Source organism: Medicago sativa, chromosome 6 (assembly GCF_051527215.1).
Source record: "Medicago sativa cultivar Bolivia chromosome 6, Bolivia_mono, whole genome shotgun sequence".
Taxonomy (NCBI): Eukaryota; Viridiplantae; Streptophyta; class Magnoliopsida; order Fabales; family Fabaceae; genus Medicago; species Medicago sativa.
In genome coordinates this window covers 87250724-87539081 of record NC_140754.1, presented here as the reverse complement: position 1 = coordinate 87539081, position 288358 = coordinate 87250724, and the positions used below count along the sequence as shown (strand labels likewise).

Genomic DNA, 288358 nt, shown 5'->3' with positions numbered 1-288358 from the left:
TATTTACCCACTAATTTGAAGAGGGTAATCTAGAAAAAACCCTTTAATGGTTAAAATGCTCCAAAAAAGGAAGGTAGGAAGTAGAGACAGTCACGTATCTACTTTTAATGCGGGAACCAACAAACATATGATTTGTATGATTGATGATAGTTTCTCAATGAGCCTCTTAATTTTGATCTCGAGCGGATCATAAGTTCTGATCAACTGTTTTTATGTGTAAAATTTGTTTGGATCATATAACTTTTCATCGATTTTTTTGGACAAGATGAGCAATTTTTAGGGTCAATTGAGGAACTATCATGACGTCTATTGAGGAACTGCATTTCGTAACCATGACAATAATGATGGTCTTGAACCTAGTTTCAAGTAGTGTCTATGTTGGAACACTAGTCATTCTAGTGAAGAAAATTGGAAAGAAAAACACTATGAAAGAACTAGTGTGTGGGTATGACTTAAAAATGTCCCACATTGGAGGGTCACCCCAACTAGTAAGTGTTTATATATGGGAAAAGTGACCTCCAAGGGTGTGCCCTTGGAGTACCCAATTTTGTGAACGGGTGAACGCTTACAAAATATATATATCACACAACGACGCCGCCGACCGGCCGGGTCGGGCCAGACTTGGGCTTGGGTCATGGATTAAAAAAATGATATATATAATTTTTTGTTACTTGAACATGTTAAATTAATTAATTAATTAATTTAATCATTATCCGTAAGCGCTACGCGTAACAAATAAATTTGTTACGAGCCAAATCGCGTATCCAGAAACTTTCGGATATATCCAATTAAGAAACAAAACGCGTTTGCTTAAGGATTAAGCAGACTTAATCCCCAAGTCACTCGTTTTTTGTTACAAACTCTCCCTATAAAAGGAGAAGTTCGCCCCACTCATTCTTTACACCGAAAAGAATTTCATTGAGTTGTCGGGAATTCTTTTCTTCTCTTCTCCCTCCGACTTGCGATAGCGAGTTTCTTCTGCTTCTACTTCTTTCTGTCCCTTCGGTATTAAGAGTGTTCTTAACACCATAGTCCCTTGGTCTTAAGTTCACAGTCCCTTCGATAATATATGATTCTTCGGAATATAGAGTACTATTAAGATCATAGTCCCTTTTCGTAATACTAATGTCCCGTCGGAATTAAAGAATGATCTAACAGTATATAAATTATTTTAATAATTTTCTATTTAAGAAGAAATGGTGTTATCACCATATTTGAGTGGTCGTAGTGCCATATTGATGTTTTGGAGAAGTTAGAATGGTGGTAACACCATATTTGAGTGGTCTCAGCACCATAATAGAATGGTAATAATACCACATTAATTTGAGTGGTCTCAGCACCATAATAGAATGGTAATAATACCATATTAATTTGAATGGTTTCAATATTAAAGAGTGGTCTTAGTACCGTATTTGAGGGTGTAATTCTCGAACGATTTTTCTATAGTGCATTAGTTAATCGAACAGTTGTAGCTGTGCTTGTTTTATCCTGGAGGCGGCATGGTTGATAGTCTACCTTGCACAACTTTGGGTAGTGCCATGAAACGTTTTAAAGAGAGCGACCTGGTCGTGACTCAACCTAGTAACAACTTCGGTAGATGATAGAATTTGGAAATTCAAATTTAACAGTTTGGAAATCCAAAAACAACAATTTTAAGACGTTTCGATATGATATGTCTACCGGAGAAGTTACTTATTAAGGTTAAGTTGTCCCTAAACACGTTAAGGATAAATCAAGCTATAGATTTACATCTTTCGACTGAAACGATGAAGTGATTGTTGTTTCAATCAACAACACTAAAAATTTATTTGATGAAAACAATAATTTGTTACAAAACAAATTATTAGTTATAGAACCAAACAAGTTTTGATTGTTACAAAACATGAGAAAAACGTTTGGAGCTCATAATGCGAATTTTTGTTACAAAACAGTAACAAGATAAGATAATTTAGTTCCATTTGTTACAAAATAGTAACAAAGAATGGAAAATGATAAAGTTTTATTTTATATAAAACTTAATGTCTCTTACGTGTTATTTTAAAACAATAACAAGAATTGCCATAAAAATGGCATACTGGATATATAGACATGATGGATGCTCTAAATATTAGAAAGAATCTGAATTTCAGATTTCTATTGAATAAGACTGAGTTGACTCAGACTTAAAGAGAGACTTGTGTACCATGCATTCTTGTGGAAAAAGATTGCACTTTGATGGTATGTTAAAAATTAAATTCTCCTTCTATGCTATTAGTTGTGTGATTTTAATATTTGACTTATCAAAATTGATCACGAACAAGTGTTTAATTTTAAACTTGAGTAACTTGGACTTAATTCCAAAGTTATATAATTAGACAATTTTATTTATTGCAGTCAATATATATGAACCAAAAGTTCATATAAATCAGAATTTAGAGAATTGAATCTCTAAACATAATAAATTATGATATGTGTTAATTTGATGACACATAAATTAGAAATGATAAAATGATATTTTTATCATATTTATTGATGACTGTGAAGTTTGGAAAATAAAATTGTTGTGCTTGAATGTTCAATTTTTATAACGAAAATTGAAATTTATAGAGTACCCAACTCTAAGAACAAAAATTCTAATTAAGAAATTTTTGAAGAAAAGACAATCCAACTTGTCTTATTTTTGAACTTTGGATTGTCTGGACTATATTTAGATCCTGGACCCCAAGAGAGTTGAACTCACTAGTAGAGCCTATGAATATGTATTTCATCGGGTATGCGATAAATAACGAAACATATAGGTTTTATGACCTAAATGTTAAAGTGATCATAGAATTTAAAAGATGTCGAATTCTATATAAATATTTACCCCTTTAACTAAAGAATAGTGGGGGCACTAGTGGGGGCTCTAATGGGAGCACGACATTAGTGGCGGCAAATTAAATTCCCCTTTAAAAATTAAGAACTAGTGGGGGCACTAAATCTGATCACATTCATGTTATCAGAAATAGTTATGAAAACATCGTACGAGATGTTATAGAACCTCAAATAGGTAAGAAAGCTAAAATTGCTAAAGAGTATGAACTTGGTTTATACAATGGAAGAAGATCCATTAAGCCTTAAAAAGCTATATCCTTAATGGATGCTGAATTATGGCAAGAAGCAATAAACAATGAAATGGATTTTCTAGAGTCTAACAAAACATGAAACTTAGTTGACTTGACTCATGGTTGCAAAATCAATCGGTTGTATTTGGAATTTCGAAAAGGTAACTTAAACCTGAAGGGACGGTTGATGAATACAAGGATTTCCTTGTAGTCAAAGGTTTTAGACAGAGAAAAATATAGACTTCTTCGACATTCATTCACCAGTCACGAAAATCATATCCATAAGAGTACTAGTCCCTTCAGCCGTCGTTTATAACTCGATAGTACTCCAAATGGATGTGAAAGTTGCCTTTTTATGGTGAACTAGAAGAACAAATCTATATTGAACAACCTGAAAATTTTGCGATTCATGGACAAGAAAACAAAGTCTGTAAGTTAGATAATTCTTTGTGAGGTCTAAAATAAACTCTTAAGGAATGACATGAAAAATTTGACATTCTAATGCTATCGAATGAGTATAAAGTGAATGAAAGTGACAAATAATATTTGCACGATCATATGTATCTATGAAGACGACTTGCTCATATTTGATTTAAAGATTCATGTTATGAATTATGTGAAATCATTGTTTATCAACAACATTGATAAGAAAGACCTAGACAAAAATTGAAGTAATTCTTGGTTTCAAGATTACTAGATCAGAAAAGATAACTTTTTTTTATAAATCTCACAAAGTTGAGAAGATCTTAAGGAAATGTAATTATTTCACCGTAAACTTGCAATCATATATTATGATCCAAGTGTAAGAACACTTGAGATGGAGCTAGAAAAAAAAGAATAAACGAGCATCATTGGCAGCACTTAGATATGCCACTGAATGTATTAGATCCGACATTGTCGATGTCGTGAAACTCTTGTGCAAGTTTACTAGTAGACGGATGAGAAGCATTACCATGCTATAGAAAGAGTCATGAGGTGCCTTAAGAAGACTATGACTCTAAGATTACTTCACTAGGAGTAACATATTGTACTTAAATGGTACAAGATATAAAATAGAACATCTTTCATATGAATATTTAGCGACTAGTGTTTGCACATTGAGCATCACTAGAGGAGTTGTTTGTTAAAACAAATGATATCGACTCAGTCCACTATGGAATGAATCTGAGATGAGAACACTAGAGAAAACTAGTGAAGAAGCAAGTTGGCTAAGATCCTTGCTAGCTGAGACCCCTCTATGGGAAAATCTGTTACCTGCTGTGTTAATTCATTGTGATAGTACCGCGGCTATTGCAAACATTAAGAATCGTTATTACAATGGTAAGAGACGACAGATAAGGCGAAAACATAGCACGGTTAGAGAGTGTATCTCTAAATGGAGCGGTTAGAGTTGATTTTGTACGTACGAATGAAAACTTAGCTGATCCTTTGACGAAAGGACTTAATAGAGAGAAAGTCCAAGAAACATCCAGTAGGATGGGACTAATGCCTATAGCCCACAAGTGATGGTAACCCGACCTACATGACTGGAGATCCCAAGAAATAGGTTCAATGGGTAAAAACAAGTCATGAAGTGGTAGAACATGCTATGAGAGAAAGAATATGGAAAGCATGATCCTGCAGCGAAAGAAGGATGAGGTAATAGTAACTCTTAATGAGATCTATACTCTATGTTGAGTCGGGTACACAGCTACAGGAGTACCCTTGATAGGCTCACCTATACGAATGTGGAACTTAGGCCGATCCTATGGAATTTCGAGGCAGAATTCCTAGAGCATTCGTTAAAACCGGGATACACGTGCATGGCCTTAAAACGCACGGGCTTTTAGAATACACCTATGAAAATGTTTGTGTGTGGATTCTATGTCTGAGATAGAGTTCAATGCTGTAAGCAACTCTTGTTAAATCAGAATACCTTCCACTATGAAAAGGTTCAAGTTGTTGGCGAGACCTTTGTATAATAGCAAATCTTATGGAAACGATTTACGAAACCATTTTGAAGTCGAGTGGGGGATTGTTGGAACACTAGTCATTCTAGTGAAGAAAATTGGAAAGAAAAACACTATGAAAGAACTAGTGTGTGGGTATGACTTAAAAATGTCCCACATTGGAGGGTTACCCCAACTAGTAAGTGTTTATATATGGGAAAAGTGACCTCCAAGGGTGTGCCCTTGGGGTACCCAATTTTGTGAACGGGTGAACGCTTACAAAATATATATATATATCACGCGACGCCGCCGCCGACCGGCCGGGTTGGGCCGGGCTTGGGCTTGGGTCGTGGGTCGTGGATTAAAAAAATGATATATATAATTTTTTGTTACTTGAACAAGTTAAATTAATTAATTAATTAATTTAATCATTATCCGTAAGCGCTACGCGTAACAAATAAATTTGTTACGATCCAAATCGCGTATCCAGAAACTTCCAGATATATCCAATTAAGAAACAAAACGCGTTTGCTTAAGGATTAAGCAGACTTAATCCCCAAGTCATTCGTTTTTTGTTACAAACTCTCCCTATAAAAGGAGAAGTTCGCCCCACTCATTCTTTACAACGAAAAGAATTTCATTGAGTTGTCGGGAATTCTTTTCTTCTCTTCTCCATCCGACTTGCGATATCGAGTTTCTTCTGCTTCTACTCCTTTCTGTCCCTTCGGTATTAAGAGTGTTCTTAAGACCATAGTCCCTTGGTCTTAAGTTCATAGTCCCTTCGATAATATATGATTCTTCGGAATATAGAGTACTATTAAGATCATAGTCCCTTTTCTTAATACTAATGTCCCGTCGGAATTAAAGAATGATCTTAACAGTATATAAATTATTTTAATAATTTTCTATTTAAGAAGAAATGGTGGTATCACCATATTTGAGTGGTCGTAGTGCCATATTGATGTTTTGGAGAAGTTAGAATGGTGGTAACACCATATTTGAGTGGTCTCAGCACCATAATAGAATGGTAATAATACCATATTAATTTGAATGGTTTCAATATTAAAGAGTGATCTTAGTACCATATTTGAGGGTGTAATTCTCAAACGATTTTTCTACAGTGCATTAGTTAATCGAACAGTTGTAGCTGTGCTTGTTTTATCCTGGAGGCGGCATGGTTGATAGTCTACCTTGCACAACTTTGGGTAGTGTCATGAAACGTCTTAAAGAGAGCGACCTGGTCGTGACTCAACCTAGTACCAACTTCGATAGATGATAGAATTTGGAAATTCAAATTTAACAGTTTGGAAATCCAAAAACAACAGTCTAAAGAGTGGATCTATGAACTGATGTACAAAACCAGTCGAAATGGTTTGTTGGCATTTCAAGTGTGGCAACCTTCATCCCATTTGTGATCGCCTTTACCATACGCTCGTGAGTTTGAAATACAAAAACAAAACAATAAAAATCATTAAAAAAATATTAATTAAATTAAACATTTGAAAAATATAATTATACTTAATTAAACATCGCTTCAAACCTTGCAGGAGATGTCTTTACCGAATGTTGGTATAAAGATCAGTAGGGCCATCGGGAAAAGCATCTGGTGCTAGTGGGGCTGTTGGTGAGTCATGCTACTCACTTTATTTTTATTCGACTATAGATACATACTCCAAAGTCTTTATGTCCACACTTTGCAATTCCTATCCATCAAGCCAACTCTTTCACTCATTGATCACTTAGAAGCGTATCAAACCAACTCTCCCACTTTATTTGAATCTGGATACTCCACAATTAACAGACACAAATTCATATTCATCAAACCAGCTCATTCACTCATCATGGCTTCCCTCACAGTCACAGATCGATTCAAGTACGATGTTTTTCTCAGCTTTCGAGGCGAAGATACTCGTCATGGTTTCACAAGCTATCTCAAGAAAGCTCTAGATGACAAAGGAGTTAGAACTTTCATGGATGATGAGGAGCTTCAAAAAGGCGAAGAAATCACACCATCACTTCTCAAAGCAATTGAAGACTCCAACATGGCCATAGTTGTCCTCTCTAAGAATTATGCTTCTTCATCCTTTTGCTTACAAGAACTTTCTCATATCCTTGATTCCATCAAAGATAAAGGTCGTTCCGTTTTACCGGTATTTTATAAGGTGGATCCCTCTGTTGTACGGAAGTTAGACAAGAGTTATGGAGAAGCAATGGATAAATATAAGGCCAACTCAAATCTTGATAAATGGAAGGTGTGTCTTCACCAAGTAGCTGATTTGTCTGGATTTCACTACAAGAAGAAAGGGTATATTCCTATCTTTTGTTTTTTATTTAATTTGTCCATGGAAATAGTCACTACTTGAATTTAAAACAATAAATTTTCTAATAAATTATATACACATGTCAGACAAACCCTTTAAAAATTATTTACCAACTTTGTCTTCTCACCAACAAAAAATTTAAATTCAGATCATGTGAGTTAATCTTTGGCTTAATAGCAGTTTTAGCCCCTTAATTTTTTCAAAGTTGCGATTTTGGTCCCATAAGAAAAAAAAACTACAAAACTGCCCCCCTAAGTTTTGCACCTGTGGCAGTTTTGGCCCCCAAGGCCAATTTTGACTCGGTCTACGCTGACGTGACACCCTAAGTGAGGTGCCACGTGTTATTATAGCGACCAAAAATATATTTAACCTTATTTGTTATATTGTTTTTTTTTTGTCTCTGAAAGATTTGTTATATTGTTGATATCATTTAAAAAGATAAATATAGTTTGTTACAATATGAAAGTGTAAAATATATATTATGTACCTATAATTTTAATCAAAACCAATAATTTTAATCAACATTTCATAAAAAATATTGGTCATAATTTATCGCATTAGCGTAATTAAAAAAAAAAAAGACAGCCGTCTAAACGCTAATAGTGGTAAAGAAGAGAATGATAAGAAACTAAACAATATTTTTTTTATCAAAACATCTACGGTAATTATATTTCTTAATTCATTTTTCAAAATCTCAAACGACAAACAAAGCATATCACAATTCGAGCGACTTGCCCCGGTTTTCCTCCTTTGTAATTTGGTAGTCTTATTCCCCAAGTTTTATCCAAATATATATTATTGTGACATCTTTAAAATTTAAAAATAAAACTCAAAAAAATGTCAAAATGTTTGACCCTCTAATTAAAAGTTTCATTTGCTCCAAGTATACAAGCTAGTTTTTGGCATTTTTTTAATTTTAAAGAAAAATCACACGGTTATTAGAGTTAAATGTTACATCAGTTAATGATATCACATCTGTGTAAATTTTGGGAGGGAGACTAAAAAATCATGGGGAAAACATAAGGGGGAAAAACTCCTAAAAAGATGGGGACTGCAATTGTACACAATCGCGGTAGATAGAGGATGAAAAACACAGTTTATCCTAATATATGCACTTGAATGACCTCTTTTCTCATATTGGGCAGGGATATGCATGAGCATAAGTTTATTGGGGAGATTGTTGATAAAGTCTTGGGAAATATAGAACCTGTTCCCTTACCTGTTGGTGATTACAAAGTTGGACTGGAGCACCAAAAGCAACATGTGATTTCCCTTTTGAATGTTGGGTCAGATGATACAGTCCGTATGATAGGGATCCACGGGATTGGTGGAATAGGGAAAACAACTCTTGCTATATCTGTTTATAATTTGATTGCCAACGAATTTTAGGTTTCATGTTTTGTTGAAAATGTTAGAGAAAATCATGAAAAACATGGGTTACCATATCTCCAAAATATCATTCTTTCTAAAGTAGTTGGGGAGAAAAAGGAGTTAACAGGTGTTCTAAATGGGATTTCAAAATTGGGGCAGATGCTCCAGCAAAAGAAGTTACTTTTGATTCTAGATGATGTTAATGAGTTAGAGCAATTAGAAGCTCTGGCTGGAAAACACGATTGGTTTAATCACTTAAGTCGAGTCATCATCACAACTAGGGACAAAAGTTTGCTAACATGCCATGGGATTAAACGTACGTATGAGGTGAAGGGGTTGAATGACAAAGATGCTGCTGAGTTGGTTAGACTGAAAGCTTTTAAAGATGAATTTAGTCCAAGCAATAACAATGTTTCAATACAAAAAATGCATGTTTTAGAACGTGTCGTAGCATATGCTTGTGGTCATCCACTCGCTTTGGAAGTCATGGGTTCTCACTTTTCTAATAAGACAATAGAACAATGTAAAGATGCTCTAGATCGTTATGAAAAAGTTCCTCATAAAAAGATCCAAACGACACTACAACTGAGCTTTGATGCTTTGGAGGACAAAGAGAAGTTTGTTTTTCTTGACATTGCTTGTTGCTTCAAAGGATGGAAATTAACAAGGGTCAAAGAAATACTCCATGTCCATCATGGTGATAACATGAAAGATCACATTAATGTGTTAGTAGAAAAATCTCTCATAAAAATAAATGAGTTTGGTAATGTAACATTACATGATTTGCTAGAAGATATGGGGAAAGAAATTGTTAGACAAGAGTCACCAAATGATCCTGGAGAACGCAGTAGGTTATGGGACCCTAAAGATATACAAAAAGTTTTAGAAGAAAATAAGGTGAGTTACTGTTGCTAATGTTAACTGCTAAGTTACCTTTTTTTGCTTTATGCATTAATAATGTTATTAATTGTCACAATTTTTTTCTTTTATACGAGTTTATGGTAATAATTCCCTTTTATGTTATGCTTAACCAGTGTCCCGGGGGCACCGGTTAGCAGGACCCTATAGTTAATGCTTAACTTACCTTTTTAGCTTTCTATATCATTAATGTTATTAATTGTCACAATATCACAATTTTTTTTTTATCTTTATGAGTTTAATTTATATGTAGATGAGTGTAATTTTTTTTACTCATACCTTCAATGATGTGTTGTCATAACATTCAATGAATTAAAAACATATATGATTTATCATATATTAATTGACGTAACAACACATCATTAAATGTATGTATATAACTTTTTAACATACAATTTATATAAGGGTAAAGTTGAACACTTAATAATATTTCAAGATCTTTAAATACGTGGTGTAACATCTCAAATTCATGATTAAAACATCTCAAAAAAAAAAAAAAACGTAGTGTAAAGTTCTACTTCTAACATATATTCGTGTATTTTTTTACAAACATATATTGTTTGATTTGTCCTTTTTTGTTTATAGGGAACAGATAAAATTGAAATCATACATTTCAACTGTTGGAATAGAGTAAAATGGGATGGAGAAGCTTTCAAGAGGATGAAAAATCTCAAAACACTAATAATTATAAATGCTGATTTTTCTCAAAAGCCCAAACATCTTCCAAAAAGTCTAAGAGTGCTGGAATGTGGCTATCTCAATCCATTGGAGTGGAAGTTCCTTCTCAAAAAGGCAAGTGTAACATATTTATATCTCTTATCTTAAATTAATAAATACGGTTTAATATTAATTATTTATTTGCATGTTTTTCTATTTCCTTTATTTTTTTTTTGCAGAAGTTCCAGAATATGAAAGTTTTAAATCTCAAAAACAGTAAAGCTTTAGCACAAATACCTGATATATCTGGTCTCCCAAATTTAGAAGGATTTTCAATTCAAGATTGTGCGACACTAATTGCAATTGACAAATCGATAGGTTTTCTAGGTAACCTTAAAATCTTGAGAATTGTAAACTGCACCGAAATCAGAATTATTCCACCTCTCATGTTGCCTTCTCTAGAAGAACTCTATCTTTCAGATTGTAGTAATCTTGAGAATTTTTCACCTGTGATAGATGAATTTGGTGATAAGCTTAAAATAATGAGTGTTATACATTGCATCAAGCTAAGGAGTATTCCACCTCTCAAGTTGGATTCACTAGAAACACTAGAACTTTCAGGTTGTGATACTCTTGAGAGTTTTCCACTCGTGGAGGACACGTTTCTTGCAAAACTGAAAACCCTGAATGTTAAAGGTTGTCGCAATCTCAGAATTATTCCACCTCTCAAGTTGGATTCACTAGAAACACTAGAACTTTCAGGTCCTGATACTCTTGAGAGTTTTCCACTTGTGGTTGGTGGGCATCTTGGAAAACTTAAAATCCTGGTTGTTGGAAACTGTCTCAGGAGTATTCAACCTCTCATGTTACCTTCTCTAGAAGAACTCTATCTTTCAGATTGTAGTAATCTTGAGAATTTTTCACATGTGATAGATGAGTTTGGTGATAAGCTTAAAATAATGAGAGTTATACATTGCATCAAGCTAAGGAGTATTCCATCTCTCAAGTTGGATTCACTAGAAACACTAGAACTTTCAGATTGTTATAATCTCGAGAGTTTTCCAAGCGTGGAAGACAAGTTTCTTGGAAAACTTAAAACCCTGCTTGTTAGACGTTGTTACAATCTCAGGATTATTCCACCTCTCAAGTTGGATTCACTAGAAACACTAGAACTTTCAGGTTGTGATAGTCTTGAGAGTTTTCCACTTGTGGTGGACACGTTTCTTGCAAAACTCAAAATCCTGAATGTTAAAAGTTGTCGCAATCTCAGAATTATTCCACCTCTCAAGCTGGATTCACTAGAAACACTAGAAATTTCGGATTGTCATAGTCTTGAGAGTTTTCCACTTGTGATTGGTGGGCATCTTGGAAAACTTAAAACCCTGGTTGTTACAAAATGTCGCAGTCTCAGGAGTATTCCCCCTCTTAAGTTGGATTCGCTAGAAACACTAGAACTTTCATGTTGTGATACTCTTGAGAGTTTTCCACTTGTGGTGGACACGTTTCTTGCAAAACTTAAAACCCTAAATGTTAAAAGTTGTCGCAATCTCAGAATTATTCCACCTCTCAAGCTGGATTCACTAGAAACACTAGAACTTTCGGATTGTCATAGTCTTGAGAGTTTTCCACTTGTGGTGGACGAGTTTCTTGGAAAACTTAAAACCCTGAATATTAAAAGTTGTCGCAATCTCAGAATTATTCCACCTCTCAAGCTGGATTCACTAGAAACACTAGAACTTTCGGATTGTCATAGTCTTGAGAGTTTTCCACTTGTGGTGGACGAGTATCTTGGAAAACTTAAAACCATGCTTGTTACAAATTGTCTCAGCCTCAGGAGTATTCCACCTCTCAAGTTGGATTCACTAGAAACACTTGACCTTTCATGTTGTTATAGTCTTGAGAATTTTCCACTTGTGGTGGACGGGTTTCTTGGAAAACTTAAAACCATGCTTGTTAAAAATTGTCACAATCTCAGAAGTATTCCAACTCTTAAGTTGGATTTGCTAGAAAAACTTGACCTTTCAAATTGTTTTATGCTCGAGAGTTTTTCAAGTGTGGGGGATGGGTTGTTGGATAAACTTAAATCCGTGAATATTGAATTCTGCATCATGCTTAGGAGTATGCCACAACTTAATTTGACTTCATTGGAAAATTTCAATCTTTCATGTTGTTATAGTCTCGAGAGTTTTCCAGAAATATTGGGAGAGATGAGAAATATACCAGGACTCCTCTTGGATGACACTCCCGGTAAAGAATCACCGTTTCCATATCACAATCTTACTCAGCCTCCAACATTTCACCCATGTGACTGTGAGTATGATAACCAATCATATGGAAATGATCCTAAGCTTACCATCATGAATGAAGAAAAAGTGAATGCAATGCAATCTTCAAATGTAAAGTATATTTGTGTCAGGAACGCTAAACTTTCAGATGAATTATTGTCAAAAACTCTTATGTTGTTTGCCAATGTGAAAGAATTACACCTAACTAACAATCAACTCACAATTATTCCTAAATCTATAGAAAAGTGTCAATTTTTATGGAACCTTGTCTTGGATGATTGTGAGGAACTTAACGAAATTAAAGGGATTCCTCCATGCTTAAGAGAGTTATCTGCACTAAACTGCAAGTCATTGTCTTCGTCGTGCAAAAGCAAATTACTAAATCAGGTTATGATTTATTTTGTTTTTATTTGTAATGCATTTTATATTCTTCTTGATATAGTTAAACTTACACTGATTATTTATGACTAATTTATTTATGACTAATAGAAATTACATGAGGCTGGAAATACTCGGTTTCGTTTGCCACGGGCAAAGATTCCAGAGTGGTTCGACCACCAATACGAGGCAGGAATGTCAATTTCTTTTTGGTTTTGTGGCAAATTTCCAGCCATAGCTCTCTGTGTTGTTTCTCCACATACATGGAGTTATTCTTACCATCCTGTAAAAGTAATCATCAACGGAATTACATTTTTCGATACACTTGGTTGGAAGACTGTTAACAGACCACGGACATATCATTTGCATCTTTTGCATATGCAAGTGGAAAACTTCAATGATAATATGGACAAAGCACTTTTAGAAAATAAGTGGAACCATGCAGAGGTTGACTTTGGGTTCCCATTCATGTATAGTGGAATCCATGTATTGAAAGAGAAAAGTAACATGAAGGATATTCAATTCATCAACCCAGAGAATGATGCTAACGTTGTGTTCACTCGGGACGAAGTAAGTATATCATTCATTTGACCCAAATTGCCATAAACTTTTCTTCCTGTAATATTGTACGATGTTAGTATGTTTCATAATTTTACGATAGACTTTTTATTATTCACCAATTCACAATTATAAGTTTTTTAATGACAAGTTGACATCTGCATGCGGAAATATTGATTTTTTTCCTAGTTTTGATAATTACAATGTACAATGATTCTTAGTGATTATGTCTATTAAACAGAGATCTAAGTCTTTCTGTTTACGGAAGATTTGAGTTTTTCAGTGCATTTAGAGAGCTAGTCTCTTGTAGTGAAATTAGATAATTCTGTTGGTGGCTAATATTTAAGAGTTAGACCTGTTTATTAAATTTAGAATTCTATCATATGCACATGCATCATAAAAATTATCTTCTTGAGGATACACATCTTTTTTTTGGTAACTGAGGATACACATCTTTATGGTAACAGGATAAACCACTTATCATAATAAGCGCTTATGTATGAGCTTGCGTATGCTATTTTAGTAACAAAAGATAAAATAACGTTTAATTGCCATTTTATAAACTATATTGGAGAACTTATAAAAATAAGTTGAAAAAAGCCTATGAAATCCAAACATGCCATAGTATTTGTCTTGGGTAGATAAGTTCAACTAATCCAAACAGTGTCATAAAATGTATGCCAGTAGATAAGTTCAACTAATGTAATCCAAACACTCTCATAAAACTTATGTCAGTAGATAAGTTCAACTAATGTAATCCAAACATGCCATAGTGTTTGTCTTGGGTGTCACAAATTTTGAAAAGATCATTAATGTACAAATGTTGTTGGCTAGCTTTACATTAGAATATGTATATGAGAATTTGTGGCTACTAGCTAAGCTTACATTTTTGTAACTGATTTGTGTAAAAGAATTGATTTCATTACTTTAATTTTATTTTTCACTTTTCATTGTTGATAAGGTTTCTGATCTTCCACAGGCCATGCTACCAGAGCCCTTTAACTTGTCAACAGAACTTTCATCAACTTCCGATGAAATTGAACCATTGCTGAACAACTTACCTTTGAGTTCATCTTCTAAAAGACACTTTTCGTAAGAATGTTGATAACCAGACTGAGCAAATTCAGTGCTTTTCATCATCTGCAAACTTCCTAGTTCCTAGACAACCAAGAAAGTGAAGCACACAGTAGAAAGAATGCACACTGTTGTTTGATTTTGTGAGTAATCTTAATGCAGAAAGAGGCGACAAGAAGGAATCATTGTCAATGTGTTTTCAACCAAATGCTATTAATACACCAGTGCATAAGATCTCACCTCCACATTCTGTAGCTGCAATAGTTCGGAAAGCCCTGATTTGAAAATTGTCTCTTGTACTGATAGTTTTTACATCATGTTTTAAGCCTGCAAAGAGAGTGCTGGACTTTACACTCACAGAAGGCAGCGATGATTTCGCAATAGAGTAGAAATGTCTAAGCCTCGCAGAGGATGTTTTTAGGACTGCAAATCATTTGATTCTGTTTGCTTACCTCAGGAGGTATACCTGCCATCTTGTTTTGGTTTTAATTTTGGGCTTGTTCTTAGAATCATACTTTGATATTCACTTATTATTTTATTTTGTACCTTTCAAAAGCAATTTTTATTGTAAAATCAATTTTTTCTCTCGTTTAAGTATTTTCATTCTTGTTAATTTGTTTGTTTCTCAATGCAGGTAGAAGAAAGCCTTAGTCATTCCTTTGAGGAAACTAACGTAGATCAAACTGGTTTTGCAAGAAGGTGGTTTCTTCTGGAGACGCTATGTAATGGTGGTTCTCTTTCTTTTTACCGCTGAATAAATATTTGTGCTTTTAAAGTATCAGTCTTGTTTAGGGATGTAAAAATTTGAGTCAGGCTTAACATGAAATTCCAGCCTTCTTTGGACTACAAAAAACATAGAACTCTGAATTTATGTTTGATAGAATAGCAGAACTTTTGATGACATTAGTTAGTCTTGTTGTGAGCCAAAATCCTCTGTTGTTTACTTCAAAGTAGTTATTTATTAATTTTCTTTATGTTCTTATTCTTATAGTTCATGAAACCTGTAACATTTGCAGCATCAAGAATGCGTTGGATCCGGACTCTGTTCGATCAAAACTTCTCAGCCATGTGGTCAAACAAGATGAGTGAAGAGTTTTTGTCGAATGGTTAATGAGTGTTAATTGCTGTGTTGCAAATGATTCTTGGCAATGTTGTGCATAGCAAGGGAATTGTTTTGGTTACAACAACCAGCTATGGTGAAGGTCTTGGCTGGCACATAAAGGGAGTGCAAGAAAAGTAAACACAGATTTTTATTCTTTTACTTTTATATATTATATTTCCATTTTATCGTGGAACAAAATTTCCTACTCATGCTGAAGTTTTACTCATGCTTATATAATAGGGACTTGTTATTATATTTTTCCATCTCTATTGGTGATGGAAACTGAAAACCAATCGAGCCATTAGAACAAATGTCATGCTGATGTTTTATTCATGCTTGATTTTCTGTTTATTTAGAAATAATTGAATTGATTTGGATTCTTAGTTTCGATGACATTGTGGTCAATTACCCTGAATGCTTCATTTTTATCTCTCCTCATTATCTTTCCATTTTCTCTCCAGTTCTCTCTCATCACACCTTTGGTATGAGTTTATCTCAAACTTTCATATTTTTTTTTTCTCTTACACAATTTTGTTGGTCAGAACAATCAAAGATCGAAGCCTGTCATGCATCATAAACTACCCAAAACATCACAGTCAAGAAAAGTAGCATTACACAATAGGTAATAGGCGCTGAACACTGAAAAATTTCCCTAAACGAACACCTGACCATATACAGATATCATCCTGACCATCATCATGCGGAGGTAAAATCACACAAATACAATTTAGTGCTTGGCGACAGGATTGTGGAATTGCAGTGAAAACGCACGACAAGGCCAAAGCGCCAAATTGTAGCGTCATAAATACCATGGAAAAAGTGCATTGGGAGATATGACGTTGCTGGCTGAGATTAATGTGGTTCACTTTATTTCATTCTTCCAAAATCACTCCAATTACTACAGAGCTCTTTCAAAAGATAATTATGAACAATTTAGTTTTTCCTTTTATGATTTGTATGTTATAATTCTAATTTTAAAAATATTATGTGTTTTCTCGTTAATTGTTATTAACTGAGTAGCTAACAAATAATTAAAGTCCAATTGATATTTGATAGTTACAATTTTGTTTATGTGGCGTTTTGATGGATACATTGTTATAAAGTGAAACCCTTCTTTTATATGAACACATGATTCTGTTTTTTAAGGATGCATATTTTCATTTTAGTTTATTTTCCTTACCATGCAGATTTTCATGCTGTTTGCTAATGTGAAAGAATTACACCTGACTTAAAATCGATTCACAGTCTTCCTAAACCTATCGAAAATTGTCATGTTTTAAGGAGGCTTGTCTTGGATGATTGTGACTTGTCAGGAACTCCATGCTTAAAAATGTTATCTACATTAAACTGCACATCATTGACTTCATCATGCAAAATGAAATTACTAAATCAGGTTATGATTTATTTTGTATTTATTTATTGGGAAATGTTAACGAGTGCCCCCGGGGCACTCTTTAAGGACTATAAATAGCAAGTATTTATAAAAATACATGTAATCAATGCATTGGAAATTGAAATGTTTGACTTTTTTAAAGAATAATAGCTTGTTTTAGTATGCTTAAAGAGTGCCCCGGGGGCACTCGTTAACAAGACCCTTATTTGTTATGTATTTTATATTCTTCTTGATATTGTTAAACTTACATTAGTTATTTATGAATAACAGAAATTACATGAGGATGGAAACACTTTGTTCCGTTTTCCGTTTTCCACGGACAAATATTCCAGTGGTTTAACCACCAATGCGAGGCAGGATTGTCGATTTCTTTCTGGTTTAGTAACATGTTTCCTGCAATTACTCTGTGTCATTTCTCCAATAACATGGTATGGTTCTCGACTTTGTGTTGTAAGAGTGATCATCAACGACAATACATTTTTCTATACAAATAGTTTGAAGATGGCTACGAAATCTCAGTCGAATACGTATCATTTGCATCTTTTTCATTTGAAAATGGAAAACTTCAATGATAACATGGACAAAGCACTTTCAGAAAATTTGTGGAACCATGCAGAGGTTGATTTTGGATTACAATGCCAGAAAAGTGGAATCCATGTATTGAAAGATAAAAGCAGCATGAAGGATATTCGCTTCACCAACCCAGAGTATGAGGCTAACATTGTGTTACACTCGCGATGTTGAAGTAAGTATATCATTCATTTTACCCAAATGTCATAAAATTTTCTTCCTGTAGTGTTGTAGGATGTTAATTTGTTCATTAATTTTGTGATATATTTTTCTATGTATTCACCAAATGACAATTATTGGTTGAACTATCCAAGTTTCAATAATTGTTAAAAGCCCTCCTATCACTAGACTGTTGCATCGGGGTAAAAAGTCTCCAACTTTTCAAATATTTGACACAAGGTTGATGTTCTTGCTAAGAGGTGATTCTTTTTTTAATTGCCTCAAATTAATTTATGGATGATAAAGATACTATCCATTTTAAGGCGTGTCTTGTGTTCGAACAGTGTTGACACCAACACATGTGGTTAAATTGAATTATGTCCTATTCTCAAATTATTACCGATTTCAATGTGTGAGTGTCTTTGCTTCATAAGTTTAAAGAATCTTTATACGTGTATGTGTTTGTGTGTAAGTGCACCATATGCAGGTAAATTTTAGACTTAGTGTTGTCAAATATGGATTGTGTTGGCAGACTTTTTGACAACTGTCATGACCAATTTGTGAAATATGGATTGTGTCAATTACGGCCGCCTTAAATGGTGATTTTTTAGAATTCGTCAATCGATGATATTGTTTAGTGTATGTTTAGAATCACGGTGAGTTTGACAAAACGACATTGTGCCACCCTGATTTTGCATAAGCTATGCTTTGGATCTTCTACAAAATCAAGGTGCCACCTTGGTTTCGGCAAACTGACCGTGAAACCAAATATGCACTTATAGAGGATTCATTTCCTTTTAATAATAGATTAAGAAAGGGACTGTAGATCCAGAAGTACTAGTTCAACTGGAAAAATGCCGAAGTTGTTAGGCCGGATGCCATGACCGAGGTTCAAACCCCAGTACCTCCACTTATGTGTGTGAGTTTATAATGGCTTTGCCATTTCATCTATCTACCAAAAAAAAAAGAAAAAGAAAGGGACTGTAGTGTTTGTTTTTGGAATAACAGTAGTTTGTTTTATTTTCAGAAAATTCTCCTATGCTCATCTCGTGCAAATGAAGTATATACTTCCCGAAGGTATAGAAATTGAAAAGGTGGTTGTTGTTGATAAGTGTTTTATCTTGGTTTTCGGGTGTCAAACATTGATTACGTTTGAACCTTTTAAACCGGTGATATCTTATTTTTTCTTGGGAAGGGAAAAAGTAAGCAAAACCCTTGAGAATCGAGGTCCGGGAGTTGTTTTCGCTACGGGAAGGTGTTAGGCACCCATAACGACTATAGTATCCTATAGGAACCGTCTTTAATTTCTACGCGCGCGCTCTAGTTTTAAATGCTATTTTGAAATGTTATTTACACCTAAAGGTTTACTAAGTGAAGAATTGGAGGGAGAAGAATGTTTTTGGATTTTTATTTTAGTTGAATTGAAGGAATTTTGTTCCTTGCCTACGTACCCGTTTAAGGGATCAAATCCACCGTAGTTCTCTTCCAAAAATGTTTTTGTTTTTGTTGGTTGATTTTAAGTTTGAAAATTGGATTTTGAAGAATAGAAAGAGGCCTCAAGGGCATGAGATTAGGAAATTGTGAGGTTGAATTAGTCATTTGCAAAAACAAGTCAAAGTATGATTAAAGTTTATTGAAATTTGATTAAGAAAATGAAAGGAAGATTCAATGGGGTTTTGGACCCCAAGGTTTATTAGGAAAAAGGTTTGAGTGATGTTATTCACATTTTTTTGGAAATTGATTTTTCTAGGTTTAAGGCCTAAACATACATCTAAACATACAATCCTAAACATACATCTAAACATGCATATTCTAGCTATATACCTAAAGTGGTGTGTGTGCATGTGTCGGTGCTTGTGTCGGTGTACATTATTAGAGTCCATTGTCCTTATTACATCATACCCTAGATACATTCTATGGCCTCTTTGCCAAGAAAATTAAAAGTGCATAAAGGAAAATATTACAAAACCCCTAAGTGTTTACATTCTAACTTTGGTACAAATTAAATTGCAAGAAAAAAAATAGAGATGAATATGGGATGAAATGGTGATGCTTATGAAATGATGAAACATGAAAGCAAAGGAGTTAGTAGCACATGACAATATCAAAGGAAATAAAGCAAGAGAAACACTAGAACATAAAGGATAGAAAATGAGTGCAAACATGGCTAAAATTTGTTCATAGAACCCAAGACCCATATGACCTATAATTCTCACATCCCAATACATTTTTAAAGGTTTAGAATCAAGTCTTGGAATGGGAATTAAGGCAACATGATTTACTTGGCATTTTAAAACAAACTTTAAGCATATTTGCATTATTTAACTACACAACTAACTTGTAAACTAAGCAATTAACCAAGAGTCACAATTATGCAACAATATCAAACACAAACAGTAGCTAAAACCCTATGAAACCAAGTGGTATAGGTCACAATTATTCACCAAGCAATTGGGATTAAAATCAAGCAAAGTTTCATTCATTTTTTAGCACAAAATGTGACAAAATAGTGGGAAAATTAGCCACATTATGTCCACCAATTTTAATATGCAAAATTATCACAAGAACACCACAAAAATATCAAGAAATTTGTATGAAAATTTGTAGAATTTTTTAAAGAATTTTTAGACACAAAAACATATAAAATTTCACAAATTTTTAACGAAAATAGAAAACAATTGACAAGAAAATACCACACACTTTTTAACCAAGACTCAACATATGACAATATCACAAAAATATCAAAAAAATGATCAAGAACACATAGGAATTTTTTAGGAATTTTTTTAAAGGATTTTTTGGACTCAACAACACAGAAATACTTCACAAATTTGAAAAAAGTAGACAAATTAACAAGAAAATACTACATATAACCTTCTTAGGTTTTAACACCTAAAACTATCACAAAAAGGTCAAGAAAAGTACCAACAAACATGTAAAAAATTTATGGAATTTTTAAAGAATTTTTAGGCAAGGCAGGGGGTGCAGTGAGCAATTTTTACAGCAAGAACGCAGAAACAAGGGGGGGCGCATATCAAACTGGAAAAGAAAAGCAAAAAAAACGTTGGGCTTTGGGTACATGGAGCGGGTTATGGGTCATGGCTTGGGTCTGGATTGGATCCATGGGTTTATGGACACATATATAAAGAATTTTTGTTGGTTTTTCATCATTTAAACTTGCACTTCTCTCTCTAATCCTACAGATTGCTCTCCCTCTCTCTCTAACAAAACCAGCGCCGCCCCCTATCATCTTCTCAGGCCAGACAAAACACTCCGGCATGGTGGTTTCCGGCCAAAAGTGGCGGCGCCACCGTGCCGGAGAGCAAAACAACTCCGTTTCAAATTTTTTCGCATCTTTCTACACATCTTTTCGAGGCAAACGCAGATCCGGCCTAAGATTTTGCGGAAAATGACGAAGGCGAAACAGAATATGCATCTACTTTCTTTTCAGAACAAACACATTCACAATACATCAAGAGGATCAAGTATGAGCTAACGAGTGGGGAATGACGAAAATTACCTCAAATTAAATCGGAGAGGGTGCTGAATCGACGGAGAAGTTCTATGTCCAAGCTATCTACGCCGTCACAGCTTCACGTGTGTATGAGCTTCGTCCCTTCGATGCTTGCAAGCCGGCTGTTCTAAGTCTGCGAATCAGTGGTGAAATGCGGCCATGGATTCTAGCTTCGACCTTGGTTCAAGTTCGTTCAAGGTTGCACCAATTCGATTCTCTTCCCCTCTTTCTGTTTCGATCCCTTTCTTCTCTGCCAATTCTCGAAACTGCGTGTGTCATACCCTAATTTTGGACCTAAAAATACTAACTCAATTCCTTTTTTTCTTGCATTATAAGTCATTTGAACTGTCTCTGATCAATGGCATCTTTCTCTGCATTCTATTTCAATGTTATTTGCAAAATTCACATGGAAGGGCATTTTAGTCATTTCCTGTGTCAAAATTTCTCTCAGTCTTTCAAAATTTTGTTTAAAGTCCTTTTCAGATAAGTTTGAATAAATCTTTGATTCATTCCATGTCAGAATCCATTTCAAAAAATTACATTTGAAGTCATCTTAGGTCAGTTTTGCCCCTAGGGGCATTTTAGTCTTTTCAAGTGTCAAGACTCTGTTCAAATCTTAAAAATTGTCTCTGAGTCTTTCAAGTTGGTTTAAATAAACTGTTGTTTCATTTCTCTGTTAAAAATCCATTTTAAATTTGCATCTGAGTCATTTTCAGTCGTTTTAGCCCCAGGGGCATTTTGGTCATTTCACACGAAATTTCGGCAGAGAGGTACTTTAAAGTACCTCATTTAGGCCATTGGTTCGTTTTAGTCCGTTGTGTGTTATTTATTGGTTTCACTTTACGTTTAGTCAAGTTTACCAATTTTATTCCAATTTTATTAATTTTCCTTTTTAGTCCTCAAATTTTTAGTAATTGCATTTTCGTCCCTCTATCTCATTTTCATTTCTTTTTAAGTTTTTATTCGAATTTTAGTCAAGTTCTTTTGTTTTAAAGTTTGTTAGTCAATTGCAAATTGGTCCTTTGATGTTTAGGAATTGCAGATCAGTCCTTCAAGGCCAAAAGTCCAGGTTCCAGTCCAAACCAGTCAAGAAACACGTGGCAGCTTGCCACTGGCTCACAAGTACACATGTCAGCTATAAATACAACACATCAGCATCACAGAGCCAAGGATTCATTGCCAACTCACCAAAAAACTGACACCATTCATTTCCACGCGCCCACGCGCCCATTGGCATTTGACATTGATTATTGACGTTGACATTGGATATTGACGTTTGACATTAACGTTGACATTGACATTGGATATTGACATTTGACAGTTGGATATGCAACATGTATGCATGGTATAGCAAGATTATTGGATGTATGAGCACATAAAATGCATGATTATGCATGTATGAATGCTTGAAATGCATGATTGGTTGGCAATTTGGCAGAGAAATTTCACAAAGGCAGACAAGACATTGGAAGATTAGGCACGTAGTGGCTCGTGCTGCGACATATTCACAGGGGAAAACCTCTTTGGAGAGACCGTCGTTTGAGAGACGTATCAAAACCATGGCTGAGGGCAATAAACTTGTAAAGGAGGACCCTTGGAAGGTTCTTGGATACAGGTCGCCGTTGCTAGGCGTGTTAGTGCTGGGTAAACATTGGATGTTCGCATCTGTGGTCAATGCTTTTATATATTTCATTTTTCATTTTTTATTTTCAAACCCCACTTTTGCCTGAACCGCCCTTTCGGGTTTTCGATTCACCGGGGAATAGATTCTTTTCATTGCCCCATTTTTGCCTGAATTGCCTTCATAGGTTGTCAATCAGCGGGGTGCTCATTTTTGCCTAAGCCGCCCTTTCGGGTTTTCAACTTAGCGAGCTTTTCATTTTCATTCTTCATTTTTTCACTTTCATTTTCATTCTGTTTTTTCATTCTTGCCATTGACCACAGATCATCCTGGGGAGTAATCTGCATGTAACATGTATTGAAATAGACATTGACACTCATTCATTCATGCGTGTTTCATTGAAATGTACCCTATTGCTCAAGTTTGCTTTCAAAATAGACGGAAAAAGATTTTTCAATTTTCAAAAGATGTTTGTTTCAGACATTGACATCATCAAATAGAAAGAAAATGTTTTATATACAGCATTGAAAGTAGAAAGAAAAATAGAGTTTCAAACAATAGAAAGGCTCAAATTGATGTAGGAGTGAAAATCAGCCAAAGGCATGACTTCACGGATTTACAAAGCTTGGAAAATGGTAATTTTATTGGTTGGTGATACATTGAACACGATGACCGCTACATTTCATAGAAATTTTGAATTCACAAGTGCAGAAGCCTCTGATGAAGACGATCATTGACAGTTGTAGATGCCCCAAGGGGTAATGGTGATTTGCCAGATATAGTTACTTGTCTTTTACTGACCTCATTTTTGCATGAACCGCCCTTTCGGGTTTTCGGCTCATCGAGGCGCTCATTCTTGCCTGAGTTGCGTACAATCTCAGCGAGCTTTTTCATATTCATTTTTTTTTTTGTTTTTTGTCCCTAACTTTTGCCTGGATCGCCCTTTCGGGTTTTCGATCCACCGGGAAGCGCATTTTTGCCTAGGCCGCCCTTTCGGGTTTTCGACCTACCACGCTGTTCTTTTCTTTCTAGACAAAGTATTTCTTGACTATATCGGCATTAACAGGATTTGGAAGCTCAACACCATCCATGTGTGTAAGAATCAAAGCACCACCAGAGAAAGCCTTCTTGACAACATAAGGACCTTCGTAGTTAGGTGTCCACTTGCCCCTTGGGTCGGGTTGCTGACTTATCCTTCTTTTCAATACAAGTTCGCCTTCCTTGAATTCTCGAGGTCGGACTTTCTTGTCAAAAGCATTCTTCATTCGCACTTGATACAACTGTCCATGAGCCATAGCATCCATACGTTTCTCTTCAATCAGATTCAATTGATCATACCTACTTTGACACCATTCAGCCTCAGTCAACTTTGCTTCCATGATCACCCGAAGAGATGGAATCTCCACTTCCAGAGGGAGAACTGCTTCCATACCATATACCAGAGAGAAAGGAGTTGCCCCGGTTGAACTGCGCACTGTAGTGCGGTAACCATGCATGGCAAAAGGTAGCATTTCATGCCAATCTTTGTAAGTAGTGACCATCTTCTGAACAATCTTCTTGATGTTCTTGTTAGCGGCCTCAACTGCACCATTCATCTAAGGCCTGTAAGGAGAAGAGTTGTGATGTTCAATTTTGAATTCGTCACATAGAGCTTGCACCATGTTATTGTTCAGATTGGAACCATTGTCGGTGATGATCTTGTTGGGAACACCATATCGACAGATGATGTTATTCTTGATAAACTTGACAACCACTTGTTTGGTCACATTTGCATAGGAAGCAGCTTCAACCCACTTGGTGAAGTAATCAATTGCCACTAGAATGAAACGATGTCCGTTGGAAGCTTTTGGTTCAATCCTTCCGATCATATCAATGCCCCACATAGAGAAAGGCCATGGGGAAGAGATAACATTGAGAGCATGTGGAGGCACATGAATCTTGTCAGCATAAATTTGACATTTGTGGCATCTTTTAGCATGTTTGTGGCAATCACGCTCCATAGTTATCCAGTAATAGCCGGCTCTTAGCAGTTTCCTTGACATGGTGTGGCCCGAAGCGTGGGTCCCAAAGGTACCATCATGTACATCATGCATCAACTTCTCAGCTTCTTGTTTGTCAACACATCTCAACAAGACCATGTCATAGTTCCTCTTGTATAGGATTTCTCCGTCCAGAAGGAATTTGCTAGCCCATCTTCTCAAAGTCTTTTTATCTCTGTTAGAAGCACCAGGTGGATATTCACGATTCTGCAAGAATTGCTTGATGTTGTAATACCAAGGCTTTTTACCATTCACATCTCCATCAGCTTGATCTGGCATATTTTCAATGGTAAACACATGAGCGGGTCTATCAAGACGCTGCACTTTGATTACGGGCACATCATTCCAGTGGTTGACTCGAAACATGGAAGACAAAGTAGCAAGAGCATCAGCCATCTGATTTTCATCCCGAGGGATGTGATGCAATTCAACCTTGGTAAAGTATGTCAACAGACGTCTTGCATAGTCACGGTAAGGGATCAGCTTCTCATGATGAGTCTCCCATTCACCCTTTATCTGATTAATAACAAGTGCAGAATCTCCATAGATGTCAAGGTGCTTAATCCTCAGGTCAAGGGCTTCTTCGATGCCCAAGATGCATGCTTCATATTCAGCTATGTTGTTTGTGCATTCAAAAGTTATTCGAGCGGTGAAAGGAATGTGGTGCCCCTGCGGAGTTACAATGATGGCTCCAATTCCTTTACCATAAACATTAACAACTCCATCAAACACCAATCCCCATTTGCTATTGGGATCTGGCCCTTCATTGATCAGTGGCTCTTCACAGTCTTTTGCCTTCAGATACATAACTTCTTCATCAGGGAAATCAAATTTAATTGGCTGGTAATCATCGAGAGGTTGACAAGCAAGAAGCTCAGCAAGGATGCTTCCTTTGATTGCTTTCTGAGCTTTGTACACAATATCATATTCAGACAACAACATTTGCCAACGTACGATCTTTCCAGTAACAGCAGGCTTTTCAAAGATGTACTTGATTGGATCCATTCGGGATATCAACCAAGTTGTATGATTCACCATATAATGACGCAGGCGTTTGGCAGCCCAAGCTAAAGCACAACAAGTCTTTTCAAGCATTGTATACCGAGTCTCACAGTCGGTGAACTTCTTGCTCAGATAGTAGATAGCATGCTCTTTCTTACCAGTCTCATCTTGTTGACCGAGAACACAACCCACTGAATCATCCAACACTGACAGATACATAATCAAAGGCCTTCCTTCCACTGGCGGGACAAGGATGGGTGGTTCCAACAGGTATTCTTTGATGCTATCAAAAGCTTCCTGGCATTCATCATTCCATACAACAGGCTGATTCTTTCTGAGCAATTTGAAGATGGGACCACAAGTAGTAGTCATGTGAGATATGAATCTTGAAATGTAATTCAGACGTCCGAGGAAACCTCTGACTTGCTTCTCAGTTTGAGGGGCCGGCATCTCTCTGATGGCTCGGACTTTGTCAGGATCAACTTCAATGCCTCTCTGGCTGACAATGAAGCCTAGCAACTTTCCGGATCTTACGCCAAATGTGCACATGTTAGGATTCAACCGCAGCTTGTACTTTCTCAGTCTTTCAAACATGTTTTTCAAATACACAACATGCTTCTCTTCATCACTTGACTTCACAATCATATCATCAACATATACTTCAATCTCTTTGTGAATCATATCATGAAACAGAGTGGTCATACCCCTTTGATAGGTAGCACCAGCATTTATCAAGCCGAACGGCATCACTTTATAACAGAACGTTCCCCAAGGAGTGATGAAGGATGTCTTTTCTCTATCTTCAGAAGACATTCGTATCTGATTGTAGCCAGAGAAACCGTCCATGAAGGAGAACACTTTGGATTGAGCAGTACTGTCAACAAGCACATCAATATGAGGCAATGGGAAGTTATCTTTTGGACTGGCTTTATTCAGGTCTCTGCAATCAACACACATTCGAACTTTCCCATCTTTCTTTGGTACTGGTACGATGTTGGCAATCCACTCAGGATATTCAGCTGTCATGAGGAAACCCGCATCAATTTGCTTCTGCACCTCAGCCTTAATCTTAAGAGCCATGTCTGGACGAGACCTTCTCAATTTCTGTTTGACAGGAGGACATTCAGGCCTTGTCGGTATCCGATGCTCCACAATATTGGGATCTAGACCCGGCATATCTTCATAAGACCATGCAAAGACATCTGGATAATCATGGAGAAGCTGAATAATCTTCCTTTTCACTTCTGGCTCAAGTGCAGCACCAATCTTGATCTCTCGCTTGTTTTCTTCAGTACCCAGGTTGATAAGCTCAATCTCTTCCTGGTGAGGCTGAATGGCTCTTCTTTCTTGCTCAAGTAGTCGAGTGATCTCATATGGTATCTCTTCATCATCATCCTCATCTTCAGCTTCATATACAGGGAATTCAAAATTTGGAGGAACCATAGGGTCACTGTGTTCAACGGGTTTATTATGGTTCAATCTGCATAATATGATTGGGATGATTTTTAGAAAAATGTTTTTTATGCAGATTTATGAAATTAATAAGAAAAATACAGATGTTTTGGTTTTTTCTGGCATTACCATTATTTCCAAGGAAAAGGCACTAAAAGTAAAAAACAAAGAGTCGTGAGAAAGACGACAACTTTTATTGATAACGGCAATGCCGAAACAAACATGCCCTTACAATGATATCACTTTTGCCTTGGGCAGAGCGAAAGGATTGTCATTTTGAAAACAAAAAACATGAGCAACAAAACACATTACATGGAAGCATGCATGACTAAAGGAACATCAATGGCTTTCCAATTTCTCACAGTGCCTCCTGGTATAACAAATGCAGGCACGTAACCACCTTCAGCAGCATCTTCAGTAATAGCATTGATGAACCCAGCACTGTAGAAGGTTCCCTTTGAAACAGCAGATGTCGGGGAGGATCCAAGGCCCTCTTTACGCTTGTTTTCCAAGATCTGAATCACTTTGCCCCAGCCAGCAGCTTGCCCTTCTTGAACAGCCTTCTAGGCATCCTTCAATGAAGCCATGCTAGCACCAGCCCTCCGGGGTTCTGCACCCTCAACAGTCAAGCCAATCACACATACATCACTGGCAATCAAATGCTTGTCATCCATCAAGCCCTGGATATCATTTTGCACAACACAACAACCCATAGGATTCCGAAGACATTCTGAACAGGAAGCATGATCATGTTTGAACAGAGAAGCCTGGCAAAGTTTGACATGTAATGGCACCAAGGGAGTAACGACATTGCGGACATCCAACATGGGATCCTCTTGAGGAATGGGAACCCTTTCAAAAGCCTCAATCATATTAACAGCAGCATGGTTTGGGAGTGGATTGACGAGAACATGAGGAACACTATTCTCAAAAGTCAACCGTCCCTTTTCTATTAGGTCTTTCACAATATATTTCAGAGCAAGGCAACCCTCAACATCATGGCCCTGAGCACCCTGATGGAATTCACATGTTAGATCTTGTCGGAACCTGGGAGGCAAAGGATTAGGCGGAGGCCTGCCTGGTCTGGTGACACAGTGTCCCTTGGCCAGTAGAGTTGGGAGCAGCTCACCATACCGCATTGGTATTGGTGGAAAAGAAGGTTTGGGTCGGGGACCCTGTTGTTGCTGCTGTTGCTGTTGAGCAGGAGGCTGTTGTTGCACTTGCTGAGCGATGGCATTGACGGGCACTGGTGGTTGGCCCGGTGGCAGAGGATATTGCTGGTAGAATGGTGGGAAGAAAGGGTGCTGAGAGTACTGCATGTAGTGGTAGGGCAGAGGTAATTGTGTAGCAGCTGCAGATGGGTTACCAGACACCATCCCTACATCAGATTCTTTCTTCTTATGATGACCATTACCATACTTCTTTGGTGCACTGGTTGAAGATTCACCTTTCTCAAGGACAATAATACCATCTCGGACGGCCTCCTCTAGACGAGTTCCCATTGTGACCATATCAGAGAAGTTGTTTGGGGCAGAGACTATCATTCTCTCCTTATATTCCTTCTTCAGAGTCTTCAAGAATGTCTGTGTTAACTCTTCCTCATCAAGTCGAGGAGAAACACGGGCAGCTGCCCCTCTCCATCTCTGAGCATATTCTCGGAAGCTTTCATCTGATTTCTGAGACAAGGCTTTAAGAGAGTCTCTATTTGGCCTCAGACGGGTATTGAATTCATATTGACTCTCAAAAGCAGCAGCCAGATCCTCAAAAGTATGGATGTTGTCTTTACTCAAACTAGTGTACCAATCTGCTGCATCATCTGTCAAGCTACTCTGGAAGCAATGGATCATTAGTGCATCATTGTCGGCGTAGTTAGCCATCTTTCGGACATACCGGATAACATGGTTGTGTGGACAAGAAGTCCCATTGTATTTGTCAAATTCTGGCTCTTTGAATTTCTTAGGAGCCTCAAATCGGGATACCAAGCATAGATCACGAGCTTTAGCAGGAGCACCATTGTTTCCTCGGCTAGCCTTGACCTCACGGAGTTCTCCGGCCAACTCCATCAACTGTCTTCTCATAGCTTCCATTGCGGGATCTTGTCCACGCGGAGTATCAACATCAATCACCTGTTGTACAGTGTGTACAATAGGGTCGGTAACAACAGTAGTCACTTGAGGCATAGCAGTGGACACAAGAATCTGTCCTTGACCAGCAAAACCAGAAATACCAGCAGCAGTATTAGGAGAGTAGAAAGGTGGGAGTCCATAAGGACGGCCGTTGGGCATAACAAACCGAGCATTAGTAGCCACAGTAGACAGTGGGATAGAGGGAATCACCTCAGCAGTAACTGGAACAGAAGTGGCTGGTTGTTCCTGTGCAGCCATCATAGTGGACATAACGTCATGAGCCTTAGCCAAGTCTTCTTTTATAGCAGCCAATTCGGCACGGAGCTGAGCATTTTCTTCCTCAAAGTTAGCCATAATTCTTCTCTTGTGAAATCTTGTCTGATGAATTCTATCTAGTTGGTAGACTTTGCGAGTACGAGCCACTTTTCAGACTGCGGCGGACAAAACCAGGAGGCAATGAGCACGAGAGAAGTTTTTTGTGACCAATGAATGCATATGATGCATGAAATGTGTTAATGCATATGCAAAAAAGACTCTTTTTGTGTATTATCGAAGGGTTTTTAGACAAACTAGAAACTTGTAAACATTACTAAACAACAATTAACATAAACGGGAAATAACCAACATATAGTTTTACAAGACAATTTCAACATGAACAAATGGAAATAACAACAGGAAAAAGGAATCTTCAAGCATAGGAAGTGGAAGCATCATCCTCAGACTCAGACCCATAGTCGCAGTATCGTGCATAGAAGTCACGGGCACCCCTAGTCCTCTTGGAGTCCCTCATAAGCATCCTATCTTTCTCTTCAATCTCTCTCTTAGCCTTAGCTAACTCTTTCTTCAGTGTCAAGACCTCATGAGTCTTCTGCTCATCCTTTCCATCCAAAGTCATGATCAAGTTCTCAGCCTCATAGTATCTAGCCCTCCACTGATGCTTCTCCCGACTCTCCATAGCTAGATGCTCCTGATACATCTCCTGGGTAGGTGGGAGTAGAGGCAAAGGCATGGTAGGAGCAGATGCAGACACATATCTCATAGAGGGGTAAGGCATACCAATCTCCTCAGCTTGGTTTATCACCCACTGTGTATAGGCCTCATGAGCAATACCGGACCTTACACCCATATGCTTCACCTCTTTCTTCCGAAGCTTAGACCAAGCTTCCATGAAATCCTCTCTTATGCCGGTGGGAGCATTGGAGTAGTGAAAGAAGTAAGGAGCTGTAGCAAGATTGATGGGCTTATCTTTCATCGAGAAACCAAATTGTCGCAAAGCAAGCTCCGGGTTGTAGTTGATTCCACCCCGGGTACCAAGAAGAGGCACATTAAGAAACTTCCCACCACCAAAGATGATTTCATTGACTCTAGAAGCGGGAGTGAGCCAAACCACTTCATTAGGAGTGAGAGCCATAATCCTCTGTGAAATAGACCAATTCTCCGGATTGTCGTGGAAAGACTTCAGAAGGTGCGAAATAAACCACCTATAGAGGAGAGGCACACAACAAAGAATGTATCCACGACCCTTGCCGGAACGATCGTGAATAGCATGGTATGTGTCAGCTAGCAAAGTAGGAACCGGATTCTTGGAGTGGAAGATCATAATAGCATTCATGTCTACGAAGCCATCAAGATTCGGAAAGAGAATAAGCCCATAGATGAGAAGTGCAAGAATAGCCTCAAGAGTGTCCTGACAAGTGGTATTGAGGTTGGCTTTCCCAAGAAGATACTCTGAAGTGAACCCTCGGATGCGTGCCTTAGTGATAAGATTCTTGGAGACATCGGTGGTCTTGAGATAGAGATCCTTAGCAATAACCAATGGAGTAGGAGGATTTTCAGGTCCGGAGAAAGGTATCCCCTTAGCAATAGATAGACCCGTCAAGGAAGAATAAGCCTCTAGAGTAGGCACCAACTGAAAGTCCGGAAAAGTAAAGCACCGATACCCCCGATCATAGAATTGCACTAGAGTGTGCACAAGCTTCTCATCCACATTAGTATGGAGAATAGGAAGTAAAGCCCCGTAACGATGTCGGAAACCGGTCGGATCCTCAATCTTGAGTGCCAAATCTCTCAAACTTAGCCAAATCCACTTCCTTGAACTTGTAGGAATTAGTCCTCTTCATTCCTACAATGTTTACAAATTCAACTTGTCTAAGCCCTTCGATAACAATGCATGGAAAAAGTTTATGCATGTATGCATGTATGCATGAATGCATGATTATGTTCAAGTTCGGAGAAAACATGGTGGGTTGAAGTTCAAAGTTGAGGAGTCACGGGTGGACACGGTGTCCGGTGAATCTAGGGCTTTAGGATAATAGTAACCGGGTTCTAAAAAAGGTTCCCAAGTTGCAACCTCTCCGACGTATATCACGGTGTCACGAGACAACACTCACTCCATGATTATACGCGGAAGGTCTGACTTGAGTGTAGTATCGCGTGACGACTAAAACTCGAGACGGCACTCGGTTTAGCCTCCGCACTACATCCTAGAAAATGGCCATGGATGGGTTTGGTTATCTACGGTTCATAGCGTCATAGAACAATTAGAAGTAAAGTGCCTAAACGCGACAACACGCGCCGACAACATCACCCCCAAAATGCCTCAGCTATGTGGGATTGATCGCATAATCCAAAACACGAGGCAACCCCCGGAATGAATTGTCGATTATATCCCTCCTAAATCCTAAGTTCACTCAGCCCGGGTGCAGGACTTTTGATATTCTCACCCCACACGTTTGCAAGAAATTAAACATTTATTCACATAGGAAAGCATGTAAAAGAAACAAGTAAAAAGAGCGCAAGCGTGGAAATAAAGACTAGGCGTAACTCTCGAATCTTTACTCCCCAGTGAAGTCGCCAGCTGTTTTATCTTGGTTTTCGGGTGTCAAACATTGATTACGTTTGAACCTTTTAAACCGGTGATATCTTATTTTTTCTTGGGAAGGGAAAAAGTAAGCAAAACCCTTGAGAATCGAGGTCCGGGAGTTGTTTTCGCTACGGGAAGGTGTTAGGCACCCATAACGACTATAGTATCCTATAGGAACCGTCTTTAATTTCTACGCGCGCGCTCTAGTTTTAAATGCTATTTTGAAATGTTATTTACACCTAAAGGTTTACTAAGTGAAGAATTGGAGGGAGAAGAATGTTTTTGGATTTTTATTTTAGTTGAATTGAAGGAATTTTGTTCCTTGCCTACGTACCCGTTTAAGGGATCAAATCCACCGTAGTTCTCTTCCAAAAATGTTTTTGTTTTTGTTGGTTGATTTTAAGTTTGAAAATTGGATTTTGAAGAATAGAAAGAGGCCTCAAGGGCATGAGATTAGGAAATTGTGAGGTTGAATTAGTCATTTGCAAAAACAAGTCAAAGTATGATTAAAGTTTATTGAAATTTGATTAAGAAAATGAAAGGAAGATTCAATGGGGTTTTGGACCCCAAGGTTTATTAGGAAAAAGGTTTGAGTGATGTTATTCACATTTTTTTGGAAATTGATTTTTCTAGGTTTAAGGCCTAAACATACATCTAAACATACAATCCTAAACATACATCTAAACATGCATATTCTAGCTATATACCTAAAGTGGTGTGTGTGCATGTGTCGGTGCTTGTGTCGGTGTACATTATTAGAGTCCATTGTCCTTATTACATCATACCCTAGATACATTCTATGGCCTCTTTGCCAAGAAAATTAAAAGTGCATAAAGGAAAATATTACAAAACCCCTAAGTGTTTACATTCTAACTTTGGTACAAATTAAATTGCAAGAAAAAAAATAGAGATGAATATGGGATGAAATGGAGATGCTTATGAAATGATGAAACATGAAAGCAAAGGAGTTAGTAGCACATGACAATATCAAAGGAAATAAAGCAAGAGAAACACTAGAACATAAAGGATAGAAAATGAGTGCAAACATGGCTAAAATTTGTTCATAGAATGCAAGACCCATATGACCTATAATTCTCACATCCCAATACATTTTTAAAGGTTTAGAATCAAGTCTTGGAATGAGAATTAAGGCAACATGATTTACTTGGCATTTTAAAACAAACTTTAAGCATATTTGCATTATTTAACTACACAACTAACTTGTAAACTAAGCAATTAACCAAGATTCACAATTATGCAACAATATCAAACACAAACAGTAGCTAAAACCCTATGAAACCAAGTGGTATAGGTCGCAATTATTCACCAAGCAATTGGGATTAAAATCAAGCAAAGTTTCATTCATTTTTTAGCACAAAATGTGACAAAATAGTGGGAAAATTAGCCACATTATGTCCACCAATTTTAATATGCAAAATTATCACAAGAACACCACAAAAATATCAAGAAATGTGTATGAAAATTTGTAGAATTTTTTAAAGAATTTTTAGACACAAAAACATATAAAATTTCACAAATTTTTAACGAAAATAGAAAACAATTGACAAGAAAATACCACACACTTTTTAACCAAGACTCAACATATGACAATATCACAAAAATATCAAAAAAATGATCAAGAACACATAGGAATTTTTTAGGAATTTTTTTAAAGGATTTTTTGGACTCAACAACACAGAAATACTTCACAAATTTGAAAAAAGTAGACAAATTAACAAGAAAATACTACATATAACCTTCTTAGGTTTTAACACCTAAAACTATCACAAAAAGGTCAAGAAAAGTACCAACAAACATGTAAAAAATTATGGAATTTTTAAAGAATTTTTAGGCAAGGCAGGGGGTGCAGTGAGCAATTTTTACAGCAAGAACGCAGAAACAGGGGGGGCACATATCAAACTGGAAAAGAAAAGCAAAAAAACGTTGGGCTTTGGGTACATGGAGCGGGTTATGGGTCATGGCTTGGGTCTGGATTGGATCCATGGGTTTATGGACACATATATAAAGAATTTTTGTTGGTTTTTCATCATTTAAACTTGCACTTCTCTCTCTAATCCTACAGATTGCTCTCCCTCTCTCTCTAACAAAACCAGCGCCGCCCCCTATCATCTTCTCAGGCCAGACAAAACACTCCGGCATGGTGGTTTCCGGCCAAAAGTGGCGGCGCCACCGTGCCGGAGAGCAAAACAACTCCGTTTCAAAATTTTTCGCATCTTTCTACACATCTTTTCGAGGCAAACGCAGATCCGGCCTAAGATTTTGCGGAAAATGACGAAGGCGAAACAGAATATGCATCTACTTTCTTTTCAGAACAAACACATTCACAATACATCAAGAGGATCAAGTATGAGCTAACGAGCGGGGAATGACGAAAATTACCTCAAATTAAATCGGAGAGGGTGCTGAATCGACGGAGAAGTTCTATGTCCAAGCTATCTACGCCGTCACAGCTTCACGTGTGTATGAGCTTCGTCCCTTCGATGCTTGCAAGCCGGCTGTTCTAAGTCTGCGAATCAGTGGTGAAATGCGGCCATGGATTCTAGCTTCGACCTTGGTTCAAGTTCGTTCAAGGTTGCACCAATTCGATTCTCTTCCCCTCTTTCTGTTTCGATCCCTTTCTTCTCTGCCATTTCTCGAAACTGCGTGGCTGATTGATATCTTGCTGTTGTAGCTTGACGAGACTGAAACTTTTGAAATTGGCGTGGTGTGTGATGAATTATGATGATGATGATGATTGATGCGAAAAATGGTTGATTTGGTGATGTAAAAATTGTTGTTGATGATGAATATTAGTGGTGGTTTATGGTGGTGGAAAGAGGTTGATGAGTTTGTTTTGGTGGTGGAGGAGTTTGTTAGGGTGGTTGAGTGGTGGAGGAAGTGGTTAAAAGTTGGTTGTGGTGGTGGAAAATGAGAGAAAAAGTTAGTTACGTGAGAGAGAAGAGAAGAGGGAAAAGGAAGAAAATTTATTTGTGATTTTTTTGTGGAATTGTAAAGAATGATTGGTGGTGAAAAATTGACCAAGACTTTGACTTATATAGGTGATGAAAGGGATGCTTGGACCAATGAGGAAATGCCACATGGACTTGGACTTGTAACAAACTCTTAAGGACCAATAGCATTTGGACACGTGGCACTTGGACTCTAACAAACTAAAAAAGGGATTAAAATGCAAATAATAAAAGTGCAAGGACTAAAATGAAAATTAAAACTAAAATCGAATTTGAAAAAGTAAAAATGAAAATTAACGTAAAGCGAGACGATTAAAACAACAAAGCAGATTAAAATGAAACAGAAATATTATGTGAAATGACCAAAATGCCCCTAGGGGCTTAAAACGACTAAAATGACTCAGATGAAATTTTAAAATGGATTTTTTAACAAGGGATTAAAGCAAGAGTTTATACAGGCGAATTAAAAGACTCAGAGACAAATTTTTAGAATTTAAACAGGGCTTTAACGCATGAAAAGACTAAAATGCCCCTACGGGCGAAACTGACTCAAAATGACTTCAAATGCAATTTTTGGAAAGGGTTTTGACATAGAATGAAACAAAGACTTATTCAAACTACTTGAAGAGACTCAAACAAAATTTTAAAAGACTGAAAGAATTTTTGACATAGGAAATGACTAAAATGCCCTTTTTCATGAATTTTGCAAATAACATTGAAATAAAATGCAGAGAAAGATGCAATTGATCAGAGACATATCAGATGACTTATAATGCAAGAAAAGAAGAATTGAACAAGTATTTTTAGGCTCAAAATTAGGGTATAACAATAAGAAGAGCTTGTGCATGAAGCCGGATTTGAAGATCACCTTGATATTTGATGTTGTAGAAGATCACTCTTAACAGTCTTCTGATTTGCCTCTATAATGATATGTCAATTCCAGATTAGTTTCTTTAATATGCACCCTGAGGTAACATTTTTTTAAGGGTTATTAGTTTCCCTTCTTAATTGTATTTTCTGTATTTGATGGAGTAATTTCTGTATTCGGTCGTTAGCTTTGATTCGAATTGTTATTTTAGATTCTAAGAGGCCTGATGTCTAATTCTGTGTGAGGGATTTCTGGAACTTCATTGGTTTCGTGACTTGTGTCTGAGTTATATATCTGACAAGATCCAACATAATCAATGAAATACTATCTATTACTATAATTTTTTGGGAACATAGTCGAGGGATATGGAATTCAAGATTACTACTGTAACGGCATTTGCATTTTCATTCTCTGCATAACAATCTGATTAGAGATTCCATATGGAAGGTAGATGGAAGCATGTTATGCTTAGTTGAAAATTTATTGATGATAGTAAGAAAGTAGTATACAAGATTTGGTTGAAAATGTATTGATGATATTGAAAAATTATTTAATGAGATTTAATTGAAAATGTTGTTGAAAGTATATGAGATTTATGTGGCTACTGGTTACACTTTTTTTTTCAACTGTTTTTCTTTGGTTATATCTCAGATATTTTTATTTTTATTCTTCTAGTTAAGTAAAGAAGTTTGAAAGTACGACTGCTGCAAAAGAATTAATTTCGTCGATTTAATTTTGATTTTAATTTTTCTCTGTGTGGATACAAGGGTATTGATATTCCAGAGGCCACAATACCTGAGCCCTTTAGCCAAAGTGCTTGTAACTTGATTTTCAAAGACGGACCTGTAAATTTGTCAACATAAATTTCATCAACTTCCAATGAAATTGAACTGTCGCTGAACAACTTACATTTGATTCTGACTTCCTAGATAGCCCAGAAAGTGAAAGCACTCGGCAGAAAGAATGTACACCATCTGATTGTGAGTAATTGTAATGCAGGAAAGAAGAATGAATCATTGTCCACGAGAATTCAACCAAATGTTATTAAGACACCGATACATAAGATCTCCCCTCCACATTCTGTTAGCTGTGCTGACAGCACTGGTTTGAAAATTGTCTCTTGTATGGATAGTTAGTTGACACACACACCTGCACTGTCAACACCTTAGAGGAGATTGTTGCTCGGTTCTGATGTTAAGCCTCACAATATGACTGTCCAAAAGTCATATTCTCCGAATTTCTCGACTTTACACTCCCAAAAGGCAGTGATGATTTGGACAACACAGTGGACATGTCTAAACCTAGCAGAGGATGTTCTGAGGACCTCAAATCTTTTGATTCTGGAGGTATAGCTTCCATCTTGTTTTGGTTTTAATTCTGGACTTACTCTTAGAATCATACTTTGATATTCACTTATTATTTTATTTTGTACCTTTTAAAAGCTATTTTTTTTTTGCAAAAGCTATTTTTTCTCTCGCTTATGTAATTGCTTTCTTGTTAATTGGTTTCTCAATGCAGGTAGAAGAAAGCCTTAGCCATTCCTTTGAGGAAACCAATGTGGATCAAACTGGTTTGGATGAATCGGATAACAATCTTTTATCATTGGTGTGATTAACTCTATATTTGGTATGTCATAATTCTATTTTATTATAACTCTATATTTGCTAACATATTTTATTCCGCCCAATAGGAGAAGCTGAAGAACATGTTGAAATTTTGGAAAAGATTGTGCCAGACTGGCTTTGCAAGAACGTGGTTTCTTCGGGAGACACTATGTACTGGTGGGTCTCTTACTTTTTATCGCTGAATAAATATTTGTCCTTTTAAAGTATCAGTCTTGTTTAGGGATGTGAAATTTGAGTCAAGCTTAACATGAAATTCCATCCTTCTGTGGACTACAAAAAACATAATTCTGAATTTATGTTTGATATAATGGAATAGCAGAACTTAGCAGTTTGATAGAATAACAGAACTTTTGATGACATTAGTTAGTGTTCTTATGAGCCAAAATATTGTGATTTACTTCAAAGTAGTTATTTATTAATTCTACTTATGTTCTTATTCTTATAGTTTACAAAACCAAAGAATGCATTGGATTTGGACTTGGTTAGAGCAAGACTTTTCAACAATGTGACGAAAGGAGATGAGTGAAGGGTTTTGGTTGAATGAGAAAATGAATGTTAATTGATGTGCTGCAAATGATTGTTGGTAATGTTGTGCATAGCAAGGGAATTGTTTGGTTTGTGTTTTGCATTCATTGTTTTGGTTACAACTTTGAGTAACAGCTATAGTGAATATCTTGGCTGGCACATAAGTGATTGTACGAAAAGTGAACAGAGATTCCGAGGGGGATTCGAACACCTTGCACACAGCTATAGTGAATTTCTATGGGTATAGGCGTTCCAACCGCACCAGCAATTTCAAACAAAGTTTTTTCCCTCCAATATTCTTGCAGTGAAAATGCACAACAAGGCTGAAGTGCCAAATTGTAGCATCACAAATACCGCGGAAAAAAGTGCATTAGGACATATGGCATTGCTGGGTATGATTAATGTGGTTCACTTTATTTCATTCTTCCAAAATCACTCCAATTACTAGAGAGCTCTTTCAGAAGATGATTACGAACAATTAAGTTTTTTCTTTTAAGGTTTGTATGTTGTGATTCTAGTTATCAAAGTATTACGTGTTTTCTTGTTGATTGTTATTAATAAACTGAGTAGATAACAAGTCCAGTTGATAGTTACAATTTTGTTCATGTGGCTTTTCGATGGATGCATCGTTGTAAAGTGAAAGCTTTTCTTTATATGTCATGTTTCTAATTTTCAAGGGCGCAGGTTTTCATTTTAGTTTATTTTCCTTATCATGCATATTTTTACAACTATTGCATATCCTTTTACCTGTTATACAATAATCACACACACTAATGGTTAGGAATTTAACCAAGGTTATCTTGGGATTCACTCCATATGCTGTTCTAGTGTTCTGTCAAAAGAACATCAATCTTAAATGATTAGTAGTTCCTGCAAACGAAATTATGATGTGTATTTGGTTTAGACTAATATGCCATGAGGCTATTTATTACATGTATATTGTTTCATGTTGTTTGTGTTTATCACATACTTGGAGTGATTAAAAAATTTCCTTTAAGTTGGACAGAGGAAAAGACGAAGGTTTGCTTGGTTTCTTAGAAGTCGATTTGTCAGCCAATATAGGTTTGAGGTTTAGAGTTTACAGTTTTAAGAGTGCTAAACATTACCTTGTTGGGAAAATGGTTATTAGAGATATATTGTTTAGTTAGTCCTATTAGTATATATAGTTGTAACCTCCCCATAAGTGGGACAACTTTCTCATTGTGTAAGATTCATTTTCCATCAATACAAAGAACTTTTCTATATTTCTCTCTTTCCTTCCATGGATGCCATGTTTCATAACATGGTATCAGAGCAAGATTGGTATCCACCTTGAACAATTTTCCGCTGCATTTTCTCGAGAAAGTTTAATTTTCTCGTTCTGTTTTTCTTTCTTCTTCATTCTGGTTTTCTCTTTTCTCACTTTTGTTCATTTCTCGTTCTGTTTTGTTCTTCGATTCAGTTCGATTTTTTTTTCTATCACTTTTGTTCTTGATTAATTTCTGTTTCGATCAATTCAGTTTTGCGATTTCGTTTCATCGCAACTTCGTTCTCTCCATCATCATTTCCCCCAATTATTAGGGTTTGCGATTCAATTTTGATCGCGATTCTTGCTTCTTCTTATCGCTGAATTTCCTTTCCGTTTCATTCTGATTCTTCGATTTCAACTTCAACTTTGATTCGAGTTTCTTGCATGAATTCTTGATCGGTTGAGTGTTTCAATCTCTGAACAATTCGTTTTCTGTGTGCCTTGCGTTCTATGTTGCAATTTGACTCTTGCAATCTGATATGACATTCTCTTCGTTTGTAATTGCTGTGTGAATCAAACTACTCTCGATGATATGACATATCTACAACAGAATTCAACATATGATGTGTAATTCTGGGTATAAGGATCGCTGGATGTTTGGTAAAGGTTCTCTATGATGTGTTTGGTACTTATTGCATACTGCTTCCAAGGTGTTTGTTGAAAGTACTCACTGAAGGACAGATTGGTACTGCATTTTGTTCCGCTCCAGCATTGCATTGGACTTGCTTTGCGATGTTGTTGCTGACTGCTGTATGATATTGCTGAATTCTGGATGCTTGTTTCATGTGCAATTTTTCCAGCTTTTGTTGATTCAAATTACTTTGGTCACGCACACATTGTTGAGTTGGTTTTGGTATGGTATTCTTGCTGCCTCTTGAATTGGTTTTGCACTGCTCATAATGCACTCAATGGAGGTTTCATTGCTGGCTATGTTGCTGATCAATTAGAGTTCAGTTTTTGATCAACTTCTTACTCCTATATTGTTGAGAGATTGTTCAGAATTGGTTCTACAAGTTTGGTGTTGCTTACTGACATGGCCTTTTGTGAAGAATTGGTTGCTGATGTTTGGTGTCAAGTTCTATGATTTAGTGCTGCACTTTGTTCTTTTTCTTTTTCTTGTGTGTATACAGTTATGGATATTGTGAAGACAAGGTTGGTCTCTTCATTGGAAGCCTATGATGAATTGCCTATTTTTCTTTTCAACTGTTGCGTAACTCATCTAGTTCCATGACATACCCAATTCTCTTTACTACTGTTGGAAGCAATTTAATATTAGGTTGTTTGTTGTTATGTGGCTATTTTCTTCAAGTGGCAGATTGGTTGGCTTTGGTTGCGTTCTACTTTGCTTGCTTTCCATTTGCTTATGTTTGATTTGGTATTTGACCTTTAGAGCATCTTCTTGGCTTAATTTTGATGTCTCTGGGCTGCAATTTTGGTTTTATTTTGTGCAGCATTACTGCTGCATTTTTGTTCTGGTTTTGGCTATGTTGGTATTTTCTTAAGCTTCATTGTGGAAGCATTGGTTTTGGCCTATGGTTTGAATGCATCAACATGGATTTGTTTTCTATGGTTTGAAGACACATCACATGGCTATGCATCTCTATTGGTTTGCCATTGGTTTTTCTTGTCTCGGCTTGGCATAGGAGGGCATCACTTTTATCTTTAGAAGCTTGGTTTTGTTGCTTCATGGTCCTTTTGGTGTGAAGTTTGTTCAACATTTGACCTCCTTCCATTGTAGACTATGGCTCTTCCTTGCACTTCTTTCTTGTCTTGTGCTTCTCTCTTGAGTGATTGAACACTCTTGATGGTTAAGCGTTGTGCCTTAATTGGCTTTGTTGATATTGGCTTCTACCGGATGGTGGTTAAGCGTTGCTTTGATGCTCCTTCCTTCAATTGGTTCAACCTTGAGTTGTGGTTGCTTCTTGTTGGATGAGCACTTGTTTGATATTTTTCTTAGCCGATGTATTTCCGGCATCTTTCCTTGTATTTTCTCATTTCAAGTTGGATGTGTTTTAAACACCTTCCAACTTGAGGGGGACTATTAGAGATATATTGTTTAGTTAGTCCTATTAGTATATATAGTTGTAACCTCCCCATAAGTGGGACGACTTTCTCATTGTGTAAGATTCATTTTCCATCAATACAAAGAACTTTTCTATATTTCTCTCTTTCCTTCCATGGATGCCATGTTTCATAACAATGGTATTGGAGATTGAAAGAGGGAAATCAATCATTGTGGGCCATACTATTAAGAAGTAAACATCGCAGTGAAGATGAAACTTTAACAACTGAGGGTGCCAAGTGCTCCAATTGGTGGAAGGATATTAACTCGTTGGACGGGAGGATACTGAGTGTTGTACGTGGATGGTTATCAAACTCAACATCAAATTGGTCGAAACCAAGGGGAAACATATTTCTGGTACGTGGATGGTTCATTGGCTTCAAGATTTAGTTGGCTTTCATCAGTTTCTAATATTTGAAATGCATACATGGAGGATACGGGGGATCAGTGGATTGAGAGGACGTATGATAAGATTTGGTTACATTCTATGTTTAATGTTTTTTCGACGTGCACTCCAAAAATGATCATTTGACTTAGTAAGTGTGAGACATGGTCTTGTTATATAAGTGATTTGTTTTAACTAATGTATAAATGCTAATGCCCAAACACATGGTTAGTTTTATATTCATATTCAACTATCTGGTCATATGTCATTGAATCAATGTCTATTTTTCTCAGCATTAAAAGTCGAATGATACAATGAATTTCACGTCGTTAGACATACATGTCAATGTACGATGATGGGTAAGTAGAGTTATATCTCAATCTTAAAAAGTATATAATCGATCAATAAGAACCATTGAGTGAGAAGTTACGGATGTCTAATCCTAGCACAAATTTCCTATATATTGTCAATCCGTTATTTACAATTTTGTTAAACAAACAACTTGCTTTTCAACTTTGATTCAGAATTCTATAGAAAAAGAATGATCTAAACTAACACACGGTCTCTATGATTTGATACAATAATTTTTTATAAATTGGCACAATACATACTAATGTGCAAGAGAGTATACAAACCTCCTCTTATCACTATCTGTACGAGAAACACACCAAACCCCACTATAACGACCATTTTAGCCTCCTCAACAACCACACAACAACCATACCCTTCACAATCCCAGAACCGCTTGGAAGAAGAGAAAGTGGTATGGACAGGGACAAGTCCAGACATGTTAATAGTAGGCGAGATCATATGACATCATTTACTCCAAACAATTAATAGAATACCAAAATTATATTATTTTATTGTCGCGTCATTTTTCGGAGGTCAAGGCTATTTGGTTAGCGTTTGACTCACTTTTTATTTCACGACTTTGAAAAAATTTATTTAAATTGGGGGGTCCGGGGGTTGGTTATATTTAGGGAAGGTATTAGCACCCTAAATATTCGTAGTACTCTACGAGAACCTTTTGATTTTATTTAACTTTTTTTGTGCTATAAACTTGCTTATTTCTTTTTTTTTTTTAAATGAAATTTTGAAATGATTAAAAAAAGAAGACCTAATTATCTACATTTTATTGATTTGGAAGGACGAGTGTCCTCTGCCTACGTACCCGTGAGGGATCAAAACCTCGTAGTTCGGGGTTAAAAAAAGACTTTTGATTGGTTGAGTGTTTTTTTTATTAGTTTTTGAAAAAAAGTTTTAAAATAAAAAGCCAAGTGACAGATAAGATTTGGTTTGTATTTTTTAATTTAAAAGAAAATGGACTCAAGTTATGATTAAATTGATTGAAGTTTGATTAAGAAAGAAAATAAAAAGAACGCTCACTTGATTGAAAATCAAGGTTTATTATGAAAATATTTTTGTGATTTTTGTTATTTGAATGTTTTTGTTGTTTTGGAATAATAAATGAAAATTAAACTAACGGAGCAATAAAATTGAAAGCGCGTGGACTTGTAGTGACGTTGGATCACCACATAATCCCTAACCTATTTTTTTTGTATTTTTTGATATATATAAAGCAGTAAAGCACTACAAGAAAATGGCCATTTAGCTTCAGAAATTTTAGCTTCAGACCATTTCTGATGCTAGTAGCATCAGCTTAGCATCCACAAATTTTGAAGCAATTACACTTTTTCCAATTTATATTTCTTATAAAATTTAGCTTCAGTCATAGGGACGCTATAATTTATATTGTTGACGCTAATTTTTTTAAAAATTTTATCATCTAATTAGCATCCACAATTTCTGATGCAAAACTTTAGTAATTTTTAACTTTAAAAATAGCATCCACGATGAATGAAGCTAAAACTTTATATTAGTGGCAATATGGTAATTATAATCGGTTGAAGTAATGGCAAAAGGGGCAAAATGGAGAGAGAAATTTCAGACCCTCTCTTTCATTCTCTCTCTATCGCGAGTCTCTTTTCTTTTTCACGGTTTCTCTCCCAAAATCCACACTCACCCAAAAAGTCCTCGATTTTAGACATCTTGAAGCTTGCATGTGTCATCCTCGTCTTTAATTTTTCATTGGAAGCAAGGTAAGTGAGAATAATTTCTTTCCCCTCTTTTCTTCCTCTCAAATCCGAAACTAACCCTAATTTTTTACCCAATTCCAATTTCTTCAATTACATTGAATTAAAGCCTTGAATGTGTGATTTTTCTTGTACTGAACATGAATAATAGGTGTTGTTAAAAGCTGAAGACTTGGAGAAGAACAAGGAGTTTGAGGAAAGTGGGAGTCTTGTGCACTTTAAGCAATTGAAAGGTAATTTGAGGTGGGTTCCTAGTAGGATTTCAATTGATAAACTGTGATTTTTTATATTGATTTTAATTGATTTATGAATAAGTTTCAGCCTTTAGATCGAAACTGCTCTTGGTGTAGTTAGATTCTTAATTGTTGTAGATTTATTTTAGCTTCTCCATGTTTATTGGATATGTATAGCTATATATACTTGTTAAAATACGAATATGTTTTAAGTACTTCATACATGAAGTTTGTTGTGCTCCTGGTGCCCATTGTAATGTTCATAAATCACTAGTTTAGGCTAAGTTAGATAATAAAATATATATATATATATATGTAGGTATATTGCTGGAATTTTAATAAGAATAGATAGAGAAGGATAAAGGGAAACAAAGATAAAATAAAATTAAGTTTAGGTAATTAGGCAGTTTTGTGTGAAGATATATCATAGTTTTTGTCTTTTGGTTTTGTTCACATATAGTACATGATAAAGAAAAACAAATAAAAATGTTGACAACGACATGTAACCTATCTCCACAATTACTCAACTAATTAGCTAAGTTGGTTAATATATCTAATATTTCTACCTAAATCTTATATATATTCACATCTTTTTAACTTCTTTTTTGTATTTTCATCTTAATTCTTATATATATTCACATGTTTTTAACTACTACTATCAATTCACTCTCATTTACATTTCTTTAATTTTTTTCTTTTTCGTCTTGTTCTCTTCTTTGCTAGCTACCTTTTTGCTAAAAAAAAAAAAAAAAAAAAAATTCTTTTTCGTCTTGTTCTCTTCTTTCAAGTATTAAATCTCCAAAGAGTGTCACGGAGAATGTTTTTGAGGTGTTTTGTACTACTGAACTCATTTCTTTTTTCTTTTCGTTCTGTTCTTTCAAGTTTCAAATATTAAATCTCCAGAGAATGCTACATAGTGTTTTTTGAGATGTTTTGCAAATAGCTATTTATACCGCGAGGCATCCCATTTTTTCTCTCACCACTTCAAGACCTTCAACTTGTTACCGACCACAAGTTTTAGAAATGATCCCCGATCTGCACATGAGGCAGTTCTACCAACTTTGTCTATCTTGAGCAAATGTGGTCGTCCTAGTGGGAAGCCTAAAGATTATTGGCTGACAGATAAAGAATGGAAATATGCTCATGTGCATGTCCTTATCAATTGTGAGGAGGTTAAACCATATCTTGAGTAAGTTACATTCTTATCGCATCAATTATGATCTCAAACAAATGCATATACTTATTAATTTGGTTGGTGATGTCAGCATGTTCTTGGAATGTCATTCTGTCAACAATGAAGATGCTTCTAGTCGTATACATGCAGAATTTCCTTTGTGGCTGAAGAAATATGTAGGTTAATGCACACAATTTAATTAGTTAGCCAATAAATTACATAAATTTAACTTGTGCCTTATGTATAGGTACACAATTTAATTAGTTAGCCAATAAATTACATAAATTTAACTTGTGCCTTATGTATAGGTACACAATGACAGAAACGGTGTGACAAACCCATACATTAGAGGATTATCTATGGGTCCTGCATCGAAGGCAATATCATGGAACATGCACTTTGTTAATGGGTACAAGTTTCACACTCAAGAATGGAGTAATGGAAAAAAGACCACAAATTGTGGGGTGCATGTAAAAGGTATTACAGAAGGAGGAGAAGATGATTATTATGGCATCATTCAACATATCTTTCAATTGGAATACGAAGACTTGAGCAATAAGATAACACTATTTTATTGTCAATGGTTTGACCCAACAAAGACTCGTGGGACACGGGTTCATCCGCAATACAATATTGTTGACATTAAAATGGATAGACATTATGCTCTGTATGACCCGTTCATCCTTGCGCAAAAAGTAAGACAAGTGTATTATGTCCCTTATCCAGATATGTGTAAAGATATGCGTGGTTGGTCTGTGGCAATTAGTACAAAACCAAGAGGACATGTGGAGATTGAAATAGTAGAGGATGAAATTCCTTATCAATGCGATGATATGTCACCGACTGTACCCGTCACTGAGTTGGAAATACTACATGGTTTAGCTGATGCAACACTAATTGAAGAGGTTGAGATGATTATTGATCCTAACAATGATCTGATGGACCACGATGGTCAATCGGAAGATGATGATGATGAAGAGGAAAGTGATGGGGAGGACAATGAGGATGAGGAAAATGAGGACGAAGATGAGGATGACGATGACTATGATGATATATAGATTACATTATTATTGTATTGAAGTAGTTGTTAGTTTAAGGGAAGGATCAAAATTGTATTTTGGAGTATTAAAGTTTAAACTGTGTATTTATCTTAATTTGTAGTACACTATGTATTTATTTTTATTTCTCTTATTTCTTCTATCACTACATGCTTTCGGTTGTTTGTATTATTCTGCTAGTTCAAACTGTATGTATTTTCTCTTAAGTGTTCACACATTTCCCTTATTTTCTGTTAATTCTAACTGTATGCTTTCGGTTGTTCTAATTGTATTTTTCTGTTTTGGAAAACAGATTGCTTGACCAAATGGCTGGACAATGTCATGGAAATAAGCGGAAAAAGTCTTCCACCAAAACCCATTCGACGTAAGGCTCACCATGACGTGGAGCTAGACATGGTATGCATTCATTAAATTCTTCAAATATTCATTGCTAGTCTAGTGATTGGGTTGAAAGTCGTGCTGAAAAACTTATGTAAGTTATTTATGGTAAAATTTGAAGTTGGCATTGAGTTACTAGTTCCATTGGTGCAAATGTGAATTGTATTTTTTTTTTCTAAGACAAGATTAGGAACCTAAAATTAGAATCTGAAGCATAAGTTTGAACTAATGCTATCAGATTTAGAAACCTAGGATCAGCTGAGTGCTAGTCCCTACATAGCAAAACTACAATTAATGTTTGTTTTTAAGGTAAAAAAAACAAAATCACTATCACACAGTAGTTGAGACTAGCTAGGGATGTTAAATATTACATTGAATGGCCACGTGTATATAGGCAGGCTTTGTTTTATTATGTTTTATTTCTCTTATATTTATGCAGTATGAATGTTACATCATAAAAGATGATTGTGATATATCAGTAAATCTGGTTGTCTTGTGAACTATAAGAATTATTCTCTGTTGCTGAATTATTCTCTGGTGTGAATTGAAATTGGTTACAAACATTTTGGATTGTGGCAGAAATTATGCATTGTTGTATTACTCAAAAAAAAATGCATTGTTGTAGTAGAGGCTACATGCATGTTACCTTTTGGAATAGACATAAAACATGCACTACAAATGTGTTCGCTGATTTGACAATATATTAATAAGTTGTGGTTTGGCTTTATGATTATGTTTTGGTTTTAGGATTATGTTTAGTTTCTACTAAATTTATGGTTAAGACTTCATTATATTTGTAGTTTGTTTATCGTTAGATGCCTCAATTTCAATTCGTGTTAATATCTCTATAATATTATATTTTTAAGTCTTAAATATTATTTTGTAAGTACGATAAGGGGTCGTTGACCAACAAAAAATATCCACATGCATTCAAGTTAATTAATGTCAGCGAATTGAATTCAACCCCCTTTCCGTTTAGCATCCACAATTTCGAAAGCTAAACTTAGCATTCACAGTTACTGATGCTAAATTTACAGCAATTTTTAGCTAAACTTAGCATTCACAGTTACTGATGCTAAATTTAGACCAATTTTTAGCGTCCATTTTTATTGATGCTAAGTAGCGTCTACATTACATACATTTTTAACACGTGTTTAGCTTCAATTTTTGCGTCCACTTTTGTAGATGTTATTTTAGCGTCAGCTGGATGCTAGTGTTTAGCATCCAAGCTTTTACTGTCGTCAATTTTTTGGACTCTATACTGACTCTAAATGGCTGTTAGCATCCACAATTTGCATTTTAGCATCCATTTTTCAGCTGAATCTAAAACACCATTTTCTTGTAGTGAAGAAATAAAAGACACACACACACACACACACACTTTTTTCTCATTTATATTGTATTTACATTTGACCTATATACATTCTAAATCTATGCAATAAAGTAAATAACGGAAAATAAATATGCATGATGATATAATAACATAAAATAGATGAATGAGATGCAAAAGAAAAATACAAATGCAAGGGAAATTAAAAATGCATGGAAGAAATGAAAATGAAATGCAGGGGGTCCAATCATAAGGTGGGGTGTGCAGATTAAATCCAGGCCATCTGATTGAGATCTTACGGCCTTGATTTAACTACAGTGTGAAGCAACACAGGTTAATTGGATCAAATCAGACAAACGTAGGGGGTGAGGGTGCACGTTAAGGCGTGTACCCATGCGCACAGGATTGGGACGCCTATAAATAGGCTTATTTCCCTTTTTTCCTCATTTCCTTCCTTAATTTTCTCTTTCCACTTTTCTCTCCTTCTTCTGATCGTACAGTTAAAACTCTATAAATTAATAATGTCAGGACCGGAGAAATTTATTAATTTAGAGAGTTATTAATTTATCGATAAATTAATAATTATTAATTTAAAGAGTTTTTAAGTAATTATACTGTATATACCAAACAAAAAGGCAAATTAGTCTATGCCTCTTAGAATTACGTTGCAGCGAACCTTAGAACTCAACGTAAATTAGCAACTATTGTGTTCATTTGCATTGGAAATCAATAATGACTTTTGAAGTGCAGTAAATGCAAACAAGAGGAACAAATGTGTTCAATGTATTCTTAATATTTTTTTACAGTTTCTATGAATTATTAATTTATGATTTTCTTGGGACCGAAAATTATAAAGGGATCTCCCGAAAAATTATTATCTTATTATTTTATCGAGTTTTTCAATTTTTTACATTGGCCCAAGTCGGGACCGGACAAATTTATTATTTTAGAGAGTTTATTAATTTACCGAGTATTAAATTAAAGAGTTTCTACTGTATTCTCTTTTCTTTTCTCTTCTTTTTCATTTTTTTTACGATCTCCTTCTTCTTTTCTTTCTTCTCTCCTTTTTTTGTTCTTTTACACAAAAACAACAATAAAGGAACAAAACTATATATGTATGTATATGGAAAAGAAAAAGGAAGGACGAAAATGGTTTATACCCTTTGATTCAGATCCGACTTTGGTTGTTGGGTTTACGGCTGGTTTGCGATTTGAAACTTAGTGTTGGCGATTGTGATTTCGTGAGGGTTTGGTATGAGTTTCTGGATTGACGATGTTGGATTAGAGTGGTAACAGATGTGTTGGTTTTGATTTAACTGACTGTGTTGTGACTGTTTTGTGCGATGGCCTGGCTGTGGTTATGTGTGTTGGAACGAGTTTGGTTACTGGTATGATGGTGATTGGATTCTTGTGGTGAGGTTTGAAGCTGTGCGTGAAACTGTGTGTACAGGTTCTGATGAAAAAAATGTTTGATTGAATGGGTGTTTGGAAAAAATGGGAGTTTGTGTTGTGATGAATCTGTCGATTGAAAATTGCCCCCCCCCCCCCCCCTGTTGTGTTGTCTTCTGTCCCTTTTTAATCAAAAATGCATCCCTTGATTTGGTAAGAAAATTACTCTGATTAAATTGGAATTGAAGGTGGTTAAATGGTGTTAATGGTGAGGACGCGTTTGGTGATTGTTATGGGAAGAAAGAGTAGACCTTGACACTGATTGTGCAATGCGTGGAGAAAGAAAGAAAAAAGGACCCTGGACTTGGATTTTGACTCATTGGACACTTTGTTTTTTTTTGACATTTTTTTACTATATAAAAAAAAGAAAAAAAAGAACATAAGACCTAAAAATGAAAGTAACAATAATAAAAAGTAAAAGATAAAAGTGAAACTAAAATAAAAAATATAATAAAGATAAAAGTAAAAGATGGAAAATTAAAAAGTAAAAATAAAAACTAAAAGACTAATAAATAATAAAATAAAATAAGAGTGAGAAGAGGGCCTGAATCGGAACAAAAATGAGGTATTTTAAAATACCTCTCTGCCGAAATTTTCACCGAAAAGACAGAGAATATTCCGTGCCCAGAGGACATGTGTCAGTGGATCCTTAGGTCAAAAATTGGGGTATGACAGATGCCCCTATTTAAGTTTCTTCGTCCGGAGACTTGAAGATGAAATCTTTAATTTGACGGACCGAAGAGACTTAAATACAGAAGTACACCAATTTTGGACCTAAGATGCTGTGAAATGCTCATGATGCAATTATGAATGCAGGACGACAAAGATGATTTAACTGAGACAAGAAACAATAACGGGATACCCAAATTCTTTGAAGAAAAAGGGATCTGACTCCGCTAGAGGGAATGTAGTTTCACTGGGGGAGGATTGTCTATCACCGTATTGATTTGGAATGATAACTTAATGAAGACAAAATTTTAGCGACATCTCTAGAACAGCTAACGCTGGGGATGACACCTCTAAAATTGAAATTGACCGGTGACATCACTAGAACAGCTAACGCTGGGGATGACACCTTCGAAATTGAAATTGAAATTTGAAATTGACCGGTGACATCACTATAACAGCTAACGCTGGGGATGACACCTCTGAAATTGAAATTGACCGGTGACATCACTAGAACAGCTAACGCTGGGGATGACACCTCTGAAATTGAAATTGAAATTGACCGGTGACATCACTAGAACAGCTAACGCTGGGGATGACACTTTTGAAATTGAAATTGAAATTGATTAGTGACATCACTAGAACAGCTAACGCTGGGGATGACACTTTTTCATAAGACAAGAACTTTTGCAAGCTATTCGCTTGACACACAGGTAACAAAAGAGGCTTGCAAGCTATTCGCTTGACACAAAGGTAACAAAAGAGGCTTGCAAGCTATTCGCTTGACACAAAGGTAACAAAAGATATTTGCAAGCTATTCGCTTGACACACAGATAACAAAAGAGGCTTGCAAGCTATTCGCTTGACACAAAGGTAACAAAAGATATTTGCAAGCTATTCGCTTGACACACAGGTAACAAAAGATGTTTGCAAGCTATTCGCTTGACACAAAGGTAACAAAAGATATTTGCAAGCTATTCGCCTGACACCAAGATAACAGTAGAGGTTTGCAAGCTATTCGCTTGACACCAAGACAACAGTAGAGGTTTGCAAGCTATTCGCTTGACGCACCATGAGTGAAGATCGAACTGAAGGGATACGACAAAACAAGACTATGGGTGACCAATGCGGTTATGTATGAATGATGTTGTGTATATGCTGGGTATGAATGAACGTATGAATATGTGAAAGTATTAATGTATGAATGTATGATTGTATGAATGTAACTTGTATGACTGTATAAACTATACATGATGGGTAACTCGATGAAACGAGACAAGACAGGTAGGATGGGAGGCGGACTGACAACACAGTACAAACACTCGGCAAACTTCCTTGAAGATGATACTATTGTGAACAAATTGCGCTATTGACAGTGAAAAGAAAAAAAAACCAGGCACAAGGTAGCAACAGATGCCTCATGGGGATAAAGCCCATTGTCAACCAAAAGTCTGGAAGAAGTCTCCATTTGTAAACCGACGCAGAGTACCCTTCCCCTGGCATGCTTCAACAGTCATGTTTATTTTGTATATATTTTTGTTTTTGTTTTTTTTTCTTTTTGAAAATCCCTAACTTTTGCCTGGACAGCCCTTTCGGGTTTTCAGTCCAACGGGAATATATTCCTTTTTTAGTGCCCCTAATTTTTGCCTGGACCGCCCTTTCGGGTTTTCGATCCATCGGGACGCTCTCTATTGCCTAAGTCGCCTTTTCATGTTTTCAACTTAGCGAGCTTTTATTTTTGTATATTTTTTGTGTTTTTGGACTGTGACAGCATCTTGCTCAAAGCAGAGGTCCTCTCCACATTGCTTAATCATGTTTCTCTTCCGAAATGTAACCATTCTCGAGGCGGATGTTGATGTACACTTCAACTACTCACGAGCTCAAAGAGAGTGCATTTGTTGTTCACACTTTTCAAAAGATGTAAAAAAAAGTTTTGTATTTTGAAAATTTTTGCTTCAAGTATTGCCATCAAAAATAGAAGAAATTTTGCAAATAGAACAAACGGGAGTTCCAAATAAATGGGCACAGGCTCAAATTTGATGAATTGAGTGGTGGCCTGCCAATGGCGTGGCCCCACAGATCTTTGAAAAATTTGGAAAATGGTAAATATATGGGAAGGTACATTGAACACAATAACCGTTATTCTCCCTAACAACTTTGAATGCCCCTGTTCCGAGTCTCTGATCTGCAGATGCTTCGAATCGGAGGTCTTTAGATAGCTGGATGCCCCAAGTGGATCGTGCCTGACCGGATGCGACCCTGAATTGCCCCTGTTCTGAGTCTTTGATTTGCAGATGCTTCGAATCGGAGTTCTTTTGATAGCTGGATTCCCCAAGTGGATCGTGCCTGACCGGATGCGACCTTGAATTGCCCCTGTTCCGAGTCTTGGATTTGTAGATGCTTAAGTTTGAGGTTCTTTGATAGCAGGTATGCCCCAAGTGGATCTTGCTTGACTGGATGCAGTTACTTTGTCATGATCCTTACTTTTTGCATAGATCGCCCTTTTCGGGTTTCAACCTATCAAGATAATCATCATCTTTTTTTGTCTCTAATTTTTGCCTGGACTGCCCTTTCGGGTTTTCAGTCCACCGAGACGCTCATTTTTGCCTAACCCGCTTTTTAGAATTTGCGACTTATCGAGCTTTTATTCTTTGACAGAGTATTTCTTGACTGCACCGGCATTCATAGGACGTGTGAGTTTGTTGTCGTCCATAATTGTAAAAGTCATTGCACATGGGCCTACATAACTAGGCATCCACTTGCCCCTGGAGTCTGGTTGGAAAGTAGTACAAAGTTCCCTTCCTGAAATTCATGGGGGCGAACCTTTTTGTTAGAAGTTTGCTTCAAACCTCTTTTGATATATTCGTACAAGGTCGTCATGCGTTTAAATTCGATCAAGCTTGGACTTTATCAGAACTCCTACTGACGGGACTTCGATCTTTACGGGAAGCACGACCTCCATGTTGCATCTTGGGGAAGGAGGGGGGGTTGCCCTGTTATACCCTAATTTTGGACCTAAAAATACTAACTCAATTCATCTTATCTTGCATTTCAGGCCATTTGATATGTCTCTGATCAATTGCATCTCTCTCTGTATTTTATTTCAATGCTATCTGCAAAATTCACATGTAAGGGTATTTCAGTCATTTCCTATGTCAAGATTTCTTTCAATCTTTTAAAATTTTGTTTGAGTCCTTTCAAGTAGTTTGAATAAGTCTCTGTTCCATTCTACGTCAAAATCCATTTTAAAAATTGCATTTGAAGTCATTTTGAGTCAGTTTTGCCCCTAGGGGCATTTTAGTCTTTTCATGCGTTGAAGCCCTGTTTAAATCCTAAAAATTGTCTCTAAGTCTTTTAATTTTGCTTGTATGAGTTTTTGATTCAATTTCTGTTAAAAAATCCATTTTTAAATTACATCTGAGTCATTTTTAGTCGTTTTAAGCCCTAGGGGCATTTTGGTCATTTCACACGAAATTTTGGCAGAGAGAGGTTACTTTAAAGTACCTCATTTAAGCCATTGGTTCGTTTTAGTCCGCTTTGTCAATTTTATTCGTTTCACTTTACGTTATTTTCCAATTACCAATTTTAATTCATTTTATTTTTTAGTCCTAAATTCCTAAAATTGCATTTTAGTCCTTTGAGTCACTTTATTTTCTTTTAAGTCCTTTTTTTGATTCGAATTTTTCAGGTCAAACTTCTTAATTCTTTTGGTCAATTGCAACTAAGTCCTTTTTTACAATCCAGTCCTTTTTTTTCTTTTTACAAGAATAGTCCATAAATTTTTAATTTTTGCAGATTGGTCCTTTTAGTTCTTAATTTTGCAGAAAGGCCCTTGGGTCCAAAATTTGTCCAGTTTCGAATCAGAGCAAGTCCAGGGACACATGTCAACAAGCCATTGGCCACCAAGGCCACATGGCAGCCTATAAAAGGAGCCAGTTCATCAATACAGTGCCAGGATCAATCATTCAACGCCAACTCATCAGAAAATCATAGAAACAGATTATCACTTTCTCTCTCTATTCTGTTACGATCAAAAATCTCAAAAGCTCAAGAACACAAAGAACACAATGAAGAACCCTAGAATTCCAGAACAAAGAACTGAATCGAATTGAAGCAACTCCACTGCAATTCTCAGAGATTCGCATTCGAATCTTCATCATCGAATTGGGGAAACTGCAATTCAAGCACAATTTCAAGGAAAGTGTGCGATCACAGTTCGAAGAGAGTGAGAAGAAGGGGAATTGAAGCGAGATCACAGTTCGAAGAAGAAGAAGATCAAAACACCGATTTATTTTCGGTCTCGAAGTTCACCAGAAGAAGCCGAAGCTTGCTCAAGGATCTTACGTTTGAACCTCCAAACAAATCCAGGTATATTCAAGAAAAACCTTCTTGTTTTGGCTCATAATCATCATCGAAGGTTTGAAATCAAGAATAAACGGTGAATTGAAGAGAGATTTTGAAAAAGATTCAAAGAAGTTCGAACGAAACCCTAGAAATATGAATCGTCCAAAATTCACCGTTTATTTCATCAATTGAGGTTCAAATCCATAATCAGTGAAGAAAGTAGTTCGAATTAGGGTTTTGCTTCAGAAAATTTCGAAAAGAAAGTTGAAACCCTAAAAAACCGTAAAGATCCAAAATCAAACCTGTGAAAACACGTAGATCGAAACGTTTTGAGCATCTTTCTTCAAAGAACGCATAGATCGAAACGTTTCGAACTCTTTCTCTTCAAAAATGTCAAGATCGAACGGTTTGAACCACTTTCTTCAGAAAGATAGCAAGATCGAAGTAATTCATGTTCATTCAGTGTTAAATTGAGTGTTGATTCATAGTTTATGAGCCAAAAATCATGTTTAATGTGTGAAAACCATGAACGGCGCCGTTAGGGTTAAGGTGAGAAGAAGAGAGAACGAGAGAAATCTGAGAGAAGAGAGAGAAACGAATGGTGATAATGGACTGGACCGGTCCAACAGCCTTTGTATAGGTGACTGAACCGGTCTGGTTCAGTCTTGGCTCACCAGCTTTATGTCCTGGCCGTTAGATCTAGGGGTTGATCCAGTTGGATCAATCCAATGGCCTTCTTTGATTCCTGAAGGATCCAGGATCCATTTCCTCCTTGGGCTTGGGTTTGGGCTTGGTTTTCCAGCGAATTTCCCCTGTTTTTTGCTATTTTTGTCACTACTTCTTGCTATTTCTACACCTTCATGTTCAAAAACTTTGTTAAAAATTCCAATTAATTTTTCATGTGTTTTTGACTAGTTTCTTGACCTTCATGTGATGCTGTTATGTGTTGAATTTGGATAAAAAATAAGTAGCTTTTTTTTCAATTGTTTATTACATTTGTTAAAACTTGTGAAAATTTTACATGTTCTTGTGATCAAAAACCTAAAAAAGAAATTCCTAAAAAATTCATATAAGCTTCTTGATGATTTTGTAGCATTTTGTGATAATTTTCATATGTTAAAACTGGTTAAAAAAATAAGGTGTAATTTTCTTGCTATTTTGTGACACCTTGTGCTAAAAATGAGTGAAAATTTGCTTGATTTTAACCCAAATTGCTTGGTGAACATTTGTGACCTATGCCATTTGATTTGAGGGAGTTTTAGCCACTGTTTGTGTTTGATATTGTTGCATAATTGTGAATCTTGGTTAATTGCTTAGGTTACAAGTTACTTGTGTAAATAAACAATGTTAATATGCTTAAAGTTTGTTTTGAAATGCCAAGTTAATCATGTTGCCTTAATTCCCATTCCAAGATTTGGTTCTAAACCTTTAAAATGTATTGGAATGTGAGAATCATAAGTCATATGGTTCTTGCATTCTATGAACAAATTTTAGCCATGTTTGCACTCATTTTGCCTTTATTTTGGTTTGTTTTCCATCCTTCATGTTATAGTGTCTTTCTTGCTTTATTTCTTTTGATATTGCCTTATGTTACTAACCTTTTCATTTCATGTTTCATCATTTCATAAGCATCTCCATTTCATCCCATATTCATCTCTATTTCTTTCTTGCAATTTAATTTGTACCAAAGTTAGAATGTAAACACTTAGGAGTTTTGTAATATTTTTACTTTCATGCTTTTAAATTTCTTGGCAAAGAGGCCATAGAATGTATCTAGGGTATGATGTAAAGGACAATGGACTCTAATGATGTACACCGACACAAGCACCGACACATGCACACACATCACTATATAGTTAGAATATGCATGTTTAGATGTATGTTTAGGATTGTATGTTTAGATGAATGCCTAGGATTCATGCTTAGAAAAATCAATTTTCCAAAAAAATATGAATAACATCATTCAAATAATTTTCCAAAGAAACCTTGGGATCAAAATCCCATTGAATTTTCCTTTTCTTTTCTTAATCAAATTTTAATGAACCTTAATCATACTTAGACCATATTTTGCAAATAACTAATTCCACCTCACCTTTTCTAAATCTCATGCCCTTGAGGCCTCTTTCTATTCTTCAAAATCCCATTTTCAAACTTAAAATCAATCAACAAAAACAAAAAACATTTTTGGAAGAGAACTACGGTGGATTTGATCCCTTAAACGAGTACGTAGGTAAGGAACAAAATTCCTTCAATTCAACTAAAATAAAAATTCAAAAACATTCTTCTCCCTCCAATTCTTCATTTAGTAACTTTTAGGTGTAAATAACATTTTCAAATAGCATTTAAAAATAAAGCGCGCGCGTAGAAATCAAAGACGGTTCCTATAGGATACTATAGTCGTTATGGGTGCCTAACACCTTCCCGTAGCGAAAACAACTCCCGGACCTCGATTCTCAAGGGTTTTGCTTACTTTTTCCCTTCCCAAGAAAAAATAAGATATCACCGGTTAGAAAGGTTCAAACGTAATCAATGTTTGACACCCGAAAACCAAGATAAAATAGCTGGCGACTTCACTGGGGAGATTCGAGAGTTACGCCTAGTCTTTATTTCCACGCTTGCGCTTCATTTTTTACTTGTTTCTTTTACTCGCTTTCCTATGTGAATAAATGTTTAATATCTTGCAAACGTGTGGGGTGAGAATATCAAAAGTCCTGCACCCGGGCTGAGTGAACTTAGGATTTAGGAGGGATATAATCGACAATTCATTCCGGGGGTTGCCTCGTGTTTTGGATTATGCGATCAATCCCACATAGCTGAGGCATTTTGGGGGTGATGTTGTCGGCGCGTGTTGTCGTGTTTAGGCATTTTACTTCTAATTGTTCTATGACGCTATGAACCGTAGATAACCAAACCCATCCATGGCCATTTTCTAGGACGTAGTGCAGAGGCTAAACCGAGTGTTGTCTCGAGTTTTAGTCGTCACGCGATACTACACTCAAGTTAGACCTTCCACGTATAATCATGGAGCGAGTGTTGTCTCGTGACACCATGAGATACGTCGGAGAGGTTGCAACTTGGGAACCTTTTTAGAACCCGGTTACTATTTCCTAAAGCCCTAGTTTCACCGGACACCGTGTCCACCCATGACTCCTCGACTTTGAACTTTAACCCACCATGTTTTCGCCGAACTTGAACATAATCATGCATTCATGCATACATGCATACATGCATAAACTTTTTCCATGCATTGTTATCGAAGGGCTTAGACAAGTTGAATTTGTAAACATTGCAGGGATGAAGATGACTAAGTCCTACAAGTTCAAGGAAGTGGATTTGGCTAGTTTGAGAGATTTGGCACTCAAGATCGAGGATCCGACTGGTTTCCGACGTCGTTACGGGGCTTTGCTTTCTATTCTCCAGACTAATGTGGATGAGAAGCTTGTGCACACTTTAGTGCAATTCTATGATCCGAAGTATCGGTGCTTTACTTTCCCCGACTTTCAGTTGATGCCTACTCTAGAGGCTTATTCTTCCTTGATGGGCTTATCTATTGCTAAGGGGGTGCCTTTCTCAGGACCTGAAAATCCTCCTACTCCGTTGGTTATTGCTAAGGATCTCTATCTCAAGACCACCGATCTCTCCAAGAATCTTATCACTAAGGCACGCATCCGAGGGTTCACTTCAGAGTATCTTCTTGGGAAAGCCAACCTCAATACCACTTGTCAGGACACTCTTGAGGCTATTCTTGCACTTCTCATCTATGGGCTTATTCTCTTCCCGAATCTTGACGGCTTCGTGGACATGAATGCTATTATGATCTTCCACTCCAAGAATCCGGTTCCTACTTTGCTAGCTGACACATACCATGCTATTCACGATCGTTCCGACAAAGGTCGTGGATACATTCTTTGTTGTGTGCCTCTCCTCTATAGGTGGTTTATTTCGCACCTTCCGAAGTCTTTCCATGACAATCCGGAGAATTGGTCTATTTCACAGAGGATTATGGCTCTCACTCCTAATGAAGTGGTTTGGCTTACTCCCGCTTCTAGAGTCAAGGAAATCATCTTTGGTGGTGGAAAGTTTCTTAATGTACCTCTTCTTGGTACCCGGGATGGAATCAACTATAACCCGGAGCTCGCTTTGCGACAATTTGGTTTCCCGATGAAAGATAAACCCATCAATCTTGCTACAGCTCCTTACTTCTTCCACTACTCCAATGCTCCCACGGGTATAAAAGAGGATGTCATGGATGCTTGGTCTAAACTTCGGAAGAATTAGGTGAAGCATATGGGTGTAAGGTCCGGTATTGCTCATGAGGCCTATACACAGTGGGTGATAAACCAAGCTGAGGAGATTGGCATGCCTTACCCCTCTATGAGATATGTGTCTGCAACTGTTCCTACCATGCCTTTGCCTCTACTCCCACCTACCCAGGAGATGTATCAGGAGCATCTAGCTATGGAGAGTCGGGAGAAGCGTCAGTGGAGAGCTAGATACTATGAGGCTGAGAACTTGATCATGACTTTGGATGGAAAGGATGAGCAGCGGACTCATGAGGTCTTGACACTGAAGAAAGAGTTAGCTAAGGCTAAGAGAGAGATTGAAGAGAAAGATAGGATGCTTATGAGGGACTCCAAGAGGGCTAGGGGTGCCCGTGACTTCTATGCACGATACTGCAGCTATGAGTCTGAGTCTGAGGATGACGCTTCCACTTCCTATGCTTGAGGATTTCTTTTCCTGTTGTTATTTCCATGTGTTTATGTTGAAATTGTCTTGTAAAACTATATGTTGGTCGTTTGTTTCCCGTTTATGTTAATTGTTGTTTAGTAATGTTTACAAGTTCATAATTTGTCTAAAACCCTTCGATAGCACAAAAAGAGTCTTTTTGCATATGCATTTACACATTTCATGCATTCATTGGTCACAAAAAAAACTTCTCCGTGCTCATCGCCTCCTGGTTTTGTCCGCCGCAGTCTGAAAAGTGGCTCGTGTTCGCAAAGTCTACCAACCAGATAGAATTCATCAGACAAGATTTCACAAGAGAAGGATGATGGCTAATTTTGAAGAGGAAAATGCTCAGCTCCGTGCCGAATTGGCTGCTATGAAAGAAGACTTGGCTAAGGCTCATGACGCTATGTCCGCTATGCTGGCTGCACAAGAACAACCAGCCACTTCTGTTCCAGTTACTGCTGAGGTGATTCCCTCTATCCCACTGTCTACTGTGGCTACTGATGCTCGTTTTGTTATGCCCAACGGCCGTCCTTATGGCCTCTCAGCTTACTACTCTCCTAATACTGCTGCTGGTGTCTCTGGTTTTGCTGGTCAAGGACAGATTCCTGTGTCTACTGCTATGCCTCAAGTAACCACTGTCGTTACCGACCCTATCGTACACACTGTGCAACAGGTGATTGATGTTGACACTCCGCACGGACAAAATCCCGCAATGGAAGCTATGAAAAGACAGTTAAGGGAGTTGGCTGGAGAACTCCGTGAAGTCAAGGCTAGCCGGGGAAACAACGGTGCTCCTGCTAAAGCTCGTGATCTATGCTTGGTATCCCGATTTGAGGTTCCTAAGAAATTCAAAGAGCCAGAATTTGACAAGTACAATGGGACTTCTTGCCCACATAACCATGTTATCCGGTATGTCCGAAAGATGGCTAACTACGCAGATAATGATGCACTGATGATCCATTGCTTCCAAAGTAGCTTGACAGATGATGCAGCAGATTGGTACACTAGTTTGAGCAAAGATAACATCCATACTTTTGAGGAACTCGCTGCTGCTTTTGAAGGTCAATATGAATTCAACACCCGTCTGAAGCCAAATAGGGACTCTCTTAAAGCCCTATCTCAGAAATCAGATGAAACCTTTCGTGAGTACGCTCAGAGATAGAGAGGGGCAGCTGCCCGTGTTTCTCCTCGACTTGATGAGGAAGAGTTAACACAAACATTCCTGAAGACTCTGAAGAAGGAATATAAGGAAAGAATGATAGTCTCAGCCCCAAACAACTTCTCTGATATGGTTACAATGGGAACTCGTCTAGAGGAGGCTGTCCGAGATGGTATTATTGTCCTTGAGAAAGGTGAATCTTCAAACAGTGCGCCAAAGAAGTATGGTAATGGTCACCACAAGAGGAAAGAATCTGATATAGGGATGGTATCTGGTAACCCATCTGCAGCTGCTACACAATTACCTATGCCCTATCACTACATGCAGTACTCTCAACATCCTTTCTTCCCACCATTCTACCAGCAATATCCTCTGCCACCGGGTCAACCACCAGTGCCCGTCAATGCCATCGCTCAGCAAGTACAACAACAGCCTCCTGCTCAACAGCAACGGCAGCAACAACAGGGTCCCCGACCCAAACCTTCTTTTCCACCAATACCAATGCGGTATGGTGAGCTACTCCCAACTCTACTAGCTAAGGGGCACTGTGTCACCAGGCCAGGCAAGCCTCCGCCTAATCCATTGCCTCCCAGGTTCCGACAGGATCTGACATGTGAATTCCATCAGGGTGCTCAAGGCCATGATGTTGAAGGTTGCTTTGCTCTGAAATATATTGTGAAAGACCTGATAGAAAAAGGACGGTTGACTTTTGAGAACAGTGTCCCTCATGTCCTTGACAATCCGCTTCCAAACCATGCTGCTGTTAACATGATTGAGGCCTTTGAAAGGGTTCCCGTTCCTCAAGAGGATCCCATGTTGGATGTCCGCAATGTCGTTACTCCCTTGGTGCCATTACATGTCAAGCTATGCCAGGCTTCTCTGTTCAAACATGATCATGCTTCCTGTTCAGAATGTCTTCGGAATCCTATGGGCTGTTGTGTTGTGCAAAATGATATCCAGAGTCTAATGGATGACAAATACTTGATCGTCAGTGATGTATGTGTGATTGTGCCAGTGTTCCATGATTCTCCTGTTGAAACTGCATCTCATACAAGAAATGTTGAACCTTTGGTGATCAGGTTACCTGGTCTGGTATCATATACTTCTACAAAAGCAATTCCTTACAAATACAATGCAACCATGGTCGAGAATGGAGTGGAAGTACCTCTGGTATCCCCAGCTGCAGTTGACAATGTTGCCGGTGAAATCACAACTCTGAGAAGCGGAAAAGTCTGTCCACCCTTGTTTCAAAAGAAGGTGGTGACACCTATTGCCACGGTAACTCCACCAGTCGCTCCTCCTGTTGACAAGAACACCGGCCCAGCAGGCCAGTCCATTGAAGAGTCCAATCTGGATGAAATCCTGAGGCTTATCAAGAAAAGTGACTATAAGATTGTTGACTAGCTGCTGCAAACCCCATCAAAGATATCTATCCTGTCCCTGCTCATGAGCTCAGAAGCTCACAGGAAGGTGTTGATGAAGATACTTGAGCAAGCTTACGTTGATCACGAAGTCTCTGTGGAGCAATTCAATGGAATAGTGAGTAATATCACTGCTTGCAACAGTTTGGGGTTCGGTGATGATGAACTCCCCGAAGCAGGGAAACATCACAACTTGGCTCTACATATCTCAGTGCACTGTGGGTCTGATATGATATCCAACGTTTTGGTGGACACTGGATCATCGTTGAATGTAATGCCTGAGTCCACACTAAGGCAATTAAGTCATCATGGAATTTCCCTGAGGGGTAGCAGCTATCTAGTTAAGGCTTTCGATGGATCCCGCAAAGATGTTCTTGGGGAAGTAGACTTGCCAATTACCATTGGTCCTGAGACATTCCAAATTACTTTCCAAGTCATGGACATCAATGCTTCTTACAGTTGTCTCCTCGGAAGACCGTGGATCCACGACGCTGGAGCGGTAACTTCTACGTTGCATCAGAAGCTCAAGTTCATGAGGAACGGTAAGATTGTCACTGTACATGGTGAAGAGGCATATCTGGTTAGCCAAGTGTCATCTTTCTCTTGTGTTGAAGCAGGGTCCGCTGAAGGGACGTCGTTTCAAGGCTTGACCGTGGAGGGTGCAGAACCCCGAAGGGCGGGTACTGCTATGGCTTCACTGAAAGATGCCCAGAAGGCTGTTCAAGCAGGGCAAGCTGCAGGCTGGGGCAAAGTGATTCAGATTCTGGAAAACAAGCGTAAAGAGGGCCTTGGATTCTCCCCAACCTCGGGTGTTTCAAAGGGAACCTTTTACAGTGCTGGGTTCATCAATGCTATTACTGAAGATGCTGCTGGAGGTAGTCACGTGCCTACATTTGTTATACCAGGAGGCACTGTGAGAAATTGGGAAGCCATTGATGTTCCTTTAGTCATGCATGCTTCCATGTAATGTGTTTTGTTGCTCATGTTTTTTTGTTTTCAAAATAACAATCCTTTCGCTCTGCCCAAGGCGAAAGTGATATCATTGTAAGGGCGTGTTTGTTTCGGCATTGCCGTTTTCAATAAAAGTTGTCGTTTTTCTCACGACTCTTTGTTTTTTTATTTTTTAGCGCCTTTTTCTTGGAAATAATGGTAATGCCAGAAAAAACCAAAACATCTGTATTTTTCTTATTAATTTCAAAAATCTGCATGAAAAACTTTTTCTGAAATCATCCCAATCATATTATGCAGATTGAACCATAATAAACCCGTTGAACACAGTGACCCTATGGTTCCTCCAAATTTTGAATTCCCTGTATACGAAGCTGAAGATGAGGATGATGATGATGAAGAGATACCGTATGAGATCACTCGACTGCTTGAACAAGAACGAAGAGCCATTCAGCCTCATCAGGAAGAGATTGAACTCGTCAACCTGGGTACTGAAGAGAACAAGCGAGAGATCAAGATTGGTGCTACACTTGAGCCAGAAGTGAAAAAGAAGATCACTCAGCTTCTTCATGATTATCCAGATGTCTTTGCATGGTCCTATGAAGATATGCCGGGTCTAGATCCCAAGATTGTGGAACATCGGATACCGACAAGGCCTGAATGTCCTCCTGTCAAACAGAAATTGAGAAGATCTCGTCCAGACATGGCTCTTAAGATCAAAGTTGAGGTGCAGAAGCAGATTGATGCGGGTTTCCTCATGACAGCTGAATACCCTGAGTGGATTGCCAACATCGTACCAGTACCAAAGAAAGATGGGAAAGTGCGAATGTGTGTTGATTACAGGGATCTGAACAAAGCCAGTCCAAAAGACAACTTCCCATTGCCTCATATTGATGTACTTGTTGACAGTACTGCTCAGTCTAAAGTCTTCTCCTTTATGGACGGTTTCTCTGGTTACAACCAGATACGGATGTCTACTGAAGATAGAGAAAAAACGTCCTTCATTACTCCATGGGGAACGTTCTGTTATAAAGTGATGCCGTTTGGCTTGATAAATGCTGGTGCTACCTACCAAAGAGGTATGACTACCCTGTTTCATGATATGATTCACAAAGAGATTGAAGTATATGTTGATGATATGATTGTGAAGTCAAGTGATGAAGAGCAGCATGTGGTGTATTTGAAAAAGATGTTTGAAAGATTGAGGAAGTACAAGCTGCGGTTGAATCCTAACAAGTGTACATTCGGTGTACGATCTGGAAAGTTGCTAGGCTTCATTGTCAGTCAAAGAGGCATTGAAGTTGATCCAAACAAAGTCCGAGCCATCAGAGAGATGCCAGCCCCTCAAACTGAGAATCAAGTCAGAGGCTTCCTCGGACGTCTGAATTATATTTCAAGATTCATATCTCATATGACTACTACCTGTGGACCAATTTTCAAATTGCTCAGAAAGAATCAGCCTGTTGTATGGAATGATGAATGTCAGGAAGCTTTTGATAGCATTAAAGAATACCTGTTGGAACCACCTATCCTTGTCCCGCCAGTGGAAGGAAGGCCTTTAATTATGTATCTATCAGTGTTAGATGATTCAGTGGGTTGTGTTCTCGGTCAACAAGATGATACTGGTAAGAAAGAACATGCTATCTACTATCTGAGCAAAAAGTTCACCGACTGTGAGACTCGGTATACAATGCTTGAAAAGACTTGTTGTGCTTTAGCTTGGGCTGCCAAACGCCTGCGTCATTATATGGTGAATCATACAACTTGGTTGATATCCCGAATGGATCCAATCAAGTACATCTTTGAGAAGCCCGCTGTTACTGGAAAGATTGCACGTTGGCAAATGTTGTTATCTGAATATGATATTGTGTACAAAGCTCAGAAAGCAATCAAAGGAAGCATCCTTGCTGAGCATCTTGCTTGTCAACCTCTTGATGATTACCAGCCGATTAAGTTTGATTTCCCCGATGAAGAGATTATGTATTTGAAAGCAAAAGACTGTGAAGAACCACTGATCAATGAAGGGCCGGACCCCAATAGCAAATGGAGATTGGTGTTTGATGGTGCTGTTAATGCTTATGGTAAAGGAATTGGAGCCATCATTGTAACTCCGCAGGGGCACCACATTCCTTTCACCGCTCGAATAACTTTTGAATGCACAAACAACATAGCTGAATATGAAGCATGCATCTTGGGCATCGAAGAAGCCCTTGACCTGAGGATTAAGCACCTTGACATCTATGGAGATTCTGCACTTGTTATTAATCAGATAAAGGGTGAATGGGAGACTCATCATGAGAAGCTGATCCCTTACCGTGACTATGCAAGACGTCTGTTGACATACTTTACCAAGGTTGAATTGCATCACATCCCTCGGGATGAAAATCAGATGGCTGATGCTCTTGCTACTTTGTTTTCCATGTTTCGAGTCAACCACTGGAATGATGTGCCCGTAATCAAAGTGCAGCGTCTTGATAGACCCGCTCATGTGTTTACCATTGAAAATATGCCAGATCAAGCTGATGGAGATGTGAATGGTAAAAAGCCTTGGTATTACAACATCAAGCAATTCTTGCAGAATCGTGAATATCCACCTGGTGCTTCCAACAGGGATAAAAAGACTTTGAGACGATGGGCTAGTAAATTCCTTCTGGACGGAGAAATCCTATACAAGAGGAACTATGACATGGTCTTGTTGAGATGTGTTGACAAACAAGAAGCTGAGAAATTGATGCATGATGTACATGACGGTACTTTTGGGACCCATGCTTCGGGTCACACTATGTCAAGGAAACTGTTAAGAGCCGGCTATTACTGGATAACTATGGAGCGTGACTGCCACAAACATGCTAAAAGATGCCACAAATGTCAAATTTATGCTGATAAGATCCATGTGCCTCCACATGCTCTCAATGTTATATCTTCCCCATGGCCTTTCTCTATGTGGGGCATTGACATGATCGGAAGAATTGAACCAAAAGCTTCCAATGGACATCGTTTCATCCTAGTGGCAATTGACTACTTCACCAAGTGGGTTGAAGCTGCCTCCTATGCAAATGTGACCAAGCAAGTGGTTGTCAAGTTTATCAAAAATAACATCATCTGTCGATATGGTGTTCCCAACAAGATCATCACTGACAATGGTTCCAATCTGAACAATAGTATGATGCAAGCTTTATGTGAAGAATTCAAGATTGAACATCACAACTCTTCTCCTTATAGACCTCAGATGAATGGTGCAGTTGAGGCCGCTAACAAGAATATCAAGAAGATTGTTCAGAAGATGGTCACTACTTACAAAGACTGGCATGAGATGCTCCCATTGGCCTTGCATGGTTACCGTACTACGGTACGCAGTTCAACCGGGGCAACTCCTTTCTCTCTTGTGTATGGTATGGAAGCAGTTCTCCCTCTGGAAGTGGAAATTCCATCTCTTTGAGTAATCATGGAAGCAAAATTAACCGAGGCTGAATGGTGTCAAAGTCGGTACGATCAATTGAATCTGATTGAAGAGAAACATATGAATGCTATGACTCATGGACAGTTGTATCAAGTGCGAATGAAGAATGCTTTTGACAAGAAAGTCCGACCTCGAGAATTCAAGGAAGGCGAACTTGTATTGAAAAGAAGGATAAGCCAGCAACCCGACCCAAGGGGCAAGTGGACACCTAACTACGAAGGTCCTTATGTTGTCAAGAAGGCTTTCTCTGGCGGTGCTTTGATTCTTACACACATGGATGGTGTTGAGCTTCCAAATCCTGTTAATGCCGATATAGTCAAGAAATACTTTGTCTAAAAAGAAAAGAACAGCGTGGTAGGTCGAAAACCCGAAAGGGCGGCCTAGGCAAAAATGCGCTTCCCGGTGGATCGAAAACCCGAAAGGGCGGTCCAGGCAAAAGTTAGGGACAAAAAAAAAATGAATATGAAAGAGCTCGCTGAGATTGTATGCAACTCAGGCAAGAATGAGCGCCTCGATGAGCCGAAAACCCGAAAGGGCGGCTCATGCAAAAATGAGGTTGACAATAAAAGACAAGTAACTATATCTGGCAAACCACCATCACCCCTTGGGGCATCTACAACTGTCAATGATCGTCTTCATCAGAGGCTTCTGTACTTGTGAATTCAAAATTTCTATGAAATGTAGCGGTCATCGTGTTCAATGTATCACCAACCAATAAAATTACCATTTTCCAAGCTTTGTAAATCCGTGAAGTCATGCCTTTGGCTGACTCTCACTCTTCTATATCAATTTGAGCCTTTCTATTGTTTGAAACTCTATTTCCTTTCTACTTTCAATGCTTTATACAAAATATTTCCTTTCCAATTGATAATGTTAATGTCTGAAACAAACATTTTTGAAAATTAAAAAATCTTTTTCTGTCTATTTTGAAAGCAAACCTGAGCAACGGGGTACATTTCAATGAAACATGCATGAATGAATGAATGTCAATGTCTATTTCAATACATGTTACAAGCAGGTTACTCCCCGGGATGATCTGTGGTCAATGGCAAGAATGAAAAAACAGAATGAAAATGAAAAATTGAAAAAAAATGAAAATGAAAAGCTCGCTAAGTTGAAAACCCGAAAGGGCGGCTTAGGCAAAAAATGAGCACCCCGCTGATTGACAACCTATGAAGGCAATTCAGGCAAAAATGGGGCAATGAAAAGAATCTTATCCCCCGGTGAATCGAAAACCCGAAAGGGCGGTTCAGGCAAAAATGGGGTTTGAAAATGAAAAATGAAAAGAATATTGAAAAAGCATTGACCACAGATGCGAACATCCAATGTTCACCCAGCATTGACACGCCTAGCAACGGCGACCTGTATCCAAGAACTTTCCAAGGATCCCTCCTTTACAAGTTTTATTGCCCTCAGCCATGGTTTTGACACGTCTCTCAACGACGGTCTCTCCAAAGAGGTTCTTCCCCTGTGAATATGTTGCAGCACGAGCCACTACGTGCCCAATCTTCCAATGTTTCGTCTGCCTTTGTGAAACTTCTCTGTCAAACTGCCAACCAATCATGCATTTCAAGCATTCATACATGCATAATCATGCATTTTATGTGCTCATACATCCAATAATCTTGCTATACCATGCATACATGTTGCATATCCAACTCTCAACTGTCAAATTCAATCCAAATCTCCACTGTCAAATTCAATTTCAATCTCCAATTTCAAACCAATCACAAATCCAATTCCAATGTCAAATTCAATCCAATTTCAACTGTCAAATTCGAAGCAATCTCCAATTTCAATTTCAATTCAATGTCAATTCGAAGCAATTTCCAATCTCCAATTTCAATTCCAATTTCAATGTCAATCTCCAATGTCAATATCCAATGTCAATTTTCAATTCAATTCCAATATCTCAATGTCAATGTCAATGTCAATTTTCAATTCAATTCCAATACCCAATGTCAATGTCAATTTCAACTTTCAATTCAATTCCAATATCCAATGTCAATGTCAATTTCAACTTTCAATTCAATTCCAATCCAATCTCAATGTCAATTTCAACTCTCAATCCAATGTATATGTCTATGTCTCTGTTCAATCTCAACTTTCAATCTCTCTTTCGATGTCAATATTCAATTCAAATCAATGTCAATTCACTCTCAATTTGCTTTTGGGCCAACAAAAATGGTCATGTCTAACTTCAAATCAAGTCAATAACAATTTACCCTCAATTGGTATCTTGTTAAGCCAGACTTTCAATTTGTATCTTGTTACGGGTCAAGTGCCAGGTTCGATCCAAAAAAGAACCACTTTTACCTGCTTACATACCTATACTTCCGGACAAACGGCAAGTTCGATCTAAAAGAACAGTTTGTATCCAGCTTATGCTTTGTTATCGGTCAAACGGCAAGTTCGATTTAAAAAGAACAGTTTGCACCCTCCCACATGACGTGGTGATAATCCAACAAGCAAGTTCGATCCAAAGAAACAGCTTGTATCAACCCTTTTGTCTATGTCTCCAGCCAAACGGCCAGTTCAATCCAAAGAACAGTTTGTGTCTGCCTATCTGTTTGTATCTTCAGCTAAGTGTCAAGTTCGATCCAAAGAACAGCTCGTATCTGCCTATGTGTCTATATTTTCGGTCAAGTGCCAAGTTCAATCCCAAGAACAGCTTGCACCTGTCTGTTGTCTTGTATTCCTTGGTCAAGTGGCTAGTTCGACCCAGAGAACAACTTGTACCTTATTTTCTACTCCCTGGTTCGTCTAACCTGTTAATGTACACCTAAATCCCCAGTGACATGATAGGCTCCATAGACTCCAGTTTGTTTGTCTTGCATCCATAATCAAAGTACTGCATGGCATTCATGTTCTTGAAAATCTGAAAACGTATTTTTATGTCCAAAAGCAGTGCAAATTTTAATATTTAAGTATCTTCGTCCCGTCAACTCTAAGACTTCGTCTCTTGACTCTCCGGACAAAGAAACTTAAATAGGGGCAGCTGTTATACCCTAATTTTGGACCTAAAAATACTAACTCAATTCATCTTATCTTGCATTTCAGGCCATTTGATATGTCTCTGATCAATTGCATCTCTCTCTGTATTTTATTTCAATGCTATCTGCAAAATTCACATGTAAGGGTATTTCAGTCATTTCCTATGTCAAGATTTCTTTCAATCTTTTAAAATTTTGTTTGAGTCCTTTTCAAGTAGTTTGAATAAGTCTCTGTTCCATTCTACGTCAAAATCCATTTTAAAAATTGCATTTGAAGTCATTTTGAGTCAGTTTTGCCCCTAGGGGCATTTTAGTCTTTTCATGCGTTGAAGCCCTGTTTAAATCCTAAAAATTGTCTCTAAGTCTTTTAATTTTGCTTGTATGAGTTTTTGATTCAATTTCTGTTAAAAAATCCATTTTTAAATTACATCTGAGTCATTTTTAGTCGTTTTAAGCCCTAGGGGCATTTTGGTCATTTCACACGAAATTTTGGCAGAGAGAGGTTACTTTAAAGTACCTCATTTAAGCCATTGGTTCGTTTTAGTCCGCTTTGTCAATTGTATTCGTTTCACTTTACGTTATTTTCCAATTACCAATTTTAATTCATTTTATTTTTTAGTCCTAAATTCCTAAAATTGCATTTTAGTCCTTTGAGTCACTTTATTTTCTTTTAAGTCCTTTTTTTGATTCGAATTTTTCAGGTCAAACTTCTTAATTCTTTTGGTCAATTGCAACTAAGTCCTTTTTTACAATCCAGTCCTTTTTTTTCTTTTTACAAGAATAGTCCATAAATTTTCAATTTTTGCAGATTGGTCCTTTTAGTTCTTAATTTTGCAGAAAGGCCCTTGGGTCCAAAATTTGTCCAGTTTCGAATCAGAGCAAGTCCAGGGACACATGTCAACAAGCCATTGGCCACCAAGGCCACATGGCAGCCTATAAAAGGAGCCAGTTCATCAATACAGTGCCAGGATCAATCATTCAACGCCAACTCATCAGAAAATCATAGAAACAGATTATCACTTTCTCTCTCTATTCTGTTACGATCAAAAATCTCAAAAGCTCAAGAACACAAAGAACACAATGAAGAACCCTAGAATTCCAGAACAAAGAACTGAATCGAATTGAAGCAACTCCACTGCAATTCTCAGAGATTCGCATTCGAATCTTCATCATCGAATTGGGGAAACTGCAATTCAAGCACAATTTCAAGGAAAGTGTGCGATCACAGTTCGAAGAGAGTGAGAAGAAGGGGAATTGAAGCGAGATCACAGTTCGAAGAAGAAGAAGATCAAAACACCGATTTATTTTCGGTCTCGAAGTTCACCAGAAGAAGCCGAAGCTTGCTCAAGGATCTTACGTTCGAACCTCCAAACAAATCCAGGTATATTCAAGAAAAACCTTCTTGTTTTGGCTCATAATCATCATCGAAGGTTTGAAATCAAGAATAAACGGTGAATTGAAGAGAGATTTTGAAAAAGATTCAAAGAAGTTCGAACGAAACCCTAGAAATATGAATCGTCCAAAATTCACCGTTTATTTCATCAATTGAGGTTCAAATCCATAATCAGTGAAGAAAGTAGTTCGAATTAGGGTTTTGCTTCAGAAAATTTCGAAAAGAAAGTTGAAACCCTAAAAAACCGTAAAGATCCAAAATCAAACCTGTGAAAACACGTAGATCGAAACGTTTTGAGCATCTTTCTTCAAAGAACGCATAGATCGAAACGTTTCAAACTCTTTCTCTTCAAAAATGTCAAGATCGAACGGTTTGAACCACTTTCTTCAGAAAGATAGCAAGATTGAAGTAATTCATGTTCATTCAGTGTTAAATTGAGTGTTGATTCATAGTTTATGAGCCAAAAATCATGTTTAATGTGTGAAAACCATGAACGGCGCCGTTAGGGTTAAGGTGAGAAGAAGAGAGAACGAGAGAAATCTGAGAGAAGAGAGAGAAACGAATGGTGATAATGGACTGGACCGGTCCAACAACCTTTGTATAGGTGACTGAACCGGTCTGGTTCAGTCTTGGCTCACCAGCTTTATGTCCTGGCCGTTAGATCTAGGGGTTGATCCAGTTGGATCAATCCAACGACCTTCTTTGATTCCTGAAGGATCCAGGATCCATTTCCTCCTTGGGCTTGGGTTTGGGCTTGGTTTTCCAGCGAATTTCCCCTGTTTTTTGCTATTTTTGTCACTACTTCTTGCTATTTGCACACCTTCATGTTCAAAAACTTTGTTAAAAATTCCAATTAATTTTTCATGTGTTTTTGACTAGTTTCTTGACCTTCATGTGATGCTGTTATGTGTTGAATTTGGATAAAAAATAAGTAGCTTTTTTTTCAATTGTTTATTACATTTGTTAAAACTTGTGAAAATTTTACATGTTCTTGTGATCAAAAACCTAAAAAAGAAATTCCTAAAAAATTCATATAAGCTTCTTGATGATTTTGTAGCATTTTGTGATAATTTTCATATGTTAAAACTGGTTAAAAAAATAAGGTGTAATTTTCTTGCTATTTTGTGACACCTTGTGCTAAAAATGAGTGAAAATTTGCTTGATTTTAACCCAAATTGCTTGGTGAACATTTGTGACCTATGCCATTTGATTTGAGGGAGTTTTAGCCACTGTTTGTGTTTGATATTGTTGCATAATTGTGAATCTTGGTTAATTGCTTAGGTTACAAGTTACTTGTGTAAATAAACAATGTTAATATGCTTAAAGTTTGTTTTGAAATGCCAAGTTAATCATGTTGCCTTAATTCCCATTCCAAGATTTGGTTCTAAACCTTTAAAATGTATTGGAATGTGAGAATCATAAGTCATATGGTTCTTGCATTCTATGAACAAATTTTAGCCATGTTTGCACTCATTTTGCCTTTATTTTGGTTTGTTTTCCATCCTTCATGTTATAGTGTCTTTCTTGCTTTATTTCTTTTGATATTGCCTTATGTTACTAACCTTTTCATTTCATGTTTCATCATTTCATAAGCATCTCCATTTCATCCCATATTCATCTCTATTTCTTTCTTGCAATTTAATTTGTACCAAAGTTAGAATGTAAACACTTAGGAGTTTTGTAATATTTTTACTTTCATGCTTTTAAATTTCTTGGCAAAGAGGCCATAGAATGTATCTAGGGTATGATGTAAAGGACAATGGACTCTAATGATGTACACCGACACAAGCACCGACACATGCACACACATCACTATATAGTTAGAATATGCATGTTTAGATGTATGTTTAGGATTGTATGTTTAGATGAATGCCTAGGATTCATGCTTAGAAAAATCAATTTTCCAAAAAAATATGAATAACATCATTCAAATAATTTTCCAAAGAAACCTTGGGATCAAAATCCCATTGAATTTTCCTTTTCTTTTCTTAATCAAATTTTAATGAACCTTAATCATACTTAGACCATATTTTGCAAATAACTAATTCCACCTCACCTTTTCTAAATCTCATGCCCTTGAGGCCTCTTTCTATTATTCAAAATCTCATTTTCAAACTTAAAATCAATCAACAAAAACAAAAAACATTTTTGGAAGAGAACTACGGTGGATTTGATCCCTTAAACGGGTACGTAGGCAAGGAACAAAATTCCTTCAATTCAACTAAAATAAAAATTCAAAAACATTCTTCTCCCTCCAATTCTTCATTTAGTAACTTTTAGGTGTAAATAACATTTTCAAATAGCATTTAAAAATAAAGCGCGCGCGTAGAAATCAAAGACGGTTCCTATAGGATACTATAGTCGTTATGGGTGCCTAACACCTTCCCGTAGCGAAAACAACTCCCGGACCTCGATTCTCAAGGGTTTTGCTTACTTTTTCCCTTCCCAAGAAAAAATAAGATATCACCGGTTAGAAAGGTTCAAACGTAATCAATGTTTGACACCCGAAAACCAAGATAAAACAGCTGGCGACTTCACTGGGGAGATTCGAGAGTTACGCCTAGTCTTTATTTCCACGCTTGCGCTTCGTTTTTTACTTGTTTCTTTTACTCGCTTTCCTATGTGAATAAATGTTTAATTTCTTGCAAACGTGTGGGGTGAGAATATCAAAAGTCCTGCACCCGGGCTGAGTGAACTTAGGATTTAGGAGGGATATAATCGACAATTCATTCCGGGGGTTGCCTCGTGTTTTGGATTATGCGATCAATCCCACATAGCTGAGGCATTTTGGGGGTGATGTTGTCGGCGCGTGTTGTCGCGTTTAGGCATTTTACTTCTAATTGTTCTATGACGCTATGAACCGTAGATAACCAAACCCATCCATGGCCATTTTCTAGGACGTAGTGCAGAGGCTAAACCGAGTGTTGTCTCGAGTTTTAGTCGTCACGCGATACTACACTCAAGTTAGACCTTCCACGTATAATCATGGAGCGAGTGTTGTCTCGTGACACCATGAGATACGTCGGAGAGGTTGCAACTTGGGAACCTTTTTAGAACCCGGTTACTATTTCCTAAAGCCCTAGTTTCACCGGACACCGTGTCCACCCATGACTCCTCGACTTTGAACTTTAACCCACCATGTTTTCGCCGAACTTGAACATAATCATGCATTCATGCATACATGCATACATGCATAAACTTTTTCCATGCATTGTTATCGAAGGGCTTAGACAAGTTGAATTTGAAAACATTGCAGGGATGAAGATGACTAAGTCCTACAAGTTCAAGGAAGTGGATTTGGCTAGTTTGAGAGATTTGGCACTCAAGATCGAGGATCCGACTGGTTTCCGACGTCGTTACGGGGCTTTGCTTTCTATTCTCCAGACTAATGTGGATGAGAAGCTTATGCACACTTTAGTGCAATTCTATGATCCGAAGTATCGGTGCTTTACATTCCCCGACTTTCAGTTGATGCCTACTCTAGAGGCTTATTCTTCCTTGATGGGCTTATCTATTGCTAAGGGGGTGCCTTTCTCAGGACCTGAAAATCCTCCTACTCCATTGGTTATTGCTAAGGATCTCTATCTCAAGACCACCGATCTCTCCAAGAATCTTATCACTAAGGCACGCATCCGAGGGTTCACTTCAGAGTATCTTCTTGGGAAAGCCAACCTCAATACCACATGTCAGGACACTCTTGAGGCTATTCTTGCACTTCTCATCTATGGGCTTATTCTCTTCCCGAATCTTGACGGCTTCGTGGACATGAATGCTATTATGATCTTCCACTCCAAGAATCCGGTTCCTATTTTGCTAGCTGACACATACCATGCTATTCACGATCGTTCCGACAAAGGTCGTGGATACATTCTTTGTTGTGTGCCTCTCCTCTATAGGTGGTTTATTTCGCACCTTCCGAAGTCTTTCCATGACAATCCGGAGAATTGGTCTATTTCACAGAGGATTATGGCTCTCACTCCTAATGAAGTGGTTTGGCTTACTCCCGCTTCTAGAGTCAAGGAAATCATCTTTGGTGGTGGAAAGTTTCTTAATGTACCTCTTCTTGGTACCCGGGATGGAATCAACTATAACCCGGAGCTCGCTTTGCGACAATTTGGTTTCCCGATGAAAGATAAACCCATCAATCTTGCTACAGCTCCTACTTCTTCCACTACTCCAATGCTCCCACGGGTATAAAAGAGGATGTCATGGATGCTTGGTCTAAACTTCGGAAGAAGGAGGTGAAGCATATGGGTGTAAGGTCCGGTATTGCTCATGAGGCCTATACACAGTGGGTGATAAACCAAGCTGAGGAGATTGGCATGCCTTACCCCTCTATGAGATATGTGTCTGCAACTGTTCCTACCATGCCTTTGCCTCTACTCCCACCTACCCAGGAGATGTATCAGGAGCATCTAGCTATGGAGAGTCGGGAGAAGCGTCAGTGGAGAGCTAGATACTATGAGGCTGAGAACTTGATCATGACTTTGGATGGAAAGGACGAGCAGTGGACTCATGAGGTCTTGACACTGAAGAAAGAGTTAGCTAAGGCTAAGAGAGAGATTGAAGAGAAAGATAGGATGCTTATGAGGGACTCCAAGAGGGCTAGGGGTGCCCGTGACTTCTATGCACGATACTGCAGCTATGAGTCTGAGTCTGAGGATGACGCTTCCACTTCCTATGCTTGAGGATTTCTTTTCCTGTTGTTATTTCCATGTGTTTATGTTGAAATTGTCTTGTAAAACTATATGTTGGTCGTTTGTTTCCCGTTTATGTTAATTGTTGTTTAGTAATGTTTACAAGTTCATAATTTGTCTAAAACCCTTCGATAGCACAAAAAGAGTCTTTTTGCATATGCATTTACACATTTCATGCATTCATTGGTCACAAAAAAAACTTCTCCGTGCTCATCGCCTCCTGGTTTTGTCCGCCGCAGTCTGAAAAGTGGCTCGTGTTCGCAAATTCTACCAACCAGATAGAATTCATCAGACAAGATTTCACAAGAGAAGGATGATGGCTAATTTTGAAGAGGAAAATGCTCAGCTCCGTGCCGAATTGGCTGCTATGAAAGAAGACTTGGCTAAGGCTCATGACGCTATGTCCGCTATGCTGGCTGCACAAGAACAACCAGCCACTTCTGTTCCAGTTACTGCTGAGGTGATTCCCTCTATCCCACTGTCTACTGTGGCTACTGATGCTCGTTTTGTTATGCCCAGCGGCCGTCCTTATGGCCTCTCAGCTTACTACTCTCCTAATACTGCTGCTGGTGTCTCTGGTTTTGCTGGTCAAGGACAGATTCCTGTGTCTACTGCTATGCCTCAAGTAACCACTGTCGTTACCGACCCTATCGTACACACTGTGCAACAGGTGATTGATGTTGACACTCCGCACGGACAAAATCCCGCAATGGAAGCTATGAAAAGACAGTTAAGGGAGTTGGCTGGAGAACTCCGTGAAGTCAAGGCTAGCCGGGGAAACAACGGTGCTCCTGCTAAAGCTCGTGATCTATGCTTGGTATCCCGATTTGAGGTTCCTAAGAAATTCAAAGAGCCAGAATTTGACAAGTACAATGGGACTTCTTGCCCACATAACCATGTTATCCGGTATGTCCGAAAGATGGCTAACTACGCAGATAATGATGCACTGATGATCCATTGCTTCCAAAGTAGCTTGACAGATGATGCAGCAGATTGGTACACTAGTTTGAGCAAAGATAACATCCATACTTTTGAGGAACTCGCTGCTGCTTTTGAAGGTCAATATGAATTCAACACCCGTCTGAAGCCAAATAGGGACTCTCTTAAAGCCTTATCTCAGAAATCAGATGAAACCTTTCGTGAGTACGCTCAGAGATGGAGAGGGGCAGCTGCCCGTGTTTCTCCTCGACTTGATGAGGAAGAGTTAACACAAACATTCCTGAAGACTCTGAAGAAGGAATATAAGGAAAGAATGATAGTCTCAGCCCCAAACAACTTCTCTGATATGGTTACAATGGGAACTCGTCTAGAGGAGGCTGTCCGAGATGGTATTATTGTCCTTGAGAAAGGTGAATCTTCAAACAGTGCGCCAAAGAAGTATGGTAATGGTCACCACAAGAGGAAAGAATCTGATATAGGGATGGTATCTGGTAACCCATCTGCAGCTGCTACACAATTACCTATGCCCTATCACTACATGCAGTACTCTCAACATCCTTTCTTCCCACCATTCTACCAGCAATATCCTCTGCCACCGGGTCAACCACCAGTGCCCGTCAATGCCATCGCTCAGCAAGTACAACAACAGCCTCCTGCTCAACAGCAACGGCAGCAACAACAGGGTCCCCGACCCAAACCTTCTTTTCCACCAATACCAATGCGGTATGGTGAGCTACTCCCAACTCTACTAGCTAAGGGGCACTGTGTCACCAGGCCAGGCAAGCCTCCGCCTAATCCATTGCCTCCCAAGTTCCGACAGGATCTGACATGTGAATTCCATCAGGGTGCTCAAGGCCATGATGTTGAAGGTTGCTTTGCTCTGAAATATATTATGAAAGACCTGACAGAAAAAGGACGGTTGACTTTTGAGAACAGTGTCCCTCATGTTCTTGACAATCCGCTTCCAAACCATGCTGCTGTTAACATGATTGAGGCCTTTGAAAGGGTTCCCGTTCCTCAAGAGGATCCCATGTTGGATGTCCGCAATGTCGTTACTCCCTTGGTGCCATTACATGTCAAGCTATGCCAGGCTTCTCTGTTCAAACATGATCATGCTTCCTGTTTAGAATGTCTTCGGAATCCTATGGGCTGTTGTGTTGTGCAAAATGATATCCAGAGTCTAATGGATGACAAATACTTGATCGTCAGTGATGTATGTGTGATTGTGCCAGTGTTCCATGATTCTCCTGTTGAAACTGCATCTCATACAAGAAATGTTGAACCTTTGGTGATCAGGTTACCTGGTCCGGTATCATATACTTCTACAAAAGCAATTCCTTACAAATACAATGCAACCATGGTCGAGAATGGAGTGGAAGTACCTCTGGTATCCCCAGCTGCAGTTGACAATGTTGCCGGTGAAATCACAACTCTGAGAAGCGGAAAAGTCCGTCCACCCTTGTTTCAAAAGAAGGTGGTGACACCTATTGCCACGGTAACTCCACCAGTCGCTCCTCCTGTTGACAAGAACACCGGCCCAGCAGGCCAGTCCATTGAAGAGTCCAATCTGGACGAAATCCTGAGGCTTATCAAGAAAAGTGACTATAAGATTGTTGACTAGCTGCTGCAAACCCCATCAAAGATATCTATCCTGTCCCTGCTCATGAGCTCAGAAGCTCACAGGAAGGTGTTGATGAAGATACTTGAGCAAGCTTACGTTGATCACGAAGTCTCTGTGGAGCAATTCAATGGAATAGTGAGTAATATCACTGCTTGCAACAGTTTGGGATTCGGTGATGATGAACTCCCCGAAGCAGGGAAACATCACAACTTGGCTCTAAATATCTCAGTGCACTGTGGGTCTGATATGATATCCAACGTTTTGGTGGACACTGGATCATCGTTGAATGTAATGCCTGAGTCCACACTAAGGCAATTAAGTCATCATGGAATTTCCCTGAGGGGTAGCAGCTATCTGGTTAAGGCTTTCGATGGATCCCGCAAAGATGTTCTTGGGGAAGTAGACTTGCCAATTACCATTGGTCCTGAGACATTCCAAATTACTTTCCAAGTCATGGACATCAATGCTTCTTACAGTTGTCTCCTCGGAAGACCGTGGATCCACGACGCTGGAGCGGTAACTTCTACGTTGCATCAGAAGCTCAAGTTCATGAGGAACGGTAAGATTGTCACTGTACATGGTGAAGAGGCATATCTGGTTAGCCAAGTGTCATCTTTCTCTTGTGTTGAAGCAGGGTCCGCTGAAGGGACGTCGTTTCAAGGCTTGACCGTGGAGGGTGCAGAACCCCGAAGGGCGGGTACTGCTATGGCTTCACTGAAAGATGCCCAGAAGGCTGTTCAAGCAGGGCAAGCTGCAGGCTGGGGCAAAGTGATTCAGATTCTGGAAAACAAGCGTAAAGAGGGCCTTGGATTCTCCCCAACCTCGGGTGTTTCAAAGGGAACCTTTTACAGTGCTGGGTTCATCAATGCTATTACTGAAGATGCTGCTGGAGGTAGTCACGTGCCTACATTTGTTATACCAGGAGGCACTGTGAGAAATTGGGAAGCCATTGATGTTCCTTTAGTCATGCATGCTTCCATGTAATGTGTTTTGTTGCTCATGTTTTTTTGTTTTCAAAATAACAATCCTTTCGCTCTGCCCAAGGCGAAAGTGATATCATTGTAAGGGCGTGTTTGTTTCGGCATTGCCGTTTTTAATAAAAGTTGTCGTTTTTCTCACGACTCTTTGTTTTTTTATTTTTTAGCGCCTTTTTCTTGGAAATAATGGTAATGCCAGAAAAAACCAAAACATCTGTATTTTTCTTATTAATTTCAAAAATCTGCATGAAAAACTTTTTCTGAAATCATCCCAATCATATTATGCAGATTGAACCATAATAAACCCGTTGAACACAGTGACCCTATGGTTCCTCCAAATTTTGAATTCCCTGTATACGAAGCTGAAGATGAGGATGATGATGATGAAGAGATACCGTATGAGATCACTCGACTGCTTGAACAAGAACGAAGAGCCATTCAGCCTCATCAGGAAGAGATTGAACTCGTCAACCTGGGTACTGAAGAGAACAAGCGAGAGATCAAGATTGGTGCTACACTTGAGCCAGAAGTGAAAAAGAAGATCACTCAGCTTCTTCATGATTATCCAGATGTCTTTGCATGGTCCTATGAAGATATGACGGGTCTAGATCCCAAGATTGTGGAACATCGGATACCGACAAGGCCTGAATGTCCTCCTGTCAAACAAAAATTGAGAAGATCTCGTCCAGACATGGCTCTTAAGATCAAAGCTGAGGTGCAGAAGCAGATTGATGCGGGTTTCCTCATGACAGCTGAATACCCTGAGTGGATTGCCAACATCGTACCAGTACCAAAGAAAGATGGGAAAGTGCGAATGTGTGTTGATTACAGGGATCTGAACAAAGCCAGTCCAAAAGACAACTTCCCATTGCCTCATATTGATGTGCTTGTTGACAGTACTGCTCAGTCTAAAGTCTTCTCCTTTATGGACGGTTTCTCTGGTTACAACCAGATACGGATGTCTACTGAAGATAGAGAAAAAACGTCCTTCATTACTCCATGGGGAATGTTCTGTTATAAAGTGATGCCGTTTGGCTTGATAAATGCTGGTGCTACCTACCAAAGAGGTATGACTACCCTGTTTCATGATATGATTCACAAAGAGATTGAAGTATATGTTGATGATATGATTGTGAAGTCAAGTGATGAAGAGCAGCATGTGGTGTATTTGAAAAAGATGTTTGAAAGATTGAGGAAGTACAAGTTGCGGTTGAATCCTAACAAGTGTACATTCGGTGTACGATCTGGAAAGTTGCTAGGCTTCATTGTCAGTCAAAGAGGCATTGAAGTTGATCCAGACAAAGTCCGAGCCATCAGAGAGATGCCAGCCCCTCAAACTGAGAATCAAGTCAGAGGCTTCCTCGGACGTCTGAATTATATTTCAAGATTCATATCTCATATGACTACTACCTGTGGACCAATTTTCAAATTGCTCAGAAAGAATCAGCCTGTTGTATGGAATGATGAATGTCAGGAAGCTTTTGATAGCATTAAAGAATACCTGTTGGAACCACCTATCCTTGTCCCGCCAGTGGAAGGAAGGCCTTTAATTATGTATCTATCAGTGTTAGATGATTCAGTGGGTTGTGTTCTCGGTCAACAAGATGATACTGGTAAGAAAGAACATGCTATCTACTATCTGAGCAAAAAGTTCACCGACTGTGAGACTCGGTATACAATGCTTGAAAAGACTTGTTGTGCTTTAGCTTGGGCTGCCAAACGCCTGCGTCATTATATGGTGAATCATACAACTTGGTTGATATCCCGAATGGATCCAATCAAGTACATCTTTGAGAAGCCCGCTGTTACTGGAAAGATTGCACGTTGGCAAATGTTGTTATCTGAATATGATATTGTGTACAAAGCTCAGAAAGCAATCAAAGGAAGCATCCTTGCTGAGCATCTTGCTTGTCAACCTCTTGATGATTACCAGCCGATTAAGTTTGATTTCCCCGATGAAGAGATTATGTATTTGAAAGCAAAAGACTGTGAAGAACCACTGATCAATGAAGGGCCGGACCCCAATAGCAAATGGGGATTGGTGTTTGATGGTGCTGTTAATGCTTATGGTAAAGGAATTGGAGCCATCATTGTAACTCCGCAGGGGCACCACATTCCTTTCACCGCTCGAATAACTTTTGAATGCACAAACAACATAGCTGAATATGAAGCATGCATCTTGGGCATCGAAGAAGCCCTTGACCTGAGGATTAAGCACCTTGACATCTATGGAGATTCTGCACTTGTTATTAATCAGATAAAGGGTGAATGGGAGACTCATCATGAGAAGTTGATCCCTTACCGTGACTATGCAAGACGTCTGTTGACATACTTTACCAAGGTTGAATTGCATCACATCCCTCGGGATGAAAATCAGATGGCTGATGCTCTTGCTACTTTGTCTTCCATGTTTCGAGTCAACCACTGGAATGATGTGCCCGTAATCAAAGTGCAGCGTCTTGATAGACCCGCTCATGTGTTTACCATTGAAAATATGCCAGATCAAGCTGATGGAGATGTGAATGGTAAAAAGCCTTGGTATTACAACATCAAGCAATTCTTGCAGAATCGTGAATATCCACCTGGTGCTTCCAACAGGGATAAAAAGACTTTGAGACGATGGGCTAGTAAATTCCTTCTGGACGGAGAAATCCTATACAAGAGGAACTATGACATGGTCTTGTTGAGATGTGTTGACAAACAAGAAGCTGAGAAATTGATGCATGATGTACATGACGGTACTTTTGGGACCCATGCTTCGGGTCACACTATGTCAAGGAAACTGTTAAGAGCCGGCTATTACTGGATAACCATGGAGCGTGACTGCCACAAACATGCTAAAAGATGCCACAAATGTCAAATTTATGCTGATAAGATCCATGTGCCTCCACATGCTCTCAATGTTATATCTTCCCCATGGCCTTTCTCTATGTGGGGCATTGACATGATCGGAAGAATTGAACCAAAAGCTTCCAATGGACATCGTTTCATCCTAGTGGCAATTGACTACTTCACCAAGTGGGTTGAAGCTGCCTCCTATGCAAATGTGACCAAGCAAGTGGTTGTCAAGTTTATCAAAAATAACATCATCTGTCGATATGGTGTTCCCAACAAGATCATCACTGACAATGGTTCCAATCTGAACAATAGTATGATGCAAGCTTTATGTGAAGAATTCAAGATTGAACATCACAACTCTTCTCCTTATAGACCTCAGATGAATGGTGCAGTTGAGGCCGCTAACAAGAATATCAAGAAGATTGTTCAGAAGATGGTCACTACTTACAAAGACTGACATGAGATGCTCCCATTTGCCTTGCATGGTTACCGTACTACGGTACGCAGTTCAACCGGGGCAACTCCTTTCTCTCTTGTGTATGGTATGGAAGCAGTTCTCCCTCTGGAAGTGGAAATTCCATCTCTTCGAGTAATCATGGAAGCAAAATTAACCGAGGCTGAATGGTGTCAAAGTCGGTACGATCAATTGAATCTGATTGAAGAGAAACATATGAATGCTATGACTCATGGACAGTTGTATCAAGTGCGAATGAAGAATGCTTTTGACAAGAAAGTCTGACCTCGAGAATTCAAGGAAGGCGAACTTGTATTGAAAAGAAGGATAAGCCAGCAACCCGACCCAAGGGGCAAGTGGACACCTAACTACGAAGGTCCTTATGTTGTCAAGAAGGCTTTCTCTGGCGGTGCTTTGATTCTTACACACATGGATGGTGTTGAGCTTCCAAATCCTGTTAATGCCGATATAGTCAAGAAATACTTTGTCTAAAAAGAAAAGAACAGCGTGGTAGGTCGAAAACCCGAAAGGGCGGCCTAGGCAAAAATGCGCTTCCCGGTGGATCGAAAACCCGAAAGGGCGGTCCAGGCAAAAGTTAGGGACAAAAAAAAAATGAATATGAAAGAGCTCGCTGAGATTGTATGCAACTCAGGCAAGAATGAGCGCCTCGATGAGCCGAAAACCCGAAAGGGCGGCTCATGCAAAAATGAGGTTGACAATAAAAGACAAGTAACTATATCTGGCAAACCACCATCACCCCTTGGGGCATCTACAACTGTCAATGATCGTCTTCATCAGAGGCTTCTGTACTTGTGAATTCAAAATTTCTATGAAATGTAGCGGTCATCGTGTTCAATGTATCACCAACCAATAAAATTACCATTTTCCAAGCTTTGTAAATCCGTGAAGTCATGCCTTTGGCTGACTCTCACTCTTCTATATCAATTTGAGCCTTTCTATTGTTTGAAACTCTATTTCCTTTCTACTTTCAATGCTTTATACAAAATATTTCCTTTCCAATTGATAATGTTAATGTCTGAAACAAACATTTTTGAAAATTAAAAAATCTTTTTCTGTCTATTTTGAAAGCAAACCTGAGCAACGGGGTACATTTCAATGAAACATGCATGAATGAATGAATGTCAATGTCTATTTCAATACATGTTACAAGCAGGTTACTCCCCGGGATGATCTGTGGTCAATGGCAAGAATGAAAAAACAGAATGAAAATGAAAAATTGAAAAAAAAATGAAAATGAAAAGCTCGCTAAATTGAAAACCCGAAAGGGCGGCTTAGGCAAAAAATGAGCACCCCGCTGATTGACAACCTATGAAGGCAATTCAACAAAAATGGGGCAATGAAAAGAATCTTATCCCCCGGTGAATCGAAAACCCGAAAGGGCGGTTCAGGCAAAAATGGGGTTTGAAAATGAAAAATGAAAAGAATATTGAAAAAGCATTGACCACAGATGCGAACATCCAATGTTCACCCAGCACTGACACGCCTAGCAACGGCGACCTGTATCCAAGAACTTTCCAAGGATCCCTCCTTTACAAGTTTTATTGCCCTCAGCCATGGTTTTGACACGTCTCTCAACGACGGTCTCTCCAAAGAGGTTCTCCCCCTGTGAATATGTTGCAGCACGAGCCACTACGTGCCCAATCTTCCAATGTTTCGTCTGCCTTTGTGAAACTTCTCTGTCAAACTGCCAACCAATCATGCATTTCAAGCATTCATACATGCATAATCATGCATTTTATGTGCTCATACATCCAATAATCTTGCTATACCATGCATACATGTTGCATATCCAACTCTCAACTGTCAAATTCAATCCAAATCTCCACTGTCAAATTCAATTTCAATCTCCAATTTCAAACCAATCACAAATCCAATTCCAATGTCAAATTCAATCCAATTTCAACTGTCAAATTCGAAGCAATCTCCAATTTCAATTTCAATTCAATGTCAATACGAAGCAATTTCCAATCTCCAATTTCAATTCCAATTTCAATGTCAATCTCCAATGTCAATATCCAATGTCAATTTTCAATTCAATTCCAATATCTCAATGTCAATGTCAATGTCAATTTTCAATTCAATTCCAATACCCAATGTCAATGTCAATTTCAACTTTCAATTCAATTCCAATATCCAATGTCAATGTCAATTTCAACTTTCAATTCAATTTCAATCCAATCTCAATGTCAATTTCAACTCTCAATCCAATGTCTATGTCTATGTCTCTGTTCAATCTCAACTTTCAATCTCTCTTTCGATGTCAATATTCAATTCAAATCAATGTCAATTCACTCTCAATTTGCTTTTGGGCCAACAAAAATGGTCATGTCTAACTTCAAATCAAGTCAATAACAATTTACCCTCAATTGGTATCTTGTTAAGCCAGACTTTCAATTTGTATCTTGTTACGGGTCAAGTGCCAGGTTCGATCCAAAAAAGAACCACTTTTACCTGCTTACATACCTATACTTCCGGACAAACGGCAAGTTCGATCTAAAAGAACAGTTTGTATCCAGCTTATGCTTTGTTATCGGTCAAACGGCAAGTTCGATTTAAAAAGAACAGTTTGCACCCTCCCACATGACGTGGTGATAATCCAACAAGCAAGTTCGATCCAAAGAAACAGCTTGTGTCAACCCTTTTGTCTATGTCTCCAGCCAAACGGCCAGTTCAATCCAAAGAACAGTTTGTGTCTGCCTATCTGTTTGTATCTTCAGCTAAGTGTCAAGTTCGATCCAAAGAACAGCTCGTATCTGCCTATGTGTCTATATTTTCGGTCAAGTGCCAAGTTCAATCCCAAGAACAGCTTGCACCTGTCTGTTGTCTTGTATTCCTTGGTCAAGTGGCTAGTTCGACCCAGAGAACAACTTGTACCTTATTTTCTACTCCCTGGTTCGTCTAACCTGTTAATGTCCACCTAAATCCCCAGTGACATGATAGGCTCCATAGACTCCAGTTTGTTTGTCTTGCATCCAAAATCAAAGTACTGCATGGCATTCATGTTCTTGAAAATCTGAAAACGTATTTTTATGTCCAAAAGCAGTGCAAATGTTAATATTTAAGTATCTTCGTCCCGTCAACTCTAAGACTTCGTCTCTTGACTCTCCGGACAAAGAAACTTAAATAGGGGCAGCTGTTATACCCTAATTTTGGACCTAAAAATACTAACTCAATTCATCTTATCTTGCATTTCAGGCCATTTGATATGTCTCTGATCAATTGCATCTCTCTCTGTATTTTATTTCAATGCTATCTGCAAAATTCACATGTAAGGGTATTTCAGTCATTTCCTATGTCAAGATTTCTTTCAATCTTTTAAAATTTTGTTTGAGTCCTTTCAAGTAGTTTGAATAAGTCTCTGTTCCATTCTACGTCAAAATCCATTTTAAAAATTGCATTTGAAGTCATTTTGAGTCAGTTTTGCCCCTAGGGGCATTTTAGTCTTTTCATGCGTTGAAGCCCTGTTTAAATCCTAAAAATTGTCTCTAAGTCTTTTAATTTTGCTTGTATGAGTTTTTGATTCAATTTTTGTTAAAGAATCCATTTTTAAATTACATCTGAGTCATTTTTAGTCGTTTTAAGCCCTAGGGGCATTTTGGTCATTTCACACGAAATTTTGGCAGAGAGAGGTTACTTTAAAGTACCTCATTTAAGCCATTGGTTCGTTTTAGTCCGCTTTGTCAATTTTATTCGTTTCACTTTACGTTATTTTCCAATTACCAATTTTAATTCATTTTATTTTTTAGTCCTAAATTCCTAAAATTGCATTTTAGTCCTTTGAGTCACTTTATTTTCTTTTAAGTCCTTTTTTTGATTCGAATTTTTCAGGTCAAACTTCTTAATTCTTTTGGTCAATTGCAACTAAGTCCTTTTTTACAATCCAGTCCTTTTTTTTCTTTTTACAAGAATAGTCCATAAATTTTCAATTTTTGCAGATTGGTCCTTTTAGTTCTTAATTTTGCAGAAAGGCCCTTGGGTCCAAAATTTGTCCAGTTTCGAATCAGAGCAAGTCCAGGGACACATGTCAACAAGCCATTGGCCACCAAGGCCACATGGCAGCCTATAAAAGGAGCCAGTTCATCAATACAGTGCCAGGATCAATCATTCAACGCCAACTCATCAGAAAATCATAGAAACAGATTATCACTTTCTCTCTCTATTCTGTTACGATCAAAAATCTCAAAAGCTCAAGAACACAAAGAACACAATGAAGAACCCTAGAATTCCAGAACAAAGAACTGAATCGAATTGAAGCAACTCCACTGCAATTCTCAGAGATTCGCATTCGAATCTTCATCATCGAATTGGGGAAACTGCAATTCAAGCACAATTTCAAGGAAAGTGTGCGATCACAGTTCGAAGAGAGTGAGAAGAAGGGGAATTGAAGCGAGATCACAGTTCGAAGAAGAAGAAGATCAAAACACCGATTTATTTTCGGTCTCGAAGTTCACCAGAAGAAGCCGAAGCTTGCTCAAGGATCTTACGTTCGAACCTCCAAACAAATCCAGGTATATTCAAGAAAAACCTTCTTGTTTTGGCTCATAATCATCATCGAAGGTTTGAAATCAAGAATAAACGGTGAATTGAAGAGAGATTTTGAAAAAGATTCAAAGAAGTTCGAACGAAACCCTAGAAATATGAATCGTCCAAAATTCACCGTTTATTTCATCAATTGAGGTTCAAATCCATAATCAGTGAAGAAAGTAGTTCGAATTAGGGTTTTGCTTCAGAAAATTTCGAAAAGAAAGTTGAAACCCTAAAAAACCGTAAAGATCCAAAATCAAACCTGTGAAAACACGTAGATCGAAACGTTTTGAGCATCTTTCTTCAAAGAACGCATAGATCGAAACGTTTCGAACTCTTTCTCTTCAAAAATGTCAAGATCGAACGGTTTGAACCACTTTCTTCAGAAAGATAGCAAGATCGAAGTAATTCATGTTCATTCAGTGTTAAATTGAGTGTTGATTCATAGTTTATGAGCCAAAAATCATGTTTAATGTGTGAAAACCATGAACGGCGCCGTTAGGGTTAAGGTGAGAAGAAGAGAGAACGAGAGAAATCTGAGAGAAGAGAGAGAAACGAATGGTGATAATGGACTGGACCGGTCCAACAGCCTTTGTATAGGTGACTGAACCGGTCTGGTTCAGTCTTGGCTCACCAGCTTTATGTTCTGGCCGTTAGATCTAGGGGTTGATCCAGTTGGATCAATCCAACGACCTTCTTTGATTCCTGAAGGATCCAGGATCCATTTCCTCCTTGGGCTTGGGTTTGGGCTTGGTTTTCCAGCGAATTTCCCCTGTTTTTTGCTATTTTTGTCACTACTTCTTGCTATTTGCACACCTTCATGTTCAAAAACTTTGTTAAAAATTCCAATTAATTTTTCATGTGTTTTTGACTAGTTTCTTGACCTTCATGTGATGCTGTTATGTGTTGAATTTGGATAAAAAATAAGTAGCTTTTTTTTCAATTGTTTATTACATTTGTTAAAACTTGTGAAAATTTTACATGTTCTTGTGATCAAAAACCTAAAAAAGAAATTCCTAAAAAATTCATATAAGCTTCTTGATGATTTTGTAGCATTTTGTGATAATTTTCATATGTTAAAACTGGTTAAAAAAATAAGGTGTAATTTTCTTGCTATTTTGTGACACCTTGTGCTAAAAATGAGTGAAAATTTGCTTGATTTTAACCCAAATTGCTTGGTGAACATTTGTGACCTATGCCATTTGATTTGAGGGAGTTTTAGCCACTGTTTGTGTTTGATATTGTTGCATAATTGTGAATCTTGGTTAATTGCTTAGGTTACAAGTTACTTGTGTAAATAAACAATGTTAATATGCTTAAAGTTTGTTTTGAAATGCCAAGTTAATCATGTTGCCTTAATTCCCATTCCAAGATTTGGTTCTAAACCTTTAAAATGTATTGGAATGTGAGAATCATAAGTCATATGGTTCTTGCATTCTATGAACAAATTTTAGCCATGTTTGCACTCATTTTGCCTTTATTTTGGTTTGTTTTCCATCCTTCATGTTATAGTGTCTTTCTTGCTTTATTTCTTTTGATATTGCCTTATGTTACTAACCTTTTCATTTCATGTTTCATCATTTCATAAGCATCTCCATTTCATCCCATATTCATCTCTATTTCTTTCTTGCAATTTAATTTGTACCAAAGTTAGAATGTAAACACTTAGGAGTTTTGTAATATTTTTACTTTCATGCTTTTAAATTTCTTGGCAAAGAGGCCATAGAATGTATCTAGGGTATGATGTAAAGGACAATGGACTCTAATGATGTACACCGACACAAGCACCGACACATGCACACACATCACTATATAGTTAGAATATGCATGTTTAGATGTATGTTTAGGATTGTATGTTTAGATGAATGCCTAGGATTCATGCTTAGAAAAATCAATTTTCCAAAAAAATATGAATAACATCATTCAAATAATTTTCCAAAGAAACCTTGGGATCAAAATCCCATTGAATTTTCCTTTTCTTTTCTTAATCAAATTTTAATGAACCTTAATCATACTTAGACCATATTTTGCAAATAACTAATTCCACCTCACCTTTTCTAAATCTCATGCCCTTGAGGCCTCTTTCTATTCTTCAAAATCCCATTTTCAAACTTAAAATCAATCAACAAAAACAAAAAACATTTTTGGAAGAGAACTACGGTGGATTTGATCCCTTAAACGGGTACGTAGGCAAGGAACAAAATTCCTTCAATTCAACTAAAATAAAAATTCAAAAACATTCTTCTCCCTCCAATTCTTCATTTAGTAACTTTTAGGTGTAAATAACATTTTCAAATAGCATTTAAAAATAAAGCGCGCGCGTAGAAATCAAAGACGGTTCCTATAGGATACTATAGTCGTTATGGGTTCCTAACACCTTCCCGTAGCGAAAACAACTCCCGGACCTCGATTCTCAAGGGTTTTGCTTACTTTTTCCCTTCCCAAGAAAAAATAAGATATCACCGGTTAGAAAGGTTCAAACGTAATCAATGTTTGACACCCGAAAACCAAGATAAAACATGCCCCTGTTAAAATGTGTACTGAAGTACGATATCTGAGCAAAGCAAATGGTAGCACCCCGAGCCAGTCTTTGTAATCGAATGTCATCTTCTGGACAATCTTCTTGATATTTTGTTTGCAGCTTCAATGGCTAAGATGCCCCAGTATGTGAGAGATCTCGTCGGGAATCTCTTCATTCTCCTTCTTCAGCTTCGGACAAAGGAAACTCACGGTTGGAAGAGAGTACATGGTTAATGTGTTCAACGGGTTTTTTAATGCATGATTTGATTATTGATATAAATATTATGATTATGCAGATACGTGGAAATGATTAAAGGGAAAATAAATTTTTTTGGTTTTTTGTATTACCATTTTTTCCAGAAAAATAAAAACATAAAATAAAAACAAAGTCGGGATCAAAGCGACTTTTTTTAATGATGAAAATACATAAAGCAAAAAACCCTAAACAAGTTCACTTCCGTCTCAGGTGGGACGAAAGGATTTTTTTTTTTTTGAAAAACATAAAGCAACAAACAGACATATTAATTGAACAGATGAGTAATAGAAATAAACATCAACAACGACCCCATTGCAGATTAAACATTTCATGTGTCAACCTTAGATACCAAGATCCGATAGCGGATTAACTTGCACATTCAAATTCAAACTCTTCGAAAGGTATAAGGTTTTTTCGGATCAACTTCTGAACTATCTTCTGCAACGCAAAACAGTGCTCGATATCATGACCTGGTGCCCCTTGATGGAAAGCACAAAAGAGATCCGGCCTGTACCGAGATGTCAATTTTGCTGGCACTGGAGGAGGTGCCTTAGTGTAGACCAAATTCTTTTTGAGTAATTTTGGAAACAACTCTGCATACTTCACGGGAATCGGATCAATCTGTTTCCTTGAAGCCTGTTGTCGAGGCTGTTGTTGACATTGTTGAAATTGGGGTTGATAACCCGAACTTTGAACATCATTTATGATAGGCATGACAGCGGCAACAGGGTGATAAGTGAGATACTGTTGTTGAGGCTGACTTTTCACCACACTCATTTCCTGGTCTTCTTCCTCTGAACTGTCGGTAGGAACACTTTCTTTGATCAAACGTCCTTCTCGGACCCCTTCTTCAAGACGCATTCCCGAAATCATCATCTTTTCAAAGTTGTTGGGAGCACTTCCAACCATTTTCTCATAATAAAACTGATCCAGAGTCTTCAAGAAAATCTCAGTCAACTCTTTCTCTTCCAGAGGTGGACGAACTTGATCAACAAAATCTCTCCATCACTGGGCATATGCTTTGAAAGATTCATTATCATCTTGGGTCATGGCTTGCAGATCGTCTCTGTCTGGGGCCAAGTACAAGTTGTAGTTGTATCGTCGGACGATGGCATCACCCAAATCAATGAAAGTTTTGACATCAGCACGACTTAGGCCCATGTACCATTTCAAAGCGGCACCAGTCAAACTATCTTGAAAGCAGTAGATAAGAAGCTCATCATTGCCGGCTTGAGGGGACATCTTTCTGGCATACATTGTCAAATGGTCCTTAGGGCAAGTATTCCCTTTGTACTTCTCAAAATCAGGGACCTTGAATTTGGGTGGTATCACGACATTTGGTACCAAGCATAGATCATAAGCACTTTCCCCAAACAGTTCTTCCCTACGGAGAGCTTTCAATTCCAACCGTAATGCATCAAACTTCTCTCTTAGTTCTTCTACCTGGTTATATGCAACCACACTTCCTGGTTGATAGATGGGTTCATGAACTAAAGGAGCTGAATAGGTTATATCAGCTTGAGGGAACAAAGGGCCTGATTGAGGGATAGGCATTGTCTGTTGCACAAAAGAAGTTTGAACTTCAGAGACACTCGGACGGAATACTTCACCAGAATTTAAAGGTGTGCTCCAGAGATAACCTTCCAGCATAGCATGTTTAGGAGTACTAGCAAACACTGTTGAAATCGGGATAGTGGAAGCAACCGTCTGTGCTTGAGTGCTGACGATAGGAAGAGCTAATGGCTGACTCTGCGCAACTGACACCAAAGATACTAAGTTCTTCAAAATCTCATTTTCAGCCCGAAGGGTCGTCACCTCTTCACGAAGCTTGTGGTTCTCTTGTTCAAGATGATCCATTCTGATTTGCTTGAGTGTTGTAGATGCGAGTAGATTGATGGATTGACCTTTTATAGACAAAAACAAAGTATGAGACACGGACTAGAAACTATGAATGCAAAATGATGCATGATATGTTTATGCAAAAAAAATGGACACATTTTTTATTTATCGAAGGACTTCTCAAAGTAACTGTAAACATCATAAGGAACATTGTTTCATTTGATAATTGAAATATTACAAACAGTTCCCTTAAGGGCAAAAGCAAAGTCAAGGAAAAAAGACCCTAACAAAGGCTAAGGTTTAGTTAAGGCTTTTTGAAGATGTATTTCTTGGTGTTCCTCTTTACAAGGTTCACACCTCGGATGTTTATAAAAACTTATCTACGTCCTTCGATGTTTTGATGAAAAAAGTTTTATGAATGTATGCATGTATGCATGAATATGCTAAAGAACGGAGAAAACATGGTGTGGTTAAGTTCATATGTTGGAGTCAAGGGTAACAACACCATTTGGTAAGGACTATGGTTTCATTTGTATATGTAACAAAGGTTCTACCAAGTTCCCAAAGTTTTCAACCACTTCCGAATATTTGTTAGGTGACGAGAGTACTCTCGTTCCAACAACATTGGTAGGTTAGTCTCGTTTGGGTGTAGTATCGCGTGTCAACCAATACGAGAGTACTCTCGACTAGCCACCGCACTACGTTCTAAAAGGCTAAGATGGGTTAAAGGTGACTAAAGGTTCTCAACTTCGACGGTCACTTGAAAGTAACATGCCATACGCGAGTACTCACGTCGACAAAAGTATACCTCCAAGATCCCTCCATTGAGTGGGTTATCACATGTACCAATACCGAAGAGTACTCTTGGCATGGAAACTATGATTATACCCGGTCCTATCTTAATTTCCCTCAAGTCCGGATGTAGGACTTATCTCACCACTCACGTTAAAAGAAAGAAGAAAGAAGAAGGAGAGAATATACATACATATATTTCCATCTTTTATTTTTATTTTTTAGCAAGTAATAGCACAAAAATTTAGATAAAACCAAGTTAGGCTCAACCCTCTTAGGTAATTCCCCAGTGAAGTCGCCATTTCTGTCGCGTCATTTTTCGGAGGTCAAGGTTATTTGGTTAGCGTTTGACTCACTTTTTATTTCACGACTTTGAAAAAATTTATTTAAATTGGGGGGTCCGGGGGTTGGTTATATTTAGGGAAGGTATTAGCACCCTAAATATTCGTAGTACTCTACGAGAACCTTTTGATTTTATTTAACTTTTTTTGTGCTATAAACTTGCTTATTTCTTTTTTTTTAAATGAAATTTTGAAATGATTAAAAAAAGAAGAGCTAATTATCTACATTTTATTGATTTGGAAGGACGAGTGTCCTCTGCCTACGTACCCGTGAGGGATCAAAACCTCGTAGTTCGGGGTTAAAAAAAGACGTTTGATTGGTTGAGTGTTTTTTTTATTAGTTTTTGAAAAAAAGTTTTAAAATAAAAAGCCAAGTGGCAGATAAGATTTGGTTTGTATTTTTTTAATTTAAAAGAAAATGGACTCAAGGTATGATTAAATTGATTGAAGTTTGATTAAGAAAGAAAATAAAAATAACGCTCACTTGATTGAAAATCAAGGTTTATTATAAAAATATTTTTGTGATTTTTGTTATTTGAATGTTTTTGTTGTTTTGGAATAATAAATGAAAATTAAACTAACGGAGCAATAAAATTGAAAGCGCGTGGACTTGTAGTGACGTTGGATCACCACATAATCCCTAACCTATTTTTTTGTATTTTTTGATATATATATAAAGCAGTAAAGAAATAAAAGACACACACACACACACACTTTTTTCTCATTTATATTGTATTTACATTTGACCTATATACATTCTAAATCTATGCAATAAAGTAAATAACGGAAAATAAATATGCATGATGTTATAATAACATAAAATAGATGAATGAGATGCAAAAGAAAAATACAAATGCAAGGGAAATTAAAAATGCATGGAAGAAATGAAAATGAAATGCAGGGGGTCCAATCATAAGGTGGGGTGTGCAGATTAAATCCAGGCCATCTGATTGAGATCTTACGGCCTTGATTTAACTACAGTGTGAAGCAACACAGGTCAATTGGATCAAATCAGACAAACGTAGGGGGTGAGGGTGCACGTTAAGGCGTGTACCCATGCTCACAGGATTGGGACGCCTATAAATAGGCTTATTTCCCTTTTTTCCTCATTTCCTTCCTTAATTTTCTCTTTCCACTTTTCTCTCCTTCTTCTGATCGTATTCTCTTTTCTTTTCTCTTCTTTTTCATTTTTTTTTACGATCTCCTTCTTCTTTTCTTTCTTCTCTCCTTTTTTTGTTCTTTTACACAAAAACAACAATAAAGGAACAAAACTATATATGTATGTATATGGAAAAGAAAAAGGAAGGACGAAAATGGTTTATACCCTTTGATTCAGATCCGACTTTGGTTGTTGGGTTTACGGCTGGTTTGCGATTTGAAACTTAGTGTTGGCGATTGTGATTTCGTGAGGGTTTGGTATGAGTTTCTGGATTGACGATGTTGGATTAGAGTGGTAACAGATGTGTTGGTTTTGATTTAACTGACTGTGTTGTGACTGTTTTGTGCGATGGCCTGGCTGTGGTTATGTGTGTTGGAACGAGTTTGGTTACTGGTATGATGGTGATTGGATTCTTGTGGTGAGGTTTGAAGCTGTGCGTGAAACTGTGTGTACAGGTTCTGATGAAAAAAATGTTTGATTGAATGGGTGTTTGGAAAAAATGGGAGTTTGTGTTGTGATGAATCTGTCGATTGAAAATTGCCCCCCCCCCCCTGTTGTGTTGCCTTATGTCCCTTTTTAATCAAAAATGCATCCCTTGATTTGGTAAGAAAATTACTCTGATTAAATTGGAATTGAAGGTGGTTAAATGGTGTTAATGGTGAGGACGCGTTTGGTGATTGTTATGGGAAGAAAGAGTAGACCTTGACACTGATTGTGCAATGCGTGTGGAGAAAGAAAGAAAAAAGGACCCTGGACTTGGATTTTGACTCATTGGACACTTTGTTTTTTTTGACATTTTTTTACTATATAAAAAAAAGAAAAAAAAGAACATAAGACCTAAAAATGGAAGTAACAATAATAAAAAGTAAAAGATAAAAGTGAAACTAAAATAAAAAATATAATAAAGATAAAAGTAAAAGATGGAAAATTAAAAAGTAAAAATAAAAACTAAAAAACTAATAAATAATAAAATAAAATAAGAGTGAGAAGAGGGCCTGAATCGGAACAAAAATGAGGTATTTTAAAATACCTCTCTGCCGAAATTTTCACCGAAAAGACAGAGAATATTCCGTGCCAGAGGACATGTGTCAGTGGATCCTTAGGTCAAAAATTGGGGTATGACATTTATGTATAATTTTTTTAAGATATATGTCAATATTTATGGCCAAAAAATCATTCCACAATTAATCTTTTATGACAGATACCACCCACACCCCAAATAATTCAAGTTACACCCCAAAATTACTAATATACCCTTTAATTAAAATAAACTATTTTATGCAAATTGAGTTTACATACACTACAAAAACTGAGTTTACACAGTTTATGTAAACTAAGTTTACGTAGTTTATGTAAACTGAGTTTACATACACTATGTAAACCGAGTTTACAATAAGAGTTTACACAGTTTACGTAGTTTATGTAAGCTGAGTATACATACACTATGTAAACTGAGTTTACATAAGTTAAGTAAACTAACGTAGTTTACACAGTTTATATAAACTGAGTTTACTTAAGTTCATGTAAACTGAGTTTACGTGTATGTTATTCCTCTTTAGAATATGTACGTAAACTAAATTCACGTGAGACCTATGTAAACTTAAATTACGTTACCCTCCTATGTAAAATTAAATCAAACAAATTGACAGACAAACGTGAAATTAACAATAACGATAAACATCCATGGTAAAATTAACAACATCAAATAAATCATAGAGCAAACAATAAATAGAAACTCGAAGAAATTTATGAAATTCACTTACTTGTATGAATCGAGTACGTATCAATGGAAGAGATGTTGATTTAATTGGCGATTTTAGTAGGTATTGATTGCATATCCATGGTGGTTTGTGGGTGTAAAAGGGGTGAGAGTTTAGAATGATAATGAAAGAAGGGTTTTTAGAAATTTACATAAAGAGGACAATTTTGGTATTATTGTAAAATTTTAAATAAATTTGGGTGTAACAAGAATTATATGGGGTGAGACTATAAAGAGTCATCTTTTATACCATTTTAATTGTTTCGGTTACTGGAGACAACATAAAAACTGATTATATAACTAAATATACATTTGAATGTGCAATATACGTTTTAACTACTAGTATTTGTTACGAATCAGAGAATCCCAGGGATAATAGTCATAGTGATCCGCAAGGAAGAGTGCATAGTTGTATTCATGAGGAAGATAACCGTAGAGACTCATAGGAGAACCAATAGATTTGATAAAAGATGAGTATGAGTACAATGGCGAGAGCTATTTATAGAGGTGAGTTAGTGTAACTAACTTCGAACTAACTTGTTTGCTCTCCAAGCTATCTAGATAACTTGCTCTCCAAGTTATCTTCTCACTATACTCTAATAGTCCCCTTCAAACTCAAAATGGGAAAATTCACCATTTTGAGTTTGAAATACAAGGAAAGTACAATGATTATTCAAACTGAAGAAACTAAGTAAAATGGGGGTTAAAACTAGTAAATGACAAAAAATGAAAAGAAAACATAGAAGGCCCAAATTGTAGCCCAACAAAGCTGATGATAATTTGCAACGTGCTTCCAAAACGATTTTCCAAAGCTGAGTAAGACTCTGTAACAGAACTGCACAAAGTAGTTTCCAAAACGAGTTTCTGCAACGTGCTTCTGCAAACGCGTTTTCTGTCTTGTATCACTGTTCCACGACTTATCGCAAACGCACTTCTGAACCAAAGCAACTTATTGCAAACGCGCTTTTGTAATGATTAAGCAAACATGACAGAAAGAAAACACATCTGAACCAAATGCTTTTCCAATAAAATTTGTGTGTGAAAGCGTTTATGAGAAGTGATTTTCTGTTAACGCGAAAATTCTGGAAACGTGCTTCTCTGCTAAAACAACTTATGCAAAACGAAGTTCTGAAAGAACTCGATTGCAAACACGAAAATCACTTCCTACTGCAAAAAAAGATTCCAAATACGAATCTGCAGCGTGATGCTATGGTGATCAAAAATGAATTTGAAACACAACTCTGAAAACAATTCCAAAAACGCGCTTTTCTTACTCAGGTTCAAGACTGGGCAATGAATTTCATGGATCCTGGAAATTTGGGAAATCAAGAGAATGTAAGGAAGATATTTAACCAGAATCCACATATGACTCCCTCGATCCTAAGGTATCCACCACAAGTGGAATCGAATTTGTTGGAGAGTTTTGGAAACGAAGAACAGTGAACACAAACCAAATCTTCCGCCGGGATCGAAAACGACGATTGATTCATCATGTAGTTTGAAAACATGAAGCTGATTGTTGACGGTGAAAACAAGTTGTTCAACCTATTTTCCGACGAACAACCACCAGGCGGAAGGTCTCACGGCGGCGACGCCGTAAACAGAGCTCCTCAATCTCACCGGAATTGTGTGTGTGATGAATTGTTCAGAAGCTTCAGTGACATCAAAAACAGTGTCGCAATTCTTCAATGTTGGTGAAGTGGATATAATAGTCACAAGGAAGGGGGGGTTTGAATTGTGACCCTTTTAAAATTAAACCTGTAACTTAAAATTGATTCTCAAGTTGTGAACTTGGAATGGTTAAGTTTGGAGACTGACTTCAGAACGTTCTGAAGTGTTAGTACAAAAACAGTTTAAATAAATAAATAAATGTGTTTGTGTGTGATGTGTATGCTGTAAATAAAGAGTATAGGGAAGAGAATGAACACAGAAATTTATAGTGGTTCCCCCAATGTGGGTTAGTCCACTCCTCACAATCTTGTGAGAGTTTCCACTATGATGTTTGAGATAACCTCTCAAATCCTGCACTTTACAATCTTGTTCACCTGAACAATTACATCAATTGTATTCTCTTAGCCTCAGCAGGCTTGCACTTTCTTGCTAAGTTACCCACTTAGACTTTTGCACCTTTTGCTCAAACTAACACTTTAGTACCCCTAAAGCTAGATGAGACTTTCTTTTCTTCTTGCTAAGTTACCCACTTAGACTTTTGCACCTTTTGCTCAAACTAACACTTTAGTACCCCTAAAGCTAGATGAGACTTTCTTTTCTTCTTGCTAAGTTACCCACTTAGACTTTTACACCTTCAACTCAAACTAACACTTTAGTACCCCTAAAGCTAGATGAGACTTTACAAGATGTTTGGAGTTTGAATGTTTGTGAAACAAACAGAAGAAGAAGAAGAAGAACTTATCTTTGAAAAGATAAGAGAAAGAGAATTGATTTACACTTAAAAAGACTTCTTGGAATCTTTGTGATGATCAATTTTTTGCTAAAGCTTCACAACAATGTTCATGTTGTTTTTCTTGTTGCTTTGCAATGGTGCATGTTATGCTGAGCCTTTGATCTCTATTTATAGAGTTTTTAGGCTCATATAGTCGTTGTAGGGTGTCCAATGGTCTTGTGCCATGTGTCCTGGGCCCCATTAACTTTTACTTGAAAATCTGGGCAAACTGAAATACTTCAGCATGTTGTTGTGTTCTTGAGAATACTTCAGAATGTTGTTGTGTTCATCATGATCTTCATCTGGGTTCATGTGGATGAAGGGCCAGATGTGTTTCTGGGTTTCATCATATGAATATCACATGAATTTCTGGGTTGTACTATGAAGATTGTTCTTGGACGTACTTCAGAATGTTCCTGGATCAGATCTTCTTTGAAATCTGTCTTGGAACTAGTGCAGAATTGATAAAGTGGAACTGTCACTTCAAGCCCATGCTTTAGGGGATTTGGTTTGCTTTGTACAGTACCAACTCCCTTATGTGTCGAAATCTTGTTGAATCAGATTTGATCTTGCTTTTGGCTTTGCCTTTTTCTTTCCAACAACTGTACTGTTCATGTCAGAAAAAGCATGGAGCAGGATCGAACTTTCTGAACTCAGGGGACTTCAGAATGTTCCTTATTGTTTCACTTAGGATGATTTGTAAGACTCTTATTTGATGTAATCAAATCCTAATAGTGAAACATTTATGAAGTGCAGCTTGGAAAACATCTAGGATGATATTCTTGATGGAATATTCCTAATGTTTTGTACTTCAAATGTTCATAGTCTTGAATGAACATTGAAGATGCCCTCTTTGACTTTAATCAATTAAATGCCTTTATTCCTTGATTGATATTAGTCATTGTACTTTACTGGGCTTTTATTTAGGTCACGTAGACCTTGCATGTTGTTCATTTTGTTCATGAATATCTGGGCTTGGTTCTTGATGTTCATCATGAACAACCTTCTGAACTCTGTCTAACCTTCTGAACTCTTTTAACTTTCTGAACTCTGACTAACCTTCTGAACTCTGACTGAGTTCATAAGTTTTCATGTTCTTTGATAACTTGATTCTTGGTTTGATTTATAATTTGTTTGTGTCTTAGTTAATCACTCATGAACACACAAATACCAAGAACTATCCAAGTCCATTAATCCTTTAATCACCATAGATGCCTTTAATGATTTCTTGATCCAAAGTTAAAATCGTTGTATGCATAAGATATGTTCATGTCACATCTGTTCTTGCATGTTCTTGGTGTGGATATTGATTTATGAGTTTGCTCTAATGAACCTTCTGAGCAACCTTCTAAACAACCTTCTGAACTCCTTATGGGTTCATACATATGAACTTCAGAGTGTTTCTTATGGGTTCCTTCCTTTTTGACGGTTGTACTTTGTGCTGAACTTTCTGATGTTCATAAACATACTAATGTTCTTCAACACTTTGAACCTTATGAAGCTTGTTTCTTTATTCCCTTCAAAAACTTCTTGAAGCATATAAAGGAGAGATCATTTGTTTTGACAAACAATATGATTCTTTCTTTGAAGTTCAACAAAATATTTCTTTGCATCTAGTTCAATATCGCTTGTAACCGATGACTTTAAATATTCTTGTTTATCCATGAAATATTCTGGTTTATGAGTTCTGGAAATATTCTGGTTTATGTTCATGATCATTATGAACTCCATTCATATGAACAGTCTGAACTCTATTCATATGAATATTTTGAACTTTGAACTTCTTATCCTTAGAAGCTTTGGAAGTGTGATACTTTGAGGAGGTTCTGAGAATCTTCCTAACTTGTATGCATATTTCCTTTTATCTTGTTTACCCATGGAGGATCTTCAAATCATATAGCACAAAACTCAATGTGAGTTTTGTCACATAAATTCAAGCACATTCTTGTGTAGCTTGTGATGTAAGTTCTTCCATCATGATTCAAGTTCTTCCATCATGATTCTTGAGCTATGAATCTTCATGCAGATATGATATTGTTGTTTCAACTGATGATATACTCATTCTTTCATTGTTGAGTAGATATAATGCACTTATTGATGTGGGTGGCTTCTAGCTTATCCACTTATGTGATTCCTGTTCTTATCACAAAAACTCAAGTGCAATCATCAGTAGAACACCATTCATAAAACTTATTATTTATTCCACGAGGTTTGTTATCATTAAAACATTCATCAAAAAGATTTTTGCTTCAACAATCTCCCCCTTTTTGATGATGACAAACCTTTTGAATAAATATTAAGTTTTATGATGGATATAATAATAAATGTAAGAATGTTCATGGATATGCAATTAAACTCCCCCTAAACACATGCAAGAGTTTAATTCTTATCAAACTGATTAAACTCCCCCTCAACATATGGAAAAGGTTAATTCATAACATTCATCATTAATTAAATCCATTTTAGATTTCTCTCTCCCATAATACATATGTCTCCCCATCCTAGGTTTTTCTCCCATCATATATATCTCTCCCCCTTTTGTCATCTATCAAAAAGTAGTAAGGGTGATATGAAGGAAAAGTGACATAATTTTGGAAGGTAAGAATTCACAAGTGCATTCATATATCAAACTCATGGTTTAATTAAAACACATTGCAGGAATCATGATCAATCATTATTTCAATCAGTTGTATAAACAAAACATGAAAAATGAGAACATATGCAACCATTTCAACATATTCAAAAAATGAGATATTTTCTTCAAAATTTGAGAAAATGTTTTTGTCCTTGGTTTCAATGTTTTTGAAAAGATTGATATTTTCAAGTATAGAAAACTCCCCCTAAGTTTTAGAGATGAATATCCTATTACATTTCAAATCTTTTGATTTTCTAAGAAAATAATTATTTTCTTTTACTTATTGTCATAGCAGATAAGTTTTTCATTTTGACAAAGTCATGCTCATAATTTAGAAAATAATTATCTAATCTAAATTGAGTTTTTAAAAGAGAAAAGATCAATTGATCTTATTCAGCAATTTTTTTGAAATTGAGAGAAAGTGAAGTATTTGTGGAAGCGGTGAAATCAGAGTTTAGAAAAGATCTTTCTCTCTTTACAATATTCTCATGTTGGAAAATATTGTTGAATTTTTTCAAAAGATGAAATGCTTCAAAGTATCATTTGATGCAAGATAGTTTCTTTAAAAGAAAACAATTACAAGCAACAATTTTTGACACAATTTGTGGAAAACACACATGTTCACAATTTTGTGGAAAACACACATATGTAGGTGTGTGTGTGTGTGTGTGTGAGTGATACCTTTTGAGTGTTGATCTTTCAAGTTTACATGCTTCAAAAGTATGTTAAACACTTAAGGTCAAATTGCAAGATAGTCTTATGCAACAAATTTATGCACAAACACATATTGATATGCCATTGATGTTTACAACTCTATCTTTGTCTTCAATTTTTGCAATTAAAGTGAGATAATTATTCAACAATGCTTAAAACAAATTTGTATGCTCAAAGCAAGGCCAATATAAGTTTAAGAACAAAAAATGCAAACCTTAGAGCAATTTTTGAAGATTATAACAAGATCACACACAGCATCAACATGAAGATCAAGTATATAAAAAAATCTTCTAATGCTAATTCAAACATAAGATTCATTTAAAATCATGTTTGAGGAATGATATTTTCATAAACTACATCAAAATCAAGTGAATATCTTCACATTTCAGATTATTCTGAAGTTTGACAAATTAAGACATTTTTTATGTTTCAAATCAATGAACAATCATGATTCAACATTTATGATCAAACATAAATCTTCCTATCAATTATTTAACAATAATGATGATTTAGTTTGCAACTCATGTTAATAACTTAGATAGAAATGCATCAGAATCATTTATTTCAAGTGTGAAAAGATAAGTATTCACAAAATGATGTAACACATTTAACATTTAACATGATAATTAAGAAGGAATTTGGGGCAAATAATGAGAGAATATTATGCATGAATTTATACATAACAGAACCAACCCCTTGTTTAATTCTAAGAACACTAATTTTTTTTTTTAAATGCGCCCTTAATGTATCTTGTTAAAGCATAAGACATCATGCAATGATTTTAATAATCAATTACCATCATGAAAGGAGCATGAACAAAGAGTGAAAAAGAATTATTGCATTTAGGGTTAAACATTTGATATAAGCACATATTAAACATGACATAATTTGATGCATTCAATCATCATATTTATTATAGTGCAAATAAATGTGTACCTTATAGGATGATGTCTCTTACTTTGAGATTCAATGAAGAGAGCATGCTTCTCTTTCTTTGAAATACTTTCTCATCTGGATGGAGAACTCCAAGCATTAATAAGCATGACCTTCTGAAGTAGCTTAATCATCAGTAGCTTTCTCTTCTTCTTAGTCTTTCCATCTTTCTGATCTGAATGTCTTTTAACATATCCAGATGTTTCAGGATCTGCAGACATATGATCAACAGATGGAATGCTTTGTTCATGAAGAATGTTTCTTTGAACATTCTGAACTTGAGTTGAAGGAATTGTTCCATCATTTTCCATCTGAAAATCCTCAAAGATACTTGTATTGAAGTCTGAGCTGAATTCCTCCATATTCAGATCAAAACTAGCTTGATTTCCAGCTAGCTCATCCTCATCAGATTCCTTTGTGGTAGTGTTTTCACTAAGCATGTTTGTGGCTAAAGCTTTAGCAACATCATGCATATCTTGATCTTTTAATGACACAGGATCATTTCCATATCAGATTCTAGAACAATTTCTTGTTCATCAAACTGGAGTTCACTCATGATGTTAGTAACATCACTTCAGATTTTGAAATTGTTTCAGCAGTAGAAGATTTCAAGGATCCTTCTCCAATAAAAGCTTCCAGCTTTGTTAGCTTTCTGAGGTATTTTTCAGAAGCTTCTTCAATTTCATTAACCTTCTGAAGTTGTTATGCAGGAACTTCATCAACTTTCTGAGTTCCATCTTTTAGTAGCTGCATCAACTTTTCTGAATTCATGTTTCAGTAGTTGCATCAGCTTCCTGAACCTTATTGGTTGCAATCTCAATATTTGAGGTATTTCTTGAACTTGCTGACTTTCATTCCCAGCAACATCAGCTTCCTTTTGAAGTTCTTCAACATTCTGAACTTCATCAGCTTTCTGTTAGCATTATCAGAAACTTTTTGGAAGGTTTCTCCAGGGATGTTTTGATCCATTGTTGGAGGATCCTCATTGTTGTCAAATTCTTTATGTCAAAGATTTGACAATCCTTCTCATACACTTCACTTTTTCAGAGGCATCTTAAAATGCTTGAATATGAGTGTGAAAGCCAATTCATATAGAATATGAGAAGTCTTCTTGTTCTTCAATCATATGTTGCAAAAACATATAGTTGAGATTGAAAGACAATATGTTGAGAACTTGGTATATGATCAACATTAATGACATACTCAAACACTTTCACTTATTGTAGCAAGTGAATGCAGAGATTGTTTAGACAAATCTTTTGATCAGACCATCTTCTTCAATCTTGAACTTGCAAAAATAATTCTCTTATTTGCATCATATGAGTTCAGATGACCAGTAAGGTCCTTGATGTTTGATCCAACATTCTCTAACCTTCCAAAGTTATTGAATGTTCTTTGAGTAATAGCTCTTGCTGACTAATTTCTCAAAGTATAAGATTTCTACCTTGCTTGAAAACAGAGGGATGAACTTTGAAGCTTTCAATTTTTTTGGATTGAGTAGCTTCAGCATCAGGAGCATTTTCCTGAACATTCTGATCTGCAGACACCTTAACATTCCGATCTTCAATTTCAGATGTTTCTTGAACATTCTGAAATGCAGTCACTTTGAACATTCTGATCTTCAGTTTCAGATGTTTTTTTTGAACAATCTGGACTGTATCCTGAGCATCTTAAAACACATCAGTGTTGAAGTATGAGTTTAGATCTTCTATGTTGAGATCAAAACCAGATGAAAATTCCATGTGTTCATCTTTTTGTACTTGCGTATTTCCTTGACTCATTATTTGTGAAGCCAAGATTTCTGCATCTTCCTGAGTGTCTTTATCAACTTTGTGAGAAGCTTGCTCAGTATTTTCTTCAACTTTCTGATCTTGGTCAGAAGGGTTTTCTTCAACATTCTGAGGTGTGTCAACCTTCTGATGTTCTTCTTCAGCAGCATTTACTGGAGTTTCTACAACAATTTCATCTTTCTTCTGAAGAGATACATCATCAACCTTCTGAGTATCATCTTCTGTGATTGAAGCATCCATATGAGCTTCTTGAGGTATCTCATTATCTTCCATTCGAGATACAACATCATCTTGTACATTTTCTTCTTTAACAACTTCATCTTCTTTCTGAAGATGTTCTTCATTCTCACCAGCAACAATCTGAACTTCTTTTCTTGCAAGCTCAGCAACTTGTTAAAACATCTCCAGGGCTGGAGGAGAATGAGCTTCATCATCTTCCATACTTTCAGGAGATCCATCTCCTTCTTACTTCTGTATGCTGGATAGGTTTTTAACCTTCTCAACTCTTCTTTTCTTCCTAGCTTTCTGAACTTTCTGATCAGCATATCTTTTCACAGATCCAGATGTTCCTGAAGTTGGAGGAGTTGGCATGTTTGAAGTGGTGATGTGAAGTTGTCCTAAGGTTTTGGTTGTGAATCTCATGAAGGTGTATTTACTTTCTTCACCTTCTAGGGATACTTGTGCAACCTTAAAGATGGGAGTCATATGGATCCCATATAGAAACTCAACAACTTTTTGTTTGACAGCCAAACAAGAATCAATCATGTATTGAAGGATTATGAAGCAGATGTTGAGTTTTGTTTTGGTCATGAGATGATACATAAATCAGTATCAACATCAAAGATTCCATATCTAGGGAGTAAAGTGTGCCTAATCATGTTATGGAGGATTTTAGGGACATCTTTAAGATTTGTGGAATCATGATCAGGTTTGGTGTATTCTAGGATAGGTTGTGGTTCATGTTTAGGTGATGACAGATGATAACTTCTTAGAGGTGTGCAAATAAATGAAGTTTTGGTTCTTTGACTTGAACTCATTTTAAATTGTTCCATTGTTCTAGAACAACTCAGCATCATCTTGAGAAGTTTTAGAATCTTCATCATTTTGATCTCCACATATTTCTTGAACATAATTTGTCCATGAATCAAGCTTTTCCTAGGAATTTAGAAGACATTCCTGCATCACAAATTGGTAAAGCTCTTGGTACCCGTATTACTTTGGGTCCTGGAGGTTAGTGTTTCTCTTCTTGAGAGATTCTTTCTTATGACCACATTCTGATTTAAGATGATCAGATTTGTTGAAACAAGAAAACTATATTTTACCAATCTCAACCTTTTGAGCTCATTCTATTTTAGGATATAATGTCTTTTTGAAATGAGAATTTTTCTCAAGTTTCTTTTTAAAAGGAAACATATAGGTTCAGAATTTTAAATTCTTTTTCAAAATGAACATTTTTCAATTACCTTCTCACTTTTGTTTGTGATAGGTTATGAATCCTAAACCAACATTTTTGAAAGGTTTAACAGACTTTAGAAAGTTGGTTATGTCCTTTTTCAAAATATTACTTCCCTTTTCAAAATAACATTTTGTTTTAAAAATTTAGAATTTTCTAAATCTTACAAATTTTTGTTCATTGAGGATCTTATGTTTCTCAAATATTTTAAAATGAGAGTGCTACAATTTTTGAATGGTTTTAAGATATATATCATTCAGGATTAGTAGTTTCACATTTTCTTTCTTTATACAAGAAAAGTTATTATTTTAAAAGTTCATACTTTTAAGATAAAATGCATGAGTCATATGAGATATTATTAAACACTTTATATAAAAGATAAAGATTAGAATTTCTTACCTCTTCACTTCTTGTGTTTCTTTACTCATGTGTTGATTTCTTCTTTTTCTTCAAAATCATCTCTGGTTGCCATCTTTGCATTTTCTTCTTCAGAGGGCATTGGGTTTTGAAGTATCCCACATTGTTGCATATGTGACATGCACTTTGATTTGCAGGTTTAGACATCACTTCCTTCTGGATCTTTTCCTCATACACTGTTAAGTGCGCAAACCATAGAGGCAGGCTCTGATGCCAATTGAAGTGGATATAATAGTCACAAGGAAGGGGGGGTTTGAATTGTGACCCTTTTAAAATTAAACCTGTAACTTAAAATTGATTCTCAAGTTGTGAACTTGGAATGGTTAAGTTTGGAGACTGACTTCAGAACGTTCTGAAGTGTTAGTACAAAAACAGTTTAAATAAATAAATAAATGTGTTTGTGTGTGATGTGTATACTGTAAATAAAGAGTATAGGGAAGAGAATGAACACAGAAATTTATAGTGGTTCCCCCAATGTGGGTTAGTCCACTCCTCACAATCTTGTGAGAGTTTCCACTATGATGTTTGAGATAACCTCTCAAATCCTGCACTTTACAATCTTGTTCACCTGAACAATTACATCAATTGTATTCTCTTAGCCTCAGCAGGCTTGCACTTTCTTGCTAAGTTACCCACTTAGACTTTTGCACCTTTTGCTCAAACTAACACTTTAGTACCCCTAAAGCTAGATGAGACTTTCTTTTCTTCTTGCTAAGTTACCCACTTAGACTTTTGCACCTTTTGCTCAAACTAACACTTTAGTACCCCTAAAGCTAGATGAGACTTTCTTTTCTTCTTGCTAAGTTACCCACTTAGACTTTTACACCTTCAACTCAAACTAACACTTTAGTACCCCTAAAGCTAGATGAGACTTTACAAGATGTTTGGAGTTTGAATGTTTGTGAAACAAACAGAAGAAGAAGAAGAACTTATCTTTGAAAAGATAAGAGAAAGAGAATTGATTTACACTTAAAAAGACTTCTTGGAATCTTTGTGATGATCAATTTTTTGCTAAAGCTTCACAACAATGTTCATGTTGTTTTTCTTGTTGCTTTGCAATGGTGCATGTTATGCTGAGCCTTTGATCTCTATTTATAGAGTTTTTAGGCTCATATAGTCGTTGTAGGGTGTCCAATGGTCTTGTGCCATGTGTCCTGGGCCCCATTAACTTTTACTTGAAAATCTGGGCAAACTGAAATACTTCAGCATGTTGTTGTGTTCTTGAGAATACTTCAGAATGTTGTTGTGTTCATCATGATCTTCATCTGGGTTCATGTGGATGAAGGGCCAGATGTGTTTCTGGGTTTCATCATATGAATATCACATGAATTTCTGGGTTGTACTATGAAGATTGTTCTTGGACGTACTTCAGAATGTTCCTGGATCAGATTTTCTTTGAAATCTGTCTTGGAACTAGTGCAGAATTGATAAAGTGGAACTGTCACTTCAAGCCCATGCTTTAGGGGATTTGGTTTGCTTTGTACAGTACCAACTCCCTTATGTGTCGAAATCTTGTTGAATCAGATTTGATCTTGCTTTTGGCTTTGCCTTTTTCTTTCCAACAAATGTACTGTTCATGTCAGAAAAAGCATGGAGCAGGATCGAACTTTCTGAACTCAGGGGACTTCAGAATGTTCCTTATTGTTTCACTTAGGATGATTTGTAAGACTCTTATTTGATGTAATCAAATCCTAATAGTGAAACATTTATGAAGTGCAGCTTGGAAAACATCTAGGATGATATTCTTGATGGAATATTCCTAATGTTTTGTACTTCAAATGTTCATAGTCTTGAATGAACATTGAAGATGCCCTCTTTGACTTTAATCAATTAAATGCCTTTATTCCTTGATTGATATTAGTCATTGTACTTTACTGGGCTTTTATTTAGGTCACGTAGACCTTGCATGTTCTTCATTTTGTTCATGAATATCTGGGCTTGGTTCTTGATGTTCATCATGAACAACCTTCTGAACTCTGTCTAACCTTCTGAACTCTTTTAACTTTCTGAACTCTGACTAACCTTCTGAACTCTGACTGAGTTCATAAGTTTTCATGTTCTTTGATAACTTGATTCTTGGTTTGATTTATAATTTGTTTGTGTCTTAGTTAATCACTCATGAACACACAAATACCAAGAACTATCCAAGTCCATTAATCCTTTAATCACCATAGATGCCTTTAATGATTTCTTGATCCAAAGTTAAAATCATTGTATGCATAAGATATGTTCATGTCACATCTGTTCTTGCATGTTCTTGGTGTGGATATTGATTTATGAGTTTGCTCTAATGAACCTTCTGAGCAACCTTCTAAACAACCTTCTGAACTCCTTATGGGTTCATACATATGAACTTCAGAGTGTTTCTTATGGGTTCCTTCCTTTTTGACGGTTGTACTTTGTGCTGAACTTTCTGATGTTCATAAACATACTAATGTTCTTCAACACTTTGAACCTTATGAAGGTTGTTTCTTTATTCCCTTCAAAAACTTCTTGAAGCATATAAAGGAGAGATCATTTGTTTTGACAAACAATATGATTCTTTCTTTGAAGTTCAACAAAATATTTCTTTGCATCTAGTTCAATATGACAAACAATATGATTCTAGCTTATCCACTTATGTGATTCCTGTTCTTATCACAAAAACTCAAGTGCAATCATCAGTAGAACACCATTCATAAAACTTATTATTTATTCCACGAGGTTTGTTATCATTAAAACATTCATCAAAAAGATTTTTGCTTCAACAGTTGGTTCAAGAACCTTCACGTAATCGTCTTCTCCGAAGGCAACGTACACAGAATCGTCACAATCGACGATGTTCGTGCATGAATCAACTAAAACGCGTGAAATCTCACCAATCTTGACGGAGAATCCATCGAATTTTGGTTCGATTGAAGGAGTAGAAACCGGAATGATTGGAGAATAGAAACTGCCGAATCGGATGCAATCATGAGAAGCTGAAGGTTCCTGAATTGCAGAAGCAGAAGCTGCGTCATCGGAATCTTCATCTTCATCAATGTCAGAACCAGAAGCGGAAGCGGAAGCATCATTATCTTCATCCCTCGGGTATCGCTCTGATACCATGTTATGAATCAGAGAATCTCAGGGATAATAGTCATAGTGATCCGCAAGGAAGAGTGCATAGTTGTATTCATGAGGAAGATAACCATAGAGACTCATAGGAGAATCAATAGATTTGATAAAAGATGAATATGAGTACAATGGTGAGAGCTATTTATAGAGGTGAGTTAGTGTAACTAACTCCTAACTATCTTGCTTGATCTCCAAGCTATTTAGATAACTTGCTCTCCAAGTTATCTTCTCACTATACTCTAATAGTATTTCTAATAAATCGTTAATTTAGTGGAGGCATCATCACTTACTTTTCAATAGAGAGAAAACTAAAACGATTAAACTCTTGCTCATATTAAAAAATAGGGTCTTTGTCTTTATGACACTTTTAAGAATTCTAAATAAATCAATTATTTCATTGTATTTATTTAAAAAGTTTAATAGTTTAATTTCCAATGCATTAAATGAACTCAGTTTCATAAAATCTTACTATTTTAAATTTTTAAAGAGTACCCTGATAGCATTGAGTAAATAGGCAATTTCCCCCCTGAAATTGTAAGTTTCGTCAATTACCCCCCTGAAATTAACAAAACTTCAATTACCCCCCGAAATTGCATAACGTTAATCAATTTACCCCCTCCGTCAAATTTTTCTGTTAACTATTTACGGATATGATCAAATACCCCCCCCCCCCCCCCCCTGAAATTTTGCACTTATGTGCAAAATGCCCCCTGAACTTGAAAATTTATATTTTTTTTTTATCATTGACTCATAAGATATTAAAGGCAAACAATTAACAATTATTGATCATATAAATCTTTATGGAATGTATGTTTATGCAGCTATTGGTCATATAAATCTTTATGGAAGGTATGTTACTCTCATGTGTTTTAAATATATACATATATAGAAGACTTTTTTTACACAAGTTGGTAATTATGTTAGAATATGCAGTCATAAAGTACATAAGTCTTTGATAATTGTGTGTCCATAAAGAAAATTCATAGGTTAATATATGCAGAAGGAAGAAGAAACAAGACTTAGGTTTGTGAATTTGCAATGACATTCTTGTCTTGGTTTATTTCAACAACTTGATATCTTTTTAATGTTTGGTTTTTAGTTTTACCTTTTTTGTAAAAAAATTATCTTGCTCCTTGTTGATAAATATGAAATATGAATGAAAAGGTTGCACATGACAAAACCATTATTTCTTTGGCATATATTATTCATGTTCTTGTGAATAGATTTTTAATGACAATAGGTACAATATACTACTTGAAGAACTGAATGTATGATTTTTAGTAAGGAAAAAAATATAAATTTTTAAGTTTAGGGGGTATTTGATCATATCCGTAAACAGTTAACAGAAAAATTGACGGAGGGGGTAAATTAATTAACGTTATGCAATTTCAGGAGGTAATTGAAATTTTGTTAATTTTAGGAGGATAATTAATGAAACTTACAATTTCAGGGGAAAATTGCCTATTTACTCTGATAGCATTTGTTAACCTTTTCCTAAAAAATAATAGACTCTTCATTATTAGCTCCACTATGAAAAGTGGTGGGCTCCTCCCTTTACTTTTGCTCTTGACAACTTTTTTGCTTTATCAATACTGGAAATTGCCGGGAAATTGCTCCTTGTTACGATAATTTAAGCTACAGACAAGCGTGTTTCTCTTTCATGACTCCAAAGAATTTAAGTTCACACTCTGCAATTTATATTCATCACTACCAACAAAAGTGTGTCTTTCTCCCACATTTATCATTTGACTCTAGATACTCTAAACTCTGCAATTCATATTCATCAAACCAATTCATTCACTCATCATGGCTTCCCTCACAGATCAATTCAAGTACGATGTTTTTCTCAGCTTTCGAGGTGAGGATACTCGCTACAGTTTCACCGGCAATCTCAAGAAAGCTCTTGATGACAAAGGAGTCAGAACCTTCATCGATGACGAGGAGCTTCAAAAAGGGAATGAAATCACACCATCACTTCTCAAAGCAATTGATGACTCCCAAATTGCTATCGTTGTCCTCTCTAAGAATTATGCTTCTTCCTCCTTTTGCTTACAAGAGCTTTCAAAGATCCTTGATTCTATGATGAAAGATAAGGTGCGTCGTTCCGTTTTGCCGGTATTTTATAAGGTGGATCCTTCTGTCGTACGAAAGTTAGAAAAGACTTATGGAGAAGCAATGGATAAACATAAGGCCAACTCCAATCTCCATAAATGGAAGGACTCTCTTTACCAAGTTGCTAATTTGTCTGGATTTCACTACAAGAAAGGGTATGCTATTGTCTTTTGTTTTTCTTTTCATTATCATCATAGTAGTTGGGTGAATTGAAATATAATAATTAAGATTTAAGAGGGTTTTTTTTGGCTTAATTGCAGTTTTGACCCTTAATATCATAATCTTGCGATTTTGATCCCCTATAAAAAACAATAACAAATCAACCCTTAAGTTTACCCCTTTTGTACTTTTAGCCCCAGACTAATTTTGACCAAGTCAATGCATACGTGGCACCCACATAAGTGATGTGCCTATGTGACTTTCTATTTTCTTAGTCAAATGAGCTTATAAGACATAAGCTATAAGCTCAAAATTATGTCTTACCAAATAGACCCTAAGATTTGAAGAGAATTTATAGCTGTATTTATATAGTGTATTTACAAACGTTGTCTTCTCATTGAAAAAAAAAAAAAAATCAAACTTGTATCTTTTGGTTCTGAGTTAATCTTTACTGAGAAATTCTAATATGGACCTCCTTCATAAACTCATGTTTTTCTTTAGAAGCTAATTGATATGATAGATAGTAAAGAGAATGATAAGAAACTAAACAATTTTTTATATTATAAAATCTTAGATAATTATATTTCTTAATTCATTTTTTAAAACCTTAAACGCCGAACAAAGCAGAGGACAGTTTTAGTTATAATAAATAAACTTACGTGCGCTTTTGACCCACTTATCTTTTTGGCTTAATTGCAGTTTTAGCCCCCTTACTTTCTCAAAGTTGCGATTTTGGTCCCCTAAGAAAAAAAACTACAAAACCGCCCCCTAAGTTTTGCAACTATAGCAGTTTTGGCCCCCCAAGGCAAAAATAAAAATAAAAAATGACACGTGGCACCTCACTTAATTAGGGTGCCACGTCAGCGTAGACCGAGTCAAAATTGGCCTTGTGGACCAAAACTGCCACAGTTACAAAACTTAGGGGGCGGTTTTGTAGTTTTTTCCTTAAGGGGCCAAAATTGCAACTATGGAAAAGTTAGGGGGCTAAAACTGCAATTAAGCCTATCTTTTTTAAGCAATTTTGGTTCTTTACGTTTTCTCCTTTGTGATTTGGTAGTCACCCTCCCAATTATCCTCTAATTTATGTTGTGGTGACATAATTTATTGCCGTCATACTCAACAAATGACTTTTCTTTAAAATTTTAAAATAAATCTAAAAACAATGCCAAAAATGTTTGACACCCTAATTAAAAGTTTCATTCGCTCTCAAGTGTAGAAGCTGATTTTTGGCATTTTTTTTTTTATTTTTAGGAAAAGTCACACGACTATGAGAGTTGAATGTTACGTCAATAAAAATGGGAAACATAAAATCCGTCAACGGGAAACATAAATCATAGGGAAAACATAAAGGGGCAAAATTCCTAATAAAATCGGGGCATCAAATCGCACAATCATGATAGATGGGAAACGAAAAATACAATTAAGCCTAATATATAATCAGTGTAAAAAATAGACATGTGAACTTGAATGACCTCTTTTCTCTTATTGGACAGGGATGGGTATGAGCATGAGTTTATTGGGAAGATTGTTGAACAAGTCTTAAGAAATGTAAAACCCGTTGGCTTACCTGTTGGTGATTACCTAGTTGGACTGGAGCACCAAAAGCAACACGTGACTTCACTTTTGAATGTTGCGTCTGATGATACAGTCCACATGGTAGGGATCCATGGGATTGGTGGAATAGGGAAAACTACTCTTAGTCTAGAAGTTTATAATTCTATTGTACGTCAATTTCAAGGTTCCTGTTTTCTTGAAAAAGTAGGAGAAAATGCCAAAAAAAATGGGTTGATGTATCTCCAAAAGATCCTTCTGTCTCAAATTGTTGGAGAGAAGAACATGGAGTTAACAAGTGTTGGACAAGGAATTTCAATATTACAACAAAGGCTCCACCAAAAAAAGGTTCTTTTGCTTCTAGATGATGTTGACAATTTGGAGCAATTAGAGACCATTGCTGGAAGATCCGTTTGGTTTGGTCCAGGAAGTAGAGTCATCATTACGACTCGAGACAAAAGGTTGCTAACAAGGCATGAGGTTTATAGAACATATGAGGTGAAGGGATTGAATGATGAAGATGCTTTTGACTTGGTTGCCTGGAAAGCTTTAAAAGACAAATATAGTCCTAGCTATAAAGATATTTTATTTGTACAAAGATATGGAAGAGAATTAATGGATGTGAACGAGAAAGTTTTTTCAGGTTATGCACATGTTTTGAAACGTGCCGTAGAATATGCTTCTGGCCTTCCACTTGCTTTGGAAGTCATAGGTTCTCACTTTTTTAATAAGACAATAGAGGAGTGTAAATGTGCACTAGATCGTTATGAAAGGGTTCCTGATAAAAAGATTCAAACGACACTACAACTGAGCTTTGATGCTTTGCAGGACGAAGAGAAAATTGTTTTTCTTGACATTGCTTGTTGCTTCAAAGGATGGGAATTGACAAGGGTCGAAGAAATACTTCATGCTCATCATGGTGATATCATGAAAGATCACATTAATGTGTTGGTGGAAAAATCTCTCATAAAAATAAGTAAGTCTGGTAATGTGACATTACATGATTTGCTAGAGGATATGGGGAAAGAAATTGTTAGACAAGAATCACCAAAAAATCCTGGAAAACGCAGTAGGTTATGGTCCTCTAAAGATATCATTCATGTTTTAGAAGAAAATACAGTAAGTAATAGTGATACAGATGGTTTTACTTTTTCATCTTTAACTTTTATTATTGTTGCTAATAGTAACCCTTATGGCTTTATGCATTATTAATGTTATTAATTATTATCACAATTTTTTACCTTTTAATATTTAAAGATCTTTTTTCTTTCAAAAAATATTTAAAGATCTTTAAATACATGTTATATAGTTCTACCATAAATTTGGTTGATTTGTCTTTTTATTTTTATTTTTATAGGGAACTAGTAAAATTGAAATCATTCATTTCGACCGTTGGATTAGAGTAGACTGGGATGGAGAAGCTTTCAAGAATATGAAAAATCTCAAAACACTAATTTTTAGTAATGATGTTTTTTTATCTGTAAATCCCAATCATCTTCCAAATAGTCTAAGAGTGCTGGAATATCGCAGTCGAAAGCGTCCATCAGAGTACCCACCTGATCTGAATGGTATATATCCATATTTAACAAATCCATTTAAGTGGAAGGGCTTTCTCAGAAAGGCAAGTGTAACATGTTTATATCTTTGATCTTATGTTAATAATTCCGGTTTAATATTATTCATATATTTCTGATTTATTTGAATGTTTTTCTATTTCCATATTTTTTTTGTGCAGAAGCTCCAGAATATGAGGGTTTTAAATCTTGATCATCGTGGTCTTTTAGCACAAATACCTGATATATCTGGTCTCCCAAACTTAGAAGAACTTTCAATTCAAAATTGTTGGCAACTAATTGCAATTGATAAATCGGTTGGTTTTTTAGGTAAACTTAAAATCTTGAGATTGATAGGTTGTACAAAACTCCGGAGTGTTCCACCTCTCAGTTTGGCTTCACTGGAAGAACTCGAGTTTTCATCTTGTTATAGTCTAGAAATGTTTCCTCTCATGGTGAATAGTGTTGGAGAACTTAAAATCTTAAGGGTTATAAAATGCACCAAAATCAGAATTATTCCATATTTTGTGTTAGATTCTCTAGAAGAACTCAATCTTTCAAACTGTACTGGTCTTGAGAGTTTTCCACTTGTGGTAGATGGGTTTGGTGATAAGCTTAAAACTATGAGTGTTAGACGTTGCGTCAATCTCACGAGTATTCCACCTCTCAAGTTGGATTCACTAGAAACACTTGACCTTTCCCATTGTTGTAGTCTTGAGAGTTTTCCACTTGTGGTGGACGGGTTTCTTGGAAAACTTAAAACCCTGAGTGTTCAAAGTTGTGTCAATCTCATGAGTATTCCACCTCTCAAGTTGGATTCACTAGAAACACTTGACCTTTCCCATTGTTGTAGTCTCGAGAGTTTTCCACTTGTGGTGGACGGGTTTCTTGGAAAACTTAAAACCCTGAGTGTTAAAGGTTGTGCCAGTCTCAGGAGTATTCAAGCTCTCAAGTTGGATTCACTAGAAACACTTGACCTTTCATGTTGTTATATGCTTGAGAGTTTTCCACTTGTGGTGGACGGGTTTCTTGGAAAACTTAAAACCCTGAGTGTTCAAAATTGTGGCAATCTCAAGAGTATTCCACCTCTCAATTTGGATTCACTAGAAACAATTAACCTTTCATATTGTCGTAGTCTTGAGAGTTTTCCAGAAATATTGGGAGAGATGAGAAATGTTAGAAATGTTTACTTGTATGGTACTCCCATAAAAGATTTGTCGTTTCCATTTCAAGATCTTACTCTGCCAAAAACATTATATCCTGGCTGAATTTATTATCCGTGATGAACAAAAAGTGAGCCCGATCCAATCTTTACATGTAGAATACTGGAAAGTTTCAGATGAGTAGAATATTGATTTTGGCGGAGGCTTGTCTTGGATCACTGTTAGAAACTTGAGGAAATTAAAGGGATCCCACCATGTTTAAAATCATTATCTGTTTTTAACTGCAAATTGTTGACTTCGTTGTGCAAAAGCAAATTACTAAGTCAGGTAATGATTTGTTTTGTTTTTATTGTTAATGTATTTGATATGATAATCGTTATTCTTCTTGATATAGTTAAACATACATGAATTGTTTAAGTAACAGGAATTACATGAGGCAGGAAACTCTCGGTTCAGTTTGCCACGAGCAAAGATTCCAGAGTGGTTTGACCACCAAGCCTGGTAGGATTGTCAATTTCATTTTGGTTCCGAAACAAGTTTCCTGCCATAGTTCTCTGTGTTGTTTCTCCATTGACATGGGTAGATTATATTCATCAACCTACAAGAGTGATCATCAATGGCAATACATTTTTCTATACATATGGTGAGATAGAAACTTACGTCACTTTGGAAAATGCAATCATTTTTCATATGCAAATGAAACACTTCAATGATAATATGGACAGCTCACTTTTAGAAAACAAGTTGAACCATTACCTTACAGAGGTTGACTTTGGATTCCCATTCCAGTACAGTGGAATCCAGAGAATGATGCATTGATGCTAATATTGAGTTCACTCTTAAAAAAAAAACCCTAAGTTATTGGTCTCAAGAGTTAATTTTTATGTGGATAAAAGGGGATGGAATGAACTATACCAATCATGAGACTTCACCACATAACTGTAGTATGCCTACAATGATAACCTCTCTCCAGTTTTTGTGCTATGTATAAGTCTATTTGATATTTTCAATTATATTTTTGTGGCTTTTTGATGGATGCAATGTTATAAAGTGAAAGATCTTATTAACGATATGTACAAATGGTTCTAATTGTTAAGGGTGTTGGTTTTCAATTTATTTTATTTTCTTTACCATGTTGCATATCCATTTAACGGGTTATAGGTTAGGACTTCAACCAAGGATATATTGGGAAGCTTGTATATTGTAGCAGTGAATAATAGAGAAAGAAAAAGGGAATTCTAGTGTTAATATGGACCATCCTAATTTTGAATTGTTAGTTGTTATTTTTCATTTGTCAGAACTCAGAAGTGCAATTAAATCCCAATGTACGTATAAATCTAGTGGTGGAAGCATTGATCACTCTTTTGGGAAAACCAACCAAAATCATGCTGGTTTTATATACATGGCATAAACAAATCTTCATCTTTGTTAGATCTAGTTAATGTGATTCATTCCATATGCTGTGATTCATTCCATATGCTGTTCTGTCTAAACAAATTATGACGTTTGTATTTTGTTGAGATTAATACATCACGACATGATGATGCTATTTAGTACGATGTACATTATTTTTTGTAAATTTTGTTTATTAAACCGAGGAGCTAACTAATTTTGTCATTCTGGTAGGAGGAGCTGAAGAACAGTTGTCCTTTACCTGATCTGGAAGAAATCAGTTGCTGTTGTAGATAATTTGTACCGGTGGGTCTCTTTCTGTTTGCAGTTGATTAGATTTTTGTAGTGCATTTAGAGAGGTAGTCTCTTAGTAGTGAAATTAGATCATTCTGTTGCAGATGACTTGTTTGCTAATATGGAAGAGTTTTGGATCCCCAAGAAAAGGCTGTTGAAAGCTTCTCATGCTCCATGATTTAGAGATGCAAAATATTCATGTCCTGAGATGGACAATGAGCTGCATCAAAAGTTAGTCTTGATGGAGAAAAGTAATAAGCTAGACCAAATGCATTGAGGTACTATATCTTTCATTTTGCGATAGTCTCAGAGTTTTCCACTTGTGATAGATGGACCAATAGATAAACTTAAAATCTTATGTGTTACTGGTTGCAGCAGCAAGCTTAAAAGTATTCCAACCTCTCAAATCGGGTTCATTGGAAGAACTTGATCTTTCATTTTCGTAATATTCTCGAGACTTTTCCACCTGTGGTGGATGGATCACGGGATAAACTCAAAATCTTAAATGTTTCATCTTGCGACAAACTTAGGAGTATTCCACTTCTAAAGTTGGGTTCGCTACAAGAACTTGTTATTTCATGTTGTGATAGTCTTGAGGTCTTTCCACCTGTGGTGGATGGATGGGTTGCTCGGTAATCTTAAAATCTTGAGTTGCCAGTTGCCAAAAGCTTACTACTATTCCACCTCTCAAACTGGGTTCGCTAGAAGAACTTGACCTTTCATTTAGTGATAATCTTTCACATGTGCTGCATATTTCTCGATGATATTGTTTTTCTATAAGTTTTGTTTTTAGAACAGTTTGTGCCAGATTAGATCTGCAAAAAATTGATTTCTGCTGGAGGTATTGTATATTTTGGTTGGCCTCTTTCTTTTACTGTCAATTAGATAATTGTGAATATAAATAGGCTTATATACAATGAAGCACGGTCAATCACAAGATACTACACTTCTTTTTTTTTTGAATCGGCCACAAGATACTACACTGACTTTGTGTTGGTCACATAGAAGTGTACAAATCACAGATTAGGTTGGGTTGTATGTGATCCGAACCCGGTCAGTACATTAGATCAAGCCAATTCTTAGATCCAAACCTGTCGAACAAGGCCGGGACAATACCAAGAAAGACCGAGTTTTTTTCCAAGACAAGTCGTCAATACATACATTTTATTTTTAATAGAATTAATCGACAAATATTTTTGTATCAGAATAAACAATAACATAATCAAAAGTAGCACAACCTTACAAAGTAATCAAAACAAACTACGCATAAATTAAAAAATCCAGTCGCCAATAATAAAATAACGGTTTGTGATGGTGTGAAGAAGTTTTTGTTATAAGAGCATATATTTCAAAGAGAGCACGGGATCTTGCATGAATGTGCACATGAAGAAGTTTTTGTTATAAGAGCATATATTTCAAAGAGAGCACGGAATCTTGCATGAATGTGCACATCTGATTTGTTCATATCTTGAATATGACCTAGACCAATTGCTAGAGGTTGGAAACGATATGAGACTGTGTTAGAGGACGCGAGGAGCGGCAGCGTGCAAAGTGAACCTTTGGTTGAGGTACGAAATAGAAGTAAATACTGTGCAAGTGAAAGAGTCTTGTGTGAGATGTAGATGTGCCTAAAACTGAGGTGTTGTGGACTGTGATTATACAATTCCTTCTCATTTTTTTATTTGAAAAATACCGGGAAATTGCTCCTTACATGCTGTTTTGTTTTTTCCCCTCTACTGACAAGCGTGTGTCTTCCAATTTCGGTTGACTTTAGATACTCCAAACTCCACGCTCTGAAATTATTCATTTTAACATCAATTCAAGTACGGTGTTTTTCTTAGCATTACAGGGTCTGATACATGCCATGGTTCACCGGCAATCTTTGGAAAGCTAAGGGTCGAGAGGTTAGGGATAATCGGTATATATAAGTATTAGTAGAGAGTTCCGACTTATATGAAAAATTACCCAACTCATCAACCCGTTTCTAAACACAATACATTAATAAATATTTTTTTATTCAAAAATATAGTGCAATATTATAGTTAAAATTTAATAGTTGATATAATAATTTATTATTTTAATTATTGATTAAGTGTAATACATTAAATTCAACAAAAATGACTAAAACGATTTTTTTATGAATAAAACAAAAAGTTAATATATTTATAGGGATCAAACATATATTTAACCCAAACAAAAATAAAGATTTAATTAAAGTATTAATTACTTCCTAACCACTAAGTTTTTTTTTTTTTTTTTTATATCCACTATGTTAGGAACATTGTATTATTATAATACCAGAATACGTTGTTTGAAAAAATCAAAATACAGACAAACTCAACCAATTTTATTAATATATTATATATCTAATTGTGTAGTGGATATATTAAACTGAACGGAATCTCAAACTTCAGTTATAATATATGTTTGATTTTTTCAATAACGTGTGTTGTAAGAAATCGTTTGGTTTGAAACAGTGTATTATATTGAGTAATAATTTATATAGCAGCGTCAGTAATGTTACTTGAAAAATAAATTATTGTTATTCTTTATATTTATCATCAAACTTTTGAATTGCAATGTTTGATTTCCTATTCAAAATATCATATTCACTTCACACAAAACTTTCTTGTGAACATGGCTTCTTCTGTCACCAATGAATTCACCTATGACATGTTCCTCAGCTTCAGAGGTAAGGATACTCGCCACGGTTTCACCGGTAACCTCTGGAAAGCTCTCAAAGACAGGGGAACTCACACCTTCATGGATGATGAAGAACTTCGAAAAGGCAAAGAAATCACACCAACGCTTATCAAAGCTATTGAAGATTCCAAGATGGCCATCGTTGTGCTTTCTAAGAACTATGCTTCTTCATCCTTTTGTTTACAGGAACTTTCCAACATCCTTGATTCCATTAAGGATAAGGGTAGGTTGGTTTGGCCAGTTTTTTATGAAGTGGATCCTTCTGATGTGAGAAAGTTAACTGGGTCTTATCGAGAAGCAATGGATATACACGAGGCAAGGTGCAATGTTGATAGCAAAAATATGTTGCAGAAATGGAAGAATGCTTTGCAGCAAGTGGCTAATTTGTCTGGCTTTCATTACAAGATAAGGTTAGTTTTTATTTTTGTCACAGCCAATTAGTTATAACTTTTTTCCTGATAAACTGGTTAAGGGGCTTGAATAACATGCTTGACTTGTTCTACACCATGTTGGTCGGTTTTTTTTTTCATTGATTGTAGTAATTTACTGAATGTTAGTTTGTGAATTTCTATTTATCAAAAATCATATTTTGTGAAACTAGTTTTAGGAATTTAGTTTACACTTTATGTTTATCAAATTTTTCAATTTGAGTTATAAGAAATATCTCTTGGGAAAAGACATAATGATTCACAATAGGGATTTTACACAAACTTTTCTACATTTTTTTTTTTGTTGCAGGGATGGATATGAATATGAGTTTATTCAGAAGATTGTTGAACTAGTCTCGAGAGAGATTAAACCTGTTACTTTATCTGTTGCTGATTGCCTAGTTGGATTGAAATCCCAAACGCAAAATGTAATATCTCTTCTGAATGTTGGGTCTGATGATGAAGTCACCATGGTAGGGATCCATGGTATCGGTGGTATAGGCAAAACAACTCTTGCTCTAGCAGTTCATAATTTGATTGCCCATAAATTTGAAGGTTCATGTTTTCTTGAAAAGGTCAGAGAAAATTCAGAGAAACATGGGTTGCTATATCTCCAAAAGATCATCCTTTCAGAAATAGTTGGAGAAAAGAAAACTGAGTTAACAAGTGTTAGACAAGGAGTTTCAATAATACAACAAAGGCTCCGACAAAAGAAGGTTCTTTTGATTATAGATGATGTTGACAAGAAGGAGCAATTACAAGCTATTGCTGGAAGACCTGAATGGTTTGGTCTTGGAAGTAGAGTCATCGTCACAACACGGGACAAAAACTTGCTAACGTGTCACGGGGTTGAGAGTACTTATGAGGTGAATGTGCTGAACAGAAAAGATGCTTTTGAGTTGCTTGTATGGAAATCTTTTAAAAATGAAAAAGTTAGTCCAATATATATGAATGTTTTAAACCGTACAATAACATATGCTTCTGGCCTTCCATTGGCTTTAGAAGTAATGGGCTCTGATTTTATTAAAAAGGGAATTGAAGAATGGGAATGTGCATTAGATCGGTATGAAAGAGTTCCTAATAAAGAGATCCAAAAGGTTCTCAAAGTGAGTTTTGATGCCTTGGAGGAAGAAGAGAAGAGTGTCTTTCTTGACATTGCTTGTTGCCTAAAAGGTTATGAATTGTCGAAGGTTGAAAGAATACTTCATGCTCACCATGGTAACAGTAAGAAAGATCATATTAGGGTGTTAGTTGAGAAATCTCTCATAAAGATAAGTGACTCTGGTATTATGACATTACATGATTTGATTGAGGATATGGGGAAGGAAATTGTCCGAAAAGAATCACCAAAAGAGCCTGGAAAATGCAGTCGGTTATGGTTCCCTAAAGATATAGTTGAAGTGCTAGAACAAAATACGGTGCGTAAAACAAACAATGATGGTTTGGTTTTTTCATCTTTAACCATGATTTAGCAGTCTAAATTATTAACGTTATTTAATTTATTCATTCCTTCATAAAATGTAAAGTCTTTAAATATCTGTGCTGAATCATACGTGTATTTTGGTTGATTGTGTGTTTTTTTTTTTCATAAAAGGGATCAAGTAAAATTGAAATCGTATATTTGGATTCTTGGATTGAAGTAAAATGGGATGGACTTGCTTTCAAGAAGATGGAAAACCTCAAAACCCTAATTATAAGGAATGTTTCTTTTTCTAAAAGTCCCAAACATCTTCCAAATAGTCTAAGGGTATTGGAATGGCAAAAATATCCTTCATGTGGTTTACCATCGGGTTTTTATCCAAAGAAACTTACCATATGCAATTTTAGCTCTGACTTTACATCACTTGAGTGGAGATACTTTTTCAGTAAGGCAAGTATATTGAATTTTTATCACCCATCTTATATTAATAAATCCATTTTAGGACGATACATTATTATTTATTTGTTGGCTCATCTTCTTTTTGCAGAATTACATGAATTTGAGAGTTTTAAATGTTGATCGCAGCAATTTTTTGATAAAAATACCTGACATATCTGGGCTTTTAAACTTGGAGGAATTTTCACTTCAAAATTGTCAAAATCTTACTACAATTGACGACTCAGTTGGTTTGCTAGGAAAACTTAAAATCTTTAAAGTTATACGTTGCAACAATATCAGGAGTATTCCACCTCTCAGTTTGGCTTCACTGGAAGAGCTTGATATTACACGTTGTGATAGTCTGGAGATTTTTCCTCTTGCAGTGGATGGAATGGCTGGTAAACTAAAAATCTTGAGAGTTATAAGTTGCAACAATATTAAAAGTTTTCCTCCTCTCAAGTTAGCTTCGCTAGAGGAACTCCATCTAATAAATTGTTATAGTCTCAAGAGTTTTCCACCCGTGGTGGATGGATTGCTGGGTAAACTTAGAATCTTGAAGGCTACAGGATGCATCAAAATCCGTAGCATTCCACCTCTCAATCTGACTTCATTAGAAGAACTCCATCTTTTAAATTGTTATAGTCTTGAGAGTTTTTCACCTGTGCTCAATGGCATTATGGGTAAACTCAAATGCTTGAGAGTTCAAAATTGCAACAATATTAAGAGTTTTCAACCTTTCAGCTTGGCTTTGCTCGAAGCACTCGATCTTTCATATTGTGGTAGTCTCGAGAGCTTCCCACTTGTGGAAGACGGGTTTCTGGGTAAACTTAAAATCCTGAAAGCTATAGGTTGCTCCAATATCAGGATTATTCCACCTCTCAAGATGGCTTCGTTAGAAGAACTCGATCTTTCATATTGTGTTAATCTTGAGAGTTTTCCATATGTGGATGGATTTCTATGCAAACTTAAAATCCTGAGTGTTAAAGGTCGCAGGAAGGTTAGTTGTATTCCACCTCTAAAGTTGACTTCACTAGAGGAACTCAATTTGTCATATTGCAATGGTCTCGAGAGTTTTCCACCAGTAGTGGATGGGTTATTAGAAAAACTTAAAATCTTGAGAGTTACAAATTGCAATCGTAGAATTCCACCTCTCAAGTTGGCTTCGCTGGAAGAACTTGATCTTTCATATTGTGCTAGTCTTGAGAGTTTTCTACCTGTGGTGGATGGGTCACTTATTGAATTGAAAATCTTAAACGTTACAGGCTGCGGCAAGCTTAGGAGTATTCCACTTCTCAAGATGGCTTCACTAGAACAACTCCATCTTTCATATTGTGATAGTCTTGAGTGTTTTCCTCCCGTGGTTGGTGGGTTGCTCGATAAACTAAAAATCTTAAATTTTGCATGTTGTAGCAAGCTTAAGAGTATTCCACCTCTCAAGTTGACTTCGTTAGAACATCTCGATCTTTCATTTTGTGATAGTCTTGAGAGTTTTCCACATATATTGTATGAGTCACTGGAAAAATTAAAAATATTGATTGTTAAAGGTTGCAGTAGGCTTAAGAGTATTCCATTTCTCAAGTGGGCATTGCTAGAAAAACTCGATGTTTCAAATTGTGCTAGTCTTGAGGGTTTTCTACCGGTGTCAGGTAGATTGTTGGGAAAACTTAGAATCTTGAATGTTAAAGGTTGCAAGAAGCTCAGGAGAATTCCACCTTTAGAGTTGGCTTCACTAGAACAACTTGATCTTTCTTATTGTGTTAGTCTCGAAGAATTTCCACTCGTGGCAGATGGATTGTTGTGCAAACTTAGAATTTTGAATGTCAAAGAATGCAGGAAGCTGAGCAGTATTCCACCTCTCATGTTGACTTCGTTAGAACAACTTGATCTTTCATACTGTTGCAATCTTGAGAGTTTTCCACCTGTGGTGGATGGATTGCTGGGTAAACTTAGAATCTTGAATGTTAAAGATTGCCGGAAGCTCGGGAGTATTCCACCTCTCATGTTGTCTTCGTTAGAGAAACTTGATCTTTCATTTTGTGCTAGTCTTGAGAGTTTTCCACCTGTGGTTGATGGGGTACTTGGTAAACTTAAAATGTTGTATGCTAATCATTGCTGCAAGCTTAGGCACTTTCCACCCATCAAGTTTCCGTCTCTTGAACAACTTGATCTTTCATACTGTGTTAGTCTTGAAAGTTTTCCACCCATTGTGGATGGGTTGCTAGATAAACTTAAAATCTTGAGGGTTAGCAATTGCAGCATGCTCAAGACTATTCCTCCTCTCAAGTTGACTATGCTACGACACCTCAATCTTTCAAGTTGTGATAGTCTTGAAAGCTTTCCAGAAATATTGGGAGAAATGGAAAATATAACAAAAATTCACTTGAAGTGCAACCTTTTTAATGAATCATTAGCAGTGGGCTTCCGGTGGTTTGCTAATGTGAAAGAGTTGGACCTAAGTTGGAGTAAATTCATAGTTCTTCCTGCATGTATCGAAAAATGCAACTTTTTATGGAAGCTTATCTTGGATAACTGTGAAGAACTTGAAGAAATTGAAGGCATTCCAGCAAGCTTAACAACATTATCTGCATTTGACTGCATTTCTTTGACGCCGTCATGTAAAATCAAGTTACTGAATCAGGTCTTCAATTCTTTTGCTTTATTAATGCTATTGATTCGATAATTGATTTTCCTTTCAATGTTGTTAACATTATGTGAATTGTTTATGACTAACAGGAACTGCATGAGGCTAGAAACACTAGTTTTCTTTTGCCACAAGCATACATTCCTGAGTGGTTTGACTACCAATGCATGGAAGGATTATCAATTTCGTTCTGGTGTCGTCATAAGTTCCCTGCCTTTGTTCTTTCAGTTGTTTCGTCAACGATCTGTAGTGATTCTCAAACTTGTGTAAGAGTGATCATCAACGGCAATACTTTTTTCTTCTGGAATGGTTGGGTGATATCCAATCAGCCAAAAACGCATCATTTACATATTTTTCATATGCAAATTGAAGATTTCAATGATAATCTTGATGTAGATCTCATAGAAAATAAGTGGAATCATGTGAATATTGACTTTGGATTCTCATTCCGTAAATGTGGAATCCATGTATTGAAAAAGAAAAGTAGCATGGAGGATGTTCAATTTACCGATCCAGGGAGTGATGTTAATAGAGCTTCTTCTTCAAAACTCGAATGTGACTCATTCCTCTGAAAAAGGAATGGATCCACAATGCCAATCCTGCTGAGACTCCTCCATTCAATTTCTGTTTGGCTGTACAGATATTCAAGCAGGATATTGAAGTATATCAATCGTTTTACAGAAACTGTCGAAGTTTTCTTCCTGGATGCTGTTAATCTTTTTTATGATGTATTTTTAGATTTCATTCTTATACTATTGAGATATTTTTACTGTATGTAATGATTGAATTTTGATTACTTCAGCTCAAGACCATATCATAATTCTTTATTGCTTTATTTTTAGGATGTTCGGTAGTAGCTGCTCGCATATGTGCTTGGGAAATGCATTGTCTGTGAGTTTACAACTGTAACGAAACATCTTGAATGCTTGTGTAGTTTTAAAAATTGTAAATAATTTTGTATATATATAGAAAACGATAGAGGGAGAATAAACACCATAGAACAAGCAAACCCAAATGAGAAAAGACAACTTGTTCTTCATTCTCATCCAGAAATACAATGGCTACATAATATTAAAAAGACACAGAATGCTGCCGTTCCTAACTATTTTCCTTTTTTTTTTCTTTTTCTACCATTGTTTTATTGTTTTATATATTAAAAAAAATATTGGTTGTTTGCAAATGATGACGTGTTATGTGCATTTTCACCTAAGAATTTCCCGGTTTTAAAAGCGTTAAACATCTTGTAAAAAAAAAAAAAAAGAGCGTTAAAGGTTGCAATATTGGGAAAAAGGCATTGGAGATTGAAAGAGGAACGTCAATCATCGTCGGCTAAACTATTAAGAAGTAAATATCGCAATGAAGACATAAACTCGTTGGACGGAAGGATAGTGGTGCTGTTGGTGGATGGTTATCAAGCCCAATACCAAAGTTGGTCAAAAAGGGTGGGGAGACATATTTCTGGTATGATAGTTTTGTTAACATTGATAATCTGACATGAACATGAAAATAGGAAGAAGAGAAGAACTCATGGAGGCTAGGGTTTCATAAACATAATGAGCAAAACTTTAATGCATAGTCTTGCAATAAGAATATATACTAAAGAATAGAAAAGTCTAAACTACTCTTACAAATAATTAATAACTATATTATATAACATCTCTCCTAAAACTCACGATGCATTAAGAGAGCATCAAGAGTTTGTCAACTATAAAATGAAAATGTTTTATGGAGTGTATCCTTGTGAACAAATAAGCAATCTATAAAGATAAGGATGTAAACGTAGAGTGATTGTCCGTTCATGGAAGACCGAGTTATGAGCAATTTAAATAGGACTCTTGTTATGACATTACATGGGAATGAATATGATATGTTTGCATTTTAATTTGACTGTGTTTGTAATTTGATCGAGTTATGTTATCTCAAAAAAGACCTTTGTAAGATATAGATTTTGGATAACGCGGAATTTTTCTGGTAAAAAAGTACAAGGGAATAAACTTGATTAAAACTACTACTCGGTAAAAAATTAGAATAATTGGTTTGAACCATAGTCCAACTTCTACTGCTAAACAATGCATGCACGAGCCTTCCTTACAAGGTTATTATGTTTACACAATTTAGTCTTATCATATTTTTATCAAAAACATGAATGCAACTGATTTTAATTTGATGTCCAAGTTAACCCCATTGTTTTGTGCAACTGATCCTATAAATGTTTAGATTAAAAATCAGCTTTTTCTTTCAATTATTTCAGGCTATCGCCCTTTGAACCATTGATACTAATTTCATACTTGGTTTGTTACTTTGAGCAAAATCTTCCAATGTCCGAAATTTCATTGAGTTGTCAAGAAACCAAAAAAAAGTTGAGTTAGTCCAACATTAGTCTCCAACATATAATATATCACTTTCAAATATAATACACATAAACAGATTATTCGGCCGCGCAATACACATGTCTCAATCTAGTTTAAACTTAATTTTCAGGTACGTAAATTTGACATATGTAATTATTGTTTACCACATCTAAATTTATAGTTAATAAAATTTGTTGATGGTTAATAAGTTTCGACATCTAGTATATCAATTAATCATCCATTAAATATGATTAATTAACCATGTATTTGAACTGTGTTAACCAATTAATTTTTTGGCTTAATTGCACTTTTGCCCCCTATATTTTGCCAATTGTGCGATTTTGCACCTCATTGTTTCAAACGAGCAATTTTGCACCTATATTTTGCCAATTGTGCGATTTTGCACCCCATTGTTTCAAACGAGCGATTTTGCACCCCATAGTTTTCCCCCTTTCTGATTTTGCACCCCAAAAATTCATAAAAATATTCAGTTTTTTTTCCAAAAAATTTAAAAAATCGAAAAAAATTTAAAAAATTAGAAAAAAATCAGAAAATATAATCAGATTTTTTTAAAAATTCTGAAATTTAATTTTCAAAATACAAAAAAAAGTAAATTTTCAAAATTTTAAAAAAATCTGACCTTTTTTTAAATCTGTATCCAGATTTTTAAAAATTAAATTATTTTCAGAATTTTTTAAAAAAAATCTGACCTTTTTTTAAAATTTTGAAAAGTTACTTTTTTCAATGACGGCTTTTCAAAATTAGTGAAAAGTTCCACTAGTCTCCTGTATTGTTGAGTTTAAAAAAAGGTCAGATTTTTGTTGAGTTTAAAATGACGTTGTATTTTTTTTCAGGATGTAGGGTATATTGTATTACAATGTCAGAAATACAAACAAAATGAACCATTTTTTTTAGGATAGTGTTAACTTGTGCCCTAAGGGCACAAGTTAAGAATCTAAAAATGGAATTAAATCATAAATTATGTCTTGAAAAGATAAGATTTTAAATTTTTAGAATATTGAATGCACAATTTTCAACAAAATGTTTCTATCTTTGGTTTCTTAACTTGTGCCTCGAGGGTACAAGTTAACATTTCCTTTTTTTTTTTAATATATCTATTGGTGTTCCCTAAAAAAAAAATATAATGGTGTAGTGGATATATTAAACTCAACAAAATTTCCGTCTTCAATTATGGAGTAATATATATATATATATATATATATATATATATATATATATATATATATATATATATATATATATATATATATATATCTTGTCAAAAAAAAATATACATATATATATATATATATTTAATATTTGGGTTAAATATAATTTTTATCTATATAAATATACAACTTTTCGTTTTAGTCCCTCTCTTTTTAAGCAAACTCTGTAAAATTCATATTTGTTAATAAAATTTTGTAGAAAAATTTATAATATTATAATAATATCTAAAAAAAATTGATTTTTTTTTGTTAACAAAACACGAATTAAAATTTTCTATATATCAAGAATTACTTACACATGAATTGAAGGCAAGCGAATAACAAGCTGCACCGCTAGGCCATTTTAGATGGCAAAACTAATCCTCGTAAACACAACATTCATAGACCTACGAGACACGACATTGGTTTACACGATCCTTTGAACTATATGTAGAAGGTCAACAACCTCTGGTGGTAGGAAATCAAAAGTGTCAAAAGCAACTATTATAAAAATAGAGACAAAAAATGGTGATTGGAAATTTTATAAAAACTTAAAGTTAACGAAAATTTTTTAAGAGATTAAAACGAAAAATTGATATATTTATATATAACAAAAACATATTTAACCTCTATTTAACCTTTGATATTTTCAGTGAGAAATCGATTGGTTAGAAACAGTGTATTACTACCTCCATTCCTTTTTAATTGTCACATTTTGATATTTTACACAAACCAAGACAATCAATAAATGTTGATACTTTTGATACAATAATTTCAACTTTTACTACAATAACCTTATTTATTTAATATCTCATTACATATATTTATCTCTACAATAATAAATAAAGGTAATATTAGTAAAATTACATTTAATGTTGCATTGAACTATGTAAAGTGACACTTAAAGGAAGTAGGGAGTAGTATATTATAAAGACAAAAGCGTGTCACTGCAGTTTCATTTGACTCTATAGATAGATACTCCAAAAGCTGAATCTCTGAATACTCCACAATTAATCAAATCAACTCATTCACTCATCATGGCTTCCTTCAAAGTCACAGATCAATTCAAATACGACGTGTTTCTCAGCTTTAGAGGTGAGGATACTCGCTATGGATTCACCGGCAATCTCAAGAAAGCTCTAGATGACAAAGGAGTAAGAATTTTCATGGATGAGTACGAGCTTCAAAAAGGAGATGAAATCACACCATCACTTCTCAAAGTAATTGAAGAGTCAACGATGGCTATTGTTGTGCTCTCTAAGAATTATGCTTCCTCCTCCTTTTGCTTACAAGAACTTTCAAAGATCCTTGACTCCATAAAAGATAAGGGTCGTTCTGTTTTCCCAGTATTTTATAAGGTGGATCCTTCCGTTGTACGAAAGTTAGAAAAGACTTATGGAGAAGCCATGGATAAACATAAGGCCAGCTCCAATCTTGATAAATGGAAGCTGTCTCTTCGTCAAGTTGCTGATTTGTCCGGCTTTCATTACAAGAAAGGGTATGTTATTGTTTTTCATTTCATATGTCGGTTTTTTTTGTTGTTGTAATATTGTTGGGTCTTTTTTTTTTTTTAAGTAAAATAGAAATAAGATTAAAATAAAGAGGAAATACATGAGGTATGGACCTGACCCAATAAATCTCAATGAAACAACCTTGAAGGGTAAAAGGCAAAACTTAAAACAGCAGCTACCACGGACAATCCAACGCACTCACGTGCGGACGCGAAACAGAATTGTAAAAGAACGTAGAGCTAGTGTTTAAAGCATCTGAATAAGCATATGAATCGTCTAACAACACAGAAGCGATTCAAGTTCTAACAGCTCCCTAAAGAGCAAGTCACAAACGCCCTTTGTTGGGTCTTCATTTGGTAGTGTTTTGTCGGGTCTAACAGTTGAATTGAAATAAAATAAACATAAGTAATTTTTTGATAGATAAAAATAAATGACAACAGTTATTCTTGGTTTTTGTAAAAAAACAATCGTTATTCTTAGCTAAATAGTTATTAATATTCAGACTGTAAATTTTTTTTTATTAATATTCTAAAATTATAAATAATTTAAGTTACTTATATCAATATAAAAAAATACTTAGAATAATGAGACCCAAGATTAATAGTTCAGATTAATTGAGTATAAGAATTATTTTTTTGAAGGAATTGAGTATAAGATTTTTTGATAATTTAGAGGTATTTATAAATTATTTACCAACTTGTCTTCTCATCGATAAAAAAAATCATCAAAAAAAAAAAAACTCAGATTATCTGAGTTAATTTTTACCACCTACACCAACTAATCGAAAAAATACATTAGTTCTATTTGACTGCGATTTTATAATATCAACGAAGTAATATTTATTTTCTTTTCTTATTATATCTTTTACCCTTATTTATCTCTTTCTTTTTCACATACTTTTATAGAAGCATAGGAGTAATTGATATGTTAGATAGTAGAGAGAATGTTTTTTTTTTTTTTGACACAAAATAGTAAAGAGAATGATAAGAAACTAAACAATAATTTTTTAATAAAAAATATACGATAATTATATTTCTTAATTCATTTTTCAAAACCTTAAACGACAAACAAAGAGAGGACATGAGACAAAAAAAAAAAAAAAAACAAAGAGAGGACAATTTTAGTTATAGTAAATAGACTTGTGTGCACTTTTGACCCTTCATATATCGTAATTATGTGATTTTTAACTTTTTATCTTTTTTTTTGTTTTATCTATTTTGAACGCAGAACGATTTTGGCCCCTTACATTTTTCTCATTTAAGATTTGGTAGCTTATCTCATAATTTTCCTCCAAATTTACTTAGTGATGACATGATTTATTCAGGTGACTTTCAACTCATGACTTTTTTTTAAAATAAAAAATAAAACTCCAAAAAATGCCAAAATGTTTGACACCCTAATTAAAAAGTTTGACTTGCTCTCAAGTGAACCAGCTGTTTTTTAATATTATTTTAAAGAAAAGTCACACGACTATGAGAGTTGATTGTTACGTCAATAAATGATATCACATCAACGAAAATTTTGGGAAAGAGATTGTGAAGTCATGGAAAGGACATAAGGGGACACAATTCCTAAACAAAAGCGGGGGCTAAAATCATACAATCGCGATAGATGGAGGGCAAAAAAACACAATTAATCCTAATATATAATTGGTGTTCAAAACAAAGACATGTGCACTTAAGTTACCTCTTTTCTCTTATTGGACAGGGATGGGTATGAGCATGAGTTTATTGGGAAGATTGTTGAACAAGTCTTAAGAAATATAAAACCTGTTCCCTTACCGGTTGGTGATTATCTAGTTGGACTAGAGCACCAAAAGCAACGCGTAACATCACTTTTGAATGTTGGGTCAGATGATACTGTCCACATGGTAGGGATCCATGGGATTGGTGGAATAGGGAAAACTACTCTTGCTCTAGAAGTTTATAATTCTATTGTGCATCAATTTCAAGGTTCTTGTTTTCTTGAAAAAGTCAGGGAAAATTCTGACAAAAATGGGTTGATATATCTCCAAAAGATCCTTCTGTCTCAAATTGCTGGAGAGAAGAACATGGAATATTTAACAAGTGTTGGACAAGGAATTTCAATATTACAACAAAGGCTCCACCAAAAGAAGGTTCTTTTGCTTCTAGACGATGTTGACAATTTGGAGCAATTAGAGGCCATTGCTGGAAGATCCGTTTGGTTTGGTTCAGGAAGTAGAGTCATCATTACGACTCGAGACAAAAGGTTGCTAACAAGGCATGAGGTTGAAAGAACATATGAGATGAAGGGATTGAATGATGAAGATGCTTTTGACTTGGTGGGGTGGAAAGCTTTAAAAAGCAAATATAGTCCAAGCTATAAAGATATTTTATTAGAACAAAAGTATGGAAGAGAATTAATAGATGTGAACGACAAAGTTTTATCAGCTTATGCGCTTGTTTTAAAACGTGTTGTTGCATATGCTTCTGGCCTTCCACTCGCTCTGGAAGTCATAGGTTCTCACTTTTTTAATAAGACAATAGAGGAATGTAAATGTGCACTAGATCGTTATGAAAGGGTTCCTGATAAAAGGATCCAAACGACACTACAACTGAGCTTTAATGCTTTGCAGGAAGAAGAGAAGTCTGTTTTTCTTGACATTGCTTGTTGCTTCAATGGATGGAAATTGACAAGGGTCGAAGAAATACTTCATGCTCATCACGGTGATACCATGAAAGATCACATTAATGTGTTAATGGAAAAATCTCTCATAAAAGTAAGTGAGTTTGGTAATGTGACATTACACGATTTGGTCGAGGATATGGGGAAAGAAATTGTTAGACAAGAATCCCCGGAAAATCCTGGAAAACGTAGTAGGTTATGGTCCTCTAAAGATATCATTCGAGTTTTAGAAGAAAATACAGTGAGTAATAATAATATGGATGGTTTTGATTTTCATTTTAACTTCGATTACTGTTGCTAATGCTTAAGTTACCCTTTTGGCTTTCTGCATTATTAATTGTATAAAGTTCTACCGTAATTTGGTTGATTAGTCCTTTTTTTTTTTTTTAATAGGGAACAAGTAAAATTGAAATCATACATTTTGACCGTTGGATTAGAGTAGAATGGAATGGAGAAGCTTTCAAGAAGATGGAAAATCTCAAAACCCTAATATTTAGTAATGATGTTTTTTTTTTTCCAAAAATCCCAAACATCTTCCAAATAGTCTAAGAGTGTTGGAATGTCGCTATCGCAAGTATCCTTCATCTGATTTCCATGTGCAAGATGATAGATGCCATTTTTTCATTCACCCTCCATCAAATCCATTTGAGTGGAAGGCCTTTTTCACAAAGGCAAGTGTAACATATTTATATCTTTGATCTTATATTAATAATTCCGGTTTTATATTATTCATATATTTCTTATTTATTTGCATGTTTTTCTATTTTTTGTTTTTATGTTTTTGCAGAAGTTCAAGAATATGAGAGTTTTAAATCTTGGTCATTGTGAAGGTTTAGCGCAAATACCTGATATATCTGGTCTCCCAAATTTAGAAGAATTTTCAATTCAAAAAGGTGAGAAAGTAATTGCAATTGATAAATCGATTGGTTTTCTAGGTAAACTTAAAATCTTGAGATTTATAAGTTGCGCCGAAATCCGGAGTGTTCCACCTCTTAGTTTGGCTTCACTGGAAGAACTTGAATTTTCACATTGTTATAGTCTAGAAAGCTTTCCTCTCATGGTGAATAGATTTCTTGGAAAACTTAAAATCTTAAGGGTTATAAATTGCACCAAAATCAATATTATTCCATCTCTCATTTTACCTTCTCTAGAAGAACTTGATCTTTCAGATTGTACTGGTCTTGAGAGTTTTCCACCTGTGGTAGATGGGTTTGGTGATAAGCTTAAAACCATGAGTGTTAGAGGTTGCATCAATCTAAGGAGTATTCCACCTCTCATGTTAGCTTCTCTAGAAGAACTTGATCTTTCAGAATGTATTAATCTTGAGAGCTTTCCAATAGTGGAGGATGGGTTTCTTGGAAAACTTAAAACCTTGCTTATTAACAATTGTCACAATCTCAAGAGTATTCCACCTCTCAAGTTGGATTCACTAGAAACACTTGACCTTTCACGTTGTTATAGTCTTGAGAGTTTTCCACTTGTGGTGGACGGGTTTCTTGGAAAACTTAAAACCCTGCTTCTTGAAAGCTGTCACAGTCTCAGGAGTATTCCACCTCTCAAGTTGGATTCGCTAGAAAAACTTGACCTTTCATATTGTTGTAGTCTCGAGAGTTTTCTATGTGTGGTGGATGGGTTGTTGGATAAACTTAAATTCTTGAATATTGAATGTTGCATCATGCTTAGGAACATCCCATGGCTCAAGTTGTCTTCATTGGAACATTTTAATCTTTCATGTTGTTATAGTCTTGATCTTGAGAGTTTTCCAGAAATATTGGGAGAGATGAGAAATATACCTGGACTCCTCTTGGATGAAACTACCGTAGAAGAATTGTCGTTTCCATTTCAAAATCTTACTCAGCTTCAAACATTTCATCCATGTAACTGTGAATACGTTTACTTACCAAGTAGGATGTCAAAACTCGCTGAATTTACCATCCATAATGAAAGGATGTCAAAAGTGGCTGAATTTACCATCAAGAATGAAGAAAAAGTGTACGCTATCCAATCTGCGCATGTAAAGTATATCTGCATCAGGGACTGCAAACTTTCAGATGAATATCTGTCAATAAATCTCATGTTGTATGCTAATGTGAAAGAATTACACCTAACTAACATTCAATTCACGGTTCTTCCTAAATCTATTGAAAAATGTCATTTTTTATGGAAACTCATCTTGGATGATTGCAAGGATCTTCAGGAAATTCAAGGGAATCCTCCAAGCTTAAAAATGTTATCTGCACTAAACTGCATATCGTTGACTTCGTCATGCAAAAGCAAATTACTAAATCAGGTTTATGATTTATTTTGTTTTTATTTGTAATGTATTTGATACTCTTCTTGATATAGTTAAACTTACATTAATTATTTATGACTAATAGGAATTACATGAGGCTGGAAACACTTGGTTCCGTTTGCCACAGACAAAGTTTCCAGAGTGGTTCGACCACCAATGCGAGGCAGGATTGTCAATTTCTTTCTGGTTTCTTAATGAGTTTCCTGCCATAGCTCTCTGTGTTGTTTCTCCATTGACATGGTATCGTTCTCAACATTGTGTTAGAGTGGTCATCAACGGAGATACATTTTTCTATACACATGGTTCGAAGATTGGTGCAAAATCACAGGCGGACATGTATCATTTGCATCTTTTTCATATGCAAACAGAAAACTTCAATGATAATATAGATAAATCACTTTTAGAAAATAAGTGGAACCATGCAAAGGTTTACTTTGGATTCAAATTTCATAAAAGTGGAATCCATGTATTGAAAGAGAAAAGTAAGATGAAGGATATCCGATTCACCGACCCAGGGAATTGATGCTAACATTGTGTTACACTCGGGATGTTGCAGTAAGTATATCATTCATTTTACCCAAATATCCTTCATTCTTTATGCGGATATATTGAATTTTTGCCTAGTTTTAATAATTGTGAAAAGCCCTCCTATCATATCACTAGAGAGCACATTCAAAAGATAATGGTGGAAGCTTTGATTGTGATGAATCGGTGAAAGATGCTTCAGATTTCAAGTGTAGGTAGAAGATTCTCCCCGCAGTTGATAAATCAAATGCATGTCCCGCTCCTGAGAAGAAGACTGTACCATTATTAGCCACCAATTTCAAAGATTCAAATACCCAGCTTTCAGAAAACTATGAACCCTAATTAAATTTAACATTTTCCAATTTTTATAGAAAATTTTGATTTTTGAACGTTTTGTAGAAAAAATGGGATTTATGTATTTTTTTTTGTACGACAGGTACAGAACTGTTGCTGATTTGTCTAGTGATATGAGTTGTTCGCTTAGATTGTTGCATCATGGTTGATGTTCTTGCTAAGAGGTGATTGTTATTTTTTATTCCCCGAAATGAATTATGGATGATAAAGATACTATCCATTTTAAGGTTGTATTTTGATATTTTCTGACTGAAGATGTGTCTGGTGTTCGTACCGTGTATATAATACCGACACATGTGGTTATATTGAATTATGTCATTTTCTCAGACATTGTCCGTGCTTCATAGGTTAAAATAATCTGTGTGTATGTGTTTGTATGTAAGTGCACCATATGCAAGTAAACTTTAGACTTAGTGTTGTCAAATATGGAGTGTATTGGCAGACATTTTAACAACTGCCATGGACAATTTGTGAAATATGGGGGTGCCACGACATTTTGTGTCGATTATGGCCGCTTTGAATACAGTGTTTTTTGGATTTCTGCAATCGATGATATTGTTTAGTGTATGTTTGGATTTATGATGAGTTTGACAGAATGATGTTGTGCCACCGTGATTTTGTACAAGTTACATGCTTTGAAGCTACTGCAAAATCATGGTTGTAACTTTTCAGAGGCCAGACTACAAGAGCCCTTTAACCAGAGCTTGTAACTTTTCAAAGACGGAACTGTAAATTTGTCAACAGAACTTTCATCAACTTCCAATGAAATTGAACTGTTGCTGAACAACTTACATTTGAGTCTGACTGCCTAGATAGCCCACAAAGTGAAAGCACGGGGCATAACGAATGTACACCGTTGTCTGATTTTGTGAGAAATCTTAATGCAGAAAGAGGAAAGCAGAACGAGTCATTGTCCATGAGTATTTAAGCAAGTGTTATTAATACATCAGTACCTAAGACCTCCCCTCCACATTCTGTTATCCGTGCTGAAAGCCCTGATTTGAGAATTGTCTCTTGTACGGATAGTTTGTTGACACACACACCTGCACAGTCAACACCTGAGAGATTGTTGCTCGGTTCTGACGTTAAGCCTCAGAATTTGACTGTCCAAAAGTCTGCGTCGTGTTTTAAGCCTGCAAAAAGATTGCTCGACTTTACACTCACCAAATGCAGTGATAATTCGGACAATAGTGTAGACATGTCCAAACCTGGCAAAGGATATTCTGAGGGTCTCAAATCTTTTGATTCCATTTCCCTGCCTCAGGAGGTATAGCTTCCATCTTGTTTTGGTTTTAATTTTGGACTTATTCTTAAAATCAGTCTCTGATATTCTCTTATTATTTTATTCTGTACCTTTCAAAAGCAATTTTATTGTAAAAGAAATTTTTTTCTCTCGTTTAAGTAATTGCTTTCTTGATAATTGGTTTCTCAATGCAGGTAGAAGAAAGCCTTAATCAATCCTTTGAGGAAACCAACGTAGATCAAACTGGTTTGGATGCATCGGATAACAATCCTTCATCATCATCATTGGTGGAACTGGTTGATGTGATTGACTCTATATTTGGTATGTTCTAATTCTAATTTATCATAATTCACACGATTTCTCAATAATAAACAAATAAGCTAACTAATCTTATCCTCTCAATAGGAGAAGCTGAAAAACAGATTGAGATTTTGCAAAAGATTGTGCCAGACTGACCTTGCAAAAAGGTGGTATCTTTCTGGAGACACTATGTACTGGTGGGTCTTATTCTTTTTTTCAATGATAAACTGTTGTTCTTTTAGAGTATCAGTCTATTTTAGGGATGTGAAAATCCGAGTTAGAATTCTGTGTTTATGTTTGTTATTTATTATGGAATAGCAGAACCTAGCAGTTTGGTACAACATCAGAACTTTTGATGGCCTTATTTAGTTCTTATTCTTCTAGTTTCCATAACATGTTATATTTGCAGCATCAAGAATGCGTCAGATTTGGACTCAGTTTGATGCGTCAGATTTGAACTCAGTTCGATCAAGACTTCTCAGTCATGTGACCAAAGAAGACGAGTGTTAATTGCATTGTTGCAAATGATTGTGTTGTAATGTTGTGCATAGCAAGGTAGTTGTTGTGTAAGAAACGTAAACAGAGAGGGGGTGGGGATTAGAACACCATACACACAGCCAAGTGTGAAAAGTTCCTATCCCTCATTATATGGTGGAAGGCTATTAACTCGTTGGATGGGAGGATAGTGGTGTTGTATGTGGATGGTTATCAAACCCAATATCGAAGTTGGTCGAAAACTGAGGGGAAACATATCTCTGGTACGATGGTTGGATTGATGGTGGTTCATTGGCTTCAAGATTTATTCGGCTTTTATCAGTTTAAAATTTTTGAAATGCAATGTGGAGGAGATGGGGGAGTGGATTGAGGGGCAGTGGGCCCAGTCATGGAGGAGGGAGTTATTTCAGTGAGGGATGAACCATCTCTCACTGAGTTAAACATGGTTGTGAATCAAGGTGTTGGGGATAGATGGATATGGAAGTATGATAAAGGAAGAACGTACTCTGCGAGTAATTATATATGACGGCCTTCTGTGTAAAAATCGTTTCTTTTCAAAAACTTGGAACAAGTTGGTCCCGTTGAAGGTGTATTGTTTTGTTTGCGATTGGTGTTGAATAAAATGCCGATGAAGGAAAACCTCGTTGATCGAATATTGTTACATCTTTCAAAGAGGAGGTGTGCAGTGGAGGCAGCTACACATTTGTTCTTTAAATGCCCCGGGTTTGCGCACGTCTGGTGGTTATGTCTTCATTGGTTGAAAATTACATCAGTTATGCATAATGACTGCCGGATCTATAAGAAGTGGGTCTCTTTCTGTTTACAGTTGATTAGTTAATTTGAACAATTCTAGCTTGTTGGATAATATCAAAGAGTTGGTCTTGATGGAGAAAAGTAATGAGCTAGAAGAACAAATCATTTCCATTGAAGCTGACATATTTGCTTTTGAATTTATGTAAATTTTAGTTCTTATATTCGTATAAGTTTTTATATTTAAATTTAGAAACAAAAAATTGTTGTTTTAATGAAAAGTTTATACAGATAAATGTCCAACTAAAATTGGTATTTACTTTTCGAGTTCTCTTTAGTTTTTTTTATATTTAGTTTCGAGTTCTCTTTAGTTAATAATTATGGTATAGGTTTAAATTACAATTTGAAAAAAACTGTGTTGGTAAAGGCAGAATTGTATTGAAAAAAGTCTGACTTAAATAAATTGAAAGTTACTAATAGTTACTTTTTGGGTTTCTTGATTAAAAAAAAAAAATGAAACAGTAACAATTACTGGGATGGAAAACAATATAGTTGATAACATAAGAAGAAAACAATAGAATAAATTCCATTGTAGTAAATTGAAATAATCACATGGAGGAAGTTTACAATGAAAACTGGCAACTCCAGTAAGGACTTGACTATAGCACCAATTAGTTTCAGTCCACCATCCAAGGTACATTGTATTATAATTTCAGAAATAGTTGTTTGAAAAAAAAAATCAAAATACAAACAAACTCAACCAATTTTTTTGAAATATCTAATGGTGTAGTGGATATATTAAACTGAATTCCAACTTTAATTATAATATATGTTTGATTTTTTCAATAACGTGTGTGCTAAGAAATCATTTTTCAAAGGCCGATTTCTCCTCTGAATAAATTGGATTTAATCTTTGTCAAGGATTACATTAGACCGCGAGAAAATTGTGAGGGATCAAATTGTGCCATTACTCTAAAATTTGAAAATCTCGCAGGTTGGATGGAAAAAAAAATATCTCATTTCTTAGAGACATTCTTAACTCATTCTCAAAATTTGATACCAAAAATAATGTGTAGCTACATGCAAGTCCTATATATGCAATGTTTAGAGAATGCAGGGTCGTTGGTTTCTTATGTGGTAAATCCTATTTGGAATTGCTCTAGGTAATAGAAATTTCAGAGAAAGGACTCGCCACTATTGGAAACAAAGCAACAGAGAATAGCTCAAAGATGCCAAAATGCTTATGTTGTCTCTCATGATTATGTGAACCTATTTGAAGGTAATGCATTGAACCATGTATTCTTTTTTTTTTTTTTTTGGTCAAGTAGCCTAGTGGCTAAAGCTCACACAATTTAATTGTGGAGAAATAGAGTGTCCGGGGTTCGAACCCCGGCCCCTGCATATAAAATGCAATATCCCTACCAACTGAGCTAAGCTCACGGGGATGCATTGAACCATGTATTCTCCATCAAATTCTGCTCACCTTAATTGCAATTACATATTTGGATATCTAGCTTTTCAGAAGTTAAACACTTCAATTCTTTTTTATTCGCTTAATGATAATAATGCCATTGTTTTCGAGAAATGTGTTTGTTCAACCAACATCAGACAACTTTTGCGAGAACTTTTAAAGCGGTTAACTTATGTGATAGTGTTTCATTCACGGTTGAGGTTCCACCATTGAATTATTTTTATTCAAAATTTAGTACTTCATTACCGTAAACTGCAAAGAGAGTTATTTAGAGTATAATCCAACTACAACGTATTTGATTGATATTCTTGAAAATCGTTTTTCTATTAGTCTAATACTTGAAAATTTATTACGGTTTTTCTTGTACTTAAAAAATTAAAAATTGTTAATTTAATTAGTTGCAGATAGAGTTTTTGGACACCTGATGTGATCCTAAGATATTCTCCCCTGACAAGAATAACAAAGTCATTATGGAATAAAAGAACCAAATTATTTTTTGGTTTAAATTTTTATTTTCGTAGGTCATAATGTATCTGTCTTGTAATCATCATATCTAGAGCTCTGCAACTCCGATTGAGGTGATCTTTGAAGCGTTGGAAAGGGTACAAAATCATCTACATTTCATATGTTGGACTCAGAAGCGAAATCGGCGTATGTCATGGTGTAAAATGGGATTAAAGTGGAGGATGTGATTAAATGAAGGAGCTGAAGCAAAAGGGTGAAACAATTAATTTGAGTAGTTGAAGAGCATAATGTGGAGGAGAGAGGACACTGAAAATTGTCCAAAAAGTAACAGCCATGAGTGTGTAACTTTGAGAATTGATTCAGCCACCTTAAATCAAAACCAATAAATTTGTAACATTTCCTTGCAATAATTAGCCACATAAGAGTTATTTCATTAATCATGATATAATTGTAAGCTTTTAAGCATTCTAGCCTATTACCTATACAAAGGGGGCGAAAATAATGAATAAGATAAGTTGAATTTTGTAGAATTTTACACTTATGTGTATTTAGAGCTTTGTCTCTTGTGGTTCTGAATTGAACCATCCTTGATCTTATCAAGAAATTATTTTCTTGTGGCGATCCTCGCATCCATAGACTTGTCACTTTCTTGGATTAGAAAGTGTGGCGTCCCTGTCTATCCATTTCGTTTCTTCATTTTTTTGAGTATTTTCCACCAAAATATTCTTATTTGCTTCTGACGGCTCTGTGGCACAAGATCCTAAGATATTCTCCCCTGACAAGAATAACAAAGTCATTATGGAATAAAAGAACCAAATTATTTTTTGGTTCAAATTTTTATTTTCGTAGGTCATTATGTATCTGTCTTGTAATCATCATATCTAGAGCTCTGCAACTCCGATTGAGGTGATCTTTGAAGCGTTGGAAAGGGTACAAAATAATCTACATTTCATATGTTGGACTCAGAAGCAAAATCGGCGTATATCATGGTGTAAAATGGGATTAAAGTGGAGGATGTGATTAAATGAAGAAGCTGAAGAAAAAGGGTGAAACACAATTAATTTGAGTAGTTGAAGAGCATAATGTGGAGGAGAGAGGACGCTGAAAATTGTCCAAAAAGTAACAGCCATGAGTGTGTAACTTTGAGAATTGATTCAGCCACCTTAAATCAAAACCAATAAATTTGTAACATTTTCTTGCAGTAATTAGCCACATAAGAGTTATTTCATTAATCATGATATAATTGTAAGCTTTTCAGCATTCTAGCCTATTACCTAAATAAAGGGGGCGAAAATAATGAATAAGATAAGTTGAATTTTGTAGAATTTTACACTTATGTGTATTGAGAGCTTTGTCTCTTGTGGTTCTGGATTGAACCATCCTTGATCTTATCAAGAAATTATTTTCTTGTGGCGATCCTCGCATCCATAGACTTGTCACTTTCTTGGATTAGAAAGTGTGGCGTCCCTGTCTATCCATTCCATTTCTTCATTTTTTTGAGTATTTTCCACAAAAATATTCTTATTTGCTTCCGACTGCTATGTGGCACTTGATCCTAAGATATTCTCCCTTGACATGAATAACAAAGTCATTATGGAATAAAAGAACCAAATTATTTTTTGGTTCAAATTTTTATTTTCGTAGGTCATTATGTATCTGTCTTGTAATCATCATATCTAGAGCTCTGCAACTCCGATTGAGGTGATCTTTGAAGCGTTGGAAAGGGTACAAAATAATCTACATTTCATATGTTGGACTCAGAAGCAAAATCGGCGTATATCATGGTGTAAAATGGGATTAAAGTGGAGGATGTGATTAAATGAAGAAGCTGAAGAAAAAGGGTGAAACACAATTAATTTGAGTAGTTGAAGAGCATAATGTGGAGGAGAGAGGACGCTGAAAATTGTCCAAAAAGTAACAACCATGAGTGTGTAACTTTGAGAATTGATTCAGCCACCTTAAATCAAAACCAATAAATTTGTAACATTTCCTTGCAGTAATTAGCCACATAAGAGTTATTTCATTAATCATGATATAATTGTAAGCTTTTCAGCATTCTAGCCTATTACCTAAATAAAGGGGGCGAAAATAATGAATAAGATAAGTTGAATTTTGTAGAATTTTACACTTATGTGTATTGAGAGCTTTGTCTCTTGTGGTTCTGGATTGAACCATCCTTGATCTTATCAAGAAATTATTTTCTTGTGGCGATCCTCGCATCCATAGACTTGTCACTTTCTTGGATTAGAAAGTGTGGCGTCCCTGTCTATCCATTCCATTTCTTCATTTTTTTGAGTATTTTCCACCAAAATATTCTTATTTGCTTCCGACTGCTATGTGGCACTTGATCCTAAGATATTCTCCCTTGACAAGAATAACAAAGTCATTATGGAATAAAAGAACCAAATTATTTTTGGTTCAAATTTTTATTTTCGTAGGTCATTATGTATCTGTCTTGTAATCATCATATCTAGAGCTCTGCAACTCTGGTTGAGGTGATCTTTGAAGCGTTTAAAAGGGTACAAAATCATCTACATTTCATATGTTGGACTGAGAAGCAAAATCGGCGTATATGATGGTGTAAAATGGGATTAAAGTGGAGGATGTGATTAAATGAAGGAGCTGAAGCAAAAGGGTGAAACACAATTAATTTGAGTAGTTGAAGAGCATAATGTGGAGGAGAAAGGACGCTGAATATTGTCCAAAAAGTAACATCCATGAGTGTGTAACTTTGAGAATTGAAGCAAGGAAATGTTACAAATTTATTGGTTTTGATTTAAGGTGGCTGAATGAATTCTCAAAGTTACACACTCATGGCTGTTACTTTTTGGACAATTTTCAGCGTCCTCTCTCCTCCACATTATGCTCTTCAACTACTCAAATTAATTGTGTTTTACCCTTTTGCTTCAGCTCCTTCATTTAATCACATCCTCCACTTTAATCCCATTTTACACCATGATATACGCCGATTTTGCTTCTTAGTCCAACATATGAAATGTAGATTATTTTGTACCCTTTCCAACGCTTCAAAGATCACCTCAATCGGAGCTGCAAAGCTCTAGATATGATGATTACAAGACAGATACATAATGACCTACGAAAATAAAAATTTAAACCAAAAAATAATTTGGTTCTTTTATTCCATAATGACTTTGTTATTCTTGTCAAGGGAGAATATCTTAGGATCACATCAACACCTAACAATTAACGGAAAACATCCATTTCGGTCACTCAAAGTGTATTGAAGTTGCAAATAAATTCGTAGTGTATCTTTTGTTAGTAAATTTTTGGATTAAATTGAAGAAAAAAACATATTAATTTTATGTAGCTCTAAGCAGTTGAACTTCATGTGAGCTACATCATTTTATGTACTACTCATTTCTAATGTTAGGAATCCATATTAATTTCACCATATAAGAATGATAGTATGAAAGTGTTAGAAAGGTAAGAGTGTGTTGATCACATTTCTATTATTTTTGTATTGCATATGATTGAAAGCTAAGATGTTTCATTTATTCGAATGGATGTTTTTTTTAAATTATCCTATTTAATTGTTCAAACAAAAGAAACGATGATTTCTCACCTATTTTGTTTTTTTGCTCATGGACGGCAAAGGAAACTTCATCTTTTTTACCTAATTTATTTATATATTGCGACCGGAAAGTTTCATTGGCTAAACAGTTTTGGTAAACAAATAATAACAGATAAAAACAAATTTAGTGGTTAACCCACGTAATTAATGTATTTTTTTTAGAGTATGACTGCATATTTATTTCATTAGTCTAACATTTCTTCATTTGACAGTTCACATGGCTTCGGTCACACGACTATATTTATTTAGTTTTATTGTTTTCTTAATTCATGTTTTTTCGAATCCTTTATAAATGTTACGAACCCAACACTTTCATCACATCATCCATATTCCATACTCAATACAGATTTTAACCTTTCCACTCTTCTTTTGTTCAAAAAAAGGTTTCCTCTCTTCTCATGGCTGCATCACCATCCTCATCATCCATAACGAATGATGGATATGAATACGATGTGTTCCTCAACTTTAGAGGCCCTGATACACGTCATGATTTTACAGGAAATATTTGGAATGCTTTGCATAACAGGGAGATCCGCACCTTCAGGGACGACTTGGACATTTACAAAGGGAAGAATATCGAGAAATCACTTTTCAAAGCTATTGAAAAATCAAAGGCGGCCATCGTTATTCTATCTCCAGATTATGCAACTTCATCCTTTTGTTTAGACGAACTTTGTCATATCCTTAAATGCATAAAGGGAAGGGGTCGATTTGTTTGGCCAATCTTTTATGACGTTGACCCTTCAAATGTGAGATGGTTAGAAGAGAGTTATGGAGAAGCAATGGCTAAACATAAAGCGAGCAATTTTTATAGTGAAGATAAGTTGCAGGAATGGGAGAATGCTTTGAATCAATTGGCTAATTTGTCTGGTAATGTTTACAAATGGAAGACAGGGTATGTATGTTCTTATTTATTTTCTTTTTGTTGCTGTTTACATAATTTTTATAGTGCAATTTGAGTTATAATAAATACAGAAATATTATATTTAATATGTACGCGATTTTGACACAAGTATGCGATACTTACTGTTCACGCGAGACTTACGTAGTTAAGACAAGTATGACTCCCAAACAATCGATTAAATATGCACATGATTAAAGTCAATAGGAACTAAACGAACGCCACAACAAGACATGAAAGCAAACGTCGTGCATGACGACGAACAACACGACGCTGCATTCAAACGACAAAATCATGAAAATAAAATTTAGATCTATATAAAAATCAAATAGTTTAAAATTTTAAAAAAGAAGATGAAGATGGGTGATTCAAATAAAAAATATCCAAAGCCAAGAAAATGAAATTGAAAATCCGAAGAAAAAAACTATTTGACTTTGTGTGTCAAAAAATTAGTTAGTTATGTTTAATTTTTTTTAATAAAGTTAGTTATTTTTATAACTTTATAACAGATGGTTAATAAACATATTTTATATTTGAAAATTGTTTTTTGACACATAACGTTTTGAAATTTTTATTTTATTTTCTGGTTAACACAGTGTTAACCAGAAAATAACTACATCTTCAAACTGTGTTAACCATGTGTTAACCAGAAAATAAAATAAATAACTACATCTTCAAACTGTGTTAACCAGAAGATGTAGTTAATTATATCTTTTTTTGGTGGTGGTCGGGGTTTGAACCTCGGACCTTGCATATTTTATATTTATGCAATGCATTGTCCTTTTGGTGGTGGCCGGGGTTTGAACCTCGGACCTTGCATATTTTATATTTATGCATTGTCCTTACCAACTGAGCTATGCTCACCAGGACATAGTTAATTATATCTAATTAATAATTAATGAATATAACATGGTGTATTATTTTTTTTTCGAGAGAACATGATGTATTTTATTTTATTTTTTTGACAAAAGAACATGTTATAATTTGTTAACCATGTAATGAATTAATTAGTCATATATTTTTTTTGACAAAATTACATAATTCGTCCTTTATATTTTTTGTCCTTTATCTTAAGCGGAAACCATAAGTCGTTAACCACGTTATATTCAATGAATAGTACCATATGCCATATCTCCTCTTCTTGCTACGGTGTGAACAGTCAATAATATGCTGTGATGCATTTGTATCAATAGGATTGGGTTTGTGTGTAGTTAGTTACATCATGGACTCATGCAAGCCATAATGAAATAGATTGAGATCAGATGGTTCAAATATAAAGTTGTTAATTTTGAATTTTCAAAAAATAAAATATGCTATTTTTTTAGAACCGTATGATCTTAATCTGGTGCGCACATATCATCTAAGTGCAATGAGTACTCTGAATCCGAATTTGTGTCCAAATTGTATTCAGTAATAAAAATGTTAAAAAATCCTCTCAAAAAGGTCCACTAAGATGACTTCATTTCTAATATTGGGCAGGCATGAATATGAATACATGTTTATTAATAAGATTCTCAGATACGTCTCAAGAGTGATCCAACCTTTTTCCTTATCTATTCCTGATTACCTAGTTGGGTTGGAGGCCGAAAAACAAGATGTATTATCGCTTTTGAATGTTGGATCTGATGATAATGTCTATATGGTTGGAATCCACGGAATTGGTGGAATTGGGAAAACAACTCTTGCTCAGGTGGTTTATAATTCAATTGTCGATCAATTTGATGGTTCGTGTTATCTTGAAGATGTAAGAGGAAATCATGAGAAAAAGGGGTTGATACATCTTCAAAATACCCTTCTTTCTGAAATATTTGGAGAAAATAAAATTGTGGTAACAAGTTATAACAAGGGAATCAATGAACTTCAAGTTAGGCTTAAACAAAAGAAGGTTCTTTTGCTTCTTGACAATGTTGACAAGTTGGGTCAATTACTCGCTATTGTTGGAGAACCCGGATGGTTTGGTCTTGGAAGTAGAGTTATCATCACGACCCGTGACACAGAAGTGCTAAGAAGTCATGGAGTTGAAAGGACATATGAGATGAAAGAATTGAGGAAGAAAGATGCTTACGACTTTCTTAGATGGAAAACTTTGAAAACTAATGAAGTTCGTCCAAGCCATGAAGATGTTTTCAATCGTGCTTTAACCTATACTAGATGCCATCCATTGGCTATTGAAATAATGGGTTCTTACTTATTTTCAAAAAAAGAAGAAGAATGGAACTCTGTGTTAGATCGATACGAAAGGATTCCTAAGAAAGAGATCTTTGACAATCTTAAATTGAGCTTCGATGCTTTGGTCCAAGAAGAGAAAGATGTTTTTCTTGACATAGCTTGTTTTTTCAAAGGAGATAAATTGGAAAAAGTCGAAAAAGCACTTCATGCTCATTATGGTGAAAAAATGAAAGATCACATCAATGTGTTAATTGAAAAATCTCTCATAAAGAAAAGCGAGTCTAATGTTTTGACATTACATGATCTGATAGAAGACATGGGAAAAGAAATTGTCAGACAAGAATCACCATATCGGACTGGAGAACGTAGTAGATTATGGTTTGTTAAAGACATAATTGAAGTTTTAGAAGAAAACAGTGTAAGTAAAATTCGTATGGATTATTGAACTTTTGTTATTTAACCTTGATTTAAATCTCTTCATTATTCATATTACTAAGAGTATTGCTAGCAACAATCTATTCTTTAACACTCGCTTTTTTATTGGCTTAAATCATGGTGGGTCTCACACTTTGGAAATCAGTGCCACTTAAAGTGGTGGATCATACATTGGTTTCATCCAATAAGAGAGTGAGTGTTGAAGAGAGTCTTGAAAAGAGAGTGTACTTAGCATTCATCTATTACTAATGCTCACATTACTAATTTTTCCTTTATAGGGTCGTATACACATATATTTTGATTCATTTATGCTCTTTTTGTTTACAGGGAACAAGTAAAATTGGAGGAATCATGTTGCGTATGGATTACAAGAACATTGAAGTAAATTGGGATGGAGAGGCTTTTAAGAATATGACAAACCTTAGAACACTTGTTGTTGATCAAGGAGTTTATTTTTCTGAAAGTCCAAAGCATCTTCCAAATAGTTTAAGAATACTGGAGTGGCGGGGCTATCCATCAGATAGTTTCCCGGTTGATTTTTAGCCGAGGCAACTCACAATATGCAAATTGAACTCTACATTTAATTGTCCACATGAAGTCTTTTTCAAGAAGGCAAGCGTGATGAATTTATATCCCCCATCTTATAGTTATATTAACAAGGTTTAATTTAATTTTTTTTTTGGAAGGAACATGGTTTACGTATCTAAATGGGATGTTTTTCGTCCTATAGAATTACCTACTTTTGTCCCTTCGTGAACATCCGATAAAATTATAACGATACCGAAATTACCTACATTTTTTTTTTCTTCTTTCGTAACAAAATGCATGTGTTTATTTTCTTATAATTTTCCAACACGGAGTTTTATCCTCTACTAAATTCATACATGTTTTTTTTTTTAAGGAAAATTCATACACGTTTTATTATCATTAAATTTTTACATTTTACGGCTGAAGAATTCTTTTCAGACATGTTCGTAACATTTTAAAAAGTATTTCAACAAAAAATTAGTTTAAAATTTAGCTTTTAGATCCAATTCTCACAACATTCTAATTAATTTAACATTTTAACTTTTATCATTTAAGAATTCATATTTAATTCATTTTATTTTTCACCAAAAAAAATTTAATTTTTTTGTAAATCAATTTTTATAATATTCTAAACATTTTTGCAAATAATTTTTCAAACATTTAAAAATTTTAGGATAATTAAACAAAGTTGAATTTAATAGAGACTTAATCGTGTTTGAAAAGCTTGTAGAAACGTAAACATGACATTTTTTATGAGGACCAAACATAAAAGTTGGTAATTTTGTAAAGAAGGAAAATATATTTAATCGAATTAACAATGCACTTTTTTTTTTTGGTGCAGAACTTCAAGAATATCATAACTTTAGAGTTAAAAGGTTGTGATTCTTTGAGATCGATACCTGATATGTCTGGTCTCCAAAATTTACAAGATTTTTCATGTAGTTTTTGTTCATCTTTAATTACATTTGATGACTCCATTGGGATTCTGGGTAAACTTCAAATTTTGCATGTCAAATATTGTTCAATGCTCCAAACTATTCCATCTCTCAAATTACCTTCATTGAAGGAACTCAATCTTAGAGGTTTAGATAGTATTGAGAGTCTTTCTCCCTTGTTGGATGAGTCATTCAATAAACTTAAACGTTTGTACGTCGAAGACTGTGAGAATCTCAGATATATTCCACCTCTCAAACTACCTTCGTTGAAAGAACTCTATCTTAAAGATTGCTATAGTCTGTGGAGTTTTCCACCTATCAAGTTGCCTTCACTAGAAATCCTTGATCTTTCATATTGTTATTGTCTCGAGAGTTTTCCAAGTATCACCAGTCAGTCAATGGCTAAACTTAAAATATTGAGACTTAATGGTTGTGAAAATCTCAGGAATATTCCAGCTATCAATGTGGATTCCCTAGATGAATTCCATCATTTAGGATGTTGGAGTCTCGAGTTTTCCACCTCTGACTGATGGAAGGAAGATAGTAATGTAGTTTTCATTCTGTCAACTCAAGTCAAGAGCACTCCAATTACTAGGTAGCTCTTTGAAAAGATAATTATGAACCTTTTTTTTTTTCCTTTTTCTTTTCTAAGACTTGTATATGAGATTTAGTTGAAAATGTTGTTGATGAATATGAGGAAGTATATTAGATTTTTTGGCTACTGGTTATGCTTACCTTTTGACAACTGCTTTTATTTGGGTCTCGACCAGTTATATTTATTTTTGTTTTTAGTAGTATGTAAAAGAATTTATTTCATCACTTTAATTTTGATTTTAATTTTAATTTATTGATTTTGCTTTTTGTTGTGGATATTAGGGGACTGATATACCAGAGGCCACACTACCAGTGCCCTTTAGCCAAAGACCTTATAAATTGATTTTCAAAGATGGAACTGTAAAATTAAAGGTCAGAATGAAATTGAACTGTCGCTGAACAACTTACATCTGAGTCCATCTTTTAAAAGAAAGAATGTACATCATGGTCTGATTGTGTGAGTAATAATGTAGAAAGAGGCAAGGAGACGGAATCACTGTCCATGTGTATTCAACGAAATGTTATTAATACAGCGGTACATAAGATCTCCCCTCCACATTCTGTTAGCCGCGTTGAAATCCCTGACTTGAAAATTGTTTCTTGTACGGATAGTTTGTTGACACACACTCCTGCACAGTCAGCACCTGAGAGATTGTTGCCCGGTTCTGATGTTAAGCTTCAGAAAATGACTGCCCAAAAGTCTGGGTCGTGTTTTAAGCCTGCAAAGAGAGTGCTCGACTTTACACTCACAGAAGGCAGTGATGATTTGGATAATAAGAGTATACATGTCTAAACCTAGATGCGGATGTTCTGAGGACTTCAAATCTTTTGATTCTGTTTCCCCACCTCAGGAGGTATGCGCCTCCTATCTAGTTCTGGTTTTAATTTTCAATTTATCCCTAAAATCATGCTTTGATACTCACTTATTATTCTATTTTGTACCTTTCAATCTATCCTTGCCGGAGAGCTTGCAAAGAAAGCAAATTATTTTCCTAACATTTAGTAGTTCATGTTAAATTCTAACTAGTAAGTGGGGTACTCATCATATATTCATGCATGAAAAAGAGGAGCTTTAGAGATTGTTATAAGATAACGAACATATTGGGTGAGAAACAAGTCGAAGATTTAGAGTGAAACATCGAGGATGGTTATACAAAAACAGTGACATTTTTATTTATAACGCACTTATAATATCGTAGTTTAGTCCTGTGTCAAACAGTTTGTTTAATGGGTTTATAGTGGAGATGGTTTAAATTTTTTGAATACTCCTTTCTTTCTAGATTGACGATAAGAAAGGGATATTCTCCGATGTTCTTGCTCCATTAAAATCTCTTTCTAGATTGACAAGTATATGCTTGTGCTCCTTGTTTATAATTGTTCATACTTAAGCATATTCTTGATATCTAATATCTCTTACTTCCGCACTTTGCATCTGATCAACATTATTTTCCTGAAATTTTGTTTATTGTTAAAGCAATTTTTTTCTCGTGAAAGTAATCAATTTCTTGTTAATTGGTTTCTCGATGCAGGTAGATGAGAACCTTAGTCATTCTTTTCAGAAAATCAATGTAGATCAACATTGTTTGGTTGCATCGGATAACAATCCTTCATCATTGGTGGAACTGGTTAATGTGATTGACACTATATTTGACTCTGTCAAAAGAACGTCAATCACAAAAGAGGAGCTCTTGCAAAAGATAATGATGAACTGTTTAGATTTTGTTGAGATTAGTATGTTCTAATTCTATTTTATTATAATGTACACGATTTCTTAGTAATAAACATTCTAGCTAACTAATCTTGTCCTCCCAATAGGAGAAGCTGAAGAACAGATTGAGATCTTGGAAAAGATTGTGCCAGACTGGCTTTGCAACAAGGTGGTTTCTTCTGGAGACACTATGTACTGGTGGGTCTCTTTCTTTTTTTCACTGATGAAACCTTAGTTCTTTTAGAGTATCAGTCTCTTAGGGACGTGAAAATTTCAGTCCAACTTAAAACATGAAATTCCAGCCTTCTTTGGATATAATGGAATAGCAGAACATTTGATGTTATTGGTTAGTGTTGTTGTGAGCCAAAGTCCCTTGGCGTTTACTTCAAACTAGTTATTTATTAATTCTCTTTATGTTCTCACGCTTCTAGTTTATTAAACATGTTATATTTGCAGTGTCAAGAATGTATTAGATTTGGACTCAGTTCGATTGCGGCTTCTCAGCAGTGTGACCAAAGGAGATTAGTGAAAGGCTTTTGTTGAATGATATAAATTGTTGGTGATGCTCTGCATTACATGGTAATTGTGGGTTGAATTTTTGCACTTATTGTTTTAGTTACAACAACCAGCTATAGTGAACATCTTGGCTGGCACACAAGGGATTGTAAGAACCGGTTTTATAAATTGTTCTTAAGCTTTTTAGTTCCACATATTGTATTCTCTGTCTCAGTTTCCTTTTTGGTTACTTTCTGTCTCACAGTTAGTGAAACGCTTATTTCACACAAATTAATGAATATTATAAATGAAAAACGGGATAGTATTTTTTTAAGCGAATGGTAATTTTATTAAATTAACGTTACTTATTATTGGTGTATTAATACTATTAATATATAAAATGAAAGATATGAGTAGACTTATATTGATTTCCTTATGAGAGTGTGCATAGTGCACGAGTTACCTAACTATATATTTTTTAGAGTACAATAATAGAAATAATGTGTTGAAAAGTAGTGAAAAGTATTGAATTTCAACTTTCTAAAAGTTTAAAAGTTGATTAAAGAGTAACGTAGCTAAGACCTAATAAGGAAGGTAGGAAGTAAAGACAATCAATCGTCTACTTTTAATGCGGGAACAAGCACCCACATGACTTGTATGATTGCAAATAGTTGCTCAATAAACCTTTTAATTTTACTCCCGACTGAATCATAATTCTTGATCGATTGTTCTTTGTGGCTAAATTTGATTGAGTCATAATTTTGGATCTACTTTTTTCAACAAGATGAATAAATTTGAGGAGATTGAACAACCATCATAATTGTGTTTATTGTGGTTGATTTAGTATATGAATTAGTCCCTAATTTGCTAAAATTAGATGAGTGAACTAAACAAATATTTTTCTTTCTATCTATTTGATTTAGAAATTGTTTACGAGACTTGATAAAACATATAATGTGACTAAACAAATTATGTAATTGTTTAGAAACAATAATGAATACATTAACACACATTTTATACATCTGCCTGGTAAATCCCGTATAAAAATGTAATTAACCAATTTAGTAAATGATTGATTCAACAATTCACAGTATCACGATATATGAAAAAAATAAGTATCTCATAGTATAATGATATTTAGGGTACGTTTGTTTTAGATTTTTTAGAAAAAAAATCTATTTTTTGTGTAAAAAAAAAATCACTTTTTTTGTGTAGTTGACAAACAAATAGCTTTAGATTTTTTTTTTAAAATCTCTAAATTCTTGTAACACAAAATCTATTTTTTTTAAAGCTAAAACAAATGCACCCTTAAACCATCTTTTGGTAATAATCTTTGGTACATTTTGTTAATTTCTCTCCTTATTGGACAAAATTAGAGAAAAGAAAAAAGAAAAAAAAGGACAGAGAAAGTAAGAAAATAACAAAAGTATGAGAGAGAGAGAGAGAGAATTATGTTACTTAAAAGTACCAAGCGCGTCCCAGCAAAGCAACTTCCAGGAAATGGCCTCCACTGACAAGGTAGTCCCACTTTCATGACTTTAGATACTCCAAAGTCTTTGAAGTCCTCCACACTCTACATTTCATATTCTTCCTAGCTCAATTTTCTCCAAACAACAGTTCTTTCATTTGAATCTGAATCTGAATACTAATATTCATCAAACCACTTTCATTCACTCATCATGGCTCCCCATACAGTCACAAATCAATTCACGTATGATGTTTTTCTCAGCTTTCGAGGTGAGGATACTCGTTATGGTTTCACTGGCAATCTCAAGAAAGCTCTTGATGACAAAGGAGTAAAAACTTTCATGGATGAAAAGGATCTTCAAAACGGGAATGAAATCACACCATCACTTCTCAGAGCAATTGAAGAGTCCATGATGGCCATCGTTGTCCTCTCTGAGAATTATGCTTCTTCATCATTTTGCTTACAAGAACTTTCAAAGATCCTTGATACCATGAAAGATAAGGTGGGTCGTTATGTTTTTCCTGTATTTTATAAGGTAGATCCTTCTGATGTAAGAAAGTTGAGAAATAGTTATGGAAAAGCAATGGCTAAACATGAGGGTCGATGTTGCTGGCCAGTATCCAACCCTAACGTGGATAAATGGAAGGCTTCTCTTCACCAAGTTGCTAATTTGTCCGGCTCTCATTTCAAAGGGTACATTGCTATATTTTGTTTTTCATTTCATTTGTTAAGTAAAATAGTCGGTCACATTTTGACAATAAAAAATGAAATAATACCAACTAACTATTGCTAATTTATTTCTTTTTTCATCTTATACTTTACCATTATTTCTATCTTTCTTTATCACGTATTTTTTTTAAAGCTGAATTGACATGCTAGATAGTAAAGAGCAATTACTCAAAAAAAAAAAAAACTAAAGAGAATGATTTTTTATTTACATAGAATAGTAAAGGGAATGTTAAGAAGGTAAATGAATTTTTTTAGGGTTAATTAAGTAAATGGTCCCTGTAAATATTCAGAATTTTGTTTTTAATCCCTATAAAATAAAATCACACTTTTTAGTCCCTATAAAATTTTCCATCAGCATTTTAGGTTCCTTCAAAAAATTTCATCAACATTTTTGGTCCCTAAAATGCTTAAGGAAAATGTCACAGGGACCAAAAAATGTGATTTTATTTTGTTGGGACTAAAAACAAAACTGTAAATATTTATAGGGACTAAAACTTAATTAACCCTTTTTTATTATAAAATATACGATAATTATATTTCTTAATTCATATTTCAAAACCTTAAACAACAAACAAACAAACAAATCAAATGTCAATTTTAGTTATAATAAATAGATTTGGGTGTACTTTTGACCTTCGCATATATCATAATTGTGTGACTGTAGCCACTTATGTTTTTGAGCGATTTTGAACCCTTTACATTTTCCTTCATTATGATTTTGTAGTGTCTCTCATAATTTTCCTCCAAATTTATGTTGTGGTGATATGATTTATTGATGTGACTTTCAACCCATGACTTTTCTTAAAATTAAAAAATAAAACTCGAAAAAAATGCCAAAATGTTTGGTACCCTAATTCAAAGTTTGGTTCGCTCTTAAGAGTACAAGCTGATTTTGGCATTTTTTTTTTTTAATTTTAAAGAAAAGTCATGCGACTATGAGATCTGAGTGTTACGTCAATAAAAGATGCCACATCAGCGTAAATTTTGGGGAGTAAACTACCAAAATATGGGGAAAACATAAGGGGATAAAATTCCTAAAAAAAGTGAGGGCTAAAATCGTACATTTGTGATAAGTTGAGGGCAAAAAACACAATTAATCCTAATATATAATCAATGTTAAAAGCATAGACATATGCACCCGAATGACCTCTTTTTTCTAATTGGATAGGGATGAGTATGAGCATGAGTTTATTGAGAAGATTGTTGAACAAGTCTTAAGAAATATAAAACCTATTGTCTTACCTGTTGGTGATTACCTAGTTGGACAAGAGAACCAAAAACAACACGTGACTTCGCTTTTGAATGTTGGGTCTAATGACACAAGCCACATGGTCGGGATCCACGGGGTTGGTGGAATAGGGAAAACTACTCTCGCTCTAGTAGTTTATAATTCGAACATCGGTCAATTTCAATGTTGTTATTATTTAGAAAAAATCAGAGAAAATTTTGACAAAAATGGGTTGATATATCTCCAAAAGATCCTTCTATCTCAAATTGTTAGAGAGAGTAACATGGATATAACAAGTGTTGGACAAGGAATTGCAATATTACGAGATCGGCTAAGACAAAAAAAGGTGCTTTTGCTCCTTGACGATGTTGACAAATTGGAACAACTAGAGGCTATTGCTGGAAGTTCTGATTGGTTTCATCCAGGCAGTAGAGTCATCATCACGACTCGGGACAAAAGGTTGCTAACATGTCATGGGGTTGAAAAAACATACGAGATGAAGGGATTGAATGATGATGATGCTTTTGATTTGGTGGGATGGAAAGCTTTAAAAAACGATTATAGTCTGATCTATAAAGATGTTTTATTAGAACAAAAGTGTGGAAGAGAATTGAATGTGAACGAATTGGGTAGACTGAAAGATTTGAAGAATGACAAAGAAATTTCAGGTTATGCGAATGTTTTAAAACGTGCTGTAGTATATGCTTCTGGCCTTCCACTTGCTTTGGAAGTCATTGGTTCTCACTTTTTTAAAAGGACAATAGAACAATGCAAAGATGCACTAGATCGTTATGAGAGGGTTCCTGATAAAAAGATCCAAACAACACTACAATTGAGCTTTGATGCTTTGCAGAAAGAGGAACAATTTGTTTTTCTTGACATTGCTTGTTGCCTCAAAGGATGGAATGTGATAAGAGTCGAAAAAATACTTCATGCTCATCGTGGTGATATCATGAAAGATCACATTAATGTGTTAGTTGAAAAATCTCTCATAAAAATAAGCGAGTCTAATACTGTGACAATGCATGATTTGGTAGAAGATATGGGGAAAGAAATTGTTAGACAAGAATCACCCGAAGATCCTGGAAAACGCAGTAGATTATGGGCCTATGAAGATGTAAGGAAAGTTTTTAATGAAAATAGGGTGAGTAATCCTGACATGGATGGTTTGACTTTTCATCTTCAACTTTGATTAATGTTACTAATTTTCATGTTACCCCTTTGGCTTTCTGCATTATTAATCGTCATAATATCACTTTTTTTTAATCTTATAAGTACGAGTTTAATTTAGGAAAATGTTAACAAATGTCTTGGAGTATTTTTTACAAGGATTATGCTAACAAGTGGCCTTAAGTGATATAAAGGCACTTGTTAAGGAAATCAAAAGTAGTAAGTTTGCATGGAATTTGACAATATTTTGGCTTTTAAAACGTTAAATTTATCACTTTTCACCACTTTCTAATACAAAATTTATATTTTCATCCTCTTAACAATTCCCTAATGGCACTCTTTAGCATGCATTTCCCTTTTCAAAAACCTTAAATAGTACTCATTCCGTTTCAAAATGACGTCACTTGACTTTTCAATGGCAAAATTATTATTTTACTTAAGTTGTACCCTATAATTAATTGAGCCTACGTTCGTTCCAAAGCATTATGCCAATAATAAATAAGGTTAGTTTAGTAGAATTGTCATGTCTTTTGACACTATTATTACATTTCTTAATTTATTAATTTGTGTGTAAAAACCTTAAACGACACTAATTTTAAAACATAAATAATAAAGTCTCCGGTCACTATTATAAGGAAAAATCTACATTTTAGATTCATTCAATTAATGATGTGTATGATCTTTATTATAGACCACATACATCATTTAATGAATGAACCTAGAATGTTGATTTTTTCTTATAATAGTGACCGAATGGTGTAAGTTTTTATGAAAATTCGTGTATTTAATGGATTGAAAATTGTAATATTTGACTTTTTGAAGGAACAATTTCTAAATTTTGGATCCTTAAAGAGTGTCGCGAGGACTTGTTAGCAAGACTCATTTATTTATATGCATCATCAATGTATTTTATTATTTTTACATCGTTTAATGAAGTAAAAACATATGATTTCTCATATATTCTTAATTTATATAGAAACACAAAATATGTGTAAAAATTTTTAATACTAAAATTTATACTCCGACCATTAACCAAAGTATATTCCGGATTACCAAAGTATATTCAATTGGGAACCGACCATTAACATAAAAAAAATAATCTTTAAATACGTGTTTCATAAAGTTCTACCATATATTCGGTTGATTTGTCCTTTTTTTGTTTTGTTTACAGGGAACAAGTAACATTGAAATCATACATCTCCCTTTCAATTGGCGTTGCAGCCAAAAATGGGATGGAGAAGCTTTCAAGAAGATGGAAAATCTCAAAACACTAATTATTAGGCATGATGATTTAATGCCCAAACATCTTCCAAATAGTCTAAGAGTGCTGGAATGTAGCAATCCATTTGAGTGGGAGGGCTTTCGCACAAAGGCAAGCCTAACATATTTATATCTCTGATCATATATTAATAAAACCAGTTTAATATTATTCATAAATTTCTTATTTACTTGAATGCTTTTATTTTATTTATTTGCAGAAGTTCCAGAATATGAGATTTTTAAATCTTGATCAAAGTTACCGTTTAACACAAATACCAGATATATCTGGTCTCCCAAATTTAGAAGTATTTTCAATTCAAGACTGTGAGAAACTAATTTCAATTGATAAATCGGTTGGTTTTTTGCGTAAACTTAAAATTTTGAGATTTATGCATTGCATTGGAATCAAGAGTATTCCACCTCTCAGGTTGGATTCAATGGAAGAACTCGAATTTTCACATTGTTATAGGCTAGAAAGCTTTCCTCTCATAGTGAATAGATTTGTTGGAGAACTTAAAATCTTGAGGGTTATAAGTTGCAGAAAAATCAGAATTATTCCTTCTCTCATGTTAGCTTCTTCTCTCGAAGAACTTGATCTTTCAGATTGTACTAGTCTTGAGAGTTTTGAAGAACTTGATCTTTCAAATGGTATTAGATTTGAGAGACCTAAATTAATTCTTTATTCAGATTGTGCTAGTCTTCAGAAACGTGAAGAACTTCATTTTTCAAACCAACTTGAAAGATTTTCAAATGTGGTAGATGAGTTTCGTGATAAGCATAAAAGCATGAGTTTTAGACATTGCATCAAGCTAAGGAGTATTCCACCTCTCAAGTTGGATTTGGTAGAAACACTTGATCTTTCAGATTGTTTTAGTCTTGAGAATTTTCCAATTGCAGTGGATGGGTATTTTGAAAAACTTAAAACCTTGCTTGTTAAAGGTTGTCACAGTCTCAGGAATATTCCATCTCTCAAGTTGGATTCACTCGAAACACTTGACCTTTCTTATTGTTATAGTCTTGAGAGTTTTCCACTTGTGGTGGACGGGTTTCTTGGAAAACTTAAAACCCTAAATCTTAATAATTGTAGGAATCTCAGGAGTATTCCACCTCTCAAGTTGGATTTGCTAGAAAAACTTGACCTTTCGTATTGTGTAAGTCTTGAGAGTTTTCCACTTGTGGTGGACGGGTTTCTCGGAAAACTTAAAACCCTGCTTGTTAGATGTTGTTACAATCTCAAGAGTATTCCACCTCTCAAGTTGGATTCGCTAGAAACACTCGACCTTTCACATTGTAATAGTCTTGAGAATTTTCCAATTGTGGTGGATGGTTCTCTTGGAAAACTTAAAACCTTACTTGTTAAAAGTTGTCACAATGTCAGAAGTATTCCACCTTTCAAGTTGGATTTGCTAGAAACACTTGACCTTTCATGTTGTTATAGTCTTGAGAGTTTTCCACTTGTGGTGGACGGGTTATGGAAACTCGTCTTGGATGATTGTAAGGAACTTCAGGAAATTAAAGTGATTCCTCCATGCTTAAGAATATTATCAGCACAAAACTGCATGTCTTTGACTTCGTCGTGCAAAAGCAAATTACTAAATCAGGTTATGATTTTATTTTGTTCTTATTTGTAATTTATTTTTTAATTTTTTTACATAGTTAAACTTACATTGATTATTTATGACTAACAGGAATTACATAAGGCTGGAAACACTTGGTTTCGTTTACCACATGCAAAGGTTCCAGAGTGGTTTGACCACCAATGGTCGGCAGGATTGTCAATTTCTTTCTGGTTTCGTAACAAGTTTCCTGCTATAGCTCTCTGTGTTGTTTCTCAATTGACATGGGATGGTTCTTCATTAAGAGTGATCATCAACGGTAATACATTTTTCTATACACATGGTGCGAAGATTGGTGCAAAATCACACGCGGATACATATCATTTGCATCTTTTTCATATGCAAATGGAAAACTTCAATGATAATATGGACAAAGCACTTTTTGAAAGTAAGTGGAACCATGCAGAGGTTTACTTTGGATTTGAATTCCATGAAAGTGGAATTCATGTATTGAAGGAGAAAAGTGACATGAAGGATGTTCGATTCACTAATCCAGAGAATGATGCTAACATTGTGTTACACTCGGGATGTTGAAGTAAGTATATCATACATTTTACTCAAATAGTCATATAATTTTCTCCCAATGGGGCTGTAGGATATTAATTTGTTTCATAATTTTATGATAGATTTTTCTATGTATAGGTTGGACTATCCACTTTCTAATGACAAGTTGACATTTTATGCTGAAATATTGAATTTTTTCCTAGCTATTCATTTGGGCTATCATTCAATTTTTTCGTAGTTATTTATTTGGGATATTATTCAATTTTAATGTTACAATGTACAATGGATAGAGTTTGTATTTTGTTGTGATTAATATTTCGTGATGCTATTTATTACAATGTACAATGTTTCTTGTTGATTGTGTCTATTAAACATAGATCTAACTTTTTCTGTTTACAGTAGATTTGAGTTTTTCAGTGCATTTAGATCTAACTCTTGTATCCTGTAGTGAAATTAGATATTTCTAAGCTCCATTTAGTTTTTGAAAACATTTTTGTTTGTTGGCTAATATTAAAGAGATAGATCTGTTTATTAAATTTAGAATTCTACCATCTGCGCATGCATTATAAAATTTATCTTCTTGAGGATACGCACCTTTATGGTAATATGATAGGGGTATGTTTGGATAAACAACTTATTTGCATGTTATATAGCACAAGCGCTTAACATGATAACCACTTATATATAAGCTTGCATAAGCTATTTTAGTAACAAAAGATAAAATAGCGTTTAATTGTTTTTTTTTTTTATATATTTTATAAGTTGTTTTTATAAACTATATTGGAGAACTTATAAAAATAAGTTGAAAAAAAAACTATGAAAATATGTATAAGCGGTTTACATAAGTTCTCCTAAACAATATCATAAAACTTATGTCAGTAGATAAGTTCAACCAATGTAATTCAAACATGCCATAGTGTTTGTGTAATATTCCGCACGTAAAATTTCCGTCGGTTATCAGTACCAGTTATTTTATCCTTTAGAATTTTTAAGAAAAGGGCAAAATGATAATTACACATAAGACCCACTTCCATACCTCTTTATCGAATTACCTAGAATAACTTACGTTGTTAAGGGACTGACCACAAGACCTTCTCAAGAAGAGATTTATTGACCTAAGTCCATTTCCTTGAGGATTAATGGTATTGATTATAAGTAAGGAAGATAGATATGAGTGATTGTGTGTTGTTTATAGACAAGTGAATAAGGTGATAGTTAGGAATACATATTATTTACCATGCGTTTATTAGTTGTTTGACCAACTTCAAGAAGCTTAGTGTTTTTCAATATTTATTGAAGTAGGGGTGTCACTAGTTGGATATTAAGAGTAAACATGTATCAAAGACAACTTTTCGCACATGCTACTAGCATGGTAAAATTTTGGTTATACCTTTAAGGCTTACTAATGCTCCAACGTCTTTTATGGATTTGATGAATCGGATTTTTTTTTCAACCTTTCTTAGACTGATGGGTGATATTGTTTAGTGATGACATTCTTGTGTATTTCAAGAGTAAACAAAGGCATTATCTATATGAAAGGATTTTCTTAGATTTATAACAACCAAAAAGGACTTGGTATAACTTAAATTTAGGAAAAATAAGGTGGATGGAATTCTCTTAAATACTTTGATTGCAAAGAGTTGTATTACCTTGGAAAGTCAAGTGTTGTTGTAAATGTTTTGACTAGGAAATAGATGGGTAGTCTTACTCATTTAGACAAAATGAAGGGACCTATAATTAAAAGGCTACAAAAAAAAAAAAAAACTTGTTGGAAAGGGGGATTCAATTTTAGCTTGATCATTCAATGGCATTATTGGTCATGTGTAAATTTGTTCCACTGTAATTTACAGTACCAGGGAGACTCGGTTAAGATTTAGACTAGGTAAAAATTGATAGGACCTTGGAGGAATGAAGCGTACGAAGAAGGAAAGGCATGATGTAAAGTTTATAATGAATTTCTCTTAAGGAAATGTTCAACGCCAATGGTGGCTGGTACCTGTGCAGTTTAAATTAGTCAGTCAAAAAGAATCAGTTAGTAACAATATATGTTTGAGTCTAAAAGTGAAAGTATGGGAGAATTATTTGTGCTTATTAGCAAGTAAATTCCTAAATTTCGAGGACGAAATTTCTTTAAGGGGGGTAGAATGTAATATTCCGCACGTAAAATTTCCGTCGGTTATCAGTACCAGTTATTTTATCCTTTAGAATTTTTAAGAAAAGGGCAAAATGATAATTACACATAAGACTTTCCGGACTAAATCATATTATTTCACTGGACTACGGGTGAGGTAATATTCCGCTTAAATTTTTTTTATGGCATTTGGTCGGATAAACTAAGTTAAAGATTAATGTAGAAAAGGGCAAAATTGTCATTTCCCTTAAGATTAATGTAGACAAAAGTATGAATTTTCTACACTTTTCTACAACCTTCTTTCACCCAAACAAAATGAGATTTTTCTCCTTTCTTTCTCTCTATCTCACGAGCTCCCCTCCCTTCTCCAATCTCTCTCAAAATTCACCAAATCCTTGCCAAAGCTTTCCTATAATTGTTCCATCATGATAATTGATTAATTTGAAGTGGGAATCATGCTTTGAACTTGTTTTTTCCCTTCCTCTTCCTTGCTGGCCGAATTCACTCCTTCCTCTTGGATTTTTTGAATGTTGTTTTTTTTTTTTTGAGATTTGAGGGAAAGCATGCTTATGTTGCTGAAATGGTTGTGGTTAGCTTTGACTTTAGGGACTGTATTTGAGGAAAGGAGGTAGAACTCAAGTTAGGGTTTTGCACAACTTGGAATTGAAGATGTAGGAGGTATAAGAAGTGATTAATTGGTGACTATACTGATTTAATAAGTTAATTTATAGCTTAAAGTTGTTTATGTTGCAAAAGTATTTATTAGGGATTACATGATTAAAGTTGCTGCAAGAAGTGAGCTTGAGATATAGCTTGTGACTGTGAATGATTATGTATATTGGACTGTTAGGAGCATCAGAAATTGTTGCTGTGCTGTTTGGGATGGAAAGCTAGAAGCCATAAGCTGTTTGGGGCAAGATTAGAAATTATTATGATTGTTGTTCGGACAGGTTCTGTTTTTGGGTCATACCTTTTACTGTGATGATCAGGAGTGAGTAATTATGGAATATTTGGATTCTAAGTTTAATTCCCTTCAAATCGGATATAAATTTCATGTGATTCCGATTAGTAATGAACTCGGAAAGTGCGTTTGAAGTTGGATAATTCTGCTGGAAAAAGGCTTACGGGTTTTGTCATGATTTTTGCGAAATGAGCTAAATTGTGGATTTAGACTAGTTAGAAAGGTGCAGAATTGAACGCCTATGATTATAAGAGTTTTGATCGAAGTTTTGGATGAATTCGGAACACGCAGAAGCCATAAGTTACAGTTAAGCTGTTTGGAGAAAAGTGCTTATGGAGTACATCATGAGCTGAATTGGGACTCGAGCAGCGTGGATAACTCGGAAAAATGCCAAGATTGGATAGTTGATACTTTGCTTGCTACTACGGAAGCAGTTGGACAGAAAATGTGGTTGATTCGACATAGCTGTGAGTTGATAACGATCATTATCATATCTTTTCATGATTAATATTATTGATATTTGATAAATTTTCTATGTTAAAGTGTTTTATAAAATGGGGAACACACCCTTCGAATATTTTTCTCGTCTTGATACATATTTAAAGTCGATGATATTATTGTGGTCTCTATTTAGATTTTATCTATGATTTATAAGCAAAGGATTTCAAATTGGGATTTGATTGTGTGCTTGGACAAATTTGATATTTTACGAATGATGGTTTTTAAAGCTATATGTTTTGAGAAAAATGATTATCATTGCGACGACCTAGGTGCACCTAGTATGTGATTTCAATTAGGTAAAGTTACCCCGTTAGATGGAGCCGCCCCTATGGAATGGCCACCATTAGGAGGAGAGGGCTATCAATGAGAGGTAAACTACCTAATTGAAGATGTTTTACACTTTGTTTTGAGTCGAGAGAAAAGAGCTATCCGTTAGATGGAGCCGCCCCTATGGAAAGGCCACCATTAGGAGGAGAGGGCTATCAACGAGATGGAGCTAGTTCTCGATTCCCCTATTTGATTATTTTCACTAAATTGAGTTTACTATACTTTTAAAACATTTTTGTTTTGAGTCGAGAGAAAAGAGCTATCCGTTAGATGGAGCCGCCCCTATGGAAAGGCCACCATTAGGAGGAGAGGGCTATCAACGAGATGGAGCTAGTTCTCGATTCACCCATTTTGATTATTTTTACTAAATGGAGTTTTCTATATTTTCTTTAAAGACTTTTATCAAGATTTTCGGCAATATCTTTTAGAGGCTTTTATTTTGATTTTCGGCAATTTATTTTAAAAGGCTTGTAATGTTATCTTCATGTCTTTACAATGTTGGATTTTTCGTTGAAGTATACCTATTTGATTGGAAGTATATATAATGTGTGGATTTTCATGCGTATAAAGGTTTGCAGATTATTAGAATTTTAGACGGTTACTATTTTTTGTAATTGACAATAGATTTGATAAAGTAAATAATCGTGCCATGTGTGTTTCCCTTCTAGTTGGTGGTGGTTGTTGTCTCTCACTAAGTCCTTGTGGCTTACTCTTTCATTTTTTATTCTTTTTCAGATTTTCAAGCAGCTAAGTATAAAGATGATAGTAGACTTGAAGTTCATCTGTGTCACTCTTGGTGGTAGGTTTCCTTGATGAATGTCTCTTTTGCTTATGTATATGTTGAATCAGAGTATCTGCAGCTATTTGGAGTTTAAGAATGTTTTATTCTGAGATGTACAAAGATGTAAATATGTCATTTGAAACTCTGGATGAGAATACAGGTTCGTAAACAGGATTAAAATCTTGGCAAATGTTCAAAATACAGAGGATACTCTGTCAAATTTTCAGTGGATATCAATTTATAAATTGTAAATTATAGTTGTTAAGTGTCGTCAATAGGCTTGCCGGACTAGGATGTTCTAGTTCGTGCGCCGGTCACGATTGTGAATTTTGGGTCGTGACAAAGTTGGTATCAGAGCTCCGGTTGTAGGTCCTAATAGCTGCAGACATAGAGTAGTAATAGATTTTGCTAATGAATTGTGAACCGCGGCACAATTTATTTGCAAAAAGCTATTAGCACTCTATGGTAGTGTCACTTGTTGTCCAATCCTGTGATTTCTTTTGGTCTTTGATTGGTCTCACTTTTTTTTATCATCTTGTCATATATTCGGTCAATTTTATTTCATTTGGTGTTTCCAAGATCTCCACTAGAAGGGAAATTGGTTCCTTGCGAATTTAAAGCCGAACCATAAAACCTTAGTCAAATAGGTCGTCATTCAGGCTGTTTTCATGGTTGACTTAAAGAAAATGATAAAGGACGTAGCATTTATGTTGACAAACGTGATTGAGTTGTAGGAGTAATTAATGTCGAGGTTCCTAGAGAAATATGAAGAAATCCGATGATGATAGAGATTATTGTTGGCTTACAAGGAATACAATGGCTTGTGTAACAAATTGTTGGACAATAACAACATGGTAATCAAGCGCAGAGAAATGTTTTCGACCCACAAGAAGTTAGTCATGGTTAGTAGCAGTCGATAAACCATCTAGAGAGATCAATGTGGATATAGAAAAGTTCATGAAACTTAAACCTTTACCTTTTATATGTCTACTTTGTGTGTGGATATAATGATTTATTGACGGTCAAGATAGGTTATGAATGAAATTATGATGCTCTCATTTAAAGGTGGATATAAGGATGTGGGAGTTGACATAATATAAGTTGGAAGGTATGGTATATGACTAGTTTGATATATTTACACGTGGAAAACAAGTAGGATAACCTCTGTTGGGATGAAGTGAGACATCTCAAGTGTTTATGATTCGTTTTCTTTTAGAAAGTGTTGGAGATGAATTTCCTCAAGAGTGTGAAAGATCGGACTAAACTGAGTTCATGCTAGTTTTAAAGTACAAAACCCGTCTTATTGAGCTTTCAATGAACGCTCCCCACCCTATCATAGTAGAGATGCGTGTCAAGTGGTTCGTTATAAAATTAAGGAAATGCTTAATTGGATTCGTGGTTAGATCTAATTGTGCTACTTTGCGGAGGTTTAAAGCTTAACACTTCAGATTAGGCAACAAAAGCTTAGGGGATGTAGTAGACAAATATTTGCAAGAAATGAGTTGAATGATTATACATAGATTTTTCTTAGCTTGATGGTGAAGTTATATTTGGTTATTAGGAACAATAAATATAAATAACCTAAATAGATAGTTCTAGTTGACAAATTTTTGACACAACACAAAGTGTTGAGTAGATCATGGGGCATGTAGGTAATTTACTTTTCCTTATAGTACAAATTTATAGGCTTTTGAGTATGAATTGGTTGTCTGTCTAGTAAGCCACCTTACCCTATTATAACTAAGTAGTGAAAGTTGAGATATCGGGTAATCACTTTTATCCTTTTGAGGAAAATCTGGTTAGGTACCATATTATTTAACCTCAAGTTTAGGTTCTAACAAGATATTGAAGAGAGGTTGTCAAGGATAATTGGTTTTGATTAGGGACATACAAGTGAGTGAAGAAGAATTATTAAGTCCCAAAAACATTTGGGTTTCTTGATATTGTCCTGAAGAACTTCTTGAATTGTCACCTTATATCGAGATTAGATTCTCTATAAACTTGGTTCCTACCACTCAACCCACTTCCATACCTCTTTATCGAATTACCTAGAATAACTTACGTTGTTAAGGGACTGACCACAAGACCTTCTCAAGAAGAGATTTATTGACCTAAGTCCATTTCCTTGAGGATTAATGGTATTGATTATAAGTAAGGAAGATAGATATGAGTGATTGTGTGTTGTTTATAGACAAGTGAATAAGGTGATAGTTAGGAATACATATTATTTACCATGCGTTTATTAGTTGTTTGACCAACTTCAAGAAGCTTAGTGTTTTTCAATATTTATTGAAGTAGGGGTGTCACTAGTTGGATATTAAGAGTAAACATGTATCAAAGACAACTTTTCGCACATGCTACTAGCATGGTAAAATTTTGGTTATACCTTTAAGGCTTACTAATGCTCCAACGTCTTTTATGGATTTGATGAATCGGATTTTTTTTTCAACCTTTCTTAGACTGATGGGTGATATTGTTTAGTGATGACATTCTTGTGTATTTCAAGAGTAAACAAAGGCATTATCTATATGAAAGGATTTTCTTAGATTTATAACAACCAAAAAGGACTTGGTATAACTTAAATTTAGGAAAAATAAGGTGGATGGAATTCTCTTAAATACTTTGATTGCAAAGAGTTGTATTACCTTGGAAAGTCAAGTGTTGTTGTAAATGTTTTGACTAGGAAATAGATGGGTAGTCTTACTCATTTAGACAAAATGAAGGGACCTATAATTAAAAGGCTACAAAAAAAAAAAAAAACTTGTTGGAAAGGGGGATTCAATTTTAGCTTGATCATTCAATGGCATTATTGGTCATGTGTAAATTTGTTCCACTGTAATTTACAGTACCAGGGAGACTCGGTTAAGATTTAGACTAGGTAAAAATTGATAGGACCTTGGAGGAATGAAGCGTACGAAGAAGGAAAGGCATGATGTAAAGTTTATAATGAATTTCTCTTAAGGAAATGTTCAACGCCAATGGTGGCTGGTACCTGTGCAGTTTAAATTAGTCAGTCAAAAAGAATCAGTTAGTAACAATATATGTTTGAGTCTAAAAGTGAAAGTATGGGAGAATTATTTGTGCTTATTAGCAAGTAAATTCCTAAATTTCGAGGACGAAATTTCTTTAAGGGGGGTAGAATGTAATATTCCGCACGTAAAATTTCCGTCGGTTATCAGTACCAGTTATTTTATCCTTTAGAATTTTTAAGAAAAGGGCAAAATGATAATTACACATAAGACTTTCCGGACTAAATCATATTATTTCACTGGACTACGGGTGAGGTAATATTCCGCTTAAATTTTTTTTATGGCATTTGGTCGGATAAACTAAGTTAAAGATTAATGTAGAAAAGGGCAAAATTGTCATTTCCCTTAAGATTAATGTAGACAAAAGTATGAATTTTCTACACTTTTCTACAACCTTCTTTCACCCAAACAAAATGAGATTTTTCTCCTTTCTTTCTCTCTATCTCACGAGCTCCCCTCCCTTGTCCAATCTCTCTCAAAATTCACCAAATCCTTGCCAAAGCTTTCCTATAATTGTTCCATCATGATAATTGATTAATTTGAAGTGGGAATCATGCTTTGAACTTGTTTTTTCCCTTCCTCTTCCTTGCTGGCCGAATTCACTCCTTCCTCTTGGATTTTTTGAATGTTGTTTTTTTTTTTTGAGATTTGAGGGAAAGCATGCTTATGTTGCTGAAATGGTTGTGGTTAGCTTTGACTTTAGGGACTGTATTTGAGGAAAGGAGGTAGAACTCAAGTTAGGGTTTTGCACAACTTGGAATTGAAGATGTAGGAGGTATAAGAAGTGATTAATTGGTGACTATACTGATTTAATAAGTTAATTTATAGCTTAAAGTTGTTTATGTTGCAAAAGTATTTATTAGGGATTACATGATTAAAGTTGCTGCAAGAAGTGAGCTTGAGATATAGCTTGTGACTGTGAATGATTATGTATATTGGACTGTTAGGAGCATCAGAAATTGTTGCTGTGCTGTTTGGGATGGAAAGCTAGAAGCCATAAGCTGTTTGGGGCAAGATTAGAAATTATTATGATTGTTGTTCGGACAGGTTCTGTTTTTGGGTCATACCTTTTACTGTGATGATCAGGAGTGAGTAATTATGGAATATTTGGATTCTAAGTTTAATTCCCTTCAAATCGGATATAAATTTCATGTGATTCCGATTAGTAATGAACTCGGAAAGTGCGTTTGAAGTTGGATAATTCTGCTGGAAAAAGGCTTACGGGTTTTGTCATGATTTTTGCGAAATGAGCTAAATTGTGGATTTAGACTAGTTAGAAAGGTGCAGAATTGAACGCCTATGATTATAAGAGTTTTGATCGAAGTTTTGGATGAATTCGGAACACGCAGAAGCCATAAGTTACAGTTAAGCTGTTTGGAGAAAAGTGCTTATGGAGTACATCATGAGCTGAATTGGGACTCGAGCAGCGTGGATAACTCGGAAAAATGCCAAGATTGGATAGTTGATACTTTGCTTGCTACTACGGAAGCAGTTGGACAGAAAATGTGGTTGATTCGACATAGCTGTGAGTTGATAACGATCATTATCATATCTTTTCATGATTAATATTATTGATATTTGATAAATTTTCTATGTTAAAGTGTTTTATAAAATGGGGAACACACCCTTCGAATATTTTTCTCGTCTTGATACATATTTAAAGTCGATGATATTATTGTGGTCTCTATTTAGATTTTATCTATGATTTATAAGCAAAGGATTTCAAATTGGGATTTGATTGTGTGCTTGGACAAATTTGATATTTTACGAATGATGGTTTTTAAAGCTATATGTTTTGAGAAAAATGATTATCATTGCGACGACCTAGGTGCACCTAGTATGTGATTTCAATTAGGTAAAGTTACCCCGTTAGATGGAGCCGCCCCTATGGAATGGCCACCATTAGGAGGAGAGGGCTATCAATGAGAGGTAAACTACCTAATTGAAGATGTTTTACACTTTGTTTTGAGTCGAGAGAAAAGAGCTATCCGTTAGATGGAGCCGCCCCTATGGAAAGGCCATCATTAGGAGGAGAGGGCTATCAACGAGATGGAGCTAGTTCTCGATTCCCCTATTTGATTATTTTCACTAAATTGAGTTTACTATACTTTTAAAACATTTTTGTTTTGAGTCGAGAGAAAAGAGCTATCCGTTAGATGGAGCCGCCCCTATGGAAAGGCCACCATTAGGAGGAGAGGGCTATCAACGAGATGGAGCTAGTTCTCGATTCACCCATTTTGATTATTTTTACTAAATGGAGTTTTCTATATTTTCTTTAAAGACTTTTATCAAGATTTTCGGCAATATCTTTTAGAGGCTTTTATTTTGATTTTCGGCAATTTATTTTAAAAGGCTTGTAATGTTATCTTCATGTCTTTACAATGTTGGATTTTTCGTTGAAGTATACCTATTTGATTGGAAGTATATATAATGTGTGGATTTTCATGCGTATAAAGGTTTGCAGATTATTAGAATTTTAGACGGTTACTATTTTTTGTAATTGACAATAGATTTGATAAAGTAAATAATCGTGCCATGTGTGTTTCCCTTCTAGTTGGTGGTGGTTGTTGTCTCTCACTAAGTCCTTGTGGCTTACTCTTTCATTTTTTATTCTTTTTCAGATTTTCAAGCAGCTAAGTATAAAGATGATAGTAGACTTGAAGTTCATCTGTGTCACTCTTGGTGGTAGGTTTCCTTGATGAATGTCTCTTTTGCTTATGTATATGTTGAATCAGAGTATCTGCAGCTATTTGGAGTTTAAGAATGTTTTATTCTGAGATGTACAAAGATGTAAATATGTCATTTGAAACTCTGGATGAGAATACAGGTTCGTAAACAGGATTAAAATCTTGGCAAATGTTCAAAATACAGAGGATACTCTGTCAAATTTTCAGTGGATATCAATTTATAAATTGTAAATTATAGTTGTTAAGTGTCGTCAATAGGCTTGCCGGACTAGGATGTTCTAGTTCGTGCGCCGGTCACGATTGTGAATTTTGGGTCGTGACAGTTTGTTTTGGGTGTCACAAAAATAAAGTGGAAGAAGGGTAAAATTAGAGAAGGAATGGTTATTGAAAAGATTATTAATGCACAAATTTTATTGGCTTGCTTACATTAGACAAAATAGATGAGATTTTGTGGCTGATTTTAAGCTTACATTTTTGTAACTGATTTTCCTTGGGGCTTACTCTGCTATATTTCATTTTGTTGTTCATTGTTGATAAATTTGAAATACTGACTTGTGCGAAAGAATTGATCTTCCACAGGCCATGCTACCAGAGCCCTTTAACATGCAACAGAACTTTCATCAACTTCCTATGAGATTTAACCATTGCTGAACAACTTACATTTGAGTTCATCTTTTAAAAGACACTTTCTCTCATAAGAATGTTTCTAACTAGAATGAGCAAATTCGTCCCATGAGCTTAGCTCAATTGGTGGGACAATGCATTATTATATGCAGGGGCCGGGATTCGAACCCCGGACACCCCACTTATTCACCTTATAAGGTGAATTCTAGCCACTAGGCTACCTGACCAAAAAAAAAAATGAGAAAATTCAGTTCTTTTCATCATCTGAAAACTTCCTAGACAACCAAGAAATTGAAGTACACGGTAGAAAGAATGTACACTGTTGTTTGATTATGTGTGTGATCTTAATGCAGAAAGAGGCTACTGGAAGGAATCATTGTCAATGTGTTTTCAACCAAATGTATTAATATACCAGTGCATAAGATCTCACCTAAACATTCTGTAGCTGCAATAGTTTGGAAAGCCCTGATTTGAAAATTGTCTCTTGTACTGATAGTTTGTCGACACACACACCTGTGCAGTCAGTTGTTGCTCGGTTCTTATGTTAAGATTCATAAATTGCTAAGAAAGAGGTATACCTGCCATGTTGTTTTCGTTTTAATTTTGGACTTGGTCTTTAAATCATACATTGATATCCACTTATTATTTTATTTTGTACCTTTCATTAGCAATTTTTTTCTCTTGTTTAAGTAATTTCTTTCTTGTTAATTGGTTTCTCAATGAAGGTAGAAGAAAGCCTAAGCGATTCCTTTGAGGAAACCAACGTAGATCAAACTGGTTTGGATGCATTGGATAATGATCCTTAGTCACTGCTGGAACTGGTGGGTCTCTTACTTTTTCTTCACCGATAAACCTTTCTTTTAGAGTATCAGTCTATTTTAGGGACGTGAAAATTTGTGTCAGAATTCTGAATTTACGTTTGTTATTTATTATGGAGTAGAAGAACCTAGCAGTTTGATAGAACATCAGAACTTTTGATTGCCTTATTTAGTTATCTGTGAACCAAAATACTTTGGCATTTACTCCATAGTAGTTATTTATTAACTTTCTTTTATGAAGTTCTTATTCATCTAGTTTCTATAACATGTTATATTTGCAGCATCAAGAATGCGTCAGATTTGGACTCAGTTCGATCAAGACTTCTCAGCCATGTGACCAAAGAAGACGAGTGTTAATTGCATTGTTGCAAATGATTGTGTTGTAATGTTTTGCATAGCAAGGGAATTGTTTAGTGTAAGAAAAGTAAACAGAGAGGCGTTGGGGGATTAGAACACCATACACTGAGATAGTTGGATTTATGGTTCTTATTCAGTTCTTTTATCAGTTACAAATATTTGAAATGCATATGTGGAGGAGATGGGGGAGTGGATATGGAAGCATGACAATGGAGGAACATATTCTGCGAGTTATGCTTATTCCGTAATTATAAATGACGGCTCTCTGTGTAGAAATCGTTTCTTTTCAAAAACATGAAACAAGTTGGTCTCATTGAAGGTGTCTTGTTCTGTTTTGTGATTGGTGTTGAATAAAATGCCGACGTAGGAAAACCTAGTTGATCGAAGATTGGTGCCTTATCAAAGAGGACGTGTGAAGTGGAGGCAGCTACCCATTTGTTCTTTGAATGTAGTTATGCATACGTCAATTATGCATAATGACTAGATCAAAATAGAAGAACATATCAATTTCAATGAAGCTGACATATTTGCCTCTGAATTTATGTAAATTTTAGTTTTAATATTCGTCTATGTTTTTATATTTAAATTTGGAAAAAAAATTGTTGTTTTAAGGACAAATGTATGCAGAAAAATACCCTACTAAATTTGGTAGTTACTTTTTGAGTGCATAGGTTTAAGTTTCAATTTGAAAATTGAAATAATCACAAGGAGGAATTTTGCAATGAAATTTGCAACCCCAATCCCATGTCTTTTTCCTCTTCCCATAAAATAGAAATAACAAATAAGGACTTGACTAATTAGTTCCTGTCCAATATGTTAGGTACATTGTATTATTATAATTTCAAAAATACGTTGTTTCAAAAAATCATAATACAAACAAACTCAACCAATTTTTTAATATCTAATGATGTAGTGGATATAACTTCAATTAATATTTGATTTTGTAGTTTGGTTGGAAACAGTGTACTATAACGAGTAATAATTGATTGGGTGTGTTTGGTAAAAATAAGCTATAAGCTAGCTATAAGCTATAATTTTATATGTTTGAATTTGTCCTTTAAAACAAAAGTTAACAAGACCAAAAAATACTATACAAACATATTTGCCGCTTTATTCAAAGTAATAGAAACAATGAAACTAAGTGATGTTTGAGAGTGATCGACATGCAAAATCTCAAAAAAGAAAATTATAACATTAGTTTGCATCAACAAAAATGAACATGGAATAAAAGTCATAAATTAAATTATGTGAAATTAATCAAACATGAAAATAACCACAATAAAAATGAGTGTTAGTGGCTTAAAAAAAAGGCCTTTAAGATTACATATCCATTTTAGAAGCAACTATATTTCAATAAAAATGTTTATGGTCTAGTGGTAAAAGCTCTAAGTGTAAGTTCAGATTGTAACCTAAGAGGGGAGGTGAATTAGGTTTCTAGGAATATTGGTCAATTTTTCAGAGTTTAGCGTTCGTGATAATTTTTCCGGTAAATAATGATGAAGGTATGAATGCGGAAAAATAAAAGAGTAAGGGAAGAAGAAAAGACACAAAAGAATTTATAGTGGTTCCCCTCTAAACCTTAGGGTCAGTCCACTCCCTTCACACCCCGCGAAGGAATTCACTATGTTAGAATCTTTGTTACAAGCAATCTCACCCCAAGACCCCCTAACAATCTTTCTAACATAAACACAAGAAAGAAACCCTCTCTCTTGATTACAACACAAACACCAAACACTTTTGGTGGACTTTGAATCTTCCCGAATCAAAGAACCTTTTACAACAATCACAAGATAGCACCCCACTATCTTTAACAATAATTCTCACCAATGCAAGAAACTTTACAACAAAGTAGTTGAAGAATAACAAATGTATGGCTGTATATCTTTATCAATATCACTCTAACAAATGGACTTAGTGCTCAGAAAACTTTTTAATAAATGTTAAAGTGTATGCAAAGTTTTCCAAACAATTTGAATGAAAGTTTAAAAGCTAGTGATATTGAAAATGTCAATTGAGATAATGAAAGTTGTTGTGTTGCGATTGTTTTGATTCTCAATTGAATTTATAGAGGCTAAAAAGATGTTTATGAAGCAATACTATCTTTCAAAAAGGGTTACCAAAATATATTTGAATTATATAAAAAAAATTAAACAAATTAAAATGGCCGTTGGAAAATTTCAAGAAAAGTTGGCCGTTGTAAAATATAAATTCTGGCCGTTGGAAATTTTCTAAAACTAGCCGTTTTCAAACTAGTACAAAATCAACCCATTAATTGAATAAAATGCTGTTATGTATAAATGGAGATCAATTATGCCATATCTAAATTATGCCTCTTTTAGAAACATAACAAGCAATGCCAACGTGAGTAAGAAACATAATTTCTTTCTATCTTAATTGATTATGCCTAAGAGAAATATGCAAGTTTAATGATCAAAATCGCATAATCAATTATGTCTGAAACATGCTCAAAGATATGCTAATGTCAAAATCAATTAAGCAATTACCAAAATCAAATCTTGTTTTTCATATAAAAAATACTTTAATGCAAAATCACATTCAAATGAAAATCATTGTGAGTGTGTGATTTATTTTCAAGAGATTTTTAGGCATTGCTTCATATGAGGATTTAGAAAAATGTTTGTAATTATTTTCTGAGCATTCTAAGTTGTTTCATAAGTTAAGAATGATAAATCAAAGATAAGGACCATACTTACAAAAATATAACTATGAAGCCTAAGTCTCATTGTCTTCATTCTTCAACTTGAGCCTCCATGGTTTTTCTTCTTTTGTGATGTGTGTTTGTTATCATCAAAACCCAGTCAAGTCTAAGAAGGAAATCTTCTTCACAATCTCCCCCTTTTTGATGATGACAAACCATATCTTTTTGACAATGTTTGCTCAACGAAAACTCCCCCTATCTTGTATTTCTCCCCCTTTGTTTTGCAATTGGATACCTGAAACAATTTAAGCACGAAACACAAACATACACTTTCTCCCCCTTTTGACATCATCAAAAAGAAGAAAAAAGGTAAAATCCAAAGGGTCGTAATATAAGGAAAATAATAAATTTTGTGTATAAATAATTTATCTTCTTCACAATGAATATTAAATCCTTCACTTCGATTTTGCACATATGATATGAGATCATCAATTTTAAATACAATACAGAAAATCAATGTCTTTAAAACATGTTCTTGATATATTAATAATTATATGCACCACTTTTATGTTAAAACTAAAAATAAAAAAATGCATGCATATAATATATTCATTTCAATAAATTAGACATTTATCAAAATAGTTTAACCAACCACAATTAAATCTAATTTTCATTTGACTTCAGTAAGATGATTCAGTAAGATGATATTAGGAAATCAATTTTTGGTACAAATGCTTCAGTAATAAACAAACCAAATTTATTTTTAAAATTCAACACAAACAAGTTTCATGCATAAAATAGTGATTGCATCTACAAGTGTGTGCACTCTATGTTCAAACGTGCATAATAGACGAAATATATCAACACTTATCAAAATTCATCATATATATAGTTGAATAAATTATATATTATGCATACATGTTCCTAATACCATATATATGATGACAACCATTTTTTTTGTTGAAAGAATGAAGTCTCTAAACAAGTCAACACACGAAGAACAATGAAGTTTCAAAGAAGGTTACCACACACTTATCTTAAACAAATATCACCTTTAAGAATATCAAGTATATCAACGTAACTGCATAGATAGAATACATGTACCTTTTACCATGGCCATAGATAGAAATATGAGCGCTCATCTTTTCACAAAATTGCAGCCATTATTTAACCACCAATAAATAATAATTCGAACCATGTCACAAGGTTTTGTATCTTGAAAACCAGTCTTAATGTGAGAAGATATGCATATGGTCTTCAAGTACCTACAAGACAATTAATAGTACTTTCTAGGTACCCATTTTTCTTTGGGTCCTTGTGGGTTAATACCTTTCTTTACCCAAATAAATTCACCATAAGGAACACCAAAGTTTCTTATGTAGCAAGTATTTGGAGTATGCCCTTTTATGTTGCAATAAAAACATGTTAAATTAAGAACATGATGTGAACCAAAATTATTTCCTTTAGAGAAATTATTCTTAACATTTGAATTATTTTTCGAAAAAGAATTGTTAGAATAATTTCTTCTTTTAGAATTAATTCTTTGATTCACATTCTTGGAAGAATTAACAACATGCATTTTCTTAGTTTCTATGTTGTTGGGATTTGTGTTTGCTTTAACAAAAACCGTTTTATTGGTGTTTGGTTTATCAAATTTAGAAAAACCAAGTCCGGATTTATTGTTTGAATATCTTTGTTTACTAAGCACTTCTTCCAAACCATTGTGACCTTTTTCAAAATTTTTGATCACTTTATTTAATTCAACAATTTTTGTTTCATTTTCTTTACATTTATTACATGAAGAACTTTTAACCTTTTCTAATTCTACTTGTGCATCAAAAGCTTTTCTTTCAAGAGATACAATTTGTTTCTTTTGCTTTGCACAAGTTTTAGAAAGATTAATGCATTCTTCATACAATTCATTAAATGCATTTTGCAATTCTTCATATGAATGTTTATCATTAATTTCAGAATCACTAACCTCATTTTCTTCATCATCAGAATGATGAGAAGCCATTAGTGTCATGTTTGCACTTTCTTCATTTTCTGATTCTGAGGACGAACTTATATCGTTGTCCTCCCATGCAATGTAGGCCCTTCTTGGCTTGAATTCTTTCTTTCCTTTGTGGCTGTTCTTCTTTGCAAGGATCGGACAATCTGCCTTTATGTGACCTTCATTTCCACATTCGAAACATGTGAAATTCTGTTTTGATGTAGAAGCATGATTATTCTTGTGAAATTTTCTTTTATTAATTTTAATTTCTTTATCTTTTCGTAGAAACTTTCCAATTTTTTTTAAAAGAATAGTGATGTCTTCATCTTCATCAGTACTATCATCTTGTTGAACAACATTGGACTCCGCCTTCAAGGAAATGTTCTTATGTTTCTTTACTACTTCTTCATGTTGTTCCAGTCTTGCAAGTTCAATTTCATGCTCTTGTAATTTCCCAAAAAGTGCTGCCAACGACATGTTTGAAAGACTTTTCTTTTCAGATATGGCTGTTACTTTTGGTTGCCATTCCCTTGATAGTGACCTGAGAATCTTCAAGTTTATTTCATTGTTGGACAAAGTTTTTCCAAGGGCTGCAAGATGATTGATAAGATGTGAAAATCTCTTTTGCATGTCTAGAATATTTTCTCCTGGTTGCATTCTAAACATCTCATACTCTTGAGAGAGGGCATTCAATCTGGAACGTTTTACTTCTTCTGTTCCTTCATGTGTTGTTTCCAAAGTGTCCCAGATTTCTTTGGCCGTTTTGCAGTTAGAAATTCTGAAAAACTCATCCATCCCAAGAGAGGATTGAAGAATGTTCTTTGCCTTTTTGTCAAATAACACTTTTTTTTGGTCATCATCATCCCATGATGTTTGTGGTTTGATACCAGTCACACTGTTCACAGTTGTAGTGGGAACATAAGGACCATTCTGGACAACATCCCAATTTTCTTCACCTTGGGCTTCTAGATACGTTGTCATCCTAATTTTCCAGAAATCATAATGATCTCCGGTGAAACATGGTGGTCGGTTTGAATTAGGACCTTCTCCTAAAAATGATTTAGCGGAAGCCATTTTCGGGATCAAAGAAGCAAGTTATCTTTACTCTTGCTCTGATACCAATTGTAAGTTCAGATTGTAACCTGAGAGGGGGGGGGGGGGGGGGGGGGGGGGGGTGAATTAGGTTTCTAGGAATATTGGTCAATTTTTCAGAGTTTAAAGTTCGTGATAATTTTTCCGGTAAATAATGATGAAGGTATGAATGCGGAAAAATTAAAGAGTAAGGGAAGAAGAAAAGACACAAGAGAATTTATAGTGGTTCCCCTCTAAACCTTAGGGTCAGTCCACTCCCTTCACACCCCGCGAAGGAATTCACTATGTTAGAATCTTTGTTACAAGCAATCTCACCCCAAGACCCCCTAACAATCTTTCTAACATAAACACAAGAAAGAAACCCTCTCTCTTGATTACAACACAAACACCAAACACTTTTGGTGGACTTTGAATCTTCCCGAATCAAAGAACCTTTTACAACAATCACAAGATAGCACCCCACTATCTTTAACAATAATTCTCACCAACAATGGCAAGAAACTTTACAACAAAGTAGTTGAAGAATAACAAATGTATGGCTGTATATCTTTATCAATATCACTCTAACAAATGGACTTAGTGCTCAGAAAACTTTTTAATAAATGTTAAAGTGTATGCAAAGTTTTCCAAACAATTTGAATGAAAGTTTAAAAGCTAGTGATATTGAAAATGTCAATTGAGATAATGAAAGTTGTTGTGTTGCGATTGTTTTGATTCTCAATTGAATTTATAGAGGCTAAAAAGATGTTTATGAAGCAATACTATCTTTCAAAAAGGGTTACCAAAATATATTTGAATTATATAAAAAAAATTAAACAAATTAAAATGGCCGTTGGAAAATTTCAAGAAAAGTTGGCCGTTGTAAAATATAAATTCTGGCCGTTGGAAATTTTCTAAAACTAGCCGTTTTCAAAATAGTACAAAATCAACCCATTAATTGAATAAAATGCTGTTATGTATAAATGGAGATCAATTATGCCATATCTAAATTATGCCTCTTTTAGAAACATAACAAGCAATGCCAACGTGAGTAAGAAACATAATTTCTTTCTATCTTAATTGATTATGCCTAAGAGAAATATGCAAGTTTAATGATCAAAATCGCATAATCAATTATGTCTGAAACATGCTCAAAGATATGCTAATGTCAAAATCAATTAAGCAATTACCAAAATCAAATCTTGTTTTTCATATAAAAAATACTTTAATGCAAAATCACATTCAAATGAAAATCATTGTGAGTGTGTGATTTATTTTCAAGAGATTTTTAGGCATTGCTTCATATGAGGATTTAGAAAAATGTTTGTAATTATTTTCTGAGCATTCTAAGTTGTTTCATAATTTAAGAATGATAAATCAAAGATAAGGACCATACTTACAAAAATATAACTATGAAGCCTAAGTCTCATTGTCTTCATTCTTCAACTTGAGCCTCCATGGTTTTTCTTCTTTTGTGATGTGTGTTTGTTATCATCAAAACCCAGTCAAGTCTAAGAAGGAAATCTTCTTCACAATCTCCCCCTTTTTGATGATGACAAACCATATCTTTTTGACAATGTTTGCTCAACGAAAACTCCCCCTATCTTGTATTTCTCCCCCTTTGTTTTGCAATTGGATACCTGAAACAATTTAAGCACGAAACACAAACATACACTTTCTCCCCCTTTTGACATCATCAAAAAGAAGAAAAAAGGTAAAATCCAAAGGGTCGTAATATAAGGAAAATAATAAATTTTGTGTATAAATAATTTATCTTCTTCACAATGAATATTAAATCCTTCACTTCGATTTTGCACATATGATATGAGATCATCAATTTTAAATACAATACAGAAAATCAATGTCTTTAAAACATGTTCTTGATATATTAATAATTATATGCACCACTTTTATGTTAAAACTAAAAATAAAAAAATGCATGCATATAATATATTCATTTCAATAAATTAGACATTTATCAAAATAGTTTAACCAACCACAATTAAATCTAATTTTCATTTGACTTCAGTAAGATGATTCAGTAAGATGATATTAGGAAATCAATTTTTGGTACAAATGCTTCAGTAATAAACAAACCAAATTTATTTTTAAAATTCAACACAAACAAGTTTCATGCATAAAATAGTGATTGCATCTACAAGTGTGTGTACTCTATGTTCAAACGTGCATAATAGACGAAATATATCAACACTTATCAAAATTCATCATATATATAGTTGAATAAATTATATATTATGCATACATGTTCCTAATACCATATATATGATGACAACCATTTTTTTTGTTGAAAGAATGAAGTCTCTAAACAAGTCAACACACGAAGAACAATGAAGTTTCAAAGAAGGTTACCACACACTTATCTTAAACAAATATCACCTTTAAGAATATCAAGTATATCAACGTAACTGCATAGATAGAATACATGTACCTTTTACCATGGCCATAGATAGAAATATGAGCGCTCATCTTTTCACAAAATTGCAGCCATTATTTAACCACCAATAAATAATAATTCGAACCATGTCACAAGGTTTTGTATCTTGAAAACCAGTCTTAATGTGAGAAGATATGCATATGGTCTTCAAGTACCTACAAGACAATTAATAGTACTTTCTAGGTACCCATTTTTCTTTGGGTCCTTGTGGGTTAATACCTTTCTTTACCCAAATAAATTCACCATAAGGAACACCAAAGTTTCTTATGTAGCAAGTATTTGGAGTATGCCCTTTTATGTTGCAATAAAAACATGTTAAATTAAGAACATGATGTGAACCAAAATTATTTCCTTTAGAGAAATTATTCTTAACATTTGAATTATTTTTCGAAAAAGAATTGTTAGAATAATTTCTTCTTTTAGAATTAATTCTTTGATTCACATTCTTGGAAGAATTAACAACATGCATTTTCTTAGTTTCTATGTTGTTGGGATTTGTGCTTGCTTTAACAAAAACCGTTTTATTGGTGTTTGGTTTATCAAATTTAGAAAAACCAAGTCCGGATTTATTGTTTGAATATCTTTGTTTACTAAGCACTTCTTCCAAACCATTGTGACCTTTTTCAAAATTTTTGATCACTTTATTTAATTCAACAATTTTTGTTTCATTTTCTTTACATTTATTACATGAAGAACTTTTAACCTTTTCTAATTCTACTTGTGCATCAAAAGCTTTTCTTTCAAGAGATACAATTTGTTTCTTTTGCTTTGCACAAGTTTTAGAAAGATTAATGCATTCTTCATACAATTCATTAAATGCATTTTGCAATTCTTCATATGAATGTTTATCATTAATTTCAGAATCACTAACCTCATTTTCTTCATCATCAGAATGATGAGAAGCCATTAGTGTCATGTTTGCACTTTCTTCATTTTCTGATTCTGAGGACGAACTTATATCGTTGTCCTCCCATGCAATGTAGGCCCTTCTTGGCTTGAATTCTTTCTTTCCTTTGTGGCTGTTCTTCTTTGCAAGGATCGGACAATCTGCCTTTATGTGACCTTCATTTCCACATTCGAAACATGTGAAATTCTGTTTTGATGTAGAAGCATGATTATTCTTGTGAAATTTTCTTTTATTAATTTTAATTTCTTTATCTTTTCGTAGAAACTTTCCAATTTTTTTTAAAAGAATAGTGATGTCTTCATCTTCATCAGTACTATCATCTTGTTGAACAACATTGGACTCCGCCTTCAAGGAAATGTTCTTATGTTTCTTTACTACTTCTTCATGTTGTTCCAGTCTTGCAAGTTCAATTTCATGCTCTTGTAATTTCCCAAAAAGTGCTGCCAACGACATGTTTGAAAGACTTTTCTTTTCAGATATGGCTGTTACTTTTGGTTGCCATTCCCTTGATAGTGACCTGAGAATCTTCAAGTTTATTTCATTGTTGGACAAAGTTTTTCCAAGGGCTGCAAGATGATTGATAAGATGTGAAAATCTCTTTTGCATGTCTAGAATATTTTCTCCTGGTTGCATTCTAAACATCTCATACTCTTGAGAGAGGGCATTCAATCTGGAACGTTTTACTTCTTCTGTTCCTTCATGTGTTGTTTCCAAAGTGTCCCAGATTTCTTTGGCCGTTTTGCAGTTAGAAATTCTGAAAAACTCATCCATCCCAAGAGAGGATTGAAGAATGTTCTTTGCCTTTTTGTCAAATAACACTTTTTTTTGGTCATCATCATCCCATGATGTTTGTGGTTTGATACCAGTCACACCGTTCACAGTTGTAGTGGGAACATAAGGACCATTCTGGACAGCATCCCAATTTTCTTCACCTTGGGCTTCTAGATACGTTGTCATCCTAATTTTCCAGAAATCATAATGATCTCCGGTGAAACATGGTGGTCGGTTTGAATTAGGACCTTCTCCTAAAAATGATTTAGCGGAAGCCATTTTCGGGATCAAAGAAGCAAGTTATCTTTACTCTTGCTCTGATACCAATTGTAAGTTCAGATTGTAACCTAAGAGGGGGGGGGGGGGGGGGGGGGGTGAATTAGGTTTCTAGGAATATTGGTCAATTTTTCAGAGTTTAAAGTTCGTGATAATTTTTCCGGTAAATAATGATGAAGGTATGAATGCGGAAAAATTAAAGAGTAAGGGAAGAAGAAAAGACACAAGAGAATTTATAGTGGTTCCCCTCTAAACCTTAGGGTCAGTCCACTCCCTTCACACCCCGCGAAGGAATTCACTATGTTAGAATCTTTGTTACAAGCAATCTCACCCCAAGACCCCCTAACAATCTTTCTAACATAAACACAAGAAAGAAACCCTCTCTCTTGATTACAACACAAACACCAAACACTTTTGGTGGACTTTGAATCTTCCCGAATCAAAGAACCTTTTACAACAATCACAAGATAGCACCCCACTATCTTTAACAATAATTCTCACCAACAATGGCAAGAAACTTTACAACAAAGTAGTTGAAGAATAACAAATGTATGGCTGTATATCTTTATCAATATCACTCTAACAAATGGACTTAGTGCTCAGAAAACTTTTTAATAAATGTTAAAGTGTATGCAAAGTTTTCCAAACAATTTGAATGAAAGTTTAAAAGCTAGTGATATTGAAAATGTCAATTGAGATAATGAAAGTTGTTGTGTTGCGATTGTTTTGATTCTCAATTGAATTTATAGAGGCTAAAAAGATGTTTATGAAGCAATACTATCTTTCAAAAAGGGTTACCAAAATATATTTGAATTATATAAAAAAAATTAAACAAATTAAAATGGCCGTTGGAAAATTTCAAGAAAAGTTGGCCGTTGTAAAATATAAATTCTGGCCGTTGGAAATTTTCTAAAACTAGCCGTTTTCAAAATAGTACAAAATCAACCCATTAATTGAATAAAATGCTGTTATGTATAAATGGAGATCAATTATGCCATATCTAAATTATGCCTCTTTTAGAAACATAACAAGCAATGCCAACGTGAGTAAGAAACATAATTTCTTTCTATCTTAATTGATTATGCCTAAGAGAAATATGCAAGTTTAATGATCAAAATCGCATAATCAATTATGTCTGAAACATGCTCAAAGATATGCTAATGTCAAAATCAATTAAGCAATTACCAAAATCAAATCTTGTTTTTCATATAAAAAATACTTTAATGCAAAATCACATTCAAATGAAAATCATTGTGAGTGTGTGATTTATTTTCAAGAGATTTTTAGGCATTGCTTCATATGAGGATTTAGAAAAATGTTTGTAATTATTTTCTGAGCATTCTAAGTTGTTTCATAAGTTAAAAATGATAAATCAAAGATAAGGACCATACTTACTGTACTTGCAGAAAAGTACGGTAAGGAATACTAGGATTCTAGGGTTTAGACTGATTATTGGATGCCTTGAGAATGCTCTCAAGAGTAGTATTTATAGCCTGCCATGGGCTTGGGTTTCGGTTGCTTGGTCCCCAAGCAACAGGGGTATTTGTGTATTTTGGGCTTTTTAGGCGTCCTCTAGAGGCTTCTAGAAGTTTAATGAGGCGGCGCCCTTTAGGGGGCGCGCCAGGGCTCAGGAATCCTTCTGGAGGGCGCCCAGGCCTTTCCGGAGGGCGCCCAGGCCCTTCTGGAGGGCTCAGAGCCTTCTTTGGAGGGCTTTACGCTTTTAGGAATATGATGACGGTCCACAGCCCCCCAAGCACGAGTCTTGGGACAAGGCGAAGTGATGATGTCGTGCGAAGAGTCTTTCTGGGATCATTTGATTCATCTAGGAATATGATGACGGTCCACAGCCCCCCAAGCACGAGTCTTGGGACAAGGCGAAGTGATGATGTCGTGAACCGGGTTTGCTTTGTGTGTGTTTCGTTCGAAGGGGGTCGCCATTAGGCGATCTTGCATGTCCCTCTTGTGTGGCGAGTTTCCCAGGGCGTTCTTGGTGTATTCACGGACCTTTGATATTCCATTAATCGTCGATGACCGCCACGTGTCTTGATCTTAACTGTGCCTGACACGCTTCCCGAGGCGCCCTTTGGCCTTCTTTAAAAGCGAATTTTCTAGGTTTTCATTTCTCCACTTTTCATTTTCCCGACGCTTCTTGCTGCCTTCTCCTCCGGTTCTCTTCTCTTTTTGTTCGTTGGTTTATAGCATCCGAAGATCTGCCTTCCACGCTCTCGCTGGTACTTTGACTACTTATCCCTTCATTTTTCCCTTTTCTGTATTTTTACGTTTAGAGCGAAAACGTTTAGCATAGGATATGGTTTTAATTAGAGAGTGCGACGGTGAGGGGAAACTGATCCAACCCAGTGATCCGATTGGAAAAGAGAATTTGAGGAAAGCGTGTCTGAGGCACGCTACTGGTGCTGATGGGGTTATCAATTGGGATGCTTATTACGATGGGTTATTCGGGGAAGAATTGTTTAGTGACCTTTCGAGCGAGTCAAGTGCTAATTCAGGTCGTGATAGTGATTGTGTGTTTCTGTCTGCCACTTCAGGGGCAGCTAAGGAGGACGAGTGCTGGGAAATTCGTCCACTTCAGGGGACTTCTCGCGTGGAGGGAAAGAGGTTACCTTCTAGGCTAATAGGGATGTCTTTGTTTGCGGAGGAAGTGTTGTTAGAAGATTCCCTTTACGTTGATGTGTCAGCTATGGATTTATTTCGAAGTAAGTTCGATATTTCTGCCACTGGCCGGGAAGAGGATGTAGTGTTGTTGTCTTGTGACCCAGATGAACGCGTGTGTGATCAGGAGATGGCGGGTGAGGGGGACGAATCCTACTTTGTTTATACCGCCGTTTTAGAGGAGTTTGGCGTGTAAATTCCTTTCACGCCTTTTGAGATGGACGTATTAAAGTTTCTGAATGTGGCGCCCACACAGATTCGTCCTAATAGCTGGGCGTTCATTCGAGGTTTCGAAATTCTGTGTAAGTCGCTGGGTCTTGAGCCTTCTGTCGCCGTCTTTTTCCAATTTTATGGCACCAAAGACGTTAATAAAGGAACCTGGATAGCTATCTCTGCTCACTCTGGGAAGAGGCTCTTTCCTAGTTACGCTAGTAACTTTAAGAAGAAGTGGCGGGATACTTTTGTTAGAGTGCAGGGGGCGCCTGGGTGTTCGACGGCTTCAGTTCTGGTAAATGGCGAACCAAAGTTTCCTCTTCGGTGGACCAGTGCCCCTCTGGCGGTGAGAGGGTATGACTTGGATGCAATGTCGCCCTACGAATATGAGCTAACTCAGTTTCTGGAGAAGGTTCCATTGACAAATATCCATGACTTGTTAAATAGGGAGGGCGACGTCGTCCGCATGGCTGCTTATTTGCGTGAGTGTCCTTTAAAAGTTTTGCATTCGTTCTGTTTTGTCACTTTGTTTGGTTTATTCACCTGAGTTTGTTCTACTTTGTGCAGGCGAAATGTTGCCCCTTACTGGTGCCGAGATGAAGAAGTACTTGGCCGAATTGGATAGGAGTAAGAACCCTGATGGCTATGTGTCCAGCAGTCCAGCAGGCGTTTCCTTGAGGAGGTTGAAGAGGAAAGAAACTGGCAAAGGCGACTCTGGTGTGATTGAGGTGGACGACTTAGAAGTTGTTGGTGGAGGAAATGCTCCTACTTCGGCGGCCTCTCCTTCATCTAAGAAGGCGAGGACGGGAAGAGGATCTAAGCCGAGCAGCAGTCGCCCGCCTTCGGGAAAAGAAATCGGAGGGACTTCCTTGAATGACGACGTGATGGACTCCTTCTGGCATTCCGGATTCGACATTCGCCGGTATAATATTATTCTTGTTTTCTTAGGCGTTGATTCCTTTTGGCCGTTAGGTTTTTGAACTCTAGTGACCTTATTGTTTGAGGATCCTGCAGGTATATGAAAGAACAGGTGCCTTTTACTAAGGTGGACGTGGAAGCTGGATTGAAAGCTAAGTGCAGCGACCTGGTGGCGGATATCCATACCGCAGCTTTGAGGACTATGCTGTTGAGCCATTGCATGGAGTGCAAGTATGACCTGGGGGAGAAGAAGCACACTGATGCTGCGGAAGATGTGGAGAAATGGAAACATAAGTCTTCTGGACTAGAAAGCCGTCTCAGGGATGCGTTGAAAGACAAAGCAGCCGCCGAGTCCGCCTTAGAAGAAATGAAGCAGGCTAAGGAGGCCGCGGAGACAGAGAGGGACGCGGCGAAAGCTGCGCTAGAAAAGTCAGAGTTGGCGGTAGATGAAGGACGGCGGGCTCTGGCGATATATTTTGAGGATGGCTTTATGCGTGCTAAAGACCAGGTGCTTTTGTTTAACCCAGAGGCCAAAGTTGATGAGCTTGATCCTTTCAAGATCATTGCGAACGGCGAGTTGGTGGACGATGAATAGTCTTGTGCTTTTTTATTTGTTTTTTATTTAATTTATGCTTCTTGGTCTGTAACTTGATATTGGCGGCTTCTTAGAGCGCCCTTTTAAACACTTTTATCTGCTTGGCGATTTGTGACTTTGAATGCTTACATATGCTTATATCAAATGCGGTACCTCTTACTTGTTGTGGCTTGACATTCTGCAAATGTTTAAATATTTTTGCGATTTTCTTTGTTGCTTTAGTTTCATTCCATATGTTGAATGCGTTTTTATGAGTTGTTTCTCCAAAAGTGAGAGTTTTCAGCGATTTCGTCTCTTTCTAAATTTAAATCTCTATTATTCATCTGGTGCACTTTGTCGCCCTAAAATGTCGATATAAGCATTTCGTCGGGCCCGTCGAGATGCCTGGCGTTTATTTGCTCGTCTCTTATTCTGAAGGAAGGTTTTGCTTCCCACTCTGAGGGAAGATATTTACACTTCCAACTCTGATGGAAGGCGCCTCCTACTCTGAAGGAGGACGTTGGGCTTCCCGCTCTGGGGGAAGGCTTTTCACTTCCAACTCTGATGGAAGGCGCCTCCTACTCTGAAGGAGGACTTTGGGCTTCCCGCTCTGGGGGAAGGCTTTTCACTTCCAACTCTGATGGAAGGCGCCTCCTACTCTGAAGGAGGACTTTGGGCTTCCCGCTCTGGGGGAAGACTTTTCACTTCCAACTCTGATGGAAGGCGCCTCCTACTCTGAAGGAGGACTTTGGGCTTCCCGCTCTGGGGGAAGACTTTTCACTTCCAACTCTGATGGAAGGCGCCTCCTACTCTGAAGGAGGACTTTGGGCTTCCCGCTCTGGGGGAAGACTTTGTATTTTACACTTCCAACTCTGATGGAAGGTTAGGCGAGTTATTGCGTCGACGCCGCCAGAGCCCTTATCGTGGTTGGCGTTGTGGATCTTTGTACTTTCAGTGTGCGAATTCTGTTTGCATGATAGAAAAAATGTGGATAGAATCATAGATATGAAAAAGGAAAGGGCGCCTCGTTAAAAACCCCTGCCCTTGCAGGGGAAAAGAGTGCCACCCTAACCCTGTATTATTGATAAAGTCAAAAGATAAGAGTTGCAGTGGTGATCTTTACATCATCCTTATTTAATACATAATAAAATTAAAATGCAAAAGAAAAGGAATCTAGCTATAATAGTGACGCAGATTGGCCACATTCCAAGTGCGAGGTACGGCGTCTCCATTCAATTCTTCCAACTTATACGCCCCGTGAGCGTACTTTTCCCTGATTCTGTAAGGTCCTTCCCAGTTTGGAAATAGTTTGCCTATTCTGGTTGGGGCGACGACCTGCTTGAGGACTAGGTCGCCCTCTTTCATCTCCCTGGGCGTCACTCTGGAGTTGTATCATCTAGCTGCTCTCTGCTTGGCTGCGAATTCCCTGATGTGTGCTTGCTCCCTGACTTCATCAATGACGTCCATGCTTACCGCCATACCTACTTCATTAGCTTTTTTAAAGAAAATAACGCGTAAATTTACAATAGCAATATTTCCCTGCACCAAAAAATGTTAGTCGCCTGGCGAAATAAGATAGATACCTTCTTCTGAAAACGTATCTCGCCTCCATGTGGGGGTGTCGATTTCGACAGGTATCATGGCGTCGGTGCCGTAGACCATAGTGAACGGTGTCTCCTTGGTTGTAGAATGAGGGGTAGTGTGGTAGGACCATAGTACCTGTACTTATTTTGGTCGATGCATTGTTTATACACAGTATAGTAGTAGCTTGAAAGAGATTGAAAACTTTGGAAAGTTGAGGTGAGAGTAAATTGATTTTGAAAATTATTCATACCTCATGGAGTTGTTCTGCCCACAAACCTTTGGCGGCCTCTAATTTCTTTTTGATCCCGCTAAGAATAACTTTGTTGGCCGATTCAGCTTGTCCATTGGCTTGCGGATGAATTACCGAGACGAATTTTGTCTGTATCCCTAGGTTCTTGCAGAAGTCCCACACTGTTGAGCTTGCGAACTGAGTTCCATTATCTGATACTATGCACTTAGGTAGGCCGAAACGACAGATGATCTTCTTCCAGTAGAACTTCTTTACTCTTTCCGCAGTTATCTTAGCGACTGCTTCTGCCTCGATCCATTTGGTGAAGTAATCCACTCCGACTATGAGAAATTTCAGCTGCCCTGGGGCGAGAGGAAAGGGTCCAACGATATCGACCGCCCATTTGTGAAATGGCCATGGTGAGTATACAGAGGTCAACTCCTGAGCTGGGACATGCTTCCTGTCAGAAAATCTTTGGCATTTATCACATTTCTTTACGAAATTCGAGCTATCCTGAAGCATGGTGGGCCAATAGTATCCGGCGCGGAGGAGTTTGGCGGCTAGAGCCCGCCCGCCTATATGACTGCCGCAAATGCCCTCGTGTACTTCCAAAAGGACCAAGTGCGTCTCGCCTTCTCCTAAGCATCGCAGCAAGGGAGTCGTGCGGCCTCTTTTGTAGAGTTTCCCAGAAACCAAAGTAAATTTGGACGCTCGTCTTCTGATTGTCTGTTCTTCCTCGTCATCGGTTGGTGTGAATGACCCCGTCAAATATCTAAGCAATGGCTCCATCCATCCTCCTGTGTTCTCGTTGACCTGAAGCACTTCGTCCACCTTCGTACTAGGTGTTGCGACTACTTCCTGGATAACTGTCCTGTTGTTGCCTGGTCGCTTGGTGCTGGCGAGTTTTGCCAACAAATCTACTCTGGAATTCTGCTCCCGTGGTACATAAATGGCTTCGAAGAAGTGAAGTTTCTTGGCGAGACTCTGCACCTTGGTCAGGTATTTGGCTAGCTGTGTGTCCTTTGTCTGGTATTCGCCTGTGATCTGGCTTGTTACGAGTTGGGAGTCACTCTTGGCTCTTAAATTCTCGGCGCCCATTTCTAGGGCGAGGGTCATGCCGGCTATTAAAGCTTCATACTCGGCCTGATTGTTGCTTGCCTTAAATTCGAATCTGAGGGATTGCTCGATGAGGACGCCGTCCGGACCCTCCAAGATAACACCTGCGCCACTGCCTTTTAGGTTGGATGAACCATCTACAGATAAGAGCCATACAAAAGGAGGTTGTTCCTCTACTGGGGAGGCGAGTTCTACTACAAAGTCTGCCAACACTTGGGATTTAATACTCCCTCTTGGTACGAACTGGACGTCATACTCTGAAAGCTCTATGGACCAGGCCACCATTCTTCCGGCCAAGTCAGGTTTTCCCAGCACTTGCCTGATTGGGTAATCTGATTTGACGACGACTTTGTGACTTTGGAAGTAGGGGCGAAGCTTCCTGGCCGTTATGACGACAGCAAGGGCGAGACGTTCTGTCTTCTGATATCGCAGCTCTGCTCCTCTGAACACCCTGCTGACGAAATAAATTGGCTTCTCTCCTGTTGCTGAATCTTCGACCAAAACCGTGCTCATGGCGTTGTCAGATATCGCCAGGTACAGGAAAAGAATGGCGTTCTGGGTTGGTCGCTGAAGGATGGGCGGACTGGATAAAAACTTCTTTATTTGCTGGAAAGCGTCCTCACATTCTGGAGTCCACTCGAATCTCTCCTTTTTCTTAATGGAGGCGAAGAAAGAGAAGGCTTTGTCGCCGGCGCAGGACAAGAAACGAGAAAGAGCGGCGAGCCTGCCTGTGAGTTGTTGCACTTCCTTGATGTTGGTGGGGCTTCTCATGTTGATGATCGCCTGGCATTTGTCAGGGTTTGCCTCGATGCCTCGTCTTGTTAAGAGGAAACCTAAGAATTTTCCCGCCTGCACCCCGAAAGAACATTTTGATGGGTTCAGACGAATCCTATATCTTCGAACCTGGCTCAATATCTCCTCCAGATCTTCAGAGTGACTGTATCCCTCTTTCGTCTTTGCGACTAGGTCGTCAATATATACCTCCAGATTCCGTCCTATCTGTGCGGAGAACGCGGTGTCCATAGATCGCTGGAAGGTGGCGCCTGCGTTCTTTAGACCAATAGACATGACTTCATAGTGATAATTCTTTGTGCTGGTCATAAAGGCCGTTTTTGGAGCGTCCAGAGGGTCCATCCGTATTTGATTGTAACCTGAATAGGCATCCATAAAGCTTAGAGTTTTGTAACCTGAGGCGTTGTCGATCAGGTGGTCGATGTTAGGGAGAGGATAAGGATCTTTGGGGCACGCCATGTTCAAATCAGTGTAGTCCACGCACATTCGCCACTTCCCATTTGCTTTCTTAACAAGTACGGTGTTGGCTAACCACGTGGGATACTTTATTTCGCTGATAAAGTGGGCTTCAACTAACTTTTTCACTTCCTCATCAACTGCCTTTCTTCTTTCCTCGCCCATCTTCCTTTTCCGCTGTACCACCGGTTTCACGCCAGCCTTGATAGATAGGTGGTGGCAAGCAATGTCGGGGTCCATCCCTGGCATTTCTGATGGATGCCAGGCGAAGAGATCCAGATTCTTCTTTAGTAGCTTGACCAGGGCGACCACCTCTTCAGGGGGTAGTGACGTGCCAATCTTTGTTGTATGGTGGGCTTCTGGTCCGATGGAGACTTCTTTTAACTCTTCAGTGGGTTCTAGGCGTTCTTGCTGGAAGCCTTCTCTGGGGTCTAGATCGATCATGTTGACTTCGTGCATTACTTCGTTACTTGACTTCTTTCTGGTCTTTTGCAAACGCAAACTGTTATGATAGCACTCCCTGGCGAGTTTTTGATCGCCTCGAATGGTTCCAATTTTTCCAGAGTCAAGAGGGTACTTCATTACTAGATACTTTGTGGATAAGAATCCGCCCAACAGGTTGAAGGCAGGGCGACCAATGATGATGTTGTAAGAGCTAGGCGAGTTCACGACGAGGTACCTGACTTGAATGGTTTTGGCGTGAGATCCGCTTCCGAAAGTTGTCTTTAGGGTGATGTATCCTCTCACATGAACCTGCTCGCCCGTGAAGCCCGCCAGAGTTCCCCTGAAAGGTTGCAGCTGCTCCGGGTCTAGCCCCATTCGATCAAATGTGTCATAGTAAAGAATATCCGCAGAGCTTCCTGGGTCTATCAACACCCGCTTTACATCCCACTTGAAGATTTGTAAAGTGACGACCATGAGGTCGTCGTGGGGTACCACGTCTCGAAAATCTTTGGGCGCGAATGATACCTCTGGTTCGTGCTTCTGATCCGATTCTTCATATTCCTGGCATAGCATTACCTGTCTCACATATTTCTTTCGCGACGAACTTGACTCCCCCCCTCCGGCGAAGCCACCTGAGATAGTGTTTATGGCGTGTCTTTTTTCGTCGTTCAATTCCTCCTTTTTATGATCCGTTTTTTGTTTATTCTCGCCCCTTCTGTCCCTGACATACCCTCTTAGCTTCCCACTTTGTATTAGTCGTTCGATTTCTTGGCGAAGATGAATGCATGAGTCTGTGTCGTGTCCTCGTACCTTATGATATTTGCACCATTTGTCTTCATCCCTTCCCATGATGGGGCTTCGGGCTGGCAAGGGCTCTGGGATCAGTCTTGCTTCCAAGACCTCCTTCATGATGCGCTCTGGTCTAGTATTCAAGGGCGTGAAGTCCCTTTGAGAATACGGATTAAACGGTCGCCTCTCCGGCCTTCTGTAGGGGGCGCGATCTCTGCCAGCTGCTATTTGATAAGGTCGCCGTTCTGGATTGTTTGCGCGCTCCTTGGCGTCTCTGGCCTTCTTTTCTGCGTTGCTCTCCTCGCCCTTGATGTAGCATTCTGCCCTGGCTATGACCTCTTCCATGGAATCCGCAGGTTTCTGGTCTAGAGACTCGTTGAACTGCCCTGCCCTTAGTCCGTTTTGGAAAGCTCCTACGAACACTTCCTGGTTGGGGTTGATTACCTTGATGGTTGTATCATTGAACCTGGCCAGGTAGTCTCTGAGGGATTCATTATGCCCTTGTCGTACATTGAAAAGGCTAGTCGCTGGGACCTTGCGATGTCGACTGGCGGAGAACTGTTGTGTGAGTTTTCTGGTCATGTCCTGGTAGCTGAGGATGGAGAACCGTGGGAGATTCATGTACCAGCATAAGGCGGCGTCAGTGAAAGTACCTGCTAGTAATTTGCACTTCAGAGAATCGGGAGCCCCGACAACCGCCATGCGTGTATTGAAGGACGTGACGTGCTCCATGGGGTCGTTCTTTCCGTCGAAGGTGGATAGGTGGGGCGGCTTGAAGCCCTCTGGAACTGGTGCGTCCCAAATTTCAGCGGATAATGGTTGTGGTTCAGGGTCATCTAGCTCGCCCTGGTGTGATTCTTCTCTTTCCTCCAGTTGCTTTTGTTGCATGGTCTCCATCGAGGCCTGAAGGGCATCGTTGTGATCCTTCAGCTGAGCGAGTTGGGTTCGCATGGATTCTAATTCTTCGGCTGTTGCCATGATGAGAGGCTTTTCTCTAAATCGTACGTGAGGTGCGATTTAGGTTGGTCGAAAGGGGTTAGGGTTTCTAAATCGCAAAGGAGTTTTACGATTTAGAGGTCTCGTTTAAGGGTTTCTGAATCACGATTTTTCGATCCAGGAACGTGGTCAAGGTTAGTTTTACCTTTTCCCACAGACGGCGCCAACTGTACTTGCAGAAAAGTACGGTAAGGAATACTAGGATTCTAGGGTTTAGACTGATTATTGGATGCCTTGAGAATGCTCTCAAGAGTAGTATTTATAGCCTGCCATGGGCTTGGGTTTCGGTTGCTTGGTCCCCAAGCAACAGGGGTATTTGTGTATTTTGGGCTTTTTAGGCGTCCTCTAGAGGCTTCTAGAAGTTTAATGAGGCGGCGCCCTTTAGGGGGCGCGCCAGGGCTCAGGAATCCTTCTGGAGGGCGCCCAGGCCTTTCCGGAGGGCGCCCAGGCCCTTCTGGAGGGCTCAGAGCCTTCTTTGGAGGGCTTTACGCTTTTAGGAATATGATGACGGTCCACAGCCCCCCAAGCATGAGTCTTGGGACAAGGCGAAGTGATGATGTCGTGCGAAGAGTCTTTCTGGGATCATTTGATTCATCTAGGAATATGATGACGGTCCACTTACAAAAATATAACTATGAAGCCTAAGTCTCATTGTCTTCATTCTTCAACTTGAGCCTCCATGGTTTTTCTTCTTTTGTGATGTGTGTTTGTTATCATCAAAACCCAGTCAAGTCTAAGAAGGAAATCTTCTTCACACTAAGGTGTTGTTATGGGTAGTTAGTTCAATTCCTTGCAAAACAATTTTTAAAAAAAAATATATTTAGACCCGCCAAAAAGGGCGGGATTAGGGTTAATTAAGGTTGATTGGAGAATACCTAACATTTATATATATATATATATATATATATATATATATATATATTAAGATATTCGTTCCTTTATAAAAATGAAAAAGATTCGTTAGGATTTTTATAGAATTTTTCAAGCATGTGATAGTTTTTTTTTTAGATGCATTTATTTAGATAAAATTTGTTATGTTAAATAATTGCAAACCTAAAAGTGTAGAAAATATTTGATTCAAAAAAAAAAAGGAGGATAGGAATGAAATTTGTTAGGTTAAAAAATAAGGATTCGGCTGGCCAAAATTATAGCAAACTTGATAAAAAAATTCGGCTGGCATTAAGTATGATGATTAATGGCTAAAATTGAATGACGCCTAAATGTGCAAGATCCAATGGCTCAGAAAAGTGGAGGGAAAAATGGGGAGAAAATATTAGGGCAACAATAGCTTGAAGAGTTAAGCTTTAGTAAGTTAGGGTAGAAAATATTTGGTTCATAAAAAAAAAAGGCAAGAGGATAGGAATAAAATTTGTGCGATGTATTTTTTTAGATGGAATTTGTTATGTTAAATAATTGCAAACCTAAAAGTGTAGAAAAATATTTGATTAAAAAAAAAAGGAGGATAGGAATGAAATTTGTTAGGTTAAAAAATAAGGATTCGGCTTGCCAAAATTATAGCAAACTTGATAACAAAATTTGGCTGGCATTAATTAAGTAAGATGATCAATGGCTAAAATTGAATGGCGCCTAAATGTGCAAGATCCAATGGCTCAGAAAAGTGGAGGGAGAAATGGGGGGAAAATATTAGGGTTAGAAATAGCTATAGGGGTATTTTTAAGTGTCCTAAATAAATAAAAAAAAAGATGAGAGGTAAGGAGCGTTTGAGAGGCGGGAGCTCTAGGGTTAGCTTCCGGCAACCGCGTCGGAGCTTATCTCCGGCAGAGAGATACCATGGGGGGGATTGGGTCCAGCCAGGGTGGCAGATATTGGGGGGGATAGGGGAAATTGGACCGCAGTGAGGTCTAGGAAGAGGAAAGCGACTGAACAGGATCAACGTCGACGGGACAGGTCAAGAGGTTCAGAGGATCTTCGAGGAACGGCGACAGGTTACGGACAGGATCGACATCAGGTTTCTGGAAGAGGTTTCTTAGGAGAGCGGCGAAATAGGTTTGCAGCAGATGACAGAGGAAGGATCGATGATGACAGTATCTCCAACAAAGTGGGAGGCCGCATCGCATCATCAGAATGGCATGACGCGGTGCTGTCTGACAATCAACAAGGTTACAAAGCTTCTTTTTATGTCACTAACTTCCCGGACAACATGCCTTTGTTTCGATTACGTCAAGCTTTTGAGGTATGTGGTATTCTTTCCGATGTTTTTGTTGCTCGACATCGTAATGCTAGAGGTCAGGAATTCGGGTTTGTTAGGTTTGTTAATGTGAACAATAAGCATAAACTATCTCAGGCTCTAAATAATGTGTGGATTGGGGATTGTTGGGTTTGGGCTCGAGAGGCTAGGTATGATCGGTTTGCACATAATGACTATGTTGTTTGTAACCCGAAGGTGACTGATAGGAAGGAGCTGATGGAGGTTGGGAACGTGGGTGTTAAGAAAGGTCTGGGGGAAAAAATATTGATGTCGGGGACGAAGGGGCCAGAGAAGAGAGTTGTGGGAGATAACAAGCTGAGAATTGGGGAGGTTGTTGTCACGGTTAGGGAAGACGGGAAGAAACTGAAGGCAAGGAGGGTTGACGAGGGAGTTGGAGGCGTGTTAGGTGAGTTGAGGGAGGAGGAGAAAAGGACGGAATTGAATGGGAAGGTGGTGACGGGTGCAGGTGGTAATAAAGCTTCACAATGCCTAAAATTAAATTTAAAGGAAACAGTACAGGCAAAGTGAGTGGATTCTAAAAGTAAGGAGTCTTTTCACTTTGCTCCGGTGTACAACTCATGCATTGAGGATAGACAGTGGGCTAGTTCAGGTTTGATAGCAACAGTAAATGCGGGGGATTCGGCTGTGGAACTTCAACAACGAGTCGAGGATGCAGGTTTTCCTTATGTTGTGGTTACTCCCATGGGCGGTGATATGGTGTTTCTTAATTGTAATAATGGCAGAGACATTTGGCAAGAGTTTAATGAGGCACTTGATTTTTTCTCTATGCTTTTCTCCAATGTTCATAAGTGGTCAGCGGAGGCGGTTCGATACGAACGTGGGGCATGGTTGCGAGCTTATGGCATTCCCGTCCATGCTTGGAATGAGGTCTTTTTCCGTTTATGTGTTTCTGGTTATGGCAGATTTATTAAAACAGATGAATGCACAGTCGATAAGGCACGCTATGATTATGCACGCATTCTAGTTTCAACGCCACAATTAGAGATTTTGAACACGTCTTCTGATTTTGTCATTGATGGGAGGAATTACACTATTAAAATGGTGGAGGAATGAGGCTGTCACTTGGGAGAGGACGCATTTATGATAGAGATTGAGTCTACACCGGAAGCGCCATCGTTTCCGAATGTTGTTGAGGGATTGGAAGAGGTTCAAGGGGAATGGGAATTGGATGATTTAGTTACCGATTTGCAGCAAGAATGGAGACAGCATGAAGATAAGAAAGAAGCATCTTTAAATTCTCATCAATCTGTATCTAAGGTTGATAAAGAGGTGAACGGTAATCCAGAATTTTTTGAGGTGCATCTATCACCGGTGTTACAGCCTGTGTCGAAGCCAAAAAATGATGTTGTTCAGAGTGCAGGACTTCACAAACCGAACCAAACAGCAAGGGTAACAGAAGTATCTCATCCGGGGCCGTGGAGTTTGGATTGGTTATCGAAAGAGAAGCCTATTTCGGAAGGAGGTGTTATTTTTTCTTCCACTTGTGATGTCCGTAAATTAAAAGAGGTAGAGCATGGTACTGGAAAGTTTTCTCCTTCTTCAGATGTTGTAACTTCTAAGGAAAAAAGGGTTGGTGTGGTACATAAATCTGTCGGCTTAATGAAAAAGATTGCAAGGATGCCGGCAAAGGATCGCAATCAGATATTGAAAATTTTGAAAAAGCGAAATCAGAGGAAGAAGGGCTGTGTTGTGAAAGCTTCAACAAAGGTTGTAGTGGATTCCACTTCGGATTCTACGAATAATGTAACTTCATCCGGGGAAAATGATTGGGAGCATTGGGTGCATTTACATGGGAAACAGAAGGTGTTGGCGGAGGAAGTGAAGGAATTAGGGAAGGTTGTGGGGGTGAAATATCATTGTGACACGTCGAATAGTTTTAACCTGTTGTCAAGGGAGGGGAGGAGAGAGTGGAGGGCGACTGGAGGTTGTGAGGTGGTGAGTGGTGTTGGTGGGGGGACTGAGGCCGAATAGGTTGAGTGTGTTAGAGGGGGCGTTGGTAGGTAGGGGAGGTTGGAGGTGTCAATGAAGATTTTGTCGTATAACGCGAGGGGGTTAGGTGGTGGTGAGAAGAGGGTGGAGGTGCGAAAGTTAGTTCTAGAGAAGAAGCCGTTGGTGTTGTGTTTACAAGAGACTAAGTTACAAGTGGTGAATGATGTGTTCATTAATTCAATTTGGGGTAATAGTACGGGTGATTTTTCTTACCAACCTTCTAGTGGGGCGTCTGGAGGCTTGGTTACGGTGTGGGATGCCTCTCGGTTGGAGGTGTTGTCTTCTATGAGTTTTGAACATGTTTTAATTATCAGAGGAAGGGTTATTGATTCAGGTGCTAAGTTTATTATTTTCAATGTGTACGCACCTTGTGAATTGACAGCTAAAAAAGATTTATGGGAGCGGTTGCAACCAATTGTTCTTAACAACAGTGATTTTTGTTTGTGCATCTGCGGGGACTTTAACTCTGTTCGCAACATGGATGAGAGGAAAGGAAGAAGTACGGTCTTTAGACAGGTGGATGCGGATTTATTTAATAACTTCATCAACAATTGTTTACTCATTGATTTACCCATTAGTGGTCGGTTATTTACATGGTATCGTGGTGATGGAATTTCTATGAGTAGACTGGATAGGTTCTTGTTGTCGGAAAAATGGTGTGAGATGTGGCCAAATTGTATTCAGGTTGCTCATCAACGGGGTCTATCGGATCATGTTCCCTTGTTATTATATGTCGATGAGGCGAATTGGGGACCCCGTCCGCTTAGGATGCTTAAATGTTGGTCAGATTACCCGGGTTATGCAGACTATGTCCGAACACAATGGGGAACTTTTAATTGTGAAGGATGGGGCCGTTATGTTTTAAAGCAGAAGCTGAATTTGATGAAATTCAGTCTAAAGGAGTGGCACCAACAACATTTTCAAAACATGGAGAGTAGGATGGTGGAGGTTAAAAATAAAATATCAGTGTTGGATGCAAAAGCAGAGTTGTCAGTGCTGCTGGTGGAGGAGGTAGAAGAGCTTCACGAGTTGTCTGTTAATTTGCATTCCATGGCTCTTTACAGAATAGTATTAATTGGCAAAACTCAAGAATGAATTGGCTTCAGGAAGGGAATGCTAACTCTAAATTCTTCCACGGCTGTATGTCTGATCGGCGTCGTCAAAACGCTATCAATATGGTGTCTGTTGATGGTGTCAGAGTTGAGGGGGTGCATAATGTTCGCGCTGCTGTGTTCCGTCATTTTTCCAATCACTTTAAGGCGCTAGGAGCAGCTCGGCCAGGGGTGGAAGGTCTCCATTTTCGCCAATTATCATGGGTGGAGGCCGGAAATCTAACAAAACCTTTTACCCGTGAGGAAGTGAAGCAGGCAGTTTGGAACTGTGATAGTTTTAAGAGTCCGGGACCGGATGGTGTCAGCTTTGGGTTCATAAAAGATTTTTGGGACATTTTACAGGATGATTTTATGAGATTTTTGGTGGAATTTCACAGAAATGGAAAGCTGACTAAAGGCTTGAATTCTACTTTTATAGCTTTAATCCCAAAGGTCACAAGTCCGCAAAGGCTAAATGATTTTCGGCCTATCTCCCTGGTTGGGTGCTTATATAAGGTCCTTGCTAAAGTTCTTGCTAATAGGCTTCGTTTAGTGGTGGGGAGTGTGGTATCTGATTCGCAATCTGCTTTTGTCAAGGGAAAGCAAATTTTAGATGGCATTTTAATAACTAACGAAGCGGTTGATGAAGCAAGGCGGAAGAATAAAGAGTTGCTTTTGTTCAAAGTGGACTTCTAGAAAGCATATGACTCGGTTGACTTTAAGTATCTTGATTCCGTAATGGCTAAAATGAATTTTCCTACAATTTGGCGGAAATGGATTTCTGAATGTGTTGGAACGGCAACAGCGTCGGTTTTAGTCAATGGTTCCCCCACATAGGAGTTTCCTATTGAGAGGGATCTTCGTCAAGGTGACCCTTTGTCTCCGTTCTTATTTCTTTTGGCTGCTGAAGGGTTTAATGTCTTAATGCAAGCAGTAGTGGAGGAAGACTTATTTCATGGGTATGGTGTTGGGCAAAATGGTGTGGTGCGGCTGACACATCTTCAGTTTGCGGACGATACTATTATTATTGGTGAAAAGAGTTGGCAGAATGTGCGTACTATGCGAGCCTTGTTGTTACTTTTTGAGGACATCTCGGGTTTGAAAGTTAATTTTAACAAAAGCACGCTGACAGGTGTAAATATTCCTGATACTTGGTTGTCAGAGGCGGCTTTGGTGATGAATTGTCTTCGGGGATCAATTCATTTTGTCTATTTGGGGTTGCCTATTGGTGGTGATTCTAGGAAACTATCTTTTTGGAAACCTGTTGTTGATCGTATAGTCTCTCGCCTGTCGTCGTGGAAACACAAGTTCCTTTCCTTTGGAGGTCGCCTGGTACTTCTCAAATCTGTCCTGTCTTCTCTTCCGGTTTACTTTCTTTCCTTTTTCAAAGCCCCTGCAGGTATAATTTCTTCTATTGAATCTATTTTTAAATTTTTTTTCTGGGGGGTGGTGAGGATAATAGGAAAATAGCCTGGATTAATTGGGAGTCTATTTGTACTCCGAAGGAGGATGGAGGATTGGGGGTGAGGAGGGTGGGAGCATTTAATTTATCCTTGTTGGGGAAGTGGTGTTGGAGGATGTTGGTGGAGAAGGAGGGCTTATGGTATCGAGTTTTGAAAGCCCGTTATGGTGAGGAGGGGGGGCGGTTGAAGGAGGGTGGTAGACATTGTTCGGCTTGGTGGCAGTCGATTTGTAGGATTCGGGAGGGGTTGGGAGAGGGTGTCGGGAGGTGGTTTGATAATAACATCCGTAGGGTGGTGGGAGATGGTAATGATACTTTATTTTGGCATGATACTTGGGTGGGGGACTTTCCTTTGAGAACTACTTTTCCCCGCTTATATGATCTTGCGTTGAATAAGGAGTGTTCGGTGGTGGAGGCGAGGAGGGACTTTGGTGCGGTTGGGGGTTGGGAGTGGGTGTGGAGGCGTCGGCTGTTTGCTTGGGAGGAGGAGGGTGCGAGGGAGTGTTCTATTTTACTTAATAACATTGTTTTGCAGGAAAATGTTCATGACACGTGGCGCTGGTTGCACTACTACAAAATTGGGAAAATATAGCGCCTCTTTATTAGCGCTTTTACCACTAAAGCGCTATATATCAAAACACGGAGGCTTTAGATAGCACTTTTTTAAAAAAATGCTATCTTTGATATTAAGTTCATATAGCGCTTTATTTAAAAAGTGTCACTATAGATTCAATAAAATTAATAAATATTAAAAAAAGAAAAAAAATTATCTTAGATAGCGCCTATTATAGGAACCGCTATTTTGAGATCAGCAATAAATAGCGCTTTTAAAGCACTATGGTTGGTTTGGGTTTAATAGCGTTTATATTTTATGAAAAGTGCTATATATCAATTGATTTCATGTAGCCGAGTGGTGGAGTGTATATCCCATTTTCCCTACTGGCACCAGTTCGATTCTCTTCAAGGAACTATGTTTTTGTTTTTCTCTTCAAGGAACTCTGTTTTTGTTTTTTTTTCTTTTAAATTTATCTTATCTTTATACATTAACTAAAAGCCTACTTTTTATGCTTTGGTTTTTTTTTATTTATTAAAAATAAACGCTTAATATATTAACTAAAAGTGCTAATATTTTGGATCCTCAAAAAAAAAGTTTGTTTTTGTTTTTTTTTTTTAAATTTATTTTTATACATTAACTAAAAGCCTACTTTTTATTAACTAAAAGTGCTAATATTTTGGATCCTCAAAAAAAAAAAAGTTTGTTTTTGTTTTTTTTTTTAAAATTTATTTTTATACATTAACTAAAAGCCTACTTTTTATGCTTTGGTTTTTTTATTTATTTATTAAAAATAAACGCTTAATATATTAACTAAAAGTGCTAATATTTTGGATCCTCAACAAAAAAATAAAAATGAGTGTGTTTATCTTAGGTTCCATCATTCATCCACGTTTCACGTTTTTTTTTTTCTTCTTTCCATTAAATGCTTTTGTTCCTAGAATTTTCTTTTCTCGTCTTCTTCCACCAAACCCTTTTACTTCCACTCTAAGAACTCAAACCCTCGTTTTATCTGAACAATTGGTTTCCATCATCCTCTTAAACCCTCAATTATTACTTTCTAAGAAAACCCTTCCTCAATTCTTCTCGGAGAAAACCCAATCGAAGTCAATTCTTGGTTACCTGCAAAACAACGATGAGATTAAAGATTCAGGTGATTTTGCTGCTGAACGTGGCATTGACCACAATGAAATTGTCAATGTCATCAAGAGTCTGCATGGCTTCAGATACGTCATCGATGCTACGGTAAGTAACTTTTTCCATATATCCAAAATTAAATTAATGTTATATGCAATAAAATGTAAATCGTTTGTGACAATTTTGGTTTGTTATGATGTGGATATAGGATATTAAGAGGGAGACATGGGTGTTAACTGATGAAGGAAACACTTATGCTACTTTGGGATCCCCTGAATTTCAACTTATGTTGGCTATTCCGTCCGAAGGTATCTCCAGAGATGAACTTCAGGTAGTTTTTTTTATTTTATATTATTATCTAATTTACGCCCCTTTTCTGCAACTGAAGCTTCAAATTAAATGTACGTGTTCGGTTAAATAGCGGCATATAGCGCTATTGCATAGCAAAATTTGAACAAAATGTTATTGCTCCACAATACATTATTTAAATACAGGTTCAGATGTGTATTTGCTAATTCTGCTGTTGAAATTATATTGTTCTTCAGATTTGTTATTAGTATTGTTTATAGTTTTTTTTAGGGATAATATTGTTTATAGTTGTATTAGATAATGTGTTTCGGATTGCAATTGATTGCTTTGTGGGTTGCATATATTGCAATCTTTTTTAACAAGGAAATTCTCCTTCTTATCGCCATCAAATATCCTTGGTAATAATGGAAGCAGAACAAGAACCAGTCAAGCTTACATGGTTAAGGAATTTCTCCGAATAACTTTATTAAGTAACATGGTTATTTTTTATGTTATAATATATGCAGTACATTAATGGTTTCAACTGTGTGACATACTCAAAAGATAAACTAATAGAAATCCAAGAAGAATGGTGTCGGTTCATGATCAGCCTAAAAGTTATATGAATTTTTTATAATAAGGTGAGTTTAATGTTTCTAAATATATTTGCTAGAAGTGGTAGTTGTTTCAATTTATAATCTTGCTTTAATTTGTACTCATGATCAGTAGTACTTTGAATTTATCTCTAATATAATGTTGTGTTATTGCTTAATGGTGTTTTCTGGTATATTTCAGGTGGAGGAGAGTGAACGAAATTTGGAAATGAATGATGATTTGCCTGCTCATTTTGGATAAAAATGTTGAGAAGACCAAGAAGATAGATGAAGACTGCATGATACCATAGAAGATTATTTTGATCTTTATGTTAACTAATTAGTTGTAACTCTTAGAGATATCCATGTTACCATATTAGAGGCTATACATTTCTGACTTTTATACTATATATACATACATTTTTTATGATATGGTTAAGTTTTATTTGATAAATAATAGTCTCAAATGTGCCAAAATTATATATATATATATATATATATATATATATATATATTACTTTAAATTAATAAAAAATGCTATCTGGAAAGGAAAAAAAACTTGACAAAAGAAAAGAATAAATGCTTTTCCTAGCGCTTTTTTTCCTTTATAAAGCGTTATCTAAACCTATTGTTACACAGCGTTTTTAAAACAAAAACGCTGCTTTTAAACCTGTCTTACATGGCGTTTATTTTTGAAAGCGCTATCTAAGGAGAACGTTTGCTAGCGCTTTTTGACATAAAGCGCTATATAAACCATGCTTTAGCTAGCGCTTTATACAGAAAAAAAAGCGCTATATTACCTTTACCAGCGCCATTTACAGTAGCGCTTCAAAAGCGCTATCTAAAGCAAAAAAAAGCGCTATATAAGCCCATTTTTGTAGTAGTGTTGTTAGATCCTATTCATGGTTACTCGGTGAAGGGAGCCTATCACTTTCTTACCACCACCGGTCAACCTTTGGATAGGACTTTGGTTTATGATGTTTGGCAAAAGCATATTCCGTCAAAGGTGTCAGTGTTCGTTTGGCGGCTTCTCCGCAATAGACTACCTACGAAAGATAATTTGGTGCAAAGGCAAGTCATTCAAAATTCAGACACGGCTTGTATTACAGGTTGTGGAGGTTTGGAAACGGCAACACATTTGTTTTTACATTGTAATATATTCAGCTCTCTTTGGTATAACATTTGCCGTTGGTTACATACTTCTTCGGTGACTCCTGGTAACATACGACAACATTTTATTCAATTCACCTCAATGGCGGGGCTGCCAAGATCCACTTATACATTTTTGAAGATAATTTGGTTTGCCTCTGTTTGGGTGCTTTGGAAGGAAAGGAACAACCGGGTGTTCCAAAACAAGGTTTCTAATCCTTATGCACTTGTCGAACAGGTCAAATTAAATTCTTTCTTATGGCTGAAGTCAAAACAGGTGAATTTTGGTTATAGCTATCATGATTGGTGGCAACACCCTATTCTGTGTATGGGTGTCCACATGTAATTTGTTTTGTTTTGGTTGGAACTCCCTTGCGGTGGCTACTTTGTTTGTGTAAATACTTTTGGGTGGTTTGCCCCTTGCACACCTTGTGCGGGGTGAATCATTTTTGTTAATATATCTCATTTTAGTTTGTTCAAAAAAAAAAAAGCTATAGGGGTTAAGCTCTATCACTTACTCTTAAAGCTTATTAGGTCATGCTATTAGTTAACCTAATTTTTTCCCTCTAAATCCATGCCATTAATTGCTAATGACCTAATTAGTTAACCTAATTTTTCCCTCCTATTACATGTTAAATTTGAATTTCAAATTTTTGCTTCACAATTGTTATTTTCCCTATTCTATGCGTGCCTTACTGATGTTTGGGAACAGCACTGTTATCATGCTATTAAATATGACGTTTATAATACCATTGGCAGTCCCCAAAGCATTTATGTGCATCTATTCACTCTCCCTTCCTGCTATTTATATCTGAAAGACAGAAGAATTTTTTTCAAACTTTCCCTGCTTGATATGCGTAAAGCATTAAATTGTGTGTATTGGAAACTAATTTTCCCATAATTATCCACCATATCTCATGCTATAAATGTACACTCCTCAAACGGTGGCATACAATTCTCCTGGTCGTTACCTTAAAAAAAAAAATACTCCTGGTTATTTGACATGCTAATTATTATTCTTCTTCTTCTTTCTATTTCACTTTCTGTTTCTTCTTTACCCCTTCATTTTCTAGGTCTCAATCCTTTCTCCCTCATCCAATCCATCTCTTTCTCTCACGACCATCCTTCATAACAGCTCCAGCAATTTTTGCTTTCTACTTCTCTATTTCCTCATGCAATCGGATCTCAAACTGCTGCTCTTCCTAATACGCCAAAATCCAGATTAGTATATCTCTTAAGAAGAAGGTTTGTGCGTGGTAGCTGCTTGCAGCGGTGATGGCTTATGTCACGGTGTTTGCTTGCGGTGGCTCACAGTGACAGTATAACTCATGATGGTATACATTCTTGAATTTCTATTTTCTGTTGATGCTTACAAAATGCAGTAAAGAAGCATATGAAGTGCAGTATTTTTATCCTGATATTATTTTTCAGACTGTTTTAGATTGATGTTGAGGTGACAATTAATCTCATCCTACTTTTGAAAGGAATGGACACACATATTTAATGATTTATAAATTATCTTCTTTTTCAAACTCATCCAAGTAAAGTTTATAATCTCATTTGTATGCAGATCAAGCACAAAGTTCGTGTAAAATTCGAAAGCTTTATGAAAAATACATTATCTTATGGAGGCCCTAACAGATTAAACTTACATTCAGCACAATCATATATCTAAAGGAGTTTGTATTTATGCCTTTTTGGTTTTTCCTACTGGTGCATGCAGCTGTTGTCCAGTAGTTCTGAGAACTGTTTTCAGTTGTGATCTATGTTGGTTTGTCACAATTAGGAATGGGTTTTGTGAGATACAATTGGGAAATTCTAGGTGATGGCTTTTTTGGTTGATATCAGGTTTAGGCCGTGGTTTTATTAGCTTAGGTGGATGGTCCTTTTTTTGTTTGTTTTTGGTATGTATTGCCCCTGCCTTTGTGCTCCTGGTGTAGATTTTGTGCACAACATTAAGTTTGATTGAATATGTGGTATTTTTAGGTGAGCGCTTCGGTATCTTTTAAGTTTGGTTGAATATTCATTCATCACATATTGCTATTCCATTGTGGTGTTTTATGATGGGGCTATTGCAACATCTTTTTTTCCTCTCTTATTGCTATTCCAAAGCTAAAAAAATATACCTCTCTTGGTATCGTTTGTGTTTCATGACCATGTACAAAAGTCAAATTAATGGAAGGATATTATTTTTCATGACCATGTACAAAGTCAACATATTATTTTATATGTTGAGTTGTTATTAACAAATGGAAGGGATGGCTGCAACCTGCTACTTTGTTAGTTAACTTGCCCACCATCAAACCTTGGTGTGATCAATGGTGTGCTCTTATGAAATGTAAGTTTGGCTAACAGAAGCTAAAACCAACCAATGGAATGATTAGTAGGTTTCAGGTTCAATACAGTTACAATCAATGGCACAACCTACTTAAATTTTTTGTCTGCAAAAGCTGCATGTAATCATAATAATATCATGGTTATACGCGATATCTTAAAGCTGCATGTAATCATAATAATATATTGGTTATACGCGATATCTTAGTTGCTTAATATCAACCTACTCATAGTGCTGCTATATAGTGTGATTTTTTGACTGAGTCCAATCAACCAAAGAAATACTCTAACAAATAATAAATCTGCACATTGAAGAATTAAAGTGATGCTATAATATTATTATATAGTGCGTAATCAACTAAGTCCTGCTATATGAATGCAGCAAACTTTAGTACTGATCGATATGTATTCACTTGATGATCAATGTTCTTTTCTCTTCCAATTTCAATGAAATGTCGCTTATTTGTTCCATTTTTTTTTGTTATATCATCCTTTGTTAATGGTCTATACTTACAAGCACTAGAGCAAAGCATCCCAATCCAAAGTGAAAACAAGGAATAAAAGAATCTTTAGCCACACAAAGCATTCATATCGTCAAATTAAATAAACATATTGTGACAATTCTTCTAAGTTAAGAGATTATTTTCTAAAAAGCTTTGCCTTATAATAATTTTAAATTAAAGGATTATTTTATAATGAGTTTGTTACTTAATAGTGAGTTTTGAAGTTTATATGCTTTTCAATGTCTTTCTCAAAACCTATGAATCCATATGTTCTAATTTTTTGGTATTAAATTCAAGTTCTAAAAATTTCCAAGGTAATACAAAAAAGAACGTGTATTCAAATATATATGTACTAACGAGTTTCTTGGACTTCTTTATGATTATGGAATGAATTTGCAAGTTACTTTTATGCTATAACATATAAAGAAAGGCAACTTTTAATTATTAAGAAATTGCAATGTTAAATTAAGCATCGATTGTTTTCTTTTAAATAGGTATATGTTGCTAAAAAAATGTTAAATAGGTATATGAGCACCGCCCATTCCCAATCAAAATGCCCCTTCCCCCTTCATCGTCTTCTCCTATACTCTTCTTTCTTTCTCTCTCTCTCTCGGTTCATAAGACCCGTGCGGCGCACGGGTCATCAATCTAGTTATATATAAGATAAGATGGAGAAATTGCCGGGAAATTGCTCCTTTACCGACAATATGGAGAGAGTGAGAAACTAAATATTTTTTTTTTATTAAAAAATCTACGGTAATTATATTTCTTAATTAATTTTTTCAAAACCCTATACGACAAACAAATGAAAGGAGAATTTTAGTTAAAATATACAGATTTATGTGCACTTTGACCCTCCATATATCGCAGTTGTGCAAATTTAGCCTCTTATCTATTTTAGTGATTTTGGTCTCGTACTTTTTTTCCTTTGTGATTTGATACTCTCCATTCCATTTTTCCTTCAAATTTATGTTGTGGTTATATCATTTTTTGATATGACACTCAACTCATGACCTTCCTTTAAAATTAAAAAATAAAATTCCTAAGAATGCCAAAATGTTTGACACCCTAATTAAAAGTTTCATTCACATACGAAAAAGTTTCATTCGCTCTCAAGTGTAGAAGTTGATTTTTGGCAATTTTTTTTGACTTTAAAGAAAAGTCACACGATTAAGAGAGTTGAGTGTTATATCAACTTGACTCTAACCCGTACGATGTACGGGTTTTGTAGAGTTTCTTATATAAGCATCAAAGTGACTATATTATTAATTTTAGAGTTACATTCAAAGTAATAGAAACAATGAAACTAAGTGATATTTGAGAGTGATCGACATGCAAAATCTCAAAAAAGAAAATTATAACATTAGTTTGCATCAACAAAAATGAACATGGAATAAAAGTCATAAATTAAATTATGTGAAATTAATCAAACATGAAAATAAACACAATAAAAATGAGTGTTAGTGGCTTAAAAAAAAGGCCTTTAAGATTACATATCCATTTTAGAAGCAACTATATTTCAATAAAAATGTTAGTGGTCTAGTGGTAAAAGCTCTAAGGTGTTGTTATGGGTAGTTGGTTCAATTCCTTGCAAAACAATTTTTAAAAAAAATATATTTAGACCCGCCAAAAAGGGCGGGATTAGGGTTAATTAAGGTTGATTGGAGAATATCTAACATTTATATATATATATATATATATATATATATATATATATATATTAAGATATTCGTTCCTTTATAAAAATGAAAAAGATTCGTTAGGATTTTTATAGAATTTTTCAAGCATGTGATAGTTTTTTTTTTGTTTTTTTTAAGGAATGTGATAGTTTTTTGTTTCTTTTGTTTTTAGGGAGGTATGTGATAGTTTTATTTTCACGGGTTATACCACGTAATAATTTGATTTATTTTTAATTTAGAAAAATATTGATTTACATTATGTCAACGTGTGGAAAGACGGGCATTCACATAGCCGTCTTTTCGTTTTTTTTTATTACGCTACCACATATAGATTATGAACGATATTTTATATAAAAAAGTTTATATAGATTAAAATTATAAGCATAAATATTTATGAATTTCAAATGTAACAAACAAAATTGTTTAAGGTATAGTTTGAATATCAAAAGTCAGCCTAAAATCCTCTATTGTTTATAAATACAGTTAAAACTCTATAAATTAATAATGTCAGGACCGGAGAAATTTATTAATTTAGAGAGTTATTAATTTATCGATAAATTAATAATTATTAATTTAAAGAGTTTTTAAGTAATTATATTGTACATACCAAACAAAAAGGCAAATTAGTCTATGCCTCTTAGAATTACGTTGCAGCGAACCTTGGGACTCAACGTAAATTAGTAACTACTGTGTTCATATGCATTGGAAATCAATACTGACTTTTGAAGTACAGTAAATGTAAACAAGAGGAACAAATGTGTTCAATGTATTCTTAATATATTTTTTTCAGTTTCTATGAATTATTAATTTATGATTTTCTTGGGACCGAAAATTATAAAGGGATCTCCCAAAAAATTATTATCTTATTATTTTATCGAGTTTTTCAATTTTTTACATTGGCCCAAGTCAGGACCGGACAAATTTTTTATTTTAGAGAGTTTATTAATTTACCGAGTATTAAATTAAAGAGTTTCTACTGTATAGTACAAATATATCATTAACAATTGTAACAAAAAAAATATCATTAATAAGTGTACAACAACTTGTCAAAAAAAAAGTCTACAGAAACAATAGATATATACAAACGATGACACAACAGGATATGAATAAAAAGCTTATCAGCGAGGAGAAATATTAGGGATTGCTGCATTTTAGAAGGAATTTGTTAGTTTAAATTGGTGCGCTGCATTTTAGATGGAATTTGTTAGGTTAAATTGCTGCTAATCTAATGCAGAGTTTTAGAGGGAAATTATTAGGTTAAGTTGCTGCAGACCTAATAAAATTAATAAATAAGGATAAAAATGGCATGAAATTGGTGGGCATGAAATTGGTGCGATGCATTTTTTTAGATGGAATTTGTTATGTTAAATAATTGAAAACCTAAAAGTGTAGAAAATATTTGATTCAAAAAAAAAAAAGGAGGATAGGAATGAAATTTGTTAGGTTAAAAAATAAGGATTCGGCTGGCCAAAATTATAGCAAACTTGATAAAAAAATTCGGCTGGCATTAAGTAAGACGATCAATGGCTAAAATTGAATGGCGCCTAAATGTGCAAGATCCAATAGCTCAGAAAAGTGGAGGGAAAAATGAGGGGAAAATATTAGGGCAACAATAGCTTGAGGGGTTAAGCTTTAGTAAGTTAGGGTGGAAAATATTTGCTTCATAAAAAAAAAAGGGCAAGAGGATAAGAATAAAATTGGTGCGATGCATTTTTTTAGATGGAATTTGTTATGTTAAATAATTGCAAACCTAAAAGTGTAGAAAATATTTGATTAAAAAAAAAAGGAGGATAGGAATGAAATTTGTTAGGTTAATAAATAAGGATTCGGCTGGCCAAAATTATAGCAAACTTGATAACAAAATTTGGCTGGCATTAAGTAAGATGATCAATGGCTAAAATTGAATGGCGCCTAAATGTGCAAGATCCAATGGCTCAGAAAAGTGGAGGGAAAATGTGGGGAAAATATTAGAGCAACAATAGCTTGAGGGGTTAAGCTTTAGTAAGTTAGGGTAGAAAATATTTGCTTCATAAAAAAAAAAGGCAAGAGGATAGGAATAAAATTGGTGCGATGCATTTTTTTTTAGATGGAATTTGTTATGTTAAATAATTGCAAATCTAAAAGTGTAGAAAATATTTGATTCAAAAAAAAAAAAAAGGAGGATATGAATGAAATTTGTTAGGTTAAAAAATAAGGATTCGGCTGGCCAAAATTATAGCAAACTTGATAACAAAATTCGGCTGGCATTAAGTAAGAGGATCAATGGCTAAAATTGAATGGCGCCTAAATGTGCAAGATCCAATGGCTTAGAAAAGTGGAGGGAAAAATGGGGGGGAAATATTAGGGCAACAATAGCTTGAAGGGTTAAGCTTTAGTAATTAAGATAAATATGAAATAGTTGTTTCGGAAAATAGAAGAGATAAATATGAAATAGTTGTTTCGGAAAAATAGGGCAATAGATAAATATGAAATAGTTGTTTCGGAAAACAAAAGAGATAAATATGAAATAGTTGTTTCGGAAAAATAGGGCTATAGATAAATATGAAATAGTTGTAGGGCCAATTTGTTTCGGAAGTAGAGATAAATATGAAATAGTTGTTTCGGAAAATAGAAGATATAAATATGAAATAGTTGTTTCGGAAAATAAAAGAGATAAATATGAAATAGCTGTTTCGAAAAATAGAAGAGATAAATATGAAATATGATCAATGGCTAAAATTAAATGGCGCCTAAATGTGCATGATCCAATGGCTTAGAAAAGTGGAGGGAAAAATGGGGGTAAATATTAGGGTTAGGGTTAGCTTGGGGGGATAAGCTGAAGTAGAGATAAATATGAAATAGTTGTTTCGGAAAACAGAAGAGATAAATATGAAATAGTTGTTTCGGAAAAATAGGGCTATAGATAAATTTGAAATAGTTGTTTCGGAAAACAAAAGAGATAAATATGAAATAGTTGTTTCGGAAAATAGAAGAGATAAATATGAAATAGTTGTTTCGGAAAATAGAAGAGATAAATATGAAATAGTTGTTTCGGAAAATAGAAGAGATAAATATGAAATATGATCAATGGCTAAAATTGAATGGCGCCTAAATGTGCAAGATCCAATGGATCAGAAAAGTGGAGGAAAAATGGGGGGAAAATATTAGGGTTAGGGTTAGCTTCAGGGGTTAAGCTTTAGTAAATAAGATAAGATAGATGTTGTCACTTCAATATAAAGTTTGGGAGGGAGACTACCAAATTATAGGGAAAACATAAAGGGGAAAAATTCCAAAAAAAAAGTGGGTGATAAAATCGTCGATAGATGGAGGGTGAAAAATACAATTAAGCCTAATATATAACAAGTGATAAAAACATAGACATATACACTAATGACCTCTTTTCTTTTTCTGGACAGGGATGGGTATGAACATGATTTATCTCCAAAAGATCCTTCTGTCTCAAATTGTTGGAGAGAAGAACATGGAGTTAACAAGTGTTGGACAAGGAATTTCAATATTACAACAAAGGCTCCATAACAAGAAGGTTCTTTTGCTTCTAGACGATGTTGACAATTTGGAACAATTAGAGGCCATTGCTGGAAGATCTGCTAATTGGTTTGGTCCAGGAAGTAGAGTCATCATTACGACTCGGGACAGAAGGTTGCTAACAAGGCATGAGGTTGAAAGATCATATGAGGTGAAGGGATTGAATGATGAAGATGCTTTTGACTTGGTGGGATGGAAAGCATTAAAAATTGAATATAGTTCAAGCTATAAAGATATTTTATCAGTACAGAAGAATGGAAAAGAATTAATGGATGTGAAAGACCAAGTTTTTTCAGGTTATGCACATGTTTTGAAACGTGTCGTAGCATATGCTTCTGGCCTTCCACTCGCTTTGGAAGTAATAGGTTCTCACTTTTTTAATAAGACAATAGAGGAATGTAGATGTGCACTAGATCGTTATGAAAGAGTTGCCAATAAAAAGATCCAAATGACACTACAACTAAGCTTTGATGCTTTGCAGGAAGAAGAGAAATTTGTGTTTCTTGACATTGCTTGTTGCTTTAAAGGATGGAAATTGACAAGGGTCGAAGAAATACTTCATGCTCATCATGGTGATATCATGAAAGATCACATTAATGTGTTAGTGGAAAAATCTCTCATAAAAATAAGTGAGTCTGGTAATGTGACATTGCATGATTTGGTTGAGGATATTGGAAAAGAAATTGTTAGACAAGAATCACTGGAAGATCCTGGAAAACGTAGTAGATTATGGTCCTCTAGAGATATAACTCAAGTTTTAAAAGAAAATACAGTGAGTAATAATGATATGGATGGTTTGGCTTTTTATCTTTAACTTTGATTACCGTTGCTAATGCTAAAGTTAACCTTTTGGCTTTCTGCATTATTAATGTTATTAATTCTCAAAATATCACAATAAATGGAACTCTTAATAATATTTGAATATCTTTAAATATGTGTGTTTTATCTTGGTTTTCGGGTGTCAAACATTGATTACGTTTGAACCTTTTTAACCGGTGATATCTTATTTTTTCTTGGGAAGAGAAAAAGTAAGCAAAACCCTTGAGAATCGAGGTCCGGGAGTTGTTTTCGCTATGGGAAGGTGTTAGGCACCCATAACGACTATAGTATCCTATAGGAACCGCCTTTAATTTCTACGCGCGCGCTTTGTTTTTAAATGCTATTTTGAAAGAAAATATTAAGCCTAAGAGTTTCTAAGTGAAGAATTGGAGGGAGAAGAATGTTTTTGGATTTTTATTTTAGTTGAATTGAAAGAATTTTGCTCCTTGCCTACGTACCCGTTTAAGGGATCAAATCCACCGTAGTTCTCTTCCAAAAAATGTTTTTGTTTTTGTTGGTTGATTTTAAGTTTGAAAATTGGAATTTTGAAGAATAGAAAGAGGCCTCAAGGGCATGAGGTTTTGAAATTGTGAGGTTGAATTAGTCATTTGCAAAATGTGGTCTAAACATGATTAGAATTCATTGAAATTTGATTAAGAAAATGAAAGGGAAATTCAATGGGGTTTTGGACCCCAAGGTTTATTTTGAAAATGGTTTGAATGAAGTTTGTTCATATTTTTTGGGAAAATTTATTTTTCTAAGTATAAAGCCTAAACATTCATCTAAACATACAATCCTAAACATACATCTAAACATGCATATTCTAGCTATATATCTAAAGTGAAGTGTGTGCATGTGTCGGTGCTTGTGTCGGTGTACATCATTAGAGTCCATTGTCCTTATTACATCATGCCCTAGATACATTCTATGGTCTTGCAAGAATTTAAAATGGCATAAAGGTAAAGTACAAAGGAAAATCCTAGGTGCTACATTCTAAGCCTTGGTGAAACTTAAAGTGCAAGAAATAAGGTGGATATGGAATGGCATGAGAATGCTTATGGAAAATATGAGACATGAAACAAGAAAATGTTAGTAGCATAGGGTGAAATAAAGCAAGCAAAATGTCATGATAAAAGCATGGGAAACTAAAAAAGGAACTAAACAAGTGTAAAACTATATCAAAATTCACTCATAAAAATGCAAGAATCATGCAACCTATAATTCTTGTATTCCAATGTAAATTTTTTAGATTTGGAATCAGGTTTTAATACAAGAATTAAGGCAACATGATGATCTTACATTTACAAAGTAAACCTAGATATTACTTGCATTTATTCATACACAAAGGTAACTTGTGAAGCAAGTAAACAAATACAAACCACACATATGCAACAAAACAATAGCAAAGTATCCCCAAAATCAATCAACATACATCATCAACATATCAAGAATTTGAAATAGAAATTAGACAATTTTCCATGAGAATTTTCACATAAAATCAAGAAATAATGCAAGAAAATACAGTAATATTTTTTATCAACATTTTCAGTAAACAAATTGCTCACAAACATCACAAGAATTATCAAGAATATACACAAAAAATTGTAAAAAGTTTCAAGTGATTTTGAGCATATACAGAGGTGTAGAAAGTAAAAAAAAAGTAGGAAATAGCAAAAATATAAGGGGAAACGAAGATCTGCACAAAAAGAAGGTTCAGGCCCAAACAAAGATGGATCCTGGATCATCCAAACGCACCAGGGGCGTTGGATTGATCCAGTCCCTCTTAACCCTAGATCTAATGGCCAAAAAGCATGCAGTCCATGGTAACAAAACTCAGACACATTGAAACAGAGGATCATAAGCCTACACGTGGCGAACCATGAATCAAACGGTGTAGATCAAGAAGAGAATGAACCAGAAATGAACCAGACCGGTTCAGGTGTTTATATAAACGTGAACCTACCGGTCCAATTCATTCCTCCTTCTCTCTTCTCTCTCTACAACGTTTTAGAGAGAGAAGCTCTGCAACTTCTCTCTTCTTCTCCGTCGTCTTCTCCGACGAACACCATGACGGAGGTACGGTGGCTGCCGGTGGCGCCGCCGTACTGAACCTTTTTCGAAAACTTTTCACGTCGTTGTGTTCGTCTTGGACTCCTCTTCATGATTTTGACACTTATTTTTGGAAATTAGGCATGGATTCGAACAGATCTACACTTGCATCTACGTTTTAGGGTTTCAAAATTTCTTTCTAATCTCTTCGAAACTAAACCCTATCTTGACTTATTTTACATGCTGATGATGAATCTATGCTTTATCTTGAAGAATAAACGGTGAATCTTCATGATTTTTGAAATTAGGGTTTCGTTTCCATTTTTTCGAATCTTTTCGAATTTCCACTTCAATTCACCGTTTAATCTTTCAATTAGAACCTTCGATGATGATTACAAACTAAACGAGAAGGATTTGTGTACTTACCTGAGTTGATTTGGAGATTCGGACGAAATTCTTCAGAAAACCTTGAATCTTGGAGGTTCTTGATGCTTCTGGTAAGTTCTTGCACAGAAACTGAAAATAAATCAGTTCCTCACCTTCTTCTTCTTCGAACTGGTTTGATTTTGCTTCAATTTCTCTTCCTCTCTCTTCTTCGAACTGTGATCGCACGAATTCTTCAAATTCGTGCTTGAATTGCAGTCTCTAAAGTTCGATGATGATGATTCAGTGGCGAATCTCTGAGAACTTTGAAGAAATTGCTTCAATTTGAGCTTAATTGGATTCTGGTAAAGCTAGGGTTTGATGAATGTTCTTCATGTTCTTGGTTATTTCTGGATTTTGATCGTAACTGAATAGAGACAGAAAGAGGAATTCTGTTTCTGCGTGTTTGATGTGTTGGCAAATTCTGAATGGTACCGTAATGATTAAACCCTTTTATAGCTTGACATGTGTTCCTGAGATCAAATGGCATGGTGACATGTGTCCTGGACTCTAACTGATTCGGCCCTGGACCAATTTAGACTCAGGGGTCTCTTTGCAATTTCGAAAGTTAAAGGACTGACCTACAATTTTGAAAAAGGACTATTCTGCAAAACTTTGGACAAAAAGGACTTGACTGTAAATTCTTAAAAATTAATGGACTGAAGAAGAAAAGTGGACCAAAAATGCAATTACTAAAAATTAAAGGGCTAAAAAGAAAAATTACCAAAAGGACTAATATGCAAATCTTAGGAATTAGAGGACCAAAGTGCAAAAATGAAAATAAAAATAAAATTGAATTAAAAATTGGTAAAATTGACTAAACGTAAAGTGAAACGATTAAAATTGGCAAAACGGACTAAAATGAACCAATGGCCTAAATGAGGTACTTTAAAGTAACCTCTCTCTGCCGAAATTTCGTGTGAAATGACCAAAATGCCCCTGGGGCTAAAATGACTGAAAATGACTCAGGTGCAACTTTAAAATGATCTTTAACAGAGAATTGAAACAAAAGTTTATTTAAACCAATTTGAAAGACTCAGAGACAAATTTTTTTTAAGATTTGAACAGAATTTTGACACTTGAAAAGACTAAAATGCCCCTAGGGGCTAAACTGACTCAAAATGACTTCAAAGGTAATTTTTAAAATGGATCTTGACATAGAATTGAAATGAAGACTTATTCAAACTATTTGAAAGGACTCAAACAAATTTTCAAAAGACTGAAAGAAATTTGACATAGGAAATGACTAAAATACCCTTACATGTGAATTTTACAAATAACTTTGAAATAAGATGCAGAGAAAGATGCCATTGATCAGAGACAGTTCAAATGACTTATAATGCAAGAAAAGAAGAATTGAACAAGTATTTTTAGGGCCAAAATTAGGGTATAACAGCTGCCCCTATTTAAGTTTCTTTGTTCGGAGAGTCAAGAGACGAAGTCTTTGAGTTGACGGGACGAAGATACTTAAATATTAACATTTGCACTGCTTTTGGACATAAAAATACGCTTTCAGATTTTCAAAAGAATGAATGCCATGCAATATTTTGATTATGAATGCAAGACAAACAACTGGTGTCCATAGAACATGTCATGTCACTGGGGATTCAAGTGGACATTGACAGGGTGGACAGACCAGGGAGTAGAAAGCAAGGTACAAGCTGTTCTTTGGGTCGAACTAGCCACTTGACCAAGGCATACAAAACAAGAGATAGGTGCAAGCTGTTCTTGGGATCGAACTTGGCACTTGACCGGAAACATAGACATATAGGCAGATACAAGTTGCTCTTTGGATCGAACTTGACACTTGATTGAAGATACAAACAGATAGGCAGACACAAACTGTTCTTGGAATTGAACTGGCCGTTTGGCTGGAGATATAGACAAAAGGGTAGATACAAACTGTTCTTTGGATCGAACTTGCTTGTTGGATGATCACCACGTCATGTGGGAAGGTGCAAACTGTTCTTTTAGATCGAACTTGCCGTTTGACCAATAACAAAGCATGAGCTGGGTACAAACTGTTCTTCATATCGAACTTGTCGTTTGTCCGGAAGTATAGGTATATGAGCAGGTACAAGTGGTTCTTTTTGGATCGAACCTGGCACTTGACCAGTAACAAGATACAAATTGAAAGCCTGGTTTAACAAGATACCAATTGAGGGTAAATTGTCATTGACTTGATTTGAAGATAGACATGACCATTTGTGTTGGCCCAAGAGTAAATTGAGAGTGAATTGACATTGATTTGAAAGTTGACATTGAAAGAGAGATTGAGAATTGAGATTGAGCAGAGACATAGACATAGACATTGGGTTGGAGAGTTGCAATTGACATTGAGATTGGTTTGAGATTGAATTGAAAATTGAAATTGACATTGACATTGAGATTGGAATTGAATTGAAAATTGAAATTGACATTGACATTGAGATTGGATTGGGATTGAATTGAAAATTGAAATTGACATTGACAGAGAGATTGAAAGTTGAGATTGCTTCGAATTTGACATTTGAAATTGAAAGTTGAAATTGGATTGAATTTGACAATTGAAATTGGAATTTGAGAATTGAGATTGTAATTGATTTGAAATTGGAATTGGAAGTTGAGATTGCATCGAATTTGACGGTTGAAATGATTTGAAATTGAGATTGGAGATTGCATCGAATTTGACAGTTGAATTTGAATTTGACAGTTGGAATTGAAGTTGAAATTGAAATTGAGTTTGACAGTTGGAATTTGGATTGGATTTGACAGTTGAGAGTTGGATATGCAACATGTATGTATGGTATAGCAAGATCATTGGATGTATGAGCACATAAAATGCATGATTATGCATGTATGAATGCTTGAAATGCATGATTGGTTTGTAATTTGACAGAGAAGCTTCGCAGAGATAGACAAAACATTGGAAGGTTGGGCACGTAGTGGCTCGTGCTGCAACATATTCACAGGGGAAAAAACCTCTTTGGAAAGACCGTCGTTTGAGAGACGTATCGAAACCATGGCTGAGGGCACTAAAACTTGTAAAGGGAGGGACCCTTGGAAGGTTCTTGGATACAGATCGCCGTTGCTAGGCGTGTCAGTGCTGGGTAAACTTTGGACGTTCGTATCTGTGGTCAATGCTTTTTAATATTTTATTTCTTCATCTTCAATCCCATTTTTGCCTGAACCGCCCTTTCGGGTTTTCGATTCACCGGGGAGTAAAGTTCTTTTCATTGCCCCATTTTTGCCTGAATTGCCTTCATAGGTTGTCAATCAGCGGGGTGCTCTTTTTTTGCCTAAGCCGCCCTTTCGGGTTTTCAACTTAGCGAGCTTTTCATTTGTATTATTTTCTTTTCATTTTTATTCTGTTTTTTCATTCTTGCCATCGACCACAGATCATCCTGGGGAGTAACCTGCTTGTAACATGTATTGAAATAGACATTGACATTCATTTATTCATGCATGTTTCATTGAAATGTACCTCATTGCTCAGGTTTGCTTTCAAAATAGACAGAAAGAGATTTTTCAATTTTCAAAGATGTTTGTTTCAAACATTGACATAATCAAATAGAAAGGAAATATTTTGTATATAGCATTGAAAATGGAAAGAAAAATAGAGTTTCAAACAAATAGCACAGGCTCAAATTGATGTAGAAGAGTGAGAGTCAGCCAAAGGCATGACTTCACAGATTTACAAAGCTTGGAAAATGGTAATTTTATTGGTTGGTGATACATTGAACACGATGACCGCTACACTTCATAGAAATTTTGAATTCACAAGTACAGAAGCCTCTGATGAAGACGATCATTGACGGTTGCAGATGCCCCAAGGGGTGATGGTGATTTGCCAGATATAGTTACTTGTCTTTTATTGTCAACCTCATTTTTGCATGAACCGCCCATTCGGGTTTTCGGCTCATCGAGGCGCTCATTCTTGCCTGAGTTGCGTACAATCTCAGCGAGCTTTTTCATTTTCATTTTTTTGTCCCTAATTTTTGCCTGGATCGCCCTTTCGGGTTTTCGATCCACCGGGAAGCGCATTTTTGCCTAGGCCGCCCTTTCGGGTTTTCGACCTACCACGCTGTTCTTTTCTTTCTAGACAAAGTACTTCTTGACTATATCGGCATTAACAGGATTTGGAAGCTCAACACCATCCATGTGTGTAAGAATCAAAGCACCACCAGAGAAAGCCTTCTTGACAACATAAGGACCTTCGTAGTTAGGTGTCCACTTGCCCCTTGGGTCGGGTTGTTGACTTATCCTTCTTTTCAATACAAGTTCGCCTTCCTTGAATTCTCGAGGTCGGACTTTCTTGTCAAAAGCATTTTTCATTCGCACTTGGTACAACTGTCCATGAGCCATTGCATCCATACGTTTCTCTTCAATCAGATTCAATTGATCATACCGACTTCGGCACCACTCAGCCTCAGTTAATTTTGCTTCCATGATTACTCGAAGAGATGGAATCTCCACTTCCAGAGGGAGAACCGCTTCCATGCCATACACAAGAGAGAAAGGAGTTGCCCCGGTTGAACTGCGCACTGTAGTACGATAACCATGCAAAGCAAAAGGTAGCATCTCATGCCAGTCTTTGTAAGTAGTGACCATCTTCTGAACAATCTTCTTGATGTTCTTGTTAGTGGCCTCAACTGCACCATTCATCTGAGGTCTGTAAGGAGAAGAGTTGTGATGTTCGATTTTGAATTCTTCACATAAAGCTTGCATCATGCTATTGTTCAGATTGGAACCATTGTCAGTGATGATTTTGTTGGGAACACCATATCGACAGATGATGTTATTCTTGATAAACTTGACAACCACTTGCTTGGTCACATTTGCATAGGAGGCAGCTTCAACCCACTTGGTGAAATAGTCAATTGCCACTAGAATGAAACGATGTCCATTGGAAGCTTTTGGTTCAATTCTTCCGATCATGTCAATGCCCCACATAGAGAAAGGCCATGGGGAAGATATAACATTGAGAGCGTGTGGAGGCACATGAATCTTATCAGCATAGATTTGACATTTGTGGCATCTCTTAGCATGTTTGTGGCAGTCACGCTCCATAGTTATCCAGTAATAGCCGGCTCTTAACAGTTTTCTTGACATGGTGTGACCCGAAGCATGGGTCCCAAAAGTGCCATCATGCACATCATGCATCAACTTCTCAGCTTCTTGTTTATCAACACATCTCAACAAAACCATGTCATAGTTCCTCTTGTATAGGGTTTCTTCGTCCAGAAGGAATTTGCTAGCCCATCGTCTCAAAGTCTTTTTATCCCTGTTGGAAGCACCAGGTGGATATTCACGATTCTGCAAGAATTGCTTGATGTTGTAATACCAAGGCTTTTTATCATTCACAACCTTATCAGCTTGATCTGGCATATTTTCAACAGTAAACACATGAGCGGGTCTATCAAGACGCTGTACTTTGATTACAGGCACATCATTCCAGTGGTTGACTCGAAACATGGAAGACAAAGTAGCAAGAGCATCAGCCATCTGATTTTCATCCCGAGGGATATGGTGCAGCTCAACCTTGGTAAAGTATGTCAACAGATGTCTTGCATAGTCACGGTATGGGATCAGCTTCTCATGATGAGTCTCCCATTCACCCTTTATCTGATTAATAACAAGTCCAGAATCTCCATAGATGTCAAGGTGTTTAATTCTCAGATCAAGGGCTTCTTCAATGCCCAAGATGCATGCTTCATATTCAGCTATATTGTTTGTGCATTCGAAAGTTATTCGAGCGGTGAAAGGAATGTGGTGCCCCTGCGGAGTTACAAGGATGGCTCCAATTCCTTTACCATAAGCATTAACAGCACCATCAAACACCAATCCCCATTTGCTATTGGGATCTGGCCCCTCATTGATTAGTGGTTCTTCGCAGTCTTTTGCTTTCAGATACATGATCTCTTCATCAGGGAAATCAAGCTTAATTGGCTGGTAATCATCAAGAGGCTGACAAGCAAGATGGTCAGCAAGGATGCTTCCTTTGATTGCTTTCTGAGCTTTGTACACAATATCATATTCAGACAACAACATTTGCCAACGCGCAATCTTTCCAGTAACAGCAGGCTTCTCGAAGATGTACTTGATTGGATCCATTCGGGATATCAACCAAGTTGTATGATTCACCATATAATGACGCAGGCGTTTGGCAGCCCAAGCTAAAGCACAACAAGTCTTTTCAAGCATTGTGTACCGAGTCTCACAGTCGGTGAATTTCTTGCTCAGATAGTAGATAGCATGCTCTTTCTTACCAGTCTCATCTTGCTGACCGAGAACACAGCCCACTGAATCATCTAACACTGACAGATACATAATCAAAGGCCTTCCTTCCACTGGTGGGACAAGGATAGGTGGTTCCAACAGGTATTCTTTAATGCTATCAAAAGCTTCCTGACATTCATCATTCCATACGACAGGCTGATTCTTTCTGAGTAATTTGAAAATTGGGCCGCAAATAGTAGTCATGTGAGATAGGAATCTTGAAATGTAGTTCAGACGTCCGAGGAAACCTCTGACTTGCTTCTCAGTTTGAGGGGCCGGCATTTCTCTGATGGCTCGGACTTTGTCAGGATCAACTTCAATGCCTCTTTGGCTGACAATGAAGCCTAGCAACTTCCCAGATCGTACACCGAATGTGCACTTGTTAGGATTCAACCGCAGCTTGTACTTTCTTAATCTTTCAAACATCTTTTTCAAATACACAACATGCTGCTCTTCATCACTTGACTTCACAATCATGTCATCAACATATACTTCAATCTCTTTGTGAATCATATCATGAAACAGAGTGGTCATACCCCTTTGATAGGTAGCACCAGCATTTATCAAGCCAAACGGCATCACTTTATAACAGAACGTTCCCCACGGAGTAATGAAGGACGTCTTTTCTCTATCTTCAGGAGACATTCGTATCTGATTATAACCAGAGAAACCATCCATGAAAGAGAACACTTTGGATTGAGCAGTACTGTCAACAAGAACATCAATATGAGGCAATGGGAAGTTATCTTTTGGACTGGCTTTGTTCAGGTCTCTGTAATCAACACACATTCGAACTTTCCCATCTTTCTTTGGTACTGGTACGATGTTAGCAATCCACTCAGGATATTCAGCGGTCATGAGGAAACCTGCGTCAATCTGCTTTTGTACTTCAGCCTTGATCTTAAGAGCCATGTCTGGACGAGACCTTCTCAATTTCTGTTTGACGGGAGGACATTCAGGTCTTGTCGGAATCCGGTGTTCCACAATCTTGGGATCTAGACCCGGCATTGATAAGTGCTCAAAAGTAATATATTTCATGTGTTAAAAGAGGCATTTTTAGTGACTTGTTATGCAAGTTATCTACGGAAAAGCAACCAATTGTTATAATTATACCATTTATGCTTTATATGCCTAATTCTACCCAATTTATGCAGGAAATGACAAGCAGGGACCAAAACTCAAGTTGTGTGAACCAAGCAAATCTCGCTTACGCGAGGTCATCTCGCTTAAGCGAGATTCCTCCAGGGAGAAGCTCAACCTTCGCTTGCATCTCGCTTCCAGGGTCGCTTGTGAATTTTAGAATCTCGCTTACGCGAGATCATCTCGCTTACACGAGATCATCTCGCTTACGCGAGATTTCTCTAGGGAACAGATGAGCATCTCGCTTTCCATCTCGCTTCCATGTCGCTCAAGCAGGATTCTAAGGCGGTTTAAGTTTCAAGCAACCTCGCTTGCGCGAGGTCTAACTCGCTTACGCGAGATGCAACTTCATCAAGGAGCAAGGCTACGTGGCAAGACTTCATTGGCCATTGTTAGATTTTTAGGCTTCTCGCTTGCGCGAGATGTATCTCGCTTAAGCGAGATTGCACGTTTTCAGCCCATTTAAATACAAGTTTTCCCTCTCTCTAGCACTATTCACTATTCCATTGAAAACATTTTACACATTTCTAGAGAGAGGTTAGAGCTATTTCATAGAGAGAAACACAAAGCAAGTGATTAAGGAGTAGATTCAACCCTAGATTCATTGAGACATCAAGGATCTTGGCATGGAATCTTCATCTTTCCTTCATTCCTTGCATTAGTTTACATGTCTATGTGTAACTATCACCTTCTTTGTAGTATTGAGGTAACTATCAAGCTATTATGTAATCTTTTGATCTTTTAATATATAAGGTTCTAGCTTAATGATTCAATATTGTTGTTATTCTTGCTTTTAATGCTTTCAAAGAGATTCAAGATGATTTGGACACAAACTCTTGAATCTAGAACTAGAATAACAATCTATCTTATGTTATATCACTCTTGACAAGTTTGTAAACCTTTGATAATTACTTTTAATCAAGATTTTAATGCTTTCGGATACTTAATCAGGCTGGACACGGTCGATTAAGTTATCCGATCGACTTTGTTATCGTTTAAGGAATTTGGACACGAATGTTTAAACGCTAACTTGGAAATAACGATGTCGCTTTGGACACGAAGGATATTGTAGAAATGATTGTAATAATATTGGTTATAAAGCTAGAGTCTGTTAATTGATCGAGAGATTGCTGCTGTTATGCTTGCTCGTTATCTTATACCGCAAGCGAAATAGTTCGATCCCCTCTCGTTTTTACTTTAGTGTCAAATATGGATATAGTGTTACAAACAAACAAATTATATCCAAACCCTTAACTTGAACGATTGTGAAAATGCTTATGACTAACGTAACTCCCTGTGGAAACGATCCTATATATACTCACGTGTACATAGTTATATGACATGTAGGAAAAATCCTACATCAAAATGGCGCCGTTGCCGGGGAGTAACGGAAATTTTTGTCATAAGCGTTGAAACAATTTTGTCATGTTAAGTCAATTTTGCACAAAATTCTTTCATGCATATACATATATCATTCATTTTTTTTTATGCTAACCACTTGGTATAGTCTTGGTGAACTTTGTTTATGCGAGGTACCGTTGCTCACGAAGACCTACAATTTGATCCAGAGATTGAGAAAACTGCTAGGTTACTTAGAAAGCAAGCAAAGGAAGCTAGGAGATTAGCCAGGCTGGCTCAGCCGGAATCTTTACTTTTTATTCCTTCTCCGTCAGGTTCGGTGCATACTATATCACTAGGTGATTCTTCACATTCTTCTGCACATTCATCTCCGAGGAGTGAACCAGAAGTAGACATGGCTAATGAAGATGAGAATGCTCTACCTATGTGGGTTAGTCCGAGGAGGCTAGCTAATCTTGGCAATCGTAATGCCAAATCAATTGAGCTGAAGTCGGGGTTGATAAACTTGATAACTCATAACCAGTTTACCGGTATGGATCATGAGGATCCATATAGACATCTTACCAACTTCTATGTTACCGCCGGTACACTAGGTATGAAGGAAGATGAGGAAGAGGGTGTGTTTGTGCAATTGTTTCCTCATTCTTTGATCGGGAAGGCTAAGGAGTGGTATCTTGATCAACCAACTTCTTTGATGGAAAATTGGGGTGAGCTAGAGAAAGCATTTCAAGAAAGGTTCTTTCCGGAAGATAGGCATCTTGAGGCTAAAACTTCAATTACAACTTTTGCTCAAGGCCAAAGTGAGACTCTTTGTGAAGCTTGGGAGCGTTATAAATCATTGCTAAGGAATTGTCCAAAGCATGGATTTGATAGCCAAATGCAACTATATCTTTTTCGTCAAGGGCTTCAAGACATGTCCAAGACGATGCTAGATGCAAGTGCTGGAGGTTCTATTGCTATGAAAAATCCAGCTGATGCTGTCAAAATCATTAATCAAATGGCTCTTAACACAAGAAAATCCTCTCACAACCGGAATCCTAATCAAAGGAAAGTCGGTATTCTGGAACTAGAAGCAAATGATGCGGTCTTAGCTCAAAATAAGCTCCTCACTCAACAAATAGAAGCCATGCAAAAGGAGATGAGAGCTATGCCTAAACAAATTCTTGAATCTCTCAAGCAAGAAGGAGGAACCGCTCAAGTCAATACTTGTGGACTTTGTACGGGGGATCATCCCACCGGCTATTGTCCCGAACCCGGTTCTTTTGAAGGGGAAGAGGTCAACTATGTGGGAAACCAACAAAGGCCTAACCAACCACAACAAGCCGGAACCTCACAACAAAATCCGGGTACTTCCAACTTCCAAGGAAGGTATCCGGCCAACCAAAACCAACAAAGACCTTGGAGAACACCGTACAACAATAACTATCAATATCCACCATCAAACTTCTACCAACAACCTTACCAACAACCATTCAATAATCAATACCAAAATCCACCACCAAATAACCCCCAACAACCGAATAATTCTCAAAGCACTGAGGAGGTCTTGAAACAATTCATGCAAGTGTCCATGGCTAACCAGAAAAACACCGACGCGTCCATCAAAGGCCTTGAAACGCAAGTTGGTCAGTTAGCACAACAAATGGCTCAAGGTCCTCCGCAATTGGGAGCTTTCACCACTAACACTCAACCAAATCCTAAGGAGCACCACAAGGCATAGCAGTCAAAAGCTATAGCTACAAGGAGTGGGAGAGTAGTAGGTATAGGGGTAGGTGATGATATTGTTGTTGAAGAGAAGGATGATGAAGTTGTCAATGAGGAGTACAAAGAGAAGTTCGAGGGGGATAGTGTAGAGATAGAGGAGGAAGTGTATATAAGAAATAAAGAAGCATTAGTTGAAAAAGAAAAAAATCAAAAAAGAGATCTAGTGGTACAAGAGGAGATGGAGAGGAAGAATAAAGATGTGGGGAAAGATAAAGGGAAGAAGCAAGTAGTTGAGAAGCAAGTGGTGGCTTAACGCTTACCATACCCACATGCTCCATCGAAGAAAGACAAAGAGCGGCAATACGCAAGGTTTCTTGAACTCTTCAAGAAGTTGCAAATTGATATACCATTCTCAGAAGCCTTGGAGCAAATGCCGGTCTATGCGAAGTTCATGAAAGATATCCTTTCCAAGAAAAGAAGAATCAACGATGAAGAGACGATCCAAATCGATGCCAATTGTAGTGCTATTATTCAAAGAACGTTGCCTAAGAAAGAGCAAGATCCGGGAAGAGTCACTCTACCCCGGTAGCTATTGGCGCAACACATGTAGGTAAAGCACTACTTGATCTTGGATCAAGCATCAATCTTATGCCTTTGTCCGTTGCCAAAAGAGTTGGTGACCTTTGTATAAAGCGGACTAGGATGATGTTGCAATTGGCCGACAAATCCTTTGCAAAACCACTAGGTATGGCCGAAGATGTTCTTGTAAAAGTGGACAAATTTATTTTTCCGGCTGATTTTGTGGTTATGGATGTCGAAGAAGATGAGGATGTGCCTATCTTAATGGGAAGGAATTTCATGCAAACGGCTCGGATGATGATTGATCTTGATGATAATATCATGAAGGTCAAGGTAAATGATGAAGAGGTTACCTTCAACATCCGAGAAGCTTTGAAGTACTCGAAAGACAAGGGTGCATGTTTCAAAATGGATGCAACCGAAGAAGTCATCTTGACTACTCGGAAGCAAATGCACAATAGAACACCCCTTGAGAGTGCTTTGGTGGACGCACTCAATGCTATTGATGAAGACGAAGCAAGTGCCATTGAAGAGTGTTTGAAGGAGCTAGATTCCTTGAAGGAGGTTCTTCCTAATCAAGCCATACTTGAAGATTTGAAAGAAGAATCCAAGGAAGAAGCCAAAGTTGATGACACCAAGGTAGAATTAAAAATTTTACCATCTAATTTGAAGTATGTTTTTCTTGAGAAAGATGGTACAAAACCGGTGATCATCAGTAGCTCCTTGTCCATCAATGATGAAACAAAGTTGGTAGAGGTTCTCAAGGCCAACAAGGAAGCGATAGGGTGGAAGTTATCCTTCTTGAAAGGGATAAGTCCATCTTATTGTATGCACAAGATCATGATGGAAGAAAACTTTAAACCGGTAGCACAACCGCAACGCCGCTTGAATCCAAACATGAAAGAGGTGGTGCGAAAGGAAGTAGTGAAGTTGCTTGAAGCCGGCATGATCTATCCTATCTCGGATAGTGCTTGGGTAAGCCCGGTTCAAGTAGTTCCCAAGAAAGGAGGAATGACGGTGATCACTAATGATAAAAATGAGTTGATCCCAACTAGAACCGTCACCGGATGGAGGATGTGTATAGATTATTGAAGACTCAATCAAGCAACAAGGAAGGATCACTTCCCCTTGCCCTTCATGGATCAAATGCTTGAACGACTCTCCGGTCAATCCTTTTATTTCTTCCTAGATGGTTACTCCGGTTACAATCAAATCGCCATGAACCCAGATGATCACGAGAAGACGGCTTTCACTTGCCCCTTTGGTATTTTTGCTTATCGAAGAATGCCATTTGGCTTGTGTAATGCACCCGCAACTTTTCAACGGTGTGTTCAAGCAATCTTCTCCAAACTTATTGGTAAATGCATGGAGGTGTTCATGGATGATTTCTCGGTTTTCGGTTCATCATTTGATACGTGTTTGAAGAGCTTGGATACCGTGCTGAAGCGGTGTATTGAAACTAGCTTGGTGCTCAATTGGGAGAAATGTCACTTCATGGTTACCGAGGGTATTGTCCTTGGTCATAAGATTTCTGCTAAGGGTATTGAGGTAGACCAAGCAAAGGTCGATGTCATAGGAAAGCTTCCTCCACCGGTAAATGTCAAAGGTGTGCGGAGTTTTCTTGGTCATGCCGGTTTCTACCGGAGGTTCATCAAAGACTTCTCAAAGATTGCAAAGCCTATGAGCAACTTGCTCAACAAAGATAAGTCTTTTGTTTTTGATAGTGAATGTCTTGATGCATTTGAATCTTTAAAAGAAAAGTTGACCACCACACCAATAATCATTGCTCCTAATTGGGATTTAAATTTTGAATTAATGTGTGATGCAAGTGATTATGCTGTTGGTGCGGTCTTGGGTCAACGTAAGGACAAAATTTTTCATGCCATTCACTATGCAAGTAAGGTTTTAAATGAGGCACAAATTAATTATGCCACAACTGAAAAAGAGTTACTTGCAATAGTATATGCAATGGAGAAATTTCGTTCTTACTTTGTAGGTTCCAAAATTGTTGTTTATACTGACCATGCAGCTATCAAGTATCTCCTTACTAAGTCCGACTCAAAGCCTAGACTCATCCGGTGGATGTTGTTGCTTCAAGAGTTTGACTTAGAGATCAAGGATAAGAAAGGCACGGAGAATCTTGTAGCTGATCACCTTTCAAGGTTGACAAACAATGAGGTAACCAAGAATGAACCAGAGGTTCGTGAAGAATTTCCAGATGAACGGTTGCTAGCTATCAATGTGAGACCATGGTTTGCCGACTTGGTAAACTACAAAGCAACCGGGTTCATTCCGGAAGATTTTGAATGGCAACAACGCAAGAAGTTCCTTCATGATGCTAACCACTATGTGTGGGATGAGCCTTACTTGTTCAAAATTGGAGCGGACAATCTCTTGCGTAGGTGTGTGGATGATGAAGAAGCAAAGAAGATCCTATGGCAATGTCACAATTCCCCCTATGGAGGTCACTTCAACGGGGAGAGAACCGCCACAAAGGTACTTCAATCCGGGTTCTATTGGCCAACTCTATTCAAAGATGCCAATTTACATTGCAAGCATTGTGATGAATGCCAAAGAACCGGATCAATGTCAAAGAGAAATGAGATGCCTCTACAACTCATCCTTGAAGTGGAAGTGTTCGATTGTTGGGGTATAGATTTTGTTGGCCCCTTCCCTTCATCATATTCAAATGAGTACATCTTGGTCGTTGTTGATTATGTGTCAAAGTGGGTGGAAGCCGTAGCATCGCCTAAAGCCGATAGCAAGACGGTGGTGAAGTTCCTAAAGAAGAATATTTTCACCCGGTTTGGTACACCAAGAGTTCTTATTAGTGATGGAGGATCACACTTTTGCAACGCACAACTTGCCAAGGCCCTAGATCATTATGGAGTCAAGCACAAAGTAGCATCACCGTATCATCCACAAACGAATGGACAAGCCGAAGTCTCTAACCGGGAGGTCAAACGCATACTTGAGAAGACGGTCTCTACATCTCGGAAGGATTGGTCGGCTAAACTTGATGAAGCTTTGTGGGCATATAGGACTGCATACAAGTCTCCTATAGGCCTCACTCCTTTCCAAATGGTTTATGGCAAATCTTGTCATTTACCGGTCGAGCTCGAACATAAAGCCTTTTGGGCATTGAAGTTCCTAAACTTTGATCAAGAGAAGGCCGGTGAAAGAAGAAAAGTTCAAATGCTTGAGCTTGAAGAATTGAGAAATCAAGCTTATGAATCTTCAAAGCTCTACAAAGAGAGGACCAAGAAGTATCATGACAAGAAGATCATTCTGAGACAATTCATGCCGGGACAAATGGTATTACTTTTCAATTCAAGACTGAGATTGTTTCCGGGCAAATTGAAGTCTAAGTGGTCCGGACCTTTCATGGTTAAAGAGGTCAAACCGTACGGAGCTGTTGAACTTGAGGACCCAGTCACCAAAGCCAACTGGACTGTTAATGGGCAAAGGCTTAAGCCTTACTTCGGTGGTGAAATTGATCGGTGTTTGACGACGATTTCACTAATCGAGCCATGATTTCTTCAAAATGCGTCAAGCTAAGGACGTAAAACAAGCTCTTGCTGGGAGTCACACCCAGTTTTGTAAGTATTTTCATGTTTTAATGCATTTAGGAATAATTTCATGAGCAAAGCAAAGTAAGAAGCATATCTGGAGAAATCTCGCTCAAGCGAAGTTAATCTCGCTTAAGCGAGATTGTTGCATTTTCGTATTGTTGGTTCTGGAGAAATTTCGCTTAAGCGAGTTAATCTCGCGCAAGCGAGATGAGTTTTGAATTTCAAAAAGTGTAACGGTTTCCAAGGGGATTAACTCCCCTTAACCACTCCCCCATCCACTCATTTTCCCCTTTTACGGTTTCCATATCTCTTCCCCTCAAATTTCTCTCACTTTCTTATCTCACACTCACAACCATCAAATACAAACCTCAATTCATTCTTAGTTTAAGCAAGTCAAGCATTTCATTGCATTCATTCCATTAATCTTGCTTTTGCATCATAACAGGTTTGTTTTCCTTTCCAATTTCTTGTTTTCATTTTGCAAATTCACTTTCTCAATTTGTGTAGAAATGGCTAGGTCAGGGAAAGATGTAGTTGTTTGTGACTAGAGACTATTTTAATAGGATGTAAATGAACAAGAATCACAACTCAATACCAGGAACACTCACTTTTGGAACATAGACCCATTTTTGAAATTTTTGATAAATTAGGGTTTTGAGTGGTTCTTGGAAAAATGTTGTGATTTTGGTTCCTTTTTGGACTTTGGTATGTTATAGAAACCTAGGGAGATGAATGTTGTGATTAGAAATGCTGAATGTGTTGAATATGCTGGAAAAATTCTGAAATTTCGCAGGTACAGACAAATCTCGCGCAAGCGAGGTTCTTGAGCAAAAATCTCGCGCAAGCGAATATTCAAATGAAATTCTGGAAAAATCTCGCTTGCAACTCGCTTAAGCGAGACACAAGCGAGATTGTTCTGTACCTCTGTTTTTAAAGTCTATCTGCCTTAACCTTTTTGATTCCATACATGTGCTGATTATTGTTCTATACTGTATATGGTTTTGCTGGTTGTTTTGCAGATGGCACCTAAAAATCAACCAACCAAGAAACGAAAAACCACTGCTTCCTCATCAGGTGTGGTAAATCGTCCTGCACCCTTACCTAGAAACCCGCACCGTACCATTTACACATCCAACAAAACCTATGCCAGGTTTCTCGAGCTGAAAAAAGAGAAAACTTGGCATGACAAAATTTTCCGGATTAACCCTGAGGGAGAGTATGCTGACATAGCAGCCATTTTCACTGAGAGAAAGTGGGAGAAACTCCTTAACCCATATCCCAAAATCAACCTGGATCTCTTGAGAGAGTTTTATGCCAATTCTTTACCAGATTGTGATGCTAAGGAAATGCATGCTGCATTTTCTTACACCGCAATGGTGAGAGGAAAAACCATCCGCTTCGATAGGGATGCGATTAATGAATATCTAGGCAACCCTTACACCCTACCTGAGTCTGATGACCCTGACACACCTGCCTTGTGTCCTTATGGGGAGAGAGAGAGAGCTGCTGATTGGAATCTTGGAAAGATTGAGAGGGAGATTTTGCTACCGGGTAGGACATATACTGAATCCAAAGCGGGTAACCGCAATTTGGCGGCCTTCACTGATATGAGGCCAAAAGCTGGGATTCTGTTTAAGTTCTTAGTTCATAATGTCTGGCCAAAGAGTCATGTCACCACAACTCCCAAGAGAATAATGCCTCCTCTGATTTGGCACATTTGCAAAGGAAGGCCGGTGGATCTGGCTTCGATTATTTCAAGAGAGCTGAAGCATGTAGCTCTCGGTGGTGTAGCGGGACCAGAGACCAGGCTTGCTTTTCCCGGCTTTATTATGGGATTACTTAGGCATCATGAGGTGCCAGTCACCGAGCCTTTTTCCGAAGAGCTGGTTTCTCCCATTGATGACAAATACATTCGGGGTTACATTTCTAGAGCATTAGCCAAAGGTGCTGCTTCTTCTTCTCAAGTACCCCAACCTGAGGATGTACCCCAACCTGAGGACTATCCAGAGCAGGATGATCCTCACCAGACTATGCCACCACCTTAGCAGTCAGGCACTTTTGATTTTTCATCTTTTCAGGCATATATGGCTCAGTATGAGCAGCGAGCAGTTGAGAGAGCTCAGGCACAGCAGCAGCAAGCCTTTCAGTTAGCTCAAGCACAGGAGCTGAGAGAGAATCACATAATGGATCAGCAGGCTGCTATCTTCCGCAGCAACCAGGGCATCTACTCGCATCTTTACGATGCTCACATGGATCCCCGGTGTTTTATGTTCACTCCTGCACAGTACTATGATTCCTGCATGTGGCCTGGGGACATGCCAACCTACCCAGGAGGGGGCAGTGGTGCAGCATTTGGTGGAGCAGCTGATGACTTTACTAGGACAGCCAGTGTCCACATTGGTGGTGATGCGGTGAGGACAGCTAGTGTGCATGGGACAGCTAGTGTGCATGGTGTCGATGATGATCCAGAGAGGACAGCCAGTGTCCATTTATCTCAGCAGGATGATATGGATGATGATGCGGCACACTGACCGCATTCTTTTGATGCTTAGTTTACTTTGACTTCTGCTTTGACTTTTTAGTTTATGTTTTTATTTTTATGCTGGAACAATTTTATCGCTTTTGAACTTATACTTTTTGAGCACGGTTTTGGGTGTTCAATACTTTGGTTTAATTTTAATTTCGTTTTGGGTTAAATAGCTTAGCTTGTTGTTTGGTTTTTAACTTATTGCTTTGGATGAAATTTTTGATTAATCTTGCTTGTGTTTAGTCAAAAGAAAAAAATTGCTCATGAACATCAAAGTTTAAAGTGCTCTATGGAGCCAATTATTGAGCAAAAGCAGGTGAGTGATAATGATATGAATTGTGAGAAAGCGCATTGCCAAGGTATTGGTTTCATGTTATTCTAGGTGTTACTATGAATTTGAAATTTGTACTGTGCACAAAATATATATCATTTAAGTCTTTTCATAAACATGAATATCTTTGAACCACTTAGTACTTAACCTAAATGTGAGGTAGCTTCAATCTTTTGTATATATGCTGGAGACCGATAATCATCGTCTAACTTGTTTTAGTTATGTTAAATCTGATAATTATTTTGAATTGTTTGAAAGCATGGAAAGGATCAAGGCACTTTTTGAATTGAGAGTAACCTACTTGACCACATAAAGCCTACCTGTGAGAAGAGCGAGTATCTGATACCCCAATCTGAGCCAAATGAATCAAGTCCTCAAACATGAACTGTCAATATTCATAAGCACAATGCTTGTTGAATTTGCCTGAAATTTTTCAAAAATCCAGTTCATGGTTGAATCTTATAGGACTTTGATAATTTTACTTTGTTGAACCCTTAACCTTTTTGTACTTTGTCCCTTGCCTTAGGATAGGGGAACATTCAATTAGAGTTTTGTTGTATTCAAGTTGGGGAGGAAAAGGAGGCATTATATGTTAAGTTATGGTGAAGTTGTAAAATAACCTGACAACATTGAATCAAAGAAAAAATTGTACATTTGAAAAAGAAAAGAAAAGAAAAGAAAAAGAAAGAGAAAAATCAAAAATAGAATAAGTTGTCAAGGTTATAATTTTGATTGTTAATCACCAAAGGTTTTAATTCTTGGTAAGGAAGTATATGGATTTCAAGTTGTGATACAAAAAAATGTTCCTCTTTGATAGGCTTTCTGATCAATTGCCCCACATATGACATTTCTTTTGTAGCCCGGCCAAGTTATAACCCTTGCAAGACCTTTTGATCCATGCTTTTATGCTTTTTGAGACGATATTTGGATGGACACCTAACTTAAATAGGATGTTAGCATGATTGTTGGATGTGTGTTCATTACCTCATTCATTGTTATCATTATATTGCATTTACTTTCAAAGAAGTGTGTTAGGTGTGGTTCATAGATAGATATGTTTATACTTTGAAGTTTATGATGTGTATATTGTGCTTAGGACTTGTTTCACATTTATAGCTGTGCTAGGAATAATGGAGAACTTCATGCTTGCCGGTGCTTTCACATTTGAATCACCACTTGAAAATTTTTATTTGATTTGAATTGTTTGGTATTGTGCTAGAAAGCTTGTCCAAAGCCTTGTGAGTTTCCTTTTGATTCTTTTGTTTGAGGACAAACAAAAAGCTAAGTTGGGGAGAGTTTGATAAGTGCTCAAAAGTAATATATTTCATGTGTTAAAAGAGGCATTTTTAGTGACTTGTTATGCAAGTTATCTACGGAAAAGCAACCAATTGTTATAATTATACCATTTATGCTTTATATGCCTAATTCTACCCAATTTATGCAGGAAATGACAAGCAGGGACCAAAACTCAAGTTGTGTGAACCAAGCAAATCTCGCTTACGCGAGGTCATCTCGCTTAAGCGAGATTCCTCCAGGGAGAAGCTCAACCTTCGCTTGCATCTCGCTTCCAGGGTCGCTTGTGAATTTTAGAATCTCGCTTACGCGAGATCATCTCGCTTACGCGAGATCATCTCGCTTACGCGAGATTTCTCCAGGGAACAGATGAGCATCTCGCTTTCCATCTCGCTTCCATGTCGCTCAAGCAGGATTCTAAGGCGGTTTAAGTTTCAAGCAACCTCGCTTGCGCGAGGTCTAACTCGCTTACGCGAGATGCAACTTCATCAAGGAGCAGGGCTACGTGGCAAGACTTCATTGGCCATTGTTAGATTTTTAGGCTTCTCGCTTGCGCGAGATGTATCTCGCTTAAGCGAGATTGCACGTTTTCAGCCCATTTAAATACAAGTTTTCCCTCTCTCTAGCACTATTCACTATTCCATTGAAAACATTTTACACATTTCTAGAGAGAGGTTAGAGCTATTTCATAGAGAGAAACACAAAGCAAGTGATTAAGGAGTAGATTCAACCCTAGATTCATTGAGACATCAAGGATCTTGGCATGGAATCTTCATCTTTCCTTCATTCCTTGCATTAGTTTACATGTCTATGTGTAACTATCACCTTCTTTGTAGTATTGAGGTAACTATCAAGCTATTATGTAATCTTTTGATCTTTTAATATATAAGGTTCTAGCTTAATGATTCAATATTGTTGTTATTCTTGCTTTTAATGCTTTCAAAGAGATTCAAGATGATTTGGACACAAACTCTTGAATCTAGAACTAGAATAACAATCTATCTTATGTTATATCACTCTTGACAAGTTTGTAAACCTTTGATAATTACTTTTAATCAAGATTTTAATGCTTTCGGATACTTAATCAGGCTGGACACGGTCGATTAAGTTATCCGATCGACTTTGTTATCGTTTAAGGAATTTGGACACGAATGTTTAAACGCTAACTTGGAAATAACGATGTCGCTTTGGACACGAAGGATATTGTAGAAATGATTGTAATAATATTGGTTATAAAGCTAGAGTCTGTTAATCGATCGAGAGATTGCTGCTGTTATGCTTGCTCGTTATCTTATACCGCAAGCGAAATAGTTCGATCCCCTCTCATTTTTACTTTAGTGTCAAATATGGATATAGTGTTACAAACAAACAAATTATATCCAAACCCTTAACTTGAACGATTGTGAAAATGCTTATGACTAACGTAACTCCCTGTGGAAACGATCCTATATATACTCACGTGTACATAGTTATATGACATGTAGGAAAAATCCTACATCAGGCATATCTTCATAGGACCATGCAAAGACATATGGATAATCATGGAGAAGCTGAATGATCTTCTTTTTCACTTCTGGCTCAAGTGCGGCACCGATCTTGATCTCTCGCTTGTTTTCTTCAGTACCCAGGTTGATAAGCTCAATCTCTTCCTGGTGAGGCTGAATGGCTCTTCTTTCTTGCTCAAGCAGTCGAGTGATCTCATACGGTATCTCTTCATCATCATCCTCATCTTCAGCTTCATATACAGGGAATTCAAAATTTGGAGGAACCATAGGGTCACTGTGTTCAACGGGTTTATTATGGTTCAATCTGCATAATATGATTGGGATGATTTTTAGAAAAAGTTTTTCATGCAGATTTTTGAAATTAATAAGAAGATACAGATGTTTTGGTTTTTTCTGGCATTACCATTATTTCCAAGAAAAAGGCACTAAAAAGTAAAAAACAAAGAGTCGTGAGAAAAACGACAACTTTTATTGATAACGGCAATGCCGAAACAAACACGCCCTTACAATGATATCACTTTCGCCTTGGGCAGAGCGAAAGGATTGTTATTTTGAACACAAAAAACATGAGCAACAAGACACATTACATGGAAGCATGCATGACTATAGGAACATCAATGGCCTCCCAATTTCTCACAGTGCCTCCTGGTATAACAAATGTAGGCACATAACTACTTTCAGCAGTATCTTCAGCAATAGCGTTGATAAACCCAGCACTGTAGAAAGTTCCTGTTGAAACACCCGAGGTTGGGGAGAATCCAAGGCCTTCTTTACGCTTGTTTTCCAGAATCTGAATCACTTTGCCCCAGCCAGCAGCTTGCCCTGCTTGAACAGCCTTCTGGGCGTCCTTCAGTGAAGCCATGCTAGTACCAGCCCTCCGGGGTTCTGCACCCTCAACGGTCAAGCCTTGAAACGACGTCCCTTCAGCGGACCCTGCTTCAACACAAGAGAAAGATGATACTTGGCTAACCAGAAATGCCTCTTCACCATGTACAGTGACAATCTTACCGTTCCTCATGAACTTGAGCTTCTGATGCAAAGTAGAAGTGACTGCCCCAGCGTCATGAATCCACGGCCTTCCGAGGAGACAACTGTACGAAGAATTGATGTCCATGACTTGGAAAGTGATTTGGAATGTCTCAGGACCAATAGTAATTGGCAAGTCTACCTCCCCGAGAACATCCTTGCGAGATCCATCAAAAGCTTTAACCAGATAGCTGCTACCCCTCAGAGAAATTCCGTGATGGCTCAATTGCCTTAGTGTGGATTCAGGCATTACATTCAGAGACGATCCAGTGTCCACCAACACATTGGATATCATGTCAGATCTACACTGTACTGAGATATGCAGAGCCAAGTTGTGGTGTTTCCCTGCTTCGGGGAGTTCATCGTCACCAAACCCCAAGTTGTTGCAGGCAGTAATATTACTCACTATCCCATCAAACTGATCCACAGAGACCTCGTGGTCAACATAAGCTTGCTCCAGTATCTTCATTAACACTTTCCTATGAGCCTCTGAGCTCATGAGCAGAGACAGGATGAATATCTTTGACGGGGTTTGCAGCAGTTGGTCGACAATCTTATAGTCACTCTTTTTGATAAGCCTCAGAATTTCGTCCAGATTAGACTCTTCAATAGATTGGCCTGTTGGGCCAGGGTTCTTATCAACAGGAGGAGCAACTGGTGGAGTTATCGTGGCAATAGGTGTGACCACCTGCTTTTGAAACAAGGGTGGACGGACTTTCCCGCTTCTCAGAGCTGTAACTTCACTAGCAACATTATCAACTGTAGCTGGGGATACCAGAGGCACTTCCACTCCATTCTCGACCATGGTTGCATTGTATTTGTGAGGAATTGCTTTGGTAGAGGTATATGATACCGGACCAGGTAACCTGATCACCAAAGGTTCAACATTCTTTGTCTGAGATACACTTTCAACAGGAGAGTCATGGAACACTGGCACAATCACACATACATCACTGGTGATCAAGTGTTTGTCATCCATCAGACTCTGGATATCATCTTTCACCACACAACAGCCCATAGGATTTTGGAGACATTCTGAACAGGAAGCATGATCGTGTTTGAACAGAGAAGCCTGGCAGAGCCTGACATGTAATGGCACCAAGGGAGTGACAACATTGCGGACATCCAACATGGGCTCTTCTCGAGGAACAGGAATTCTTTCGAAAGTCTCAATCATGTTAACAGCAGCATGGTTTGGGAGTGGATTGTCAAGAACATGAGGAACACTATTCTCAAAAGTCAACCGTCCCTTTTCTATCAGGTCTTTCACAATATATTTCAGAGCAAAGCAACCTTCAACATCGTGGCCTTGAGCACCCTGGTGGAATTCACATGTTAGGTCCTGACGGAACCTGGGAGGCAATGGATTAGGCGGAGGCTTGCCTGGTCTAGTGACGCAGTGTCCTTTAGCAAGTAGGGTTGGGAGCAGCTCACCATACCGCATTGGTATTGGTGGAAAAGAAGGTTTGGGTCGGGGACCCTGTTGTTGCTGCCGTTGCTGTTGAGCAGGAGGCTGTTGTTGTACTTGCTGTGCAATAGCATTGACGGGCACTGGTGGTTGACCCGGTGGCAGAGGATACTGTTGATAGAATGGCGGGAAGAAAGGATGTTGAGAGTATTGCATGTATTGATAAGGCAGAGGTAATTGTGTAGCAGCTGCAGATGGATTGCCAGATACCATCCCTACCTCAGATTCTTTCCTCTTATGGTGGCCATTACCGTACTTCTTTGGTGCACTGGTTGAAGATTCACCCTTTTCAAGAACAATAATGCCCTCTCTGACAGCCTCCTCTAGACGAGTTCCCATGGTAACCATATCAGAGAAGTTGTTTGGAGCAGAGACTATCATTCTTTCTTTATATTCCTTCTTCAGAGTCTTCAGGAATGTTTGTGTTAATTCTTCCTCATCAAGTCGAGGAGAGACACGGGCAGCTGCCCCTTTCCATCTTTGAGCATATTCACGGAAGGTTTCATTTGATTTCTGGGATAGGGCTTTAAGAGAGTCCCTATTTGGCTTCAGACGAGTATTGAATTCATATTGACCCTCAAAAGCAGCAGCGAGTTCTTCAAAAGTATGGATGTTATCTTTGCTCAAACTAGTGTACCAATCTGCTGCATCATCTGTCAAGCTACTCTGAAAGCAGTGGATCATCAGTGCATCATTATCTGCGTAATTAGCCATCTTTCGAACATACCGGATAACATGGTTGTGTGGACAAGAAGTTCCATTGTATTTGTCAAATTCTGGCTCTTTGAATTTCTTAGGAACCTCAAATCGAGATACCAAGCATAGATCACGATCTTTAGCAGGGGCACCATTGCTTCCCCGGCTAGCCTTGACCTTACGGAGTTCTCCAGCCAACTCCCTCAACTGTCTCTTCATAGCTTCCATTGCGGGATTTTGTCCACGCGGAGTGTCAACATCAATCACCTGTTGCACAGTGTGTACAATAGGGTCGGTAACAACAATGGTTACTTGAGGCATAGCAGTGGATACAGGAATCTGTCCTTGACCAGCAAAACCAGAGACACCAGCAGCAGTATTAGGAGAGTAGTAAGCTGAGAGGCCATAAGGACGGCCGTTGGGCATAACAAAACGAGCATCAGTAGCCACAGTAGATAGTGGGATAGAGGGAATCACCTCAGTAGTAACTGGAATAGATGTGGCTGGTTGTTCCTGTGCAGCCATCATAGTGGACATAGCGTCATGAGCCTTAGCCAAGTCTTCTTTCATAGCAGCCAATTCGACACGGAGCTGAGCATTCTCTTCTTCAAAGTTAGCCATCATTCTTCTCTTGTGAAATCTTGTTTGATGAATTCTATCTGGTTGGTAGACTTTGCGAACACGAGCCACTTTTCAGACTGCGGCGGACAAAACCAGGAGGCAATGAGCACGAGAGAAGTTTTTTGTGACCACTGAATGCATATGATGCATGAAATGTGTTAATGCATATGCAAAAAGACTCTTTTTGTGTTATCGAAGGGTTTTAGACAAACTAGAAACCTGTAAACATTACTAAACAACAATTAACATAAACGGGAAGTAGACAACCAACATATAGTTTTACAGGAGATAAGGGATAGACTTTGAAATGTAAAACAACTTAAACAACTGGAAATAACAACAGGAAAAAGAAATTCTCAAGCATAGGAAGTGGAAGCATCATCCTCAGACTCAGACTCATAGCTGCAGTATCGTGCATAGAAGTCACGGGCACCCCTAGCCCTCTTAGAGTCTCTCATAAGCAACATATCTTTCTCTTCGATCTCTCTCCTAGCCTTAGCTAACTCTTTCTTCAGTGTCAGGACCTCATGAGTCTGTTGCTCATCCTTTCCGTCCAAAGTCATGATCAAGTTCTCAGCCTCATAGTATCTAGCCCTCCACTGATGCTTTTCCCTACTCTCCATAGCTAGATGCTCCTGATACATCTCCTGGGTAGGTGGGAGTAGAGGCAAAGGCATGGTAGGAACAGATGCAGACACATATCTCATAGAGGGGTAAGGCATACCGATCTCCTCAGCTTGGTTTATCACCCACTGTGTATAGGCCTCATGAGTAATACCAGACCTTACACCCACGTGCTTCACCTCTTTCTTCCGAAGCTTGGACCAAGCTTCCATGAAATCCTCTTTTATGCCGGTGGGAGCATTGGAATAGTGAAAGAAGTAAGGAGCCGTAGCAAGATTGATGGGTTTATCTTTCATCGGGAAACCAAATTGTCGCAAAGCAAGCTTCGGGTTATAGTTGATTCCACCCCGGGTACCAAGAAGAGGTACATTACAAAACTTTCCACCACCAAAGATGATTTCCTTAACCCTTGAAGCGGGAGTAAGCCAAACCACTTTATTAGGAGTGAGAGCCATAATCCTCTGTGAAATAGACCAATTCCCCAGATTGTCGTGGAAAGACTGCGGAAGGTGCGAAATAAACCACCTATAGAGGAGAGGCACACAACAAAGAATGTATCCACGACCTTTGTCGGAACGATCGTGAATAGCATGGTATGTGTTCGCTAGCAAAGTAGGGACCGGATTCTTGGAGTGGAAGATCATAATAGCATTCATGTCCACGAAGCCATCAAGATTCGGAAAGAGAATAAGCCCATAGATGAGAAGTTTAAGAATAGCCTCAAGAGTGTCCTGACAAGTAGTATTGAGGTTGGCTTTCCCAAGAAGATACTCTGAAGTGAACCCTCGGATGCGTGCCTTAGTAACAAGATTCTTGGAGACATCGGTGGTCTTGAGATAGAGATCCTTAGCAATAACCAATGGAGTAGGAGGGTTTTCAGGTCCTGAGAAAGGTATCCCCTTAGCAATAGATAGACCCATCAAGGAAGAATAAGCCTCTAGAGTAGGCACCAACTGAAAGTCGGGGAAAGTAAAGCACCGATACTGCGGATCATAGAATTGCACTAGAGTGTGCACAAGCTTCTCATCCACATTAGTCTGGAGAATAGTAAGTAAAGCCCCGTAACGACGTCGGAAACCAGTCGGATCCTCAACCTTGAGTGCCAAATCTCTCAAACTAGCCAAATCCACTTCCTTGAACTTGTAGGACTTAGTTTTCTTCATTCCTACAATGTTTACAAATTCAATCTTGTCTAAGCCCTTCGATAACAATGCATGGAAAAAGTTTATGCATGTATGCATGTATGCATGAATGCATGATTATGTTCAAGTTCTGAGAAAACATGGTGGGTTGAAGTTCAAAGTCGAGGAGTCATGGGTGGACACGGTGTCTGGTGAATCTAGGGCTTTAGGAAATAGTAACCGGGTTCTAAAAAGGTTCCCAAGTTGCAACCTCTCCGACGTATATCATGGTGTCACGAGACAACACTCGCTCCATGATTATCCGTGGAAGGTCTAACTTGAGTGTAGTATCGCGTGACGACTAAAACTCGAGACAACACTCGGTTTAGCCTCCGCACTACGTCCTAGAAAAATGGCCATGGATGGGTTTGGTTATCTACGGTTCATAGCGTCATAGAACAATTAGAAGTAAAGTGCCTAAACGCGACAACACGCGCCGACAACATCACCCCCAAAATGCCTCAGCTATGTGGGATTGATCGCATAATCCAAAACACGAGGCAACCCCCGGAATGAATTGTCGATTATATCCCTCCTAAACCCTAAGTTTACTCAGCCCGGGTGCAGGACTTTTGATATTCTCACCCCACACGTTTGCAAGAAATTAAACATTTATTCATATAGGAAAGCAAGTAAAAGAAGCGAGTAAAAATACAAGCGCAAGCGTGGAAATAAAGACTAGGCGTAACTCTCGAATCTCCCCAGTGAAGTCGCCAGCTGTTTTATCTTGGTTTTCGGGTGTCAAACATTGATTACGTTTGAACCTTTTTAACCGGTGATATCTTATTTTTTCTTGGGAAGGGAAAAAGTAAGCAAAACCCTTGAGAATCGAGGTCCGGGAGTTGTTTTCGCTACGGGAAGGTGTTAGGCACCCATAACGACTATAGTATCCTATAGGAACCGCCTTTAATTTCTACGCGCGCGCTTTGTTTTTAAATGCTATTTTGAAAGAAAATATTAAGCCTAAGAGTTTCTAAGTGAAGAATTGGAGGGAGAAGAATGTTTTTGGATTTTTATTTTAGTTGAATTGAAAGAATTTTGCTCCTTGCCTACGTACCCGTTTAAGGGATCAAATCCACCGTAGTTCTCTTCCAAAAAATGTTTTTGTTTTTGTTGGTTGATTTTAAGTTTGAAAATTGGAATTTTGAAGAATAGAAAGAGGCCTCAAGGACATGAGGTTTTGAAATTGTGAGGTTGAATTAGTCATTTGCAAAATGTGGTCTAAACATGATTAGAATTCATTGAAATTTGATTAAGAAAATGAAAGGGAAATTCAATGGGGTTTTGGACCCCAAGGTTTATTTTGAAAATGGTTTGAATGAAGTTTGTTCATATTTTTTGGGAAAATTGATTTTTCTAAGTATAAAGCCTAAACATTCATCTAAACATACAATCCTAAACATACATCTAAACATGCATATTCTAGCTATATATCTAAAGTGAAGTGTGTGCATGTGTCGGTGCTTGTGTCGGTGTACATCATTAGAGTCCATTGTCCTTATTACATCATGCCCTAGATACATTCTATGGTCTTGCAAGAATTTAAAATGGCATAAAGGTAAAGTACAAAGGAAAATCCTAGGTGCTACATTCTAAGCCTTGGTGAAACTTAAAGTGCAAGAAATAAGGTGGATATGGAATGGCATGAGAATGCTTATGGAAAATATGAGACATGAAACAAGAAAATGTTAGTAGCATAGGGTGAAATAAAGCAAGCAAAATGTCATGATAAAAGCATGGGAAACTAAAAAAGGAACTAAACAAGTGTAAAACTATATCAAAATTCACTCATAAAAATGCAAGAATCATGCAACCTATAATTCTTGTATTCCAATGTAAATTTTTTAGATTTGGAATCAGGTTTTAATACAAGAATTAAGGCAACATGATGATCTTACATTTACAAAGTAAACCTAGATATTACTTGCATTTATTCATACACAAAGGTAACTTGTGAAGCAAGTAAACAAATACAAACCACACATATGCAACAAAACAGTAGCAAAGTATCCCCAAAATCAATCAACATACATCATCAACATATCAAGAATTTGAAATAGAAATTAGACAATTTTCCATGAGAATTTTCACATAAAATCAAGAAATAATGCAAGAAAATACAATAATATTTTTTATCAACATTTTCAGTAAACAAATTGCTCACAAACATCACAAGAATTATCAAGAATATACACAAAAAATTGTAAAAAGTTTCAAGTGATTTTGAGCATATACAGAGGTGTAGAAAGTAAAAAAAAAGTAGGAAATAGCAAAAATAGAAGGGGAAACGAAGATCTGCACAAAAAGAAGGTTCAGGCCCAAACAAAGATGGATCCTGGATCATCCAAACGCACCAGGGGCGTTGGATTGATCCAGTCCCTCTTAACCCTAGATCTAATGGCCAAAAAGCATGCAGTCCATGGTAACAAAACTCAGACACATGGAAACAGAGGATCATAAGCCTACACGTGGCGAACCATGAATCAAACGGTGTAGATCAAGAAGAGAATGAACCAGAAATGAACCAGACCGGTTCAGGTGTTTATATAAACGTGAACCTACCGGTCCAATTCATTCCTCCTTCTCTCTTCTCTCTCTACAACGTTTTAGAGAGAGAAGCTCTGCAACTTCTCTCTTCTTCTCCGTCGTCTTCTCCGACGAACACCACGACGGAGGTACGGTGGCTGCCGGTGGCGCCGCCGTACCTGAACCTTTTTCGAAAACTTTTCACGTCGTTGTGTTCGTCTTGGACTCCTCTTCATGATTTTGACACTTATTTTTGGAAATTAGGCATGGATTCGAACAGATCTACACTTGCATCTACGTTTTAGGGTTTCAAAATTTCTTTCTAATCTCTTCGAAACTAAACCCTATCTTGACTTATTTTACATGTTGATGATGAATCTATGCTTTATCTTGAAGAATAAACGGTGAATCTTCATGATTTTTGAAATTAGGGTTTCGTTTCCATTTTTTCGAATCTTTTCGAATTTCCACTTCAATTCACCGTTTAATCTTTCAATTAGAACCTTCGATGATGATTACAAACTAAACGAGAAGGATTTGTGTACTTACCTGAGTTGATTTGGAGATTCGGACGAAATTCTTCAGAAAACCTTGAATCTTGGAGGTTCTTGATGCTTCTGGTAAGTTCTTGCACAGAAACTGAAAATAAATCAGTTCCTCACCTTCTTCTTCTTCGAACTGGTTTGATTTTGCTTCAATTTCTCTTCCTCTCTCTTCTTCGAACTGTGATCGCACGAATTCTTCAAATTCGTGCTTGAATTGCAGTCTCTAAAGTTCGATGATGATGATTCAGTGGCGAATCTCTGAGAACTTTGAAGAAATTGCTTCAATTTGAGCTTAATTGGATTCTGGTAAAGCTAGGGTTTGATGAATGTTCTTCATGTTCTTGGTTATTTCTGGATTTTGATCGTAACTGAATAGAGACAGAAAGAGGAATTCTGTTTCTGCGTGTTTGATGTGTTGGCAAATTCTGAATGGTACCGTAATGATTAAACCCTTTTATAGCTTGACATGTGTTCCTGAGATCAAATGGCATGGTGACATGTGTCCTGGACTCTAACTGATTCGGCCCTGGACCAATTTAGACTCAGGGGTCTCTTTGCAATTTCGAAAGTTAAAGGACTGACCTACAATTTTGAAAAAGGACTATTCTGCAAAACTTTGGACAAAAAGGACTTGACTGTAAATTCTTAAAAATTAATGGACTGAAGAAGAAAAGTGGACCAAAAATGCAATTACTAAAAATTAAAGGGCTAAAAAGAAAAATTACCAAAAGGACTAATATGCAAATCTTAGGAATTAGAGGACCAAAGTGCAAAAATGAAAATAAAAATAAAATTGAATTAAAAATTGGTAAAATTGACTAAACGTAAAGTGAAACGATTAAAATTGACAAAACGGACTAAAATGAACCAATGGCCTAAATGAGGTACTTTAAAGTAACCTCTCTCTGCCGAAATTTCGTGTGAAATGACCAAAATGCCCCTGGGGCTAAAATGACTGAAAATGACTCAGGTGCAACTTTAAAATGATCTTTAACAGAGAATTGAAACAAAAGTTTATTTAAACCAATTTGAAAGACTCAGAGACAAATTTTTTTTAAGATTTGAACAGAATTTTGACACTTGAAAAGACTAAAATGCCCCTAGGGGCTAAACTGACTCAAAATGACTTCAAAGGTAATTTTTAAAATGGATCTTGACATAGAATTGAAATGAAGACTTATTCAAACTATTTGAAAGGACTCAAACAAATTTTCAAAAGACTGAAAGAAATTTGACATAGGAAATGACTAAAATACCCTTACATGTGAATTTTACAAATAACTTTGAAATAAGATGCAGAGAAAGATGTCATTGATCAGAGACAGTTCAAATGACTTATAATGCAAGAAAAGAAGAATTGAACAAGTATTTTTAGGGCCAAAATTAGGGTATAACAATGTGGTATAGATTTCTACCATATATTCAGCTGATTTGTACTTTTTTTTCTTTTGAATAAAGCTGATTTGTCCTTTTTTGTTTATAGGGATCAAGTAAAATTGAAATCATATGTCTGGACCGTTGGATAAGAGTAAAATGGGATGATGAAGCTTTCAAGAAGATGGAAAATCTCAAAACACTAATTATTCGGGATGGAGAAGATTCCAAGATGACGGAAAGTCCCAGAATATATTTTTTTAGTTATAATTTTATTTTTCCTAAACATCTTTCAAAGAGTCTAAGAGTGCTGGAATGTCGCAATCCATTTGAGTGGGAGGGCTTTCTCACAAAGGCAAGTGTAACATAATGATATCTCTTGTCTTATAATTATATTTTATGAAGTCCAAATACTTGATACGATATAAATGTGATGCGACACTGATATATGAAAATTTAAAAAATTCAAAATTTGATACGGTCGGGATACATATTATTTAAAAATTAAATTTAAAATTAAATATCTAAATGCACAATATATAAATATAATTAATTTTTATAATAAAATTATAATTAGTCAATTACTTATATCCGAAAAGGAACATCATTACTTAGTCAATTACATATTCTCTTCGAAACAAAATATAATCAACAAAGGTAAGTGAAAAGTTGATGTATGTGGACTAATTTTTTAACTACGTACATACGCTGACTTTTCAACCACCACTTTTTCTTATATTTCATTCGGGAGTATATCCTAAAAAGAGGACATCATTATTGTTAAATATATCCAAAAAAAAGAAATTAGGAAAATCATGTTTCCTCTTTTTTTTTTTTTTAAAGAAAAAACTGAAAACAAAATAATCGAAAAATTATGTATCTCACGCGTATTGGTTCGCACCGTTGTATCCCTCATGTATCCCTGAAGTATCTAAAATGTATCGGATAATTTTTTTTTTAAATAATCTTTAATCACCGAATACTCTCCCAGTACATATCAGGGCGTATCAGACACGTATTGGTCCAAGATATGTATCAGATACTGGTATTGCATCAATTATAAAGTATCGGGGCTTCAGAGCTTATAATAATAAACCCGGTTTAAATATTATTTATATATTTCTTATTTCTTTGCATATTTTTCTATTTCAATTTTTTTTGCAGAAGTTCGAGAATATGAGAGTTTTAAATGTTGGTCGTAATGATTATTTAGCACAAATACCAGATATATCTTGTCTCCCAAATTTAGAACAATTTTCAATTTAAAATTGTAAAAAACTAATTGCGATTGATAAATCGGTTGGTCTTTTGCGTAAACTTAAAATCTTGAGATTTATACATTGCACCAAAATCATGAGTGTTCCACCTCTCAGTTTGGCTTCGTTGGATAAACTCGAATTTTCACATTGTTTTAGTCTAAAAAGCTTTCCGCTAATGGTGAATGGATTTCGTAGAGAACTTAAAATCTTGAGGGTTATAAGTTGCTCCAAATTCAGAATTATTCCGTCTCTCATTTTAGCTTCTCTCGAAGAACTCAATCTTTCAAAATGTAATGGTCTTGAGAGTTTTTCACCTGTGGTAGATGGGTTTGGTGATAAGCTTAAAACCATGAGTGTTAGAGGTTGCAGCAGGCTAACGAGTATCCCACCTCTCCTGTTGAATTCACTAGAAACCCTTGACATTTCATGTTGTGATAGTCTTGAGAGTTTTCAACTTGTGGTGGACGGGTTTCTTGGAAAACTTAAAACCCTGAATGTTAATAGTTGTCGCAATCTCAGGAGTATTCCACCTCTCAAGATTTATTTCCTAGAAAAACTTGCCTTTTCATATTGTTGTAGTCTTGAGAGATTTCCTGATGTGGTGGACGAGTTTCTTGGACAACATAAAACTATACTTGTTGAACATTGTATTAATCTAAGCAGTATTCCACTTCTCAAGTTGAATTCAGTAGAAACCCGGCCTTGTCCTTTCATGTTGTGATGAGTTTTCCACTAGTGTTGGATGAGTTTTTTGGAAAACTTAAAACCCCGAATGTTAATGGTTGTCCCAGTCTCAAGAGTATTCCACCTCTCAAGACGTTGGATTCACTAGAAACACTTTACCTTTCAAATTGTGATCGTCTTGAGAGTTTTCCACTTGTGGTGGACGAGTTTCTTGGAAAACTTAAAACCTTGAATGTTAAAAATTGTCCCAATCTCATGAGTATTCCACCTCTCAAGTTGGATTTGCTTGAAGAACTTGACTTTTCAAATTGTTATAGGTTCGAGAGTTTTCCATTTGTGGTAGACGGATTTCTTGGAAAACTTAAAACCTTGTGTGTCAAAAGTTGTCACAATCTCAGGGGTATTCCACCTCTCAAGTTGGATTTGCTAGAAAAACTTGACCTTTCATATTGCTATAGGCTCGAGAGTTTTCCACTTGTCAAAGGATGGGTATTTTGGAAAACTTAAAACCTTGCTTTTTACAAGTTGTCACAATCTCAGGACTATCCCACCTCTCAAGTTGGATTCCTTAGAAAAATTTGACCTTTCAAACTGTCGTAGGCTGTAGGCTCGAGAGTTTTCCATGCGTGGTTGATGGGTTGTTGGATAGACTTAAATTCTTGAATATTGAATATTGCATCATGCTTCGGAGTATCCCACCGCTCAGGTACGGTTGACTTCGTTGGAACAATTCAATCTTTCACATTGTGAAAGTCTAGAGAGTTTTCCAGAAATATTGGGAGAGATGAGAAATATACCAAGACTTGTCTTGGACGAAACTCCCATAAAAGAATTGCCGTTTCCATTTATAAAATCCTACTCCACCTGAAGCATATTTTGATATACCAAAAGAATTGCTGTTGCCATTTCCATTTCATAACTCATGCGTTGATTTACCAAAAGAGTTGCTGCAAAGTCAATGATGGCTGGATTTTCCATCTGAGTATAGAACAAATGTGAACCCAATGCAGTCTCAGGAATATATTTTTCTCAGGAACTGCGAAGAAATGTGAGCATGATGCAGTCTTCCATGTATTGAAAGAGAAAAGTAACATGATGGATATTTGATTCAATAACCCAGAAAATGATGCTAACATTGTGTTACACCCGGGATGTTGAACAGTTGAAGTAAGTATATCATTCATTTTACCCAAATTGTCATAAACGTTTCTTTCTGTGGTGTAGAATGTTAATTTGTTTCATTATTTTATGATGATAGATCTTTCCATTTATTCACTACTATAGGTTGGAATATGCAATTTTTTTATGACAAGGTGACATATTTCAAGAAATCTTTAGTTTTTGCCTAGTTTTAAAAATTGTTAACATTTAACATAACCTTGCGTATAATATTTTCTTTTCATGTCTTGTCCAAATAAAAAAATTTCTTTTCACCTCTGCACTTGGAAAATTCATGGAAGACTTTAAAAATATGATTCTCACAAGTTATTATAGAAATTTCTCTCTTGCAAATGATTTCTTTCATGTAACTTGGTTTTTCAATGTCGGTAGAAGAGAGCATTGATCACTCTGAAGTCTGAAAACTCTGCTTATACGACTCTTTTACGATATTTTAATTCCAGGCTGATTAATTTCTTTAATCTGCATCATGAGGTAGCATATTTTATTTTGGCGTGTTGCTCTTTTTAATTGAATTTTCTGTATTTGAAGGAGCAATTTATACTAACTTACCAGTGGTATATGGGATCTTATTTGATTCTGTTTCCCCACCTCAGGAGGTATGCTTTCGTTATTCTTAAAATCATACTTTGATATTCCCTTATTATTTTACTTTGTACATTTCAAAATCAACTTTATTGTAAAATCAATTTTTTTCTTGTGAAAGTAATTATTTTCTTCTTAAATGGTTTTTCAATGCAGGTAGAACAGAACTGTAGTCATTACTTTTAGAAACCAATGTAGATCAATCTGGTTTGGATGCATCGGATAACAATCCTTCGTCATTGGTTCAACTGGTTAATGTGATTGACTCTATATTTGACTCTGTCAAAAGAATTTCAATCACAAAAGAGGAGCTCTTGCAAAAGATAATGATGAACTGTTTAGATTTCATCGAAATTATTAGTATGTTCTAATCATATTTATTATAATGTACTCGATTTCTTGTTAATAAACAATCTAAATAATACAGATTTTATGACTATCCTTCAATATAACTATCCCTGATGTTTCATTCTAAATTGAAACTTGAAAACTTTGGTGTACCTTTCAATCCTCTACCTTCCGTGACTTTCTCTCTATCTCTCTCTAAACTATCTTTCTCTCTCATCTAAATTTTGATATAATCACTCTCATCTCTCTTATTTACAGTTAAGTCACCAAAGTTACCAGGTTTCAAAGTTAGATAGAAAATCCATCTGCTTAGTTATTTGTTAATTTTCTTTATAAAGTTCTAATTCTTATAGTTTACAAAACCCGTAACATTTGCAGAGTTAAGAATGTGTCAGATTTCGACTCAGTTCGATCAAGGTTTCTCAGCAATGTGACCAAAAGAGATGAGTGAAATGTTTTGTTGAACGAGATAATGAATGTTAACCGTTGCAAATGATTGTTGGTAATGCATGGTAATTGTTGGTTGGATTTTTGCACTCACTGTTTTTTCAAATAAATATAAAACTCCTTGAAAGGTTTTATCGCCACTTTTTTTATAGGATCCGTTTACATTTTCAAAAAAAATAATTTACTGCCTCTTTTTTTTTTTTTTTTTTTTTTTTTTTTTGCTTTAATGAATATTAATTCACTCCATGCAATAACAAGGGTATACTAAAGATCAAGCTGACCACACCTTGTTCACAAAGTACTCTCTTAAAGAAAAGTTTCTTTACTCATTGTTTATGTTGATGATATTGTTCTTACCATAGATGATATAGTAGAAATTGCAAGAGTGAAAGAAAAACTAGCTTCCAACGACTTAGGATCCTTGACATACTTTCTTGATATGGAGGATGCGGGATCGAATAAGGGAATTGTAGTGCCGCAACAAAAATACATCCTAGATCACTTGAAAGAAACATGAATGAGTGGTTGTCAACCAGCAGATACTCCCATGGACCCTACTGCAAAGCTTTGGGATAAAGGGGATGTTCTTGTGGATACGGGAAGATATCAAAGATTGGTTGTAAACTGATTTATCTATCACATTGATGACTATAAATTTTGTAGGTTATTAATTTGCATTTATCCCCCATAAGTAGGGGTGTTCGCGGTGCGGTTTGGTTCGATTTTGAGGCTAAAAATCATCCGAACCGCAAGATAAAAAAACATGCGGTTTGGATTGGTTTGGTTTGATTTTGATTGACTTTTAAAATGAAAATCAAACCAAACTAAACAAATGTGGTTTGAGATGGTTCGACTGTTACGGTTTTTTGTGAGACAACACGATTTTTTGTTTCGAAATTAAAATCAAGTTAAAAGTTAAAAACAACTTATTTTCAACAATCTTTCAAATTTTATCTTACACAATTTTATTTTCATCAAACAATGTTCCCATCAACATTAAAAGTTCTCATTGAGTTTCTATGATTCAAGTTAATCTAACATAAACATATATGCAAAAGTACAAGTAGAATTAAATCAAAACACATAAATACATTTTTAAAATCAAAAGCATAGAAGAAAACTTAACAAAAGAAAAACCATGTCTTAGTCGAAAGAGAAAAGAGATAAAAACATGTCATTCTATAAAATTTCTAATTGAATTTCTATCAATACTAGGTTGGTGACAAAATTTTAATTAGTGTTTCTCTTATGTTGTGGTTTTATTCAGTTTGGTTTGGTTGCTAAAATTAAAACCACAAAATTAACCAAACCATGCGGTTGAGTAAAAAAAATGTTCCGAATACATCTCAATCAAATGCGATTTTTGCGGTTTTCGATTTGGATTGGATTGATTTAGTTTGGAACACCCCTACCCACAATCTATGAAAAACAATTGATTGCATGGCTTGTAGAATCTAATTGGTGACTTGAAACGCACCATTTCATTAAAAGATATATAATATAAAAAAAATAAAAATTAAATTAAATTAATTAAATAATAAGAAAATGGAACATAGGGGAAGCTTCTACACACATTTCCTTATACTCTTTTTTTTCTTCCCATTCTACTTCACTCTTGTCCCTCTTCTCTGTTCCTCACATTTCCATTTTTTTCTTCAAATCATCAAATTACTTCCACAAATCAATCACCCATAAGAAATATTATGCATCTACAAGCTCTATTTGGTGGAATTTTGGGGCTAGGATTTGTGCTTTCGGAAAGAAGAGGAATACCCATATTGTGAAAGTTGCTCATTGAGACTTCTTGGAGGTATATTTATCAATTTACAACTCACATATTTAGACATGATTAGTTGTTAGAAATTAATATTTGAGATTAAAGTAGATGATAGGATATTTTATGGTTAACTATTGTTAGAGAAGTAGTATAATGAGTTCTAATTCATGAGAAAATATTATTGGTGCTCAGATATGACGTCGGACGCTTCACATGCTTCTTTCGGAGTGGTTAGAGAGCAAACTTAGTTGATTCATCATAACTGTGAGTTGATGACGATCATTATCACTTATTCTAATTATCGTTATTATCCATATTTTGTTGATTTTATATGTTAAAGTATTTATCAAATTGGGGAACACACCGTTTGAACATTTTTCTCGTCATTGTTATATAATTTCGAAGTCATCAAATTTAACTATACACTATTTGGATTTATTTATTGAGCAAAAGATTTGAAATTGAGGTTTGGTTGCATATACTATGACATGAGTTTTGAGATATGGAGAAATATGGTTTTGCGATATATGTTCTTGGAAATTTTCAATATTAATATGCACTCCATTTAGATTTGGATTTTTACTTGTGATTTATAAAGTAGAGAGATTGAAACGGAGAATTTTATTGTATGTATTTTCATAGTTGTGTTGATATGTTGTGAAACGTGGTTTTGAAATATGCGTTTTATTCCCATCTTCGAGTCTTCGGATATCTGTGATATCCTCTAATTCCCTCCACCTCTAAAAATAAATTACAACCTCGGTCAACTGAAACGTCCCATTTAATAATAACAAAAGAAAATAGAATAATATAAAAATTAGACAACCACCTAACCTCACCCCCATTTTATTTCTCCCGAACCTTCCATCTCTATCTCTTTTTCAGTTTCCACTTCTACTACCAACCATCATTCAATACACCATTTTTCTTCCTCCCTCTTTCAATATACCATATTTCTTCCATAAACCATACACTCATGAGATCAATTTCACATCTAATCATAGATTTCTCAACTCTCACAAGTGCTCTTGGGTAGGATTTTGAGTTAGAGTTTGTGAGTTAAGAAAGGAGAATGATACCATACAATGAAAGTGGCTCATTAAGACTCTTTGAGGTAAAAACCCAACCCATAACTCAATTCAGACATCTCTAGTCATGTGTAGTTTGATTTAAAAACTTATTTTAGAGTTTAGAGCAGGTATTACAGGAATTTAAGACTGCATATGGTTATAAAAGTTTTAGAATACTCATTTTATTCTTATTTCAGATTGGATAGTTGATACTTTGCTTGCTTCTCTCAAAGTGGTTGAAGAGCAAAGTTATCGATTCGTCGTAATTGTGAGTTGATAACGACCATATTTTCACTATTAATATTATTGATATTTTGATTATCTTTTTATGCTAAAATGTTTATCAAAACGGGGAACACACCTTTTGAACATTTTTCTTGTCATTGATACTTAAGTTTAAAGTCAGCAATACTATTATGGTCTCTATTTAGAATTATCTATGACTTATTGAGCAAAAGATTTGAAATTGATATCCGATTGCATATACTATGACATGAGATTTGAGATGTTCAGAAATATGATTTTGATATATATATATAGGGTCTTGCTACAAGCCACCCTTTGGTGGTGTCTTTTAGCAAGTCACACCTCAAGGTGTGATTTTCACTTTTTAGTTATAACTTTGCTAAAAGACACCTTCATAAAAGTAAGTTGGTGTCTTTTCGCAAATGCTCATAGAGTAACTTGCTAAAAGACACCTTCACAAAAGGTGTCTTCTAGCAAAACCCATATATATATATATGGCTTAATTACACTTTTGGCCCCCTAAGTATCCAAAAGTTGTGATTTTGGCCCCCTAAAAAAAACAACTCTTTCCAGGCCCCCTAAGTTTACTTTTGGTTGCAATTTTGGCCCTCCATGGCAATTTTAGCCCCCTAAGTTTACTTTTCAGGCCCCCTAATTTCGAGTCAAACAATAAACTTAGGGGGCTAAAATTGTCATGGGGGGCCAAAATTGCAACCAAAAGTAAACATAAGGGGCCTGGAAAGAGTTGTTTTTTTTAGGGGGCCAAAATCACAACTTTTGGATACTTAGGGGGCCAAAAGTGTAATTAAGCCTATATATATATATATATATATATATATATATGTGTGTGTGTGTGTGTGTGTGTGTGTGTGTGTGTGTGTGTGTGTTTTTAAAATATTTTGGATATTAATATGTAATCAATTTGGATTGGATTTAGATTTGGATTTACATATGATTATAAGTAGTAGATTTTCAATTGAGTTTTGATGGCACATATTTTGATGAAAGTTTTAATATGTTGTGAAATATGGTTTTATTGACCTTTTGAGTATTTTGTTTTGAGAATCATGATTATAATGACGACAACCTAGGTGCACCTAGTATTTGAATACGATTAGGGAGAGTTACCCATCAAATGAAGTCGTCCCTATGGAAAGGCCACCAATAAGAGGAGAGAGCTATCAACAAGATGAAAACTCCCTAATTAAAAATGTTTTATACTTTGTTTTGAGTCAAGAGAAAAGAGCTATCCGTTAGATGGAGCTACCACTAAGGGATAGACCACCCTTAGTCGGAAAGAGCTATCAACGAGATGGAGTTAGTTCTCAATTCACCCATTTCGATTATTTTTACTAAATGGAATTTTGTATACTTTCTTTAAATGTTTTGTTATGATTTTCATCAATACTTTCTTTAAAGGTTTGTAATTTTATTTTTATCTCTCTACGATATTATATTTTCTTTGAAATATTCTGATTTACTTGGAAACCTTTACAAACGTGTGAATTTTTTTCGTGTGTACAAACGATTGCGGATTAATTGAATTTTTATACGGTTACTAGTTTTGTAAACTGATATTAGATTTGAGAAAGTTAATTATTCGTGCTCTTGTGTGTTTCCCTTCTAGTTGGTGGTGGTTGTTGTCTCCTCACTAAATCTTTGTGACTTACTGCTTAATCTTATTTTTTTTTTTTCAGAGTCAAGTGAGTTAAAGCTTCTTGCCGAGTTAAAGATCTATCATTTTCACTCTTTTGGTAGGTCTCATAGTCTGAAAATGTTTTGTTTTGAGTTGTACAAACATCTAGTTATCTCACTTTGAGATTCTGGCTGATAATACAAGTTTATAGACATGATTCATATTTTGGAAACGTTGAAAATATAGAGGATACTTTGTCAACATTTCTGTAAATATTTTTTTGAAGTAAAACTCGTTATTTAAAGATTACTTAAATGTCATTTGTCAAGTTTGATTGTTAGGCTTTCCGGACTAAATTCATATGTTCGTGTGTCGGTCATGATTCATGTCTTTGGGCCGTGACATCAACCCCATGTGTATTCTTAGGCTATCCACCTAACCATAGAGGATATAAGTGTTTTGAGTTGTCCAGTCGTAAGATATTTATTTCTAGGTATGTCATATTTGAAGAATATACATTTCCCTTTTCCACCTTAATGACTCCACAATTCCCTCCTTCCTACTCATATGACACCGCTAAACCAAATACTCCAACACCAACTAACCTCAAGTCCACCACTTCACAAACATCAACCTCAAACTCAAACCCAACATCATCTTTGCCCTCTCCCAACCAACCCTTTCCATCGATCTCTTCCTCCATACTTATATCTTCTTATCCCTCAAGATCAAATATATCATATACATATCAACAAGTGTGCCTCTTTATACATAATCCCAAAATCAACACATGTCTGCCTTAGAACAGGTCATTTGTTACATTCGTGGTACTGTTGAATTTGACATCCACATGTATTCTTTCTCCATCAACAAGCTCGTATCTAACACATAAACTGATTGGGATGGATGTCCAGACACAAGAAGATCTACATATGGGTACTACGTATATCTTGGTGGCAATTTGATTCCTTGGTTTGCAAAACGTCAACATACCTTGTCCCGATTGAGTGCAGAGGGCAAATACCGAGGAGTAACTAATATAGTGTCTGAATCATGCTGTATTCAAAATCTACTCTTAGAACTACATTGCCCTATTACAAAAGCAACTTTAGTCTAGTGTGACAACGTCTGCGCGTGTACCTATCCGACAATCGAGTTCAACATCAAGGCACCAAACACATTGAAATGGATATACACTTTGTCTGGGAAGAAGTTGCTCGCGGTCAGGTGCATGTATTACATGTTCCTTCTCGTTATCAACTTGTTGATATCTGCATGAAGGGGCTTGCGCTACAACTCTTTGATGACTTCAGGGATAATCTCAACATTCGTTCACATCCAGTTTCGACTACAGAGATATATTAGACTATATAAATATAGACAGAATATTATTGGAGTATATTGTAAATAATTACTCATTAGTTTGTTGAGAATTATTAGAAATACTCATTAGTTGTTGAGAATCATCAGAGACACACATAATGTATAGAGTAAATTACACTCCCCTCCCTTCAAAGATGCTTAAATTACACTTCCCTCTCCTCTTATGTTAAAATATACACTTCCCTCCCCTCTTATTCAAAACATATTAGAAAACATTTCACTGCTCTCCCCTAAGAGAAGCTTGAATTATATCCCCCATGTTAAAATCTACACTTTACTCCCTCAATAATTTTTTTTATTTGTAATAGTCTAGCAAAAAAATAATAATCTAATACACTTCGAAAAAATAGTATTGTGGGTCTATTTTAATATAATCAAAATCTGAATACATATTTTTCGCTATTTTTTATTCACAATTTCATTAACATATAGTTTTAAACCCTATTATAAAAAAGGAAACAACCCAAAATAAAATTAAAATATGCAAAAAATTACTAAAGACAAAAAAGTATGGTTATTTAAAAGTTAATTTTATACTCTAAATTATAAAATTAATAGCAAAATATTTAAATTTAATTATCATTGACATTTAAATTATAAAGAAATGAATTTATTTTTCTTAAACGGTGGTTCAAAATTACTATATATCATTAAAATATTTATTTATGTTAAAATAGATTAAAGTGTAGTGCATATTTAATTATTAAGGGAGGAGGTTGTAATTCAAGCATCTATCATGCTTGCATATCCACCATTTGAGTCTCCAACAATTATTCCAATAATTACGTATCAAAATTGACCTATGGACGAATAAGCAAGCATATGTTTCATGCTTGTTTGGGTAATAACAATAAGATTCCCCAATAGCATGCTAAGAATAGCTAGGATTTCTAGAAGAAGATGCCATTCGTTTGATGAGAAATAAAAAGGAATATCGAAAATTCAAGTGGCTGAAGCTGAAGCAGCTACTTTCGAAGTAACAGAAAGAAAAGCAACGACTGGAGTCAGAGAGTCAGAGTCGAAAAGAGGATTCCTCACTTCTTTCCCTCATTCAAAACCGTGCATGAGACTTTCATCTCGCACGGCTCCTAAGTGATAAAAGAAAGAAGAATATTGGTTCTTCTTTCTTTTATGATTTCCTTCCTCGCGTATGTATAAGACCGGATCCATTCGATTTTTACTTTTCAAAAGGATTCCTAATCCTGAACTTTTCGAGGAATCCTTCATCAGTGGTTGTGAATGACCTATTTTTATCAATCTTTATGACTTGCTCCTATGGAACCTAGGTCTAAAAAATGGAGAAATAGAACCATCTGATTTGATTCGTTCTCAATAGTCACGAGATGATCATCTTAGGGTGATCCTTTAGTTGACGGATGCTCCTATTATATTCGTAGTCTCTGAAGGATGAGAACCAACTATGTAGCATCTACATTGAGAATTCAAGTATTGTATACGTCATTAGTATGATACTTTGTAGGAACTACCCGTAATAACAAACTTGGAAAATGAACCTGTTTATCATACCAGGATTCATTGTTCCTGACTCTGTTTCACCTTAATTGTTATTTTAACAAGTAAAGTTATGTCTTGGTCCGAGTGGGAATAACATGTCTCTTCTGCATGTCCATTGAGTTTTGAAAAATCCAAACATCTCATAAATAGATAGAGAGGTCGGAATTTCTCGAACGAACCGCACTCCTTCATATACGTCAGGAGTCCATTGATGAGAAGGGGCTAGGGAAAGCTTGAACCCAATTCCTACAGTGATGAATATAAGCGCAATTGAAATTCCAGGAGAGTTATACATTTGTGTATTGATACGACCATTCACTATTTCTTGAAGCTCTATCTCTCCCCCGGACGAACCATATAGCCAAGAGAAACCATGAACCAGAATAGAAGAGCTTGCCCCTGTAACACCCCGTTTTCCCAACATAAAAATTTCTTAAATAAAATCAGAGTTTAACATCTTTAACGGAATGTCACATTTCATAAAAATCTCAAACTGAATAAATAATAATTTATCCTTCAAAAATTCATTCAACATAAGTATTTCTAAACTTTGCAGCGGAAAATAGTTCAACATCATAAAAATAGTCTTTGGCACGCAGGCCCCATTAGAAAATCTCATAATTTGATTCAATACTTATTCGTAAAAAGTTCATAAAGACACGTAAGGAATAGATAAGAAAGCAAGCTCCATCCCGTTACGTATCAGAGCACCTAGACACAAGTGAGGAGTCCTCTCACGAACACTTCTAATCTTTAATACCTGCACATTACCCACGGTCGAGGCAACATATACGCAGAAGGGGTGAGATTTCTCAAACAATAATATTAAGCTCATAAATCATAAATTACATTTAACAACTTTAAACTTCATTAACTAGCATCATTAATCTCTTACATTAGTCATATACTTCATCTTATATCACCTTAATCATAGCATCATATATCATCATATAACATCAGTTACTAGTCATAAACATCATCATACATCATCAAATAATAATCACACACATCATCACATATATTAATCACAACATCAGCACATATCGTCAAATATTAATCATAAACATCATAGCATTATCAAACATAGCATTATCATAACAACTTCATAATCAGATTCATGGTCAGCTTCATAATCAATCATCAACATCAACTTCGTATTCAACTTATAAATCAATCTTAACGACTCGACATCTTAACCTCTTAACAACTCGACATCTTAACCTCTTAACAACTCGACTCGACTATGCAACTTCTACTTCTCAAATCATCTTAGACAACTTCAACAACAACTTAGACAGCTTCAACAACAACTTAGACAACTTCAATATGCATGTGGTACCACCAGGGCATTAAGCCCCCTTCGCTAAGGTCATAGTTGGACCTGTCAGGCATTAAGCCCCCATCGCTAAGGTCATAAAGGACCTGTCAGACATTAAGCCCCCATCGCTAAGGTCATAAAGGACCTGTCAGGCATTAAGCCCCCATCGCTAAGGTCATAAAGGACCTGTCAGGCATTAAGCCCCCATCGCTGACTATGCAACATCACAACTCTAAACGCAACTTGGACAACAACGTGAACATCTTATACAATTTGATGACTTCATAACGACTCGACGACTTAACAAACTCTTTGACTTAGACCGACATTTACATCTTAAATAAGATCAACAACAACATATGCAACACTTATAAAGTCACATCATATCAGCATCATAACTTAACAGTATCAAATGATAAACATCAACATCTTAAACATCGCATCAACATAAGCATCATAAATAACACATATTTAAATCACACATCTTCCAAATAGCACTTCATTATATAACACATCTTTAAATAACACATCTTTATATAAAACATCTTTAAATAGCATCGTCGATAGATAGCACATCAATTACACATTGTTAACTAACACATCAATTTTACATCACCAAATAATTCACAAATTACACTTAGACAAATAATTCATCAATTACACTTCCTTAAATAACTCATCGATTATACATCGCTAATTAACACATCACTACACATCTAAAAGTACTAGAAATAATTTTCATGATAATTATCATCTCTATAAAATCACTTTAAAAATAAGAATATGTTATTCTGAACTAATATAATAGCAATTTCTTGATTTATATTTGTTTAGACATATACAGTATATAATTTGGTATAAAATTAGATAAGGTGTAATACTAAATAATTCATGTATGTTTCTCATAAACTATAATTAGTGTCTTTCCAAAATCATGCTAGCAAGTAATTACCCTAGTCTAAAATATAAGTAATAGATCAATCTTTTTATTAAAACAAATAACTCAGACAAGGAGGTAATATAACGAAGGACGTAGGCACATATGTATATAGATAATGCAATGGGAATACAAAGTAGCAACCAGTTACAATTAAATTCAAAGAATTGCAACAAGGTCAAAATTTGAATCTCCATTGTAAGGCACATCTTTCATAAGTTATTTATACCACATGTAAATTATTTCCAATTAATAGAGTTAGTAAGTTGAAGAAAAAATGCATATATGTATACAGGGACACTAACTCGGCAATTCAAAACAAAAGCAAGGGTCTCAAATAGTATATGCAAGTAATCTTCTCATAGTTAATAAAGAAGATAAACGGCCACTTATAAGACTATTTAATTGACTTCCTATTAATTTGATAGATTTAGAAGTAAGACAAAATCATGGTTTTATTAATAAATAAATTGGGCTGACCTGTAATGAAAGAAAGGAGACAATTAGGTAACATTGGCAAACAAGAAAACGGCAGAAAAAAAAGAAGAAGATATAAGTAGCACACATCACAAAAAGAGCATCACACTTTAGCACAACAGAAAATTCATGTTTGAGACATAACAGTTTTATTTTTGGAGAAAAAGGAATCACGCAACGGAATTTGCAACACGGCAAATACTTGAGGATCAACACGATTGCATAGTTAATTTTATTTTCTATTCTACAACACCAAATTCACAAAATCATAAATCAATTTCATAGTTATAACAACACAAGGGATAGAATATAACAATGAATTCATCAAAAATCATGTAAACAAAAAGAAAAACCCTTCACTACCCATATGTTTATGCAACCTTTATGATGAATTAAGACTCCCCCTTTTCATAAATTCAACGGTTTTTCATCACCTAATCATCAATTCTCACTCAAATCCTAATTTCTCATAATCTCATAAACTCATCCTAAAACATGTTAGATGCAATCTAATGATCTACAGACTTAATATTAGTGAAAGATAGTCTCACCCTTACCTTAGATTATTTTTCTGAAATCAAAAGCAGCGTGCGTTCTTCGTTCCTAGAGTTCTCTCTCTGAGTTCTCCTCTTCTTTTCTCTCCTTGTTCTCCTCTTTTCCAAAAAGCGGTTTAACGTAAAAACTCTTTCTAACCTAAGCTTCCTTATTTATAATACTAATCACTCTTCCTAAATCTATTTAGGCCCAATAACTTATTCTTCTTTCTATTCTAACCTCCAATTCTACTTACACTAATAATTCTCATATTCTAATAAATAATAGAATAATGCCACGTAATAAAATACTAACACCTCATATATATAAATAAATCACATAAATAGATTCTAACTTAATAAAAATAATTAAATAAAAAGGAGGGCGTTACAGCCCCACCCATGAGTAAATATTTCATAGTAGCCTCATTAGATCGTACATCTTTCTTGGTATATCCAGATAGTAGATAGGAGCATAAACTGAAACATTCTAGAGCTACAAAGATAGTTATTAGATCATTAGCGCTGCATAAAAACATTCCTCCTAGAGTAGCGATTAATATGAATAACAGAAACTCTGTTATAGCCATTTCTGTACATTCAATGTACTCTACGGATAGAGGAATACATAGAGTTGAAGATAGTAAAATAAGAAATTGAAAGATTTCGTTGAAATTGTTCGTTTGGAAATTTCCCGAAAAACTAATCATGGGTTCTTCTCTCCATCGGAACAACAACGCCGTTATGCTCATTACTAAACTTGTTGAAGAGATAAAATAGAACCAAGATAGATCTTTTTGATCAGAGGTTAAATCAATCATCAGAAGAAGAATTAGACCAAAAATTAGGATCAATTCAGGAAAAATAAAACTTCCATCGAAAAGAAGCAAATGAAAGGCTTTCATAAAAATTCTTGTAGACTCGAGAATGAGATTTTCATTCTGTACATGTCAAATCATGAATTAGTAATTGCATCGAATCTCCAAAAAAATACCAAACATTCCTCTTTATTTATTCTTAAGCAAGTCCCCAAAAGTGCTTAGTTGAGCATTCATTTCTATTTCGTCTTTCGTTTCGATGGATATATCGATTAATTCCGATTCTTTTTCTATGGATTCTTTTCCAATTATGTATGGATCCATACATAGGTCTATGTGTGTATATAGATCCTGCTCATGGATTAACGAAAATGTGCAAAAGCTCTATTTGCCTCTGCCATTCTGTGAGTCTCTTCCTTTTTGCTTATGGCATCACCACTCCCTTTGGCAGCATCCACTATTTCGGAACTTAATTTGAAAGTCATATTTCGACCCGGACGTTTTCGGGATGCGTCTAATAACCAACGAATGGCAAGTGCTTTTCCTTGTGTGGATCCTATTTCAACGGGAACTTGATGAGTCGATCCGCTTACGCGTCTTGCTTTTACTGCTATATCGGGAGTTACCCCACGTATTGCTTGACGTAAAACAGATAGTGGATTTGTTTCTGTCTTTTGTTGAATCCTTTTCATAGCTCGATAGATAATTTTATAAGCCAATGATTTTTTTCCGTGTTTCATAATACGGTTAACCAACATGTTAAGTAATTGATTACGATAAATTGGATCGGATTTTGCGGTTTTTTTTCTGCAGTACCTCGCCGTGACATGAGCGTAAAAGGGAGAATCCATTTTTTTATAACTTATAGGGGCTAAAATAATTTATTTTGGCTTTTTTGCCCCATATTTAGAACGACCTTGTTGGCTAAATTAGATATTCTTATAGGGGATATCAGAGTATAAATTTTACTTTTCAAGGGAGGGGAGTGTATATTTTAACATAAGAGGAGAGGAGAATTTAAGCATCTTTGAGAGGAGGAGAGTGTAATTTACTCTAATGTATATATAGCAACAATATCAATGAGAAAGGACGGCCAATATTCATCCCTCTATCATACTTCTTCTATCAATAAATTTAGAATTCTACTCTTTGAAGAGATTTCTCATTTTCATATTGGTATGGACCATACGTTGTTTAAAAAAATCAAAATACAAACAAACACAATCAATTTTATTAATTAATATATCTAATGGTGTAGTTGATATATTGAATATTGGCGACCGCAACCCCCATCTCCATTAAAGACAAATATAGTGACTTGACTAAGCAAACTAATAATTAGTTCCTTTGAAAAAATCACAATACAGGCAAACAACCATTTTGTTTTAAATATCTAAAAATAAGCAAATTTATTACTTTAATTTGAAATTGTAAAAAATGACATGGGTCATTGGATATACTCCCTCCGGTCACTATTATAAGCAAAAATCAAGTTTTTAAGTTCATTCATTAAATGATGTATTTGGTCAATAATGTAAACCAAATACATCATTTAATAAATGAACCTAAAAACTTGATTTTTGATTATAATAGTGACCAGAGGGAGTATTAAACTAACGAAATTCCCAACTTTAATTATAATATATGTTTGATTTTTTCAATAATAACAAATGGTTTGGTTAGAGAAACTCCGTCATTGACTTTACTTGCAAAATAATTTATTGTTTTTGTTTATATTTATTATGAAATTTGTGAATTCCTGTGCTTGAATTCATGTTCGAAATTCCATATTCACTTCACACTAAATTTTCATGGCTTCTGTCCCCAAAGCATTCACCTATGATGTGTTCCTTAGCTTTCGAGGTGAGGATACTCGCTACAGTTTTACTGGAAATCTCTGGAAAGCTCTCCATGACAAAGGAGTCCGTACTTTCATGGACGACGAGGAGCTTCAAAAAGGTGAAGAAATCACACCATCACTCATCAAAGCCATTGAAAATTCCAACATGGCCATCGTTGTTCTTTCCAAGAATTATGCTTCTTCTTCCTTTTGCTTAAAAGAACTTTCTAAGATCCTTGAGGTGGGTCTTTCTGTTTTGCCAGTTTTCTACAAGGTGGATCCTTCTGATGTACGGAAGTTAGAAAAGAGTTATGGAGAAGCCATGGATAAACATAAGAGCATAAATATCGGCAGTGGCATTGTATACGTGTAGCATTGTTTGTCAGAAGGTCATCGATATTTGGCATAACATATGGTAGTGGCTTTCTTTTACTACGTTCCCAAGTTTGGCAACGGTGGCATTCACCATTGTTAAGCTTTTTTCAAAAGCTTTTTGAAATAAAATAATTAAAAAAGAAATTACCATTTCAACTATTGGAGGATATTATGAATGAGTGAGACCCATTTTAGAGTTTTGGATGAGTAGTATGGATATTTAGAAATTGTAGTAGAGTGGTTTAAATAATTAAGAAGTGTGAAGTAGTATAATATATTGAGTGGGGTCCATTTATGCTACCAATATGAGTGGCATGGATGTGGATGCTCTAAGGCCAGCTCTAATCTCGATAAATGGAAGATGTCTCTTCACCAAGTTGCCAATTTGTCAGGCTTTCATTACAAGAAAAGGTATATTCCTATTTTTGTTTTTCATTTCATTTGTCTAGTCGATTAGCTGGATGAATTGAAATAAATAGATAAATAGTTAATATGGTTAAATACGTTTTTCATCCTTAATTAAAATTGTAGCGAATTTCAATTTTTGTCCCTATAAACAAAAATGAGATGTTTTCACCCTCACATAATTTTTCTTTCGTTTTTGGTCCAAGGTAAACACGATTTTAACATTTTTTTAAATATAATAATATGGACATACATGAGTAGGACATAATTGATGAAAATAATTTAAGCATATCTTGAACATTAAAGGGTCCTAGTCTTAGTATAACTATGAATATAAACTTGTTGTCAGGGACAAAAAATTTCATAAATTTTTGGAAGGATGAAAACACCACACTTTATTTTTAAGGACTATAATCAAAATTAGCTATATTTTCAAGGACAAAAAACTTTTTTAAGCCTTTTTAATAATACATATTGTATTGATATTATAAAATCGCACAATCACGATAGATGGAGGGCGAAAAACACAAATAAGTCTAATATATAATCGGTGCTAAAAATATAGACAAGTGCACTTAAATGACCAATTTTCTTTTATTGGTTAGGGATGGGTATGAGCACGAGTTTATTGGGAAGATTGTTGAACAAGTCTTAAGAAATATAAAACCCGTTGCCTTACCTGTTGGGGACTACCTAGTTGGACTGGAGCACCAAAAGCAACACCTGACTTCACTTTTGAATGTTGGATCCGATGATACAGTCCACATGGTAGGGATCCATGGGATTGGTGGAATAGGGAAAACTACTCTTGCTCTAGAAGTTTATAACTCTATTGTCTGTCAATTTCAAGGTTCATGTTTTCTTGAAAAAGTTAGAGAAAATTCAGACAAAAATGGATTGATATATCTCCAAAAGATCCTTTTGTCTCAAATTGTTGGAGAGAAGAACATTGAGTTAACAAGTGTTGGACAAGGAATTTCAATATTACGACAAAGGCTCCACCAAAAGAAGATTCTTTTGCTTCTAGACGATGTTGACAATTTGGAACAATTAGAGGCCGTTGCTGGAAGATCTGCTTATTGGTTTGGTCCAGGAAGTAGAGTCATCATTACGACTCGGGACAAAAGGTTGCTAACAAGGCATGAGGTTGAAATAACATATGAGGTGAAGGGACTGAATGATGAAGATGCTTTTGACTTGATACGGTGGAAAGCTTTAAAAAACAAATATAGTACAAGCTATAAAGATATTTTATTTGTTACAGAGTATGGAAGAGAATTAATGGATATGAACGACAAAGTTTTTTCAGGTTATGTGCATGTTTTAAAACGTGCGGTAGCATATGCTTCTGGCCTTCCACTCGCTTTGGAAGTCATACGTTCTCACTTTTTTAATAAGACAATAGAGGAATGTAAATGTGCACTAGATCGTTTTGAAAGGGTTCCTGATAAAAAGATCCAAACGACACTACAACTGAGCTTTAATGCTTTGCAAGAAGAAGAAAAGTCTGCTTTTCTTGACATTGCTTGTTGCTTCAAAGGATGGAAATTGAAAAGGGTCGAAGAAATACTTCATGCCCATCATGGTGATATCATGAAAGATCACATTAATGTGTTAGTGGAAAAATCTCTCATAAAAGTGAGTGAGTCTGGTAATCTGACATTACACGATTTGGTAGAGGATATGGGGAAAGAAATTGTTAGACAAGAGTCACCAGAAAATCCTGGAAAACGCAGTAGGCTATGGTCCTCTAAAGATATCATTCGAGTCTTAGAAGAAAATACAGTGAGTAATAATGATGTGGATGGTTTGGCTTTTCATTTTAAGTTTCATTACGATTGCTAATGCTAAAGTTACAGTTTTGGCTTTCTGCATTATCAATGGTATAAATTTCTACCATACATTATATTTGGTTGATTAGTCCTTTTTTATACAGGGAACAAGTAAAATTGAAATCATATATTTCGACCGATGGATTAGAGTAGAATGGGATGGAGAAGCTTTCAAGAAGATGGAAAATCTCAAAATACTTATTTTTAGTAATGATGTTTTCTTTTCTAAAAATCCCAAACATCTTCCAAATAGTCTAAGAGTGTTGGAATGTCGATATCACAAGTATCATTCATCAGATTTCCATGTGCAAGATGATAGATGCCATTTTTTCATTCACCCTCCATCAAATCCATTTGAGTGGAAGGGCTTTTTCACAAAGGCAAGTGTAGCATATTTATATCTCTGATCTTATATTAATAATTCCGGTTTAATATTATTTATATATTTCTTATTTATTTGCATGTTTTTCTATTTTCTATTTTTATGTTTTTGCAGAAGTTCGAGAATATGAGAGTTTTAAATCTTGATCATAGTGAAGGTTTAGCAGAAATACCTGATATATCTGGTCTCCCAAATTTAGAAGAATTTTCAATTCAAAATGGTGAGAAAGTAATTGCAATTGATAAATCGATTGGTTTTCTGGGTAAACTTAAAATCTTTAGAATTATAAGTTGTGCCGAAATCCGGAGTGTTCCACCTCTCGGTCTGGCTTCACTGGAAGAAATAGAATTTTCACATTGTTATAGCCTAGAAAGCTTTCCTCTCATGGTGAATAGATTTCTTGGAAAACTTAAAATCTTAAGGGTTATAAATTGCACCAAAATCAAAATTATTCCATCACTCATTTTACCTTCTCTAGAAGAACTCAATCTTTCAGATTGTACTGGTCTTGAGAGTTTTCCACCTTGGTAGATGGGTTTGGTGATGAGCTTAAAACCATGAGTGTTAGAGGTTGCATCAATATAAGGAGTATTCCACCTCTCATGTTAGCATCTCTAGAAGAACTTGATCTTTCAGATTGTATTAGTCTTGAGAGTTTTCCAATAGTGGAGGATGGGTTTCTTGGAAAACTTAAAACCTTGCTTGTTAAAAATTGTCACAATCTCAAGAGCATTCCACCTCTCATGTTGGATTCACTAGAAATACTTGACCTTTCAAATTGTTATAATCTCGAGAGTTTTCCACTTGTGGTAGACGGGTTTCTTGGAAAACTTAAAACCCTGCTTGTTGGAAGTTGTCACAAACTCAAGAGTATTCCACCTCTCAAGTTGGATTCACTAGAAAAACTTGACCTTTCATATTGTTGTAGTCTCGAGAGTTTTCTATCTGTGGAGGATGGGTTGCTGGATAAACTGAAATTCTTGAATATTGAATGTTGTGTCATGCTTAGGAATATCCCATGGCTCAAGTTGACTTCTTTGGAACATTTTAATCTTTCATGTTGTTATAGTCTTGATCTTGAGAGTTTTCCAGATATATTGGGAGAGATGAGAAATATACCAGGACTCCTATTGGATGAAACTACCATAGAAGAGTTGCCGTTTCCATTTCAAAATCTTACCCAGCTTCAAACATTTCATCCATGTAACTGTGAATACGTTTACTTACCAAATAGCATGTCAAAACTGGCTGAATTTACCATCCAGAATGAAAGGATGTCAAAAGTGGCGGAATTTACCATCCAGAATGAAGAAAAAGTGTACGCAGTCCAATCTGCACATGTAAAGTATATTTGCATCAGGGACTGCAAACTTTCAGATGAATATCTGTCAATAAATCTCATGCTGTTTGCTAATGTGAAAGAAATACACCTAACTAACATTCAATTCACAGTTCTTCCTAAATCGATTGAAAAATGTCATTTTTTGTGGAAACTCGTTTTGGATGATTGCAAGGATCTTCAGGATATTAAAGGGAATCCTCCAAGCTTAAAAATGTTATCTGCACTAAATTGCATATCGTTGACTTCTTCATGCAAAAGCATATTAGTAAAGCAGGTTATGATTTATTTTGCTATTATTTGTAATGTATTTGATATTCTTCTTGATATACACTTAAATTAATTATTTATGACTAAAAGGAATTACATGAGGCTGGAAACACTTGGTTCCGTTTGCCACAGACAAAGATTCCAGAGTGGTTCGACCACCAAAGCGAGGCAGGATTGTCAATTTCTTTCTGGTTTCTTAACAAGTTTCCTGCCATAGCTCTCTGTGTAGTTTCTCCATTGACATGGTATCGTTCTCAACATTGTGTTAGAGTGGTTATCAACGGAGATACATTTTTCTATACACATGGTTCGAAGATTGGTGCAAAATCACAGGCGGATACGTATCATTTGCATCTTTTCCATATGCAAACGGAAAACTTCAATGATAATATGGATAAATCACTTTTACAAAATAAGTGGAACCATGCAAAGGTTTACTTTGGATTCAAATTTCATAAAAGTGGAATCCATGTATTGAAAGAGAAAAGTAAGATGAAGGATATCCGATTCACCGACCCAGGGAATTGATGCTAACATTGTGTTACACTCGGGATGTTGCAGTAAGTATATCATTCATTTTACCCAAATATCCTTCATTCTTTATGCGGAAATATTGAATTTTTGCCTAGTTTTAATAATTGTGAAAAGCCCTCCTATCATATCACTAGAGAGCACATTCAAAAGATAATGGTGGAAGCTTTGATTGTGATGAATCAGTGAAAGATGCTTCAGATTTCAAGTGTAGGTAGAAGATTCTCCCCGCAGTTGATAAATCAAATGCATGTCCCGCTCCTGAGAAGAAGACTGTACCATTATTAGCCACCAATTTCAAATATTCAAATACCCAGCTTTCAGAAAAGTATGAACCCTAATTAAATTTAACATTTTCCAATTTTTATAGAAAATTTTGATTTTTGAACGTTTTGTAGAAAAAATGGGATTTATGCATTTTTTTTGTACGACAGGTACAGAACTGTTGCTGATTTGTCTAGTGGTATGAGTTGTTCGCTTAGATTGTTGCATCATGGTTGATGTTCTTGCTAAGAGGTGATTGTTATTTTTTATTCCTCGAAATGAATTATGGATGATAAAGATACTATCCATTTTAAGGTTGTATTTTGATATTTTCTGACTGAAGATGTGTCTGGTGTTCGTACCGTGTATATAATACCGACACATGTGGTTATATTGAATTATGTCATTTTCTCAGACTATACACTATGTCGATGTGTGATTGTCCGTGCTTCATAGGTTAAAATAATATGTGTGTATGTGTTTGTATGTAAGTGCACCATATGCAAGTAAACTTTAGGCTTAGTGTTGTCAAATATGGAGTGTATTGGCAGACATTTTAACAACTGCCATGGACAATTTGTGAAATATGGGGGTGCCACGACATTTTGTGTCGATTATGGCCGCTTTGAATACAGTGTTTTTTGGATTTCTGCAATTGATGATATTGTTTAGTGTATGTTTGGATTTATGATGAGTTTGACAGAATGATGTTGTGCCACCGTGATTTTGTACAAGTTACACGCTTTGAAGCTACTGCAAAATCATGGTGCCACCTTTATTTCGTTAAACTCACCGTGATTTTGTATAGATTAAGGAAGGGATTCTAGTTTTTTTTTTGTTTGTTTTCGGAATAACGGTGGTATGTTTTATTTCCAGAAACTTCTCTTATGCTCATCCAGCGCAGATAAAGTATATACTTTCTGAAGGCATAGAAATTAAAAAGGTGGTTGTTGTTGATAAGAAGAGCTTATGTATGAAGCCGGATTTGAAGATCACCTTGGTATTTGACGTTGTAGAAGATCACTCCGAACATTCTACTTATTTGGCTCTTATATGATATTTAAATTCCAGGCTGATTAATTTCTTTAATCTGCACCCTGAGGTAACATTTTTTGATTTAATGGTGTTTCTCTTGATAATTGTATTTTCTGTATTTGACGGTGCAATTTATGCTATCTCTACAGTGGTATATGTGATCTTATTCGATCATTAGCTTTGATTTGAATTGTTATTTTAGATGCTCAGCGTCCGCAATTCTAATCCAATCTGAGGGACTTCTGGAACTTTATTGGTTATGTGACTTGTGTCTGAGTTATATATCTGACAAGGTATTACAAAATCAACGTGATACTATTTATTACGGTAATTTTTTTTTTTTGGTAACATAGTTGAGGGATTATGGAATTCAAGATTATTACTGTAATGGCATTTGCATTTTCATTCTCTGCATAGTAATCTATGGTGTGATTAGAGATTCCATATGGTAGGTAGATGTAAGCATGTTATGCTTAGATGAAAATGTAGTATACGAGATTTAGTAGAAAATTGGTTGATGATTGTGTAAGCATGTTATACTTGGTTGAAAATGTATAGATGATTATGAAAAATTATAAAATGAGATTTAGTTGAAAATGTTATACGAGATTGTTTTTTTAACTGCTTTTCTTTGGGTATGCCTCAGATATATTTATTTTTGTTCTAGTTAAGTAAAGAAGTTTGAAAGTACGACTGACGCAAAATAATTGATTTCATTAATTTAATTATATTCCAAAGGCCAGACTACAAGAGCCCTTTAACCAGAGCTTGTAACTTTTCAAAGACGGAACTGTAAATTTGTCAACAGAACTTTCATCAACTTCCAATGAAATTGAACTGTTGCTGAACAACTTACATTTGAGTCTGACTGCCTAGATAGCCCACAAAGTGAAAGCACGGGGCAGAACGAATGTACACCGTCGTCTGATTTTGTGAGAAATCTTAATGCAGAAAGAGGAAAGCAGAACGAGTCATTGTCCATGAGTATTTAAGCAAGTGTTATTAATACATCAGTACCTAAGACCTCCCCTCCACATTCTGTTATCCGTGCTGAAAGCCCTGATTTGAAAATTGTCTCTTGTACGGATAGTTTGTTGACACACACACCTGCACAGTCAACACCTGAGAGATTGTTGCTCGGTTCTGACGTTAAGCCTCAGAATTTGACTGTCCAAAAGTCTGCGTCGTGTTTTAAGCCTGCAAAAAGATTGCTCGACATTACACTCACCAAATGCAGTGATAATTCGGACAATAGTGTAGACATGTCCAAACCTGGCAAAGGATATTCTGAGGGTCTCAAATCTTTTGATTCCATTTCCCTGCCTCAAGAGGTATAGCTTCCATCTTGTTTTGGTTTTAATTTTGGACTTATTCTTAAAATCAGTCTCTGATATTCTCTTATTATTTTATTCTGTACCTTTCCAAAGCAATTTTATTGTGAAAGAAATTTTTTTCTCTCGTTTAAGTAATTGCTTTCTTGATAATTGGTTTCTCAATGCAGGTAGAAGAAAGCCTTAATCAATCCTTTGAGGAAACCAACGTAGATCAAACTGGTTTGGATGAATCGGATAACAATCTTTCATCATTGGTGTGATTAACTCTATATTTGGTATGTTCTAATTCTAATTTATAATAATTCACACGATTTCTAAATAATAAACAAATAAGCTAACTAATCTTATCCTCTCAATAGGAGAAGCTGAAAAACAGATTGAGATTTTGCAAAAGATTGTGCCAGACTGACCTTGCAAGAAGGTGGTATCTTCTGGAGACACTATGTACTGGTGGGTCTTATTCTTTTTTTCACTGATCAACTGTTGTTCTTTTGGAGTATCAGTCTATTTTAGGGATGTGAAAATCCGAGTTAGAATTCTGTGTTTATGTTTGTTATTTATTATGGGATAGCAGAACCTAGCAGTTTGGTACAACATCAGAACTTTTGATGGCCTTATTTAGTTCTTATTCTTCTAGTTTCTATAACATGTTATATTTGCAGCATCAAGAATGCGTCAGATTTGGACTCAGTTCGATCAATACTTCTCAGCCATGTGACCAAAGAAGACGAGTGTTAATTGCGTTGTTGCAAATGATTGTGTTGTAATGTTGTGCATAGAAAGGAAATTGTTTTGTGGAAGAAAAGTAAACAGAGAGGAGATGGAGATTAGAACACCATACACACAGCCAAGTGTGAAAGTTCCTATCCCTCATTATATGGTGGAAGGCTATTAACTTGTTGGATGGGAGGATAGTGGTGTTGTACGTGGATGGTTATCAAACCCAATATCGAAGTTGGTCAAAAACTGAGGGGAAACATATCTCTGGTATGATAGTTGGATTGATGGTGGTTCATTGGCTTCGAGATTTAGTCGGCTTTTATCAGTTTCAAATTTTTGAATGCAATGTGGAGGAGATGGGGGGAGTGGATTGAGGGGCAGTGGGCCCGGTCATGGAGGAGGGAGTTATTTCAGTGAGGGATGAACAAGGTTGTGAATCAAGGTGTTGGGGATAGATGGATATGGAAGCATGACAATGGAGGAACATATTCTGCGAGTCATGCTTATTCGGTAATTATAAATGACGGCCTTCTGTGTAGAAATCCTTTCTTTTCAAAAACTTGCTACAAGTTGGTCCCGTTGAAGGTGTATTGTTTTGTTTGGTGATTGGTGTTGAATAAAATGCCGATGAAGGAAAACCTCGTTGATCTAATATTGCTACATCTTTCAAAGAGGAGGTGTGCAGTGGAGGCAGCTACACATTTTGTTCTTTAAATGCCCCGGGTTTGCGCACGTCTGGTGGCTGTCTTCATTGGTTGAAAATTACATGAGTTATGCATAATGACTGCCGGATCTATAAGAAGTGGGTCTCTTTCTGTTTACAGTTGATTAGTTAATTTGAACAATTCTAGCTTGTTGGATAATATCAAAGAGTTGGTCTTGATGGAGAAAAGTAATGAGCTAGAAGAACAAATCATTTCCATTGAAGCTAACATAATTGCTTTTGAATTTATGTAAATTTTAGTTCTTATATTCCTATAAGTTTTTATATTTAAATTTAGAAACAAAAAATTATTGTTTTAATGAAAAGTTTATACAGATAAATGTCCAACTAAAATTGGTATTTACTTTTCGAGTTCTCTTTAGTTTTTTTTTTTATATTTAGTTTCGAGTTCTCTTTAGTTAATAATTATGGTATAGGTTTAAATTACAATTTGAAAAAAACTGTGTTGGTAAAGGCAGAATTGTATTGAAAAAAGTCTGACTTAAATAAATTGAAAGTTACTAATAGTTACTTTTTGGGTTTCTTGATTAAAAAAAAAAACGAAACAGTAACAATTACTGGGATGGAAAACAATATAGTTGATAACATAAGAAGAAAACAATAGAATAAATTCCATTTCTTTCAAAAAAAATAGAATAAATTCCATTGTAGTAAATTGAAATAATCACATGGAGGAAGTTTACAATGAAAACTGGCAACCCCAACAAGGACTTAACTAAAGCACCAATTAGTTTCAGTCCACTAACCAAGGTACATTGTATTATAATTTCAGAAATACGTTCTTTGAAAAAAAAAATCAAAATACAAATAAACTACCCCAATTCTTGTAATATCTAATGGTGTAGTGGATATATTAAACTGAATTCCAACTTTAATTATAATATATGTTTGATTTTTTCAATAACGTGTGTACTAAAAGATCGTTTTTCAAAGACCAATTTCTCCTCTGAATAAATTGGATTTAATCTTTGTCAAGGATTAAATTGGACCGCGAGAAAATTGTGAGGGATCAAATTGTGTCATTACTCTAAAATTTGAAAATCTCGCTAGTTGGATGGAAAAAAATATCTCATTTCATAGAGACATTCTTAACTCATTCACAAAATTTGATAACAAAAATAATGTGTTGCAACATGCAAGTCCTATATATGCAATGTTTGGAATTGTCCTTAGTAATAAAAAATTCAGAGAAAGGACTCGCCACTCTTGGAAACTTAGTAGTGACTTCCATGGGAAACAAAGCAACAGAGAATAGCTCAGAGATTCCAGAATGCTTCATGATTATGTGAACCTATTTGAAGGTAATGCATTTTGAACAATTCTGCTCACCTTAATTGCCATTGCATATTTGGATATCTAGATTTCTGGAAGTTAAACACTTCGATTATTTTTTATTCGCTTAATGATAATAATTTCGTTGTTTTAGAGAAATGTGTTTCTTCAACCAATATTATACAACTTGTAACCAAAAAAAAACCAATATTATACAACTTTTGCGACAACATTTAAAGTGGTTAACTCATGTGACAGCGTTTCATTCACGGTTGAGGCTCCACCATTGAGTTATTTTATTCAAAATTTAGTACTTCATTACCGGTAAACTGCAAAGAGTTATGTAGAGTATAATCCAACTAAAATAATTGGTTTGAAACCTAGTCCAACTTCCACCGCTAAACAATTCATGCACAAGCCTTCCTTACAAGGTTATTATGTTTACAGAATTTAGTCTTAATGTCTTATCATATTTTTATTAGAAAAATGAATGCAACTGATCTTAATTTGATGTACATGTTAACCCCATTGTTTTGTTCCTATAGATGTTTAGGTAAAAAATCAGCTTTTTCTTTCCCTTATTTCAGACTATTGCCCTTTGAACCATTGATACTAATTTCATACTTGGTTTGTCACTTTGAGTAAAATCTTCCAATGTCCCATTTCATCGAGTTGTCAAGAAATCAAGAAAAACATGGAGTTAGTCCAACATTAGTCCCCAACATATAATATATCACTTTCAAATATAATACACAAAAACATATTCTTTCGGCCGCGCAACGCACATGTCTCTATCTAGTTTAAACTTAATTTTTAGGTGCTCACTTGCATGTAGATTTGACATATGTAATTATTGTTTACCACGTCTAAATTTATAGTTAATGACATTTGTTGATGGTTAATAAGTTTCGTCATCTGTCCTCGTGAGCTTAACTCAACTGATATGGACAATGCATAATATACGCAATGTTCGGGGTTCGAACCTCGGCCACCACAAAAAAACAAAAGTTTCGACATCTAGTATATCAATTAATCATCCATTAAACGTGATTAACCATGTATTTGGACTGTGTTAACCAATTAAAGTTATTTAAATTTGATAGTTCAAATCACGCAATCATTTTTTTAATGGCAAGTGTTAGCAGTTAGCTTTTTAGATTAATATTTATTCTTTCGTTCGGGTTTGAACTTAACACTTCCAACTTCTTTTCTCTTAGATCTAAGCAATTGAACTACCAAACCCTCCAAATCATGCAATCATTATTTTTAGAGGAGTGCTAAAAACGCCCTCTCCCACACTCACTTTTTTATTTGATGGGATTCTTGTGGGCTACATCTGTACAACTCAATTTTAAAGTGTGGAACTCAATTTTAGAGATAAGAAAACTAGCGCGAAAGTGTTAGGAAAAGAGTGCTGATCGCATTTCTCTTATTTGTTTATTGCACATGATTGGATGCTTCCTAGTCAAAATTCATGGATTCATCATATGCAAATGTTTCATTTAAGCTTAAATGTGAAAATAGTCCCTGCAAATATCAGACATTTTGGTTTTAGTCCCTGTAAAAATATTTTTTTGGTTTTAGTCCCTGGAAATATAAAATTTTTGGTTTTGGTCCTTGGTATTTTGTTTTAGTCCTTGTAAAATTGATTCATATTGGATTTGGTCCTTGTAATATGTAGAATATTTGATTTTAGTCCCTCAAAATGAGGACTAAAATGAATATTATAGGGACCAATTTCAATATGAAATGATTTTACAAGGATTAAAACAAAATACCAAGGACCAAAACCAAATATTCTATATTTGCAAGGACTAAAACCAAAAAAATATTTTTACAGGGACTAAAACCAAAATGTCAGATATTTGCAGGGACCATTTCCATATTTAAGCCTTTCATTTATTCAGATGGATGTTTTTATAAAGAGAGTTGTGTTATACCTCTAATTGTTTAAAAAAAAAAACTTATATCTCTACTGCTCACTTATTTCTATATCTCTAAAATACCCCACTAGAAGAAATATACGTATTTGATATTCCAATTTAAATATCTTCTTTTTAACTTTTTTTGATGATGAATCCTTTAAAAAAAACTTTTTTGATAATGAATGTTTTTTTAACTTATCCTATTTTGTTTTTTTGCTCATGGACGGCAAAGGAAACTTCATATTTTTTACCAAATTTATTTATATATTGCGATCGGAAAGTTTCATTGGCTAAACAGTTTTGGTAAACAAAAAATAATAGATAAAAACAAATTTAGTTGTTAACCCACGTAATTAATGTATATTTTTTTAGAGGACATATATTAGTTTTTTTTTTAGTTATAATATATATTAGCTGTTGAGTTTAATTCAACACTTTCTGCATATTTATTTCATTACTCTAACCTTTCTTCATTTCACAGTTCACATTGCTTCGGTCACACGACTATATTTAATTAGTTTTATTATTTTCTTAATTCATGTAATGTAAAGTGTGGTATTTGGAACCTTTATAACTGTTACCAACCCAACACTTACATCACATCATCCATATTCCATACTCAATACAGATGAACCTTTCCACTCTTCTTTTGTTCAAAAAAAACCTTTCCTCTTATCTCATGGCTGCATCATCCATTACGAATGATGGATACCAATATGATGTGTTCCTCAGTTTCACATCTCTAAATAATAGGGAAAGTTATCAACTGACAAATTATTAGAAAATCAGTTGATGGTTCGTGTTATCTTGAAGATGTATGAGGAAATCCAGAGAAACAGGGTTGATACAATATCTCTAAAATATCATTCTTTCTAAAATATTTGGAGAAAATGAAATTGCGGTGACAAGTGTTAACGAAGGAATTAAAAAACTTCGAGTTAGGCTCAATCAAAAGAAGGTTATTTTCCTTGTTGACAATGTAGACAAGTTGGATCAATTATGCCCTATTGTTGGAGAACCCTGATGGTTTGGTCGTGGAAGTAGAGTTATCATCACGACCCGTGACACACAAGTGCTAAGAAGTCATGGGGGTTGAAAGAACACATGAGGTGAAAATGTTGAACAAGGGTGAAGCTTACGATTTTCTTAAATGGAAAATTTTTGAAACTAACAAAGTTAGTCGAAGCTTAGAAGATTTTTTCAATCGTACTTTAACCTATACTAGTGGCTTTCCATTAGCAATTGAAATAATCGGTTCTCACTTATTTTCAAAAAAAAAATAAAAATCAGAAGAATGGAAATTTGTGTTAGATTAGATCGGTACGAAAAGATTCCTAAGCAAGAGCTCTTTGAGATTCTTAAAGTGAGCTTCGACGATTTGGTCCAAGAAGAGAAAGATATTTTTCTTGACATAGCTTGTTTCTTCAAAGGAGATAATCGCGAAAAAATACTTAATGCTCATTATGGTGACAAAAAGAAAAATCACATCAATATGTTAATTGGAAAATCTCTCATAAAGATAAGCGAGTCTAATGTTTTTGACATTACATGATATGATAGAAGACGTGCAAAAAGAAATTGTCAGACTAGAATCACCAGATCAGCCTAGAGAACACATTAGATTATGGTCTACAAAAGTCATAATTGAAGTTTTAGAAGAAAATACAATGAGTAAAATTGATATAAATGTTTGAACTTTTAATTTTCAACCTTGATTTAGATCTATTCATTATCCATGTTACTAATGCTCACATTACTAATTTTTCCTTTATAACGTATATACATATATTTTGATTCATTTATGCTGTTTTTTTTTAACAGGGAACAAGTAAAATTGGAGGAATCTTGATGCGTCCGGATTCAGATTAGTGGTTAACCCACAAAATTGAAGGAATTAAGAACATTGACTTGTGTGAGCAAATAAATAATAGATAAAAACAAATTTAGTGGTTAACCCACGTAATTAATGTATATTTTTTAGAGGATGATTAATACATATATTAGTTGTCGAGTTTAATTCAACAGTCAACACTTAATGCATATATATTTCATTAGTCTAACATTTCTTCATTTCACAGTTCACATGGCTTCGGTAACATGACTATATTCACATGGCTTCAATCACATGACTATATTTTTCAAATCCTTTATATATCTGTTACCAACCCAACACTTTCATCACATCATCCATATTCCATACTCAATACAGATTAACCTTTCCACTCTTCTTTTGTTCAAAAAAAACCTTTCCTCTCTTCTCATGGCCGGATCATCCATCACGAATGATGGGTACGAATACGATGTTTTCCTCAACTTTAGAGGCCCTTGTTGGAACAAAATGTGTTTAACAATGAACCTTAAAGAGTTTTGATGATAACAAGGTATTAAAAATTGTAAATTGGACTAGCTAATATTTGTTCAAGTGTACAGGACCATAATTATAAAGTTACATCATCATTGGTTCTGAATGAGCAAATAAAGAGCTATGGAAACAACAAAAATTTGAAGCTTGGACGCTCCTGAAGGCAACTTGCTCCTGAAGAAAAAGTGCTCCTGAAGTCAAGCTGCTCCTGAAGAAATAGCGCTCCTGAAGTAAGCTGCTCCTGAAGAATAGTGCTCCTGAAGACAAGAGGTCCAGAAGCCACATTATCAGAAGCCGCATCATCAGAAGCTGCAGAAGTCATCTCATCAGAAGCTGAACCATCAGAAGCTGCATCATCAGAAGCTGCCTCATCAGAAGCCATTTCACCAGAAGCTGAATATCAACTGGATTTGCAAAGAATCAAGATTTGAAGAATTATCAATGCAAAAGCTGTCTATTGGATTCGAAAACACAAACAAAGGATTAGTGGAGTTTGCAACGGTCATTTCAAAGGTGTTTGAAGGTGTATGTTTGCAATTTGGACGAAAGCGTTGACATTGTACTTTGTACGAATTGTACAACCACGTTCTCCACTACTCTGTTTTGTGTCTGCGCTTCAAGACAAGAAAACAGCTCCAGAATACGGTCTCGCCTGCATAGATGTTCCTTTGGATAAGGAATGGATTTCAAATTTGTTCTTCATAGGACAACAACCAAATCAGGCAAAAGATCATTGGTGAAAGATCAAGCTTCAACAACGACTCTTTGGTGTGCTGGCAATTTCACAACGTCTCTCTCACACCTCTATATAAAGGAGTGAAGACCTAGAGAATTGGTAATGCAAGAACGCTGAACGAAAGACTCACAAAGAATTTCACAAGTACCAAACCTCTGCTGAAATTGTTCTGCATTCACTTAGAATTTCTGTGTCTCAAAGTCATATCTTAGAAATTCTTAAGTCCATTGAGTCTGTATCTGATTTGTATTGTGAGCACCTCTGATTGTATATCAAGTGTTCAACCTTAAACAATTTTCTGTGTAATTTTGTTTAGTTAGGAAGTCTCTTGCAGTTGTGCTTGAGCAGGAAGTCTCTTGATTGTGTTCTTGAGCAAAGGAAGTCTCTTGCTTGTGTGCTTGAGCATTGGAAGTCTCTTGCTTGTGTGCTTGAGCATTTGTAATCAGATATTACTCATAGTGAAAATCTCCTTGGAAGTGCAAGGGGGACTGGACTACTTCCGGATTGTGGAAGGAACCAGTATAATTGCTTTGTGTTGTTCTTCTTCTCTCTCTCTGTTTTATTCCGCTGCATTTAGATTCTGATCATCACTTCAGAAGCTGTCTCACTTAGCTTCTGATCAGTGTATTCAGTTGTTTAGAGAAACGAAGAATTTTTCAAAACACAATTCAACCCCCCTTCTTGTGTTTTTCTCACCTTCAATTGGTATCTAGAGCCTTGGTCTGTTGTGTAACACTTAACCGTGCAACAGTCAAAGATCTGAGAAAAACATGACTACTCCTCCTCCTAATGGTTCTGGTTCTAGTGATACTAGCTATAAACATGTCTCACATGATTATAGTGATAGTAAGAAAACCAGTGTTGGAAAAGTTCCAAAGTTCAATGGAGATGCTGAAGAGTTCTCTTGGTGGAAGACCAACTTTTACAGTTACATCATGAGCCTGGATGAAGAATTATGGGATATTCTGGAAGATGGTGTTGGTGATTTAGTCCTTGATGAAGAAGGAGCTGCTGTGGACAGAAAGAAACATACTCCAGAACTGAGGAAACTTTACAAGAAGCATCATATTATCAGAGGAGCTCTTGTCACTGCCATACCTAAAGCAGAGTACATGAAGATGAGTGACAAATCCACTGCTAAAGCTATGTTTGCTTCTCTCTGTTCAAATTATGAAGGGAGCAAGAAGGTCAAAGAAGCAAAGGCTCTCCTGCTTGTACATCAGTATGAGTTATTCAAGATGAGGGATGATGAAACTATTGAGGAGATGTACTCAAGGTTTCAAACCTTAGTTTCTGGGCTACAGATTCTAAAGAAGAGCTATGTTGCTTCTGATCATGTAAGCAAGATTCTCAGAAGCTTACCTGCCAGATGGAGACCAAAAGTGACTGCCATTGAGGAAGCTAAAGATTTAAACACTTTAAGTGTCGAAGATCTTGTTAGTTCTCTCAAAGTTCATGAGTTAAGTCTTAATGAACATGAGTCTACTAAGAAGAGTAAATCAATAGCTCTTCCATCCAAAGGCAAGTCATCAAAAGCTCTCAAAGTGGTTGAATCTGAAGAGGAAGAACAGTCAAGTTCAGATTCTGAATCAGATGCTGCTGAAATGGCCATGCTCTCAAACAGACTTCAATATCTGGCCAAGAAGAACAGAAAGTTTCTCTCCAGAAGGGGTAACTCCAGAAGCTCAAGGAAAGAAGATCAGAAGGGATGCTTCAACTGTAAGAAGCCAGGTCACTTCATTGCTGAATGCCCTGATCTTCAAAGAGAAAAGTCAAAGGACAAATCAAAGAGGTCTACATTCAAACCAAGCAAATTCAAGAAGCAGATTAAGCAGAGTTTAATGGCAACCTGGAATGATTTGGGTAGTGAATCTGGATCTGATAAAGAGGAAGCTGATGAAGATGCAAAGGTAGCTGTTGGGTTGGTAGCAACAGCAACTTCAGAAGCTGGATCAGATTCAGACTCAGAAGATGAAAATGAGGTATATTCCAAAATTCCCAGAGATGAACTTGTTGAGTCACTTAAAGAACTTCTTACACATTTTGAAGTAAGAACCAATGAGTTGAAGGATTTAAAAGAAAAATATGCTGATTTGGTACAACAGCAAAAATCAACTCTATTGGATCTGAAAGCTTCTGAACAAGGACTTAGGGGCTTTGACTTCATGTGTAAAACATATGAAGACCAGCTCAGGTTCTTATGTCAGAAGCTACAAGAAAAGTGTAATGAAAAACCTTTAAGTAATCATGAAATTGCTCTTGAAGATTTCATTATATCTGGCATTGACAGAAGCAGAGTAGCTTCTATGATTTATAGCATTTACAAGAACAATGGCAGAGGAATTGGTTTTCCAGAAGTGAAACTTGATAAAACCAATCTAAAGTCTTGTTGTGAATGCATCAAGGAAGGTCTGAAAACATTCTTTGTACCAGAAGGTGCTGAGTTGGAAACTGTTGTTCAATCAGAACCTGAAGCTTCTAGTTCTAAGGCTCAGATTACTTCAAAGCCAAAGAACTCTAAGTCAAAGGTTATGATCAAATCTGATTCCAAGACTTCAAAGGTTAGGATCCTGAAAAGATCAGAACCTATTCCTCAGAGTCTGGTGAAACCAAAATCTGGGGTTCTGAAGTCTAAGTTTGAGAAGAAGACAGTTACTGCTTCTGAAGTACCAAAACCTAAGGTAATGGTTAATCAGAAGCAACCCAACTCACAGCACAAGGTACAAGAAGTGAAGAGTAAAGCCTTAAGTACTAACCTTCCAGGACCCATAGAACAATGGGTACCTAAATCTAAAAATGTCAATGATGCAGGTATGTCTAAGAGCAGTGCCAAAGCAAAGATCATGGTACCTAGACAGTGGTTGCTCAAGACACATGACAGGAGACAAGTCCATGTTCCTCAGCCTAACAATGAAAGAGGGAGGAAATGTGAAATTTGGAGGCAACCAGTCAGGCAAGATCATAGGTACAGGAACTATTGGTAATTCCTCTACCTCAATTAATAATGTATGGTTGGTAGATGGTCTTGAACATAACCTTTTGAGCATTAGTCAATTTTATGATAATGGTTATGATGTGCTTTTTGAAAAACCCAACTGTACAGTAATCAACAAGGAAGACAAATCCATTGTGTTCAAGGGAAAGAGAGTTGACAATGTCTATAAAATCAATTTTTCTGAACTGGCTGATCAGAAGGTGATTTGCCTACTATCAGTGAATGATAAGAAATGGATGTGGCACAGAAGGTTGGGACATGCTAACTGGAGGTTAATCTCTAAGCTTAGTAAGTTACAACTTGTGAAAGGGCTACCAGACATTGACTATCATTCAGATGCACTTTGTGGTGCATGTCAGAGAGGGAAAATTGTGAAATCATCTTTTAAAACCAAAGACATTGTTTCAACCTCAAGACCTTTAGAATTACTCCATATTGATTTATTTGGACCAGTGAGTACTGCATCCTTATATGGAAGTAGATATGGATTAGTCATTGTTGATGATTACAGCAGATGGACTTGGGTGAAATTCATAAAGAGTAAAGATGTTGCGTGTGATGTATTCAGTAGCTTCTGCACTCAAATTCAATCTGAAAAAGAATCAAAAATTTTGAAAGTCAGAAGTGATCATGGTGGAGAATTTGAAAATGAGCCATTTGAAGCTTTTTGTGAAAAACATGGAATTTTCCATGAATTCTCTTCTCCTAGAACACCACAACAAAATGGAGTTGTAGAGAGAAAGAATAGAACCTTACAAGAAATGGCCAGAACCATGATTCATGAAAACAATTTACCAAAACATTTTTGGGCAGAAGCAGTGAATACAGCATGCTATGTTCAAAACAGGATCTATATTAGACCTATTTTGGAGAAAACAGCATATGAACTCTTTAAAGGAAGAAAACCCAATATCTCTTACTTTCATCAATTTGGATGTACATGTTACATTCTGAACAACAAGCTCTACCTAAAGAAATTTGATGCCAAGGCCCAAAGAGGAATCTTTTTAGGTTACTCTGAAAGGTCAAAGGCATACAGAGTGTATAATTCAGAGACACTCTGTGTTGAAGAATCTATGCACGTTAAATTTGATGACAAGGAGCTTGAAGATAAAACTTCAAAGCAAGGTGAAAGTTTTGCAGAGATACAGGTTCCTGAAGCCACTCCAGAACCTGATCAGATAGCTGAGTCTGAAGATAGTCCAGAAGCTGAACCCACATCAGAAGCGCAAGATGAAACTGCTTCTGATGAAGCACAAGATGGCTCACATCAAGAAGATCCTCCCAGAAACACATTCAAACACAAGTCTTCACATCCTGAGGAGCTAATCATTGGAAACAAAGATAGTCCAAGAAGAACAAGATCACATTTCAGACAAGAAGAGTCAATGATTGGACTAATCTCAATGATTGAACCTACAACAGTTGATGAAGCACTTTCAGATGATGGATGGATCCTAGCTATGCAAGAAGAGTTGAATCAATTTCAAAGAAATGATGTGTGGGATCTGGTACCCAAACCTCAGCACAAGAACATTATTGGAACAAAATGGGTATTCAGAAACAAGCTGAATGAGCAAGGTGAAGTAACAAGAAACAAAGCCAGACTTGTTGCACAAGGGTATAGTCAACAAGAAGGCATTGATTACACTGAAACGTTTGCTCCAGTTGCAAGATTGGAAGCAATCAGGTTACTTCTTTCCTATGCAGTTAATCATGGCATAATATTATATCAGATGGATGTCAAGAGTGCATTTCTCAATGGTGTCATAGAAGAAGAAGTGTATGTTAAGCAACCTCCTGGATTTGAGGATATTAAATATCCTGACCATGTTTTTAAACTGAAGAAATCACTATATGGCTTGAAACAAGCTCCCAGAGCTTGGTATGATAGACTAAGTAATTTCTTAATCAAAAATGATTTTAAGAGAGGACAGGTTGACACTACACTCTTCAGAAGGACCCTTGGGAAAGATATTCTTGTTGTGCAAATATATGTTGATGATATAATATTTGGTTCTACTAATGCATCTCTTTGCAAGGAATTTTCTAAGTTAATGCAGGATGAATTTGAAATGAGCATGATGGGAGAGTTGAAGTTCTTCCTGGGCATTCAAATCAATCAATGCAAAGATGGAGTCTATGTTCATCAATCAAAGTACACAAAGGAGCTTCTGAAGAAGTTCAAACTTGAAGATTGTAAAGTGATGAACACTCCAATGCATCCTACGTGCAACCTGAGCAAAGAAGATGAAGGAGCTAAAGTAGATCAGAAGCTGTATAGAGGTATGATTGGTTCTTTGTTATACCTCACTGCATCTAGGCCAGATATTTTATTCAGTGTATGCTTGTGTGCAAGATTCCAATCAGATCCTAGAGAATCTCATATGACTGCTGTCAAGAGAATCTTCAGGTATTTGAAGGGAACAACTAATCTTGGACTCCTTTATAGGAAATCCTTAGATTATAAGCTAATTGGATTCTGTGATGCTGACTATGCTGGTGATAGGATTGAAAGAAAATCAACCAGTGGCAATTGTCAATTTCTGGGTGATAATCTTATATCCTGGGCTAGCAAAAGACAAACAACTATTGCTATGTCTACAGCAGAAGCAGAATACATTTCAGCTGCAAGTTGTTGTACACAACTACTTTGGATGAAACATCAGTTGGAAGATTATCAGATAACTGCTAACAGTATTCCCATTTATTGTGATAATACTGCTGCTATTTGTTTGTCTAAAAATCCAATTTTGCATTCAAGAGCTAAGCACATTGAAATCAAACACCATTTTATCAGAGATTATGTTCAAAAAGGAATTTTAGATATACAATTCATTGATACTGAAAATCAATGGGCTGATATATTTACTAAGCCTTTAACTGTTGAAAGATTTGATTTTATAAAGAAAAATTTGAACATGCACTTCGTGTCTGATTAAATGTTTGCTTGCTCCTGAATAGGATTTTAGGTTCTGAAGTTAGTTCAGAAGCGGTAGTCCATCAGAAGCTCTTTATTGAGGTTCTGAGGAAAACTCACTTCTGATGATGACATCAGCATCTGAAGTCCAGAAGCTGGATTTGTTGCTTCTGAATAGTTGAATTAGTGGAAACGTTGGGAGTTACTTTTTAAAGTAACTTCTGGCCCACTAACTTGGTAGTTACTCTGTGAACTTCTTACGTGGCCTGTATGTGTTGGTGTATAACTAAAAGGGCAATGATGATTTAAAAGCTTTGAAAGTACTTTTCACGCGCCCCCAATTTTGTCATTAATGTTATGTTTGTTTGTCTCTTTTGAATTGCAATCGTTTTACTTTTAACACTTTGTCAATTCACACACAACTCACTCACAACAAACACATTTGCTCTCAAACCTTTTGCGAAGTAAGCGCATTCTCTCAAACTTAGAACCCTAAAAATCTTCATCTTCTTCAAATCTTCGTCAATCATCAAATGGCATCATCAAGCTCAAAAGTTTCAGAATCTACATCAAACAAGCAAAGCGTATCAGAATCTGGGTCCATCTACAAAGAAAAGACTATGGATATTCCATGGGAATCCTTGATAGTCCAAATAGAGTCACCGGTGGATTTTACTTCACTCAAGAAGTACGAAGTAAACATGGAAGGTTTAATAGAGACACAGGAGCTGTCTGAGTACTTCAGAATGCTAAATGGGCCAACATATGTGAACTTGGTCAAAGACTTTTGGTTAAAAGCTGAAGTGTACAATGAAAAGCCTGCAAAAGTTGTAAGCAAACAAGCTGGGTCAAAGAAAGGGAAAATGGTCATGGATATGAATCCTACATCATTTGACAGCTTAGAAATAAGGTCTGAAGTGATGGGCATTCCTATAACCATCACTGAGGAAGTTATAGCTAAAGCTTGTAGAAGGCATGCAGAGGGAAGATTCCAAGAAATAGTCAAGAAGGACGATGTCCTGCTACAAGGTTACTTCAACACTCTTTTGGGTGGGAAGAAAGATGCAAAGCCTTCTGAAATGGAGATTCACAACAGGATGTTGGTGAAATTCAGTAATGACTGCTTTTTTCAAAGAGCAGGAGGATCTGACCAACCCAACAGTCAACAGAAGCTAGCAATCTACTTCATGGCTATTTTGGAAAAGATAAACTTCCCAAGATATGTAATGGATCATCTCTGCTGGGCCATAAACGAAAGTATTACAAGAGGAAGAAAACAAGTACCCTATGGAAGATTGCTGTCTGAAATCTTTCATCAAGGAAGGGTGCTGGAGTTCTTAAAAAGGACAAGGAGTGCTTCTGATAGTTGTTTCGAAGTCTCTACTGCTGAAAGGACTATCAGTAGCAGGAGCTTACACTCTATGAAGTTCTTCAAAGAAGCCCCTAAAGATGAAAAATGGTTGAGATGACTCGAATAAGGAAAAGGATGGCTGATGAACGTGCTGCTGATCTTATATCAGAAAGAAAGGATCAAAAAGCTCAATACATTCATCAAAGAGATGAAAAGCTCAAGGCTTTGGGATTGGAGGACTGTGATAGGTTCTACAAAGATAAACTGGCTGAAGTAAGAGCCATTGCTGGTAAACCTACTGAAGACAATAAAGAAGACGATATGATGCTTGTCTTTGAAAATGCTCCAGAAGAAGGAACTTCAGAAGCAGTTTCTCAATCTGCTGATCCACAAAAGATCACTTCTGAAGCTGGCCCTACAGATCAGGTAATCCAGATTCCAGTCACCTCTATCCCCATTTCACCCTCTTCACCATCAGCACCTGAACCAATAGAAGACACTTCTGTCTTAGATAATCTCATTCTGCACTATTCAGGTGACTTACCCAAAGACAAAACCTCAGAAAAAGCCTCTGAAACAACTCCAGAAGCTGCTGCTTCTGAAAATGTTGTTTCAGAAAACCCCCATCAACAAACACCTGAACCACATAAACCCACAACACCCCCTCAATCACCAATAGCCATCATTGACCCCCAACTCATCACTCAAACAACAACTTCACCACAACAACCACCATCTGAAACTGAATTTCAACCTTTACCTGAACACTCTCCTGAACCAACTCCCATGGATGTTGACATCTCTCTAGTCAATGTTCAAGCCTCAACCTCCACCACACACATTGATTCTGACCAGCCCTCATCTTCAAACACACAAACACACCTTACCATTCCAGTTCCTAACCCTGTTCAAGATTTGGAAATCAATGATTCTGATCTTGAAATCCTTGAACAACCACCCACAAACATCCTGGAATCTGGATATATTAATTCTGAACTTCTCACAATCTTGAGTCAGATGCATAATCTGGTGGATCAAAGAAGGACAATTGATCTCACAGGTGCATATGAAGACTCCTGGGCATCTCTTCAGAACCGGGCAACTGAGCTAATTGAAAGCATAAGGGCCAAATGCATCAGAGTCAAGCAAGCTTCAGTCAGAAGGGTAATGGAGCATGTGAATCAGAGTCTGAGAGTAAGAAGCTCTACACTGCTCCTGGCAAACCAGCCTTTCTTCTTTGAAACGGATTACTTGACCAGAGAAGCAAGGCTGTGTAAGCTTCTGAAGAAACAGATGGCACAGCAGCAGCAAGAAGCTAAAGAAAGGGAACAAGCTCTTCTTCAGAGGCAACAACAACTTGAAGAACTGTTGAAGAAGAAGATTGAAGAAATGGAAGAGATGAAGAAACAACAACAAACCAACCCTTAGTTGCACACCCTTGTGTTTTTCTTTGTTTGTTGTTTGTTTTAAAATTTCTTAGTTCTTGCTTCTGAATGCTTACTGATTCTGACTGTTTAGCTGCTTCTGACAATTGAATATACATGATTTTTGCTCTGATTTATTTAGTTCATTGCTTAGTATACTCTCTCACGTTTGAGTTTTTCTCATATCTTTTTGTCTTTTGTGCTTAGATTTATTTTAATTGTTTTTTTTGATAATGACAAAAGGGGGAGTATATGTGACAAGTATTTAAAGGCTCTGAGCCCCATTAATGGCATTTGAAATTTTTGAAAAACTTCTATCTTTTTACCTTATTGGTATAAGCTATGAATGAACGAAGGAGTATCAAAATTCAAGTAAAGTTAATTGAACCATTCTTCTTATCTATAAGTTAATTCTTTCAATAATTCAATTTTGCTTTTAAGCTCTGATAATAATTATTGCGCGCAAAATGAATTTAATTAACCTGGATAGAACTTAGGGGGAGCTTACAAACCTCACCTTAAAGACTATCAGACTCAGGGGGAGTTTGAGCTTACAAACCTCAGATTCTGAGCTTACAAACCTCAGAACCCCAAAAGTCAACTTGTTAATTAGATTAACAACAATTGATCAATTTTAAATACTTTTGTTTGTCATCATCAAAAAGGGGGAGATTGTTGGAACAAAATGTGTTTAACAATGAACCTTAAAGAGTTTTGATGATAACAAGGTATTAAAAATTGTAAATTGGACTAGCTAATATTTGTTCAAGTGTACAGGACCATAATTATAAAGTTACATCATCATTGGTTCTGAATGAGCAAATAAAGAGCTATGGAAACAACAAA

The 288358-nt window shown here is 36.2% G+C and overlaps 15 protein-coding genes, 3 long non-coding RNA genes and 4 pseudogenes across 32 annotated transcripts; 18 read left to right on the top strand and 4 right to left on the bottom strand.

Annotated features, from left to right (window-relative positions):
* Positions 1 to 6700: 6700 nt before the first annotated feature.
* Positions 6701 to 17068, top strand: LOC146917832 (uncharacterized). 3 transcript variants are annotated; one of them, XM_085719585.1, is made up of 9 exons: positions 6701 to 7316; positions 8478 to 9600; positions 10207 to 10413; positions 10518 to 12950; positions 13053 to 13511; positions 14479 to 15033; positions 15208 to 15272; positions 15590 to 15809; positions 16863 to 17068. In XM_085719585.1, exons 2-6 carry the CDS (start codon positions 8863 to 8865, stop codon positions 14593 to 14595), a joined length of 3954 nt encoding a protein of 1317 aa, XP_085575711.1. In that variant the 5' UTR covers positions 6701 to 7316; positions 8478 to 8862; the 3' UTR covers positions 14596 to 15033; positions 15208 to 15272; positions 15590 to 15809; positions 16863 to 17068. The 3 variants fall into 3 exon arrangements, with proteins under 3 accessions (XP_085575711.1, XP_085575710.1, XP_085575709.1); XM_085719584.1 differs by having other exon boundaries at positions 15208 to 15295; XM_085719583.1 differs by having other exon boundaries at positions 15208 to 15301.
* LOC146917833 (toll/interleukin-1 receptor-like protein pseudogene) lies at positions 6853 to 8721 on the top strand (annotated as a pseudogene).
* A 19149-nt stretch (positions 17069 to 36217) lies between the features above and the next one.
* LOC146917831 (uncharacterized) lies at positions 36218 to 39077 on the top strand. Of its 3 annotated transcripts, none has more exons than XM_085719603.1 (5): positions 36218 to 36353; positions 37251 to 37597; positions 37770 to 37856; positions 37942 to 38032; positions 38322 to 39077. In XM_085719603.1, exons 2-5 carry the CDS (start codon positions 37460 to 37462, stop codon positions 38360 to 38362), a joined length of 357 nt encoding a protein of 118 aa, XP_085575729.1. In that variant the 5' UTR covers positions 36218 to 36353; positions 37251 to 37459; the 3' UTR covers positions 38363 to 39077. The 3 variants fall into 3 exon arrangements, with proteins under 3 accessions (XP_085575729.1, XP_085575731.1, XP_085575730.1); XM_085719605.1 differs by having other exon boundaries at positions 37181 to 37597; XM_085719604.1 differs by having other exon boundaries at positions 37019 to 37597.
* Positions 39078 to 44072: 4995 nt separating this feature from the next.
* Positions 44073 to 46836, top strand: LOC146917830 (uncharacterized). Of its 6 annotated transcripts, none has more exons than XM_085719595.1 (5): positions 44073 to 44235; positions 44381 to 44472; positions 45345 to 45651; positions 45728 to 45812; positions 45945 to 46836. In XM_085719595.1, exons 4-5 carry the CDS (start codon positions 45729 to 45731, stop codon positions 46692 to 46694), a joined length of 834 nt encoding a protein of 277 aa, XP_085575721.1. In that variant the 5' UTR covers positions 44073 to 44235; positions 44381 to 44472; positions 45345 to 45651; position 45728; the 3' UTR covers positions 46695 to 46836. The 6 variants fall into 6 exon arrangements, with proteins under 6 accessions (XP_085575721.1, XP_085575722.1, XP_085575724.1 ...); XM_085719596.1 differs by having other exon boundaries at positions 44074 to 44235; positions 44381 to 44462; XM_085719598.1 differs by lacking the exon at positions 45728 to 45812 and having other exon boundaries at positions 44080 to 44235.
* Positions 46837 to 90818: 43982 nt separating this feature from the next.
* On the bottom strand, positions 90819 to 91670 carry LOC146917829 (uncharacterized). Its single transcript, XM_085721947.1, has one exon. The coding sequence runs from the start codon at positions 91668 to 91670 to the stop codon at positions 90819 to 90821; it is 852 nt and encodes a 283-aa protein (XP_085578073.1).
* Positions 91671 to 110751: 19081 nt separating this feature from the next.
* LOC146917828 (disease resistance protein Roq1-like) lies at positions 110752 to 116354 on the top strand. Of its 2 annotated transcripts, none has more exons than XM_085719590.1 (5): positions 110752 to 111451; positions 112949 to 114125; positions 114364 to 114627; positions 114742 to 116049; positions 116163 to 116354. In XM_085719590.1, the coding sequence occupies exons 1-4, from the start codon at positions 110991 to 110993 to the stop codon at positions 115825 to 115827; spliced, it is 2988 nt and encodes a 995-aa protein (XP_085575716.1). In that variant the 5' UTR covers positions 110752 to 110990; the 3' UTR covers positions 115828 to 116049; positions 116163 to 116354. The 2 variants fall into 2 exon arrangements, with proteins under 2 accessions (XP_085575716.1, XP_085575715.1); XM_085719589.1 differs by having other exon boundaries at positions 116147 to 116354.
* Positions 116355 to 117452: 1098 nt separating this feature from the next.
* On the top strand, positions 117453 to 125866 carry LOC146917827 (uncharacterized). Of its 2 annotated transcripts, XM_085719587.1 has the most exons (6): positions 117453 to 117686; positions 120093 to 120521; positions 120850 to 121957; positions 122134 to 122409; positions 122507 to 125035; positions 125131 to 125866. In XM_085719587.1, the coding sequence occupies exons 2-6, from the start codon at positions 120172 to 120174 to the stop codon at positions 125608 to 125610; spliced, it is 4743 nt and encodes a 1580-aa protein (XP_085575713.1). In that variant the 5' UTR covers positions 117453 to 117686; positions 120093 to 120171; the 3' UTR covers positions 125611 to 125866. The 2 variants fall into 2 exon arrangements, with proteins under 2 accessions (XP_085575713.1, XP_085575712.1); XM_085719586.1 differs by lacking the exon at positions 117453 to 117686 and having other exon boundaries at positions 119681 to 120521.
* A 3619-nt stretch (positions 125867 to 129485) lies between these two features.
* LOC146917826 (TMV resistance protein N-like) lies at positions 129486 to 138995 on the top strand (annotated as a pseudogene). Its single transcript, XR_015015899.1, has 9 exons — positions 129486 to 130095; positions 131816 to 132995; positions 133148 to 133425; positions 133542 to 135044; positions 135133 to 135602; positions 136009 to 137193; positions 137364 to 137490; positions 137575 to 137666; positions 137879 to 138995. The product of XR_015015899.1 is annotated as a TMV resistance protein N-like (transcript).
* Positions 138996 to 144527: 5532 nt separating this feature from the next.
* Positions 144528 to 145201, top strand: LOC146917825 (toll/interleukin-1 receptor-like protein pseudogene; annotated as a pseudogene).
* Positions 145202 to 146596: 1395 nt separating this feature from the next.
* On the top strand, positions 146597 to 149740 carry LOC146917824 (disease resistance protein Roq1-like). The gene is made up of 3 exons (XM_085721946.1): positions 146597 to 147730; positions 148075 to 148278; positions 149117 to 149740. Exons 1-3 carry the CDS (start codon positions 146597 to 146599, stop codon positions 149738 to 149740), a joined length of 1962 nt encoding a protein of 653 aa, XP_085578072.1.
* Positions 149741 to 150086: 346 nt separating this feature from the next.
* Positions 150087 to 160340, top strand: LOC146917823 (TMV resistance protein N-like). Its single transcript, XM_085719588.1, has 8 exons — positions 150087 to 150658; positions 151334 to 151535; positions 151620 to 151710; positions 151969 to 154168; positions 155373 to 156576; positions 157774 to 157974; positions 158081 to 159463; positions 159551 to 160340. Exons 4-8 carry the CDS (start codon positions 153687 to 153689, stop codon positions 160010 to 160012), a joined length of 3732 nt encoding a protein of 1243 aa, XP_085575714.1. The 5' UTR covers positions 150087 to 150658; positions 151334 to 151535; positions 151620 to 151710; positions 151969 to 153686; the 3' UTR covers positions 160013 to 160340.
* Positions 160341 to 161011: 671 nt separating this feature from the next.
* LOC146917822 (uncharacterized) lies at positions 161012 to 170631 on the top strand. 2 transcript variants are annotated; one of them, XR_015015869.1, is made up of 3 exons: positions 161012 to 163541; positions 164638 to 169237; positions 170334 to 170631. It is a non-coding gene; the product is annotated as an uncharacterized LOC146917822 (long non-coding RNA). The 2 variants fall into 2 exon arrangements; XR_015015868.1 differs by having other exon boundaries at positions 161012 to 169237.
* Positions 170632 to 176133: 5502 nt separating this feature from the next.
* On the bottom strand, positions 176134 to 177928 carry LOC146917821 (uncharacterized). The gene has a single exon (XM_085721945.1). It carries the CDS (start codon positions 177922 to 177924, stop codon positions 176134 to 176136), a length of 1791 nt encoding a protein of 596 aa, XP_085578071.1. The 5' UTR covers positions 177925 to 177928.
* A 2023-nt stretch (positions 177929 to 179951) lies between these two features.
* On the bottom strand, positions 179952 to 182354 carry LOC146917820 (uncharacterized). Its single transcript, XM_085717314.1, has 2 exons — positions 180819 to 182354; positions 179952 to 180743 (listed from the first exon to the last, which is right to left on the bottom strand). The coding sequence occupies exons 1-2, from the start codon at positions 182331 to 182333 to the stop codon at positions 180543 to 180545; spliced, it is 1716 nt and encodes a 571-aa protein (XP_085573440.1). The 5' UTR covers positions 182334 to 182354; the 3' UTR covers positions 179952 to 180542.
* Positions 182355 to 188676: 6322 nt separating this feature from the next.
* On the bottom strand, positions 188677 to 193093 carry LOC146917819 (uncharacterized). Its single transcript, XM_085721944.1, has 2 exons — positions 188795 to 193093; positions 188677 to 188730 (listed from the first exon to the last, which is right to left on the bottom strand). The coding sequence occupies exons 1-2, from the start codon at positions 193091 to 193093 to the stop codon at positions 188677 to 188679; spliced, it is 4353 nt and encodes a 1450-aa protein (XP_085578070.1).
* Positions 193094 to 194814: 1721 nt separating this feature from the next.
* On the top strand, positions 194815 to 196394 carry LOC146917818 (uncharacterized). The gene is made up of 3 exons (XM_085721942.1): positions 194815 to 194821; positions 194923 to 195844; positions 195914 to 196394. Exons 1-3 carry the CDS (start codon positions 194815 to 194817, stop codon positions 196392 to 196394), a joined length of 1410 nt encoding a protein of 469 aa, XP_085578068.1.
* Positions 196395 to 197363: 969 nt separating this feature from the next.
* On the top strand, positions 197364 to 198425 carry LOC146917817 (uncharacterized). The gene has a single exon (XM_085721941.1). It carries the CDS (start codon positions 197364 to 197366, stop codon positions 198423 to 198425), a length of 1062 nt encoding a protein of 353 aa, XP_085578067.1.
* Positions 198426 to 202327: 3902 nt separating this feature from the next.
* LOC146917816 (uncharacterized) lies at positions 202328 to 202911 on the top strand. The gene is made up of 2 exons (XR_015015867.1): positions 202328 to 202502; positions 202657 to 202911. It is a non-coding gene; the product is annotated as an uncharacterized LOC146917816 (long non-coding RNA).
* Positions 202912 to 204157: 1246 nt separating this feature from the next.
* On the top strand, positions 204158 to 205805 carry LOC146917815 (uncharacterized). Its single transcript, XR_015015866.1, has 2 exons — positions 204158 to 204937; positions 205174 to 205805. It is a non-coding gene; the product is annotated as an uncharacterized LOC146917815 (long non-coding RNA).
* Positions 205806 to 211516: 5711 nt separating this feature from the next.
* Positions 211517 to 212458, top strand: LOC146917814 (disease resistance protein Roq1-like). Its single transcript, XM_085721940.1, has one exon. The coding sequence runs from the start codon at positions 211517 to 211519 to the stop codon at positions 212456 to 212458; it is 942 nt and encodes a 313-aa protein (XP_085578066.1).
* Positions 212459 to 263287: 50829 nt separating this feature from the next.
* LOC146917813 (TMV resistance protein N-like) lies at positions 263288 to 268761 on the top strand. The gene is made up of 8 exons (XM_085719571.1): positions 263288 to 263677; positions 264026 to 264102; positions 264702 to 265881; positions 266033 to 266308; positions 266425 to 266733; positions 266859 to 267926; positions 268010 to 268479; positions 268588 to 268761. Exons 1-7 carry the CDS (start codon positions 263288 to 263290, stop codon positions 268445 to 268447), a joined length of 3738 nt encoding a protein of 1245 aa, XP_085575697.1. The 3' UTR covers positions 268448 to 268479; positions 268588 to 268761.
* LOC146917812 (uncharacterized) lies at positions 268447 to 272459 on the top strand (annotated as a pseudogene). The gene is made up of 7 exons (XR_015016690.1): positions 268447 to 268479; positions 268588 to 268778; positions 268885 to 268966; positions 269591 to 269821; positions 270475 to 271080; positions 271251 to 271533; positions 271746 to 272459. The product of XR_015016690.1 is annotated as an uncharacterized LOC146917812 (transcript).
* The last annotated feature ends 15899 nt before the right edge of the window (positions 272460 to 288358 follow it).

Bases quoted from the DNA above. Each gene is read 5' to 3' on its own strand.
- LOC146917832 (XM_085719585.1), top strand. From the start codon at position 8,863: ATGCTCCAGCAAAAGAAGTTACTTTTGATTCTAGATGATGTTAATGAG. The intron at 12,951-13,052 runs GTTATGATTTAT...TATGACTAATAG, and splicing joins AAAGCAAATTACTAAATCAG to AAATTACATGAGGCTGGAAA. The intron at 13,512-14,478 runs GTAAGTATATCA...GATCTTCCACAG, and splicing joins TTGTGTTCACTCGGGACGAA to GCCATGCTACCAGAGCCCTT.
- LOC146917831 (XM_085719603.1), top strand. From the start codon at position 37,460: ATGACTGTCCAAAAGTCATATTCTCCGAATTTCTCGACTTTACACTCC. The intron at 37,598-37,769 runs GTATAGCTTCCA...TTCTCAATGCAG, and splicing joins CAAATCTTTTGATTCTGGAG to GTAGAAGAAAGCCTTAGCCA. The intron at 37,857-37,941 runs GTGTGATTAACT...TCCGCCCAATAG, and splicing joins ATAACAATCTTTTATCATTG to GAGAAGCTGAAGAACATGTT.
- LOC146917830 (XM_085719595.1), top strand. From the start codon at position 45,729: ATGTTCTTGGAATGTCATTCTGTCAACAATGAAGATGCTTCTAGTCGT. The intron at 45,813-45,944 runs GTAGGTTAATGC...CCTTATGTATAG, and splicing joins CTTTGTGGCTGAAGAAATAT to GTACACAATGACAGAAACGG.
- LOC146917829 (XM_085721947.1), bottom strand. From the start codon at position 91,670: ATGGATCATCTTGAACAAGAGAACCACAAGCTTCGTGAAGAGGTGACG.
- LOC146917828 (XM_085719590.1), top strand. From the start codon at position 110,991: ATGGCTTCCCTCACAGATCAATTCAAGTACGATGTTTTTCTCAGCTTT. The intron at 111,452-112,948 runs GTATGCTATTGT...CTTATTGGACAG, and splicing joins GGATTTCACTACAAGAAAGG to GGATGGGTATGAGCATGAGT. The intron at 114,126-114,363 runs GTAAGTAATAGT...TTATTTTTATAG, and splicing joins ATGTTTTAGAAGAAAATACA to GGAACTAGTAAAATTGAAAT.
- LOC146917827 (XM_085719586.1), top strand. From the start codon at position 120,046: ATGGCTTCTTCTGTCACCAATGAATTCACCTATGACATGTTCCTCAGC. The intron at 121,958-122,133 runs GTGCGTAAAACA...TTTTCATAAAAG, and splicing joins AAGTGCTAGAACAAAATACG to GGATCAAGTAAAATTGAAAT. The intron at 122,410-122,506 runs GCAAGTATATTG...TTCTTTTTGCAG, and splicing joins GGAGATACTTTTTCAGTAAG to AATTACATGAATTTGAGAGT.
- LOC146917824 (XM_085721946.1), top strand. From the start codon at position 146,597: ATGACTTCATTTCTAATATTGGGCAGGCATGAATATGAATACATGTTT. The intron at 147,731-148,074 runs GTAAGTAAAATT...TTTTGTTTACAG, and splicing joins AAGTTTTAGAAGAAAACAGT to GGAACAAGTAAAATTGGAGG. The intron at 148,279-149,116 runs GTTGATTTTTAG...TTTTTGGTGCAG, and splicing joins ATCCATCAGATAGTTTCCCG to AACTTCAAGAATATCATAAC.
- LOC146917823 (XM_085719588.1), top strand. From the start codon at position 153,687: ATGGCTCCCCATACAGTCACAAATCAATTCACGTATGATGTTTTTCTC. The intron at 156,577-157,773 runs GTGAGTAATCCT...TTTTGTTTACAG, and splicing joins AAGTTTTTAATGAAAATAGG to GGAACAAGTAACATTGAAAT. The intron at 159,464-159,550 runs GTTATGATTTTA...TATGACTAACAG, and splicing joins AAAGCAAATTACTAAATCAG to GAATTACATAAGGCTGGAAA.
- LOC146917821 (XM_085721945.1), bottom strand. From the start codon at position 177,924: ATGGCTTCCGCTAAATCATTTTTAGGAGAAGGTCCTAATTCAAACCGA.
- LOC146917820 (XM_085717314.1), bottom strand. From the start codon at position 182,333: ATGGCTTCCGCTAAATCATTTTTAGGAGAAGGTCCTAATTCAAACCGA. The intron at 180,744-180,818 runs GTGAATCAAAGA...TCAAATGTTAAG, and splicing joins TTGTTAATTCTTCCAAGAAT to AATAATTTCTCTAAAGGAAA.
- LOC146917819 (XM_085721944.1), bottom strand. From the start codon at position 193,093: ATGGCAACAGCCGAAGAATTAGAATCCATGCGAACCCAACTCGCTCAG. The intron at 188,731-188,794 runs GTAAAGAAGTTC...GCATAGTATCAG, and splicing joins CTAAGATAACTGCGGAAAGA to ATAATGGAACTCAGTTCGCA.
- LOC146917818 (XM_085721942.1), top strand. The intron at 195,845-195,913 runs GTGAGTGGATTC...CATTGAGGATAG, and splicing joins AAGGAAACAGTACAGGCAAA to ACAGTGGGCTAGTTCAGGTT.
- LOC146917817 (XM_085721941.1), top strand. From the start codon at position 197,364: ATGAAGATTTTGTCGTATAACGCGAGGGGGTTAGGTGGTGGTGAGAAG.
- LOC146917814 (XM_085721940.1), top strand. From the start codon at position 211,517: ATGGGTATGAACATGATTTATCTCCAAAAGATCCTTCTGTCTCAAATT.
- LOC146917813 (XM_085719571.1), top strand. From the start codon at position 263,288: ATGGCTTCTGTCCCCAAAGCATTCACCTATGATGTGTTCCTTAGCTTT. The intron at 263,678-264,025 runs GTATACGTGTAG...GGATGCTCTAAG, and splicing joins TAAATATCGGCAGTGGCATT to GCCAGCTCTAATCTCGATAA. The intron at 267,927-268,009 runs GTTATGATTTAT...TATGACTAAAAG, and splicing joins AAAGCATATTAGTAAAGCAG to GAATTACATGAGGCTGGAAA.